Source organism: Epinephelus lanceolatus, chromosome 8 (assembly GCF_041903045.1).
Source record: "Epinephelus lanceolatus isolate andai-2023 chromosome 8, ASM4190304v1, whole genome shotgun sequence".
Taxonomy (NCBI): domain Eukaryota; kingdom Metazoa; phylum Chordata; class Actinopteri; order Perciformes; family Serranidae; genus Epinephelus; species Epinephelus lanceolatus.
In genome coordinates this window covers 2,472,810-2,761,167 of record NC_135741.1, presented here as the reverse complement: position 1 = coordinate 2,761,167, position 288,358 = coordinate 2,472,810, and the positions used below count along the sequence as shown (strand labels likewise).

The 288,358-nt window shown below is 41.7% G+C and overlaps 11 protein-coding genes, 1 long non-coding RNA gene and 1 other non-coding gene across 19 annotated transcripts in view; 7 read left to right on the top strand and 6 right to left on the bottom strand.

Annotated features, from left to right (window-relative positions):
* LOC144464112 (polymeric immunoglobulin receptor-like) overlaps positions 1-4,977 on the top strand; it is a 12,566-nt gene extending 7,589 nt beyond the window's left edge. Inside the window, exons 4-5 of the mRNA XM_078169729.1 lie at positions 157-309; positions 4,775-4,977. Coding sequence (XP_078025855.1) covers positions 157-309; positions 4,775-4,791 — 170 coding nt within the window. The 3' untranslated portion in view covers positions 4,792-4,977. The remainder of the gene's footprint in view (positions 1-156; positions 310-4,774) is intronic.
* Positions 4,978-12,918: 7,941 nt separating this feature from the next.
* Positions 12,919-29,619, bottom strand: LOC144464189 (C-type mannose receptor 2-like). The gene is made up of 4 exons (XM_078170392.1): positions 29,483-29,619; positions 16,205-16,371; positions 13,872-14,091; positions 12,919-13,271 (listed from the first exon to the last, which is right to left on the bottom strand). Exons 1-4 carry the CDS (start codon positions 29,511-29,513, stop codon positions 12,919-12,921), a joined length of 771 nt encoding a protein of 256 aa, XP_078026518.1. The 5' UTR covers positions 29,514-29,619.
* A 3,512-nt stretch (positions 29,620-33,131) lies between these two features.
* LOC144464111 (C-type mannose receptor 2-like) lies at positions 33,132-42,890 on the bottom strand. The gene is made up of 5 exons (XM_078169727.1): positions 42,659-42,890; positions 41,437-41,662; positions 40,616-40,954; positions 39,568-39,689; positions 33,132-37,327 (listed from the first exon to the last, which is right to left on the bottom strand). The coding sequence occupies exons 1-5, from the start codon at positions 42,851-42,853 to the stop codon at positions 37,193-37,195; spliced, it is 1,017 nt and encodes a 338-aa protein (XP_078025853.1). The 5' UTR covers positions 42,854-42,890; the 3' UTR covers positions 33,132-37,192.
* A 10,495-nt stretch (positions 42,891-53,385) lies between these two features.
* On the top strand, positions 53,386-55,790 carry LOC144464188 (C-type mannose receptor 2-like). The gene is made up of 3 exons (XM_078170391.1): positions 53,386-53,630; positions 54,621-54,846; positions 55,438-55,790. Exons 1-3 carry the CDS (start codon positions 53,448-53,450, stop codon positions 55,788-55,790), a joined length of 762 nt encoding a protein of 253 aa, XP_078026517.1. The 5' UTR covers positions 53,386-53,447.
* Positions 55,791-67,281: 11,491 nt separating this feature from the next.
* On the bottom strand, positions 67,282-75,169 carry LOC144464113 (uncharacterized). Its single transcript, XM_078169730.1, has 5 exons — positions 75,080-75,169; positions 74,450-74,800; positions 71,786-71,863; positions 69,545-69,675; positions 67,282-68,905 (listed from the first exon to the last, which is right to left on the bottom strand). Exons 1-5 carry the CDS (start codon positions 75,117-75,119, stop codon positions 68,801-68,803), a joined length of 705 nt encoding a protein of 234 aa, XP_078025856.1. The 5' UTR covers positions 75,120-75,169; the 3' UTR covers positions 67,282-68,800.
* Positions 75,170-80,662: 5,493 nt separating this feature from the next.
* Positions 80,663-81,531, bottom strand: LOC144464114 (uncharacterized). Its single transcript, XR_013491914.1, has 2 exons — positions 81,483-81,531; positions 80,663-80,733 (listed from the first exon to the last, which is right to left on the bottom strand). It is a non-coding gene; the product is annotated as an uncharacterized LOC144464114 (long non-coding RNA).
* Positions 81,532-82,362: 831 nt separating this feature from the next.
* Positions 82,363-105,334, top strand: LOC117257996 (uncharacterized). Its single transcript, XM_078170390.1, has 16 exons — positions 82,363-82,491; positions 86,033-86,368; positions 87,189-87,509; positions 88,276-88,413; positions 89,647-89,742; positions 89,970-89,989; positions 90,073-90,231; positions 91,731-91,815; positions 92,899-92,953; positions 94,000-94,082; positions 96,069-96,413; positions 98,264-98,389; positions 101,363-101,464; positions 102,389-102,426; positions 102,511-102,639; positions 104,736-105,334. Exons 1-16 carry the CDS (start codon positions 82,452-82,454, stop codon positions 104,934-104,936), a joined length of 2,274 nt encoding a protein of 757 aa, XP_078026516.1. The 5' UTR covers positions 82,363-82,451; the 3' UTR covers positions 104,937-105,334.
* A 20,512-nt stretch (positions 105,335-125,846) lies between these two features.
* Positions 125,847-195,243, top strand: LOC117258534 (neural cell adhesion molecule L1.1-like). Of its 3 annotated transcripts, none has more exons than XR_013491913.1 (28): positions 125,847-126,052; positions 149,895-150,293; positions 153,449-153,463; positions 155,855-155,957; positions 158,524-158,693; positions 162,552-162,674; positions 163,168-163,338; positions 165,910-166,024; positions 168,312-168,496; positions 170,789-170,920; positions 172,666-172,809; positions 172,894-173,005; positions 176,669-176,829; positions 179,221-179,380; positions 179,589-179,716; positions 179,812-179,913; positions 180,867-181,073; positions 181,343-181,413; positions 181,497-181,722; positions 183,752-183,858; positions 186,093-186,354; positions 186,457-186,579; positions 186,813-186,989; positions 187,081-187,194; positions 187,672-187,821; positions 188,998-189,129; positions 189,209-190,928; positions 192,075-192,357. XR_013491913.1 is itself a non-coding variant. In XM_033629537.2 (28 exons), exons 2-28 carry the CDS (start codon positions 150,149-150,151, stop codon positions 192,331-192,333), a joined length of 3,867 nt encoding a protein of 1,288 aa, XP_033485428.1. In that variant the 5' UTR covers positions 125,847-126,052; positions 149,895-150,148; the 3' UTR covers positions 192,334-195,243. The 3 variants fall into 3 exon arrangements, 2 of the variants coding, with proteins under 2 accessions (XP_033485428.1, XP_033485430.1); XM_033629537.2 differs by having other exon boundaries at positions 189,209-189,281; positions 192,075-195,243; XM_033629539.2 differs by lacking the exon at positions 153,449-153,463 and having other exon boundaries at positions 189,209-189,281; positions 192,075-195,243.
* Positions 195,244-203,311: 8,068 nt separating this feature from the next.
* On the top strand, positions 203,312-237,316 carry LOC117258538 (6-phosphofructo-2-kinase/fructose-2,6-bisphosphatase). Of its 3 annotated transcripts, none has more exons than XM_078169723.1 (14): positions 203,312-203,683; positions 214,842-214,967; positions 216,959-217,055; positions 217,204-217,270; positions 220,671-220,745; positions 220,839-220,895; positions 224,489-224,610; positions 224,946-225,153; positions 225,243-225,389; positions 225,644-225,748; positions 226,558-226,687; positions 229,238-229,300; positions 229,440-229,504; positions 232,992-237,316. In XM_078169723.1, the coding sequence occupies exons 1-14, from the start codon at positions 203,602-203,604 to the stop codon at positions 233,049-233,051; spliced, it is 1,404 nt and encodes a 467-aa protein (XP_078025849.1). In that variant the 5' UTR covers positions 203,312-203,601; the 3' UTR covers positions 233,052-237,316. The 3 variants fall into 3 exon arrangements, with proteins under 3 accessions (XP_078025849.1, XP_078025851.1, XP_078025848.1); XM_078169725.1 differs by lacking the exon at positions 203,312-203,683 and adding an exon at positions 203,949-204,385; XM_078169722.1 differs by lacking the exon at positions 203,312-203,683 and adding an exon at positions 211,450-211,674.
* On the bottom strand, positions 236,474-246,808 carry ndnl2 (necdin-like 2). 3 transcript variants are annotated; one of them, XM_033629548.2, is made up of 11 exons: positions 246,671-246,808; positions 246,318-246,381; positions 245,376-245,495; positions 245,214-245,277; positions 244,477-244,556; positions 243,487-243,581; positions 243,246-243,325; positions 242,400-242,442; positions 242,123-242,185; positions 238,703-238,817; positions 236,474-237,601 (listed from the first exon to the last, which is right to left on the bottom strand). In XM_033629548.2, the coding sequence occupies exons 2-11, from the start codon at positions 246,366-246,368 to the stop codon at positions 237,506-237,508; spliced, it is 807 nt and encodes a 268-aa protein (XP_033485439.1). In that variant the 5' UTR covers positions 246,369-246,381; positions 246,671-246,808; the 3' UTR covers positions 236,474-237,505. The 3 variants fall into 3 exon arrangements, with proteins under 3 accessions (XP_033485439.1, XP_078025852.1, XP_033485440.1); XM_078169726.1 differs by having other exon boundaries at positions 246,318-246,444; positions 246,671-246,745; XM_033629549.2 differs by lacking the exon at positions 242,123-242,185.
* On the bottom strand, positions 241,123-241,251 carry LOC117259006 (small nucleolar RNA SNORA11). The gene has a single exon (XR_004501808.1). It is a non-coding gene; the product is annotated as a small nucleolar RNA SNORA11 (small nucleolar RNA).
* A 3,754-nt stretch (positions 246,809-250,562) lies between the features above and the next one.
* Positions 250,563-263,361, top strand: LOC117258539 (mitochondrial carnitine/acylcarnitine carrier protein). Its single transcript, XM_033629547.2, has 9 exons — positions 250,563-250,952; positions 251,937-252,029; positions 256,066-256,193; positions 258,753-258,843; positions 260,026-260,143; positions 260,598-260,670; positions 261,026-261,135; positions 262,410-262,531; positions 262,635-263,361. Exons 1-9 carry the CDS (start codon positions 250,851-250,853, stop codon positions 262,695-262,697), a joined length of 900 nt encoding a protein of 299 aa, XP_033485438.1. The 5' UTR covers positions 250,563-250,850; the 3' UTR covers positions 262,698-263,361.
* A 1,117-nt stretch (positions 263,362-264,478) lies between these two features.
* On the top strand, positions 264,479-272,922 carry tafazzin (tafazzin, phospholipid-lysophospholipid transacylase). Its single transcript, XM_033629550.2, has 11 exons — positions 264,479-264,599; positions 266,561-266,709; positions 268,357-268,485; positions 268,571-268,616; positions 269,565-269,650; positions 269,733-269,813; positions 269,935-269,976; positions 270,136-270,198; positions 270,409-270,461; positions 270,568-270,645; positions 271,825-272,922. The coding sequence occupies exons 2-11, from the start codon at positions 266,601-266,603 to the stop codon at positions 271,924-271,926; spliced, it is 789 nt and encodes a 262-aa protein (XP_033485441.1). The 5' UTR covers positions 264,479-264,599; positions 266,561-266,600; the 3' UTR covers positions 271,927-272,922.
* Positions 272,923-288,358: the final 15,436 nt, after the last annotated feature.

Genomic DNA, 288,358 nt, shown 5'->3' with positions numbered 1-288,358 from the left:
ATGTGTGTACACCTACACTGAATCACTAGAAACAGAGAGGTGACAGAGGTGAAATGAGAGTGTCTGTGAGCAGCATCTAATTTCTGTCATCAGGATTTCTCTGCCTCAGTACTGATTCAGTATCTGATGGTTTCATCGTGTTTTTGTTGTTCACAGCTCCAACCACTTCCAGTCCAAACCAGACTCTTCAACCATTTTCAGCACTAGTCCCATCAGACTCCACACCAACAGCAACTCAGAGCTTTACGTCCAGCTCAGGAGGTTTCACACCTTCAGCAGTTTTCCCTGAAGACATTGACCAGCTTAAAGGTACACAACAGTTGATAGCAACAGTGGGACCAAGTCATTGTTTGCAAGTCAGGACTAAGACTCAAGTCTTTCCACTAAAGTCCTGAACAGGTCATGATCCCTTTGACACTGCCTATTCCAGGCAGGAATTTCAAGCCTATACTGTCAAAGGTAGTATCACAGAATGGAGGGACAGAGTTGTCTCGCCTTTAAGCCGGCATTACGTAGTAACAGCATCAGAACAATGTCTATACAGGACAGCCAGAAGGACGGGATCACGGGCAGGTTGGGTGCGACATTTTGGTGATGTATTATGCAACCCACTGCAGGAGATTTAAAAAGCAGCAGTTAGCAGTTAGCAGCTAACTCAAAGAAGAAGGACAGAGGCTGTAAATGTCCATAAATTGGGAAAACAATAAGGTCTGTGAGCTCCTTACCCTCCGAGCAGAGGACGAGTCACACGAGAGGCCGACACTGTTGTGTTACATCACCCCCATCACACCTCTTTTGCTTGATGCCGGCATGATGCCGTACCAGCATGATGCTGTCGTTTTTCGGTTCTGTCTAAAAATGCAAAGGCTGCATGAAGACGGGACTTCGTAGCGGCTCTATCTGCGTTCTCTATGTAGATGGATCAAATGCTTTGTGTGAGAAAGCTGGTCTTGATTGGTCAGAATTTCCATGTGGGAAAAATCTAGGAAGTAAACAAACATTGAAGAAGAGTACACTTGCAAGATAAATGCAAGGCTTTCTAATGTCACAATGGAGGGACAACCACGCAGGTTGATTTTAGCTATTGTAACGAACAGCACCAGAGTTTGTTTGTAACCAGACTGAGACCACCTCTTCAAGAAGGTCTCAGTCCGGGTGTTTTGGTGCACACCTGAGTGTGATTGCTGTGTTCACACCTGCCCAAACGAACCGCACTGAGGGGGCAAATGAACCTTATGTAATCAACTTTCTGACTTGAGTCTGACTCAAGTCCAAGTCACGTGACTTAAGTCCAAACCTCTGGTTTAAAGAGACAGTTTGTCTGGCTGTCAGTCCTCTCTCCTGCCGACTTCAAGAATAAGACATTTTCTGTTTGGCGTCTGTCTCTCCATCTCTTTTCTTTTTTCCAGCCTCCGCCCATGACTCTCACCAAGGTTACTTCCTGCCTCTGGTTGTATGTGTGTCCTTGGTTGCTGTGTTACTGTTGGCTGTTTTTCTGCTTTTCCTCTATATTTGGAAGACACGATGGAGCTTCACCCCACAAAGCAGAGACATGGTGAAAAGGACTGAGCCAAACACTCTGATTAAATTACCAAGTATCCGCTACAGATAATGCTCTTTATACAAATGCAAATACTGTACCAGTAAAATGTGTCAGTATCTGTACGGCTGATGAGAGGAGGTCCTTATTTGGGTACTTGTGTTTAATCTCTCACTCTTTTCATCAAAAATGCCTTGACGCTTAATTCTCAGATTGTTGTATGTAAATTATTTTATAAAGAGTGATACATATAGCATCTACTGATCAATTCATATAAATTTCAAGGTCCAACCCAGTTTCAATTTAAACTCCACCAAGTGCGGTCCTAATGCCGTCCATTTTGAGTACAGATACAGATAATATAGTTGGTTGAACGATTACAGACACAGATAACGGTGTCCTCGCTCATCCCTAGTGGTGACTTTCTTTAACTGTTCACTCTTCTCTGTCATCTTCCACAACACGATAGAACAAATGACTGTAACATTACATTTAAGAGAAAATCTGCAGTTTCTCACTCTTTTCTGAGACAATGGTTCCTTGTCTTTAGACACATGTAGACTTGAGCAAATTTCCCATCTTACTCCAGCGACAGTTGATTTTGCAGTCTAAAATGATGACATTTTTAAAAAAGACAAAGCTCCCTTGCACCTGCTCATAAAAGCTGCTGGCAGCGTTTTGCATTGAGTATCGACAGGTTTATGCTGCCCTCTGCTGCACAATACTGCAAATCACCTCTTCACTTGATCCTCTGTGTTTTAATTAGATTTTTGTTGTATAGTTTAGAGAGAACTGGACCCGAAAGCCTGACTCAGACAGCTGTGCAGTTTAAAGTGGATTTATTTTCAATAAAGCAAGAAGGGGTGTCTTCAGTTGATCCAGGGCACTCGGGGGAAACAGGACAGGCAGTGTTGAGCAGGGCTGGAGACCGGTTGGCAGGCTGGAGTGGCAGGCAAATGGGTGACCGGTGAGTGTCACAGAGAAACAAGGTTTAGGCAAAAAACTGAAGAGGAAAAAAGCAATAAGCAACAAGCAGGCCATAGTTAGTACAGCGAGGTAGACTGGAGGATCTGGTGGAGCGTGGGCTGGAACCGGCATCTTTGTACTGCTGGGGTTGATTAGTGGAAGGCTTTCAGGTGAGCAGGCAGATTGGCAGCAGGACTGATGAGAGCCATGTCCAGACACACAGACACAGAGGGGAGAGGAAACAGCTGACACATGAGGAATGAAGGGAAGGCACAGACTGTGGCATGGAAAATTTCATTCACAATTAAAAACACTTAATTTGTGTTATTCATTTAGTTATGACACTTAATGCATACATAAATAAGTAATACATATAAAAGGTGTATAGCTTTGATTTGTTTAATTTAGGCATTTCAGATCTTTCATAGGAAACTAAAGCTAACTATTTGTTTCTGTATGACTCACATGAAATAATAACCCTGAAACCTGAAGTATTAATTTGATGCCTACATACAGAACAAAATGTTAAGTCACTGCTGTGTAACTAAATGATCACCCTCACCAGGAGATGATGTAGAAGACATAAATAAAGGAACAGCATCTCTTTTTTAATGCAAAGTAAAGCTAATTAGTCCCAATATCATAGTTCAGTATTATCAGATAAATATATGTCAGATTGTCTTTATAACAAACCAGACACACAGCACAAAGGTTAGATTTATGCTTTATAGTTTGTAAACTGATATATTAGCATCCAGGACTGTCTCACACACAGATAGGGCTTCTTCTAACATGTAACATCACTCTGTTACAACCCCTAAACGCTCATTACATAATCACATACTCACAATGAGTCAGGATGCAGCAGACAACAACATTCAGCTTTTTAGAAAATTAACCAAGCAAGGTCTAATTAGAAAAGACTGAAAATGGATATGATTTCATTTGATTCAGCTATATTGCAGAGCTGCAACATCCACAAGATTGGAGAAATTAAGGATTTATAGCAGACGTTTACGTGCTGTACCTATGGCAAGGCCGTCACATAGTCTGGATATCCCCGCCCATTTCTATTACAAAACAAAAGACGAATGTCCCCAGACTCCCATTCCGAAGTAAGTGAGGCTGGTCACACGAGACTAGTAACACCCCACCCTATGTTTCTGAACAGTGTATACTGACAACAAGGTTGTCACGAGGACGTACTGATCAGAATACAGTGTTCAGGAAACAGCTGTTTACAGGCGCGACAGTGCGTCAGTCAGAATATTATCGCTGCCACAGATCTGTTTGACTTCCACACTGAAGGTCTGCACACCCAAACTCAAACTCATTAAACATCTGTTATGTGTTCTGTGGAGAGAAACAAGAGGATTATGGTCCGTCTAAATGATCACAGGAGCGCCAGGTGAGCCAACATACACTTCAAAGTGTTCTAAAGCCGTGACGAACTCCATCGTCTCTTCTACAAAGGTTAAATACAGCTCTCCTCTCTAATCGAAACCACCATAGCCACTAAACCTACCAGAAATAAGCTGAGAAAACTGGACCACCGGTCCCACCAAAAAACACAAAGACAAAGGCAAAAGTACAAATCATATCAGTCCCCAGCATGCTGCTGCTGTCAGGGCTAAACACCCTGTTGCCCGGATCATTACCTGCACCAAATCATCCGACCACATCAACCCCAAACTCATCTAACTACACTGGCTCCCTGTTTAATACCAGATTGATTACAAAAACCTTCTGCTCACCTTCAAAGTCCTCTGCAACCTAACCGCCACTCATCTCTCTGACCTTCGCCAGGAAAAATAACTTTATTAAAAGCCCTTTCCCACTGCACAAACAACCCACTAACACCTGCTAACATCTGTCTTTTTAATGCAGTGGAGGAGTTTTTAATCAGCATTCATTCGCAGGTCAAATGACTTTGCAGTAGTCACTATTATTTATCACCTCTGGCTGCGATCAGCACTGATGGAAACACAATCCTGCTCAACTTATTTTAGCTGCTTTACCCATGAGATGCAATGACGCGCCACCACAAAATACCGTCCATCTCCGACCAAGCAGCGCTCAAACATCAACCCAAATTAGTCTGCACTGAGTTTGAGAGAGACACTGTATAAGTCAGGTCCTGTGACGGCAGCTCACATAACTCAGTCCCGACTATGACACGTTATCTGATCTGTTGCTCTGGCTGCCACTATATTACTGTTGTGATGTCATTTCCTGCCACCTTGGTAAAGTTGTTGATTTTATTTTCAGTTCCCTGTCATCTATAAGGAGTTGGCTCCAGCCTCCACATGTGAAGACTCCACCTACGAGACCAGCAGGGATTAGGACAAACCTGCTACACCCACACAGACTGAGCACAGATGATGTTTGTGGTTCTGTATCTGATGCTGTGTTACATGTGTCCATACAACCCAGGAAATGCTCCTTCTCCACAGAATCAGTGGCTGACCCGACAAGACGTGAGGTTTCATGGAAACAGTGTTTAAATAACTGAGAGAGACAGACACAGTGACTGGAGGGTGCAGCAGTATGAGGAGGGGGCGAAGAAAGGTTTTGACTGAAGCAATGATTTATAAAGCTGTGATAATGGAATCATCTCTGCAGTCAGTATATACTTATAATGTGATGTGCGTTAACATTTAATCTGTACAACTCAAGGCTCATTTATACTCCCTGTTCGTACGAGGATTGATTCGTCCATCTAAACATTGTAGCTGTCACTGCCCACATACTGCACCTCCATGTGTCCTTTTGTTAGCACAGAGGGCAGCATCAGAAGTTTGGGTCTCACACCGAGTGCCCAGTCACTGGATGACCCAAAATGTCCTGCAGCTACACAAAGACAAGACTGAGATCCCTGTGACAGACGCTACTGATCACACTCATGGAGATCCAGCTAGACTACTGTAATGTCCTTCTTTGTAGACTACCTAAGAAACTGTAGGACGACTCCAGCTCATCCAAAATGCTGCGGACAGAGTACTAACTGGGACAAGAAGAAATGAACGTATTACTCCTGCTCTTAGATCACTTCATGGGCTTCTGGTAAAGTACAGAATTGACCTCAGAATATTACTCACTGAGTGCGTTTACATGGACAGTTTAATTCCCTTTTCATTCGGAATAAAAGGTCATTCCTATTAAAAGTGATCTTGTAAACACCTAATTCTGAATGAAAATGGCCAATGTGATTGAAAATTCAATCCGATGTAAGGGGCTGGAATATTTCGTTTCTAATTCCCAATGAAAGAATTTCTCGCACTTGTATACACTCATTCCTCTTTAAGTTCATTCCAGTCTTTCTGCACATGCTCGTTTCCTTGCCCTTCTGGCGCCATGACGTATATAGCACGCATAGCAACGGGCTGAGATAGAGCAGTCGGACTCGTTGCAGTCACCAGTTTCCATTCACCACAGCACGGTCTTCTATCTCCCTTCACCTCCTCCTCCTCCTGTGTAAACCCTCATTGGGAATGAATATTTCCCATGTAAACTACCTGGAAAGACTTTAATTCCGAATGATTTCATTCAGATTCATTTCATTCTGAATGAGAAGCCATCATGTAACCACACCTACTGTTTACAAGTCACTGAATGGTTTAACCCCCAACTACATGTCTGACCTGCTTACTGCTTACAAACCCTCCAGAACTCTCACATCATCAGACACGTGTCTCCTAACTGTACCCAAATCTGGTGAAGGTGCATACAGTTAAGATGGACTCACAGTGCCTGATGATATATGATGAACCACAGCTGTGTTGTCTTTTGTCTTTTAACAGTTTCTGACTAAACTAATAAACTACTGAGTTGCAAATACTTAAAAAATTCTTGGTTTGACAGACTGTACTTTTTTATGCAAATCTGTTCAAGAGATAAATTTGTCTCCATTCATTACACACCGTCCAGGCACTGATTTGTTTCTTCCAACTTAAAAGCCTCTGCACCAAACTGCCTTCAGAAAACCTGTCATTTAAACCTGCTCTTCTTTTTGCAGAACTTCACCTGGGGAAATCTGGGAATCTTGTGAACGGTTTTGGTGCTCTGATGGTTTGAGCGTCTTCATTCTGATGTGGGAGAATATCCGGAAAATCCAAGTGTTAAAAATCATTAAAACATGAAATGATGGAACTCTTTCATTTGTTGTCGTTAGGCCCCGATCACACAGAAAGTGATTTGCCTTGTTCGTTTGTTTAATTGAATGCCACAAATAAAAAATGCTTGCTACGTCACTTGCTGTGTCACTCTGCAGTTACACCTCCAAAACACTAGTCGATTTCTGTGAAGTGCTGTAAAGTTCAGTTGATTCAAAACACACATTAAACACACATTAAAAATGGCTTAATAGAGACAATTTCAAACACAAATCAGCTTCACTATAACTCGCAGCATTCACAGACAAACACTTGTCTTTATCTGGACACATTTTCCCCACAAATACAACATGCTAACATTATTAGCACAAGCCTATGACATTTTACATTGTATAAATTAGCCTAGCAGCTAGTGGACTTTTCCTCGACTCATATGAAGCCAGAATAAATCACACAAGACTTCAAATGCCAATTTGTGGAGGCTTTATTGTCTTCACAATTTATTGTTTCTTATCTGTGAAATGAAAATAAATAAAACCTCCTGAGATGAAAAGTGTGTCATAATCAACAGGATGCATCATACGCTGACTGTATCATTAGAGACGTTCAGATCCACCCTCCATTCCAATGGACGGATATTTAAAATAAGAAATCTCGAGTAAAAGCTGAAAATCTTTTCTATGATTTTTGACACATATATTAATATAACATCTCATGTTTACTATAAACACAGTTAAACACAAATTATGAACTTTAACAATGTGATTAATAGACTGAAGCGTCCCTCACACTTCCTCCTTGCTTCACGGTCGGCTGTGCTTGTTAAAAAGGGGGCGTGGCTCTACTGCAGTCCACTTTAGATGATGAGACACACTTTGATTGGTTTATAGACATCCAATCAAATGAGTCTGTGAGTGACATCCATTGGAATAGACAGGGAATCTGAACAGGTTAATTTACCACAACACAAGCAGATAAATTCTAATGTCTTATTTTAATCAACCAACAGCTTAAGATATTAAGTTTATATATGACAAAGAAAAACATCACATCTTTATATCTGAGAAGCTGAAACCAACAAAGAAGACGTTACAGTAACATTAAAAGTGACTTTGGTAACTTTTGGGGAAAATGCTTAAAGGTTGCATCCATGATAAGGTGACAGCATGAGAATAATACATATCATTATTTTCTCTATAACTTGTTTGTATATGTTTGACACATCACAGGGAGACAACACATTTTCTGGATGCAACATTATTCTCAAATTAAGACATTTTTCCTCATAAAAATACATTTTAAAAGATTTAACAAAAAATTAAAGGCTCTTTGTTAAGGTGTTTTTTTTTTCATTGGAGTTGCCTTCAGTTGAATCCTATTTTATCTCATCTTATAGTATCTTAGTATTTACAAAATCATATCGTATATTACCTTATCTAAAACTATTAAATGTATAAAATGCCAGAAAATAGTGAAATATGTTTGTCAAAGTTTCCAACAGCCCAAACAGATAAATCCTAATGTCTTGTTTTAATCGACCAACAGCAACAACATTACACTTATAATAATATATGACAAAGAAAAACATCAAATATTCAGATTTGAGAAGCTGCAACCAGCAAATATTTGGCATTTGTGCTTGGAAGGTGTAACAGTAACATAAAAAGTCACATAAACAATTTTAGATGACGATTTATTGGCTATTGTAAATTATTCCCTTCAGATGGGTGTTTTTCCAACTGCTGTTAAGACCGTGTTGGTTAAGTCCCTTCTGAAGAGGAATGGTTTGGATGTTATGGACCCCAATAATTACAGACCAGTATCCAATCTGCCATTTTTAAGTAAGATTTTAGAGAAGCTTGTTTTTAATCAGGTGAATGATTTTACCATTTCCAAAAAATATCCATGAGAAATTCCAGTCTGGTTTTAGAGCTAAACACAGTACTGAGACTGCACTTGTTAAGGTTGTAAATGACCTCAGATGTACACTGGACATGAGAAAACTTGCAGTTCTGGTTTTATTAGACGTAAGTGCAGCTTTTGATGCTGTTGATCATGGAATACGTTTAAATCGACTTCACAGCTTGATTGGTTTATCTAGTACTGTTTTTAACTGGGTTCAATTCTATCTTAGCAACAGCAACATTTTTTTGTAAGTTTTAATGAATGTTCATCTATGAGCTATGAACTGAATTGTGGTGTCCCCCAAGGCTCAATTTTAGGTGCACTTCTTTTTAATCTCTACATGCTGCCACTCGGTGACGTCATCAGGAGACATGGTATAAATTTCCACAGTTATGCGGATGATACACAGCTTTACATTGCCGTGTCTCCTGATGACACAGGGCCAATTGATGCCCTTTTTAACTGTATTTTAGACATTAAGTCATGGATGGCAGAAAACTTCTTGCAGCTCAACCAGGACAAAACAGAAGTACTGGTTATAGGCCCTGAAGCACTGAGGGAAAAATTGAATTTTAAACTAAGCACTAGAATTAAAACCATCTGATGAAGTTAAGAATCTAGGTGTGGTCTTCGACTCAAACTTAACCTTTGAACACCACATCAGACGTATCACCAAGAACGGTTTTTATCATCTCAAAGACATTGCCAAAGTGCGTCCATTTCTCTCTGAAGCCAACATAGAGACACTAATTCATGCTTTTATTACCTGTAGGATTGATTATTGTAATGCTCTTCTTTCTGGTCTTCCTATAAAGAATATTGCACCATTACATCTACTCCAGAACTCAGTGGCACGAGTGCCAACGAAGACCAGAAAGAGAGCTCACATTACACCTATTTTAAAGTCTCTGCACTGGTTACCTGTGTGCTTCAGGATTGATTTAAGATTCTTTTATTGGTTTTTAAAGCTCTTAATGGTCTTAGTCCATCTTATTTACCAGATTTGCTTTTAACTTATGAGCCATCCAGAACTCTCAGGTCTTCAGATAGAGGTCTTTTATTAATTCCTAAAGTTAGAACAAAAACTCACGGCAAAGCAGCTTTTTATTATTATGCTCCACGCCTGTGGAACAGCCTTCCTGAAGACATGAGAGCAGCTGCTAGTGTGGACATTTTTAAAAGCAAACTTAAGACTCACTTTTTTAGCCTGGCTTTAAATTAAATTTTATTTATAGTTTTTATTATATCATTTCCTCTTAATTATATATTTTAATTTAGTCTTTTAGTTTACTTAGCCTTTTTATTGTATCATTTTAGTTGTTTATTTTATGTTCTCATATTAATGCTAACTTTTTAACTTTGCTTTGAAGTATTTTTATTAAGTCATCTTTTAATTATTGTTGTTATTATTATTAATTTATCTATTTAATTACTTATTTCTAGCTCCTTTTATTTATTTGGTTTCATCCAGTCTCTGGTGTTTCCTCACTGCAAATTACTGACAGTAAGATAGCGCTTCAGTTGCCTTCCTTCCAGTGCGTATACATGTGTTATGTGTGAGAGAAGGTGTGTGTGTGTGTGTGTGTGTGTGTGTGTGTGTGTGTGTGTGTGTGTGTATGTGTGTGTGTGGCTTGTTTTGGGTTTTGTTTGTTTTGCTTACTTTTATTGTGTAAAGCACTTTGTGCTACATTTTAATGTATGTAAAGTGTTATATAAATAAAGTCTGATTGATTGAAACTCCTTAAAGTTTGTAATAAGGTGACAGCATGAGAAAAAATACATGTAATTAATTTCTATACAACTCATTTGAAGATATTTTTAACACATTACAGGGAGACAACAAATAGTTTTAGAGACCATTTTACCCTTAAATAAAGAAAGAAATTCATTCATTCATTTTCTGTAACCACTTATCCTGTTGGGGGTCGCGGGGGGGCTGGAGACTATGCCAGCTGAGGCGGGATTCACCCTGGACAGGTCACCAGACTATCACAGGGCTGACACATAGAGACAGACAACCATTCACACTCACATTCACACCTACGGACAATTTAGAGTCACCAATTAACCTGCATGTCTTTGGACTGTGGGAGGAAGCTGGAGCACCTGGAGGAAACCCACGCTGACACAGGGAGAACATGCACAGAGGGCTCCCCCACCCCAGGGTTCAAACCAGGAACCCTCTTGCTGTGAGGCGACAATGCTAACCACTGCACCACTGTGCCATCCTAAAGAGAAAAAAAAGGTTTTAAAGATATCGCAAAACATCAGAGCTCATCTTTTTTTAAAGGTGTTTGTTTTTGTTTCCTTGAGTCAAATCTTATTATAAAGTATCTTAACTTATTTTATCTCACAGTATTTGAAGTGAAAAATGTCAGGAAATAGTGAAAAAGGCTGAAATAATTTCCAACAGCCCAAACACATAAAGACTAATGTCTTGTTATAATTGACCAACAGTTTAAGATATTGAATTTATGATAATTTACGACAACTAAAATCATCAAGTCTTATATTTGAGAAGCTGGAACCAGCTTACAAAATGACTAAAAGGATAAAGTGATTGTTGAAATAGTTGCGACTGATGGATTAATCAGCTTATTGTTGCAGATCTATTCTGACCCATTATATGAAGACTTTAAGGAAAGAAATCCACTTTTCTCTGATGAAACCAAACACAACAATTCAGCCTTAAAGCTAATCCTTTTTGGTCTTCTTCTTCTTCTTCTTCTCTTCCTTGTGGAAGACTTTTCCATCTGGCTGCTTCCTCCAGCTCAGTTTGATGTTGTCACCCAGCCCCTGGTCCTTCAGCTTCTGTTTGAGCTGAGACACAAAACTCCTCATCATTATCATCACTCACATACACAGATTACATTCTGCATTCTTATTTATATTGGACTCATCTGGAAGCTCTATTTTAGGAGCACTCTGCTTCATATATACTTGTTTTTCCTAAGGTGGTGCCGACCTGTTGGTCTGTTGTAGATTTTTCTTCTCTTGTAAACTCTCTGTCTTTTCTCAGATTGCTGGATTGTATTTGTACAGTTTCCTGCTGCATTTGGTGGCAGATAGTGAAGTTTCTGCTGACTGTTGATTCTTCATTAGTCACACATCAATAAGGCCTGCAGAGTGGCACTAACACACTCTTTACTTCTGCACATATGGATTGGCACAATGCTCAAGTCATGTCCTGTATGTGACCAAAGTATTGTAATGTATATCATGTATATAGCTTCTGAATGTCATTTATTAAATGATCTTATTTTACTGTATTTATGATTTTAAATAGCTCTTTATCTGTTTCCTCCTCAGTCTGTTTCTTGTACTGCTGCAATGTGGATTTCCTCTCTGGGGATCAATAAAGTTGGGTTTTTTTATTTGCTTTCAGAGTCAATTGATTGGTTTTGAATCAAATTAGAAAACATGATTTACCTTCTTCAAGGTGTCCTCCATCACAGCAGGGTCATTCAGATCCAGAGAGGAGTCCTGTGTGTGAAACTTCAGTCTGAACACTTGTTTTGTTGTACCTGTGGAAACATTTCAGAATTTCATCAGTTGAAACACTAACAGGGAAAATGTGGTAGTTACATCCTCCATCTGTTGCATGTTTTCAGCGTTAAGTCGACACAAACTGATCATCTGCAGCTGATCACCACTGCTGCTCACTTTACAAACAACTCCATAAAAATGAGGGTTAAAATTTATTGTCCGGGACTTGATCACAACAACAATCTGTCCTTTAACGCTGAGAAAACAAAAGAGCTTATCACTGACTTCAGAAAAATGAAAACTGTTCAGCCACCTGTTGACATAAACAACACCCCTGTTGAAATTGTTAACAGCTTCAAGTTCTTAGGCATCCAGATCACCAGCTCCCTCTCCAGGTCTCTGAACACCAGTTGTGTCATCAAAACAGAGACTTGACTTTCTGAGGTGTGTGAGGAAACACAGCATGTCAACAAAAACCCTCATCTACTTCTACCAGTCCAAAATAGGAAGCACCTTGACTGGATGCATACTGGTATGGTTTGGCAGCATAACAGCACAGGATCATAAACACCTGATGAGGATGGTGAAAATAGCGTCAATAATCATAGGATCACCATTACATCAGATACAGGACATGTACACCACCTGCTGGAGGAAGAAAGCACTTTGTATTTTAAAGGACACTAGTCACCCAGCACACAGCCTTTTCTCTTATCTTCACTCAGGGAAGCATCTGCAGAGCATCAGAGCTCCAACCTCCCGCCTCAGAGATAGTTTTTACCCCCAGGCGGTCAGACTACTGAACAGGAGCACTTAAAGACTGTGGATGCTGTGGATTATTTATATATGTTTATTATATGCTGCTGTTATATGTTGCTATAGAAATCCAAATACAATTTGAATAACGGGTCAGAACTCACGTGTTCTGTAGCAAATGAACGCTACCCTGATGGCACAGGGCTCGTCGTACCATTGTCCGGAGGAGCCAAAGTGTGCAAAGACACAAAGCTGACTCCCTCCAGCGTTATAAGGTTGCCCTGGTCTCCAGTGCGTAAATGAGGAGTTACTTCCATCCGACCACTTCCAGGAGTCTCTGAAGAGGCCGATCCAGACACGTTCTCCTGCAGGTATCAGCTCCTGTACCTTCTGGTTCTCTGTCATGTTTCTCACACTGGTCAGGTCTGTGTAGTTTACTCTGCAGTGGCTCTGGGCCTCAGTCCATGTCATGGATTTGTTGATGAGGATAAATGTCACATCCGACCCTGAAAATAGAGCACAGTGAGGCGCTGTGTAGAGGCACCGTAACACACAGCCTCCCATCCATGCCTCTCTGTGGTACTTTTCAAACCATTATATAATATTGATAAACTAATGAATATGTAATAATAACAAAGTAAAACATTATCATCTTAACAAATAAAATAAATTAATAACAGTATTTCTGAACCATCTCTCTACATTCATAAAAACGTCCTTAAAATCATCAAAAATAGACACATACAATATATTGTTTTTTAAATATGGATATTTTTCTCAGCGTTATTACACACACACACACACACACACACACACACACACACACACTGTGTGCACGTGAACATACAAGTGTCCAGTCTGTCCATATCAGCCCTCTGTGATGTCATCAGGAGACACACTGAGCTGTTTTACTGTTTCCATTTGTTCTGTCTTATTCTCAGCCTGTCAGTCACCTTTAAAGCACTTTGAACTGCTCTCACCTGTATGAAAGGTGCTACAAATAAAGTTGGTTTGATGGATTGACTGATACTACAGAGGCCCAAATAATGAAAACAAAGAGGCAAAGAGAAGCAGAGAAGGAAAACTTCACTACTTCATATTCTCACCTCTGACATATGAGCAGACGACCTTAAGGCTGTCACTACAGTGGGTGTCGTTCCATAGTCCATCCTCATCCATCGCTGTGCAGTGTTCTGCACTGTTAATATTGCTTGGTTCTCCAGCCCTCCATCGTCTGAACTCTGTCTCCCCGTGTTTGTAGAAACTTGTGTCTGACAGTGACCACCTCCAGCTGTTAACGTCATCATACAGTCCAATCCAGGCTGCCTAAAAGCAATATTTGACAGTGAGATAAAGAATTAGACCTCGCTCTAGCTTTTGTTCAAGGCAACATTTTTGCTCTTTACATAATCATTTTCCTACATTATTACATTTGGCATAAAACTCTTAATTACTAATTAAGCACTCAGGTTTTCTGACATTATATGCTGAATATTATTATTATTATTATTATTATTATTATTTTGAGCTGCTACAGCTGGGGAACAAACTCTACAGTCCTCGTTCTGTGTAAAATATATTCAAACATTGATGTGAAGTTAATCTGAGGCTTCATCTGTCTGTGGAGATCTTCCAAAGTTAGAGTCTTCCTCCTTTTGTTACCATCCCTCCACTGCAGCTCAACAGGGAAACACTGTCTGCTCAAACACTTATTAACAGGCTATGTACCACAGTCTTTTAAGGTAGCTGTAATTAAACATCTCCTAAAAAAGCCCACCCTGGATCCAGAGGTGTTAGCCAACTATAGACCAATATCTAATCTTCCCTTTCTGTCAAAGATCCTTGAGAAAGTAGTCGCAGACCAGCTGTGTGATTTTCTCCATGATAATAATTTATTTGAGGAATTTCAGTCAGGATTTAGAGTGCATCATAGCACTGAGACAGCACTAGTTAAAATTACAAATGACCTTCTGATTGCTTCAGACAAAGGACTTGTATCTGTACTTGTTTTAATAGATCTTAGTGCGGCGTTTGACACAATTGACCATCAAATTCTGCTACAGAGACTGGAACCCTTAATTGGCCTAAAAGGTTCTGCACTAAGCTGGTTTAAATCTTATTTATCTGATCGTTTTCAGTTTGTTGACGTTCATAATGAATCATCCTTACGTACTAAAGTTTGTTTTGGAGTTCCACAGGGTTCTGTGCTCGGACCAATCCTATTAACTCTGTATATGCTTCCTTTAAGTAACATCATTAGAAATCACTCTATAAATTTCCATTGTTATGCGGATGATACTCAGTTGTATTTATCGATGAAGCCAGAAGAAAGTAATCAATTAACTAAACTTCATTATTGCCTTAAAGACATAAAAACCTGGATGAGCACCAATTTCCTGATGTTAAATTCAGACAAAACTGAAGTTATTGTTCTTGGCCCCAAACAACTCAGAGACTCTTTATCTGATGACATAGTTTCTCTAGATGGCATTGCTCTGGCCTCTAGCACTACCGTAAGAAACCTCGGAGTAATATTTGATCAAGATTTGTCTTTTAATTCTCATTTAAAACAAACCTCACGGACTGCATTTTTTCATCTGCGTAATATTGTTAAAATTAGGCCTATCCTGACCCGAAAAGATGCAGAAAAATTGGTCCACGCTTTTGTTACCTCAAGGCTGGATTACTGTAACTCTCTATTATCAGGTAGCTCTAGTAAGTCCTTAAAAACTCTCCAGCTAATTCAGAATGCAGCAGCTCGTGTACTAACAGGAACTAAGAAACGAGATCATATTTCTCATGTTTTAGCTTCTCTGCACTGGCTCCCTGTAAAATCCAGAATTGAATTTAAAATCCTACTGTTAACTTATAAAGCTTTAGATGGTCAGGCTCCGTCATATCTTAGAGACATTTAGGACTAGACTTAAGACTTTCCTCTCTCTGTCTCTCTCTCTCTCTCTCTCTGTCTCATTGTGTCATGCGGATTACTGTTAATTTATTATGCTGATCTGTTCTGTACGACATCTATTGCACGTCTGTCCGTCCTGGAAGAGGGATCCCTCCTCAGTTGCTCTTCCTGAGGTTTCTACCGTTTTTTTCCCCATTAAAGGGTTTTTTTGGGGAGTTTTTCCTGATCAGCTGTGAGGGTCATAAGGACAGAGGGATGTTGTATGCTGTAAAGCCCTGTGAGGCAAATTGTGATTTGTGATATTGGGCTTTATAAATAAAATTGACTGATTGAAATTGAAACACCATGAGGGAAGTTTATACTTAAAACACTTTATACTTCTACTCTACTACATTTTACAGGAGATATTTACTATAGTTACTATGTAGGATCCGATTTTAATACTTTCAAACCACCTGTCACTGACACACTTATCAAAATGACTTTTAGATGAAAGACAGAGAAAAGTGAACTCAGATAGCTGTAACATACTGTGCTTGTATCTATCATGTTGTTCAGGGTCGTCACGTCCTCCATGTTGTCGACAGTAGCCAGGTCTGTGTATTTCTCTCTGCAGTAACTTTGTGCTTCAGTCCAGTTCTTCGGGTCATAAACAAAATGGTACTGACGTTCAGCATGTGATGAGACAGCACACAGCCCTGTAGTGACACACATGCATAGTGATCAGATTCAGACTATAAATGACTTTTTATATCTCTTCACTTTGTAATGTTTCATTTCAGTGTATTCAGGTGTGTCTTTGGACTAAACTCAAATATATACCAATATATACCATTTTTTAAACACACTTTATAAGCTACTTCTGCTCCATTTGGGAGCGTATCTATGTTTCCACGGTTCTATGTTGCCCGCTCAACCAAGCGGGAAACATGGAACCCTTTTTGTGTAAGCAGGGAACATAGAAGCTTTTTTGCAGGGTTAAGTGGGGAACATAGAACCCTGGAAACATAGGGATGACCCCGCTCCATTTCACACTGCAGTACTGTACTTTTTACTGCACTACATTTAGTTGTCTTTCAAGATTTTACTCTAGAAACATATGAGAAATGTATATAATACATCATTCTGTATTAAACAAGGTGTCAGATGTGTCTGAGTTGTTATCAAAGAGACATTTCTCCTCTAAACATAAAACAGTTGATGAGCAGAAGAACTATAACCATCTTTGTCTGCTGCTCTTTGTTTAATGCCTGACTTTCAGACTTGTGGCTGTTGAAACAGCTCATTGTTTCCCATGAACAGCGTACGGTCCCTCAATATCATTTCACTTCATGCTAATTATTCACAGGCAATTATTCATTGAATATTAGCATATGCAGCAATTTGAATTGAACTATTTATAGATTAATGGACAAATATTGTGAATGTTCCCTTTTGTCAGAAACATGTTTGATATCATTTTGTTGGACCACAGCGACAGATAAATCCTGACAACAATCTGCAGTGAATGATCTGATTTCAAAGCAGTCATAGAAGATAAGATAGAACTTAATAATGAAATAATTAAGATGAATTTCCATCACGTCCACTGTGAACGAGGCAGAGCCTGAAGACCCAGGGGAACTCTCGCCCATATCCCTGGCAGAGGTCGCTGAGGTAGTTAAAAAGCTCCCCAGTGGCAAGGCGCCGGGTGTGGATGAGATTCGCCCTGAGATGCTGAAGGCTCTGGGCACTGTTGGGCTGTCTTGGTTGACACGCATTTTCAGTGTCATGTGGAGGTCGGGTACGGTGCCTGCAGAGCGGCAGACCGGGGTGGTGGTTCCCATCTTCAAAAAAGGGGACCGGAGGGTGTGCTCCAACTATCAGGGTATCACACTGCTCAGCATCCCGGGTAAAGTTTACTCCAGGGTGCTGGACAGGAGGCTCCGACCGATTGTCGAACCTCAGATTCAGGAGGAGCAATGCGGATTCCGTCCTGGCTGTGGAACAGTGGACCAGCTCTTTATCCTTGCGAGGCTGCTGGAGGGGGCGTGGGAGTTTGCCTATCCAGTCTACATGTGCTTTGTGGACCTGGAGACGGCTTACAACCGCGTCCCTCGGGGGGTCTTGTGGGGGTACTACCAGAGTACAGGGTGCCAGGCCTGCTGCTACGAGCCATCCGGTCCCTGTATGACCAAAGTGAGAGCTGTGTCCGCATACTTGGTGTAAAGTCGAACACGTTCTCGGTGGGTGTTGGCCTCCGCCAAGGTTGTCCCTTGTCACCAATCCTGTTTGTGACCTTCATGGACAGGATTTCGAGGTGCAGCCGGGGGGAGGAAGGGGTCCAGTTTGGGGACCTCAGAATTACATCTCTGCTTTTTGCAGATGATGTGGTTCTGTTGGCTCCATCACACCATGACCTCCAACATGCACTGTGGAGCGTTTTGCAGCCGAGTGTGAAGCAGTTGGGATCAGAGTCAACACCACCAAGTCTGAGGCCATGGTTCTGTGTCGGAAACCGGTGGTTTGCCCTCTCCGGGTTGGGGGAGAGTTACTGCCTCAAGCGAGGGAGTTCAAGTATCTCGGGGTCTTGCTCACGAGTGAGGGTAGAATGGAGCGTGAGATGGGTCGGTGCGGCTTCTGCAGTGATGCGGGCGCTGCACCGGTGCATCGTGGTGAAGAGGGAGCTGAGCCAGAAAGCAAAGCTTTCAATTTACTGGTCCATCTACGTCCCAACCCTCACCTATGGTCATGAGCTCTGGGTAGTGACTGAAAGAATGAGATCGCGGAAACAAGCGGTAGAAATGAGTTTCCTCCGTGTGGTGGCTGGGCTCAGCCTTAGAGATAGGGTGAGGAGCCCGGACATCCGGAGGGAGCTCGGAGTAGAGCCGCTGCTCCTTCGCGTCGAAAGGGGTCAGTTGAAGTGGCTCGGGCATCTGACGAGGATGCCTCCTGGGCGCCTCCCACTGGAGGTGTCCTGAGCATGTCCCACTGGTTCTGGCAGATCCAGAACACGCTGGAGGGATTACATATCTCGTCTGGCCTGGGAACGCCTTGGGGTCCCTCAGGAGGAGCTGGAAAGTGTTGCCGGTGAGAGGGATGTCTGGGGTGCTTTGCTCGGCTTGCTGCCCCCGCGACCCAGCCCCGGATAAGTGGATGAAAATGGATGGATGGATGGATGGATGGATGGATGAATTTGTTCTTGGGCTGAATGCTCACATTGACATGCTAACACTCTTTCAATGGCCATGCTAACATGCTAATGCTAAGCAGGTAAAGTGCTCACCTTGTTATAGCATGCTAATATTTAGCACAAAGTACAGCTGAGGCTAATGGGATGTTCTGATGGTGTCTGATCATAAATCAAAATATTGGACAAAAGTCAGGAGATCAGAATGATCACAAGTGTTATATACTTTTAAAAAATGTTAACATCAGGTATTTAAGAGTGTTTTAAACATGGAGCACTTATTATTATTCATGTGTGTTCATCGTTGTTGCTGTGAAAACATTCGGCTGAGCCTGAGAGGAAGAAGGGTGTGTCTGTAGAGTTGTGTGAATATTATTAAAATGAGGATGTGTTAGTTTCAGGGGAGCACTCATGTTGTTTTGGGGTTTTCATTTTAAATCTATATGTTGATCAAAACTGATGTTTGGAACATTGTGCAACATGTTTGGGTTCTTTTCAGGACTGACCCAGTAACTGTTTAACATGTAACCAGGACTGGAATGTGACTAAGTACGTGTACAAGTACTGGAGCTCAGGACCAAGTCCAGGTACATGTACTTTACCTGAGTATTACAATTTTCTGTCACTTGAAACTTTTTTAGTATATTATATTTATTCTCAAAAACACAAAGTACACAATCTGTACACGTCATTTTCCATTTTCTCTGACTCAGTCACTCCTCCGTCCAGTTCTTACCTTCAAATTCCACAAACACAGAACAAATCACACTGCCTCAAATGTTAAATGGCACCTGACAGTACTAAGAATAATGACAGTACTTAAAATAATTAACATGCACATGACAAAAACAACCAGAAATAAAAAAGAAAAAAGATCAGCAAGTAGTGGACTAAAAAGGGATCCAAATGTCTCTTTAATTTATGATTATAAGTTTTGTATAATCAGACTCCAAGTGGATTTAAATTTCTCAGGATGTCTCCACAATGAAAACTTGTTTTTCTTCAGTTTTGGAAAAAACACTAGATCCCTCATGCAAGAATTTGGGGGATGACAAGACTTTGATTCCACTAGGATTTTCCTACGTGGCAAAAGTGCTGAGAAAGAAATGATGTTTTTGTGTCTATATTTTAAAGATTGATCTTCGACACTCTGAACACCAAAGATGCACATCCAGGTGTTGGGTTGAAGATTTAGATTCAATTCAATTCAATTCAATTTTATTTATAAAGCCCAATATCACAAATCACAATTTGCCTCACAGGGCTTTACAGCATACGACATCCCTCTGTCCTTAAGACCCTCACAGCTGATCAGGAAAAACTCCCCAAAGATCTCCCCTCCCCTAGATCGAGTGACTCTGATTAGACTTTGAATATTGTATCCCTGTAATTTGTCAGCCGTGGGCACAATGAAAACGTGTGTGCAAGATCTGCTTGTGAATAGTGACGTGTATTTCAGAGTAGTGCAGGCAACGCAGTACTGTTACTTTATACTTCCTCTCCACTCTAGGCAGTAATTCAAATATATAAAAGGGAGATACATTCCCTCCCATATTCAAATATGCTCAAAATGTCCCCCAGTATATTGACAGAAAATGATTAAGAAAAAATATCTATACTACAACAGGCAACCAGGCACCGCTGTCCGAAATAATCATCAGCAGGTGTAATCAGAATAAACTTAACAAAGTGCCATTATTGTTACTGCTGGTTCTAATATTACAGTGTGCTGCAGTTCTGCCTGTGGTTTGTCCAAGTGGTGTTGCCGTACTCCAGCAGCAGCTGTTGCTCGACTGCTGTGGGTACTATCAATGTCAAACACTGTCTCTCTATTTATTCACTTTCAAATGTATTAACATCTGGAAAACTAAAATTTAGTATGAGTGTTATTTTGGCTATATGACTGTGGATTGTTGTAGTTTTTGTTAAGTGTTGTTATGTCATAAAAAGGTCATAAAAAGTCACAGTATATCATAAAGAAGTCATTACAAATATCATGGTATTACAGATCATAGAAGTCATTCTGTGTGCTCTTTTCCTGTGCTGTCCTCAGTTATATGCTGGCTCCCTGAAATGGCACTCAGTCATCAAAACATTAAGAACAACTGATCAAAGATTTTTGTTTTAAAATGCTCTAAAATGGTCAGTTTAGCTGCTAAGTTTCTGAAAATGTCCTCTCAGACCCCTCTGCAGGGTCGCACAAGATATCTGTTGAAATGATGAGTACAGCCCTGACTCCACTTCATCTCAGAGGTAAATATTGTATTTTTTCACGGCACTACATTTTGTCTGACAGATTTAGTTACTTTACAGAAGTTATTCATCCCCGTCCCGTCCAGTGAAAACCATGTATCTCCTGATGTGTTGATTTTAAATGTTTGTGATAAACTGAAGGATGTAATGTTCCTTATCATATAACTGAAGTGCATCATGATATTGTTCTGATGAGAGCTCTGTAGCCACAACAATATATCAGTGTACTGTAATGAAAGACCATAAAACATATAAAACACTTGCCTGCCATGATGAGCAGAAGAACTGTGTCCATCTCTGTCTGCTGTTGTTTGCTGCTCTTCCTTTGTCTGAATGCGTGACTTCAGTGTTGTAGCTGTTGAAATAGCTCGTTGTTACACCTGAATAGTGCACAGTTCCCAGGGATCATGCAAACTGGCTCCAGGCAACAATTATTTGAATGTTACGCCTTTATTTAGATGAGTTTATTTTCAGGATCATAGGCCTTTACTTGATCAGGTGTTGCAAATAGGATGATTTGAATTCTCCATCTTTCACAGAGGACACGTGACCTCTGGGTCAGAACACAGGTCAGCTAAGACACGCCGATGAACAACAGTGCTGAGTGCCAACTGGTGACGAAGCTGCCAGTTCATCAAGATACGATCTGCTTTTAAGGGCCAGTATCCCATGGTCAGGATAATCTCTGGCTTTCATCAAAGACTCAGAGACAAAGGACAAAGAAGCTGACCTAAAATCTACATTGATTGACATGTTATGCTGAGCTCACACAGTAACAATAGGAAGCTTTGTTGTAACATGGTGGTTTTCATGGAAACAAAACTTCTGTAAAGGAGACTTTAAAGTAAAGAATCAACCAGAGAGTTTTATTGATTGTCAGGATCCTAGTGTATTTCCATTGTTTTCCCTCCCCTTTGGTTTTTGTCTTGTCATCCTGTCTTGTGGGTGTGTGTGTCTGTCTGGAGCTGGGCGGAGCTGGAGTCACCACTCACCTGCACACCTGCCAGCCATCAGTAATCAAGCCATCTCCACTCCACTCTGTATGAAAGCCTGGTCCAGTTCACATCTCGTCTGCTTACCTGTGTGGTAGTGTGCTTTGGCTCATGATTCTTTGTCTTTTGAACTTTAGTTTTTGGTCATCTGTTAGCTCTCCGGATTTTGACTCTGTTCTCTGCCTCTTAGATTGCTCCTGTCTTGCTGCACTCAGCCTCACCCAGCCTCATACCACCACGTCCATACCCACCTGGATCCTTCTGGACATTCTCTGGACCCCTCAGACTCCACAACCCCCACCCCACCCAGCTCCAGCTCCGCCCTTCTCAGTTTACAATAAAAGACTTTGTTCATCTACCAGCAGCTTTTCTGAGTCTTATGTCTGCACTGTGGGTCCAGGTTTGACACTTCCTTTATGACATTGATGGGAGGGGTTAACATTTCACACCAGTGACCTGATCTCAGATTTGGAAGAGAAACTAATAAGCATAAGATCATTTGATCTCCCATCAAGAGAGAATCATCACTGAATTGCTTCCAAATCTTCCCTGCTGCTTTCCAAACTCTCAGCTGCTCAATGGTGCATTAATTCAATGAATTAGTGCAGTGCCCTTTTAAAATGTGTCTGTCCTGAATGGACTGATTGCTCGGCCTCTGGTACATCATCCAAACAACTTTTGTCTCAACACTTCCCTCCCTGAGCAATACACCTGTCATCACCTCCTCCAGCAATGATAGAGTATCTGCCTCATTATGGTGCAAAAGCTCACACAGTGAACATTTTTTGGACTTGATGAAGTAAAGCCTGCGATTTCCAGGAACAAACGTGTTCATTGTTAAAGTTACATCGCTGACGCTTGAAATGTTCCAGTTTGGTACAATGAAACAACTCCGGTCTCTCTTTCTTCATCTGTTGTGAAAACATAGCTTGATATGATTTTTATTACAGGCTTGAGTGTTGTTTTGTCTTACCTTGACAGTTTCGACGACTGCGTCTGTCGTCATCATCAGAAGCATCTACTAATGGTTTTGGTAGGGTGTCGGTGAAGATTCTCAGTCATCCAGGTCATAGTAATCGTAAGTGCTATATCATAGGCAACTGGACTTGCTTGCATTTCTTGAAGACGTTTCGCCTCTCATCCAAGAAGCTTCTTCAGTTCTAAATGACTGGTACAGAGTTGCTGGCTTTAAACCCTGTGTGGGTGGGAACACCTGCAGAGTCGTTTAGGTCACAATGGGCCTCATTCACAAACAGTGCGTATGCACAAATCTGTGCTTAAACTGTGCGTACGATCGTTTGACGCACAAATCCGGGATTCATCAATATTTTCTTACCCGAATTTGTTCTTACTCTGCGAACAAATTTAGAACTGCCTCAGACCATGCGTACGCACAAATGAGGAAGGCCGAACTGACTTAGAAAATGCAAACATACCTTTTAAGTACATGCAGAGTCTATAAAACCACATTCATGAAAAAGAGATTTAATTAACATTTTTTAAAATAATTAATTTACTAATATATTGGCCAAATGGATTAAATTACCATGAAATTGACACACGTTCACCCTCATCATTGTGACAATTAAAATATTAACAATAACATGAACAGAAAAACTATCACTCCATCAGCGTGCAGATGATCTGTAATGCCGACTGCCATATCCTTAAGGCTGTGGCCCGCTGGCCAGGAGGCACCCATGACTCATTTATTTTGCAAAACAGTACAGTGGGAATGCGTTTGGAGGCAGGGGCTGTGAGAAGTGGATGGCTTGTTGGTGAGCATCTTTTGTTCTAGTCTTTTATTTCAATTGTTTTAAGTTAGTATTTTCAGTAAGTCTCTATTTCGTTAATGTTATATTGTTTGGGTGACCGGGCATATGGCCTTAAAACATGGCTGATGACACCATACGCAAACCCTGAAACCTCTCAAGAGGTGCGCTATAATAACATACATGCCCACACACGCGCCGTAGAGCGCACTTTTGGCGTGCTTAAGGGCCGTTGGATGTGTTTGGATCAGATACGGCCGGTGGCAAACTACTTTATACCCCTGAGAAGGTGTGCAAGATCATCCTGGCATGCTGTGTCCTCCACAATCTTACAATGACCCATGGCATTCCTGTAAGACCCGGCGCCATCGCTTCTAACAAACTGTGAAATTTACTACTTCTCTCCTCGCGTAACCGCTTCCTTCATTCATGAATCAACTCTAGGCAAGCGGTTTCCTTATATGGAGAAATGGGGGCGTGGTAGTATGCTGATTGCAGATCGCGGACACGCGCCTGTCAATTTAGAATGGTTCTGATTTACTAACATACGCATGGTGGTGAGAACAAAATTGGCTGGTACGCATTTGTCATGAATTCGACGGTGATTTTGCGCAAGTACTTATTTTTTGTAGAGAGCAAGAACATTTCTGCGCAGATATTAGTGAATGAGGCCCAATGTGAGCTCTTAGTTTCAGAGTCATTAAGGTCACAATGTGAGTCGTTGGCCCACCTGGCCACCATGTGAGTCGTTAGGGTCAGGTGGGACCAGGGGTGAATGGGTGTGAAGTCGTCTGGGGAGGGATCCCAAGACTGCACTGTAGGTGGGTGATAAGTGGTGTCGTAAGCCACCCCCTCTGTTTAACGATGGTCCTTCCAGCTTGACGTAGATGGCTTCTTTTACTCCTCTCTCAAACCATCTTTCCTCCCTGGCCAAGATGTGCACATTGCTGTTCTCAAAGGAGTGTCCCTTCTCCTGTAGATGTAAGTGGACAGCTGAGTCTTGACCCGAGGAGCTGGCTCTCCTGTGCTGTGCCATGCGCTTGTGGAGTGGTTGTTTTGTTTCCCCAATGTATAAATCTGTGCATTCCTGGCTGCACTGAACTGCATACGCTACATTGCTCTGCTTTTGTCTGGGTGTTTTGTCGTCGGGGTGGACAAGTTTCTGTCTCAGTGTGTTACTGGGTTTAAAGTGCAGTGCAGTGTTTATTTAAAAAAAAAAATACGATTTTTGCTGCTGGAGTCCTGAGAAAAAGAGAATTATAAGTTTATGACAAATAACTTATTTGACAATATTAATAAATATCTAAAACTTTTACCATATAAAATGTACAAACTACAATATTAAATGGAAAGCCAATATTCAATGTAGTAAGTAAGTCGGCAGGGCACTTACCACGGGGAGATTGAATCCCAGACGTCAATAATTACCACCACGTGAGCCCACTGTGAGCCCTAACACTGCAATCTACACTGCAAGGAGAGGCAAATCTACAAGACACTCAAGTGACACCACTGTTTGGCCTACCACACTGCATACAAGGGTGAGGATCCCACACGTACTCCTGCAGCTTGTCCTGCTGCCTGAAGAAATAAAACAAAACAGGATGAATTTCAGTTGATTCAGCTCACAACAGTGAAACGGACAGTAGTGCATCCAATTATGACAGTGTAGCAGTTAGTCATTAGAATAACCATACACCAATCATGGACAATTCATGCTAAAACTGAGGTTGAGTTCAATTCAACAAAGTAGACAAATTAGGTCACACAACATAGATGGACTGGTTCAGGCAACGCAGCAGTCTGGCACTTAGTCTGCAATCAGGTCAAAATTATTTCCATCAACTGCCAAAAATACTCTGGAGGGGTTAACCCTTACAGAGTCTTTGAGGTCACATATGTGCTCTTAGTTTCTCAGTTTGCTAACAACTCTGAAACTAAGAGCTCACATGTGACCTCAAAGACTCCGTAAGGGTTCACACCCACACAGAGTTTAAAGCCAGCAACTCTGCACCAGTCATTTAGAACTGAAGAAGCTTCTTGGCTGAGAGGCGAAACGTCTTCAAGTCCAGTTGCCTATTATTTAGCACTTATGATCACACCAGTTGAAGTTACCTTGCTCACTCTGAGGCCCTGATTAAAGGAGACACTGGGAAGATCAGCAGGCTGACTACTCAGGCTCAGACAAGGGGGAGACAAGGACTGAATTTCCTAAAAGATTAAATTATTGTATTAGTGATAGGCCTACAGTCACACAAACAAAGCAGTTATCTGTGGCCTACCTCTTCAACGTGGAGCTGCAGAGCATATATCAGTCAGGATCAATCAGGACACAGCTTCACTACAACTAAAACTGAGAAACTTCATTAGGTTTCAAGTCAAACCATACGAGCAGTGTTTCTCCCCAGATCTGCCTTACCTGCACACACCAAGCAGTCCCATCACACATCTACCAGTAGGGACTGATTGCCCACGCCTGTCCTTATAAAGGCAGGAAACTCTCTCTAACCCTACCTACAGAGGGCAGTGCTCTCACCTGCTCACATAAAGTTTGCTGAAATATGTTCACACTCTTTAACACATTCATTCCTATGGGCTGCTCCACAGTGGTACAGTGTTGTCTGAGGGAAACATTCAGACAAACAAACTTATGAAAAGAGTTCATTTTAATGTTTTTCAGTTTTTAAGAAATGGCATGAATCTTAAACTTAAAGGGTTTTGAAATGTTTTCCATTAGTATTATATTAAATTGCATTACAGTTCTAAACAATTCAAATAAAACACAAGAAGCTTGTGCTCTAGAGAAAGGATCAACACTCAGTGAAAAACCTAAGCCCTATGATAAGCAAATATGGCAAGGCTTAACTATACAAACCAATGAGCAGTGATAACTAGCATGTCTTTGGGGTCATCGGGTGGGAACCTCCTTTCACCAGTGTTTCATCTAGTTGGTCCCACGACACCTCCAGGAGGCTAGACAGTGATCTCTAGCGTCCCAGAGACACTCCCCTAATGCCAGGTCTCACTGCTCCCCTCCCTGCACCAACCCAACAACCTCCTTTACCTTACTTACACATGGCTTTCTCAGCCCAAACAGCACTGCCACCTTCAACAAACCCAGGCTCCATACATGCGAGCTCTAGGTAGAAGCAGGGCTGATACTACCTTTCCTAGCACAATCACCATACTCTATTTCACACGCTACATAGCATAACTACAATATAAGCTTAAGTTAAAGGAGCTAAATGAACTTACAGGATCAGCAAACACACTCACCTTGCCGCATGGCCTCAAACAAAATGGATTCAAATAGGCCACTCCCACACTTAAATACTTCCTCTTCCTGGATTTCCTCCTGAGAGGAAGTGGATCTCTCCACCTGATCTCAAGGAGTTATGTGCCCTGTTTAGTAGTTCCCCCTGCTGGCCCCCAACTGACATTACTTCTTCTCTTATAGATAAACTGGCTACATTTAATTGCTTCATCTGACATTTCCCTCACTGTCTTCCTCAAACTCTGTCCCCGCACTCCGAGTTCCCCCAGGAGCGAGACAGCTGATCTTGCTATGAATCCCCTACACCCCACTTCCACTGGACGAATCCTAGTCTTCCATCCTCGCTGCTCAGCTTCTGCTCCTAAGTCTGCATATCTAAGCTTTTTTCTTTCATAGGCTTCTTCCACTGAGTCTTCCCAAGGAACTGTCAGCTCAATGAAATAAACTATCCGTTGACTCACTGACCACAACACTAAGTCAGGCCTCTGCCTGGTACAGACTATTTCCTGAGGAACAACAAGCTTTCCCCCTAAATCTACTTGCATTTCCCAATCACAAGCACCTTCTATGCGGCCACACCCTTGCCTCCTCACTAACTTATCTCGTCTGCTTTTCTCTCCATCACGGACAAACTGAATTACTAAACTCCTATCCTTAACACCTTCTGAATTCACCTGTCTTCGTTTCCCTTCGATGCCTGCAGCTAAATATTTCAACACCTGGTTATGTCGCCATGTATATCGGCCTTGTGACAAGCTAACTTTACAGCCTGACAAGATATGCTTTAAGGTTGCGGTACGTGAACACAATGGGCATGATGGGTCCTCATTTACCCACAGTTTTAGGTTCTGGGGGGTAGGTAACACATAGTATGTAGCCCCTACCAGGAATCTAATACGATTCTCCTCCATACTCCACAGGTCCCTCCAACTAAGCTTCCTCTTCTCTACACTTTCCCAATTCAACCACTGTCCCTGTTTAGCCTGGGCCACTACCTTTGCACCCCTTAGCATCTCTTCCTGTCTGCGTATCTGTTCTACAACCAGCTTTCTTTTATCTTTGAGACCTGCTTTATTCCATACCGGTTTACCTGAGCCAAGCCCCAGGCCTCCTCGGCCAAACTGAACATTACCTACAATCTCTGCATGCCTAAGAGCTGCCTCTGCCTCCTGAACTGCCGATCTTGGGTTCCACTTCCTCCCCTTGGTTGGATTTGGAACCACACTCCTAACTACCACGTCCTTACTCCCAGATAACAACAGCTCTGTCCTGACCTTGGTACATTTAAATTCCTCTGTTAAACCAGATACTGGCAGCTGAAGTATCCCTTTTCCATACAATGCAACACTACTTAGGCACCTAGGAGCGCCCAACCACTTCCTAATATAGGAGCTAACCGACCTTTCAATTCTCTCCACTACGGATATTGGAATTTCATAAACTGACAGTGGCCACATTAACCTAGGATATAGCCCAAATTGCAAACACCACAACTTCAACTTTCCTGGAAGTTCTGATTTATCTATTCTATCCAGTCCTTCTGCCACATCTTTCCTAAATTTCACCACCTGTTCCTCATCATTCAACTCCACATTGTAGCACCTACCTAAGCTCTTTATTGACTTTTCCCTAATTGTTGGGATTTCCTCATCATCTATGACAAACTTCCTATCACTTAACTTCCCTCTATGTATCGAGATGCTTCTAGATTTACTAGGCTTGATCTTCATGCTGGCCCACTTGGTTCTTATTTACCTTCTCTAATAGCCTCTTTGTACATGGCATTGTTGTGGTCACCAGTGTCATGTCATCCATGTAAGCCCTAACTGGTGGAAAATGCAACCCGTTCTGCCGTCTCTCCCCACCTACCACCCACTTAGAAGCCCTGATGATTACTTCCATTGCCATAGTAAACGCTAATGGAGAAATTGTACATCCTGCCATGATGCCTATTTCTAGCCTCTGCCAACCTGTTGTGAAACCTGCTGTACTTAGACACAACCTAATATCCTGAAAATATGCTTTCACTAAGTTAACAACTACCTGTGGCACTCTGAAGTAGTCAAACGCACTCCAAATGAGGCTGTGCGGTACTGAACCACAATAACAATAACTGTTGTTTAATTTCTTACCATCATGGTACTGTGTTGCTTCAAGGTAACAAACCCAAAAGTGTACCCCTATAAAATATGAATAGAAAATGTCTTTAAATTATGTTTACTTGGTCTATTTCATTTAGAAAAAACAAATCAAACTTTTTTTCCCCAGCTGGCATCATAATGTGTACCACACAGGGATATATCAAAGTGCTGTAACAGAAGAATAAACATTGATAAAACAAACACTGACCTGCTGTGATGAGCAGAAGAACTGTGTCCATCTTGTTCGCTCTCAGTTTGCTGAATGCGTGACTTCAGACTTGCAGCTGTTGAAATAGCTCCTGATGTTCAACACAAACGCCTCACAGTACCTCACTATCATTTTAACTTCATGCAAAGTGTTCTGATAAAACAATTATTTGCAATTTTTAGCAAATTATCAGCAGTTTTCCTCATTTTCAAAGGCATGTCAGTAACACTTTTTATTAAGGTACTGTAATAAGCATTGATTAATGCTTAATAAGCACATATTAACAGTTAATGAGCACTTATAAGACGTATAAGATGCTTATTAACATTAAAAAGACTATAGAAGTGTTTATTACAGCATAACTGACAGTTATTATTGCTTATAGGAGCATTATTAGCAATTATAGAAATTCCCTTCTCTTTGGTCTCCCCCACAAACTCCTCCATAAACTTCAACTGCTCCAGAACGCTGCTGCCCGTATCATCACCAGAACACCATCCATCAGTCACATCACCCCCGTTCTACATCAACTCCTCTGGCTTCCCATCAAACACCGTATTAACTATAAAATCCTCCTCCATACATTTGAGGCCATCCACAACCTCGCTCCCTCATACCTCTCTGCCCTCCTACACATCAATATCCCCACCCTTTCTCTCAGGTCTGCCTCCTCCATCAGCCTGACTGTCCCCCCATCCTGTCTGTCCACCATGGGGTCCAGAGCCTTCAGCCGCTCTGCCCCTCGTCTCTGGAACTCCCTCCCCCCTGACATCAGGAACATTGACTCTATTTTAGTTTTCAAGTCCCACCTCAAAACCTACCTGTATAGGCAGACGTATGTGTGTTAATGTTTCCTCTGTCTTTTAATGTTCTGCTGCAAACTCTGCACTGTTTTTCTGTTGTATTCTAGATGTGTTTTAATTGTATTACCTGTATTTTTTTTTTGATTGTTGTACGGTGACCTTGAGCGCCATGAAAGGCGCCTTATAAATAAAATGTATTATTTATTATTATTACTTTGGTAACAGGATATAAACCTATACTAAATATTATTAAGATGTCTATTTACATTAATTATAATTTATAAGGGTTAATTATAGAATAGTAACCACATGTATTACTGGTTTATAAGACCCTATAAGATGAAATGAATAAGGTGTTTATTAACATTAATAAGACCTAATGAGTGTTAATAATAGTATACAACACATGTATTATTGGCTTATAAGATATTATTGGGTACTAGAACATCCTTTAGAGTTTATAGACAATTTATCAATATTGACAAGATGTTTATTAACATTAATGAGACTATAAGAAGTTAATATAAATGCCATATTACGGCTAATAAATGCTTAATTATGCACTTATTAACTGTAAATAATGATCCTTTGTAGCTACTGGATCTAAAGTGGGAACAGTGTCGTATAAAGGTTAATAAATTATTAATATTCACTTATTAACAGCTCACAATGTGTCTTTGCAGCTACTGGATCTAAAGTGGGAACAGTGTCTTGTTGACATTCATAAACTCTTTATTATGCACTCACTGAAGTTCATAATTCTATTTGTGAGAGCCATTTTTGTGAAATATGTCATGTTTGTTTTTGGTAAAACTCTCGCCACTTGGGGGAGTAGGTGTGCTGACAATTAGGCAGTGAGGTGAAGTTTTTTAATCAAGGTGCAACTTCACACAGGAGTTGCTGTGTGGAAGCAAAAAGTTTTTTGACCGTGCACAAGGCAATGTGGAAGAGGAAAAGTCTGATTTTTGGTTTGTTATTTTATTTATGTTAGTAAAATGGACTACACAGCGAATTGCAAATAATAAATCCAGTTACCATTGAAACTAATGGACATTTGTCTTTTGTTACGCATGCGTCTTAAAATAGTCTAACAGCAACCGTGGTGGCCTTTTCTTGATAGGCAAAGGGTCACTACACTATTAATTATGCACCTATTGCAACATCCAGATATCAAACATTATTTCAACATTAAATAATTCTGATGCGTTCTTTTCACTCTAGTATGTTATTATTTTCTTCAGCAAAGGATCATGGGAATCTCATTTCCTCAAAATGGCATACTAAGACAAACATGAGTTAATTGAACTTAAAAAATTTGAGCAGATTGATTCAGAGTTAGCTGCTTTATTCACTCGTGATGAGACTTCAGCCTACCAATGGTGGTGAAAACACAACATGGATGAGGACATATTTCCTTTTCATATTGATTGTTAATGCAACCACTATTGTCAAAAACAGGAAAAAAGGATTGAAAACCCTAATAGTTGAGTTCTAAAAAATGACAGATCTGAGTTCTTTTTCAAAAGTTTTGTGAGTTTTCACTGCCCCGCCCCCTATCCAATCAGAAACCTTCCCTGCCCCAAACCTTGTGCGGACCCGAATACAGACGATTAAAAGGCGATTAAACTGATCTCCTGTGTAAACCCTCATTGGGAATGAATATTTCCCATGTAAACTACCTGGAAAGACTTTAATTCCGAATGATTTCATTCAGATTCATTTCATTCTGAATGAGAAGCCATCATGTAACCACACCTACTGTTTACAAGTCACTGAATGGTTTAACCCCCAACTACATGTCTGACCTGCTTACTGCTTACAAACCCTCCAGAACTCTCACATCATCAGACACGTGTCTCCTAACTGTACCCAAATCTGGTGAAGGTGCATACAGTTAAGATGGACTCACAGTGCCTGATGATATATGATGAACCACAGCTGTGTTGTCTTTTGTCTTTTAACAGTTTCTGAGTCAAATATTAAAGATTCTAAATGCTTTTCTGTTCAGATGACTGTAAATCAAAGGTTTGAAATAAACTACTGAGTTGCAAATACTTAAAAAATTCTTGGTTTGACAGACTGTACTTCTTTTGCAAATCTGTCCAAGAGATAAATTTGTCTCCATTCATTAAACAATGTTAATGTTAATTAACCTGTCATTTAAACCTGGTCTTCTTTTTGCAGAACTTCACCTGGGGAAATCTGGGAATCTTGTGAACCGTTTTGGTGCTCTGATGGTTTGAGCGTCTTCATTCTGATGTGGGAGAATATCCAGAAAATCCAAGTGTTAAAAATCATTAAAACATGAAATGATGGAACTCTTTCATTTGTTGTCGTTAGGCCCCGATCACACAGAAAGTGATTTGCCTTGTTCGTTTGTTTAATTGAATGCCACGAGTAAAAAATGCTTGCTACGTCACTTGCTGTGTCACTCTGCAGTTACACCTCCAAAACACTAGTCGATTTCTGTGAAGTGCTGTAAAGTTCAGTTGATTCAAAACACACATTAAACACACATTAAAAATGGCTTAATAGAGACAATTTCAAACACAAATCAGCTTCACTATAACTCGCAGCATTCACAGACAAACACTTGTCTTTATCTGGACACATTTTCCCCACAAATACAACATGCTAATATAATTAGCACAAGCCTATGGCATTTTACATTGTATAAATTAGCCTAGCAGCTAGTGGACTTTTCCTTTACTCATATGAAGCCAGAATAAATCACACAAGACTTCAAATGCCATTTTGTGAAGGCTTTATTGTCTTCACAATTTATTTTTTCTTATCTGTGAAATGAAAATAAATAAGACCTCCTGAGATGAAAAGTGTGTCATAATCAACAGGATGCATCATACGCTGACTGTATCATCAGAGACGTTCAGATCTACCCTCCATTCCAATGGACGGATATCTAAAATAAAAAATCCTGAGTAAAAGCTGAAAATCTTTTCTATGATTTTTGACATGTATATTAATATAACATCTCATGTTTACTATAAACACAGTTAAACACGAATTATGAACTTTAACAATATGATTAATAGACTGAAGCGTCCCTCGCGCTTCCTCCTTGTTTCATGGTCGGCCGTGCTTGTTAAAAAGGGGGCGTGGCTCTACTGCAGTCCACTTTAGATGATGAGACACACTTTGATTGGTTTATAGACATCCAATCAAATGAGTCTGTGAACTTGGGTGGAGTCACATGACAGTAATCATAGATCTAGACATCCTAGAAAAGTGACATCCATTGGAATAGACAGGGAATCTGAACAGGTTAATTTACCACAACACAAGCAGATAAATTCTAATGTCTTATTTTAATCAACCAACAGCTTAAGATATTAAGTTTATATATGACAAAGAAAAACATCACATCTTTATATCTGAGAAGCTGAAACCAACAAAGAAGACGTTACAGTAACATTAAAAGTGACTTTGGTAACTTTTGGGGAAAATGCTTAAAGGTTGCATCCATGATAAGGTGACAGCAAGAGAATAATACATATCATTATTTTCTCTATAACTTGTTTGTATATGTTTGACACATCACAGGGAGACAACACATTTTCTGGATGCAACATTATTCTCAAATTAAGACATTTTTCCCCATAAAAATACATTTTAAAAGATTTAACAAAACATGAAAGGCTCTTTGTTAAGGTGTTTTTTTCATTGGAGTTGCCTTCAGTTGAATCCTATTTTATCTCATCTTATAGTAACTTAATATTTACAAAATCATATCGTATATTACCTTATCTAAAACTATTAAATGTATAAAATGGCAGAAAATAGTGAAATATGTCTGTCAAAGTTTCCAACAGCCCAAACAGATAAATCCTAATGTCTTGTTTTAATTGACCAACAGCAACAACATTAAACTTATAATAATATATGACAAAGAAAAGCATCAAATATTCATATTTGAGAAGCTGCAAACAGCAAATATTTGGCATTTGTGCTTGGAAGGTGTAACAGTAACATAAAAAGTCACATAAACAATTTTAGATGACGATTTATTGGCTATTGTAAATTATTCCCTTCAGATGGGTGTTTTTCCAACTGCTGTTAAGACCGTGTTGGTTAAGTCCCTTCTGAAGAGGAATGGTTTGGATGTTATGGACCCCAATAATTACAGACCAGTATCCAATCTGCCATTTTTAAGTAAGATTTTAGAGAAGCTTGTTTTTAATCAGTTCAATGATTTTACCATTTCCAAAAAATATCCATGAGAAATTCCAGTCTGGTTTTAGAGCTAAACACAGTACTGAGACTGCACTCGTTAAGGTTGTAAATGACCTCAGATGTACACTGGACATGAGAAAACTTGCAGTCCTGGTTTTATTAGACGTAAGTGCAGCTTTTGATGCTGTTGATCATGGAATACGTTTAAATCGACTTCACAGCTTGATTGGTTTATCTGGTACTGTTTTTAACTGGGTTCAATTCTATCTTAGCAACAGCAACATTTTTTGTAAGTTTTAATGAATGTTCATCTATGAGCTATGAACTGAATTGTGGTGTCCCCCAAGGCTCAATTTTAGGTCCACTTCTTTTTAATCTCTACATGCTGCCACTCGGTGACGTCATCAGGAGACACGGTATAAATTTCCACAGTTATGCGGATGATACACAGCTTTACATTGCCGTGTCTCCTGATGACACAGGGCCAATTGATGCCCTTTTGAACTGTATTTTAGACATTAAGTCATGGATGGCAGAAAACTTCTTGCAGCTCAACCAGGACAAAACAGAAGTACTGGTTATCGGCCCTGAAGCACTGAGGGAAAAATTGAATTTTAAACTAAGACCTAGAATTAAAACCATCTGATGAAGTTAAGAATCTAGGTGTGGTCTTCGACTCAAACTTAACCTTTGAACACCACATCAGACGTATCACCAAGAACGGTTTTTATCATCTCAAAGACATTGCCAAAGTGTGTCCATTTCTCTCTGAAGCCAACATAGAGACACTAATTCATGCTTTTATTACCTGTAGGATTGATTATTGTAATGCTCTTCTTTCTGGTCTTCCTATAAAGAATATTACACCATTACATCTACTCCAGAACTCAGCGGCACGAGTGCCAACGAAGACCAGAAAGAGAGCTCACATTACACCTATTTTAAAGTCTCTGCACTGGTTACCTGTGTGCTTCAGGATTGATTTAAGATTCTTTTATTGGTTTTTAAAGCTCTTAATGGTCTTAGTCCATCTTATTTACCAGATTTGCTTTTAACTTATGAGCCATCCAGAACTCTCAGGTCTTCAGATAGAGGTCTTTTATTAATTCCTAAAGTTAGAACAAAAACTCACGGCAAAGCAGCTTTTTATTATTATGCTCCACGCCTGTGGAACAGCCTTCCTGAAGACATGAGAGCAGCTGCTAGTGTGGACATTTTTAAAAGCAAACTTAAGACTCACTTTTTTAGCCTGGCTTTAAATTAAATTTTATTTATAGTTTTTATTATATCATTTCCTCTTAATTATATATTTTAATTTAGTCTTTTAGTTTACTTAGCCTTTTTATTGCATCATTTTAGTTGTTTATTTTATGTTCTCATATTAATGCTAACTTTTTAACTTTGCTTTGAAGTATTTTTGTTAAGTCATCTTTTAATTATTGTTGTTATTATTATTAATTTATCTATTTAATTACTTATTTCTAGCTCCTTTTATTTATTTGGTTTCATCCAGTCTCTGGTGTTTCCTCACTGCAAATTACTGACAGTAAGATAGCGCTTCAGTTGCCTTCCTTCCAGTGCGTATACATGTGTTATGTGTGAGAGAAGGTGTGGGTGTGTGTGTGTGTGTATGTGTGTGTGTGTATGTGTGTGTGTGGCTTGTTTTGGGTTTTGTTTGTTTTGCTTACTTTTATTGTGTAAAGCACTTTGTGCTACATTTTAATGTATGTAAAGTGTTATATAAATAAAGTGTGATTGATTGAAACTCCTTAAAGTTTGTAATAAGGTGACAGCATGAGAAAAAATACATGTAATTAATTTCTATACAACTCATTTGAAGATATTTTTAACACATTACAGGGAGACAACAAATAGTTTTAGAGACCATTTTACCCTTAAATAAAGAAAGAAATTCATTCATTCATTTTCTGTAACCACTTATCCTGTTGGGGGTCGCGGGGGGGCTGGAGACTATGCCAGCTGAGGCGGGATTCACCCTGGACAGGTCACCAGACTATCACAGGGCTGACACATAGAGACAGACAACCATTCACACTCACATTCACACCTACGGACAATTTAGAGTCACCAATTAACCTGCATGTCTTTGGACTGTGGGAGGAAGCTGGAGCACCTGGAGGAAACCCACGCTGACACAGGGAGAACATGCACAGAGGGCTCCCCCACCCCAGGGTTCAAACCAGGAACCCTCTTGCTGTGAGGCGACAATGCTAACCACTGCACCACTGTGCCATCCTAAAGAGAAAAAAAAGGTTTTAAAGATATCGCAAAACATCAGAGCTCATCTTTTTTTAAAGGTGTTTGTTTTTGTTTCCTTGAGTCAAATCTTATTATAAAGTATCTTAACTTATTTTATCTCACAGTATTTGAAGTGAAAAATGTCAGGAAATAGTGAAAAAGGCTGAAATAATTTCCAACAGCCCAAACACATAAAGACTAATGTCTTGTTATAATTGACCAACAGTTTAAGATATTGAATTTGTGATAATTTACGACAACTAAAATCATCAAGTCTTATATTTGAGAAGCTGGAACCAGCTTACAAAATGACTAAAAGGATAAAGTGATTGTTGAAATAGTTGCGACTGATGGATTAATCAGCTTATTGTTGCAGATCTATTCTGACCCATTACATGAAGACTTTAAGGAAAGAAATCCACTTTTCTCTGATGAAACCAAACACAACAATTCAGCCTTAAAGCTCATCCTTTTTGGTCTTCTTCTTCTTCTTCTTCTTCTCTTCCTTGTGGAAGACTTTTCCATCTGGCTGCTTCCTCCAGCTCAGTTTGATGTTGTCACCCAGCCCCTGGCCCTTCAGCTTCTGTTTGAGCTGAGACACAAAACTCCTCATCATTATCATCACTCACATACACAGATTACATTCTGCATTCTTATTTATATTGGACTCATCTGGAAGCTCTATTTTAGGAGCACTCTGCTTCATACAGTGGTGGAAAAAAGTTTTCGGACACCCCATGCATTTGTGAAATATTGCATTAAGAATCACTCTTAGGTCTTCAAGTGCAATTTCTTTTAGTACAGTTACAGCCAAAATACTAAATAAATCCTAAAAAAGCCATTAAAAACTTAAAATTGATTGGTTCCATAAAAATACATAAGAAATTTTGAGTATTGGGTCATTTTGGTACCAGTGATGAAGGTCGTTCTTTTTATTAAAAGACACAATTTTTGTTGCCAAGCTTTGTGTCTACATAAAGCCAGCACATTTGAAAGTTCTTCAGACACAAAAATGGCTAAAACAAGGAACCTAACGCAGGAAACACGCCTGAAGATAAAGATTCTCAGCCAGGAAGGGTACAGCTGCCGCCAGATAGCCAGGAAGTGCAGATGCAGTCCTTCAGCAGTTGGATACACTCTGCAGAAATACAGACGAACCAACAGCTTGGAAGACAAACCAAGATCTGGGCGTCCAAGGGTTTCTTCAGCAAGAAATGACCGCATCCTGATCCGCATGTGCAGGCAAAACCGCTGAATGACATCACAGGAGCTTCAGCAGCAGTGGTCAAACCAAACTGGTGTCCAGTGTTCCACCCGCACTGTACGTGGCCGACTTTTAGATCATGGTTTAAGGTCCTACAAGGCTATCAAGAAGCCCCTGATCAATGAGAGACAGAGGTTAGCCCGGCGTCGTTGGACCCAGGCATACAAGAACTGGACAGCCAGGAACTGGAAGAAGATTTTGTGGTCAGATGAGTCCAGTTTCCAGCTTTATCTTCCTCCTACTAATGTGAGGGTACGCAGAAGGCCGGGCGAAGCATTATCTCCAGCATGTACAGTACCTACTGTCAAGCATGGTGGAGGCAGTATCATGGTTTGGGGATGCATGAGTGCTGCTGGTGTTGGTCATCTCACTGTCTGTGATGGCACATTGAACTCTACCAAGTATTGTACCATTCTCGAAACCCACATGCTCCCTTCTGCGCGTGCACTGTTCCGTCGAGGTAAAAACTGGATGTTTCAACAAGATAATGGCCCTTGCCACACATCCAAGGCCAGTAGAACTTGGCTGCAGGAGCACAGTATCCAGGTCTTAGAGTGGCCAGCTCAATCCCCGGACATGAGCCCCATTGAAAATCTGTGGTGGATTATCAAAAGGTCTGTTTCAAAGCATAAACCAAAGAATTTAGAAGAATTAAAAGCAGTAATTCAAGAAGAATGGGACGAGATTACCCCTCAACAGTGTGAAAGGCTCGTGGGGAACATGCCAGCCAGGATTAGAGCTCTACTACGTGCCAATGGCAGGACTACTAAATATTAATTTGATGATGTGATGGTTTATTTATTTTTTGTTCAGTTTTGAACACATTCTCTGTTATTTGTTGACTTTGATACTGACAATGTTGAGAACTGACATATTGAAACTGTCAAGAATTTAGATTTGTTAGTTTTTCTTCTAAACAATAAACAAAAAAATATAATTTGTATTTGTTTGTATCTGTCTAATGCAGCCACACCTTTTGAAACACAAAAAAGATTTTTCCACAAATATTTCATGATAATATTTGAGATTGTGTAAAATTTTAAGGGTGTCCGAAAACTTTTTTCCACCACTGTATATACTTGTTTTTCCTAAGGTGGTGCCGACCTGTTGGTCTGTTGTAGATTTTTCTTCTCTTGTAAACTCTCTGTCTTTTCTCAGATTGCTGGATTGTATTTGTACAGTTTCCTGCTGCATTTGGTGGCAGATAGTGAAGTTTCTGCTGACTGTTGATTCTTCATTAGTCACACATCAATAAGGCCTGCAGAGTGGCACTAACACACTCTTTACTTCTGCACATATGGATTGGCACAATGCTCAAGTCATGTCCTGTATGTCACCAAAGTATTGTAATGTATATCATGTATATAGCTTCTGAATGTCATTTATTAAATGTTCTTATTTTACTGTATTTATGATTTTAAATAGCTCTTTATCTGTTTCCTCCTCAGTCTGTTTCTTGTACTGCTGCAATGTGGATTTCCTCTCTGGGGATCAATAAAGTTGTATTTTTTAATTTGCTTTGAGAGTCAATTGATTGGTTTTGAATCAAATTAGAAAACATGATTTACCTTCTTCAAGGTGTCCTCCATCACAGCAGGCTCATTCAGATCCAGAGAGGAGTCCTGTGTGTGAAACTTCAGTCTGAACACTTGTTTTGTCGTAGTTTGCTGTTTGTTTTTTTCTCCCACAGCTAAAACAACAAACATATAATATGTTGACATAATATTTGCCTTCTTCAGAATTTCATCAGTTGAAACACTAACAGGGAAAATGTGGTAGTTACATCCTCCATCTGTTGCATGTTTTCAGCATTAAGTCGACACAAACTGATCATCTGCAGCTGATCACCACTGCTGCTCACTTTACAAACAACTCCATAAAAATGATCAGCATCATGAGGGTTAAAATTTATTGTCCGGGACTTGATCACAACAACAATCTGTCCTTTAACGCTGAGAAAACAAAAGAGCTTATCACTGACTTCAGAAAAATGAAAACTGTTCAGCCACCTGTTGACATAAACAACACCCCTGTTGAAACTGTTAACAGCTTCAAGTTCTTAGGCATCCAGATCACCAGCTCCCTCTCCAGGTCTCTGAACACCAGTTGTGTCATCAAAACAGAGACTTGACTTTCTGAGGTGTGTGAGGAAACACAGCATGTCAACAAAAACCCTCATCTACTTCTACCAGTCCAAAATAGGAAGCACCTTGACTGGATGCATACTGGTATGGTTTGGCAGCATAACAGCACAGGATCATAAACACCTGATGAGGATGGTGAAAATAGCGTCAATAATCATAGGATCACCATTACATCAGATACAGGACATGTACACCACCTGCTGGAGGAAGAAAGCACTTTGTATTTTAAAGGACACTAGTCACCCAGCACACAGCCTTTTCTCTTATCTTCACTCAGGGAAGCATCTGCAGAGCATCAGAGCTCCAACCTCCCGCCTCAGAGATAGTTTTTACCCCCAGGCGGTCAGACTACTGAACAGGAGCACTTAAAGACTGTGGATGCTGTGGATTATTTATATATGTTTATTATATGCTGCTGTTATATGTTGCTATAGAAATCCAAATACAATTTGAATAACGGGTCAGAACTCACGTGTGCTGTAGCAAATGAACTGTAACTTGGTAGCACAGGGCCAGTCGTACCATTGTCCGGAGACGCGGGAGTAGGTAAAGGCTACAGCCACACATTGATAGTTATAAGGGTACCCTGGTATCCAATGCTTAAATAAGGAGGTACTTCCATCCGACCACTTCCAGGAGTCTCTGAAGAGGCCGATCCAGACACGTTCTCCTGCAGGTATCAGCTCCTGTACCTTCTGGTTCTCTGTCATGTTCCTCACACTGGTCAGGTCTGTGTAGTTTACTCTGCAGTGGCTCTGGGCCTCAGTCCATGTCATGGATTTGGTGATGAGGATAAATGTCACATCCGACCCTGAAAATAGAGCACAGTGAGGCGCTGTGTAGAGGCACCGTAACATACAGCCTCCCATCCATGCCTCTCTGTGGTACTTTTCAAACCATTATAGTATATTGATAAACTAATGAATATGTAATAATAACAAAGTAAAACATTATCATCTTAACAAATAAAATAAATTAGTAACAGTATTTCTGAACCACACACACACACACACACTGTGTGCACGTGAACATACAAGTGTCCAGTCTGTCCATATCAGCCCTCTGTGATGTCATCAGGAGACACACTGAGCTGTTTTACTGTTTCCATTTGTTCTGTCTTATTCTCAGCCTGTCAGTCACCTTTAAAGCACTTTGAACTGCTCTCACCTGTATGAAAGGTGCTACAAATAAAGTTGGTTTGATGGATTGACTGATACTACAGAGGCCCAAATAATGAAAACAAAGAGGCAAAGAGAAGCAGAGAAGGAAAACTTCACTACTTCATATTCTCACCTCTGACATATGAGCAGACGACCTTAAGGCTGTTACTACACAGGAGGTCGTTCCATAGTCCATCCTCATCCATCGCTGTGCAGTGTGCTGCAATGTTAATATTGCTTGGTTCTCCAGCCCTCCATCGTCTGAACTCTGTCTCCCCGTGTTTGTAGAAACTTGTGTCTGACAGTGACCACCTCCAGCTGTACGTGTCTCTGTACAGTCCAATCCAGACTTCTCGATACTAATATTTGACAGTGAGATAAAGAATTAGACCTCGCTCTAGCTTTTGTTCAAGGCAACATTTTTACATAAACTTCCCATTAACAGTCTTGATGCTGCCTGTCAGTCTGATCCTCCACCACTTTATTACAGGATTTTACAGCTGAGAGATTCAATGTGTAAAACTCTTAAAGGACAGGTTCACAAAATTTAAGTCTGTCTTCAAACAACATTCAGGAGCTCATATGAACAGTGAAACAAGTTTTGCCTCCTGTAATCATTCCTGCTGTTCATACTGGACATTAAGAGATCCCCTCATATTGGACTTTCAGTGTAAGTGATGCTGTTGCAGCTCATAATTAAATAATTTCAATGTACGCGATAACAGTTTTGTAATAACACTGGTGTCATTTAAGATTAGAAGAGTTTCTTTGCTCTAAGAAACAAGGAGAGTACTCTTTTTTTTAAATGATCACATCATACACTGAATTAATGACATTATTCAACATGTTGCTACTTAGTTTATACATAATCATTTTCCTACATTATTACATTTGGCATAAAACTCTTAATTACTAATTAAGCACTCAGGTTTTCTGACATTATATGCTGAATATTATTATTATTATTATTATTATTATTATTTTGAGCTGCTACAGCTGGGGAACAAACTCTACAGTCCTCGTTCTGTGTAAAATATATTCAAACATTGATGTGAAGTTAATCTGAGGCTTCATCTGTCTGTGGAGATCTTCCAAAGTTAGAGTCTTCCTCCTTTTGTTACCATCCCTCCACTGCAGCTCAACAGGGAAACACTGTCTGCTCAAACACCATGAGGGAAGTTTATACTAAAAACACTTTATACTTCTACTCTACTACATTTTACAGGAGATATTTACTATAGTTACTATGTAGGATCAGATTTGAATACTTTCAAACCACCTGTCACTGACACACTTATCAAAATGACTTTTAGATGAAAGACAGAGAAAAGTGAACTCAAATAGCTGTAACATACTGTGCCAGTCAGTTTCCTTGTAGCTGCCATGTTGTTCAGGGTCGTCACGTCCTCCATGTTGTCGACAGTAGCCAGGTCTGTGTATTTCTCTCTGCAGTAACTTTGTGCTTCAGTCCAGTTCTTCGGGTCATAAACAAAATGGTACTGACGTTCAGCATGTGATGAGACAGCACACAGCCCTGTAGTGACACACATGCATAGTGATCAGATTCAGACTATAAATGACTTTTTATATCTCTTCACTTTGTAATGTTTCATTTCAGTGTATTCAGGTGTGTCTTTGGACTAAACTCAAATATATACCAATATATACCATTTTTTAAACACACTTTATAAGCTACTTCTGCTCCATTTGGGAGCGTATCTATGTTTCCACGGTTCTATGTTGCCCGCTCAACCAAGCGGGAAACATGGAACCCTTTTTGTGTAAGCAGGGAACATAGAAGCTTTTTTGCAGGGTTAAGTGGGGAACATAGAACCCTGGAAACATAGGGATGACCCCGCTCCATTTCACACTGCAGTACTGTACTTTTTACTGCACTACATTTAGTTGTTTTTCAAGATTTTACTCTAGAAACATATGAGAAATGTATATAATACATCATTCTGTATTAAACAAGGTGTCAGACGTGTCTGAGTTGTTATCAAAGAGACATTTCTCCTCTAAACATAAAACAGTTGATGAGCAGAAGAACTATAACCATCTTTGTTTGCTGCCCTTTGTTTAATGCCTGACTTCAGACTTGTGGCTGTTGAAACAGCTCATTGTTTCCCATGAACAGCGTACGGTCCCTCAGTATCATTTCACTTCATGCTAATTATTCACAGGCAATTATTCATTGAATATTTGCATATGCAGCAATTTGAATTGAACTATTTATAGATTAATGGACAAATATTGTGAATGTTCCCTTTTGTCAGAAGCATGTTTGATATCATTTTGTTGGACCACAGCGACAGATAAATCCTGACAACAATCTGCAGTGAATGATCTGATTTCAAAGCAGTCATAGAAGATAAGATAGAACTTAATAATGAAATAATTAAGATGAATTTCCATCACGTCCACTGTGAACAAGGCAGAGCCTGAAGACCCAGGGGAACTCTCGCCCACATCCCTGGCAGAGGTCGCTGAGGTAGTTAAAAAGCTCCCCAGTGGCAAGGCGCCGGGTGTGGATGAGATTCGCCCTGAGATGCTGAAGGCTCTGGGCACTGTTGGGCTGTCTTGGTTGACACGCATTTTCAGTGTCATGTGGAGGTCGGGTACGGTGCCTGCAGAGTGGCAGACCGGGGTGGTGGTTCCCATCTTCAAAAAAGGGGACCGGAGGGTGTGCTCCAACTATCAGGGTATCACACTGTTCAGCCTCCCGGGCAAAGTTTACTCCAGGGTGCTGGACAGGAGGCTCCGACCGATTGTCGAACCTCAGATTCAGGAGGAGCAATGCGGATGCCGTCCTGGCTGTGGAACAGTGGACCAGCTCTTTACCCTTGCAAGACTGCTGGAGGGGGCGTGGGAGTTTGCCTATCCAGTCTACATGTGCTTTGTGGACCTGGAGATGGCTTATGACCGCGTCCCTCGGGGGGTCTTGTGGGGGTACTACCAGAGTACAGGGTGCCAGGCTCGCTGCTACGAGCCATCCGGTCCCTGTATGACCAAAGTGAGAGCTGTGTCCGCATACTTGGTGTAAAGTCGAACACGTTCTCGGTGGGTGTTGGCCTCCGCCAAGGTTGTCCCTTGTCACCAATCCTGTTTGTGACCTTCATGGACAGGATTTCGAGGTGCAGCCGGGGGGAGGAAGGGGTCCAGTTTGGGGACCTCAGAATTACATCTCTGCTTTTTGCAGATGATGTGGTTCTGTTGGCTCCATCACACCGTGACCTCCAACATGACCTGGGACAGTTTGCAGCTGAGTGTGAAGCAGTTAGGATGAGAGTTAACACCACCAAGTCTGAGGCCATGGTTCTGTGTCGGAAACCGGTGGTTTGCCCTCTCCGGGTTGGGGGAGAGTTACTGCCTCAAGCGAGGGAGTTCAAGTATCTCGGGGTCTTGCTCACGAGTGAGGGTAGAATGGAGCGTGAGATGGATCGGTGGGTCGGTGCGGCTTCTGCAGTGATGCGGGCGCTGTGCCGGTCCGTTGTGGTGAAGAGGGAGCTGAGCCGGAAAGCAAAGCTTTCAATTTACTGGTCCATCTACGTCCCAACCCTCACCTATGGTCATGAGCTCTGGGTAGTGACTGAAAAAATGAGATCGCGGATATAAGTGGTGGAAATGAGTTTCCTCCGTGTGGTGGCTGGGCTCAGCCTTAGAGATAAGGTGAGGAGCCCGGACATCCGGAGGGAGCTCGGAGTAGAGCCGCTGCTCCTTCGCGTCAAAAGAGGTCAGTTGAGGGCATCTGACGAGGATGCCTCCTGGGCGCCTCCCACTGGAGGTGTCCTGAGCATGTCCCACTGGTTCTGGCAGATCCAGAACACGCTGGAGGGATTACATATCTCGTCTGGCCTGGGAACGCCTTGGGGTCCCTCAGGAGGAGCTGGAAAGTGTTGCCGGTGAGAGGGATGTCTGGGGTGCTTTGCTCGGCTTGCTGCCCCCGCGACCCGGCCCCGGATAAGTGGATGAAAATGGATGGATGGATGGATGGATGGATGGATGGATGGATGAATTTGTTCTTGGGCTGAATGCTCACATTGACATGCTAACACTCTTTCAATGGCCATGCTAACATGCTAATGCTAAGCAGGTAAAGTGCTCACCTTGTTATAGCATGCTAATATTTAGCACAAAGTACAGCTGAGGCTGATGGGATGTTCTGATGGTGTCTGATCATAAATCAAAATATTGGACAAAAGTCAGGAGATCAGAATGATCACAAGTGTTATATACTTTTAAAAAATGTTAACATCAGGTATTTAAGAATGTTTTAAACATGGAGCACTTATTATTATTCATGTGTGTTCATCGTTGTTGCTGTGAAAACATTCGGCTGAGCCTGAGAGGAAGAAGGGTGTGTCTGTAGAGTTGTGTGAATATTATTAAAATGAGGATGAGTTAGTTTCAGGGGAGCACTCATGTTGTTTTGGGGTTTTCATTTTAAATCTATATGTTGATCAAAACTGATGTTTGGAACATTGTGCAACATGTTTGGGTTCTTTTCAGGACTGACCCAGTAACTGTTTAACATGTAACCAGGACTGGAATGTGACTAAGTACGTGTACAAGTACTGGAGCTCAGGACCAAGTCCAGGTACATGTACTTTACCTGAGTATTACAATTTTCTGTCACTTGAAACTTTTTTAGTATATTATATTTATTCTCAAAAACACAAAGTACACAATCTGTACACGTCATTTTCCATTTTCTCTGACTCAGTCACTCCTCCGTCCAGTTCTTACCTTCAAATTCCACAAACACAGAACAAATCACACTGCCTCAAATGTTAAATGGCACCTGACAGTACTAAGAATAATGACAGTACTTAAAATAATTAACATGCACGTGACAAAAACAACCAGAAATAAAAAAGAAAAAAGATCAGCAAGTAGTGGACTAAAAAGGGATCCAAATGTCTCTTTAATTTATGATTATAAGTTTTGTATAATCAGACTCCAAGTGGATTTAAATTTCTCAGGATGTCTCCACAATGAAAACTTGTTTTTCTTCAGTTTTGGAAAAAACACTAGATCCCTCATGCAAGAATTTGGGGGATGACAAGACTTTGATTCCACTAGGATTTTCCTACGTGGCAAAAGCGCTGAGAAAGAAATGATGTTTTTGTGTCTATATTTTAAAGATTGATCTTCGACACTCTGAACACCAAAGATGCACATCCAGGTGTTGGGTTGAAGATTTAGATTCAATTCAATTCAATTCAATTTTATTTATAAAGCCCAATATCACAAATCACAATTTGCCTCACAGGGCTTTACAGCATACGACATCCCTCTGTCCTTAAGACCCTCACAGCTGATCAGGAAAAACTCCCCAAAGATCTCCCCTCCCCTAGATCGAGTGACTCTGATTAGACTTTGAATATTGTATCCCTGTAATTTGTCAGCCGTGGGCACAATGAAAACGTGTGTGCAAGATCTGCTTGTGAATAGTGACGTGTATTTCAGAGTAGTGCAGGCAACGCAGTACTGTTACTTTATACTTCCTCTCCACTCTAGGCAGTAATTCAAATATATAAAAGGGAGATACATTCCCTCCCATATTCAAATATGCTCAAAATGTCCCCCAGTATATTGACAGAAAATGATTAAGAAAAAATATCTATACTACAACAGGCAACCAGGCACCGCTGTCCGAAATAATCATCAGCAGGTGTAATCAGAATAAACTTAACAAAGTGCCATTATTGTTACTGCTGGTTCTAATATTACAGTGAGCTGCAGTTCTGCCTGTGGTTTGTCCAAGTGGTGTTGCCGTACTCCAGCAGCAGCTGTTGCTCGACTGCTGTGGGTACTATCAATGTCAAACACTGTCTCTCTATTTATTCACTTTCAAATGTATTAACATCTGGAAAACTAAAATTTAGTATGAGTGTTATTTTGGCTATATGACTGTGGATTGTTGTAGTTTTTGTTAAGTGTTGTTATGTCATAAAAAGGTCATAAAAAGTCACAGTATATCATAAAGAAGTCATTACAAATATCATGGTATTACAGATCATAGAAGTCATTCTGTGTGCTCTTTTCCTGTGCTGTCCTCAGTTATATGCTGGCTCCCTGAAATGGCACTCAGTCATCAAAACATTAAGAACAACTGATCAAAGATTTTTGTTTTAAAATGCTCTAAAATGGTCAGTTTAGCTGCTAAGTTTCTGAAAATGTCCCCTCAGACCCCTCTGCAGGGTCGCACAAGATATCTGTTGAAATGATGAGTACAGCCCTGACTCCACTTCATCTCAGAGGTAAATATTGTATTTTTTCACGGCACTACATTTTGTCTGACAGATTTAGTTACTTTACAGAAGTTATTCATCCCCGTCCCGTCCAGTGAAAACCATGTATCTCCTGATGTGTTGATTTTAAATGTTTGTGATAAACTGAAGGATGTTATGTTCCTTATCATATAACTGAAGTGCATCATGATATTGTTCTGATGAGAGCTCTGTAGCCACAACAATATATCAGTGTACTGTAATGAAAGACCATAAAACATATAAAACACTTGCCTGCCATGATGAGCAGAAGAACTGTGTCCATCTCTGTCTGCTGTTGTTTGCTGCTCTTCCTTTGTCTGAATGCGTGACTTCAGTGTTGTAGCTGTTGAAATAGCTCGTTGTTACACCTGAACAGTGCACAGTTCCCAGGGATCATGCAAACTGGCTCCAGGCAACAATTATTTGAATATTACACCATTTTTTCGGGATCATAGGCCTTTACTTGTTCAGGTGTTGCAAATATGATGATTTGAATTCTCCATCTTTCACAGAGGACACGTGACCTCTGGGTCAGAACACAGGTCAGCTAAGACACGCCGATGAACAACAGAGTGTTGAGTGCCAACTGGTGACGAAGCTGCCAGTTCATCAAGATACGATCTGCTTTTAAGGGCCAGTATCCCATGGTCAGGATGATCTCTGGCTTTCATCAAAGACTCAGAGACAAAGGACAAAGAAGCTGACCTAAAAATCTACATTGATTGACATGTTATGCTGAGCTCACACAGTAACAATAGGAAGCTTTGTTGTAACATGGTGGTTTTCATGGAACCAAAACTTCTGTAAAGGAGACTTTAAAGTAAAGAATCAGCCAGAGAGTTTTATTGATTGTCAGGATCCTAGTGTATTTCCATTGTTTTCCCTCCCCTTTGGTTTTTGTCTTGTCTTCCTGTCTTGTGGGTGTGTGTGTCTGTCTGGAGCTGGGCGGAGCTGGAGTCACCACTCACCTGCACACCTGCCAGCCATCAGTAATCAAGCCATCTCCACTCCATTCTGTATGAAAGCCTGGTCCAATTTAATGTAAATAACTAAAGCAGACCGGCAGATCGACACCAGAAACAATCAAACTAATTCAAATAGACAAGAACTGTAACGGGGTGTTTTAGTACCCAAATGCAGCACTCAGAGGAAGGCAGACAGTTGGTAATGACTTTTATTATGTACAAGCAGTGCTTAATTTTAGCCGGAACGTACTGGAACGTATACCAGGATCTTTTCAGAAAAGGCCCTGGTGCGTTCCAGAACTGATTTGCATGGGTCTAGAACTTTTCACATTTAGAGGCCATTTACACGTTGCCGGCTATTTTCATAAACGGACATTTCACCGTCTCCGTTTTCAAAAAGATCTTCGTTTACACTTACCCGTGTATATATACACAAGAGCATGCCAAACCTGTAGGTGGCAGTGTAACGAGAAGCTCAAGCCTTCCATGTATCCATTGTCACCATAGCAACATAGGTCGCACTTTTTACACAGGCGCAAGTTCCGGCGCATACTGTGACGTGGGCTGCCTATAACTCCGTTTATCTCCGTTTATCTCAGTTTACATGCAAACGCGCAACCGGAGTTTTCCAAAATCTCCACTCTGGCCGGAGTTTTTAGAAAGACTCGTTTTCAGAGGAGAAATCTCCGTTTGCGTGTAAACGAAGGGCACAAACGAAGGAAGATGTCTCCGTTTATCAAAATCACCGTGTACGTGTAAACGGCCTCTTAAAAACTACATGCAGTATTGGCTGATGTCACTAGTGTTGCAGGGTGGAGAACCGTAGTACTACGGTGCCTCACGTACCACTACTGTGGGATAAGTTCAAATTCCAATCGCAAGAGGGTGAGTGTCCATGCACTGTCCAATAATGGCGTGCGCTGGTCAATAACGGCGGTTTGGATGATGTACCAGAGGCCGAGCAATCAGCCCATTCAGGACAGGCACATTTTAAAAGGGCACTGCATTAATTCATTGAATTAATGCACCGCATTGAGCAGCTGAGAGTTTGGAAAGCAGCAGGGAAGATTTGGAAGCAATTCAGTGATGATTCTCTCTTGATGGGAGATCAAATGATCTTATGCTTATTAGTTTCTCTTCCAAATCTGAGATCAGGTCACTGGTGTGAAATGTTAACCCCTCCCATCAATGTCATAAAGGAAGTGTCAAACCTGGACCCACAGTGCAGACATAAGACTCAGAAAAGCTGCTGGTAGATGAACAAAGTCTTTTATTGTAAACAGAGAAGGGCGGAGCTGGAGCTGGGTGGGGTGGGGGTTGCGGAGTCTGAGGGGTCCAGAGAATGTCCAGAAGGATCCAGGTGGGTATGGACGTGGTGGTATGAGGCTGGGTGAGGCTGAGTGCAGCAAGACAGGAGCAATCTAAGAGGCAGAGAACAGAGTCAAAATCCGGAGAGCTAACAGATGACCAAAAACTAAAGTTCAAAAGACAAAGAATCATGAGCCAAAGCACACTACCACACAGGTAAGCAGACGAGATGTGAACTGGACCAGGCTTTCATACAGAATGGAGTGGAGATGGCTTGATTACTGATGGCTGGCAGGTGTGCAGGTGAGTGGTGACTCCAGCTCCGCCCAGCTCCAGACAGACACACACACCCACAAGACAGGAAGACAAGACAAAAACCAAAGGGGAGGGAAAACAATGGAAATACACTAGGATCCTGACAATCAATAAAACTCTCTGGTTGATTCTTTACTTTAAAGTCTCCTTTACAGAAGTTTTGGTTCCATGAAAACCACCATGTTACAACAAAGCTTCCTATTGTTACTGTGTGAGCTCAGCATAACATGTCAATCAATGTAGATTTTAGGTCAGCTTCTTTGTCCTTTGTCTCTGAGTCTTTGATGAAAGCCAGAGATTATCCTGACCATGGGATACTGGCCCTTAAAAGCAGATCGTATCTTGATGAACTGGCAGCTTCGTCACCAGTTGGCACTCAGCACTCTGTTGTTCATCGGCGTGTCTTAGCTGACCTGTGTTCTGACCCAGAGGTCACGTGTCCTCTGTGAAAGATGGAGAATTCAAATCATCATATTTGCAACACCTGAACAAGTAAAGGCCTATGATCCTGAAAAAATGGTGTAATATTCAAATAATTGTTGCCTGGAGCCAGTTTGCATGATCCCTGGGAACTGTGCACTGTTCAGGTGTAACAAAGAGCTGTTTCAACAGCTACAACACTGAAGTCACGCATTCAGACAAAGGAAGAGCAGCAAACAACAGCAGACAGAGATGGACACAGTACTTGTACACGTACTTAGTCACATTCCAGTCCTGGTTACATGTTAAACAGTTACTGGGTCAGTCCTGAAAAGAACCCAAACATGTTGCACAGTGTTCCAAACATCAGTTTTGATCAACATATAGATTTAAAATGAAAACCCCAAAACAACATGAGTGCTCCCCTGAAACTAACACATCCTCATTTTAATAATATTCACACAACTCTACAGACACACCCTTCTTCCTCTCAGGCTCAGCCGAATGTTTTCACAGCAACAATGATGAACACACATGAATAATAATAAGTGCTCCATGTTTAAAACACTCTTAAATACCTGATGTTAACATTTTTCAAAAGTATATAACACTTGTGATCATTCTGATCTCCTGACTTTTGTCCAATATTTTGATTTATGATCAGACACCATCAGAACATCCCATCAGCCTCAGCTGTACTTTGTGCTAAATATTAGCATGCTATAACAAGGTGAGCACTTTACCTGCTTAGCATTAGCATGTTAGCATGGCCATTGAAAGAGTGTTAGCATGTCAATGGGAGCATTCAGCCCAAGAACAAATTCATCCATCCATCCATCCATCCATCCATCCATCCATCCATTTTCATCCACTTATCCGGGGCCGGGTCGCGGGGGCAACAAGCCGAGCAAAGCACCCCAGACATCCCTCTCACCGGCAACACTTTCCAGCTCCTCCTGAGGGACCCCAAGGCGTTCCCAGGCCAGACGAGATATGTAATCCCTCCAGCGTGTTCTGGGTCTGCCCCGGAGCCTCCTACCAGTGGGACGTGCTCAGGACACCTCCAGTGGGAGGCGCCCAGGAGGCATCCTTGTCAGATGCCCTCAACTGACCTCTTTTGACACGAAGGAGCAGCGGCTCTACTCCGAGCTCCCTCCGGATGTCCGGGCTCCTCACCTTATCTCTAAGGCTGAGCCCAGCCACCACACGGAGGAAATTCATTTCCACCACTTGTATCCGCGATCTCATTTTTTCGGTCACTACCCAGAGCTCATGACCATAGGTGAGGGTTGGGACGTAGATGGACCAGTGAACTGAAAGCTTTGCTTTCCGGCTCAGCTCCCTCTTCACCACAACGGACCGGCACAGCGCCCGCATCACTGCAGAAGCCGCACCGATCATCCAGGGACAGGGACCGGATGGCTCGTAGCAGCGAGCCTGGCACCCTGTACTCTGGTAGTACCCCCACAAGACCCCCCGAGGGACGCGGTCATAAGCCATCTCCAGGTCCACAAAGCACATGTAGACTGGATAGGCAAACTCCCACGCCCCCTCCAGCAGTCTTGCAAGGGTAAAGAGCTGGTCCACTGTTCCACAGCCAGGACGGAATCCGCATTGCTCCTCCTGAATCTGAGGTTCGACAATCGGTCGGAGCCTCCTGTCCAGCACCCTGGAGTAAACTTTACCCGGGACGCTGAGCAGTGTGATACCCTGATAGTTGGAGCACACCCTCCGGTCCCCTTTTTTGTAGATGGGAACCACCACCCCGGTCTGCCACTCTGCAGGCACCGTACCCGACCTCCACATGACACTGAAAATGCGTGTCAACCAAGACAGCCCAACAGTGCCCAGAGCCTTCAGCATCTCAGGGCGAATCTCATCCACACCCGGCGCCTTGCCACTGGGGAGCTTTTTAACTACCTCAGCGACCTCTGCCAGGGATGTGGGCGAGAGTTCCCCTGAGTCTTCAGGCTCTGCCTTGTTCACAGTGGACGTGATGGAAATTCATCTTAATTATTTCATTATTAAGTTCTATCTTATCTTCTATGACTGCTTTGAAATCAGATCATTCACTGCAGATTGTTGTCAGGATTTATCTGTCGCTGTGGTCCAACAAAATGATATCAAACATGTTTCTGACAAAAGTGAACATTCACAATATTTGTCCATTAATCTATAAATAGTTAAATTCAAATTGCTGCATATGCTAATATTCAATGAATAATTGCCTGTGAATAATTAGCATGAAGTGAAATGATACTGAGGGACCGTACGCTGTTCATGGGAAACAATGAGCTGTTTCAACAGCCACAAGTCTGAAAGTCAGGCATTAAACAAAGAGCAGCAGACAAAGATGGTTATAGTTCTTCTGCTCATCAACTGTTTTATGTTTAGAGGAGAAATGTCTCTTTGATAACAACTCAGACACGTCTGACACCTTGTTTAATACAGAATGATGTATTATATACATTTCTCATATGTTTCTAGAGTAAAATCTTGAAAAACAACTAAATGTAGTGCAGTAAAAAGTACAGTACTGCAGTGTGAAATGGAGCGGGGTCATCCCTATGTTTCCAGGGTTCTATGTTCCCCACTTAACCCTGCAAAAAAGCTTCTATGTTCCCTGCTTACACAAAAAGGGTTCCATGTTTCCCGCTTGGTTGAGCGGGCAACATAGAACCGTGGAAACATAGATACGCTCCCAAATGGAGCAGAAGTAGCTTATAAAGTGTGTTTAAAAATGGTATATATTGGTATATATTTGAGTTTAGTCCAAAGACACACCTGAATACACTGAAATGAAACATTACAAAGTGAAGAGATATAAAAAGTCATTTATAGTCTGAATCTGATCACTATGCATGTGTGTCACTACAGGGCTGTGTGCTGTCTCATCACATGCTGAACGTCAGTACCATTTTGTTTATGACCCGAAGAACTGGACTGAAGCACAAAGTTACTGCAGAGAGAAATACACAGACCTGGCTACTGTCGACAACATGGAGGACGTGACGACCCTGAACAACATGATAGATACAAGCACAGTATGTTACAGCTATCTGAGTTCACTTTTCTCTGCCTTTCATTTCAAAGTCATTTTGATAAGTGTGTCAGTGACAGGTGGTTTGAAAGTATTCAAATCTGATCCTACATAGTAACTATAGTAAATATCTCCTGTAAAATGTCGTAGAGTAGAAGTATAAAGTGTTTTTAGTATAAACTTCCCTCATGGTGTTTGAGCAGACAGTGTTTCCCTGTTGAGCTGCAGTGGAGGGATGGTAACAAAAGGAGGAAGACTCTAACTTTGGAAGATCTCCACAGACAGATGAAGCCTCAGATTAACTTCACATCAATGTTTGAATATATTTTACACAGAACGAGGACTGTAGAGTTTGTTCCCCAGCTGTAGCAGCTCAAAATAATAATAATAATAATAATAATATTCAGCATATAATGTCAGAAAACCTGAGTGCTTAATTAGTAATTAAGAGTTTTATGCCAAATGTAATAATGTAGGAAAATGATTATGTATAAACTAAGTAGCAACATGTTGAATAATGTCATTAATTCAGTGTATGATGTGATCATTTAAAAAAAAGAGTACTCTCCTTGTTTCTTAGAGCAAAGAAACTCTTCTAATCTTACATGACACCAGTGTTATTACAAAACTGTTATCGCATACATTGAAATTATTTAATTATGAGTTGCAACAGCATCACTTACACTGAAAGTCCAATATGAGGGGATCTCTTAATGTCCAGTATGAACAGCAGGAATGATTACAGGAGGCAAAACTTGTTTCACTGTTCATATGAGCTCCTGAATGTTGTTTGAAGACAGACTTAAATTTTGTGAACCTGTCCTTTAAGAGTTTTACACATTGAATCTCTCAGCTGTAAAATCCTGTAATAAAGTGGTGGAGGATCAGACTGACAGGCAGCATCAAGACTGTTAATGGGAAGTTTATGTAAAAATGTTGCCTTGAACAAAAGCTAGAGCGAGGTCTAATTCTTTATCTCACTGTCAAATATTAGTATCGAGAAGTCTGGATTGGACTGTACAGAGACACGTACAGCTGGAGGTGGTCACTGTCAGACACAAGTTTCTACAAACACGGGGAGACAGAGTTCAGACGATGGAGGGCTGGAGAACCAAGCAATATTAACAATGCAGCACACTGCACAGCGATGGATGAGGATGGACTATGGAACGGCCACTGGTGTAGTGACAGCCTTAAGGTCGTCTGCTCATATGTCAGAGGTGAGAATATGAAGTAGTGAAGTTTTCCTTCTCTGCTTCTCTTTGCCTCTTTGTTTTCATTATTTGGGCCTCTGTAGTATCAGTCAATCCATCAAACCAACTTTATTTGTAGCACCTTTCATACAGGTGAGAGCAGTTCAAAGTGCTTTAAAGGTGACTGACAGGCTGAGAATAAGACAGAACAAATGGAAACAGTAAAACAGCTCAGTGTGTCTCCTGATGACATCACAGAGGGCTGATATGGACAGACTGGACACTTGTATGTTCACATGCACACAGTGTGTGTGTGTGTGTGTGTGTGTGTGTGTGTAATAACGCTGACAAAAATATCCATATTTAAAAACAATATATTGTTTGTGTCTATTTTTGGTGATTTTAAGGACGTTTTTATGAATGTAGAGAGATGGTTCAGAAATACTGTTATTAATTTATTTTATTTGTTAAGATGATAATGTTTTACTTTGTTATTATTACATATTCATTAGTTTATCAATATTATATAATGGTTTGAAAAGTACCACAGAGAGGCATGGATGGGAGGCTGTATGTTACGGTGCCTCTACACAGCGCCTCACTGTGCTCTATTTTCAGGGTCGGATGTGACATTTATCCTCATCAACAAATCCATGACATGGACTGAGGCCCAGAGCCACTGCAGAGTAAACTACACAGACCTGACCAGTGTGAGGAACATGACAGAGAACCAGAAGGTACAGGAGCTGATACCTGCAGGAGAACGTGTCTGGATCGGCCTCTTCAGAGACTCCTGGAAGTGGTCGGATGGAAGTAGCTCCTCATTTAGGCCCTGCGTACTGTGGGAACCTGATAACAAACGAGGGACTGAGCATTGTGTGGTTCACATGTTCGTCTTCTCTGGACAATGGTACGACAAGCCCTGTGCCGTCAGGAGAGCGTTCATTTGCTACGGCACACGTGAGTTCTGACCCGTTATTCAAATTATATTTGGATTTATACAGCAACATATAACAGCAGCATATAATAAACATATATAAATAATCCACAGCATCCACAGTCTTTAAGTGCTCCTGTTCAGTAGTCTGACCGCCTGGGGGTAAAAACTATCTCTGAGGCGGGAGGTTGGAGCTCTGATGCTCTGCAGATGCTTCCCTGAGTGAAGATAAGAGAAAAGGCTGTGTGCTGGGTGACTAGTGTCCTTTAAAATACAAAGTGCTTTCTTCCTCCAGCAGGTGGTGTACATGTCCTGTATCTGATGTAATGGTGATCCTATGATTATTGACGCTATTTTCACCATCCTCATCAGGTGTTTATGATCCTGTGCTGTTATGCTGCCAAACCATACCAGTATGCATCCAGTCAAGGTGCTTCCTATTTTGGACTGGTAGAAGTAAATGAGGGTTTTTGTTGACATGCTGTGTTTCCTCACACACCTCAGAAAGTCAAGTCTCTGTGGCTGAACAGTTTTCATTTTTCTGAAGTCAGTGATAAGCTCTTTCGTTTTCTCAGCATTAAAGGACAGATTGTTGTTGTGATCAAGTCCCGGACAATAAATTTTAACCCTCATTTTTATGGAGTTGTTTGTAAAGTGAGCAGCAGTGGTGATCAGCTGCAGATGATCAGTTTGTGTCGACTTAATGCTGAAAACATGCAACAGATGGAGGATGTAACTACCACATTTTCCCTGTTAGTGTTTCAACTGATGAAATTCTGAAATGTTTCCACAGGTACAACAAAACAAGTGTTCAGACTGAAGTTTCACACACAGGACTCCTCTCTGGATCTGAATGACCCTGCTGTGATGGAGGACACCTTGAAGAAGGTAAATCATGTTTTCTAATTTGATTCAAAACCAATCAATTGACTCTAAAAGCAAATAAAAAAATACAACTTTATTGATCCCCAGAGAGGAAATCCACATTGCAGCAGTACAAGAAACAGACTGAGGAGGAAACAGATAAAGAGCTATTTAAAATCATAAATACAGTAAAATAAGAACATTTAATAAATGACATTCAGAAGCTATATACATGATATACATTACAATACTTTGGTCACATACAGGACATGACTTGAGCATTGTGCCAATCCATATGTGCAGAAGTAAAGAGTGTGTTAGTGCCACTCTGCAGGCCTTATTGATGTGTGACTAATGAAGAATCAACAGTCAGCAGAAACTTCACTATCTGCCACCAAATGCAGCAGGAAACTGTACAAATACAATCCAGCAATCTGAGAAAAGACAGAGAGTTTACAAGAGAAGAAAAATCTACAACAGACCAACAGGTCGGCACCACCTTAGGAAAAACAAGTATATATGAAGCAGAGTGCTCCTAAAATAGAGCTTCCAGATGAGTCCAATATAAATAAGAATGCAGAATGTAATCTGTGTATGTGAGTGATGATAATGATGAGGAGTTTTGTGTCTCAGCTCAAACAGAAGCTGAAGGACCAGGGGCTGGGTGACAACATCAAACTGAGCTGGAGGAAGCAGCCAGATGGAAAAGTCTTCCACAAGGAAGAGAAGAAGAAGAAGAAGAAGAAGACCAAAAAGGATGAGCTTTAAGGCTGAATTGTTGTGTTTGGTTTCATCAGAGAAAAGTGGATTTCTTTCCTTAAAGTCTTCATGTAATGGGTCAGAATAGATCTGCAACAATTAGCTGATTAATCCATCAGTCGCAACTATTTCAACAATCACTTTATCCTTTTAGTCATTTTGTAAGCTGGTTCCAGCTTCTCAAATATAAGATTTGATGATTTTCTTTGTCATAAATTATCACAAATTCAATATCTTAAACTGTTGGTCAATTATAACAAGACATTAGTCTTTATGTGTTTGGGCTGTTGGAAATTATTTCAGCCTTTTTCACTATTTCCTGACATTTTTCACTTCAAATACTGTGAGATAAAATAAGTTAAGATACTTTATAATAAGATTTGACTCAAGGAAACAAAAACAAACACCTTTAAAAAAAGATGAGCTCTGATGTTTTGCGATATCTTTAAAACCTATTTTTTCTCTTTAGGATGGCACAGTGGTGCAGTGGTTAGCATTGTCGCCTCACAGCAAGAGGGTTCCTGGTTTGAACCCTGGGGTGGGGGAGCCCTCTGTGCATGTTCTCCCTGTGTCAGCGTGGGTTTCCTCCAGGTGCTCCAGCTTCCTCCCACAGTCCAAAGACATGCAGGTTAATTGGTGACTCTAAATTGTCCGTAGGTGTGTTCACCAACCCCGCCCCCTGGTACCCCCGGAACTCCGCACCATGAAACAGACTGGCCGTCAACTCGAACAACTATACAAACGAACGCGCCTCACCGTTCACGCCGAAGCCTACAAACAACACATCTCCTCCTACCGTGATGCTCTCCAAGCTGCCAAATCCGCCCACTTCTCTACCCTCATCAACAGCACCAACCGGAACCCCCGCATCCTGTTCTCCACCGTCAACAAACTGCTCCAACCACCTGACATCAATCCACCCTCCTCCTCTGATCTCTGCAACTCTTTCCTCCTTACCTTCAACAATAAAATCTCCCAAATCAACAGCTCCCTGACTGCCACCATCAGCAACTCCCCCCTCCCTGACCACCCGCCCTTCCCTCCTCTCACTGCCTTCTCCCCTGTCGACTCCTCCCACATCCTAGACGTCATCACTGCGTCCAAAACCACCACCTGCTCTCTCGACCACCTCCCAACGACCCTAACTAAGGCCTGCCTCCCTGTTCTCATCCCCCACCTCACCACCCTTTTCAACCAGTCTCTATCCCTTGGTCATGTTCCCTCTGTCTACAAACTTGCCTCCATCACCCCCATCCTCAAAAAGCCCACCCTTGACCCAGCCAACCTCTCCAATTACCGCCCCATCTCCAACTTGCCGTTCTTCTCCAAAACTCTGGAACGCATTGTCACCGCTCAACTCCACACCCACCTCCAGTCAAACAACCTCTACGAACCCCTTCAGTCTGGTTTCCGCCCACTTCACAGTACTGAAACAGCCCTTGTCAAAGTCATCAATGATCTCCTCACCTCTGCAGACTCCGGTGCCCTCAACATCCTGTTACTACTTGACCTCAGCGCAGCCTTTGACAGAGTGAACCATTCCATCCTCCTACAAAGGCTGCGCCAACAGGGTGTTGAGGGCACTGCATTCGACTGGCTCACCTCCTACTTCACCGACAGGCAACAGTTCGTCTCCCTCTCTGGCCACACATCCACCCTCTCCCCAGTTACACAGGGGGTCCCTCAGGGCTCAGTCCTCGGCCCCCTCCTCTTCATCAGCTACCTCTTCCCCCTTGGTCACACCATCCGCAAACTCAACCTGGATTTCCACTGTTACACTGACGACACCCAGATCTACATCACCACCAAACCCACCCAAAACCCTACCCTCACCCACATCGAAACCTGCATCTCTACAATACAAACATGGCTGACTCACAACTTCCTCAAACTCAACAGTGACAAAACAGAGCTCCTCCTTATAGGCACCAAAACCACTCTCAACAAAACTGGACCCATCTCACTCACTATCGACACCTCGACCATCACCCCCTCCCCCCTGGCATGCAATCTCGGCGTTATCCTGGACCCCACCCTCTCCTTCGATCACCATGTCAGCTCCATCGTCAAGACCTCCTACTTCCACCTCCGCCGCATCACCAAAATCAGACACTGCCTCTCTCCCCCTGCTGCTGAATCCCTCATCCACGCCTTCATCTCCTCCTGCCTCGACTATTGCAACTCCCTCCTCACTGGCATCACCTCCCATTCCCTCCATAAACTCCAAATGTTTCAAAACTCTGCTGCCCGCCTCCTTACCCACACCCGGTCCCGTGAACACATCACTCCCGTTCTCCACTCCCTCCACTGGCTCCCCATCAAACAACGCATCAACTTTAAAATCCTCCTCCTCACTTTCAAAGCTCTTCACCACCTGCCCCCCCCCCCACCTGTCTGACCTCCTCATCCCCCAACGCCCCTCCCGAGCCCTCCGATCTTCCTACACTCTCACCCTGACTGCACCAACATCCAGACTGAAAACCTTCGGCGACAGAGCCTTCTCCAGAACAGCACTCCGACTATGGAACTCCCTCCCCCAACCTGTTCGCCACTCTCCCTCACTACCCATATTCAAATCCTGCCTGAAAACCTCCCCTACCCCTAACCACCTCCACCCCACTGACTGTTCCTATACCGCCTGTGTCACATCCCATCATTTCTTTTGTTCACTATGTTGTCTTCTGCTTGTTCCCCCGTCTGTCACTACCCCTTTTGTGTTACTATGTAAGCGTCTTTGGGTCATTGAAAAGCGCTATACAAATTAATTGTATTATTATTATTATTATTGTTAATGTGAGTGTGAATGGTTGTCTGTCTCTATGTGTCAGCCCTGTGATAGTCTGGTGACCTGTCCAGGGTGAACCCCACCTCAGCTGGCATAGTCTCCAGCCCCCCCGCGACCCCCAACAGGATAAGTGGTTACAGAAAATGAATGAATGAATTTCTTTCTTTATTTAAGGGTAAAATTGTGTCTAAAACTATTTGTTGTCTCCCTGTAATGTGTCAAAATATCTTCAAATGAGTTGTATAGAAATTAATTACATGTATTTTTCTCATGCTGTCACCTTATTACAAACTTTAAGGAGTTTCAATCAATCAGACTTTATTTATATAACATACAATAAAATGAAATCAAGCAAAACAAAACAAACAAAACCCAACACCACCCACACACACACACACACACACACACACACACCTTCTCTCACACATAACACATGTATACGCACTGGAAGGAAGGCAACTGAAGTGCTATCTTACTGTCAGCAATTTGCAGTGAGGAAACACCAGAGACTGGATGAAACCAAATAAATAAAAGGAGCTAGAAATAAGTAATTAAATAGATAAATTAATAATAATAATAATAATAATAATAATAATAATAATAATAATAATAATTAAAAGATGACTTAATAAAAATACTTCAAAGCAAAGTTAAAAAGTTAGCATTCATATGAGAACATAAAATAAACAACTAAAATGATGCAATAAAAAGGCTAAGTAAATAAAAAGACTAAATTAAAATATATAATTAAGAGGAAATGATATAATAAAAACTATAAATAAAATTTAATCAAAAGCCAGGCTAAAAAAGTGAGTCTTAAGTTTGCTTTTAAAAATGTCCACACTAGCAGCTGCTCTCATGTCTTCAGGAAGGCTGTTCCACAGGCGTGGAGCATAATAATAAAAAGCTGCTTCGCCGTAAGTTTTTGTTCTAACTTTAGGAATTAATAAAAGAACTCTATCTGAAGACCTGAGAGTTCTGGATGGCTCATAAGTTAAAAGCAAATCTGATAAATAAGATGGACTAAGACCATTAAGAGCTTTAAAAACCAATAAAAGAATCTTAAATCAATCCTGAAGCACACAGGTAACCAGTGCAGAGACTTTAAAATAGGTGTAATGTGAGCTCTCTTTCTGGTCTTCGTTGGCACTCGTGCTGCTGAGTTCTGGAGTAGATGTAATGGTGCAATATTCTTTATAGGAAGACCAGAAAGAAGAGCGTTACAATAATCAATCCTACAGGTAATAAAAGCATGAATTAGTGTCTCTATGTTGGCTTTAGAGAGAAATGGACGCACTTTGGCAATGTCTTTGAGATGATAAAAACCGTTCTTGGTGATACGTCTGATGTGGTGTTCAAAGGTTAAGTTTGAGTCGAAGACCACACCTAGATTCTTAATTTCATCAGATGGTTTTAATTCTAGTGCTTAGTTTAAAATTCAATTTTTCCCTCAGTGCTTCAGGGCCGATAACCAGTACTTCTGTTTTGTCCTGGTTGAGCTGCAAGAAGTTTTCTGCCATCCATGACTTAATGTCTAAAATACAGTTAAAAAGGGCATCAATTGGCCCTGTGACATCAGGAGACACGGCAATGTAAAGCTGTGTATCATCCGCATAACTGTGGAAATTTATACCGTGTCTCCTGATGATGTCACCGAGTGGCAGCATGTAGAGATTAAAAAGAAGTGGACCTAAAATTGAGCCTTGGGGGACACCACAATTCAGTTCATGGCTTATAGATGAACATTCATTAAAACTTACAAAAGATTCTCTGTTGCTAAGATAGAATTGAACCCAGTTAAAAACAGTACCAGATAAACCAATCAAGCTGTGAAGTCGATTTAAATGTATTCCATGATCAACAGCATCAACAGCTGCACTTACGTCTAATAAAACCAGGACTGCAAGTTTTCTCATGTCCAGTGTACATCTGAGGTCATTTACAACCTTAACAAGTGCAGTCTCAGTACTGTGTTTAGCTCTAAAACCAGACTGGAATTTCTCATGGATATTTTTTGGAAATGGTAAAATCATTCACCTGATTAAAAACAAGCTTCTCTAAAATCTTACTTAAAAATGGCAGATTGGATACTGGTCTGTAATTATTGGGGTCCATAACATCCAAACCATTCCTCTTCAGAAGGGACTTAACCAACACGGTCTTAACAGCAGTTGGAAAAACACCCATCTGAAGGGAATAATTTACAATAGTCAATAAATCATCATCTAAAATTGTTTATGTGACTTTTTTATGTTACTGTTACACCTTCCAAGCACAAATGCCAAATATTTGCTGGTTGCAGCTTCTCAGATATGAATATTTGGTGCTTTTCTTTGTCATATATTATTATAGGTTTAATGTTGTTGCTGTTGGTCGATTAAAACAAGACATTAGGATTTATCTGTTTGGGCTGTTGGAAACTTTGACAGACATATTTCACTATTTTCTGCCATTTTATACATATAATAGTTTTAGATAAGGTAATATACGATATGATTTTGTAAATATTAAGATACTATAAGATGAGATAAAATAGATTCCACTGAAGGCAACTCCAATGAAAAAAAAAACACCTTAAAAAAGAGCCTTTAATGTTTTGTTAAATCTTTTAAAATGTATTTTTATGGGGAAAAATGTCTTAATTTGAGAATAATGTTGCATCCAGAAAATGTGTTGTTGTCTCCCTATAATGTGTCAAACATATACAAACAAGTTATAGAGAAAATAATGATATGTATTATTCTCATGCTGTCACCTTATCATGGATGCAACCTTTAAGCATTTTCCCCAAAAGTTACCAAAGTCACTTTTAATGTTACTGTAACGTCTTCTTTGTTGGTTTCAGCTTCTCAGATATAAAGATGTGATGTTTTTCTTTGTCATATATAAACTTAATATCTTAAGCTGTTGGTTGATTAAAATAAGACATTAGAATTTATCTGCTTGTGTTGTGGTAAATTAACCTGTTCAGATTCCCTGTCTATTCCAATGGATGTCACTTTTCTAGGATGTCTAGATCTATGATTACTGTCATGTGACTCCACCCAAGTTCACAGACTCATTTGATTGGATGTCTATAAACCAATCAAAGTGTGTCTCATCATCTAAAGTGGACTGCAGTAGAGCCACGCCCCCTTTTTAACAAGTACAGCCGAAGGAGGAAGTGTGAGGGACGCTTCAGTCTATTAATCATATTGTTAAAGTTCATAATTCGTGTTTAACTGTGTTTTTAGTAAACATGAGATGTTATATTAATATACGTGTCAAAAATCATAGAAAAGATTTTCAGCTTTTACTCAGGATTTCTTATTTTAAATATCCATCCATTGGAATGGAGGGTGGATCTGAACGTCTCTAATGATACAGTCAGCGTATGATGCATCCTGTTGATTATGTACACACTTTTCATCTCAGGAGGTTTTATTTATTTTCATTTCACAGATAAAAAACAATAAATTGTGAAGACAATAAAGCCTCCACAAATTGGCATTTGAAGTCTTGTGTGATTTATTCAATTCAATCAATCAATTTTATTTATAAAGCCCAATATCACAAATCACAATTTGCCTCACAGGGCTGTACAGCATACGACATCCCTCTGTCCTTAAGACCCTCGCAGCGGATAAGGAAAAACTCCCCAAAAAAACCCTTTAACGGGAAAACAAAACCCCGGTAGAAACCTCAGGAAGAGCAACTGAGGAGGGATCCCTCTTCCAGGATGGACAGATGTGCAATAGATGTGGTACAGAACAGATCAGCATAATAGTTCATAGTTCCTGACGTGCTGACGTATTGTGGTAAGCGTGTTGTGTCATTTCCGATGTTGCTGTGACAGCATCTCTGTACTTGCTCTAGTGAATTCTGTCAGCTTGCTTTCTGCTTTTCCTCACTTCGGTTGCTTAACATCTAAATCAAGTCTTAACCCACACTAGTTCTGTTTAAGCACTTATAGCTCTCCTCCTTTTTACGACTTCCCTGCTAATCTCTTAGCTGTTGTTTTCATGTTATTAGCCTTGTTAGCTACATTAGCTTAACAGTTAGTGATGGCTTCTCCCTCTGCTCTTTCTTGCTTGGTGTGCCAGATGTTTAGTTATGCCTCTGCCTCCTTTAGCAACAGTGGTAACTGTAACAAGTGTAGCTTATTTGCTGCGTTGGGGGCGAGGCTTAGTGAATTAGAAGCGCGGCTCCGCACCATGGAAAACCATTCAGTAGCTGCGGTAGTTAGCCAGCCCCCTTTAGCCAGTGCGGAGCCACATAGCACAGCGTCTGCAAGCGGTCCCCCGGTAACCCCCGTGCAGCCAGGAGGCTGGGTAACTGTCCGGGAGAAGCGTAGCTCCAAGCCGAAGCCCACGCCTTACCACCAGCCTGTTCACGTTGCCAACCACTTTTCCCCACTCAGCGACACACCCGCTGAGGATAAAACTCTGGTTACTGGCAGCTCTATTCTGAGGAACGTTAAGTTAGCAACACCAGCGGCCATAGTCAAATGTATCCCTGGGGCCAGAGTGGTCGACATTGAATTAAATTTAAAACTGCTGGCTAAAACTAAACATAAATTTCATAAGATCGTTATTCACGTCGGCGGCAATGACACCCGATTACACCAATCGGAGGTCACTAAAATTAATATTGCCTTGGTGTGTGATTACGCAAAAACTATGTCAGACTCCATAGTTTTCTCTGGACCCCTCCCAAATCTGACCAGTGATGACATGTTTAGCCACATGTCATCATTTAATCGCTGGCTGTCCAGGTGGTGTCCAGCAAACGATGTGGGTTTCGTTAATAATTGGCAAACTTTCTGGGGAAAACCTGGTCTTATTAGGAGAGACGGCATTCATCCCACTTTGGATGGAGCTGCTCTCATTTCCAGGAACCTGGCAAATTTAATTGTAATTTAAATCCCTGATAACCCAGAGTTGAGACCAGGACTCAGAGTCGTAGTCCTATACGCCTCTCTGAGCTTCTAGTGCAGTTACCCACCCATAGTTTTCATAGTTTTATACAAACGGTGTCTGTCCCCCGACCACCTAAATTATTTAAATCTAAAATTAAACAAAGAGGAGTTGTGCATAACAACCTCATAAAAATTAAAACCTCTTCTGTGACAGAAAGACAAAACAGGAGAATTAAATGCGGACTGTTAAATATCAGGTCTCTATCGTCTAAAGCAGTGTTAGTAAACGAATTAATATCAGATAATCATACTGATTTACTCAGTCTCACTGAAACCTGGCTGTGTCAAGATGAATATGTTAGTCTAAATGAGTCCACTCCTCCCAGTCATAATAATACCCACATTCCTCGAGGCAGCGGCCGAGGAGGGGGAGTTGCAGCCATTTTTAACTCTAGTCTGTTAATCAGCCCTAAACCTAAACTAGATTATAATTCATTTGAAAGCCTCGTTCTTAGTCTTTTACATCTGACCTGGAAAACCTCGCAGCCACTTTTATTTGTTATACTGTACCGTGCTCCTACTCTGTAGCACCTCTTAAAAAGAAGTTAACAAAGCAAAGAAAGTTTGCTCCTTGGTATAACTCTCAAAGTAAGTTAAAACAAATATCGCGAAAATTTGAAAGGAATTGGCGATTAACCAAACTGGAAGAATCTCGTTTAATCTGGACAGACAGTCTCAAAACTTATAAGAGGGGCCTCCGCAATGCCAGAGCAAACTATTACTCAGCATTAATAGAAGAAAACAAGAACAACCCCAGGTTTCTTTTCAGCACTGTAGCCAGGCTGACTGAGAGTCACAGCTCTATTGAGCCTTGTATTCCTTTAGCCCTTAGCAGTAATGATTTTATGAGCTTTTTTAAAGACAAAATTCTAACTATTAGAGGCAAAATTCATGACCTCCTGTCCTCAGATAGTATCTATCTAACCTCAAACACAGCTGTAAGACCTAATATATATTTAGATTGCTTCTCCACAATTTCTCTACTACTTAAGGAGGTCTTACCTTTAGTTAACACTCATATATTAGATATGATCAATATATCCTTATTAACAGGCTATGTACCACAGTCTTTTAAGGTAGCTGTAATTAAACCTCTCCTAAAAAAGCCCACCCTGGATCCAGAGGTGTTAGCCAACTATAGACCAATATCTAATCTTCCCTTTCTTTCAAAGATCCTTGAGAAAATAATTGCAGACCAGCTGTGTGATTTTCTCCATGATAATAATTTATTTGAGGAATTTCAGTCAGGATTTAGAGTGCATCATAGCACTGAGACAGCACTAGTTAAAATTACAAATAACCTTCTGATTGCTTCAGACAAAGGACTCTTAATTGGCCTAAAAGGTTCTGCACTAAGCTGGTTTAAATCTTATTTATCTGATCGTTTTCAGTTTGTTGACGTTCATAATAATCATCCTTATGTACTAAAGTTTGTTTTGGAGTTCCACAGGGTTCTGTGCTCGGACCAATCCTATTAACTCTGTATATGCTTCCTTTAGGTAACATAATTTAAAAATAAGAGTAGTACTTATACAGTATCTCACATAAGTGAGTACACCCCTCCCATTTTTGCAAATATTTCATTATATCTTTTCATGGGACAACACTATAGAAATGACACTTTGATATAACTTAAAGTAGTCAGTGTACAGCTTGTATAGTAGTACAGATTCACCTTCCTCTGAAAATTACTCAAAACACAGCCATCAACATCTAAACAGCTGGCAACATAAGTGAGTACACCCCACAGTGAACATGTCCAAATTGTGCCTAAAGTGTCAATATTTTGTGTGCCAACCATTATTATCTAGCACTGCCTTAACCCTTTTGGGCATGGAATTCACCAGAGCTCACAGGTTGCTTCAGGAATCCTCTCCCACTCCTCCATGATGACATTATGGAGCAGATGGATGTGAAGACACCTTGCGCTACCCCACCTTCAGCTTGAGGATGGCCCACAGGTGCACAGGTGAGTTTAGGGCTGGATACATACTTGGCCAGTCCATCACCTTCACCTTCAGCTTCCTCAGCAAGGCATATTTTTAACAAGGGGGATGCAATGTAGCTTTGATTTTTTTGCGCGCACACATCATCAAAGAATCAGAAAAGAGAAAATCTTGTATATTTGATTTAAAGGCATCAATCTGGTGAATTCTGAGAGTTAAGTCAAGTTATGATGGCAGAATATGCCTAGATTTCAACATCTTTGTGCTTTTTATGTGTGAAAAATGTTCTATTTTTACTGATAAAAACACTAGTGGTATGTTATGGTGAAGGGTTACACTTAAAATACGGCTGAGGATTAGTGGTTAAACATTTCAGTAATCAAAAGAAAAATGACTGACGTACTGATGTGCCTCTGGAGGGCTATTTTATTTATTATTTATTTCAAATCATGTGCAGACAAAGTATTCTCTGCCGACCTCGCCCAAGTTTTACCGTCCTTCTCTCGTCCACTAACATGACATCCGGTTTGCCGTCTGTCGTTTGCCTGATTCCACGTGAATGCAGTATTACCTTGATATTCTTACCTAACGATCTTACTCCTAATGCCTTAACCTAACCAATCAAGGTTTCCCGGGCACGTCTAACTGGTAGGAGGCTCCAGGGCAGACCCAGAACACACTGGAGAGATTATATATCTCTCTGTCTTGGGAACAACTCAGGATCCCCCAGGAAGAGCTGGAAAACATTACTGAGGAGAGGGACGTCTGGAATACTTTGCTTAGCCTGCTGGATGAGCAGAAGATAATGGATGGATGGATGTCTGTTTGATTACTGATATTGATTTGATGTCTGAGACATTTCGTGGTTTCAGCTCTGTTAATGTGAAGATTTGCTGCTTTTCTTCGTCTTAAGTGACAGTAACTGAATTATTTTGAGGTTTGAGGTGCTGGTCAAACAAAAGAGACTTTTCTCTCATACAGAGAGAAGAGATGCATTGTTGAACTGATTAACTTAACCGTTGGTTCATTCATGTAGAAATATAACGCTCCGTTTCTTCCACCAACAGGGCTCTCATTTTAGTGTAGAGCATTAGACTGAATTTACCATTGGTCATTTGTGATGATGCTCTGCTCACACTAAATATATTAATAACGTTACACCGGCAGACAGACAAGAGGAAAGAGAGCAGCATGATTACAAACTGTCCCACTTATGTCGGTAATTTTCTGTTTTACATTCGATATGTTGAAGTTGGTTTACCTGTCATGTAATAGGCTGTGTAACATTGTGCATTAGCCCTGCTCTGTACAGTGATGTTGAGCACTAGAGAAATATTAATTGCCAATTTATTTTTAATCTCATCAGAGACGACTTCTAATTAAATTTAAAGTGTATTACATGTCTGAAAAAAGTGCTAAAACAAACTTCAACATATCATCATAAGTTAAACATGAAGAGCAGGTTGTAGTTGAGCTGCTCCATCTCTTCTTCCATCCCAGACAGTCCATCTGAGCCTTCTGCGCAATGCATGATGGGATGTATTGCTTGGTGAGTGATCATTAGTTTTACTCTCACTTTTACAGTGCATTGTGGGATACTTTGATTCCACTATATAGGGGATAATAGTTCCCACTATGCAGTCGGACAACACTACCAAATGATGAAGTCACCATATAGTGGACTATGAGTGGTGAGTGATTTTGGACACAGGCTCATGTGTGTTGTGTTGACTCTACAGTGTGTGGCAGGTTTCTTCCTGATCCCTGCCGGCTGGATCGAGGTTCTGGTAGATGGCGCCAGATGTGGAGGCTGGAGGATGGTTCTCGTAGGTGACACACTGGAAATAAAAACAACTGGATGGGTCACAAAAAACAGACTTTCACTTGGGACTTTTCAACCTCTGAGAGTTTTTCCTTTCAGTTTCAAACATGCAGTTATACAACCGCTACTAAAGAAACCTAACCTCGACCCCACTGACCATAATAACCACAGGCCCATCTCCAAGTTACCATTCATTTCTTGTGCGCGTAGAAACATTCTTAAGGCCTTTGCACACTGAGTCCATGTTTTATTGGATGCGTTATTTTTTTTTTAATCTGTCATCCAAAAAATATTGTTCAAACCTGTGCCAAAAATTTTAACGACAAATGAAAATTTCAGACTCAGTTTGCAAACGTGATTGACACAACGTGAAGTTGTATTTATTTTTAGACATGTGACAATTTTGGACCAAAAAAACGGACTCAGTGTGCAAAGGCCTTTAGTCTGCGCATAAAATAAGCGTGCACACAAACACCATTGGATTCATGACACGTGTGTACCGGCCGATTTTGTTCTTTTTGCACTTGTTTGTGTTGCTTTGATGTTTTCTCTGCCCTCCTGTGGCTAAAGTGAACCTACACAGCTGTTTTGCAGCGCAGAGAAAGGAAACCTGCCGCAGGACTAAACAGAGACAGGAAGAGTTAAAGACAGTCACCTCCATGTTCCTGCCGTCTGAGTTCCTGTTTGTCTTCATCCTGTAGAAGAGCAGCAAAACACCAGCCAACAGCCCCACGACCACAAGCACACATACAACCACAGGAAGGACGTAGACTGGGCGAGGCACGTCTGAGGAGAGTGGGGAGGAAGACGGAGAGAAATGACGTTAAAAAAGAAATTGTCGGGACAAAAATCTTAAATGAATAGAGTACTTAAGCCTGATCAACTAAGATAAATGGGAAAATAAAAAAGAGAAATACTGGTGAAATATGAGTGGAGAGGTTGTTATACTCATACTCAGCTTGTCAAAGATTTGACATGTTTTACATCATGTATACAACTGCAAATAATTTGCATCTTGTACACATCCAGTTTCATCCTTGTAATCTGTAAAATATTTTTGGTTTTTTTTACATAAATTAATTTACGCCGAGTTTAGTTTCTTCTGGATGTGTTCTTGCAGGTTAATTTTCTGTCGCTGCCAGGGTGTTGTTACCTTTTCCCTCTGCAATTTGTTTTTTAAATTCTCAGTAAGGTTTTTTTTTTATAGTTCTGTTATCTCTTTTATTGATAAACTACGGAAGCGTATTGCATTCACTTGACAAATAAAAAAAATCTGTTTTATTGAGTAATTTTTTCTATTTTTTGGAGTATTTTTTTTATTTTTCTGTTTTTCGTGGTAATTTTTTTTCTGTTTTTCTGAGTATTTTTTCTGAGTTAAGAGAGCAATAGAACAACAGTCGACTTTACGCAGGCACTTTAAGACTTTGCGGTTGTTCAGACGAAAAGCCAATTCAGATCTGCTGGACATTGCAGTGTTTCTCCAGAATCAGTTGGACACATATGGCAAGCTCCATGGATACAAGATGATGCATCTGAAATGCATTCAGGCTGGCTATGTGGTGACTCATAAGGTGCCTGCGTAAAGTCGTCAAACTAATGATAACACCATCTATATGACTTAAAGACAAGAGTATTTCCCAGTGTCTCAACCCAAAACAAAGTAAAACTGGATTAAACTAAACAAGCGGGTCATGTTTGCTTCCATTATATCGAGCTCTCAAGAAAGAGATGAAAGCGTCTGTTGTTCTATTGCTCTCTTAACTCTGAAAAAATTACCACGAAAAACAGAAAAAAAGTACCACGAAAAAAGAAAAAAAAAAAACACGGAAAACAGAAAAAAAATACCATGAAAAACAGAAAAAAATTACCCCCAAAAAAAGAAAAAAAATTACCCCGAAAAACAGAAAAAAATTACCATGAAAAAAAGAAAAAAAATACCATGAAAAACAGAAAAAAATTACTATGAAAAAAAAGAAAAAAATACCACGAAAAACAGAAAAAAATTACTATGAAAAAAGAAAAAAAATTACTACGAAAAACAGAAAAAAATTACTATGAAAAAAAGAAAAAAAATTCCCATGAAAAACAGAAAAATAAAAAAATTACTCTGAAAAACAGTTGTTTTTTTATTTGTCAAGTGAATGCAATATCCTTCCGTAATAAACAGCCTATTAACCTTTTATCATTTATTTATAGATTCCTTTTTTCCACTGGCACATTTTTTTTTTTTTTTTTACTATCTACACGTTACTGTTATAGTTTGTGTGAAAGGCAAGCTGTTCAAACAAATTGCCCCTGGTGGGATTAATAAAGTTGTATGAATCTGAATCTGAGTATGTGGGCACAGCTCTCACTGTGATTATTCAGGGACAGGGTACCAGGGTTGTCCCTTGTCACTGACTCTGTGATATTTATGGACAGGATCTCAAGGTGCAGCCGGGGGAAGGAAAGGGTCTGGTTTGCTTTTTGCAGATGATGTGGCTCTGTTGGCTTCATCACACCATGACCTCTAGCATCCACTGGGGCGGTTTGCACCGCAGTGTGAAGTGGTCAGGATGAGAGTCAGCACCTCTGAGGCCATGCTTCTCTGCTGGAAAACTGTGGGTTGCCCCCTCCCGGTTGGGAGAGAGTTTTTGCCCCTGATAGAGGTTTCCAGAGTATGCTCAACTGGCAGGAGGCCCGGGGCTGACCCAGAGTACGCTGGATGGATTATGTATTGCATCTGGCCTGGGAACGCCTTGGGATTCCCCAGGAGAAGCTGGAAAACGTTGCGGGGGAGAGGGACGCCTGAAATACTTTGCTCAGCCACCTGCCCCTGCGACCCGGCCCCAGATAGGCAGATGAAAATGGATGGATGGATGGATGAAATTACTTATGAACTGTAATGTACCTGTACCTGTTGTTGGTGTGGAGGGTGACGTGGCCAGTGTTGAAAAAGGTTGAGTAGTCCAGTTTGGTTTGGAAGTGGTTGGAGCTGTGAACAAAACCCAAAAACATAGTCCGATACTGAATCAATAGTTAAACAGAGAGGTTCTAGAGACAGATAGATAGATTAGGTCTTAGGTCACAGAAACTGTTGATACCCTCTAAATTAATTGTATTTTTTACTCCACTAAATTTATTTGACAGCTTAAGTTACTTTGAAAATTCTGATTACTAATGCAAAATAAAAATCAACTAATGAATGATACATTATAGATTAAACAGTATTTACCTTCACTCACATGAGCTGAACTTGTACTTCCATTCTGATTTGCAGCTTCTTACTGTTGATAAATAGTGCTTGTAGAACGGTTGTATAAAAGCAATAACACATTCGAGGTCGTGCTGTGGTTCTGAATCTCAGCGCGGCTGTGATTCGGTCGTAGGCACAAGGCTATATTACAGCCTGCGGCCTCGTGCCTATGGCCGAATCACAGCCGTGCTGAGATTCAGAACAACAGCATTCCCACACACTTTGTTCTGAACACTTATCTGTTCAATGTGTTTAGCCTCATTTGTATTAGGTATTTATTTTGCTATGCCAGTTTTATGTGTTGAATTGTTAACTTCATATTTGCTATTTATTTTGTTTTGTGTCAGCGTGATGGCACTCGGAAAATGTTTTTCTTTAAATGTGTCTCAATAGACCCATAAGGGGTGGGCTTCGTTGGAATGGCCAGACACAAAAATTAACAATAATAAAGATAATAATTTGATAATAAACAATAATTGCTTAATTGTGTACACTTTGCACAAACACATTATAAAGTCACAGGTTTAGAAATACAAATAATTGCTTAATAATTGCTTACTACAATTATTTGATAGTGTTTAATTAAGAATTTATTTAAATTTAAACTAGATGGGGTTTTTTTTAGACTTTTATAAAATAGATAAATATATACTGGCTGATAACAACTTTACATTTAATTATATAATGTCTGAACTGTTTATCCACATGTACAGATCAGAGACTTTAAACTATTTATATATGTATTTAAAACTATAGACGATCTCAGATTGTAAGTGCTTACAAGTATATTATACTGTTACTTAATTACTATAATTACTTACTATAAATTATTATTACTGCTAACTTCATAACCATCTCAACAATTCAGGCACAGTTCTAACCTGGTCTTATCTGACAGGAAGAGACTATGTGTCGTCCCTGGGTGAGTCGGCGTCTTCTAAAATTGAAGTCAGTTGTGGTGTGCCCCAGGGGTCCATTCTGGGACCCACTCTGTTCAGTCTGTACACCTTGCCTCTGGGAAATATTATTGGTGAATATGAAATTGATTTCCACTCCTATGCTGACGATACTCAGATGTATATCTTTTCAGATGATACCCGCCCAATTGAAAATTGCAATGCTGTATTTACCAAATTATTGCGTGGATGTCCCAAAACCACAAAACTGAGGTTCTAATCATTGGTACAAAAAGAAAAGTAATTTCATTTTAATACTCATTTACAAAAGCTGGCTCTGAACAGAAAGCATGAAGTAAACCTTGGTGTTATCTTTGACTGTGACCTGTGTTCCGAACCCAAAGTGAGAAACATCACGAAAAATGCATTTTTACATCTTAGAAACTTTGCCTGTGTGCAGCCTCTTTTATATTAAGCAGACTCCGAAAAAGTTTTGTCTCAAGCAGACTTCACTGCTGTAACATCTTGTTCTCAGGCCTCTCGAAGAAATCTTTAAACAAACGTCAGATGACCCAAAATGCAGCACCACGTCTACTCACCAAGACTTAACCTTTTAAAGGCTCTTCATTCTCTTCCTGTTCATTGTAAAATTCATTTTAAAATGTTGCTTTTAGTTTTTAAATCTCTGTTTATCTGATATGTTGGTCAGATACATTCCCTCCAGATCCCTAAGATCCTCCACCACTGGTCTATTAAATGTCCCCTAGAGTAGAACGAAAAGGCATGATGATGCTGCGTTCAGAATCGTTGGCCCTCTTCTCTGGAACAACCTTCCAGAGGACGTCAGAGTCTCTGATTCAGTCGACATCTTCAAATGAAATCTTAAAACCTCTTTATCTCTTATCTCTAAATCTCTTTAGACCTGCATTTTTGTAGCTTTTATTTAACAATACATTTTTATTAAATGACAGGATAGTTTTGAGGTGTGGGGGGGGTATGACATGTAGCGAGGGCTGTGACCCCTCGGTAAGGACACTGCCTTTGTACATGGGGTGCCCGCCCTACCTGCTGAGCTACTGGACACCTCCTTATTTGTATATTTTATGTGTGTGAGTATGTGATTGTGTATTTGTATCTTATTTACTCTATCTTATACTGTCTTTTACCTGCATTTATTCATTGTATTATGTAATGCACTTTGAGTTGCACCTGCTGTATGAACTGTGCTGTTCAAACAAAGTTATTTTTCATGTTTATCCACCATTTATATCTTATCTAACCACTCATTACTTGTCAGTTTATGGCTTTTGAATGCTAAACAGCAAATATTAATCTGTATCGTAATTATTCCTACGCTTCATAAAGATGATGCTAAATATGGAGAATATAGTGAATAAATCAGGTTTAATAACTTAATGTAGAAACTCACTGTCTGAAACTCTGAGTCCAAATTCCTGGTATGAATCTGGAGCTGAAGTTTTGCCTAAACCACACCTGTACCGTCCTGCATCAGACTTGGTCAGACGTGTGATGGTCACAGTCAGAATTCCTATTCCAGAAGATCCGTTGCTGTATGCAATGCTGTATCTGCCGTTCTGAGCTGTGACATCATCTGTTCTAATGAGAATATCCTCTCCTTTACATTCGTCCCTACAGAAGAACTTCATGTTTCCAGTCAGAGTCAAGTGGCAACTAATTGAACTAGTTCCTCCTTCAGCTCCTGTGTAAATGATGAGTTTGGCGCTGACGAGCCCAGTGTTCCCACCACACAGTGCTGCTGCTGGAAACATGGACATTAATGGTTAGTACTTTCTTTCAAATACTGTGAAACAGACTGCAGGTTAATGAAGGCTAATCCATCACTTCACAGAGAAGCAGAGATGATACAGAGGCAGTACAGTTTAGCTTTTACTCTACAGCTGCTGTTGTTGTACTTCAGTGGTTGCAGTATTTTGACGCCTCTGGGTAATATCTTTAATGCGTGTTGCTTTTTACAGCCTCCGTACTTTCTAATATCAAAAACAACCCTTAGCATCAAGTAATTATGACACAAACTCACCTGATAAGAAGCAGAAGACGACAACATGATGGATATTCATTCTGAATTTGATCCTGCTGGCGAACTGTCTCTGTCACTTCACTCCTTCCGCTGTCGGTCCGTCGGATCAGTCAAGAAGCCAAAGTTGCCCAATTTGATCTTTCCTTTCTCTCCGCCCTCTCTCATTCTGTGGGTTAAACAGCTCAGCACTTTGTTTGATGATGATGATAATGGTGATGATGATGATGATGATAAGCGGTAAACATCTTGAACTTGTAAGCACAGAGTTGCCATGATGAAGCTGCTGTGAAGCTCCTTTGACTCCATTTACAATAAAGCACTAAACATGAATCAAAAAAGATGTCGACACTTTTCATGCAGAAAAAAGAATGACGTCCTCGGTCATGAGACTTTTCTTTTACGAGACTCTTAATGAGTGAGTTTTACACTTGAATCTGCAGTAAGATGATTTCATCATTGTTGAATTTCACCAGCAAATATCACTCTCCAATTTGTTACAGGCTTCTTCTTCTTCTATTATGCATTTAATGCTTTCCTCTTTTGGGTCAAAGCCCTGGGGGAAACTATGGAGCATGATTGACTGAATACATAGAGGAGTAGTTCGATTCCCAGTCACATTATCTGTGAGTGTTAGTCAATTTGGTACGATTTCAGTCAGACTAACATGTTTATATGTATTTTAAAAGTCCGGTTTTAGTCAGACTAACACAAGAAATCAATTTTCCTCTAAAGGTGTTGAGTGACGCTGGGCCTCAGACTGAAGAGCAGCGTCCCCTGGGGTGGAGGGGCCCGTAGAGAGAGCAGGCTCTTGCAAGTGAATCAGATTACCATCTTGGAAATAAACCTGTCTTCAAAAACGAATGATTCAAAAAAAAAGAAAGAAAGTTTGCTATACATGTCCACAAAAAGTCAAACTTTTTTTCTCTCTTTTTATTTTACAAAATAATAATAAACTTTATTTTTTATAGCACCTTTCACACAAGAAATGCAGCACAAAGTGCTTCTGAAATAGGAGCAGTATAAGCACTGAGTTATAAAACTATAAATCATAAAATCAAGTGCGATTTTAAAAGAGTTGCAGCAGCGTGAAGCATAAACAGAAAGAGAGAACTGTATCGGGAAAGTCAGAGTGAGTTAAAGGCTATAAAGTGAACAGATATGTGTTTAGCTTTCTTTTAAAAACATTTAGCGAGCTAGCTTCCCTGATTAGGCACCCCAGTATGCAGAAATATTCCAAATACAGTCTGTGAAAATACCACATCTATACTGCATGCAAAAAACCCTGCATTCTATTTCATTGCCAAAAATAAAGTGGGCATGTCTGTGAAGAAGAGACTCGTTGGTACCCATAGGACCCCTTTTTCATTCAGATATCCTGACGTGAGATGTCAAGGACCCCTTGTGAAAATGGCCACGCCAGTTTTTGGAGCATTATTTGGACCCCATCCCAACAAGCTAGCATGGCACAGTTGGTAGCACTACTCCCCAGATCTTCTAGTTTCATGTGTTGCCAGTATCTTCACTCTAGCTTTAAAACTCAGGCTGTCTGAAAGACAGTAAAGTCAGGCGAGGACACTGGCATCTTAATCTTTTAAGTGCATCAGATAAACACGTACAGTTTTCATTCATCTGAACTCAGCCTTCGTCACCTTAAACCGGGGCCAGCCACCGCAGTGACGTACGCACCTGAGCAGGTTCAGTTCAGGGGATCAGATCAGACAGCCCAGCTACTGATCAGTCAGTCTGATAGAGTCCTGACAGGAACAAAAACACTGCAGACTTTATGATAAAGTTACAAGTAATAAAGAGCACATCAACATTTTTATGGATCAGTAGAAGTGCTTTTTTTTATATGAAAAATATGTCAGAAATAGAAGAAAGTTTTTTGGACAACTGTTCCCAGATAGCACACATACATCTGGCCGACGTCAAGTTTAGATCATTAAGACGTAGCAGCGAGAGCGTTTGCTCATTGCCAAGACGTCGCTGAGACGTCGGCCTTTAATCGAAAATGACCACCACGCGACGTTCAAACGATCAATAAAAGAAGCTGCACTCAGTGGGCGCTCCTTCATTAATATTCATATGCTTTGTTAACTGAGGAGGGTGTGTCTGCAGATTCAGACCTGCAGATCTGGACCCGCAGTTCTAGAGCCCTTGTATTTCGCAACAGCGCCCTCTATTTCATTGGAAGCCAACATACTATTACAACTATTGAATATGGACGACAACGATCCGAGTGTGAGTATTGAATGTGAATCACATTATTTGTTTAATGCCATCAAACTATTTTGTTGACTTGAATTAGACAGCGAAATTGATGTTTGACAGTGATATGTTTAAAATGATATGACTGTGTTTACCACGATAATCTGAAAGGCACGTCAAATATGGGTTAAAGTAGTAGGTAATAGTTTAGCTTGTTAGCAATAAACTGTTTGACTTGCACATTTTGTTTCATGAAACCGAAGTGCAATGACGAATAATTTCGTCATGTGCTTTAAATTAAACATGAATAAATGATTAAAGCAATGAAGTGGATGATATGAGAAAAACATGTATAGGCTTACGTTTTCATACAAGCATGAAACTGTATACATTTTGGCAATTACTGTACTTTATGCTAAAAGTTAATTTTGTATTCATGTATATCATGTAATACACCTACACACATTTTTCCTTTATTATTCATAATATTATATATCACGTGTGTTTATATCACTACATTGATATTACTCTATAGCATATATTTAGAGATTTTGTGGACAATTATCGTTCAAAAATTACCACTGCACTCTGACCCTCCTGGTGCGTAGTCCAAATAAATATCCAGCAAGAACAAAAACAGTTTGAGGATCGCACACAGATATGTCCGTCAGCAGGTAAAAAGATTTTAATGAGGCCTTTCAAGCATTTTTAAAGGACAAAGTGCTTTCGGACGTCCGGCCTTCATCAGTGTGAGTTACAGGACTAGTAGTGCATGTACTGATTTAACAGCTGCAGTGGAGTCTGCAGATCAGCTGTGTTCAATCAACAATCAACTGCAGACCAGGTGAGTCTGCAGATCAGCTGTGTTCAATCAACAATCACCAACACAGACCCTAGAGTGGCATGTAAGATGGTACATGCTTCACACAATGTCTTGAAAAACAAAAGACAATAAACAGACAATCCCATATCACATACATATGTGCTAAGTTAAAAAACATGTCTATCAACAACTCCAACTGTTACTGAAAACATCAGGTACAACTAGCGTTCATACATCAGGACAGGTAAAAGTTGATTAAATATACAGTTGATCACAATTTGGACATACTAAGGTTCCCAACATAGACTCCATATAACCCGTCTGGGAAACTCTAAATGTCAGTTGTAATTTGTATTCATATTTATAGATGTAAGGTTCCTTAGAAAAACCAATCTTCGAAAAATCGATCAGAATTTCCTAAAAAAGATTTCATTTTTAATTTTTTTAATTTCTTTTAATGACATGGGTGGAGAGAAACATGGAGGCAAGTTTGTGTCAACTGTTACAAAAAAGGGCACATATTGAAATCCTCGTTCATGCCAGATGGAAAAAGAGTTTTCAGTTTGTGGATCCAGGCACATTCACGTTGTAAGAGTCTTTTTTCCTGGTCGCCACCTCTACGGTTCAACACCACCTTCTCAGTGCCGATACATTTGAGATCTTTAACCCTGTGTCCATGTTCACGGAAGTGGCGTGCTACAGGGATGTCATGTCCGCTTGCTTAATGCTGCTTCTATGTTCATTCAGCTTGATTTTTAATTTGCGTTCTGTCTGACCTATATAGTATTTCCTACATGGGCAAAACAGTTGACATGAGATGTGTTGCACGAAGTGCAAGATCTACAAGGGAAACTACCACAAATAAATGGTTTAGGTCTAGCAGGATAAGAATCAGCCTTCACTAAACGGTCTCTCAAACTAGTGGCTCTTTTGTAGGTGAATAGAGGTGGGTATTGAAACGTGTTATTTAGCGCTCTGTCAGATGATAAAATGTGCCAGTGTTTCAAGACAGTAGATTTGATCACAGAGCTGAGAGGGTTGTATGTAAGGATGTAATTTGTAGAATGTACTTTGTTCTGCTTCTTTGTCTTGGTAAATGGCGTTTTCCTTTCAGTTTTGTTTACAGTCTCCAACGCTGAGTGAAGGCATGATTCGGGATAGCCTTTCTGTCTGAATCTATGGAGCATGTTTTCACTCTGACAGTTGAACTCCTCCTGTGTGTTACAGATGCGTTTCAGTCTGTACAACTGACTGACGGGTAGGCTCTTTTTTAGAGGCAATGGATGATAACTTTGAAAGTTTGGTAAATTATTCTTGTCAGTAGGTTTTCTGAATATTGTTGTGGTTATTGAATTGTTATTTTTGATCAGTGTTACATCTAAGAAGGTAATGCACTCTAGACTTTTTTCCACTGAAAAAGTAATTGAATCCATCCAGGAGTTTACATCTTTTTACCTGCTGAGGGACATATCTGTGTGCGATCCTCAAACTGTTTTTGTTCTTGCGAGATTTTGTGGACAGAAATTAAGCTCATCCAGCGCAGAAGATCAGAAATGTGTTTTTGTCTATAAGGTAAGAGGAGAGAAGCAGTAATTTCTGAGTATTATTGATGCTTCTGCTATCCCAGTATTATTATTATTATTATGTTGTCTGTTTACCTTTACAGTGAAGTGGAGGAGTTTTGTCGGGGGATCGAAAGGCAGATGAGGAAGGAAGGGGCACTATTCAAATGGTAGGTAATGTTAATATGTCGATATAATAATGTATTTGCTATGCTCCAGAATCTTCAGTATTTCAGTGTAGACTGTGATAGGTATTAAAATTTTTTTGTAAGTGTTTCTGTTTTCAATTTTGTGATTTGTTTGATTTCTTTTTTTCTCTGCAGATCTCCCTGATGTGTGATGTAACCACTGCACACAATAAAACATTTCAAACCATTTCAGTATTTCACAGCCTTTGTTTCAAATTTCCACAACAAAAGTGAGGACTGGACACCCAAGACCAGACATTTCCTATTATATGCTGTAGCGGGTTTGATCAATGCAGTGCAAGTTTTTGCCGTGCCAGTCAAAGCAGTCTGATGAATATTAAGAAATAAAGAACTAAAATAGTTGGATCAAACCATACAAAACAACCAGCAAACAATAATAATGCAGAACAGCACGCAGGCATAAATCAACAATTAAATCTTGGTATTTTTATTCGGGTGTAATAAAATTTTAAAATTGTAAATTGTAATAAAGCATTAAAAGTGTAACTTCTTTCAAACAATGGTGTTTGGGTGAGACGCTGATTTAGTTGCAGTTATACAGCCGTCCAGTAGGGGACACTGTCGCAAAAAACAAGGGGTCTAGAACTGCGGGTCTGAATCTGCAGTCTCTGTGTCTGCAGAGACATACTATTGGGTTAACTACGACCTTTATTCATTTAGGTCGGACTTTTCAAACTACAAATATTTCACCATTCAGTGTGAGAAATCAATGCTAACATTCAAAACTAGCTTGACTGTTACCCTATTTCGTGTGTAAGTGTGCACAATGAAGAGACAAAAGTCAATTTGACAAACTTTATTTTCAAATTTCCACAAACAATATCTGACGGCCAGTCCGCTTCTCCTGGCAGCCTGCAAGAGACAGAAAAGATGATGAGCACATAACTTCAAGAAACAAATCCCAACTTCACCACTGTATTTTTTTTTTTTAGCATTTCAGCTGTCTTTTAGTGAGACTGAAGGCTTTGGGTCCGTCACTCTGCTTCATTTAGTGTGGAAACTCTTAAATAAATAAATAAATAAAATAAAAATAAATATCTGTTAACTCTGTTAACTGTTAACAGCAGCTCAACAATGAGTCCTCCATCTCGGAAAAACAGTGGTTTCAAAACTGCGCTATTACCTGTAGCCACCGGGTCAGTTTGCTTTGCAGAGGAGGAGACCTCGACTGATAAATTGCCCATAAAATCACATTAACAACATACCGAAGACATCCTTAAACTTCACTATTTCACCTCCGCGCTCCTCTCCGCTCCCCTCCGCTTCTGTCACCCACACTTGAGCATCCGTCCAGGGCCCCAGAGGTCAGGCCGGGGGGCCGCGGGACCACAGGTGGCAGCTCCGGGCACTTCCACTTTAACCCAAAAGGAGTGTTCACGATAACCAGATGAGCAGATAACGTCAACTAGGGAAAATAAAATGGAAACACCACAGCCTGTTAGCTAACATGAGCTAAACCGCTAAACTAGCTATCAGCTAACGAAAGATAACGTTAGCTGGTGGGGACATGTGCTATATACACCCAGTTGTGCCTCGCCACTCACCAGGAACCTCTTTTAACAACAAAGCTATTTTCTGCCAATTTATTCCAGTTAGCTTACCTGAAACCAACTGCGATGAGATGCTGTGTCCTGCGAGCTCAGTTCCAAACAAACACCGCGGAAATGAAATTCCGCCTTAAGTGGCGACTTCCGTATGTGGGCAGACGTTCTACGGCACTGGGCCGACCCAAAGCCGACGTAACAGAGACGTTTGATGAGCTGGGACAAAAGAGTATTAAATTTAAAGATATCCACCCATGTTGCCGACGCTTGTCAGATGTTATAAATTCAGGGCCGACGTGTCGTCCTCAGGCCGACGTCGGCCAGATGTGTGTGTGCTATCTGGGTAATTCAGTCTGGGTTTGAAGCAAGACGCCAAAAGATGATAGTTTACTACACCAACAGTCTGATAAATTATGATCGGCTTTCTGACTTTACTGAGTTTCCATCATGTGATGAAATCCTGTGGGATCTGGGGCTCCTCCCCCTGGAAGCTCCTAGTGACGAAAACTTAATTTCGTGTATTTGGTGAGCTACAGCTGGAGCAGCTACGTGACACGCCCTCTAGCTTCATTACTTGCACTCCTTTACCTACACGTCAGTCCACTGTTAGCCCCCTTCATTCCTTGGCCTGGAAGCAGTTAGGGGGACGCCGGGGGTGCTTTGCTTGGCCTGCTGCCCTCGTGACCCGGCCCTGGATAAGTGGGTAAAAATGGATGGATGGAATATCACTTATGTAAATGATTAAAAAGTCAGTACTTAGCACTGTGTGATGATACGATATTGCCACACAAAAACATTGCAATATTATGCTGTAATTTTTTCCCCCACCCCCTGTAATGAGTAGACGAGACAGTGTGAAAATCATTATAAATGTACAGGTAGGCTCAGACCCTGACTGATGGAAAGAGGAGGCGTGTGTGTGTGTTGTGTTTGGAGGAAGGACTCCATCATTTTAAGGAAGTAAGGAGTTCCTTGTTTACCACTGAAGAAGAAAAAGAAACAGCATTAAATTGTTTGAGTCTCAACATGAAAGTTCATCATGCTTTCATCTGCTTCTTCTTCCTCTGTGAGTACATTTCTGTCTCTCTTTTGGTATTGGTTTCTTTATTGAGCGTTTGTACATGTATGTTTGCTGAGGCACGGTGTGGGGACAGTACCTTTGGTAGAGAGGTGAAGCCTCACATGAACTTAGAATATGTTTTGACACAGAATGAGGGCTGTTGATTTAGATTTATTTTGGAGAAAAAGCTCTAATAAGCGATCTGTATGTGGCCAGTAGACAGAGGAACAAAAAATATTTCAATGTACATTTGAGCATGTGAGTATTGTTTTAGGACCGGCTTAAAAAAATGCTTTAAAATAGTGTATTATTAGTGCGTTTAATATCCACACAAACTTTTTACTAGGAAAACAGCGAGCACAGTTATTACCAGTTTATTGACTAACTGAATATACAGCCAAGAACAACTTAATAAACAAGTTTTCTCTGTGCCAGCAGTCTGCAGCTATCATCATGTTTCTTCTTTATCTTTATTACATGCTCGTTTTTAGGTTTGTAACTAATGATCGATTCATTTGCAGATTATTTTCTTGATTCTCCCATTAGTCATTTTCCGCATTGAAATGTCAGAGAATTGCGAAAAATGGGTGTCAGGATTTACTGGAGCCCAAGATGATCTATTTCATCAGCGTGTTTTATTCCACCATGAGTCCAAAACCCCAAAATGTTCAGCTCAGTATCAGTTTTAAAACCAGACATTTGAGAGGCTGGAATCAGAAAATGTTTGGGGTCTTTGCTTGAATCACTAAAATGATGAATCAGTTGTGAATGTCGTTAAGTTTGTTAAGTGTTGCCGCTCTCGTTTTTCAAAATCACTAAATGCCATTTTCAGGACGACAGTTTATGTGTTCTGTCGCTTCAACCTGACTGTTAATGGAGGTTGTTGTAGCATCATAAATTCAAAATTACCTGCTGTATGTCGTTAAAAAAACAAGATCTGACACCCACAGACAAACAGAAACCTTTGAGTCATAGTCAAAATGAAGCTGCAGCATTTTGAAACAGCGGTGTGGAAATAATGTGTTGCTGAAGTGCAGGTTCCCGAAACACTGTCACAGCAGAAAGGACAAAATAAAACTGCAGAAAATGAAAAGTTTGGCTGAATTAAATGGCTTCATATACAATGAAATTATTTTTCATAAAATGTTGTTTACATGTTTATCCAACAACAAAAGCTGTAGACAGACAGAAGTTCAGTCAGTTCTTTGATCTGATAAGAAAGAGTGGAACAGAAGATGATGTTGAAAATCAGTCTGAGCTTGTGGTTTGTGGCTGAAGTCTGGACTCTTTATGTGCAACATTTAAAATATGTCTCAACTCTATTTTTAGTTTAAGGTCCAACTTTATCATCAGTTGACAGTGAAATTTATTTTGCGCCCTCAGACAGCTCTGCTCAAGTAATTTACCCACAAATCAGACAGTTTGTTTATTTCAGTATTTCATAGTGCTATGCTTATAAAATGCACTTTATTCGATCAAAGCACTTTATTCCATCAACACACTTTAAATAGCACTGTATGGCATTACTACTAACTCTGCACTTTACTTCCATGTATGAATATATTGTTTGTCTGTTTCTGAACTATTTGGACTGTTTGTTTTAATTACTGTTTTTGTTTTTTCAATCGTCTGTGACCTGCCAAGGGACAACGGATGTAAATTAGCAGTTCTGCTAACTCCAGCATATTTACAGATGTATTATACTGATGTTCATCAATATGCATTGTCCCTTCCAAATAAACGCTTAAATAAATGAATAAAATGATCTATTTTTGTGTCTCTGAGAGTAAAGACTGTCCACTCTGATAGACGGTTCATTTGCTCTAAATAACAAGGAATCAGTCACTTATTAGGGGTCCGCTCATAATTCCAACATCCCATTGTTCTGAAATCTCAATGTTTCGACATCCCATTGTTCCAACCATATTAAAATGGTTATGGTTTGGGTTAAAATTATAACTTTCAACATCGTTTCTACTTCCTCAAAACAGGGCGACCGTTGTCCTCATGGCAACAGTAAACAACACAACAACACGGTCTCTTGCTGCTTGCTTTTTCAACTTTTTGCATTCAATCAATCAATCAATCAATCAATCAATCAATTTTATTTATAAAGCCCAATATCACAAATCACAATTTGCCTCACAGGGCTTTACAGCATACGACATCCCTCTGTCCTTATGACCCTCACAGCTGATCAGGAAAAACTCCCCAGAAAAAACCTTTAGAAACCTCAGGAAGAGCAACTGAGGAGGGATCCCTCTTCCAGGACGGACAGACGTGCAATAGATGTCGTACAGAACACATCAATTCTAATTCAGAATGCAGCAGCACGTGTACTAACAGGAACTAAGAAACAAGATCATATTTCTCCTGTTTTAGCTTCTCTGCACTGGCTCCCTGTAAAATCCAGAATTGAATTTAAAATCCTACTGTTAACTTATAAAGCTCTAAATGGTCAAGCTCCGTCATATCTTAGAGAGCTCATAGTGCCATATTATCCCACCAGAACACTGCGCTCTGAGAACGCAGGGTTACTTGTGGTCCCTAAAGTCTGGAGAAGCTGGAGAGTTTTTAAGGACTTACTAGAACTACCTGATAATAGAGAGTTACAGTAATCCAGCCATGAGGTAACAAAAGCGTGGACCAATTTTTCTGCATCTTTTCGGGTCAGGATAGGCCTAATTTTAACAATATTACGCAGATGAAAAAATGCAGCCCGTGAAGTTTGTTTTAAATGAGAATTAAAAGACAAATCTTGATCAAATGTTACTCCGAGGTTTCTTACGGTAGTGCTAGAGGCCAGAGCAATGCCATCTAGAGAAACTATGTCATCAGATAAAGAGTCTCTGAGTTGTTTGGGGCCAAGAACAATAACTTCAGTTTTGTCTGAATTTAACATCACAGCATTGCAACATTGAGATTTCGGAACAATGGGTTTAATATGGTTAGACCAATGGGATGTCGAAACTTTGAGGGCTCACCTCACACTCCACCATCCAGAGATAGTGTTAGCTGCTGACGGCCAACCTAAAACTAAACCCACTCGGCTGAAAAATCAACCAACACCAGACACACAAAACTACCAACTGTGAGAGAGCTCAGAAAATAACACAGTACATCACGTACTTCATGTGCAAAGATCTGCGTCCACACAGCGCTGCTGAAAACAAAGGCTTTTGTTACATGCTAAAGACACGTGAACACAGGTATGTGACTGACGTGAGATTTGATTGTAGCCTCCGCTCACATCCACATGGATAAATGTCGAGTTTTCTGTCAGATGTTAGTTTCATAAATGAGGGTCCCTGCCTTTGGAGCAGCTCCAGACTGCATACTTGATGACATCACAGATTTGAGACTTCTCTGGTTTCTGGCTTTGAGAGAGAGCAGCTCATGTTCACTGATACTGATTGAACCTTTCCAGACCATGGCAATAACATAATGGAATTCTTATTTTAGGTGGGGTTCTCTTTTAATGTGAAGAAGAGAGCACTGTGACCAGGAAGTAAAGGCACTAACTACTGATTGTCCATCTTTCCAACAGCTCTGCAGGATGGAAACACTGGTCTCATCAACGCCCAAACCATTGTCTATTCAGGAACTGAAGGAAACGATCTAGCAGTTGATTGCTCTTTTCCTAATTTGGTCATCAGGAAGTTCTTCTGTAAGGAAGAATGTAAACAAGATGACATTCTCATTGAAACAACTGCTTTCACTGTTCAGAAAGGCAGATACAGCATTAAATGGAGGACAGAAGGAAGAACTGTACAATATTTTGTGACCATCTCACAGCTGAGAAAGTCTGACTCAGGACAGTACAGGTGTGGCTGGACCAGATTTACGTCATCATACAACTATATTGAAATCATTGTTATAGATGGTGAGTTTCTACTAAAAGCCATGAAAGTGTGTGTGTGTGTGTGTGTGTGTGTGTGAGTGTGTGTGTGTTGTTAACACTGACAGTCCCCCCCAAAAATATTCAATTAGTATTAAATATTTCTCAGTTATTTATGTTTCATAATTTACACTTGCAAACTGGTGGTTCTCTTTGAGTGTCAGAATCATTAATCAAACAGAATCAAGTGAGATTGTGTGCAGATGATCAGATCATATATTGAATTGTTTGTGTGAAACTCTTACAGCCACAGACTGGTTGAACTGGACAGCTCCCAGTGTGACTGGGACTAAAATCAAAAACCGTAATTATTGTTATAAGACAATGTCATCTTAGGGTGCTTTCACACCACCAAGTGAACTCAGGTCTGTTTGTGTGGTTAGTACGGTTCGTTTGGGCAGGTGTGAAAGCTGTTAATCTCAAGGTGCTTTCACACCTGCCCTGTTTAGTTTGGTTCAGTCGGACTCAAGTTCATTTGCCCCCTCAGTGCGGTTTGTTTGGGCAGGTGTGAACACAGCTGCTGCACAAACTTCTGTCAGTCACCAGAATTTGATTTCCCCATGTGGGTCCTGATGGTGCAGGATGACAAACGCCAAAACTGTCCAATCAACCAGTCACCTGTCAGACAGTAGAACTTCCTGTTTACTCCTCTTGATTTGTTTGCAAAGGTCAGTGTGAACAGGAACCAAATCAAAACTTGAATGCAACAATCATTTTTCCTTCTGGTTTGACCAAATGAACTGAACTGCAGGTGTGAAAGCGCCCTGAGAGTAGAGATAATAACCACTGCTCATACTGTTAACAGCACTGCTGACTGGAGATTCTTCTGAAGAACAAACCCTCCATACAAGAACTGGAGGAAACATTGTTGTGGAATGTTCCTTCCCTCGCTCTGGGAACAGGAAGTACTTCTGCAAGGAAGAATGTAAAAAAGAAGACGTTCTTGTTGAAACAACTGATTTTGAAGCTGAGAAAGACAGATACAGCATCAGATATGTAAAAGGATTTTCATCAGGAGGATTTCTGTATGTGAACATCAGTCAGCTGACCAAGTCTGACTCAGGACGATATGTGTGCGGTCTGGACAAATCTCAGCGTCAGTGGTTTAGGATCAGTGTCACAGATGGTGAGTTTCCACTTGAGCAGAGATGCACAGTATTTCAATTAAATGTATTTTAAATATGTATTTAATTACTCTGCTTCTCTTTCTCTTCTACTGTTTTGCACTGTATCATACTCTGCCGTCATGGTGCTGTTTGAGATCTCAAAAACGTACTTACCTCACTGCACTTGTATGTTTATCGCTCTTGTAAAAGGCATCTGCTAAAAACAAGTGTCAGCCTCCGGGGCTGGAAAATGAAGACTAGGAGTGCCAGAACTTGCAGTTCATTGAATGACCACTTGAGGATGGCTCCAAAACACAGTCAATCCTTTTAGTCCTTCATGTTAAAATACCCAGCTTTACAGCAGAAACAAACAAGTTGTCTGTCTAGGCTGGAAGTAGTCTATATATATAGCCCTGTTTCCACCAAACCCTTTCAGTCCAGCACCTTTGGAACCAGCAGTAACCCTTCAGACATGGTACCTAGACCCTCGGTATGTTCAGACAGTCCTCTTAAATGTGGGCGGGGTTGTTGTCACTCACTGCTCCGTCCAGCACTCGCTGTATTTCCTCATCAGCGGTGACACAGATGGAAGTCTGCACCTGGTTTATCGTCCACATAACGATTAATGTATATTTTTAAACACTTGAAGATCCACTCGTTACTAAAAGTGTCTGTCATATAAAAACTAAACTGATGGTCAAAGTTAACTTTAGTAACAGACACACAGGAGAATCTCATTTCTCTAATAAGGACTTCTTTGTGTCTGCAACTTTTTGTTGTTCACAGCCCCGACCACTTCTACACCAGACCTGAATTTCCCTGTGTTTTCATCGGCAGTCCCATCAACCTTCACACCAACAACAACACAGAATTTAAGTTCCAGTTCAGAAGGCTCCACAACTCCATACACTGAGACAACTAGAGGTACATCTATAGGCTTGGGCGGGATCACAGTATAACAGTATAGAGCCTCATAATCTGAAAGCCACGCCCCCCAAAGGAGAAACGAGGCCCACTTTCCCCTCCACTTCTTCACTCGTTCACTGTCATTCTGCCTCCGCAGCCGCGCCTTCAAGTCTCCACATCTGAATTGCTAGCTAGCTAGCTAACATTATTAGCTACAGCTAGCTAATAATTAGCTAATAATAAGATGGCAAAGGATTATTTTAGCACACTATGCCTACCAGAGAGGCAACGTATATTGATAAACTTAATACTGCCGGTCTACCTCAGTGTCCCTTCTCCTTACCTTGCTCGTCTTGGAAAAAACATGATGTGGAGATTCTTTTTAAGAAGATGAGCATTTGGGCATGCTCAGCCGTCAGCCTGCTCCTACTACCAGCACATGGTGTTGTTTTGAGACATGCCTCTACATGCTGGTAGATTGATACAAGTGCTAGAGCGGACCGCTGGAATGGACTGCTTGAATCGTGGAGCGCTGGGCTCAATTATAAGAGAAGTTGCATTCATACTGTCAATGCTTTAGCTTCACATACATAAATACAGTTAACTGTTACTCTAACAAATACATTTGGCCGTGCAGCCCACCACACAGCAACTTTTCGGCATTTGGACTTAGGGAAAACTCAACAGGCTGGAAACGGAGGGGAAAGTGTGAGGGGAAAGCGGGCCTTGTTTCCCCTTTGGGGGCGTGGCTTTCAGATTATGACGCGTTGCACTCTGTCTCTATACCAGGGTATTAAGTAATCCCAGCTCCCTGTCTCTATTAGGTCATTTCTATAATGTTGTCAGACACTGATAATAACATTTGGAGCATTTAAGTTAGCGTACAGCTCTGCCTTTGAGTTTATACCATGTTTCAGGGGACGTATCCCTGTCTCTGTATTTTGTTTTGATCACAGTCTGTTTTTTATAAAAGTGCTCATAACACTTGTGGCCAAATGTGTCAAATGTGGCTCTGACTTGCGGCTGAACATGTCACCCATTTCATAGAAAATACAGAAATATATATATGTCTGAATCACTGAGGAAATGAAACGGCATGCCTGGCTCTGTCAGAAACTCAGGGTTTGCTGAAGAAAACCTGCCAACGAGCAGGTTCGGTTCACAGAGTCAGTTACCATAGTTACTGACCCAGAGTTTAAGTATCTGTCAGTGTCAGTGTGAAACAAACTTGTTCTCTTCAAACGACTACAGATGTGCTGCTGTACGTGGGTCTGACTCTGCTCGTCATGGTGATAATATCACTGTCTGTGCTGATAATTTACAGGAAGAGGACCTCTAAGGCCAAAGGTGAGGCAACAGGAAACACACACACACACACAGGCCACACCACTGCAACTTCCCATTTCTCACAGAAAAAAAAAGGTTTTATTTAAAATTAACTTCTGATACAGAACCACCATGTACAGTTTATGCCAGAATCTGTTCATGTGTTCATGTGTAATGTTTCCATCAGACTAGAGCAGATGTTTCATCAGTGTTGTGTCATTTTCTAAACTCACTGTTGTGTTTTTCAGACACTCCTGTGGAAACAGAGGTGAGATTGAGCAAATCTGAGCATCACCAGTGTTTGTGAAACCAGCTGATATTGATTTAAACCAAACCTCTCCCCTCCTGTAGACCAACCGAGTGTATGAGAACTTCAGAGAGGACAGACAGAGCAGATCTCCTCCTGTGGACAGCTCTTCAATTCACACTTACGCCATGTATAGCAAACCGAAGAGAGCTGGAACCAGCGATGACTTCAGCACTGTCGCTGCAGCTCGTTCTCAAAATACAGTAAGGAAAACAGATCATATTATTTGAGCTGTGAGCTCAGAAAACCTTAGGCTGTGTCAGCCTGACCCCTTGCACAGGCTGTTAGTTTGAACAATGTTTGACTCAAATATCTTAAAAGTCTAAATATGAAAAATCACCCAACCAAAGGATGGATGATAATGTTTATTAGTTTGTGATGTCAGAGACAAACAAGCAGCTGTACTTGTGGCAGCTCTGTAACAAACAATGAACTGCAGTTTAAGAAAACACATGCACGCAGACACAAAACGTATAGAACATATAGAGAAAATGCAACAACACAACAGAAACAGTTTCCCGGGGACACTAAAAGGTGATGCACACAGCTGGAACACGCTTGTTGACGTGGTTTGTAGCTTATGAAATTATTTAAGTCGGCTGCCCAGCCCAGTTTACATCTCCATGGCTCACAGCCATGAACTAAGGAGGTATAAATTGGGCAATAGGCCCTATAGTCAACTTTTAGTCAACTTATTACTGCAACAAAAATAATCCCACTTGCACCTGTCATATTTCTGGTCTCATCCTCCTCCTCATCACGACTGGTGTTAGTCTGTCCCTCAGCTTCACGGTCCTTGGGACTGGGAGCACCACCTCACGTTAACTGCATGATGCATCCACAGGAAAAAAGCAAGCACATATTTTCTTTAGTACAGGTTTAAATTATAATGACTTAATGCAATACCTAGTAGGCTAGCTGGCCTCTTGAAACAGACACCTAGAAGAAATATGCAATTTGCCAAAGCCAACCTTCCACATTACACACTCACGAACGTAAGCTAACGTTTACACACCTGCTATAATGGCACTGTCGGCTCCAGCTCCATCTCCATCGACCAACGCCGCGGCCAAACAGGTCGGTTATCTTGGAGCACTTTGCTGCCTCTTCTTGTAAAGATTTACATTTTTTTATTCGAGGTTTTTCCACACCACCCTTTCTTTTTTATCGGCTTTATCCATGTTTCTTTCTCCTTTCTCAGTAGCTACCACTAACGAGCAAACTAGCCTGGTCTGCCATGAGTAATGACTGATGACGGCGGCTGAGCCAATCAGATTTCAAGAAAAATGAGAGCCTCTTTCGTATTGGAGGAGGCTGCTCTTATCTCCTCCTTCAAGCATCAAAACAAAAGATTGACACCTACGTTCCCTCTGAACATCTCACAGCAAACAAACAACATGGGAGGGACGCACATTGCAGTACTGTCAGCTAGCAACTAGCTTGATATTCACTAGTCCCACCGGCCCACTTGGTGACCAACCCATTTGGATTCGTCCCAAACGTCCCGATGGCCAATCCGCCATTGACCACATTGATCATAAGTGACCTGCAGATGTGTTTTTATTGTGATCATAAAACTATAGCAGAGACACACAAGTGACAAAGCTGTAGTGCAGCTGGAACACAGCTGCATCTGACAGGCACTATGTGAGAATCAAACAGTCCTTCGACACTTTGACTTCTTCTTGTTTTCTTTTTCCAGGCTGAAGACGATTCGAGTAGACTCACATATTCGGAGTTGAATTTTTCCAACCAGGCCGTCGGCTCATCCAGCAGCGCCCTCTGTGGTGACAGCGATACCGTTATCTACTCAGTTCCTCGGGTGTAAACGAGCTCTGAAGCCAGCCGTGCTGAAGATCATCTGTCAGTGTATTCCACTGCTCCAACGCTGCTGCATTTCTTCTCCCAACCTGCAACCGACAGATGGTTAAGATTAAGTGACTGTAAATAATCTGAAACATTCACGTCTCTCTGTGTGACGTGACCTGTTCATGTGATGAGAAGTTCTAGTTCTGTCCTCAGTGACATCACCACAGATGTACTGCCTCAACAATCTGCTTCAAGCTAGAGATACTTTTACTACTTCAGTGTTTTATGGAGTTCATTTTATAATAAGTTATTGCAACGTTATTAAAGTATCATAACCACAGTAAGTTATTTAGGGTTAGACAAAAAAATTCATGTTTGAGATAACACTTTATTTAAATAGTCCACCTGGTATTTGTAACATTTTACAAGCTTATTTTTAGTTGACCTAAATTAATCTACGTTCATATATTGTCACATATACTCTGTGGTCGGGCTGCACGATTAATCGGTTCTTGCATCTTTGCCATCTCATCTCTAAGTGACGACGATTCACTCGCTCCTATTTCCCTGTGCATTCATGATATCATTCATAATATGCATTCAAATACTGATGCAAATACTGATGTTTGTCATTCGGAGCGAACCAACAACTCAAAGTGTCGGTATTTGACAACCTGAGAATAAGACTCAACAATCAGCTATCTTTGTCCAGAGCTGCACCTTAAAAACAGCCTCAGAGGATCAGCGCATGATTAAGACCTGACCACAAGCTGTATTAACAGAGCCCTCACTCTGCATTAGAAAGGGACGCACTTAAAACAGCCAGAGAGCTAATAGAACAATTGTGAAGCATCGGGGGAAGAAAACTCAGAATTTGTCCAAAAAAAAAATTCCTATTAAGTATGTTTGATTGATAAAAATCATTAAAAAATGACATAATGCAGACAGAGAATCATGATAAAAGTTTCTAAAAAGGAAAACTCATCTCAAACCTGTTTTACACTGCCTGTTCGTGGTGGGAATATCACGCAATTATTCCGCCTCGCTGTGCTGTGTGTTAGGTGCGATCACAGAACGGGAGGTCATCATTGTCTCCCCTCTGAGCCGGGAGCCGAGGTAGTAACAGCGCTGAAATGATGTCTGTATAAACGGGACGGGATCATGGTAGACACAGGTGTGATGTTTTGTTTTGTGTGAGAACCACTGTGGGAGATTTTAAAAGTAGCTGTTAGCAGTTAGCAGCTAACTCAAAGAAGAGCAGTGGCTGGAAAAACAATGAGGTCCAGGAGCTCCTTATCCTTCGAGCCCCGAGCAGAGGACGGGATCAGCAGCCATATAACAGGGACAGTATATCATTGTTGCTATGTTATGTCATTGTTATTGTTTATAAAATTGTTTATTTTATGTCACGCTAGAGGTCGACACTGCACTCTTTTGATTGCATGATGCTGGAATGCCGTCTATAATCACACCCTGAAGCTGCATGATGCTGCGGTCAGTTAGCTCTGTGCTCATTTCAACTTCCTGCAGTTAGGGGTTAATTGTACAGTTTATCAGTTGGTCCGTTCTGTGATTGTTATGCATTGAATGTAACATGAAATATCTATAAATCACATCCCTTAGTGAGGCGTCATCAGTTTACTAATGATAGAAAAGAGGTCCCTTAAAGCAAAATGTTGGGAACCACTGCTTTAGTATAGTGCCTACCATTAACCTGTCTGAGTTTGGGTGTTGTGTATATTTGGATTTGCACCTCATTGCTAATGTTGTTTTTTAAATAGTATTTTATATTTGCACTCTAAACTGTATATGTGCACTTTTTTTCTACCTTGCATTGCAACTGCTGCACAACAATTTCCCTTCAAGATTAATAAAGTTCTTATCTTGGAGAAAATATTTTGTCATCTTCTTTTTATAGATGTGTTTTAAATGTGCATTCTTGTCTTGAAACATCAGATTATACTGGACTGAATATCAAAAAGATTGTCAAAGAGATCTATGTCTGATAATTAAACCACTTTAACTTAAAGCCAGTTACAGTTTCAGTGTGAAACCACCACACACACACCTGCAGGTGATGGAGAGAGGAGGAGGCAGAGCTGGGTTGTGTTCAGAGGAGGGACTCCATCATTTAGAGAAGTGAGAAGTTCCTGGTTTGTCAGTGAAGAAGAGAGTGAGACAGCGTTAAACCATCAGTGCCTCAAGATGAAACTCTGTCACACTTTGATCTGCTTCTTCTTCCTCTGTGAGTACAGTCATTTACTGTTACCTTATTAAGAACCAGGCAGGAGATCTGCACTCTGCGTTAAAAGCTCCCAGTAGTTTTAATAGATAGCGTTTCGATCTTACATCAGATCTTCATCAGGCATTTTGAAATCACTTTTAATTCAGAAAATATCAAAGGAGGCCAGCACTCTGTTTTTTGCTCTGCTGCCGACATTAAAAGACCTTTAAAAGGACATTTGTGAGCGCTGGTCTCCTTTGTTATTATCTAGTTTTTTGTGGCCGTGCACCTCATTCATTTTTTTCTATTTGAGTGTGCTCACGTGTTTGTTCTTTCAAATCACGTTTAATTCACTCAGTTCTATCAAATCCATCGCCTCTGCTTGACAGTTGAATAGCCTGTAATTCAGCAGGAAATAATCAGCCGTGTGTGTCTGACCAACTCTGTGAGAGGACACCAGTTTAAACCTCCAGACTAACATGTTGCACATGAAGAAACAAGTTATGTTTCTGCTTCTTAACAGTCACATGGATAAGTCAGAGTTTACAATGAACCTGGGGACAAATCCTAGTTGGCTCACATTAGTTATTTGTTGAGAGCATAAATAGAGAGATGTTGAGCTTTTCAGATGATGATCAGTAAGTGTGTGCTCGTAAATCAGCCCTTAAACCTGTCACACACTGCTGGAGACATGACACACACATCATTTTATACAACCTGTCATCTTGACTGAAGGTTCTCCATGATGTCATTAAGTTTTGTTGACTAAAACTATGAAGGATAAAAATGAGTAAAATGGCATTAAAACTAATAAACATTTTAATCTCAAGACTGAATCTAAAATAGTCACTGGAGAGTATTTTTCAGTGCTGATTCGCTGCAGCCTGTGTCTCAGTTAGAATGAACTTTGTTCCACTGAGCGTTAACTTTACTCATCCGTACATCTTTTGCACAGATAAGGTTCACAGCCTTTGTTGCACTTGAGTGGCGTGGTTGTGTCGCTGTCTGTCTCTCCTCCAAGCAGAGCAGTGAAACACCGTGCGCCATAGATGACAACACAACTCCAGAGACTCTCACACTGAGCTAATATAAGAAAAACAAGTTCACATAACTTTGATAAATGACTTAAATAAACAGTTGCATACTGCATGTTCGTTCATGGTGTGTGGCACTTCGTCATAGGCAGGGCTCAGCACACACACAGGAGCTCTGTGGAGAGAGAGAGAGCAGAGAGATGGCGATAACTGCACTCGCTGACAGATCTATGGGATCAGATGGGGACATCCCCAGTTATAACAGCAGGTTTATCAACTAACGTTTTCTGGAGGTTTCAACAGCATCTCAATTTTCTGTTTTTCAGGGAAACCAGAAACTTTCAGCTGTTCCGATATGCAAATATATTCTGGTTTTATGTCTCCATGCCAGCGATAGCCGTGGTTGGAGGCATGATGTTTTTCGGGTTGTACATACGTTTGTCCGTCCCATCCTTGTGAGCACGATATCTCAAGAACACCTCAAGGGAATTTCTTCAACTTTGGCACAAATGTCCACTTGGACTGAAACCAATTAAATTTTTGGTGGTTAAAGGTCAAAGTCACTTGTTGTGAACAGACATTGATGTAAACTCTAAGTGGAATTTGACTGCTTCACGAGGGCATAAAACTGCATTTTTCATGTACATAATCCAAGTTCATGTTTTATAGTAACCTGTTTTTAAGTCGCAGTTACTATTTTTTTGGGCTATGTCGTGTTTTGTATCTCAATTATGTCTTGGTGTGATTTTCCACCTCGGTGGACGATAATTCTATAAAGTATAAATAAATGTCATCTTTTGAACTTGCCCTGGTGTTCACTTTACACATCTTTAATTATTGCGGAATCAGTTCAGTACTTTTTACAGTATACACAGATCCAATCACTGTTGTGCTGTGACTGTACTGTGCAGCTCACAGAGTGATTTATTTGGGTCTGTGCAAATATATCTGTAATTGTTTATTTTTTCAACAGCCCTGCAAGGCGGAAGCCCCGGTCTCGTCAATGCTGAAGGACATCACATCTATAAAACTGAAGGAGCAAATATTACGGTTAAATGCTTCTTCACTTTCTCTGGAAGCAGGAAGTACTTCTGCAAGCAAAAATGTGAAGACCTCATTCTCGTCAATACAACCACTGACAGCGCTGAAAATGGCAGATACAGCATTGAATATAGGAAAAAACATTTGCTGTCTCATCCTGTTCTGCTTGTGAACATCACACAGCTGACAAAGTCTGACTCAGGATGGTACCGGTGCGGTCTGGACAAATCTTGGATTCAAAACTCGTACAAGGACTTTGAGATCATTGTCACAGATGGTGAGCTGCCGATGTTTTAAAATACCAAATATATGTAATCTAACAACTTCCCTTACAATTCCATAACTGCTTTCATTGATAAATGCTCACTTAAAACCACCAGTTCCAACTGAAAAATAAATACCTGATAAACTGAAGCTGCGACACAGACACACTACCGTTTACCTACTGCTTCAAGCATTCTTTTAATGCCTCTTTGCCGGCAATAGCAGTGGCCAGAGGCATTATGTTTTCCATCCGTATGTTCATCCCATTCTCGTGACCATGACATCTGAAGAACGTCTTAAGGCAAATTGGAGTCAACAATGAACTGATTAGATATTGACGGTCAAAGGTCAAGGTCAGTGTGACCTGGGATCTCATTTATAAACATTGTGTACGCTTAAAACAAGGCCTGAAAGAAGTGTACGCCACTTCCCATGCAAGACTTGTGATCTGTTAAAACAGACTTGATTGAAAAACTTTGACTTTATGCTAATGAACATTTTGGAGTTGGGAATTTAGCGACACAAATGATGAGGTGGAAGCCTGATTGTAGAAACTGTCAAATATTTTTTGGCACACTCCATTTTCGGCTTTTGTCCACACCAGAGCATGTGAGTGGAGCAGGTGAAAATTTCCGCTCCTTGCTCGCAGACCTGTCACTTTGCGCCGCTTGTCCACGCCGCTTGGTTCTGCGCATTCTTCGCTCCGCTCCATCATAAATTTTATCCCGCTCCACTCGCTCACCACTCCACTCAAAAAAACTGCGTCGTACTACCCTATCCTGTAATCTTCTATTCACAAATAAAACATGAGCTTGGTAGATTCTCCGGGGAAGCCCTCTCCCCGCAGTTAGGGACCGTTCTCCACGGTACCGCTGGCAGGGTGGAAATAAGTCAAAGTGTAGAGGAGACGGACCAGGTTAAGCGGCTGACCTCCGGGGAAGCCCTCTCACCTCTCCCCGCAGTTGGGGACCGTTCTCCGAGGTACCGCTGCTTCTCTTCTCAGTTTCTTTTCTGAAGTACACAGTAAACTACATAGTTTTGAAAGAAAATAGTGTTCTCTGGGAGAACATTCTGGGAGGGGCATGAGCGACCGGAGCGAAATTGGAGAGAGAGATAAGGCTCCGCTCCACCTTTTAAAAAAATAGCCGCTCCTTGCTCAACACAAAATCCTCCCGCTCCGCTCACATGCTCTGGTCCATACGTTCATTCTTAGTGTGGATCCTACACTCTGTTTCATAGATGAGACCCCTGGTCCGTCTCATTCTTGTGAATGCGATATCTTAAGAAGGCCTTGAATTAATTTCCTCAAATTTGGCTCAAACGTCCACCTGGACTCAACGATGAACTGATTAGATTTTCATGGTCAAAGGTTGAGGTCTGTGTGACCTCACAAAACGTGTTTTTTGGCCACAACTCAAGAATACACACACTGACTGTGCAGGCTGGAGTTTTCCTATGAAAAACAATGCAACCAAATTTGTATAATAATTATAATCTTTATTCATAAAGCGCTTTTCAAACAGAGTAACAAGGTGTTTTACATGTCAGCGATTAAAACTGAAAAGACATGAAAACAACAACTTTTAAAAGAACTGATAAAAACACTTCAGTGTTTCTGAGGGAATAAAAAACAGTTTAAATGAACTTAAAACTCAGTTAAAATCAGGAAAGGCTCTCCAATAAAAGTATTTTTTAAGAAGGGACTAAAAAGAGATCACTGACTCTCCCTTTAGTTTTAAGCCTGGAACAGAAAAAAGACCTCTGCTGCCCAAGGTGTGTGTGTGAAGCATTCATGTTTCCTCGCTTCTCTCATTGTGTGTAAAAGCTGCTCATCGTCTTTCATTGTGTCTTTGTTGTTCACAGCTTCAGACACTTCAGAACCAGACTGGACCCTCAGCTCCACTTTAGGAAGTTTCACACCTTTGTCAACTTCCCCTGAAACCACCACCCAGTCTGGGCTGCAGCAGACTGAGAGTAAAAAACATTTCGGTACGTTTACAGTTTAAGAGTTCCTCTAAATGCTCCAGTCACAGCTGAGTTGAGACCTTGGACGACTTTTTGGAGTGCACACAAATCTTCACACTTCACTATGAGATGCTGACGAGAGATTAAGGTTAAACAGATTCAGTAAAAAGAGCAGATAATTGTGCAGGATTTTGGACCCTCTGCACATGTAAAGAGAGCTGAACAACAATCTGTCATGACTCTTACATACAGGATGTTAAAGGGGAGCTACACCCATTTTCAAAACTCAGACATGTTATCCTTATGGTCTCCCTCCCAAACCCAAAAGCTAGAATGCTGAAACTCAAATTTGTGATGTCACATAAAGTCGGGAGCTGCTCCACAGACAAGTAGTTGGAAAAAAGTGTTTTAGATGACAGTGAGAGCAGCCAGGGCAACGTTCTGACTATGGGCCGGATCTGCTAAAGGTTTGCGTGTATACAAACGTGTGCAAACTCATTGCACGCGCAAAAAAATGTACAAACTGATTTACTAACAGTGCGCACTAAGGGTTGCGTCTCTCAAGGTGCAAAATAGCGCGTCTGCATCCAGTTAGTACGTTTGCTGCAATGAATATGCAATATGGGGCGTTTACACACAATTGTGCATGTGCTGAGAGGAGAAAATGTAAATATATTAATTTGGCACATGCACCGTGATTTATCAAACCTGAAAGCAATTTTGCGTTTTGTGTGAAGCAAGCAACACAGGCTGGAGCAGAATGCCATGCCGGAGGAGAACTCCTCCTCTCTGACATACTAACACACACACACACACACACACACACTGAACTCGCGATTGAATGAAAGAATGAACACTGGAAGCGGTTCAGCTGCAGTCCCGCCGGCTGGCGCAGTCACTGTTGAGATTACATGCGTTTTTTATTATTAACAAAATGGTTTTTTACTGACTGTATGAATGGTTTTGTTTTCAAATAAATATTTGGAAACGAAAATGTATGCTTTGGTGTACTTTTACAGAGTTTTGCAATATGTATATAGCCTACCTGTACGTATCAAAATGTATAATTTTCGGCAGCGGTCGGAGATATAAACGCTCAGAAGTCTAGTGTGTTTCATTTTTGTAACTTAAAGGCTTCAGAAAACATACAAGACACATTTTTAGGAAAAGTCATAGGAAGAGAAGCTTATAGGTTTTATCTGAACAGAGTTATTTGCATTATAAAAACCCAAACAGACCGTCGTGGCGGTTCTAGTGTTAAACATAATGCTGTAGATTAGAATACGAGTGCTAGTGTGACCCAATAAAATTGGGTAAGAGCATTGCAAAGTTAACCAAATCAACATGTACTGAAAAAAGATGATTGAAATCACTTTTTAGATTCCAAACATTATTATCAAAGGAAATACTCAGTCTCATTAATGTCTAATTATGTTAAGCCACGCAACATCATACTAAAGACACATTGTTTCAGTCACAAAATATATCAGGCTATAGGTCTAACATTTATCGTAGCAAAAAACAAAACTTAACAGTTCTTTATCGTATAGCCTATTTTACACAAAATGAATATTCATAGCCAGTATAAGAAAACTTAAACGTGACAGTTGAGTGTATTATTTGTGTTTCCTTTTACGCAGGTGGAACTTGCCCGCCGTGCGCACCTCTCCTCCCTCTCCGGTCCCTGGCTGTTTTTTTTACCAACAGCATTTACTTTTTCACAGATTTCTTCCCATTTAGCGTTCCTTTGTGAGACAGTCAGGTTTCTTTGCTGTAGCTCATTTCAGCATTTATTGGCCTCATCTACCAACACCTCTCATTCCATAGGGTCAAATTTCACTTTGCGCTTTCTCTCCAAACTCGCCATGCTGCAAACCATGAAACCCGCAAAACCCTCATTTAAATAGGGTGTCTCCAACATGTTTGCACCTCTTGTCATTTACGCAATCACTCTTAGTAAATCACCCGCAAACTGCGGTTCAGCCCCACACGCAAAATTCTTGATTGCGCAGGCAAATTAGTACACACAAATTGGGATCTCAGTAGATCCAGCCCTAAATGCGTACATTTACTGTTTCAGAACTGAGAACTCTTCAATAGAATAAAGATCATTTGGGGTTTAATTAAGAAAACATTCTGTGGGTCCACAAAATCAGGCTCCCATTCACTGTCTCTGGAGCAGCTCCACACTTTAAACCCTGTGACATCACAAGTAAGAAACTTACATCGCTTGTTTCTGGCTGTAGGAGAGCAGTGTCATTTACCTGCTCAGACGAAGCCACAGACAGTTATTCATCCTGAAAAAATCTTCAACTTTTTATTGACTTCAGAGGCCCATTACTCTGTCTCTGTATCACCTAGAGTGTTTCACTTTCACAAGAAACTTCAGAGAGTTTTCTTTCTGGCAAGACCTCATGCATGCATGTAGTCAGAGCGGTTCAGAAGCTACAGTCATTTTAATTTGGGTATGTCATTTTAGGCGGTTTCGCTACAAAATGGGGGTGGAGTGCAATTAAATGTAATACTTCATAGCTAATGTAAGCTAATCGCTAACCTGGAAATTTCAGGACTTCTGTTGCCAGGCCAAGGAGCAAAGGGGGCCGATTGTGGACTAGAGCTTAGATCGGGCCCAAAAGATCCAGTCCGACTCCACCCGAGCCCGTGCATGTTCTGTCTGAGCCCATCCCTTTAACTGTAATTACGAGCCCGAGCCTGGTTTAAACCCGACATTTTTTTTAAGGATACAAACATGGACATTGAAGGCTGACTCTCATCTTTCTTTCCATGGCAAGCTAGTCTAAGTTTCTAGAATGCACTGCAGTGTTTCTGCTGGAATCATAATTGTCTGTAGTGCTTGCAGTCAGCTTTGGCAGCAACCCGGCAGAGATCTGCACTCTGCTGAGTGCACTTTCCTGCTTAAATCTGTGAACTGAGTGTGTATAGGTCTGTATTTGCATGCATTGCATTTGCTGTATATGTATGTGTAACCTACCACAGGGAGGCTGCTGTCTGTGGGCGTGGCTCTGGTTGTCAAAATTGTTCTGTTATCTCTGGCTGTGCTGTTTTTCCGCTGCAGGAGGAGGGCCAGTAAACCCAAAGGTAAGGCAACAGGGAACACACACACACACACACACACACACACACACACACAAACAGCTGAGCCATTTTACACTTATAATGAAATAATTTTCACCTGGTAGTTGGCTCTCTGCTAGTTTTCACATAGATTCACATTCTCTAGCCACTTTTTCACTCACGCTCAAAAAACCCACTAACCCCCGCTAACATCTGGCTTTTTAATGTAAAAAGAAAGGTTACAGTCAGCATTCACTCCCAGGTCAAATGACTCTGCAGTAGTCACAGGTATTTATCGGCTCTGGCTCCGCTCAGCTTCGATGGAAATACAACACCCAGGTAAATGGACTAATTTTAGCCCCTTTGCAAAAAAACATGCCGTCTATCTCCACCCACGCAGCGTTCGAACATCGATCCTAATTTAGTTTACACCAAGGTTAAGAGAGACTGAATAAGAGATTTAAAAAAGAAGTAACCACCATTACATTTTCACTGGCCTCCATGCTGCTCTCTGCTGTTTACTTACTTGTTTTCAGGCCAGTCCGTGACGTTGACCGTGATATACAGGTAAAAGAAAGGCATACTCATACACAGCTCTGGTCTACTGGAAATGGGAAAAGAGTCTGTAGCCTCTTTTAAGTGGGTTTTCTCATGTTTGAAAAACCTGTACACGCACACTCATTTTGGTGGAAAAGAGAGATACATTAATACACCAGAGGAACTCTATACTCAGCTGCTCCACACCATCTCAAGACATGTCAGCTCGTGACCACTGTCTTTTCCCCAGTTAGATGATTCTGGCTGAAATTTGTGCAGAAAGTCAACTATCAGACGGCCTCAGTGTTCAGTATGTGATGGTTCTGTTATCTCGTGTGTGTTTCCTGTGTGACACGACACAGATACATGAGATGAGTCTAACTAGCATTCCACTGAACATTTGTCTTTCAGAGCCACCTGTGGAAACACAGAACGCCACTGTCTCAGAGGTGAGTTGTAGTTAATTAGACACATCTGAGCATCGTCAGTGTGAATGAAACCAGCTGGTGTTGATACAAACTCCTCTGCTGCAGACCAACCGAGAGGATGAGGACACCAGTGAGGACAGACAGAGCAGACCCCCCCCTCCTGTGGAAATCTCCTCAATTTACGGTTATGTCAACTATAGCAACTGTCCCACTGCAGCTGGTTCTCAACACAAAGTAAGGACAAACTGCCAGATCCAAAGATGCAGTTAAAAAATTGCTTTTTACTGGTTGTATTCTCTGTTGAGTTTGGACGCAGGCTTTCTTATGTGGCCTGAGACATATATGCTTCACCGTACAACAGAGGAAATGTATTTTTTGTTTTTGTTTTGTTTTTGCAGAGGCTGATTACAGGAAAGAGTGTCGACGTTCTTAGAAATGTATTTTCAAACTACCAAGTTTTACTTTTGATTTTGGTGACGGTTGATGTACGGCAGTTTAGGTTTCAGATTTAAAGAGAGTTCACGTTATTTTACTCCAAAAAGGTACACAGATTTGCCCAAATTTGAATCAGCTGCTTGCTGTAGCATGTTGTCGCTCCTCTAAAGACTTTCTCTCTGTTAAGTTTTATCGCACTGAGATGTTGTCTCTGCTTCCTGCCCAGGGACTAATGAGATGAATTAGCTCATATTGTAGTTAACTGTGGTACAGCCAAGAAACTGTGCACTGTCCCTGTCAAATAAAAAATGTAATAAGGTTACTTGCTCTGTACATGCGTATCGTCAGCCCATTCTCACTCCCAAGTCGTTAAATCCTGCAGTGTCATCAGTGGATCTTGCCGTCAGCAAACCCCTCGCAGCTGTATGATACACTACTGACCACACTGTCAGAAACAGGCTCCATGAGGGTGGCATGAGAGCCCAGCGTCCTCTAGTGGGACCTGTGCTCACAGCCCAGCACCGTGCAGCTCCATCATTCACCAGAGAACACCAGAACTGGCAGGTCCACCATCAGCGCCCTGTTCTCTTCAGATGAGAGCAGGTTCACACTGAGCACATGTGACAGGCGTGAAAGAGTCTGGAGATGCCGTGGTGAGCGTTATGCTGCCTGTGACATCATCCAGCATGACCGGTTTGGTGGTGGGTCAGTGATGGTCTGGGGAGGCAGATCCTTGGAGGGTCACACAGACCTCCATGTCACAGCCAACAGTACCCTGACTGCTGTTAGGTACCAGGATGAAATCCTCAGAGCGACTGTTAGACCTTACGCTGGTGCAGAGGGCCCTGGGTTCCTCCTGGTGCAGAGGGCCCTGGGTTCTTCCTGGTGCAGAGGGCCCTGGGTTCCTCCTGGTGCAGAGGGCCCTGGGTTCTTCCTGGTGCAGAGGGCCCTGGGTTCCTCCTGGTGCAGAGGGCCCTGGGTTCTTCCTGGTGCAGGACCCGGCCTCATGTGTCCAGAGTGTGTAGGCAGTTCCTGGATGATGAAGGCATTGATGTCATTGACTGGCCGTCTCGTGTCCCTGACCTAAATCCAACTGAGCACCTTTGGGACGTTATGTATCAGTATATTTGACGCTGCCAAGTACCACCACAGACTGTCCAGGAGCTCAGTGAAGCCCTGATCCAGGTCTGGGAGGACACATGCCTAGACATTGTCAGGAGGTCATACAGGCAGGCGGGGGCCGTACACACTACTGAGTCACATGATGAGTTGGATCAGTCTGTGATTTCAATTTTTTACTTTGACCGTTGTTATGTCATTTTGTTCTCAAGAAATTATACACTGTACATGAGTCAAGATTTTTAAATTGAGTAATACGTTCACTAAGATCTGATGTGTGATTTAAGTGTGTTTTGTGCATAAGGAGAGAATAAAGTAACCTTTTGTCTTAAAAGAAACAGGAACCTGTCCAGTTTGTGATCATTTGTCAAACCACAAGCTTCCGTTGTTTCAAAGAGGAAGTCTACAGACTGTGTTTAAAGACAGTGACAGGGAGGAAGAAGTCTGGTACCAAGATTAAGAAATTAATTTCAGTATCAAACTGGAGATCTGGAGATAAAACCTTGCAAACAGTTTACAGAAAGCAGCACACACACTGTTGTGAGATCCATCTGACAAACCAGCTGAGCACAGGAGCAGACATGACTTCATGTGGCTGTCCTGGTGATAGACTATAGAGACAGCAGTAGAGACACTTAAACATTTATTATTGATATTAAATGTTTAACTTGTGTGCACAGTCTTTGGGGCTCTGCTGGTTATGACAACAGATTATGGTCCTGATGTGAGACTCAACAGTCCAGTAGAAACAAACCTGACTGTTTTTCTTCTTCCAGGCTGCTGCGGACGACTCGAGTGAACTCAGCTACTCTGTGGTGGAGTTTTCCAGAGTTTCCACCGCCTCACTCAACAGAACAACCCGTGCTAACGCCAATGATGGCATCTACTCTGTGCTTCAGCTGACGGCGAACTCTGATGCCAGCCACAAAGACGCTTCATCACCTCTGTACTCTACTGTTACTTTCCCTCTGCAGTAACTTCAACCCCACGGTTACTCTCCCATGACCAGCAGGTGAACAGGCGTGGGTCTGCATGAGTAACATTCACGCTAAAATCTATTTTTACTTGAGACATCCTGTGAAAAGTTATGGCTCTTTTATTTGTAACTTCCACTTTTAATTAAGCTTTTAATTAAGAGGCTGTTTCCACCAAAACATTTTTTTCCTGAGGCCGTCATATCTTACTATATAATGATGAAACTCTGTGTGTGTGTGTGTCTGTTCCATGTTTTTCTCCTCACTGACTTGGTCAATCCATGTGAAATTTGGCACAGTGGTAGAGGGTCATGGGAGGATGCCAATGAAGCAATATTACATCAATTGGCCAAAGGGGGGCGCTATAGCAACCCATTGAAATGTCAAACTTTGAATGGGCATATCTCATGCCCCGTATGTCGTAGAGACATGAAACTTTGCACAGAGATGCCTCTCCTCATGAGGAACACATTTGCCTCAAGAACCCATAACTTCCGCTTATATAGATTTTCCGCCATTTTGAATTTTTTGAAAAACACTTCAAATGGATCTCTTCCTAGGAAGTTTGAGCGATCTGCATGAAACTGGGTGAACATAATCTAGGGACCAATATCTAAAGTTCCCTCTTGGCAAAAGTTGGAAAACTTACTAAAACTGAGCTTCTATAAGGCAATGAATATTGCGGAGGGCGTGGCTCATCACATAAAGGTGTATAACATCTCAAGGGTTTCACCCATCACCACGCAACTTTGTAGGCATATGACCACACATAATCTGAGGGGACCCCTCCATTATTGACCCCATCAAACAAAATGGGGGCGCTAGAGAGCTCATTTCTTATCTAGGCCTAACCGCCATATGGATTTTTACTAAACTTGGTAGATATGTAGAACAGGACGCCTCAAGGTGACTGGAGAGATTTAACTCTAATTGGCAACTGGGTGGCGCTATAACAACAGAAAAATGCTTCAAAATGGCTAAAATGCGACCGATCGCTGTGGCTCCCCCTGTGGACCAATGTTGGTGTTGTTTTCTAATGTTTGGTATGACTAAGTCATGGTATGGTATGCTGTACATAATCACGGAAACTGTCAGTGTGTCATTCTGTCAGTCAGTCATTCTGTCTGTCCCACGTTTTTCTACTCACTGACGTGGTCAATCTATGTGAAACTGCACATAGGCATTGAGGACTGGCATAGGTAGAAGGTGACAAAGCTACCAATGGCTATGGACTAGTTTATTTAATTCTTTGCAATGGGACCACTGAGTACTGATGTTGACTTACAAAGGGCAGGTCTGGTTGCAGAGAGTTGAAAAATGTGAAAGTTTGGGTAAAACGCTGCACTTGTCACTCTCACTTTTTACCCAGCTGTTCAGTCACAGTGAAGAAGGGACAAATACCACAAAGACCAAATGTCACATCTCACACGTGCAAGTGCTGAACAACAACATCACTGGATCAACATCACGTTCCTGGACCAACATTGCAATAACCAATCACAGCCCTCTGACATCATCACTATGCTTCTTCAGAGCTAAGCTAGTTTTCCAAAGTGAAGTTAGTACAATTAAACAAAATCCTCAGTAACAATTAACAATAAGCACATAATCTGCGGCAGAGTTAGTGAGTTAGCTTGCTAACCAGGTTGGCTACGCTAACGAGGAAGCTCGCCAGTAGGATAGAATATTGTTCGTTAAAAAAGTATATGGATAATATCATTTTCCAGTTGCAAATGCCCGCGATTTATAGCCTATTAAAAACTTTTTTTTTTTTCCTTGCAAGATTGCAGTGCTTGTGTTAATTTAGGATCACACTGTCAAATAGACATAGCTTTAAATAGTTAATGAAAAAGGAGGGAAAATGTGTCCAGGGCCCTATTTCAGGAAGCAGGCTCAACAAACTCTGAGCCTGATCCCGACCTCCGGGTTGACTGAGCCTGAGCTGAGAAACTCTGAGTTGTCAGTTCCAGAACACCTGATCAGAATCAGCTCAATCCACCCTGAGTATGTTCAGCCTGAGAGAGGCGCGTTCACGGTGAGCGCCGAAAGACATCATCAGTGGAGTGCAGATAACGTGATATTCAGTGGCCGAAAGCAGAAAGCCGTTTGTTTCATCCCAGCTGAGTCGCAGATTTTAATGACCGTGAAATGAACAAAAATAAACACTAACACGTCAGCTGTAGCTGAACAGCGTGATGTGTGATGGGAGCAGACTGCAGAGTGTGTTAATAGGTAATGTGAAGTTATGTTATGTAATGTGATGAGTTAATGTGTCTAATATACAGAAAATACAGAAACATTACAGAGTTCATATATTTTAATATCATCTGCTGTATCATCTTATTCAGCTGTAATCTGATGGAGCCCAAACACACTGGGCAGTGACTCAACATCAAACACAAACATGTTGTACACACTGGTAAAAGTTTTGCTTATACTTTCCTCATTCTGTCAATATTAGGCTGAGGTTCACTGAACTGCTGTGAAATGACTTCTGATTCATGTAATCTCCTTTATGCTCAGCTTGGGATGTTGAGTCCCGTAAATGAGCCAGTTACACCGCGGAATCTTTGAATATATGAAAAGTATTCATGAATCACTGCATCATGTAACGTAGATTAATTTCTGATTAACACTGACAAACCTGCAGTTCTTCGGAATTCCTCTTTTTTAAGATTATTTCCGGGGCTTTTGTCGCCTTTAATGGCAGAACAGCATCATGTTGAGGGAGAGAGGGAACGACGAGCAGTGAGAGGCTGCAGGATGGGTCTGAACCCGCTGCCGCTGCATCAGGCGCTGGGCTTCTGATCACGGGGCGTCCGCTCCATCCACTAAGCCACCGATGCTCCGCTGCAAATACTTTGATAATCGATTGTGATTTCTTTTCTTACGGCCCAACAAACCTCTGTCTCTCTGATGTGTTCAGGGTCTCTGATGTTATAAAGAAAACTGCCGAAGAATCAAAGGACAATGCATAAAATTTGCTCTGATGATAATGTAAATCCACGATGTGTAATATTTGATATATCTGGGTGGAACAGATTGTTAAGATAAATAAAAGACTGTGAGGTGAAATTGTCATAGAGACACTCCTCCAGGGAGACATCCAAACGGGCTCTATTCACCTTCTCCTTACACAGCAGCCTCTGTATAAACTGGGCCCCAATGTCCACGACTTCATTCACTGAAGGACACGCCATGTCTCTCCTTCCTGCAACACGCTCAGCCTCAGGTGAGCCAGCAGGGGCCTGTATCACGAAGCAGGATTAATGTCTTAGCGAGGTAACTTCAGGGTTAACCCTGGGTTTTTGGTCTCACGAAGCCGGTTCAGTTCTTATCGGGGTAGATCACCATGGTAACTTACTCTGAACGGCTATCCTGCTCCGGAGCAGGGTAAGTTCAGGGTTGAATCTGATCCTATAAAAAGCACCACCCACTGGCCAATCAGCTGTTCAGAAAAAATGACTCCGCTGACAGAAATGCAGCCCAGTCATGACGGGAAGTTTAATTCATTTGATTGATTCTGATTTGAAAGTTTATTTTGAACATTAAAAAAAGAAAAGAAAGCAACAACACACAATGAAAAGATTGTTCAAAAAGGAGTGGAAAGAAGTGGAACTTTCATCCCACCCCTTCATAAGAAAGAAACTGATCATTTGCAGACACTTAATATCACCATTAATTAGTGCCAACACTTTGTTTTGTTGGAGGAAATGATCCCTGTTAAAGATAATGGGCCTAATTGACAGCTTTGCTGCTGGAAATGTGGAAAGTAGCCTATCATGTCTACACTTCATGGTGTTTGAGGGATTTTCCTTTTTGTTTTTTAAAGAGGGACACTTGCTATATTTTTGTGCAGCTGTTAATTTCTAACACAGCTCAATATCAGGATGATTTTATTCAGTTTGGTGTTGATATGATTTAATTGTGGCGTCAGCTTTAAGCTTTATTGTAGCATATATAACGTTATGACAAAGAAGACCAATTTATCAGACGCAATGATGTTAGACGATAATTGTAATACACGCAATTCATCTGCGCAGCATTGATTTCATGGGATTCAAGGGTGTGATCAGTGTCAGATGTACAGGTACAGGTACTGTAGCTACTTGAACCAGTGATGAGTCATTTAACCTACACATCATTTTATTTGCTACCTTGTTCTGTCTTGATTTTTCCCTCTCTCCTCCTCTATTTCTTCTTTCCTCACCCGTTTTTTTTCTTCTCTATCATGTGATTTCATAGATGTTTTGACAGGGGAATTTCTTTGATAAGCTTTTAGTGGCTTCTAACCTCTCCGGCACTTTTCTTTTTTTAATCTTGTAAATGTTATACTGTCTGTTTTTAACATTATGTGCAAATAAACTAATCTAAACTAAAACTAAACATTATTCATCCCGTTATGTGTTGCCACGCATGTTTCCTCCTCCTGCAGCTGCCACGGTGTTGGCCTTTTCTCTAATGTTGCTTTTCTCCTCCTCATATTTTAGTAGAATTAATCTCTGATCCTCACATGAGAAATACTTTTTTTTCCCTCACATACGGCGCTCTGTGAGGACGCTCAGTGACGCTGCGCTTCTCTCATGATTGTGATTGGTCCGCTGCGTGCGCGTTCACGGCTCTTGATAAAGCAACTCTGGGTTGAGTTACCGAGTTGATATCCAGCGTCGTGATACCGATTATCCTGATTGCCATTGTTAGGGTTAGTCAACCCAGGATAGGTCTGGGTAACCCAGGAAAGGTTGATCTCGCTTCGTGATACAGGCCCCAGGTTTGCTTCACAGAGTAAGTTGCCATAGTAACTGACTCAGGGTTTTGCTGAGCTGGCTTTCTGAAAGGGAAAACTCAGAGTTTCCCTCATCTCAGGCTCAACATAGTCAAGAGTTTTCACTAATCCTGCTTTCTGAAATAGGGCCCTGTTTTTTTCTAACTGCAAAACCACATTACTGCTGTGATCCTGGGTCCTCGATTATATTCTGTTGTCCTATAGACTTTGTTTCTGTTCCTGTTTCATGTTGTTCATTCATGTTTAATCTGCTTCCTGTTTTATTTTGTAGATTCTCTCCTCATGTGTCATGTCTGGTTGTACTTCCTGTCTTTGTGTGTTTTCCCGCCTGTTTCCTGTCACACCTGTCTCGTTAGTCCTTCCCTGTTCCCAGAGTCTTCCCATCACACCTGTTGTGTATTAGTCTTGTCTGCTGTTTTGTTCATTGTCAGTTCATCTGCGTTCATTCCTGTGTTCTTGGTGTTGTTCCCTGTGTTCTGTTTGGATTTTTTACCTGAGTTCATCGTAGTTTCTCGGATGGTTCTCAGTTTTGGTTCTTCTGTCGTTCTGAACTTTCTGTTACCTGCTCTGGATGTGTTTTTTTTTATCAGCTTTATTAAAGCTTGCTGTTTGTTAAAACTTCCACCTGCCTGTTACTCTTCATTTGGGTCCTTCCTGAACTGGTTTATGACAGTTAGGTTATCCATACTCTCAATGTTAGTGAACAATGTTTTAGCCTACTGGCAAGTGTTGGGAATAGAATGATGTTATGTGTTTTACTATAAGTTGTGTTTCACTATATAAGTTTTAGATGTGTGAACAATGAGAATACTGAGATGATTTCAGCTGATCTGAATGTGTTTGCTTTGCAGAAGTGGAGAAGTACAGGAGAGGAAGAGACATGAAGTCTGAGGAGCACATACCGCAATGCTTAGATAATTAGTTTCATATATGGTAAAAAGAATAGAAAGTGATATACAGATAGTAAGGTACAGCACGTGTAGGGAGTTGTGTTGTTCTCTTGTCTTTTAAAACAGGAACCACGCCCCCACCGCCAGCGGGAAGGAGTCAGATTAACACGAGGCAGGGGCGTGGTGTGGTGAAGGAGGAAGTGGAACTGCCAATGAGAAGAGGACAACGCCTTGCGTGCACAATGACACTCTGTTACGCTCAAATATACTGGGTCAGGGGAAGGACAGGAGGTCAGACTTCGTGAACTGACACAAGCTTGCTTGTTAGCATAGCCTACCAAGGTAGCAAGCTAACTCACTAATATTCTAGCCTATTGGCAAGTGTATTTGTGAGTAGCCTATAGCCAACCTACAAGCTAACTCGCTAACCCTGCAGTAGCTAACTTCATTTTGGAAAACCAGCTTAGCTCTAAAGAAGCACAAGAGCAGCAAAGTGATGTCAGAGGGCTGATGTCAGTGTCCAATCCAATCCATCTTTATTTGTAAAGCACTTTAAAACACCCACAGAGTACCAAAGTGCTGTACAGAGGAATAAATAAAAGACAATAAATAAAAGACAAAACAGTTTTCACAAGGCATTAAATACAAGTAAAATAAATTGAGAGACATAAAACATTTGTAAAAACAATGACAGCTATGCAATAAAAACAAACAACAAAATAAAATCAACGTCTTACAGGGTGTCAAAGGCCAGGGAGAAGAGTTAAGAGATTTAGAAATAGACAGAGAAGACGCCTGTCTAATGTGCAGAGGCACATCGTTCCACATTTTAGGAGCTGCCACAGCGAAAGCACAGTCCCCTCTGAGCTTGCACTTAGTTTTTGGCACACTCAGGAGCAGCTGATCAGCTGACCTGAGAGAGCGGATATGCAGCAGCTCAGAGAGGTAAGGCGGGGCAAGACCATTTAGGGATTTGAAAGCAAATAAAATAATTTTAAGATGAATCCTAACGTGTATGGGCAGCCAGTGGAGTGAGGCTTAAATGGGGGAAATGTGGTTAATTCCTGATTGGTCCAGGAATGCGATGTGGGATGTTGATCCAGGAGCATGTCCTCCCTGGGAAAGTCACATGTGTGCATGTTAATACAGTGGTTCCCAACTGGTCCGGCCACTAGGTCCAGATTTCTCCTCAGTCATTAGTTCAAGGTTCACACAGTTTAAAACGCTCAGCATCATACTTGTGTTTACAAAGTGGATGCAAAGTAGGAATGCACGATATTGGATTTTGATATGCCAGTATATAACAGCTTATTTGGCCAATAACCCATACCATATATCCACTTTTTTCCCACCTAATTTTAATGATCACCAAGTCTCTTCTGTAGTGGAATTAACATCATATTATACCTGCATACTCTTCTCATGACGGCCCACCAGCAGATGGAGACATGAAATACAACATTTAAATGTATGTAATATTCATTCATTGTGCATAATGAGAAAAAACATGTTGCCCGATTCCAGTTAAAAGTCGATATTGGCCAATAACCAATGACGTGCCGATATTATCCTGCATCCGTAGTTGTAGGTTAGCTCCACACATCCCTCTCTGCTCAGCAGTATTGTTCAGTTTAAGTTTACATTATATTAACGAGGTTTTAAAATGCTTTAACTTAAACTGAGACGTTTCTATAAACTTTTGTGTTTTCTTCTCCTTCACAAGTATGTTCATTTCAGTTTTACTGTTTGATATTTATGCTCCAGTGCTGTAAAAAAATTCTCCTGTGAAAAACTATATTTGGTTCATCAGATCAGGGGCTTGTAAAACTTAAATTGCTGATCCTTTGCTCCTTAATGGTCCATATTTCAGCCCAAAATAAGATATTAATTTGATGTTTATAACAGGAATATGAAATACTGTGTAAATACAAGTTTGTTTTTATCATTGTTAAGAATTATTCAGACACAAACAGCATCTCTGAAAATAATCTTGCTATTAAAATCAACTCAAATAGAAGGAGTAAATTAATATTTTTAATGAAACAAATCTAAAATGAATAAAACATTAGCAGTTTGAAAAGTGTATTGTTTTTTTATCTCTTTTTCTTTTTCTCACATCGTTTCTCTGGATGTCCTTACTGATTTTTCTTTACTCTCTTTTTCAATATTATCAGACATGAAATATTAAAAAATGTCAAATGTCAATGAAACATCACACGCTGCTGACTGCACCAGAATTAAATCAGTGAGGGCAGAGCTTTCGCCTGGAGCCCTTACACACCACCTCATTATAACACCAGCGTCTTTGTGTTAAATGTAGAATACGGAGGTGAAGTGTGTTCATTTACCAGTGTGTGGTGATATGCATTGTGTCATATGAAACTGTGAAGTGTGTCAGAGTGCTTCAGAAAGCTTCATCAGGAAATATGTGTGTTTGTGTGACTGTTGTCCTCGCTCTCAGTGCTGACAGTTCGTATTTCAGGCAGACAGATTACAGATCAGCTTGTTTTTGTTGAGGACTTTTTGCTTCATGTTGGGATGCTTCTCACTTTATTTTTTACTGCTTCAAATAAGTGTTTAGCATTGTATCTTGGTAATAAAATCATACGAGACCAAGTCAGCCATATATGTCAGAATTAGGGTTGTGAGTAACTTGCAATATGTCTTCAATATTCCAACTGTACTACTGTCCCAGCTGGCACCAGATGTCAATATGACGGTGGACTCTAACAACAGACAAAAGTGTGTATATTAATAATAATAACAATAATAATAATAATAATAATAATAATGTAGCTCGGTCCCAGCCCATGTAGGGCTTTGTATACAAGGAGGAGGAGCTTAGAATCAACTGTACATGTAACAGGAAGTCAGAACAGAGCAGCTCAGACTGGCCTGATGTGCTCTCTCCTCTTGGTTCTGGTTCACAGCTGCAGAGTTATGAATGAGCTGAAGTCTGTCAGTGGAGTTTTTGGGAGGCCAGTAAAAAGTGCGTTACAGTCGTCGAGTCGGCCTAAAATAAAGACATGAATCAATTTCTCTGCATCTTTTCATTTAGAAATGGTCGTACCTTAGCGATGTGTCTGAGGTGGAAACATGATGATGTCATCACCTTGTTAATGTGGGACTTGAAGCTCAGATCTGAATCAAGGATCACACCAAGACTTGTCACCTCAGATGTAATCCAGGGAGTTAAATTCCCCAGATTATTAAGCAGCATTTCTCTTTTTGTTTCAGGGCCGACAAGCAGGATTTCAGTTTTGTCTACATAAGTATGAGAAAGGTGAAAAGTCTTTGGCAATTAGACCCCATCATGTCATATATTCCAGGACGGTGGATAATGGTGGTGATGAGATGAAGAGGGAGCTGAGGATCTGGATGAGAAGAGGAGTGGGCTTTTGATGAGCTCTGGATAAGGTGACTGGAGGTGAATGGATGTAGAGGAGGGGGTGATGATTCTGCCTAAAATGGAAATACTCAGGTAAAGAGCATCAAAATTGAACTTAAGTACAGTCATTAATGTACTTTAGTTAGTTACCACTCTATTTTCTGTAGCATCAGGCACGAGGTCTGTCCATTTTCTTTAAATTAAATTAGATTTCTTGGTCATGCGTTGGTGGTCACACTGGCTGCAGACTCCTACAGAGTCCTGTAGCTGGAGCCATTAACACACAGAGACATTGAGACTGACAGCAGCTTGTGTGTGTGTGTGTGTGTGTGTGTGTGTGTGTGTGTGTGTGCTCAGTCTCTGCCCACTTTGATTTTTAGACTTCTCCAATAACCACGTCAACCCTTCTGTCCAGTAGCTCACATTAGTCGAGTCTTTCGTCGATACTGAAAGAAAGCGACTGTCTCACAGAGTCAGTTTAAATTCCTTAATGTGATTCCTCAGTGTTTGCGACCGGAGAGTGTGCCGATATTTCATCAGTGCATCGAGATTTAAACTTTGTGAAGAGGAAATCTTTTCCTCTCCTCAGTGAGCAGGTATTGATAGTTCCCTGTTTGTATTGATTTACCACAAAATCATGTGTGAATCACATGCAGGGACACAAAACAGCCAAAGATTGACTGAAGTAAAGATTTAGTGTTTTTCATTATTAACAGTAGAGACTAAATCCTCTCACAATACTGTTTTGTAGTAACACACACAGTTTATATGTGTAGATGAGGTACGTCCATGTTCTGTCAGTTTAGCTTGTTGGATTTATGGACGGCAATATCAGACCCTGATCAGATGGAGCATGTTTTAGCAGCCTTGGACCAGTGTTAATGTTGGCAGCTATTTTAGGTTTAGTCTGAGTCTTGAGATGAAAATGTTTATTAGTTTTAGTCAATGAAAATTCAAAATATTTTTGTCAACTTTTAGTCATGATGTTTTCTATATATTTCTTATCTTTAAACTAAGTGAGGCTAATTCATGTATTCATTAGAATCAAGGTGACAGGTTGTATAACATGTGTGTGTCATGTCTCCAGCAGTGTGTGACAGGTTTAAGGGCTGATTTACGAGCACACACTTACTGATCATCATCTGAAAAGCTCAACATCTCTCTATTTATGCTCTCAACAAATAACTAATGTGAGCCAACTAGGATTTGTCCCCAGGTTCATTGTAAACTCTGACTTATCCATGTGACTGTTAAGAAGCAGAAACATAACTTGTTTCTTCATGTGCAACATGTTAGTCTGGAGGTTTAAACTGGTGTCCTCTCACAGAGTTTTATTTATTTATTTATTTATTTATTTTATTTAGAGGACAGTGCACATTAATGAACATTGCTGTAAATGTGCCGGTGTTAGCCAAAGGCTAATTTTCAACTGCAGTCCTCCGGCATGATGTTAAAAAGACCTCAGGCCATTAAAAAACAAAAAAACAGGAACACAGAAGTCATAATATGTAAAACAAATAACAAACAGACAATAATTCACAACGAAAAACCAATACGTACAGTGCAATGTGATACAGTGCAAAATAGTTGATCGAGAGGCTATGGATAGTGAAAAATAGTTGGTGAATCACACTAAACTTTCATCTCTGAAAATGAACGAATGCCCTCTATACACTGTGCGATTTTAGCAATCTTATAGACCATTGCATGACACACTGTGAGATGTGGATCTAATAAACTTTGGTACAACGTCAAGTTTGATGTGTGCAGATTGTACAATGGCCGTTTACGACTGAATCGCAGGTTACGACGTACGTCAATATGCAATGTCATCAGCGTGCACCGCATCAGCGTACGTCATCCATCTGCGCCACCATAGGTAGCTTGCTCACCTGGAAGTTGCAGTTGCAGTTTCCTTCCATGCAGCGTCTTTTTTCTGGCGGTCATGATAGCAGCTGGAGGAAACATCAAATCAACAAGGCTTCTGCTGCCACAGCTCCACCAAACTTTCCTCTTTCTGGGAGTTCCACACACACTTCTTTTTGTTTGTTTTACCTCCATGGCAAGCGATCATTTGTTTGGGTTTAGCGCTGGTGTTGCGGTGACCATTGCGTCATTTCGTGCTGCATTTCTATTGGTTGATTAGTAGACGTATGCCCGGTATGCCCGATGGTAATTTTGGGCCAGGCCTTTTTTATTTTTTTTCTTTCTTTTTTATTTTTTAGTCATGTCATGATACCCATTGGTACACAAAACTGGTAGATCGGCCCATTAGTCATGATTGATTCTGGGCTGGACCAATTACAGCCGAGGGCCGATGCCCCCTCCCACTTGGGCCTCAGCTGCCAGTCAATCAATCATACAGAGAGAGGAGATTGACAAAATTGAGAAGAAACTCAAAGGAGGTGCGGAAAAAATAAGAGAGAAAAAGAGACAAGCTCTTTAGGAAGATGCTGCCAAATGTGTTAAAATAACACAGATGTTTGCTGGCTATGGCGGAGCTTCTTCAGCGGCAGCATCAGTGACCGCACCTGCACTGGCATCCAAAGCAGCCGCAGCAGGTAATGAGGTGAAGGGGAGGCAGGAGGAGGAGACCCGCGGCCGCCACATTATATGACGACGGCACAGTCGGTGCGACTGGAGGGGAATTTGAACTTCAGGTAAGAAGTGATGAACAGCAGTCTACCTGGGTCAGATATGAATCAAGTTTGGTTGATAGTTTATTTTCGTTGTGCTTGCTAACTCTTAACACAGCATAGTTATGAGTAGGCCATTTAACAATTTAGCTGGCTGTTGAGCAGCATGATGGGGTTTCTCTACTGCTGGGCTGTTTCTATGATGTTATACTAGTGATGGTGATCTTAGTGCTTCAGTAACTTTATTTTATTCATTTAGTTAAGTATAGTCTTTATTAGTTAGGTAGTAAAATATTTCAATGTCTATTAATTGATATAAGTGCACTATGCAGTAATTCTTTACTCTGAAACAGCTAAAGCTCAACAGAGCAAAAATGTTCATGTAAAACCAAATGATTAGGCTAGTATTCATCATAAACCCTCTACACTTGCAAATATAATTTAAATTGAATCAAATTAGGATTTGCCAGGAGATGTGATGCTGCTCATTAACATAAAAGTGGCTTGGAGTTGAAAGTAACTACTTAAATGTATTTGTCTTTTATACATAAATATCCTCTTTATTCTAGATAAGTTGTGTTTTTATCTTATTGTTTTTTTTACTGACATGTAACAGCAAACTCTTGTGGACAATAATTATCTGTATTTTGTTTTATTGTGGGCATGTTTCCATCCCTTCACTTTTTAAAGGTGAATGTGAGTACAAAGTCTATGAAAATATTACTAAATCTGTCATTTATTCATTTTAATATTCATCAATGATCATGTCTCACCTCTGTTCCTCACTGTCCAATTTTCAGGATCCCATCATACGTTCATTGTTCAGGAGGTTCACTAGACCAAGCAGCCTTTTGGGTTCCTCTAAGTAAGTATTGTATAGAATAATGGGACTGGGAGGATGGTGTAGGTTTAAATTTATTAGACAAGTACATATACACCAACAAGACAGTGTACAAGCGGTGTCACAAGAAAGTTTGTTTTCATTCATAGGCTTCATTGTCTTTTCATCAATACCTGGTGGGCCGGACTAGACTCAAAATGCCCAGGCCGATTTTTTGTCCCAGTCCAGCCCTGCGTAGGTCGTAGCAGCTGTCACACTGTGAGATAGTCATCCTAAATTTCTGACACCGTCAGAATTTTATCTCAAGTTATCTTTGGTCGCAAGACGTTGACAACGGCCGTCCTTGAACCTGTCTCACAGTGCGACGTAAGACCACCGTTTTAGAGCCACGACCAAAGATATCGCCACGTTTCTCCCACGATGGTCATCTTTCGTCTGGGACAGCCCAGAGTCACACAGTGTATACCGGCCATAAGAGGAGTCCTACGTAGATCAGATGTGAAGGCCGGTGTTCACAAGTTGTTTTATTCGTTGTAGATCTTTACAATTCACAGAAACCACAAAGCAGGCAGCCTTATTGCACAATCAGATTTCCAGCTTGTAAGCTGTTGGCTCTGAAGTTGTTGTTTTGATAACTTTAACATGTGGTTAGCAGAAGGGAGGGAGAATGCTGGCAGGCTCATGGCCACAGTCTACATCCTGTGGGTCAGACTAATTAGGAGTGATTTTAAATTAGTATAAAGGTAATAGTTCTTTATATTAGATCAGGACTAAGCTTTAGATGACACTGAGGGTAAAAAGTATTTTGTTATCTTGCTCTATATTTAGCGTAAGGAGTTAAACTTGAATTAAGTGTTGTTAGTCATGGTTCATGTTCAGGTGAGGCATTAAGAAGATGAATAAAAGTACAGCGATGTTCGTGCAGCAGTGTTAAACAAGGAGAGTAGAGGCAGCAGCGGGCGCAGAATTCATAAACCTAATGGGTCTAATTGCCTTACAGGATTTATTGATGTGTAATTAAATAAAACCGTTAACCCCTCTACATCCTCCCATCTCTGTCTCCATCTGTGCTGCTGTCTCCTCCTCCTCTGTCTTCTTTAACTCTTCATCCTCTCTCTCACTCCTCCCATCCTCACGCTGAAGATGACAGGTTGTCTTTAATCAGTACAAGATGTGTGTGTGTGTTCGTGTGTGTCCGTGTGTGTGTGTGCGTGCTGCAGTTTCTTGGTATTTTGTATGCCAGTCATGAAGGCTGAGTCACACTTACGGTAAACTATCCATATTAGAAGAGGGTGTGTGTGTGTGTGCGTGCGTGCGTGCGTGCGTGCGTGCGTGCGTGCGTGTGTGCGTGCGTGCGTGCATGCGTGCGTGTGTATGACATGTCCCAGACAATGCCAAACATGAGACAAGGACATGAGGGAGGAGAGAGAAAGATCCTCATCTGCTGTATTGATTGCTGCATCTTAACCCTCGGTCCTCGCCCACACACACACACACACACACACACACACACACACACACACACACACACACACACAGGTTAAGTGGATTAAGCCTTTAAGTGAAGGAGGACATGAAGATGGAGGAAAGGGTGGAGGCAGAGGGAAGGTATGGGAGGAACCTGCAGGAGGTGGAGGAGATAATGGAACTGCTTGAGAGGAAACTCAATTTGCTGAACAGAGAGAGATCGCAGGATGAAAATGAAAGAGCGAGCGGAGCAGGCAGACATGGAAATAACCTGGTTTTGTCTAAAGGTCATTGTGGTTGGTACTTTTTCACTCTTTAGTTTTAGCCGTGCTGGTGGTGCGGCTCTGTGGATGACAGTGGCAGTTGGTTGGTCCAGACCAGTGACTGTATGTAAAGATGGACAACAGGTCTCCATGTCGTCCCACTGTACAAAAAATGAAGCCAAAATATCCCGGATACTGGCACTGCCATCTTGCACTGGTGACATGATTTGGAGCCAGAGTTTGTGCAGCGAGGTCTGACTGACCAGATGTACACTGTGGCTATAAACCCTCCATTGGTTGACTATTCTGGCTGGCGTTCTTCCTCTCTGCTGCTATCTGTGTGAACTGTTTCAAATCTCCTTCACTGAAGGAAACAACAACAACAACAACGTACACGCTGAAAATGTCAAGTTTTGACGAATGCCTGCTTTCTTCTGTCGGTAAATTGTTTCAAAGCTCTACAACAAATAAAAGAGATTGTGAACACACCTCAGAAAAGCCCAGGATCCATCTCGCAGACCTCTCACGCCTGATGTTGATTCTGACACGGCCGGTCGGAGTTAATTTGCCACATCTTTTAACTCTGGTAGTATCATGCACCAGTGACAGTGACCTCACAAGTGCCTGATCTGTTCCTGATCTGTGGTTTGACAACACGTGCTCACATATCAACACTTTGTCATTGGACTTTCACATCTACTTATTACGCACTAGGTGTCCTCCGGTGTCTGCTGTTGACGTTCCAGGACAACACAACCAATGGTGGGATGTCAGCTAAAGCACGTGATTTGGCTCTACACTTGTATGAAGTAAAAATGATGAAGTGATACACCACAGCATGGCATCATTTCAAGCTGATGCCATGCTGTGGTGTATCATACCGCTGCAACAGGTGCCGTCCAGCCAATTTGTGGCGCATCATAACACTGCAAAAGGTGGGTTTTGGCTTCGGTCTCTGACACTGAAATCACTTGCATTTGATGACTTCAGGATGAGAAGTGGCTGGGTTTTAACTGGTCCAGTGAGCTCCTCCAGAGCTGAAGTATAGCCAAGCTTCACCTCTAGGGCTTCCACTATCAAATTCTGTTTGTCTATTTTATCGGCAAAAGTTGATTCACACAGTCAACATATGACGTTTTAAGTCTTTTGTGGCAGTTTGTTTTGTAAAGCCATTTTAATGACAGAGTTCGCCTCCCCACATGCAAGTCTTTCACGAAAACAGGTTCACCCCCGACATGATTTTGCAAGAATGCTGTAGCTGCCTCCTGAGCCTAGCTCTGCCCATCACAGCTGTGACAAAACAAGCAGTATCTGACACAGAGAATTTTTTCTCTTATAGCAGAAGGATGATCTGTGATTCCAGACCTGTCTCGAGCTCTGACACAACACTGTGGAGATCGATCTGGCTACATGAGACTAGCTAAATATAAGAATGTTGGCATGTGGGTTTTGTTGTTGGTTCAATTCTCTCCACAAACGGACCTTTAAAGCAATAAAAACAAAATTATTTTTGTTTCTGTGAAGGGTCGGGGTGATTCATTGACGTAATCAATGTCATAGATTATGGAAATACATGGTTTTGAAAAACGTGCATAGGCGTTATCACAATTAAGGAGCACCCGGGCCACACTGCCTGCTTTGAGCAGCGCATGATGGCTACCTCGCTAAACTGATGCAGCTCACATGCTTGCAGTGTTCATACAGTGTTTCTGCTGCAACTCAGCTTCAGAGCTCCCTACTGCTGTAACTATTGTATTTCCACAACCTATCTCCACTCATTTATGGAGCCATGAAAGCCATGGAGTTGAACTTTTTCACTGTTACACCAGCCTGCTTGTTCTGTGTTTTGCAAGTGGACAGTAAAGACTAAGACAAACTGTCCCTTTGTCTGTGGTGTTGCAATCAAGACACTGTTACAGCTGCAGCTAAAAAACCTCTCACAGCAGTACAGCTGGCACGCCAAAGCATCCCACAGCGCTTTAAGATGGCACCGTTAATATTTTGTCCCCATCCAGGTGTGATATCTTAGGATTATCAACTCGCTGAATGTGTTTCTGTTAGTAGTACTGGATCACTTAATTGGCCTAAAAGGTTCTGCACTAAGCTGGTTTAAATCTTATTTATCTGATCGTTTTCAGTTTGTTCACGTTCATAATGAATCATCCTTACGGACTAAAGTTTGTTTTGGAGTTCCACAAGGTTCTGTGCTCGGACCAATCCTATTTACTCTATATATGCTTCCTTTAGGTAACATCATTAGAAATGTTAAAAAAAGTTATTGTTCTTGGCCCCAAACAACTCAGAGACTCTTTATCTGATGACATAGTTTCTCTAGATGGCATTGCTCTGGCCTCTAGCACTACCTTAAGAAACCTCGGAGTAACATTTGATCAAGATTTGTCTTTTAATTCTTATTTAAAACAAGTCACGTACTTGACCAAAAAATACTGATTAAAAGAATACAGCAATCCTTTTAAATTTGAAGTCTAGAATAATTGATTGAATTAGTCGTTAGATTAAACAACAAAAAACAAACAAACGTTAGATTAATCGATTTTAAAAAATAGCCGTTATGTGCAGCCCTATTCTACGACTTTACATTTAAGACACTGTAATTATGTTGCTGTAGTTCATGCACATCTGGTTCAGGTCTGTTTCAGATCTCTACTGTAAATGTGTTGTCAGCAGCCACAGAGCACACTGACCATTGTTTGACTGCCGTTCTGTCTTATTTTAATGAAGGAGAGCCAGCCAAGGAAAACGGCATCACAATAATCACACACACACAAACTAGACACTGCTATAGCGCTCCAGCCGTATGTAGGCTACCTTCCTGCCAAAGAGAAACCCTTAAACACAGACAGTCTCCCCGTCCATCTGTCACACAGCTCTCTGTCTTTTTTTTTTAATTTCACAGGAAGAGTGGGGGTGTTTTGGCTGCTCTGCCTGGCAGATAAAATACCTCATGGGTGTCAACGGCCTTTATAGTCCAGCTACGAGAGAACAGAAATTCAGTTTCAGTGACAGAGAGGAAGAGGAGGAGGAGCCAAACGGGAAAAGCATCCAGAGTGACGGAGGGTGAAGGAGATTGATGGGTTAGAAGATGTGGGCTGCTGGTGTCTGAGTGCAGAGACTGAAACTGATCTGAAGTGTCTTCTCAGTCACAGCTTTTAGTCTGTCGAGTGGAGTTCACCCGAACCTTGTACCGTCCTTTAGGTCATCTGGGTTCAGTATCACTGATTTACAACAAAGAAAATTGTCCTCACGACACCACAGGAGACAGACGGCTGCCTCTGTGGACAGGGATGATAAATGCAGGTCCGAGTCGATGTGAATTAAAAACTACTATCTCCTTTCACACGGGAAACAAACAGTGAGGTTGTGGGTAAGGTTTGTTTGACCTACCCAGCTCCACTCCCACCTGCCCTGTGCAGACTATCTCGCTCTTTATACCACAGTAGTTGTCAGCAATGTTACTGCCGCTGGACGGCAAGGTCTGTTATTACAAAGTACACAACTCTGTTATTTAAGTCAAAGTATAGATACTCCTGATCAAATATTACTCCAAAACAAGTGAAAGTTGCTGAGTCAAATTATTACTTAAAGGCTCTCTAAGTCTTCCTAAGCTTGAAAAGTTTTTGTCACATACAGCAAACATCTCCTCACGATCCGCTAGCTACATGTCCTCTGAATATGCTGTGAAAAAGTCCGGTCTCTGTAGGCAGCCCAGGCTCCGCACATGGCAACAAAGACATTTGAGTCCAGGCTGCACCAACCAGCCAGCGCGAGACCAGCGAAAGCAAGCACACACACGTGAACGTGGTGCCCAGAGAGGCAGTAAGAGCTACAGGCTACAATGAGGCTAAAGGCGAGCTAGCTTCATTGTGTTTGATAACATTGTTGAACGTAAACAGAAGTGAAGTGTTTTTGTTGCCATGTGCGGAGCCTGGGCTGCCTACAGAGACCGGACTTTTTCACAGCATATTCAGAGGACATGTAGCTAGCGGACCGTGAGGAGATGTTTGCTGTATGTGACAAAAACTTTTCAAGCTTAGGAAGAGCCTCTGCTCGTCGTCTCCTCTCGCTCTCCTCTCCAGGCCATCTAACCTCGTTGCTCTGTTCCTCAAATCTGCTGCAGCAGGTATATGTACTTTGTTCCAACTACTGTTCCAATTATTGTACCATTATTGAATGCATGATAAATGTACTATTGAACTGCATTGATTGGTTTGTCATCATTGTTTGCCAGCACACGTTTTTTCAGAACCTTTTTAAATCTTCCTCAGACATGAACTCATATTCCACAAGACACTCTGAGGACTTTCATCTTCCATATTGTCAGACTTCATCAATATACTGTAACACAGAGAACCATATCTTTGGAACAGCCTTCTTTCATCTCTACAACCAGGGACAGGCAGTATTTCTATTACTTATTTAAAATACGTATTTCAATTACATTTGAGTATTTTGTAATTTGTATTTGATAAGGCCGATATAAAGCAAATGGAATTTGTAACAAAATACTTTCTCCACGAAACAAAAATAATAGGCCACACATTCTTAATATATTGGATGTAAAAATAATTTTTACCTGTTTTTTTAAATATATTTTTATCTATATGTTTTTTTTAAACTTGGGCCATTCAATGTGCCCTTCAGTGACCTAGTGGTCTGTTTTACTGGACTGTGCATAACATAGGAAACTATGTTGTTGTGGTTGATGCTTGGGATGAGTATGCTACAAATGAATTGCCTCACGTGGGACCAGTAAAGTTGTCTGAATCTAAATCTGAATCAATAAATAATATTTTAGGGTAGCCTACACCAAACTGTGAGAAAACAAGCGCAAATTTGCAACAGCTGCGACCAAATTTGCTACTATCACGCCATTAATGGATGAATCATGGTTGTTCTTTCTGGCATAGTTACTTGTGGTCTCTAATTGCAGCATGTCCATTTTGAACGTTTCTGGTCAAGGACTTTTTGAGTTATTCACAAAAAGATTTGAATCGGTTAGTATAGCGCCACCTATGGACAAATCGTGGGCATTCTTTCTGGTGTAGTTACGCATGGTCTCTAGTATCAGTATGCAAATTTTGAGTTATTCATGAAAAGCTTTGTGGACCAACCAACCGACCGACAGACAGAGTGACCTATAGAGCTGCGGGTCGCTGCTAAAAAGAAAAAGAAAAAAAGTATTTCCTGTATTTGAAAATACAAAATACATGTATTTTATTTTGAAACATTTATTTGAGGGGTATTTTGTATTTTGTATCAAAATACATTTTGATGTATTTTTGCCCATCTCTGTCTACGATCATCATCTGCATTATCATTATTCACAAAACATCTGTGCCCTAACGAGCCTCCCTCGGGCACCGCCTGTGAAAACTTCAACACATTCCTCCTTCAAACAGCTGGATTTACTGAAGTTTCTCACCAAAAGCTACATTTTACAAGATTACATTGAACACGTCATGAGAGCGTTACAATTTATTTCTGTCCAATACTCATTCTCACTGAATAGACCTTGAATGCTTCACAATGTAAATCAATGCAACCTCAGTGAGCTGTTCATTCTGCCACAGGCTGCTTCGAGGTAAGGATAAACACTCCTGTCAGTAGTGTAGTGTTAGCTGAGTGGGCACCAGAGAGCTTCTTTTGTTGACATGATAACGATACAGCTGTTTTGAGCAGGTAAAGTTTAAGGTAAGGAGCTGTGGAGGGGGCAGAAAAAAGGCCTCTGATATGTACTTATGTTGTTGTGGCCTTATGTCATATTTCAAAATAATAGTAGTAAGAAATAGTTAAAGATAAAATTTTGATTTTTTTCCTTCCCCTATTTGTGGCGCCCCCTATGAATGATGGCTTCCTTAGCATTCACCTATACTGCCCGTGCCACGGGCGGCACTGTCTGAAAAGGACACTGTGATTTGTTTTCTTTTGTTGTAAATTGTACATCTTTAACAATTTTGTTTTACTTTGTCATCTGGAACTATTGTTAAATTATGAATCTTTGCTTTTATCTTTTTATTTTCATGTATGACTGTTGTTATTCAATAGGGGAGGTATCTTTAATTTTTAATTCTAACCTTTTAATTTCTCTTTTCTGAATGTTCTATGTAGGTGCAACTAAACTGAACTAACACTGCTTTTGGCTCTTAACACACACACACACACACACACACACACACACACATAACTTTCACATCTTCATTTCAGAAACTGATATTCTGTAAAGCAACTGACTGAGTGAGAGGGAAATTCTGATTTATGTTTTGGATTTTGCACAAAGCACTAAACACAAGTCCTGCTTTTGTGTTTTTGTGACTTATTCAAAGTGAGCTGTCTCTTTTTTTTACAGGCCTGTTAAATGTGTTTTTGTTCTCTGATGTTCTTACAGTCCGAGCAGCGGCCACCAGTAAGAGAGGAAAACCAGCACAGAGAGGAGGTGGAGATGGAGAGAGGTAAAAATAGAGGAGGAGGGGGGGTAGCACGGAGGTAGAGATGAAGGGAGGGGCAGGAAGCACCAGGGGAATACAGAGAGAGAGGGAGACAGAGAGAGGCTGCACTGAAAGAGGCTGATGTCATCTCTCTGAAGCAGCCAATCAGAGAGCAGCAGCGAGGGAAGGGAGGGAGGAGAGGCAGAGCTCAGAAGGGTGTGTTTTATGTACCACTGCAGCATCAGTGCAAAGACGACAGGAGAAAAGGCACGACTCAGTGGACAGGAGAGACAACATAAAGACACGGAGGAGAAGACGGAGACAGAGACGAGAGCCTGACGAGGAGGGACAGAGACAGAAGGATAAAAGGGAGACGGAGGGAGAGACGAGACACCTGCAGAGGTAAGATGACAACAATAGCATCCCACCGTGCTGCTGGTGTCTGGGTTTCCACGCATGAATGTGCCTCTATATCTAAGTGTGTGTGTGTGTGTGGGCAGGCGTGTGTGTCAGTGTGCACCAGATGTGGGCCGGAGGGTGTGATGATGATGTCTTACATAATAGGATGGCAGGTATGAACGACTGTGCTGGGCGTGCACTGAGATGTGTGTGTGCATAGTTCCCGTGCTGTCTGCTTCCACTGTCTGCATGTTTGACTCCAGAATACAGAAGACAAGAAATGACCATTCATGATTTTCGTGTGCAGACAAACAGGCTGTGTGAGGGGAAGTCAGTCTTCAGGGAGTGTCTGACTGACTTGATTCAGCTTTTCAATATCCGATACGTCATCTGCAGCAGCGTGCTTTTATTAATATTGAATGAAACGCAGCACTATACAACATTATAGTGTTCAATTATTCACCACTGGAGTATAGCTCGCTTCCTCTCATGCTAAAACTTGCAGGGCAGGTATGACTTGTTTCTTTTTCATCCTCATGTTGCAAATTAAATCATGGACATAAACAGCTCCATGTGCATTCTGGCTTCTCATGCTCACGTCACACTGACCTCCACCATCCCATCATCCCCCGCTGTCAGGAGATTTAATTAATGCTCTCATGTTTCGGGAGTTCAGAAAGTGAGAGTGGAGTGCCACAGGGCAGTGACTCGGACTTCCTCACCTGTCAGCCTTTATGATTTTATTTCAGGCTGCGTTATTCTGCCAGAATTAGTCCTTGAGGATTCCCCACATCTCTAACTGACATCTTCAAATGTCGACTGGTTTGTCGACCAGCAGTTTAACACCTGAATATTATCAGTTTATTGTCATGTGTGACAAAGAAAAGCATGAAGTCTTTACATTTTTAGAAGCCTGAAGCAGCTCGTTTTGGCATTTTTGCTTAAATAATGACTGAAGTGATTATTCAGGTGTCAACATAGTGACGTATTAAGTGCTTTGTTTAAAGGACAGAGAGGATTCATGTCACTTTGTCTCTTTCACTCCCTGCTGTGTCCGTCCCTTTCATACTTTCCACCAGGTTTCTGTTTGCCTGTTTACTCTTGAATTCCTCTTTTCACTCTTAGCAACGTCACAAACATTTCTGTTCCCCTGTCTGTCGTTTGCATTGTGGGGATTTTTCACCGTGAGTGGTTTGGCAGTGGACTGCCTTGAATTAGGCCAGAACCTGAGAGGAGGAGGAGGAGGAGGAGGAGGAGGAAGACTGAGGGGAAGTTGATAAGCAGGGGAGGCGATATTAGTGTGTGAAAGACGAGCTGAAGCCGAGGTTTATCAAAGCTGGAGGAGGAAAGATTTAGTCCAGAAGAGAGTGAATCCAAAAAGAGTCAGTGTGGCAGAAAAGAGAGATGAAAAGAAAGTCTGGACTGGGAATAGGATGTGAGAGGAGGAGGAGGAGGAGGAGGAGGAGGAGGGAAAGTTAGGATCGAAAGGCGTAGGAGGATTTTTTTGCCAAATCTCCTCCTCCTCCTCCTCCTCCTCTCCCTCCTCCTCCTCCTCCTCTCATGCTTGGCAGTGGTCAAGTTGACTGAAACCATCTGGTGGGATTTTTAAATTAGTGTTTTTTCATACTTTACAAAGTCCAGACTGACGGACTAGAGGACACATACGCAGCCAACGATGACAAATTGACCACTTGCGTCATTTTTTTTAAACAATGGGTTTTTCATGTTACACAAAGGGAGACAAAAGCTAGCTAATTTAGCTAACGTTAACGCTCCTGTTAAATGGTGTGAAATGTGGATAAATTGCTGAAATCTTGCTCATAGACAAAAAGTCAGCATCTTCACCAGAGGTCTCAGTTGTAACACAATGCAAAGGATCCATACTGAAAATGTTCGTATGAACAAAAGCCAAAAATGGGGTGCGACAAAAAATATTTGACATTTTGTACAATCAGGCTTCCACCTCACCGCGTTTACTGACATTTAAATCAACATAAATACTGCAGCGTTTGAGGTCTTTGATGATTCATTGTAGTGACCCTTTTTAAATTCAGGTGACTTTTTCCATCCAAAACATAAAGTGATATTGTTTTTAGAGACAACACTCTGACATCATGTTATCAGCTGGAGGTGCAGCTGCCTCTCCCCCACAGGGCTGTAGGCTCCATAGGAGTGTTAAAATGTGTTTGTCTTGTTGTGTTATTGGGAGCCAGAATAGAAGGAGTCATGGCTCAAAACCAGCCGCCACTGCCCGTCAACAAAAACAAAGACAACTATGGTTAAATGTGATAAGACCAAAGGACTGGACGGAGGCCATCATCAAAAATGCTCACATGTGCAGCGCACACTTCATATCAGGTTAGGGAAAAAGTATTTCCTGTTGTAGGGATGAATAAGGTTATGTGTATTAAGGGTTATCATGTCCACCTCATCAGAAACTGGGGAGGGATTAAGAGGAATATTGGATTTCTCTGCAACGCTAACTTTTTAGCACATTAGCTAACGTTAGCTTCCATAGCAAAGCAAATAGTGGATTTCTCTGGAACGCTAACTTTTTAGCACATTAGCTAATGTTAGCTTCCATAGAAGCAAATAGTGGATTTCCCTGTAACGTTAGCTCTTTATCACATTAGCTAACGTTAGCTTCCATAGCAAAGCAAATAGTGGATTTCTCTGGAACGCTTACTTTTAGCACATTAGCTAATGTTAGCTTCCACAGCAAAACAATGTTGGTCAGTGTTTACTTATTCCAGTAACACTGGCGGTCCCGGAGAGTGAGTGACCTGACATGGTGCGTTGGTAAATTCAGTCTGACGCTCTACACTAAAATGAGAGCCCTGTTGGTGGAAGAAACGCAGCGTTATATTTCTACATGAATGAACCAAGTTATGGCTTATCCGAGAGGCAGTGCTCTGGATAACCCAACGCTACATTTAGACAGCGCTCCCAATTTACGAACGGTCCAATTTGTGTCAGAGTGCGCTTTGGCATTTGGACTGAATGTTTCCGAACGCACCACTCACATCATCTTCCTCCAGTGTCTAAAATAAGACAACAGAACTTGTTAGCTAGCGCTAGCTAATGTCTGTGAAGAACTGTTTTGCCTCCAGCTAAGCCCCGCCCACCATAAAACATCATACTGTTAACTAATAGTAAAAGGGTCTGTTCTGTTTATGGTTGCATGGAGAAAAATCATGTAACTGTTTTACAGAAAATGTTTAAACCCGCTTTGGAAATGATCTTGAACTTATAATAGAAAAATGTCAGACGTCCTCTCAGCTTCCTGTATCTGTACTGATATTTAACTGGAGCCTAAAGTCAGACTTTCTATCTGACTGTTTAAGTATCGCAGACGGACAGTCTGACCCCCTGGTATTTGTCTAGATTTGTACGATAGTGTTTGCAGTGAAAGGACAATATGAATTTCTCTTGTCCTGCCAGCTCTATAGAGTCAATAAAAGTCCCTAGAGGACGGTTGAGGATGCAGTTTGGAGCCAGACTGAGAGCTCAGAGCTCAGGACAGCGGGTTCAGATGGAGGTCTGGGCCCACAGATCCTGTCTCTCTGCCACTGCTTCTCGTTTCCTCTGTATTTCTCATTATGCTTTCTCTCATCCATCTTCATCCATCTCTCTCACGCCCTCGCTGGTTCCCCTCTGATCCATCTTTCCTTTTTTTGGCCCTTTTTTTCTCTTGTTTTTCCATTTTTCCTCCAAAGAATGAACATAATGAAGCCTTTGTGTCGAGAAATGAGAGGAATGCCCCTTACTCTCTTTTACCCCTCTTCTTCCTCTTCTTCTTCTTCTCAGTTCTCCTTCTTCATGTCTTCAACCCTTCTTCTCTTCTGTGTGTGTGTGTGTGTGTGTGTGTGTGTGTGTGGGTTGGGGGTGCATCCATTAGCTGGGATTAGAGACTGTAGGAGGGTCTTAACAGCCCCTCAGTGTTTGGGGTTTTAATCTCCTCAGAAACAGCTAATCTAACTTCAGTGGCTTTAACATGTACAGTGAACACACACGTTGGGACACACACACACACACACACACACACACACACACATATCCTCCGGCAAATATGCGACTTCTGCTTTTCTGGTCAGTGTGGTTGAACCCTGACAAGAGTCCATTCATGAAGCGACCTCAAACACAGAGGACACTTTATCAGCCAAATATCTGACCCACAGTACCATCAGTCACTCGGATGACACATAACCACATGGTGCACAATATATCTGACCATAATAATGAAGTACAGCAACTGAAATCTGACTCACACCATCAGAGGGATGAAGACTAACAAGTTGCAAATTGGTTTGATTGGGAGCGAATGATAATCCATATCTTTGTGAAACACCCAGATTGTGGTTCATTTGCAGTGAATCTGATCAGTATTTTTCTTCCAATAAAATTAAAACACTTGCACATAAAGCTGAGTCGATCAGTTTATCAGCATACTATTTATCTACAACTGCTTTGAGCATCATATTAGTCTTGTGTTTTGCAGCTGAGAACCAACTTTTTGAGTTCTAAACCAATTTCTTTTTGGTCGAAATGCTCTGAATGGTTCAAAATTTGGTGAAGGAATGAGTTCCACGTCACAGATCGACTTTCCACGTCCACATATGGCGTCCAAGGTACCCTGTTGGTTGTTGACGTTCTGGGATGCTGTGTCAACTTCAGCCTGTTACATGCATTGTCTGTTTCCAAAATACACTTCTGTTTTCACAGGAAATGTACAGTTTGCATACAGTCTCTTTCAAAATAAAAGCACTACATTGGTACAACACTGCAAATTGATGTTTTGTTCCCTTAACAAACACGAGGGGTTGGGTTTAGAATCTTAGTGGAAACAAACACCGGCCTCCTGGGTGAAAGTCAGTGATTGTTGGACCCATCCGCCACCTCTTTCACCCGCCCTTCTCTGACTTTTGGCCCTTTAACTTATGTTGTTGTCCTGCTGCTTTTCGCCTGACACCACTGGGTACTGTTTGACAATAACGGCGACCTGCGCGTTTCATGCCAACACGAAAGGACGACTTTTTTTGTCAGTGTCTGACGCCAGCAGTCACTGACCAAGTGCTGGAATTCAATGTCTTCGGAGTTAGTCGGTTGTCCAAGTTGGTGGAAAACAGTATAAGAGAGGTTCTACAGAGAACCTATTTATGGAGTAATGGTTCCATCCAGAACTGTCTCTGGAAGTCCCATCCAAAACATTTCCACCTGCTAAGGATGCTAACAAAAGCCCAGCTGGGGGTTCTACCAAGAACTGTTTTATATCCCAACATTTCATCTAGAACTCGCGCAGGAAGGCTCTAAAGACTTTAGTACATCTACATTTAAAAGTGAAACTTGAAACATGGATAAACCTTTGAATATTTAGGGTGAGGATCTTTTAACACCCACACTTATTCAGGAATGATTGAAGAACCCTGTCCTTCCTCTTCCTCTTCCTCTTCTTCTTCTTCTTCTTCTTCTGGAAATCTTTTGGAACCTTATTTCTGAGGTTGCTGTCAGAGTTCTTATAGCTTTGTACTTTTTAATTAGTTTTTATTTCAGTTTCATTTAGATTTTTGTTTTCAATGCAGTTTTGGGTTTTTATCGTTTAATAATCAGGATTTTTTTTTCAGTTCAGGTTATGTTTATATTTATTTATTTATATAATATTGGGTGGGGGTTTGCCCAAATTGACAAAGACTTAAACTAAAGTCTATATTTTCTGTTTTAGTTTAGTTTACTTTAGTTTTGTAAGTACACGATATCGTCTCAGTTTTCGTTTTTTTCTAAAGTGTAGTTTTTATATTTATTTCAGGTAACTAATATGCTTTTTAAACACCTAGATTTAGTTTTCAGTTCAGTTTTAGGTAAATGTAATAACTTTGATTCCAGCTCTTCAAATGGAAGAAGCCACTGCTTCGTCTTTGACTCACGTTACAGCACTTTAAAAAAGAAGGAAGTTGAAGACGGTAGCATCTACGTAGCTCATTCATCGTATTATTTTTTAACATTTTTATATTAATGTTTTTTAGTGTTTTAGTGTTTTTTTTTTGTATGTCAAGATGCTCAAGTTAATGTATTTTTTCTCAGTTTCTAACACTTAAAATATATATATATATATATATAAAAATACTGAACTTAGTGGCTGACAAGCTGTCCGGGCAGCTTCATACTAATTAATCCAGACTGGAAAATAATGTCTGTTAAATTAGAAAACTATGAGAGCATCTTTTAAAGGAGCTCTAAATTTTGGATTGTTAATGGCTGTGTTCTTGTTTCCCCTCCGTCTGTTTCTCTTCCTGCTCGTATTTATCTCCTCGTACCTGCAGTGACGCCGTAACTTCTCCCTGAGCCGACCATCTGTCTCTTTGTATCTGTGAGATATTGATGAGTTTGTGTTTGTGTCACTGCGCTTTAAGAAGCTGCACGAAAAAAGAGGAATGTTTCCCCCAAAAACAGACTGCGGAGCAGCCGAGTCAAACGGAGGAGGAGAGGCAGGTGGGAGACAATGGGAAGAGAAACTGTGTGTGTGAGAGGAAGAGGAGGGAGGAAGAGGAGGGAGGGAGAGGTGATTCGAGGAGATGCAGGGAGTGGCACCGGAGAGAAAGCGAGGGAGAGGTGTGGAGGGACGGAGTGGGGGATGGGAGAAAAGAAGGAGGGGCAGCGTGGGGGATGGGGGAGAGGAATATTGCTGCGTGCTGCTGGAGTCAGGGGGTTACCATGGTGATGGGGGAAAGATGGAAAGGGATGGGAGAGGCTGCACACACACACACGTATATACATAGACACACTTACACACAATGCAAATTGACATTTTCACCGACTGATTGAACAATATGATAAGCATCAAATCTCCTTTTAATTTAAACCTTCCTTCCTGTTCTCTGAGGGCGGGGGTGCTGCTGATGGAAGGGGAGCAGGATAAAGAGAGAGGCTCTCTGAGTTGAGTGGAAATAAAGAAATGCGATCTCCCACCTGGGAGCGGTGGAACTTGGAGACAGAGTAGTGGCTTCTTGGACAGAGGGCACAGAGACGTGAGGGCAGACGCTGATCTGAAAGGACTTTTTCCTAAATATCATTCTTAAACATCTTTGTACGGTGGCCCAAAGATGTCAATTCAGTAAAACCAAGAAAACACAGACAGACAAAACAAAAGCACTGAGAACAAACACTGCAAATACAGGAAACAACCAAGTAGCACAGAACACAGAACATGAGTTATAAATCTGTTTAAGTCACTTCTTGAAAATGAGCTGTTGACGCTGTGATTGCATGATTCAGATATGATATACCATGAGTTGAATTGTTAAGCTAGCCATGTACGGGAGTAACTAGTTACATGTTGTGTAATTAAATTGCAAAAAATAAAAACAATAATTGTAATCTGTTGCAGTTACTTAGAAAAAGATATTATTAAATGTTCAATGTGTCAGATTTAGTGGCATCGAGCAGTGAGGACTGCAGATTGCAACCAGCTGAATTGAAACCTGACTGGTTCTCTTCACCGATCAAATCAATGCTCTAGGCAACCTGAGTCTGCCATGCCAAGGTGGACAAACAAGAACATCTTTCAGTGCTGGAAATTGAAAGTTTATAGCTTCTGGAATCAGAGAGGTGCTCCAACATTACTGTACAGTGTGAAGCTTTTCACCAGCAGTGAAAACCTGAGGAAATATCAGTTACATGAAATCAATCAAATGTAATATGTTACGTTACACTGATGAAGTGATTCAAATTACTTGTTACATTTTCAGCAACTAGTGGTGTGTAACCTATTATATTTCAAATGTAGGCAAAAGGCAATGTGACTCATTTCTGTATTTTTGTGTAACCTGTGTTTGGATGCACTTCCTCATTTTGTGGTCTTTTTTTTTAATGCTGCGCGTGTTGTCAAATCAGTGACAGTGTTTTCCTCATTTCCCTGCATTTTGTCTTGTTGCATGTTGGCTTGTGTTGTGATGGGTTCTTAAGTTGTACTTTGAGCTTTATACAATTATAAATTAGACGTGGCTGTGGCTCCGGAGGTAGAGCAACTAATCAGGAGATCGGCAGTTCGATCCCCGGCTCCTTCAGCCCGTTTTTCAATGTATCCTTGGACAAGCTACTAAACCCTGAAGTGGTGGTAGTTGTGTAGTAGCGTCAGCCACCAGTGTGTGAGTGAATGAATGGGTGAATATGATTCTGTCATGTAAAAGCACTTTGAGTCAAAAGTCACTGTACAGGTGAGAGTGCGTTTACTTTCAGGGCCACTGAGAGTTTGCTCTCACGCCAACAGTTCATCTCTGAGGTACCTCCATGGAAGAGTTTGTGCCTAAACCAACCTGCAGACCTTTTTATGGCCGGTCCTCCCGAGCTGCAGAGCAGCCACCGGGCGTGACCTCACACCTCAACGATCGAGAGGATGAGGTTATTATGTGGAGAGCTTGAATCAAAGCGCCGGTAACTTCTTCTACCTGCCAGCAGGGATTAGGTGTGATGCGAGTGGCTGTTGACGCTGCTGGGAGTTGGGGTTCTTAGTGGATTGGCAGCAGCTGTGAAGAGTCTGAAGAGGCGAGCCAGACGAGCTGCGGGGTGGTGGGCGGGTGTGTGTGTGTGTGTGGGTGGATGTGGTGGGCTCGAGAGAGGCTGTGTGTAGGCGAGTGGATGATGATGTGTGTGTGATGGTGATTCAGTGGAGCTGTGCTTTGTAATGTAGGGTAATGTTGTATTGAGGCTGGTTGTTGCCTCGAGCCTCACTAAGTTTGACAGCCGTGTTATCAAGACGAGTAAAAACAATCAGTCATGTTATTTTTATTCACTGTGTGATCCTGGAAGAACTCATTTAAAGCTGCTCTACCTTTATATTAACCCTTTAAAAACAGACGGCCGCGGGGGGGTCGTTGTTTGCACGATTCTGTTCAAACAGATCTTAAATAAGAACCATAACAGACGGAGCATTCACTGTCTTTGCAGCAGAGAGCTAAGACTCTCCTCCCTGTAATCATGTCATGACCTGAAGTTACCTTACCTTACGTGCCCTGCAAACATTGTATTTCACTGTAATTATGCTGATGTTTCTCTGTAATGGCTGCGAGAGGTCACTTATTCCATAATCCCATGTGTATATTTTTAGCTATATATCAATGTAAGATAAAAACTATAATAGAAAGAGCATTTATTTTTTCTGCAGCAGAAAGCTAAAGCTTCTGTCTTCCCTGTCATCACTTAATAATGACCTTATGTTACTTTACAAACAGCGTATCTCAAAAACTAAATTATGTAAATAATAAACCCAGTCTCACTTCGAATACCAGCGCTTGGGCAGTGACTTCCGGTGTCACAGTCGCCATTATTGTGTAACGGTGCCTGGTGGCGTGAGGGGAAATGCAGTCAAACAACCATTTAAGGAAAAGGCCCTGACACACCAAGCCGACAGTCGGGCCGTCGACCAAAGTCGGGCCGTTGGTGAGTGTCTGACGGCCTAGTTTTTGCGGTGTGTCCCACACCGTTGGCAGCTTTTCGGCCGATTGAGCATGTTGAATTGGCGGCGGAGCTTGTTGGTGAGAGAGATCACTCTGATTGGCTGTTCAGGTTTTATTTCCTCGCCCCTGTAGCGAGTGAATCTGCCTGTAGTGAAACCGGGGCTAACCGGTGCTTCCTCCTCAGGCTCCACTTCACTCAGCTGCCCCACAGACCTGCTGCTTCTTCACACTTTAACCTGAATAACAAACCGGAGCTAGCTGGGAGCGGCTAGCGGAGCGTTAGCCGCAGCATGACCGGAGGGAAGCACAGCCAGTTAGCCTCCGCTAGTCTCTGAGCTAGTCCCGGCTCTCCGTTTGGATCCAACCGGAGCACCGAGCCCTGGTTTGTTATTCAGGTTAAAGTGGGAAGAAGCAGCGGGTTTATCAGCAGCTGAGTGAAGTGGAGCCTGTGGAGGAAACACCGGGACCGTCTGGATGTAATAGTCCGTGGAGGTGCTGCGGTGCTCGGCTGCACAGATAGGAAACCCCTCGGCTGACAGGATGTACCACTCTCTCACTCCGCTCTCTCTCACGCAGGCGCAGAACGTACGTGCTACTTGTCCGTCGGATGTAGTCTGTGTAGTGTGTTCAAATGCAACTGACACAGGGCGACGTGAGGCGACGGTTAAAAAAACCTTTGGATCAAAATTGACTCGTGTTACCTTTTCGCTCAGGTTGTACAGAGATTAAGGACGTGAAGCATCAGCAAAGACATCAGAAAAAGCAAAAATATGAATGTATACTAGCAGGCCGTTTCTATTGAAGAGTTCAGAGGGTTAAAGAATAATGAAATGATTATGTGCATGTTAAAGGATTCAGAGAATTATCACCTGACTCTGCACTTCCCTTCAGCTGCACAGGCTTTTATTTTTTTTTTTAGCTGTGGCAGTGTGGTGGCATTTACACTGGTGGGCCGTCTCTGTTTATCAATGGTCTCTGGTTTTGGCAAGAAAAGTGAATGAATAAAGCCATTTGAAGGAGAAGCTGTTGGTGTTTTCACAACAATATAAAATAGATATTAGAGAGGAAATTATGGTTTATTAACCTCTGCTCTTTCAAACGTAGCGTAATGAAGAACTGAACAACTTTAAAACAGTTTAATCATCTTTATAATGTAGGTTTCTTTGTTTCAGCACAAAAGTAGGAATAAATAACAACAAAAGCAAAACAAACAACATCAGTGCAGTTGGTTTTTTTAAACACTGGTATCGGTACAGAGGCTCACAGGCGTCGCATCTCTGATTCTTTCTTATAGAGGTAGAAATGAAACCAGACAAGAGGCAGAGTCAGTCTTGCTCACGGATCTTGTTCTTCAGCAGTGTTTTAATGGCGATGGTTAACTGAGCCTGTCACACACACACACACACACACACACACACGTGATATATGATCATGTCTTGTATTGATTGACGTTACACTAGCTGGGGCAGTTGACTCTGTTAGCAGGGCCGAGGCTGAACAGCAATATTCTGAGTTCTTCACTAATGATGTCGATGGTTTCATGTTTTAATCCGACTGTGTTAATATGATTAGATAAGATTTATCAATTACTGTCTGGTAAGAGGATTACATTATAAACCAAGATTTCTCTCTAATATGACCTGTTTCATGTAGATTTTTTTACTGTTATTGTCACTAATTTTGAGGAATCGCTTCTTTGCTTTCTGTCTGTCTGCCCCACTCTCTCCTCTGTGTGCACTCTGTGTGGAGGCAGTGATAGATATATGGCCCTGGGTCTTGTTTATACCACTCTGAGCGCTCTGTTACTCTGTGGCCTCTCACAGCTGGTGCCTCTCGCCCCTCAGCTAAATCTAATAGACCCCAGCCGGGGCCAGGAAGCCACCCAGCGCGGGAGCTGCTGTTTATCCAGCAACATACCGTCACTAATGACTGATTTATGCGCTCCTATGCAGCGGCTTCGTTTGTCGTGTGGAGAGAAGCAAATCAGAAACAAACACATGATACTGGCGTTGTGTCTGCAGAGGTGTGTCTGTGTGTGTGTGTGTGGTTGGAGGAGGGGGTAATCCAGAGGTGGCTAAACAATGTCACGCCAATAAGAGCTGATTTGAATGTGAAAGGCGTCGGGTTGTGCTGTGGGACCGGCGGGTGAAACGTCTCCCCCATCCCATCTGAAAGGCAGGAATGACACAACTGTATAATTCAGTGCTGTGACAGGCAGATGTAAACATGTCTCTAGTAGGGATGCACGATATTGGAATTTTTGCAGATATCTTATATGCTGATGTGTAACAGCTCATTTGACCAATAACTGATACTGATATCGATGTATCCACTGTTTCCCCACCTAATTTTAATGATCATCAAGTCTCTTCTGTTGTGGATTTAAAGGGAAATTTCGGTTTATTTCAACCTGTCTCCTATCATCCTAAATTTGTTTCAAGTGACTAGTGACATAGAAATAATAGTTAGCATGTTAGCCGTTAGCCTAGATACAGCCGGGGCGCATAGTAGCATCAGACCTGTTAAAACGTAAGTGAACGGGCAACCTTCAAGTGCAAAGTTAGTCCACTAAACAAGCTTTTTTTCCACAAAGACCGCCTCATATCGTTAGGATAAATGTCAGAGAACATATAGAAAACGACATGTAAACCTGTTGTCTTACCTTACCAGTGTGCTGCCATGTTTGTTTATCATCTAGCTCTGCTTTCCAAAGCGTGTTGTATGTTTTAACAGGTCTGACGCTACTATGCGACCCGGCTGTATCTAGGCTAACGGCTAACATGCTAACTATTATTTTTATGTCACTAGTCACTTGAAACAAATTTAGGACGATAGGAGACAGGTTGAAATAAACCGAAATTTCCCTTTAACATCATATTATACGTACTCTTATCGTGACGGCCCACCAGCTGTGTGTGTAATATTAATTCACTGTGCAAATTTAAAAAAACAGTCACAATGAAGTGGAGCTACAGTTGCAGCTGGATGAGGACATTTAATTGGACTACTGTCTTTGTCCCAGTGAAGTATCTTGTCCTCTCCTGTCTTGTGGGATGTGATGTTCTGATGTTCTGTGGAATGTGAACCTATGTTTTTTCTTAGGTCAAAGGTTAAAAGCTAGGTTAAGCTTTATAGGCTAGATGTTGTTTTAATTTATGTAGCCTTAGGTGATGTCTGACTGACCACCTTGACAGGGATGCCTCTCTGTCTAGGAGTAGGTTGGGTTTTGAAGATAAGAAATCATATATAAGGAGAGTAGTTTGGGCCGGAGACAGAGAGACCTCACATTCGGCACCAGAGACTCTCAGATTCGGCGGGTTTTTGACACTGTGCTTTTTTGTAATAAAGTCTTTTTAACTAGCTTCGACGAGCCGACTCCCGCATCAACTGGGGCTTATTAAATAGGGTCTCTTACACATTTAATGCTAATGGACTTCCGGGTCAAAGCCCGGGGTGGAAACTGTGGAGCATGCTCAGAGCGCCTCGGCTAGTTTGGGTCTGATTGACTGTATACATGCAGGAGTCACATGATCTGGGTGTGTTAGTAAGTGGTAAACAGGAGAGTTGGGTGAGGTGAGGTGAGGTGAGGTGAGGTGAGGTGAGCTCAGTGTAGTTTTACTGCTGACTTTAAGTGAAAGTCAAACTAAGACGGCACTGATCTGTCTGGAGTGAATGTCTGTAAAATATTTAACTTAAAACCAGCTTCACTGTGGTGAGAGGGCTGCGGCCGGCTTGACTGCAGTGTTTTGGACCAAACTAGAGTGTGGAGCCAGAGATTGGATCATGTGCAGTCGGCGCTTGCTATGTCTACAATCTGCATAAAAAATGGGCTTCACGTAGACTTGTGCACAGGGGTCTGTGCGGACCCTCGCAGACACACGGACACATAGATAATGAACTGACCCTTAGAGTGGATGCAAAGTCAGACTTAAGATGCAGATGGAGAGTTGACACTTCTGTGTGATATCAGGCAAAGTAGTTCATCCTGTGGGGAGCATGAATGTCTGACCCAATCTATCCCATTGGTCCTGAGACATTTCGCTCAGTACCACTAATATGAACCTCATGGTGGTGCTGGAAGAAAGGTCAGAGGATTAACAAAGTCAGAAGACTTCATCCTCTGGGAGCACGAGTGTCGTACGTATAAGATTTCATAGCTGTTGAGATAATTCAGTCTGGACCAACCAACATGTCCAGCCCTCCAGCCATGCCGCCAGCTAGCTAAAAATCTCAGCCAGTGATCATAACCATCACCAGAACATTATTTGGACAAATCTGCAGTGTCTTAATTAAGGAGGTCGGGATGCTCGTCTCAGTGTCACAGCCTTTCTTTTATGGTGGAAGCTGATAAGACAGTTTTTATGTTTAAGCCTCGCCTGGAGCGGTGTCACTGCAGACACATCACTGGTGCGTGGAGCCAGAGACAGAAGCTGCACACACAAACAGAATGACAGAGAAGTGAGTAACGATGGAGGAACAGACACAAACAGAAAGAAACAAAGAAGGCGAGGAGGAAGGCGACGGCAGCGGGGGGTCGGAGGACCGTCGGTTGATGTTCCAGGGTGAGAAACCTCCTCATGATTATTGGGTTATTCATCTGCTGTCGTCCACAGGGAGTCCCAGTCTAGTTAGACACAAAGACAGCTTAACATGGACATGTGGCTGTGTGTGTGTGTGTGTGTGTGTGTGTGTGTGTGTGGAGGTCATGGTGACATAATGATGACATCACAGGGGTGACTTGTGTCATAAAACAGGGAAAAACTGAGTGTCACCTCACCGGAAAGATACTCGGCTGTCTGAAGACTGAATGCTGGGAAGTGAATATGTTAAGATCACATCTCGTATTCGGCCGATGAGACATCCAGCTGCAGTGGGCATCCAAAAAAAAGAAAAGAAAAGAAAGAAAGGTCAGGAAACTGACTGCAGACGTGGAAAAATGTCAGATTTTAGTGTCTGCTCAAACAAAATGTTCATTCATACGATCTTATGAGGAGCCTTTCTCTGAAAGGCCATAAATCAGTTTTTGTTTTTCAGTTTCTATAATTTTGTTGCCAAAAATTTAAAGAGGCTTTCTAAGTCTAAAGTCTAAGAAAATAACTCTGCCGATGTCATCAGGGTCATCATGGCTTGCTCTAAAATAATGATACTGCTTTATTATATCCTCAGGGGAGTTCATTTTTTTCACTTTTATATATTTAAACCAATGCGTTCTCAAACCAACTCTGTCAGTGGACCTTCATGTCAAAATATTACACGCCAGGTATCACATGCATTGTGTCTAAATACAAGATCATTTTTAAAGGAAAAGTACAGTTTCTGTTTGTTAGATACAGACAGTCTTTTTCAAAACAAACTTAAACGTTGGCAAAACACCTTGTATTTATGTTTCTTTGTGCGACAAAAGCACGTGGTTAGGTTTAGAAAAAATCATTATGGTTTGGCTCAACATTTCCACAGGAGGTGACCAGAGAGCCCTGGGTGAAAGTCAGGGGATTGTTGGACCCATCCACCTCCCCTCCCGTCTGTCTTATAGGAACTTTCCAGCTCCTTATGTTCCACTGTTAAGGTGCAGACACACCAAACCGATATCAAAGAACTAGCTGCGACGAAAGCCAACTGTTGCGTTTTCTACGTCGCCTCACGTCGCCCTGTGTCAGTTGCATTTGAACACACTACATGGACTACATCCGACGGTCAAGTAGCACGTACGTTCTGCGCCTGCGTGAGAGAGAGCGGAGTGAGAGAGTGGTACATCCTGTCAGCCGAGGGGTTTCCTATCTGTGCAGCCGAGCACCACAGCACCTCCACGGACTATTACATCCAGACGGTCCCGGTGTTTCCTCCGCAGGCTCCACTTCACTCAGCTGCCCGATAAACCCGCTGCTTCTTCCCACTTTAACCTGAATAACAAACCAGGGCTCGGTGCTCCGGTTGGATCCAAACGGAGAGCCGGGGCTAGCTCAGAGACTAGCGGAGGCTAACTGGCTGTGCTTCCCTCCGGTTATGCTGCGGCTAACGCTCCGCTAGCTGCTCCCAGCTAGCTCCGGTTTGTTATTCAGGTTAAAGTGTGAAGAAGCAGCGGGTCTGTGGGGCAGCTGAGTGAAGTGGAGCCTGAGGAGGAAGCACCGGTTAGCCCCGGTTTCACTACAGGCAGATTCACTCGCTACAGGGGTGAGGAAATAAAACCTGAACAGCCAATCAGAGTGATCTCTCTCACCAACAAGCTCTGCCGCCGATTCAACATGCTCAATCGGAGCGGCGAAGTGCCGACGGTGCGGGACACACCGCAAAAACTAGGCTGACAGACGCTCACCAACAGCTTGGTGTGTCAGGGTCTTTAGTGGTGGCATTTCAAACTGATGCTGTCCAGCGGTGAATCATACCGCCATGAAAGGTGCCTTCTTGCGACGCTGTTGCAGTGACACTGAAACAAAGAGACGGTATTTGATGACTTGGGAATGAGAACTGGCTGTTTTTATACACATGTGCATCAAATGCAAGATGCAAGAATGATAGGTCGCTGCAGCTCAGAGCAGTTAGAGCTTTGGTGTCTTGCTCACAGGCAGCTCAGCACTGAGGTGAGCTGCCACCTCTCCGGCTACCGCTCCACACTTGGCTCCACTTGGTTAGACTCGAACCAGCAACCTTTACTTTTTGAAACCCCAGGACTGATGGGAAAGATTGTGATTTTGGTGCGATGGGTCTCGTGTTTTAGGTCAGTGTCAACTTAAACATTATTCAACCAAGATCTTTTCCTAACCATAACCACGTGCTTCAACATAAACATAAAAACATGAATCGTGTTTCAGTAGCTGCGAGCAGAAATGACTGCAGGGATGAAAAATAAAATGTGTTATCAGTGAGGCGTCTGCAGAAACAGTCTGTATTCTCATTATGTTGACATTAACATAATCCAGATGAGGTTAGTCCGTTATGTGTTGAGTATTACACACACACACACACACACACACACACACACACACACACACACACAGGAGACATGTTTAACTCAGTGGTGCTTTATTAAAATGACATTTGTGTTACATATTCATGAGGTCTGATGTGAAGGACATCAGCAGCGTGATCTACAGATTCACACACACACACACACAGATGACATCATCTATAGATTGGTCACCCCACCTCCCAGCATGGTCAGCATTTATGTGTGTGTGTGTGTGTGTGTGTGTGGAGTAGTAAATGTGAAGTATGTAATGAATAATGAATTTAGGTGAATTTAGGTCACGCAGCCAACTGGGAGGGACAAACTGGGAATAGCTCTTTTTTTCCTCGTCTTCACGTGCCTCATTGTGTGTGTGTGTGTGTGTGCGTGTGTGCGCACTGAGGGGGAAGTATATCTCCTCCATCCTCCTTGCCTTTGCTTAATCTCTCCATCCACACTTCCCAGTTCTTTCCTGCAGATCGGAATCTATCAATGAATTAATTTCTCGCTCTGTCGCGCACCATAAGTCCACCTGCACCCCTCCTCCGTCTCCTCCACTCTGTGATCCCCGCCCCCCTGATCCCCTCCCCGCCTCAGGCCTCCCAATAGACCGTCCCACCTGCACCCGCCCCTCCTCCCCTCAGGCCTCCCTGTGGACCGGCTGGTCCACCTGCCTGCCCTCTAAAGCCCCTCAGGTTCTGTGGGACGGCTCAGGGCTCAGGACTAATGTTAACTTAATGTTAAGTGGTACAGAACGAACACATGGCTGCCCACAGGGTCTGAACTCTGTCACAAGACACACAAAACTCACTTAAAATTGTTTTATCTGCTTGATATTTTTTGACATATGGCATTTTTCATTAGGCGGCTCCAAAAGTGACACTGACATGATACTTCTGTTCTGTGGCTGCTGTAAGATGATTAAATACAACAGATGTTGAACTGTCCTTCTTTTAACGCAGCACTACCCTTCCCAAATCTCTAAGAGGTCTGGTTTTCTTTTATTAGAATTTAATAACCATTTGTCCTTAAAGCTGCAGTGTGGATCTATTGTTTCCCCCCTCAGGCAGTGGGAGTAATTACTGAGACACTGTTGACTGTGCTAAAAATTTCCATCTGCAGGTGAGCTGGCTACATCTCCCCTCGCCCCCACGAGCTCTCCAAGTCTTTCTTTGACTTTAATCCTTCCTCTGAGAGCTGAGTTCATCCATTCCAGAAACAGTTCTTGAAAGCAAAACAAACAGGAAAAGACACCAAAAATGACGAAACGAACATAAAATAAATGAATTAATCTCTTCGCCTTTCACTTTGTCTGGTTGATGTTAAATGCATCATTTCTGGTGCACCTGTGTGGGAAAGTTGCCACGGACACCTGACGCAAAACTCTGGTATACTGAGAAACATAGAGAGCGTTCCTGGCAGCAATGGGCCAATTCATAATTTCCAAGAGGGTCTGGAGGGTGACGAAAATGTCATCATCTGCCTGCAGCCTGTTTTTTTGTTACTGCGCACTGTTGTCTAAAGGCCCTGACACACCAAGCTGACGGTCGGCTGTCGACCAAAGTCGGGCCATCGCTGAGCGTCTGTCAGCCTAGTTTTGGCGGTGTGTCCCGCACCATCGGCACTTCGGCGTCGGCGGCTTTTCGGCCGATTGAGCATGTTGAATCGGCGGCAGAGCTTGTTGGTGAGAGAGATCACTCTGATTGGCTGTTCAGGTTTTATTTCCTTGCCCCTGTAGCAAGTGAATCTGCCTGTAGTGAAACCGGGGCTAACCGGTGCTTCCTCCTCAGGCTCCACTTCACTCAGCTGCCCCACAGACCTGCTGCTTCTTCACACTTTAACCTGAATAACAAACCGGAGCTAGCTGGGAGCAGCTAGCGGAGCGTTAGCCGCAGCATGACCGGAGGGAAGGTTTGGTGTGTTCGCACCTTTAGCCAGCGCACCGACTGCACATGCTCAAATCTCTTGCTCCACCTCCAGTCCAGTCCAGAGCACTGCTGTCAGGCCAGCTGCAGCCGTCTCATTGCGGTGAAGCTAGTTTTAAGTTAGACACTCGACAGACATTCACTCCAGACTCAGCAGCGTCTTCTAGTTTCACTTTCATCCGATGTTGGCAGTAGGAGGCTGGTAAGCTCACCGCCCAGCCCTCCTGTTTACTTCTGGAGGCTGACACAAACTGTTAATTGCGCATTTGTGAAAGCAGCAAACGCATGTGGTTATGTTTAGCCAACACATACATGTGGTTGGGTTTAGGACAAAAAAAGCGAACACTGGCCTCCAGGGTGAAAGTCACCACATCCCTGCCCACCCTAGTCGGACTTCCATTAACTTTTACTGTTGTCCTGCTGCGTTTCCTCCTGACTCCACGGGGTGCCATTAAACAATAACGGCGACTGGCAACTTTTCATTGGTGTGTGACGCCACAAATCACTGCCCAAGCGCCGGTATTCGATGACTTTGCAGGTAGCGCTGTTGTAATGGAAATATTTGTCCATGCTTAGATGACAGGGGACACTTTATTTCAACCTTAAAAAGGTTTTCAAATATTTTCTTTCCCTGAAAGATTAAAAAACCTACAAATATTTAATTTTCTTAATGAAAAAATGACAAAGAAAACCAGCAAATATTTACATTTGAGAAGCTCGAACCAGATTGAAAAGATGAATCCATTATCAAATATTAACTTCCTGTTGATCAACTAATCAACTCTACAGTTATAATAATGATTTTAGTATAAACAGCATACAGTCTGCACGTGGGACTCCAAACAATGAGGAAGCAAAACCGATGTCAACAGAACCAAAGAGGTAGAGCATGCAGTATTGTTATAGAACAGACTCCACCCTGGATGTGGAGGCTGCCCCACCTTACAGCACTAACAGGATGTGAACACTCTTCCTGCACTTCTCTCAGCTCTAAATCCTAAATGGACTCTCCTCTCCTCTAATGGCTCCCTGTTTGATTTAATTCAAGAGGCCATAATGCGTTAGGGACGATGAGGAGTGAACAATACTGGGCGCTAAATGTCACTGTGCACAGTGAAATCTAACGGACAGGATTCTCTGTCAGCAGAGGTCAAGTGTCTCTGAGCTGCAGCCTCAGTAATAACACACACATACACTCCACGTCTGAGGACGAGACAATCCGCCATCACACGTCTTTAGATTAAGACTTAATTCATTAATGAGCACCGGCACCCCCCCCCCCCCCCCCCCCCTTAACTCAGCGCCACAGTAGGAGGTCCATGAATATTTAAATTAAAGGAAGTCTACATGAATTAAAACCCGAGTGTGTACCGACGCCGTTATTATTAGAGCTGGAGCATGCTGGGACATTTTCATCAGCCATCAATCATTTTCTGTGTGACTGTTACAGTGTCTGTCTTGCGTCCTTGTTACATCTGGAGAACCCCTACTGCAGGTCGTTATCTTTCTCTCAGTAACACACACACACACTTTACGTCCCACTGTTCTGTTCGGGTCATTTATTTTGTAAAAAAACCTGGCAGGTAACAGCAGCCCCAAGGGCCGGGGGCAGGTGTGTGTGTGTGTGTGTGTGTGTGTGTGTACTTGTACATGCTACATAGTGGGGACCAAAATACAAAATTTAGGAACAGAGTGAGGACGTTTTGGCTGCTCCTTCTTCAAAGATTTGTTTGAGGGTTAAGACTTGATTTTAGGGCTCAGGTTACAAATAGGTTTAGGCCAGGGTGACGGGTTGGGGTTAGGGAATGCATTATGTCAATGTGTGTCCTCACAAAGACAAAAACAAGAATGTGTGCGTGTTTAATCCTCTTTTCCACCAAAATTAGCGTGTTTCAAATTCCGCGAAAGCCCGCTAAAAATAGGAGATAGACTGCTTTCCCTTTCCCAGTAGACTAGATCCATGCACACACCTCTTCTTCTGTTGTTTTTTTGTTTGTTTTTTTAAGTTTGGTGCGGACTAAATTAGAATGATGTTCGAGTGCTGCTTGGGCAGAGACAGACCGTATTTTGTGGTGGTGTGTCGCTGCATCTTACTCGTAAAGGAGCTCATATCAATGTGTTTATCCAGGTGTTGTGTTTCCGTCACATCCGATTGGAGCTTGAATCAGTAAATGCCCGTGACTACTGCAAAAGCATTTGCCCTGGGACTGAATGCCAATTGTCACCTCTTCCCATTAAAGACAAAAGCCAGATGTGTGCGGGTGTTTGCAGGTTTGTGTGCAGTGAAAAAGGGGTTTTAGTGACCATGACTCAGGGCAGATGTGTGTGTGTGTTTGAGTCAAGACTCGTAATAGACATCAACAGCACACGAGAGAGGCGAGGATCTGACAACAATAGGAGCTGAAATGGGGGTCATGTACGTTTCCTGTCTTTCTGAGTGTGTGTGAGTGTGTGTGTGAGAAAGAAAGAGAGAGTGTGTGCTGGGGACAGGTTGCGTAATTATTAGATGTAGGAGGGGGTCTACATTAGCCAGCTGTCACTCCTTGCCCCTCACCCCGTGTTAGTGTGTGTGTGTGTGTGTGTGTGTGTGTGTGTGTTTGCATCTGTTAGTGTGTGTGTGTGTTAGTGTGTGTGTTTTAAGAGCAACCCTGGCGGAGGACTCCAGGCGGTTACATCCAGAGATTGATAAGTTATGACACCTACTGTAACCTCCTCTGCCCTTGTTGTCGGTTCTTATTTCAAGGACTCCAGCTGCTGTCAGTACAGTCGGTCTGAACCTGCAGGTGGACGTTTACATCTCTTATTTTCATAAGCTCCCATAGTTGTTTTAAACTTGCTAACTGGATCTTAGGGCCCTCAAAAACCAGTCAACTGTTGGTTGATGTTGAGCTGTTATGGTGAGCATCTGTCACTTTAGTTTTGCGGCGCATCCTGCACCATTGGCCCTCCCTTGTCAGCTTTTTTTTTTTTTTTTTTTTTTTAATTTTTGGATGATGATGACGGTGGAGCCTGTCAGTGAATGAAATCACTCTGATTGGCAGTTCAGCTCAGCACATGAGGAGAGAAACAGAAGTGAGGAAAGTAAACAAAGAGCTAAAGTCAAGAGGGAGTCAGACCAAAACAAACTTGTTATATAATAAGTTAAAAAGATTGTGTTTTTCTCCATTGAGCTTTTCAGCAGAAACAGGTCAGAATTGTTTTTGTTGATGTTCACTGGTGCATGGTAAATATTATTTGTTCTTTCAACACTGGATTGTGTTGTTAATGTGCTAACTGGCTAACTAGCATCGACACAGTTTTCCGATTTCCCTTTTTGAATAATGAGTACAGATGACTGTCGTCTGCTGGTGTGAGTTGTTTCCTCTCACGCAGGTGCAGACCGTTGGTTGGCCGTCAGCTGTAGTCTGCGGTGTGTTCAAGTGGAACTTTTAATAATCTCACTTTGAAGGAACAGTGTAGTCCAGCTGGGAGGACTGCAGATTGCAACCAGCTGAAACTTCTCCCAGTTAGAATTCCTTCAGTGTTCATTGTTCAGGAAGTTTTTACCAGGAGCTGAATTATCCACAGAGGTCTCTTCCTCTCCAAATCAAACAGACCAGGTGATTTAAACCGGTCAAAAAAAAAAAAACACTGAATAAAGCAGTTTCACGTTGTTAATATTACATATTTTTTCTCTGGTAACTTAATTAAGATCCAGACGTTCAGGAAGTTTTTACCAGGAGCCGATTTATCTGCAGATGTCTCTTTCAGCCAGCTTTTAACTGTGGTGACCAATGCATAAATGCGAATACAGAAATGTCTCTATCTAGAGCCAGTGTTTGGTTTGTCCGTTCTGGGCTACTGTAGAAACATGGTGGTGCAACATGGCGATGTCTGTAGACAAGGACCTGCTGCCTATGTAGATATAAACTGCTCATTCAAAGGTAACAAAAACACAAACATTCCTTTTTTTCAGGTGATTATACACTGCAGAAAACAAAGTTGTTTGGGGCAGCTGTGGCTCAGAGGCAGAGCGGGTTTTCCATTAATGGGAAGATTGGCGGCTCAATTTCCGGCTCCTCCGGTCCGCATGTTGAAGCATCCTCAAGCAAGATACTGAACCCCAAACTGATCCCGATGGTTGTTCTATCGGTGTGTGGGTGCATGTGAATGGTTACTGAGAAGGTGGCACCCTGTGTGGTAGCCTCGGCCACCAGTGTGAGTGGGTGAATGTGACGTAGTGTAAAAGCGCGTTGAACGGTTGAAAGACAAGAAGAGCGCTGTACAAGTGATGTGAATTTACCATGATATTTCATTTCTGCCTGTATATCCCCCTAAATCCTCCGCACTGGACCTCTAACCAAAGGAAACAAGTCTTCTCTTCAAGTCACAGCTGACCTCTTAAATATTCAACTGAGCTGTCTTTTTCTGACCTAATGAAAGGGAAAGCCTTTCACTGTTGCCCTAACCCTGACCACACACAGGTCCTACACTTTGTGCATCCACCGTCATCTACATTTACCACCTACGACCAGCACCAGTTGACCAGTAGCACTTCCTTCACCAGAAAAAAACATTGCAGGGAGGGACAGGGTTGGTTTAGAGAACTCCAGCAGAGGAAAAGGAACATTGTTTTGGCTTTGCTTGTTTGTTCTTTCAGGGATCACCTTGAATTAATCTAATACCTGTCTTATTTAATGAAAGTCTTCCCATAAATGGCGCCGCAGCCTGATATCAAAGGCTTAGGAAAGCCAGTTGGTTATTTTTAGAGCAACTGTGAGTTTTTAAAAGTGCAGAGCGGATTTTAAAAAGGATTTCACAAGCTTTAAGATCAGCCCACGGAGGAGCATGTAATCCCTCACTTCAAGTAAAAGCAAGAAAATGACCAAACTTGGAGCTGTGAGGTTTTGGCCTGCGTGTTGGAGGCAGCAGCGATATAAAGGAACAAAGGGGGTAGGCCTCTTCCATCTGTGTCTGCTCCTACCCCCGCCCTGACACTCCTGCTGTCACGGGTCAGTGTTCAGTCAGCAGCCAGGGACAAAAGGGAAGATGTTTAGATGAATGGAAATGCAGTCGATGTGGCAGAAACACACACACGCTCAAAATCTCTCTTTGTAATGTCATTAGTGGAGAAGATGTTTCCTGCTGCTTTGATCTGATCTTCTGTCTTTATCAGGATGACCTAATGCCTTACACACACACACACACACACACACACACACAGGCGGCTCTAAAATTAGAAACATGTTGAGATTCAAACTGTGTTTAAATGTTAAAATTAATTTAAACATCCCACACACTCTCATGCCCCGGAGTTAATTGTGAATTTTTAATTTGTAGGTCAACATTAAGTCAAATTTTCCTCCTGGAGTAAATTAATATTTGTCTTATTCTGGGATGATTTATGTTTGATGAAATTAATGATGTCTTTCTTCTCTTCTCTGTCTCTGTCCTGTGTGCCCTCCCTTCCTCCCCCTTCATCCCTCCTTTGTTCTCGGGGTCAATCCTCCCTCTCCTCTCCCTCCTTCTTCTTCGTCTCCCCTCCACAGTCGGCAGCAGGAGCACGGAGCGTGGGCCTGGCAGAGAGGGAGCCTCAATCAGAGCCTCACTTCAGACTGTGAAAGCCACACACACACCCCGACTTAAAACACAGTTGTTTACCCGTCTCCACTCTCCAGAGGGTCTGGGAGCTCCCTGAAGTGTGTGTGTCTGGTTGGGTGCATAGGGTGGGAGGGTGTGTGTTTTTTTTATTTGTTAATGAGTGTGTGGGTGTCTCGCGTCACTTTTCATGGGACATTGAGAGATGTGTGTGTCACAGCATCGGTGGACGGGCTATAGGGGGCCGTGCTCCCCCGCCCTCCCCCTGATCCTCCTCCTCCTCCTCCCTCTGTCCTTCCTCTCCTCCATGCCTCCGTTCGCTCAGGGAGCCATCCACATCCCCAAAGACTGTGAGTACTCCTCCTCCGACAACATCTCTCACTGTCAAAGAGTGTGTCTGTCCTGGAAGTGTTTTTCCCCACTCTGTATTTCCCTTTCAAATGTTTCTGTCAACAATATCCTCTGTGGTAATTAATATAAAAACACAGGACTCTCCACCCCTCCACTCACATAAAGAAAATGTCAGCATTATATTTTTCTGCAAACCACAGATATGTTACATGAAACCTAAGCAAGATGGCTCCTAAGCAGACCAATGTTCAAAACCAACAAAGGCGGGTAATTTTTAATGAGAGGTCGGGACATTTCCAGTGATGTTACCAGCAACAAAAGCAGGTATGCTTTAGCAAATGTTTGGGACATTTCCAGCCGTGTGAGTAGCGACAAAAGCGGGTATTTTTTAACGAGAGGTTGGGACATTTCCAGTGATGTTACCGGCAACAAAAGCAGGTATGCTTTAGCAAATGTTTGGGACATTTCCAGCCGTGTGAGTAGCGACAAAAGCGGGTATTTTTTAACGAGAGGTTGGGACATTTCCAGTGATGTTACCGGCAACAAAAGCAGGGATGCTTTAACAAATGTTTGGGACATTTCAGCTGTGTTTGTTGCTATAGAAGCCGGTATTTTGTAGCAAAAGTTTGGGACATTTCCAACAGTGTTAATAGCGACAAAAGCAGGTATTTTTTAAACAAGAATTTGGGACATTTCCATGTTAGTAGCAACAAGAGAGGGTTTTTTTTATTTTTTATGAGAGTTTGAGACATTTCCAGCCATGTTTGCAGTGACAAAAGCAGCTATTTTTTAACGAGAGGTCGGGGCATTTCCAGTGATGTTACCAGCAACAAAAGCAGGTATGCTTTAGCAAATGTTTGGGACATTTCCAGCCGTGTGAGTAGCGACAAAAGTGGGTATTTTTTTTATCAAGACTTAAGACTTTGGGACATTTCAGCTGTGTTTGTTGCTATAGAAGCCGGTATTTTGTTGCAAAAGTTTGAGACATTTCCAACAGTGTTAATAGCGACAAAACCGGGTATTTTTTAAACAAGAATTTGGGACATTTCCATGTTAGCAGCAACAAGAGAGTTTTTTTTTATTTTTTTATTTTTTGTTTTTTTATGAGAGTTTGAGACATTTCCAGCCATGTTTGCAGCGACAAAAGCAGGTATTTTTTAATGAGAGGTCGGGGCATTTCCAGTGATGTTACCAGCAACAAAAGCAGGTATGCTTTAGCAAATGTTTGGGACATTGCCGGCCGTGTGAGTAGCGACAAAAGTGGGTATTTTTTTATCAAGAGTTTAGGACATTTCAGCTGTGTTTGTTGCTACAAAAGCTGGTATTTTGTAGTGGAAGTTTGGGACATTTCCAACAGTGTTAATAGCGACAAAACTAGGTATTTTTTAAACAAGAATTTGGGAGTTTTCCATGTTAGTAGCAACAAGAGAGGTTTTTTTTCTTTATGAGAGTTTGAGACATTTCCAGCCATGTTTGCAGCGACAAAAGCAGCTATTTTTTAACGAGAGGTCGGGGCATTTCCAGCTGTGTTAGTAGCAAAAACTAGTATTTTCTAACAAGTGTTTAGAGGTATTTTTAATGTTAGTTGTGGACATTTCCAGCCATGTCCGTAGCAACAAAAGCAGGTATGCTTTAGCAAATGTTTGGGACATTTCCAACAGTGTTAATAGCAGCAAAACTGGGTATTTTTTAAACAAGAATTTGGGACATTTCCATGTTAGTAGCACCAAGAGAGATTTTTTTTTTTTCTGAGAGTTTGAGACATTTCCAGCCATGTTTGCAGCGACAAAAGCAGGTATGCTTTAGCAAATGTTTGGGGGCATTTCCAGCGATGTTAGTGGTGACAAGATGGGGTATTTTTTTTACCTAGAGTTTGGGACATTTTCAGCTGTGTATGTTGCGGCCAAATGAGTTATTTTAAGCTAAAGCATGATGTTTTCATGACATTAACCACGTTTTTTGTGCTTAAAACTAACCACAGCATTGCCACAACATAAAATTAAAATGCATAGTAACAAAGTTTCAACATAGTATCTAGATATGAAAGGTACAAATGTAACATGTCTATGGTTCGCAGAAAAATACAATACCAACTTTTATTCTTGTGATTGAGTTGCTCTCCCAGATAATGTAACAAACATAGAGGTTTATGTCCTGGTCACAAGTTAAGATTTATTTTAACTTCATCTCTCAGAAATACATTTAGATTTTGTCGGCCACTGTTTTTTATTAATTTCAGCATCATGAAATTAACTAGGACTTGGACAGCATTGAAACATAAAAATATGTTTCAAGCAAGTGTAAGCAAGTTAATTTTCATACTGCACTGAAATGAATAGAATCAGGAAATACTCTTTGGTAACACATGATTTTCTTCCTGCATGTCATTTTTCTGGTCTTGGTTGTTTGTCAGTTTGATCTGGTCTTTGTTTGAAACAGTTGTTGATAAATCTTGAAAATGTTCAAAGAAAAGAATGTTGCACGTGGTCTCAGCAAACACAAACTTATCATTTAAACACATTCACATAAGCACAAACACAAACACACTTATCCACACTATCAGGTTTAAAGTGACCTCTGGCCCTGGAGGTTAAGTTCAAAGGTCAGCTGGATCAGCAGTGATGGTCCCAGAGGAGGAGAGGAGGAGTCGGGTTCAGCTCGACCTTCAGCCAGTGACCTCCTCCTCTGGGCGTGGCAGAAAGAGGAAGAGACAGAGTAGAAAAGAATAAGAGAGGGATGGAGAAGAAGATGTAAATGAGAGCACAGAAGAAAGAGATGGATGAAGAAGGACAGAGAAGGTGAAGAGATGAACAGAATACAGAGAAGAAACATGGAGGGAGGGAAGGAAGGGTAGAGAAAGGGTAGAGGAGGAGACACAGAGGGGAAAGATGTAAATTGATCCGGGACGCCATCGTGTCTGAGTCAGAAAACTGAGAGGAAGGCAACTCCTGTAGACGAGGAGTCATTATAGCGTCAACATTATTTATAATCAAGAAAATGAATAAATCTGCCATCAGCATCTTCCACTAATATATTTGTGTGTGTGTGTGTGTGTGTGTGTGTGTGTGTGAGAGTCTACAGCCTTTTAAACTTCTGCCCTTGATTAAGTGTTTTCTCTCTGCTCTCCTTTTCTTGCTTTCGTGCGGACAAACAGATAAAGTGCATAAAAGTAAGTGACTCTCCTTGTTATGTGTGATGGCCGCTTATGTCAGCGACACTTCACCGCCACAAATCTAGATGATGGAGGCCGTCAGTCCAGTCTGCTTTATTGTCACTGCTTGTTTCAGCCGCTGACTGTTAGTCCTCCATCATCCGTCCCTGCAGCCCTGTAGCCACGCAGAGCAGACGTTGAAGACCTGTTCACCGACACTTGTCTTCGTCTTCTGTGTCAGATGAGCAACTTTTGGAGAAAATAGTTGAGACATTTCAAAGTTTGGACACAGTAGAACATTTCTCTGTCTACACTGCAAGGACAGGTAGACCCTGCAGTTAAAAATAAGTCACTGCTGTCAAAAAGAAATGAAATTTCTCCAAAATGTCTCCAGAATTGAAAAGGGTCTTATTTTAGTGTGGTCCTCGAGCATTTTCTGAGCTTTTCCATGTAGAATTTAATGATTTTTTTTACCCGCATTTTTTTTTACCTGATCCTTGGCATGTAATCCTTAGACATCTGAGTTTTATATTTTGCAGAAAATTAGTAAAGAAGATTGATGCCTCTGTAATGTCAGATATAGCTACCTGTGACAGGTGACAAAATCCACCTTGCAGCATCTCTAAAGAAACATTTTTAACTCCTTTGTTTAATCCATGCAAAAACCGAAGAGCAAAAAAAAGTTCTGTTTCTTACTGCATGAACAGACAGAAAAAAACCTGAGTCACAGTGCTCGTTGTGGTTTTCAACAGTTTTCTGACTTTTTCACCAGGCTTTCATGTGTTCACGTCCCTCAGTCGGGCACTTAGAGCAGGATGTGGTTGCATTAGTCCATTACATGCTGTTTATTTGTTTTGTGGGTTTGACTGTAATCATAAAATATGAGCTAGAAATTAAAGATTTGAAATTAATTATTTAGGTCTGCTGACAGTCTTGTAGAAACCCAGCAAATTTCAAAGATGGAGAAATCTAGCAATGACAAACCAGATGTTTATCTAGCACGACAGTCTCAGCTCAGTGAAATATACAGTGGAGTTGAAGTCATGCTGCTAATCGATTCTTGGCATATTACCTCATGCATTGGTGCGCAAATCCAGATGGAGGGCAGGCAACTGGAGGCAAAGACTACCAACACTGCAAAAATACAAATGGATTTGCATCTATGGCTGTTCCAATCGATCACATTGGGAAAAAACAAAAGTCAATTTAAGTCCATCAAACAGTGGGATGTATAGGGGAGAGGAAAATCCTCCATCTGCAGTCTGGAGAGGCGGAGCCAACGACCATCAAATATTAGTGTTTGAGCGTTGTGTTAAACACATCTCAAGTTGGATGCAATGAGACTACTTCTCCATGTTTTTAGCCATGACCCAGAATTTTAACAGCCTTTCACCAGACCTCTGGGAAAAGTTAACAAGTTGAGTGGAAAATAGTAGCCAAAGTTAGCCAATGTTTGCCAGTAACGTTAGCCTGACAGCGGTGCCTCCACTGTGCAAAATCAAGAGACACTATTACTATTATTATTACGCAGATGACTCACCATCCAAAAACAAGACAGCAGTCATTTCAGACGTGGACCCAACTGCACAAAAAATAGTTACAGTCCACTAGACTCATGTATGCTTTCATCAGCTCGTCATGTAGTAGGTTTGAAGAACGAGTTAATTTGCAATAACAATTGTGTTCACATTGGACGAACTGGTCAAGTTTTAAATAAACTCTATAGATATACTGGATATATTGTGGTTAGTATTAGCTGAAGTAAATGGAGGAAATTAGCGAAAATTATGGATAAACATTTGACCTAATTGCTACAAGCAATGGAAAAGTGATTGAAATAAATGCTAAAGCTAATAGATAAACAGTTTAAATGGTTTGCATAAAAGTAATGGACAAACTGTTGAAACAGCTGCTAAAAGTAACAACACTCAAAGGTTTAAATAGTTAACGTTAGTAACACGTAATGCTAAATAGTCAAAATAGTTGATTGAATGAATGGATAAATGATTTAAATGGTAAGCTAAAAGTAAACAGTTGAAAACGTCAAAAGTAATGGATAAATGATTGAAACTTTAAGCCTCTACACTCCGAGTGTCAGCGGTACGAATGCAGACTATTAATACTGGTAAATAAAATATGGATCCGGTTTCAATTCAGTTAAAGACATTGGGAACATGTGGTGCTGATGAAGGAGCTCATGTGACAGGGCTGTGGGGTGAACTGTAGGCTACCGTTAGTGTACATCACTGACAACCTGTCCCCGTAATAAAGGAGAATATTTGTACACCTGTATTTTCTCGCCTGTGCTCAGTGGTAATTACTGCACCATCAGTTGTGCGTCCCAAAATATTTCATTACTATATATGTGTGTGTGTGTGCGTGTGTGTGTGTGTGTGTGTGTGTGTTCAGTGTTACAGCCTCCGCTCCTGACAAAGATGCCGACATCGTACACAGCCTTTTCTCTTGAGGACATCTATCTGCCATGTGAGGCCTCTGGTAACCCGACACCCACGTACGTGCAACAACTAGACCTGTGTGTCATTTACTCAGCGTGTGTGTATGTGTGTGTCTGTGTGTGTATTTGCAGTATGCAACAGAGTGGACAAATATAATGGACAAACAAGACATATGTATGTGTCTGGGTGTTTGTCCACTTCCTCCCTCTGGCCTTTCTGTTGGCATGGCGATAAATGTTCCTCTAATAAAATCACAGCAATAACAAAATCATCTCTCTCACTTTCCATTTCTCTTTGTCTTTTCCTTCCCACCCACCCACTCCTCCCTGCCTGCTCTGTCTTACCTCACTCCTGTTCTTCTCTTTCTCAAATTCACATTTCGATTTTGTTTTCTTAGAGATATTTTATATGTGTGTTACTGTTGACAAATCCCAGGAAAAGTCCTGTGCCCATTGGTTACTGCACAAATACATAGCTTTATTTTTTAAAGGCTCAGTGAAAGAATGTAATTTACATTTGTAGGTTATCTACTAACAAGTACAAGTAGTAACAACCAAATTCTCCTCTGTGCCACTGAGCTCCATTCCTGCTCTGGTACCCCTCTGGTTCTTAAACTGGTTCCTGAAGCAGGACGCTTTTCCACAGAGCAGAACCATTGTAACCTTGGGCTCTAGTTTCCCGGCGCGGCGCAGCGCGGTGCAGGGTGGCGAACCCCGTGCAGAGCTAGTTTTGAGCAGCGCAACCCGAGGCGTGCTCAGTTTGGTAGTTTGGCAGACCGAGGTGCGCTGAGATGGGTGTGGCGGCGCAGCAGGGGGAGGTGTCGACAGATCCAGCTTGGCACAGTGACAGTTTCGTGCCAAAAGGCTTCGCCAAAGGTGCACTTAAAGCTCGTCAGCTGAAACCAGGTCTACTGTCAGCACAGGGGGAGCGCAGCCGGTGTAAGCCGAAGTTTGGCTGACCGGCGGACAGTGCGCACACGTCACCAAAACCTCACAGGCAGGTTTCCAGAATATCAGGCACATTAACGATGCAATAAATACCCAAAAACCACTATTCAATGCAACTATCTGCAATCAGCACATAAATGTATCTCTATATCGACTGTCCCGTCACATCTGATGTCAGATCAAAGGGGATTGGCACCGTTTGGCACCGTTTGGCACGTTTGGCACGCGTAATGGAAACCCAAACTGATTTGATTAACACAGCTGCAAACTAATGAGTTCACATCCCTCTCAGCCAACCACAAACAGCCACAGCATCAGATAGGGAGTATATATTCAGCATCTGTCATCTTCGAAAAGTCAAAAGAAAAGAAACAGAGTGAGACTGCGAGAGAGAAAGAGAGAGAGCGCGCGCACACGAGAGAAACGCAACATTGATTTACAATTGTGGTGACCTCCTCCCAGGCTACCTTTGCATCATCAGCCCGTGGAGGTCTGCTCGCAGTTCCGTATATTCAGACACTGCGAGCTTGGACCTCCTGGACCAAAACATCAGTTTCCTCCTGGGAGAAGTTTGGCTGTCTGATGCTGCTGCTCTCTTCTGCCATGGCGAACTGAGTAAACTCTCATTACGCCTTCGCGCGGCGCATTTAAGGGCGAGGAGAGGGGCTCATCTGATGTGATGTGTGTAAAACCCACTCCATGCCTTCTCTCCTCCCTCTTTCCAACTTGCGCAGGTAGGAGGGACGGAGGTGGGAAAGAGGAGTAGCTGCGCCAGCGCGCATGGTGTGCCAAACTTGCAAAATCCACCTGGCCACACCCAGTAGGTGAAGCGCAGGTGCGCTGCGCCTCCGCCTCGCCCGGTCTGCGAAACTAGAGCCCCATGTGTCATTAAAGGAGGGCGTTAACTCTGGGTTAAAAGAGATATCACATCTCTCTGTTCGGTCACCTCCAGCGGAAAATTAAAGAGCTATCGGGACATATCAAAGACATTTGGACTAGAAAAGCAGGATTTCTACAGATACCTGAATGTAAAGTCCAGTTCAGACCAAAGATTTGTGAACTGGCCGGTCTGAGCTCGACTCAAGCCGGCTGATGGTGTCACCTGACACTCAGCTGGTCAAATGGCCGGCGGCTGGTTATAAAGCACGTCACCTGTTTCAACAGCCAATCAGCTTGTAGTGAAGTCTGCTGGTCAAGTCGAAATGACCACAGGCGGTGTGTTGGCTTGCTGCAGCAGGTGCTCCGTCCCCACCGAGCCCTCTGTTTCTGTCCTCATGGTGTGCCGGTGCTGCTGCTGGCTGTATGCGCTTACTGTAGGCCTACAGTATGTCTGTGGGAGGTTGTCTTTAAGGAATTAGCAAGCACTATAAAACAAAGCTTCTTTAAATCTTGGGGGTGGGAAAGAAACCACCAAATGATACTGTTTTTAAAAATTAAACTATATATATATTTTATAAAGATTTACGTCATCAATAGAAACAGTGGGCTGAGAGCCAAGAGCCACAGAGAGAGTAGAGTTGGAACACATGGGGTTTGTTGATGCTAAAATAAATTGAGAATAATATCCACCTGATCTTATGTTACCACCACTATGGTGGTGTGTCTGTCTCCTTGTATGTTTAATCACTTTGACTTCCTGTTGACGTGATGAAAAGCTTTCTTCTCTCCTCTGTAGTTTCCGCTGGATGAAGGATGGCAAGTTGTTCGGGTCGGAGCATAATGAGTCCGGGACGTTGTACGCCGAAGAGGAGGAGCCCCTGGAGTTGTACGAAGGCAAATACCGCTGCTTTGCCTCCAACACCCTGGGGACCGCCATGACACAAACCATACAGGTCATCGTAGAAGGTGAGTCATACACACACACACACACACACTCGCACATACTGTGTTTACAGAGAACAAGCCGCACGCAGGGTGCTGTACGTCCAACAGGATCTTCACATGTGCTGATTCACACAGTCGATGTCAAGTGAATGAAATGTTATCAAGGATGTACAGTACGACACAAATCCCTCCTCCCATGCACACACACACACACACACACACACACACACACGCACACACTTCAGTGACTCAGTGAGGTTTACTGGGGCCACCTGTTCTGCTCTCTCATCTCTTGTTACCGTAGCAACCATTTCCCGGAGACAGAGCTGCAGCGTCACTCGGCCGGGAGGGTGCATGAGGGTTGCCAGGCACAAGGCGGTGTTGGGAAGTCAGAGTGTCACCTGACTGAGTTCAGCCTCTGATAAACACACTCTGGTTATGGCAGACGATAACAGGAAGGGACAGCAGCAGTGTGTCAGCAAACAAATATCAATGTTCAAACCTCTGTCAATATGGTGATGCTACACATCGTTAGCTTGGCTGGATTCTTTTCACACAATTCAGTTGTTGGGTTCATGTTACAGAAACCACACACACCAGTATAATTCATTTAGATTTACTGGCAAACTCTTGTGTTTGACTAAATGGCAGCCGGCTGGTAGCAAACGATCTCATTATAACAGTTAAACAGGAAGCTGAAACATGTTTCTGAAAACATTTTAGATGAGAAATAGGCAGTGCAGTAACATAATCTTGATTTATATTTGATCAGTACTGCCCAGTTTTACAGTTTGATTGGATTTTGATCCGAGTTTGAGAGAGACAGAGAGAGGGGTGGGTCTGCCTCTTCATCTGACACCACTCATGTCTGTGGTGGTGGGCATTTTTCTAGCAATAGCCTGGGAGAGCCAGCTGGAAGGGGAGCAGGGAGATCTACGCCCTGGTTAGATGGAGGGCACACTACCCACATTATTATGATACAAAGCTGGTGGATAAGTGCCCCTTTAACCCATTTTGAAGCAAAAACGCTAAAATGACATACCCAAATTAAAATGACTGTAGCTTCTGAACCGCTCTGACTACATGCATGCATGAGGTCTTGCCAGAAAGAAAAAAAAGAAACTCCCTGAAGTTTCTTGTGAAAGTGTCAGAAACACTCTAGGTGATACAGAGTCAGAGTAATGGGCCTCTGAAGTCAGTAAAAAACTGAAGATTTTGCCTAAAATAAAATAAAAAATGTATTTCAGGATGAATAACTGTCTGTGGCTTCATCTGAGCAGGTAAATGACACTGTGGGGCTGTAGGCACACTATCAATGAACACTTGTTTCAAATTTGAAGAAGACTGCTCAAAGTATGACCATTCTACAGTGTTTTTACCATGAAAAGATCCAGGCGGAGCTCCAAATGACAAGTCAGTCACTCTGCTTCAAAACAGCACTATCAGTGATCAAACAACACTCAGCCAGCTTCAAACATTGTACCTTATTGAAATCAGGTGTGATTATGATAGCTGATGTTGTTTATGACACAGAAACACCATAAAATATCACCAGATAAAGCCATATGAAACGTGAAAGTTATGATCCCACTTTCTAGACGGTATATCTCAGCCAAAAATAGTGGTAGGAGTGAGACTCTTACCTTTTATAAACCAGCTAAGTCCCCGCTAACAGCTCCACATAAGATCACGAGTAATCCTTTAACTTTTCCCGTTGAAAAACGGCATGACATGACTTGTCACCACTCATCGCAATTTTGGACTTTGTGTGTTTAGGCTGCTCTGGTGCGAAACACATAATAAATAAAAGAAAAACAATGTTATTTTTGAAAAGTCGAGAGCTTCCTGAATCCGGCAATACCAAACATCACATGGTTTGATGACGTAGTGCGCCTGGGAGATACCATTTAACAGAGGAGGAGGGGAGCGAGGATGTCTGCGTCCTGGCGGAGTTAGAGAGGTTAAGTCCAAATGTGTCCATTTCTTGATCATTTATATTCCTATAAATATCCCCACCCTAACCCCCATGGGGGGAAGCCAAACTTATTCGTCTGCCCACACTGCGATGACACAGAGCTGGTTGGAAATCATCAAAGTGCTCGTTCAGGCTCAGTTACAGGATGTGAAGTGGCACAGGGCGATGAGTCACATGATGGTATCGAATAAGCTGTTTTTACTATGTGCAAAGCATCTCTCATTTCATTTCCCTACAGCTGTGAACAACCCTGCCATTGTTTGTAAGAGTTACACCCTCCTCCCCTCTGCATCATCATGCCTACCATTTCCTGTCATCAAAACTGTTACAGCAACTGCAGAGCAATAAATACAGTATATACAGTACAAAACCAATCTCTGTACAGAGGAAGGGAAAAAAACTGTAGAATAAGCTGGATGGTAACAGCCTCTGCTGGAATAAAAAACTGTGAAGCCAGGAAAAGAGCTGTGACTCACTGCAGGGTGGCTGCAGCATCCTGCTGCATCATCTACTGAACAGAGGTGTTACAGAAGAAACTGCAAATGAGCAGAGAGATAAAGGTTAGTGCTGCTGTGTTTACAGTTCAGAGGGTCATTCTGACCTCAGGGTCTTTTTAATGCGTCTGCGCTGCTGTCTGTCCGTCCATCCCATTTTTGTGAAAATATCTCAAGACCACCTAGAGGGAAATTTTTCAACTTTGAACGTAAAAGTATCGTATCGTATAGTAACATATAAATATATATAAATAAATTGTTCAAGGAGCAGCTTCTGGTGTGCGGACTTCATCTTTTATTTCATACTTAGCTTTTGGTCCAGCACCCAGCATTAAGTTCTTTGGGATGTGCGTGCTACCTTTACCTGTTAAATTTTTCAACTTTGGCACAAACGTCCACTTGGAGTCACCGCTGAACTGAAAAGAATTTGGTGGTCAAAGGTCACTGTGTCTTTACAAAACATGTTTTTGGCCATAAATCAAGAATTCTTACGCTGATTACAACAAAATTTCACACAAATGTCAAACAGGATATGACCATGAAGTGATGACATTTTATATCAGGACAGTCAAAGGTCAGCTTCACTGTGACATCATAATGTTCTGTAAACAACAGAAAAATAGTCCGAACACTGCGGCTCCCTGAAGTGCAATTTACTAGCAGTAAGGTATTTACAAAGGGCCCCAGTGCACGCTATTATGTCGTGGCCCTAGGGCACACTAGTTACTTGTCATGTGCCTAAACTAGCTACCGTATTATCTTATTGTCACATGATCACATAGAGACTTGGTAATGACAAAAATACCAACAGAAATAAGGCATTATTTATTTAACTGTATAATTTGTCATAGTTCATTATAGTTCATGCAGAGTAGGCATATAACATGTTTTGTTATAGATTCCTACTGGCTAGTTTTCTGCTCAGTATATAGTTGGAGGGCCCACTCCCTCTATGGGCCCCCTCACCCCATAGGCCCCAGTGCAACCGCCCTGCCTCCACTGTCTGTACTGTATTTACACCCCTGTCCACAAGTGATGTTTCTAGTGAGATGCTCTTCTTCAGACTCAGCTACCAAAGACGCCATCTTTAAATACATATTTGCGGGTCACATGGGTGTCACATGATGATGCAGGTGAAGTCTGAGGTGTCTCAAGAAAAATAAGTGCAATTTCAACAGATCTGTGTGTTTTACAGACGTGAATGTGAACTGTGAGAGCAACTTGTTGGGTTTGCGGAACTCCAGATTTCTACTGAATCAGCAGGAGTGGGACAGTGTAAAATGTCATCATGTTTCATGTTTCATGTCATGAAAATCAATTCAATGTGACAGATGTCTCGATGAGGCTGATAATTTACGTTGAAGTACAACATGAAGTTCTTAACTAACAATCTGCTGCTTTGTGTTTCAGCTCAACCAGTTATGGCCAAACAACAGAAAATACATTTGAGAGCCTTCGAGGGCGAGAGCATGGTCCTGACCTGCCGCCCTCCGCAGAGCTCAGATCCTCCGCTCATCCACTGGATGGACAAGAGTGAGTCTGTCTTTCATTTTGTGTCTTCTGTCCAGTTAATTAGCTGACAGTCTGTGCGACAAACAGACCAACAGAGACTGTGTCTCTGGTAGTGGTCCAGTCTGTCTGTCTGCCTCTGTAAGTCTCTGAAATCTGAGCAGCTTTGTAGGATTTTGTTTGCATCTCTGGCTCCAGCTGAGGCCCCTGTTGGAGGGATTTGCATGGCTATGCTGCATTGCAGACCGTTTCCACTCAAACTAATGAATGCAGTACTGTCAGCTGATGTTTGTGGGCTCTTTATATTTCTCATTTTTCTTCCTTTTCTTGACCTCCCTTCTCTCTCCGCCTGTGTGATGAAGTAGTGCCTTTTAAGTTGTCCGTCTAGTGTAAGTCAATACTGCAGCACACTAAAGAGCCTTCCTGTTTTCAACTGAAACAGCCTTCACGGTTTCTTTCCCCCTCCTTCCTGCACTTTGTTTTAACCGTCCCGGCTCTGTCGTCTTGTTTTCCTCAGAGATGGTGCACATCAAGCAGAGTGAGAGAGTGATGGTCGGCCAGGATGGGAACTTGTACTTTTCTGATCTTCTAAAGAGCGACACCAGAGACGACTACACCTGCAACGCCCAGTATACAGCAGCCAGGACCGTCCTCCCTGACACTCCCATCAGGCTCACTGTCATGCCCAGTGAGTACACACACACACACACACACACACATTGCAAACCCATAAACAAACAGATAAAGGAAATACTGAAAGTAAGCAAACCCCAACATGAGGCGGATTAATGACCAAACTAATCACGTTGTGAAACCAGTTACATTCATACAGTCTTTTGTCAAAATAATCTTACAATGTTGATAAAAAAAAAAAGTATTTACATTCCAGGGTGAAAGTCCAGGGTTTGTTGGACCTATCCACACTCCCTCTCACCTGCTCAATAGGGACCATCCAGCTTGTAATATTACCATATTGAAAGGTGTCTTTGTGCACCAGTATCTAACACAGACATCCACTGACATAACACCGGTATTTGACTGACAATGTTGGTTGGCGGCTGCTGCGTCAACAACTGCTGCCGCCAGATGCATATTATACAACCACAGAAGGTGCCTTTGTGGGTCGGTATCTAACACTCAGATCATTGACAAAGCAACGGTATTTGATGAGTTCAGAACACGCTGTGAGGCACATGTTAAAAACAGTGTGAGCAGTGTGAACATTACCAATAATTTAACTCAATAGCGCCTTTTATAAGAACCTTCCTGCCTCCTAAAGTCAGCTTTATACTTCTGCGCTGAATCTACGCTGTACCCTGCGCCGTAGCCTGACATGCACCTCTCCAGAAATTTAACTACATGTTGCAGTGACACAGACCTCCTGTTTGTCTCTGTAAGCTGAAACCATTTCCCACAGTGGAAACAAAGCTTGTATTTACTTTAATTTCACAAATAAGAAACAATAAATTGTGAAGACAATAAAGCCTCCACAAAAAATCATTTTAAGTTTTGTGTGTGATTTATCCTGGCTTCATATGAGCTGAGGAAATCTCCGCTAGTCACAAGGCTAATTTATACAATGTAAAATGCCATAGGCTTGCGCTAATAACGTTAGCATGTTGTATTTGTTTGGAAAACGTGTTTAGTGTAAGACAGTTGTTTTGTCAGTGAACCTTGTGATTTGTAATGGAGCCGAATTTTGTAACGTTACCTTTGTTACATGTTGCTGTTGTTCCTGGTTTTATATGAGAAGAGGAAAAGTCTGCTAGCTGCTAGGCTAATTTATACAATGTAAAATGCCATAGACTTGTGCTAATAATGTTAGCATGTTGTATTTGTGGGGAAAATGTGTCCAGATAAAGACAAGTGTTTGTCTGTGAATGCTGCGAGTTATAGTGAAGCTGATTTGTGTTTGACATTGTCTCTATTAAGCCATGTTTAATGTGTGTTTAATGTGTTTTAGGTGTGTCGTAAATCAACTAAACTTTATAGCACTTCACAGAAACCCCGCCGCCATCTAGTGTTTTGGAGGTGTAACTGCAGAGTGACACAAACACACCGTCACATTATAAATGCTCACAACAGCGTAGGCTCTGCAAAGAGCTGACATACAAGTATAAATTCAACTTTAATGTTGAACACCTCCAGTTTATAACAAAGGCTTTTTGTTAACAATCTCTTGAGCCTGAGATAACTCTGATGACATCATCATACAATTCCTCAATTCTGCACACTAATAGAGTACACCTGACTAAAACTAATGTAGTTTTACTGGCCCTCATTTAACAATCTAACGTTAATAAATGTGGCAGCTGAAAACAATCTTCATTAACATGTCCTGCCCCAATAAATCCTGGGTTCAGAGGCCTCGCCTCTGAATTTAGAGAGATGTAATACAGCCAATGAGGAATTTCTCTAAGCTAGAGTGTAAATGCTGACATCGCAGATCCATTTTAACCAACTGGTTCCATCTTGCAGCCTGCAAAGTTTCATCAAAGTAAGTCAGAACAACACAGTATGGAAAGAAATCTATGCATCGAAAATGTATGCATCGATGGGCTGCCCGAGGTCTGCTTCTATTTCGGGCAGCAGAGGAGACACTGACATGTGTCTGAGTCGGACACCAGTAATAATGTATTCACCTGGGCTACTAGTATTAAAATAATGACACTGTAGCAGGGTTCATTGATTTCTTTTTAATGATGTTTTAATGATAAATGATATAAACAAGCTCTGGTTTGGTTGTTTTTAAAACAAATGAAAGTGTCAGATAGAGCCGGCACTGGTGGTGTTCATCCTTCAGTCAGTCCCACAGAGACAGAAAGCTGTGATAGAGAGCACGCGTCCATGTGGCGACTTTACATTTGAAGTGATTAATATGTGGCTGCAAACACTCAGACGCCAGTCAGATTATGATCTGATAATAATTCTCCACCTCAGTCAGATTTACTGCTGCACCATAAGTCCACGCTGACTCAGACTGAGCTGAGACCTGACGTGAGATTTGATCGAAGCCTCCGCTAACGTCCACACTGATAAATGAACGTTCGCCTCCACCTCCTCTGTATGTGTGTGTGTGTGTGTGTGTGTGTGTGTAATGCAATAAAGGAACACTCTATCTAAAATCAGTGATACAGGAATTTATGAAAATATAACATCTTACAAAACTCAAGAGCAAGGATGAAAAATGACTTCCACTTACTCTGACTACATTACAGTGCAGTGTGTATTGATTTAAATGTCTCTTCTCTCTCTTCAGGTAATGATGTCAGTCAGGTCAGAGTTCCCCGCCTCTTCCGTCCCACCGGCACCCACACCACCATCATGGCCCTCAGGGAGAACAGCGTCACCCTCGAATGTATCCCCACAGGCCTGTAAGGAGCTCAGTGTGTGTTTGTCTGGGTGAAAGTGTGTGTGTGTGTCTGTCATTCCATCTTCAGCATAAACTTCTTCATTCATCAGCAGCTTTTCTTCACAGCAGTAACATGTGAGCTGTTAAAGTGATGAAGGAAATATCACTTCAGCAGTCTTCCTCTGCAGAGATGTACTGTACAGACTACAGATCGACTGATTTGTCTGTTTGGCCGACTTATTGGCTACCATAGAATGTTTAACAAACTATCATTATTGGCAGCACTTGCCTCCGATAGTGGCCAATGGCTGCGCAGCCTTCACCAGTCACATGACGACGTACATCACCAGCTGGAGCTGAAGAGGGGAGGGTTGAGAAAACATCTCCTTTCTGCTGTGTGACTGTGTCCAACATGTGTTTAAATGTTTCTGTGCTGCAGCGCTTATAACGCTAAAGCGAAAGTCCACGACTGAATGTTACCACTTCCTGTTGCAAAATTATAAAACTTTGACTTTGAGGAAAAATAAATGCTCAAAAAATAAAAATCACTCCCATCTGGATTTTTACTGTACGTTTGATGTTCAGTTCCAGATTAAAATATTTACTTTAGTTATTTATTGCTTTGACTCAGATGTTCAGTTCAGTTCAATTATGAGACTTTATTTTATCAATCAATCAATCAAACTTTATTTATATAGCACATTTTCATACAGTAAATTTTAACACAAAGTGCTTCACAGAATAAAAACACGAGACGCACCCCGGGGTGAGGTGCAAGGACCTGAGAGAACCGAGGAAACGCCATCAGTGAGGAAACACTGGAGGTAAAATATCAGTAAAAAACCCTAAAAATTAAAGTGTTAAAATAAATAGATAGAATAAGAATAAATAGAAATAGCAATAAAATATATATAAATAGAAATAAAAATAAATAAATAAATATATATAAAATACATAAATAAAAGTATATAGATAAATAGAAATAAATTGCCAAATAGATAACTTTAGAAGCATATAAGATATATGACTAAAAGTTATCAATAAGAAATAAATAAAGGATTTAAAATATATGACAATGATAAAATGTCTAAAAAAGTTCAATGAATAGATGAGAAATAAGTAAATAAATAAGAATAAGTAGATCAGTAAAAATCAACTAAAAGCCAAACTAAAAAGGCAGGTCTTGAGTTTGCCTTTAAAAATATCCACACTCTCTGCTGCCCTCAGGTCTGCTGACAGGCTGTTCCACAGACGTGGGCTGTAATAAGAAAAGGACGCCTCACCGTGGGTTTTGGTTCTAACTTCTGGAATAATTAACAGTCTACTACCAGAGGACCTGAGGGTCCCAGAGGGCTGATAGGTTAAAAGCAAATCTGATAAATAAGAAGGACCAAGACCATTAAGAACTTTAAAAACTAATAAAAGAATCTTAAAATCAGTTCTGAAGCTAACAGGAAGCCAATGCAGAGACTCTAGGATGGGAGTAATGTGTGCTCTCTTTCTGGTCCTTGTCAGAACTCAAGCGGCTGCATTTTGAACTTGTTGTAATGGTTATTTTATTTATTTATTTATTTATTTATTTTTGGAAGGAGGTTGATTTAAAAAAAACAGGTTGATATTTGATTTGCAGGTTCGTATCTTAAATGTTTAAATCTATTGATTAGATGTATAAGATGGCGGCGCGCATAGTCGCAGTGACCCTGCCTTGCTTTTACTGACTATTTATCACATATCTTAAAAACATAGGTATGATTGTGTGTGTGTGTGTGTGTGTGTGATGATGAGAATGATGTGATGAGCGAGTGTGTGTTGGTGCATGTGTTCACATTTATATGCTGCAAACTGGATTGGTCCAACACCAAGTTTGGTTGTAGAACTTACAGTGACAATGAAGGCTCTATCTGTCTGTCTGACACCAGGTGAGCGTCTAATACTGGATCTCCAAGGTCCTTCATGACACACACACACACACACACACACACACACACACACAAAGGTTTCAAACTAATCCTGTTAAATAATTTTCTCTCTCTTCTGTTTCTTTGTGTTCACTCTAATTATCCTCCTTCCCCTGGGAGTTCCGTTTCCACGGCGATAAATGGAGTCATTATAATCTTGCCTTTACGATGAAATAGGATATTACATCATTAAAAAGATCATCTGTGTTCATTCAGCTCTCATTTCCTCCATATCTGTCTGAATCGATCCATCTCCGTCCATCGCCCTTCCCTCTGTGATCAGTCCAGTCTCACAGTCACGTCTCTCTCTTTTCTCTCTTCCTCTTTTCGTGCTCCTGTCTCTGTGTGCAGACCCACTCCGGTGGTCAAATGGAAAAAGAAGGACGGTCACATGCATGAAACGAGCGGGAAACTGGAGGCCCATGACCGCTGGCTTCACTTCGAGAGCATCACCCAGAATGACGACGGGGAGTACGAGTGCACAGCCTCCAACAATGTAGGCTCCGTGTCACACGCCTTCACTCTCACTGTGGAAGGTAGGAACACACCTGCTGCTGTGTGGACAAGTCACGGCCGTGTCAGTTTTCAGGCTGTGCTTGATGGCAGAGAACAGGAAGAGGCTGCTGCGAGCTGTCGGTCCATGAGAAGCCCTCACTTTGAACACAGCACAATGACTTTTGACTGCTTTAAAAGTCTGTTGTCACAGGAAGCTGCAAAAGTGATGGGAAATATTTTCTTTATTTAAGTAACTATCATCGTTAAAGAAATTTAGCGTTGAATTTTTATTAACTGGAGGAAACCCAAGAGACTGTTTTTTTTTTTTTTTTTACAAATGATAAAAAAAATTGAGTCATGAGAAGAGGAGATGTCTTGGCTTTTTTCTTAAGTCAACCTGGTCTCACGCCGAAGTCGTCGAAAACCGCCGCTTGGGCAGTGACTTCCGGTGTTAGACAATGACCAAAAAAAGCTGTCCTTCCACGTCAGCATGATACGTAGCCAGTCGCTATTATCGCTCCATCAACTGATGGATCAGCTGATTGATGGAAGGGAGTCAGCTGACAGATCACATGATTCCTTTTATATGCAACCATTTGGCAGATCTCATTCAGGGCGCCTCTTTACAACCTGCCTCCGCCCCAGCTCCTCCTTTTCACGCTGTGTCTGACTTATCAACTGACCTATGGCTAAGCCACGCCCCCCTTCACTCACTCGGACAAACTATCAACATTCAGTGAGCGGCGCTATGGCAGGTGTCACAGTACACGGCATTTCACAGGAGGCAACTGATGATTTTTGGAGACATAACGATCAGATGTCATTGAGAAGTAACCAAAAGGGCCTAAACTACGCATTGGAGGGATATATTCATCATTTTATTGTTGAGAAGGTCGATGAAAAGCTTAAATTACAAGCCAAAATTTACAGGTCACAGTGTACGCTTGTGAACCGCATCTGGTTGCCGTCACCATCAAAGACAACAAGTTAAAGTGCCACTGAAGTTAAGGTTTTTGGCTCAGAATATGAGAAAAGGATAACGGCCTTTTTACCATCTTTACCAAGAGTGTCTCTCCGTTAGTTTGGTGCTACAGTATTTACACTGAATCATTCAGCATAACGTTTGCCAACCTTTGTTATCTCTGCCATTACAGATAAGTTAATGAAGCTAAGCTCCAGAAGTTAACGTTAGCTTAACTAGAGCCCTTTGGACAACAGCTAACAATGATGTACGATCACCAAAGTACAAAACTAGAACAAAATAGGCTAATGAACTCCCAGCAAACAAGGTGACATGATGAACAACGCAGCTAGGAGCTAACGTTAGGCTAACTTTAGCTAACGTTAGCTAGAGATGTTAAAGATAACTTTATATTTCTTTGCAGCAAAGTGACAATATGTTGCCTCAAACACAATGTTGACTTACCTTAGAACAGATGTAGACATCATTGTTAATCTTATTCACGTTGAGTTGATGTTGTGGTCTAACGTTACCACACAACTTTATCCAAAGGAGACACTTTTCTCGCTTGAGATGTGGTTTAAAGTGTAAAAAATACACCTGGTCGCCCAGCCTCTCAGGATACCTTGTGTCAGAGTTGCATGTACCCCATGCACACCGTTTGACCATTTTTAAACTTCAAATCTCAGAAAAAGCTCATAAAACCGAACAAACTCAGACAGAGAATGTCCGAGTGTATGGGAATGGCTATACGCACTGTGATTGGCTTTTGAGGGCGGGACTTTCTGTTTCTGTTTGTCATCTATGCTGCTGTGTTCTGTTGCCGTGAGGTCTTTGCTGCTGCTCTCCCTGCCGTAGGCGTTCCATGTAGGCGCATGGAAGGGCAGAGAGGCCCCAGAACGAGCCATGCTGCCAAATATAATACTGCAAATGGAAATGAAGTTTCCTTTAACAAAAGTAGTCCTGACTGAAATTGGTTTTTGTAGTTTTTCTTATCTGCTGTGAAGGTTCAAGGTCAGAGGGATGTCATACATTGTAAATCCCTCTGAGGCAAATTGTGATTTGTGATATTGGGCTTTATTTTAAAAAATGAGTTGAACTGTTCTGTCTTTATCTGTCTGTTCTTTTTTTTCTTCCCTTCTCTGTCTTTCTTGTTTAATCTGTGTTTCACAGTCTTCACTCCTCCTTCACCTCCTCCACTGTTGCTGCTCTGCATCAGTAAAAGATGTATTGCTGAGGACCGAATTACTTTCATGTTTGTTTAGACTCTTTATTTCCTGTCATCAGATTGATGAATAAGATTAGGGATTTTGTTTTTAGGTCTGTAGTAGCAGCAGCAGTAGGTTACAGCTGTTTGTGTTGTGTGTTGCAGCTGCTCCGTACTGGGTGAAGGAGCCTCAGAACCTGCTGTACTCTCCCGGGGAAACTGTGCGACTGGAGTGCCAGGCTGAAGGCATCCCGACCCCCGCCATCACCTGGAGCATCAACGGTCAGCCAGTCACAGGTACAGCTCATTCTAATGTTTGCTTGTGTCCAGCCAAAGGTTCGGTTTCCTTGTATTATTTTTAGTGGTTGATGAGCTTAATCATATAATAAAGTATCCTATGGTTTAAAACTCTGGCTTAAAAACTTTAAATAAAGAAAAATCTTAACAACCCATCAAGAACATTAATTAAATTTCTCAGCTTCTTTCTATATCCTTCAGTATCTGTTCCTGCAAATGACTTCAGCTGTTTGTCCAAACGTACTTCTGTCCTGAGCTGCTCTGCTCCGTCTGGCTCTGACGCTCAAATGAGTCGATGTTTTTTTAATCTTAATGTGGACTGATCAGCACTTTTTAACAGCGAACTTTTCTTCTGGTTCACTTAAAGTTCACCTGTCTCGTTGTATTAAACAAAGCTTGATGACCACAGAGAGGCTTCAGGGAAGAGCAGAGATCATTTCCTGGCTCCGGACGGTCCAACTTATTGTCCACTATAACAGAGAGCCTCTTAAGCTCCTGTGAATCAGGGAGGATACTTGTCTTGAGACGGATGCACCAAGATCCTCAACTGACTCCCAGAGACAGAAAGGGAGGAAGGAGAGAAAGGAAGAAAGAAAGAAAGAAAGAAAGAAATGAAAGACAGACAGAAGGAAGGTAGGACTGAAAGATAGAGGTCAAGGTAAACTTTATTTTCCCAAAGAGGGAAATTCAAGGTGTAGAAGTACACAGTCATAAGAATATGACAAATATACAAGATAAATGAGAAAGAAAGAAGGAAGGAAATTGAAGCAGGAAGGAAATAAAGGGAGAGAAAAAACAACAAACGGAAGAATAGAAGGGAGAAAGCAGAACAAATAAAAGAGTAAAGGTAGAAGAAAGAAAGAAAGAAAGAACAAAGATATGGAAGGTTGAAAAGATGCACAAGAGAAAGAGAGGAAGTAAGGGAGAGAAAATCAAAAGAAAGAAAAAAGGAAACAGAAAGAGGAAAGGACCAAGGAGGAAGAAATAAAAAGAACAAACCTGGGATAGGAATGGAGGAAGGAATGTAAGGTAGGAAGTAAGGAGGGAGAGAGAGAGAGAGAGAGAGAGAGAGAGAGAGAGAGAGAGAGAGAGGTAGGAGGAAGAAACAAACAAAGGGAGTGGGGTAGAAAAGAGGAAATTTCAAAAGGGAGGAAAAATTACTAAAAAAAATACTGAAGTTAAAGAAAGAAAGGAACAAATGAAAGGTAGAAAGAAGAGAGACAGAATGAAAGAGAAAGAAAGGAGTGACAGAAAGACAGAAAGGAAATCAAAGAGGGAAGGAAGGAAAGAATGAGGAAGTAAGAAGAGAGAATGGGAAAAAGAGAAAGTAAAGAAGAGACAAACAAATGAGGAAGTTAAAAGAAAGGAAAGAAAGAATGACAGAAGGAAGGAATTTAAACTAGGAAGGTACGAGGGAAGTAGTGGAAGGAAGGGAGAAAGGAAATTGAGGAGGATGGAAAGAAAGTAAAGGAGGGAGGAATGAACGAAGAAAGTGAGGTAGGTAGTAAGGAAAGGAAGGAGCAGACAAAGGAAGGGATGAGTGAGAGAGAAATGAGTTCAGCTTCTGTCACAGCTGCTGCGTCTCCTGTTGGACGGCGGCTCCTTGGTTCAACATGTCTTTGTGTTCAAGCTGGGAAAGTTTCTGTTTGACAAACTCACAGTGTGTCAGATTGTTCTTCATCCTCTTCTCTCTCACCGCTCTCCTCCTCCTCCTCCTCCTCCTCCTCCTCCTCCTGACCGTGCAGAGGTGGACGCTGATCCTCGTCGGAGCATAGCAGAGGGCGTGTTGATACTGAGGGATGTTGAGTTTGCTGACACCGCTGTGTATCAGTGTGAGGCCACCAACAAACACGGCGCCATCCTCCTCAACACCTACCTTTACGTCGTAGGTACGTTCACGCTGCCGCTCTCCTCTCAGCTCGTTGTAACATGTGACTGGTTAGTGATGTATTGCTGTCCTGTGTGTCCCTCAGAGCTCCCGCCTCAGATCCTGTCCTCTGACGGAGTGGTGTACAGAGTCACTGAGGGCGGAGACGTCATGCTGCACTGTGAATCCTTCGGCTCGCCACGACCTCACGTCACATGGTGAGACACACACACAACATTCAGACTCTGGTGTGTGAGTACTGAGCACTGACGCCCTGCTCACACGGCAGGTTGCAAAATGCAAGATGCACCGCACGCCAGGCAACCACGCTATCACCTCCTCACCGTAACCTTCCTGTGTGATCAGTCTACAGTTTGTGTATCCTGCAGTAATCAGTGTGTAGCTGCTGCCATGTTGAGGCAGAGTGCTGTCTGTAGCTCTGGTTGAGGGTGAGAGGCTGTCAGCAGATAAACAGAGATCTGTGTGGGTACATGAGACCCTAAAAAAGAGGCTGGATCATGGGGAGTACCACCAGTTGGTCCAGGAGCTTCTCCTCCATCATGGACGTTTACAGGCATATTTTGACTCGGGGGCAGGGGTGTGCCGTATCATCTCGTTCAACATAATACCATTCTAATTTTTCATTTGATATCAAAAATTCATATCTTGATACTCACTGTATTTTGGCTTGTTGACACTGACATCAAACTGTTACAGCATGGCTGAAAGAGAAATTATTAGCGACTCCTTGGTGTTTCCAAAAAGAGGAGGTGCTTCAGTAGTGTGGAATAAACTGTGGCATCCTGAATGTTTTACTTCTCTTACTGCTCAGAGGGAACTCATTCAGCGGCTCCTCTGGCAGCAGCACAGCGTCTCTCCCTCTCCAACACAGTCTCACTCCCAAGTCGTCGATATCTGGCACTTGGACAGTGACTTGCGGTGTCACATATCGACAAAAAAAGCCGTCCTTCCACATTGGCATGATACGCGGCCATTTACACGGTGAAATTCTGAGTGGGGTCGGTGGACTTTCACTTGGGTGAGCGGTGTTTGCATCATGTAAGATTGCAAAGCCAAACCCTGTTCTTTTTTCCTAAACCCAACCACGTGAATTTGTTATTGAAGGAAAATTTGCAGTGTTGCACCGACTTAGTGCTTTTATTCTGAAAGAGACTTTAAACGTTAAATTTCCTGTGAAAACAGAAGTGTATTTTGAAAACAGACAATGCATGTAACAGGCTGAAGTTGACATGGTGTCAGAACATCATCAACCAATGCGCCCAGGGTACCTTGCATTGCATATTTCAACGTGGACAGTCCATGACCAAACATCAGTATGTGACGAGGTCACAGTGAGAATGTGCTGCCTTCTCCTCTCTCGCTAGTGATGTCCAAATGAAGCTTCATGAACCAGCAGTTGTATTTGCTGAAGCCACTAGATGGCGCTGTTGGTGTAATGAAAAAGGCTCAAGGCATGGCAATACAGTTTGGTTTCAACGCTTTGTTGAACAAGGAGCGCCAGAGCGGACCCGAAAAATAAAGAAAATGGTTCAGGAAGGGTTATTTGGCCATTGCTAATTGAAACCAACCTGCTCTGGTATCCCTTGAGCCTTTTTCATTACACCAAGTGTGCCATCTAGTGGGTTCAGCAAATACAACTGCTGGTTCATGAAGCTTCATTTGGACATCACTATGTCTCGCTGTGCGCACACAGGAGTCGGTGTCGTCTCGTAATGTAAACCTACGTGATGCACACAGCTCGACAAAAAACACAGCTCGACAAAAAAGTCCTCCGAGGAGGAGCAAGAAGGAGTCTCAGATCTCTGGGGCTGTGGAGGAGGAGGAGGAGAAGCTGGTGGAGTTGAGGAGTGAACGGGAGTTGGTGAAACACCAGCCAGCTAATCAACAGACGCTGAGCTGAGGCGACAAAATCCAAAATGTAAAGTTTGTATGTGGATACAGTACGTCGTTTACCTTTGTGGATTATATTGATGCCGCATTGACAAGAACACTGTCGTCACGTGACCTCTCTTATCTTGTGTTTAGTGTTATTTGTTTTTGCAGACACAGAGGGAATTGTTAATATGTCATGTTTCTCAAAGGGAGTTTGGAGTAATATTTTCCACCAGGAGCAATCTCATAATGAATCTAGTTGTAGTCTTATAAAGTGATTTTGCATTTTGATCCCCGGTCTTTGCAAAATCTCATGGTGTGTGACTAAAAGCTCACATTGTCTTTAAACGTGAGAGGGTGTCAGACTTTAGTCTTTTTAAAGTCTTTTTAAAGTCGTCTTGTGTGTATTAAGCATAAACATACCAGTTTCTGGTCTACAGCCCAGAGGCCAGCTGCACAAAACATTTTAAGTTAAGATTTTCTCTCAAGTCCTAGTTAAGGTTTCCCCAGAATAATGTTCACTTAAAGGGTTAGTGCACCCAAAAATGAAAATTCAGCCATTATTTACTCACCCATATGCAGTATTTATGGTTTTGTCCTTGTCTTGGTCTTATACTTAAGGAACCCCTGCCTCTGACTCTTATCTTAACTGCAATATGACTGAGTTTATGGTGACAAATAAAAAAAAAAACCTAACACACCCTCAGTAGAGTGTTCAGCGACCAGGAGAACCCGATGGTTACACTTTTGATTTTACACTTTGTATTCAACTGAATTAGTTTTCATTGTAATTTCTCCTGTTTTCTGGTATTTGGGATCAGATTTACTTTGTACTTTCTATGATTGTATTCCTCCCCTGACCTGTATGGTTTCCTTGTCCTCTTTTCTTCTGCCATTTTTTCCACTGACTTACTATGAGCAACTTTGTGAGACAATAACAGGCACTTAAACTCAAGTCCAAACACACACAATCTTCATTGAAACTTTTACTGCTGTAAAATCTCTTTCAACACAATAAGTGAGTTAACGTTTTTCCTTAACAATAGAAACCCTTGAAGGGATTCTGTGCAACTGAGTAAGTCCCTCAGCTAAGGAGAAATTAAGCCTTAAGGCTTCATACTTAGGGTGATTTGTGCAACTGGTTCCAGGTATTTACTTTTAACACAGCGGCGTCCTCTGGTGGCTGCGTGAAAGAATTGCACTCAGTAGCACGAGACTGCTGGATCCATGTTTGATGTTTTTATGATTTAAGTGTTTCTACACTTCTGTGACTTGACTGATGACTTTCAGCTGGTTTGCTTTTTCATTTTGGAGCCAAATTCCTCAGATATCAGAGGACAAATCCCTTCTGTATGACACTGAAGTCACATCCTGTGTAATATTTTCTGGGAATCGAGAGGGAGTTTAATGACACGGAAAGGAGGTTATGTAAAAGTGATGTGTTTTAAGGCAGATTCTGATATCTCCTAGACTAAATCTAAAAAAAAGACTGTTTATAAGGCAAAAAGAAATGAAATGACAGGAAATTAGATTTCTTTAATATACTTAGATACAGAGAGGGTTAAAATGACCAAAACATAAAAAGATAAAATGTGATTAAAGCATTAAATCAGAAAATAAAAAGTTACATAATGTTTGTGTGAGGGCTTTCTCTGCAGAAACAGGCCACAGGATTTGCATCATGCATCATGCACAGTCTGCTTTCTCTCCAGGTGAGAGGTTGTTTTACAGACCACAGACATTAGAAACAAACAGATGGATACTGCTTCTCTTTCCTGTCTGGCTCGTCGTGTATTGATCGTCTTCATCCATCCACTGATGAGGCAGGAAACACACTAGCATTGATCGAGGGATTCACTGCTGTTGCAGTTGTATTAATATCTGGGTGTTTGATGTTGGAGTAAAAGACTCAGGAGGGACGAAGCTGCAGCGACACCTCTCATTAATGTATGTACGGATCAATATGTGTGTGTGTGTGTTGTCTGTAGGGAGGGTGGGGACAAGCTCCCCCTGCTGTCGGACCCTCGTGTCTCCCTGCTGACCAACGGGACCATCGAGCTGTCGGGGGCCAGTCACGATGACACCGGAGAGTACACCTGCTCCATCAAACACTCCAACATCTCCATCTCTGCTCACCTGGAAGTCTTCAGTGAGTCTGATATCATATGTACTGTACATACAAGTCATTTTTTTACAAGTCCAAGTTAAGTCTCAAGTCTCTAATGGTTGTAATGAGTGTTCCATCACCTGCTGCCGTCCTGTCGGCTTACAACACTGCATGAAGTACCAGCAATGAATCCTTCAAAGTTTAAAACTGTATAAAATAGCAATAAAACGTGTCACTTGTTTTTCAATAATGCTTAGAGCAGTGGTTCCCAAACGGTGCGTTCACAGGTCCGGTCTGAATGGACCGCAAGTGACTCGCAAATGTCTCAAGTTTGTAAAAAACACACTTTACTTCAAAGTACCGTGAATTACCAGCACAAGCTTTTGTTGCTACGTTACAGCAGCAAACTAGCTCGACAACATGACAGAACGCAAGTATGACGCTGAATATTAAACTGTGTGGACCTTGAACTAATGACCGAGGAGAAATTTGGACCCCGTGGCTGGACCAGTAGGGAACCAGTGGGTTAGAGTGCAACTGTATTTTATAACTACACTGGGTCTCCAGCTAATCTTACTGTATAATCTACTGTAAAATAACATATCACTCTCGTCATAAAATCAAGCTGTCTGCAGCAGAAAGATGCAAATACTTTTGAAATTGGTGCTTAAAGGTCAGAGACAACAGAGATAAAGGGCTGTGGCATTCACTTTGTCTCAAGTGGTAGAAAGTGGACCCTACAACACAGAGCTGATAACGTACCTACCAGCACTCAGGCCCAAGGGAAAGAGCATGAACATCTGAGGGAGGCTCTAAAAACTTGTGGTTATCCCAGTTGGACCTTTGTGAAAACAGCAGCCCGTTCCAGAAAGAACAAGGTGGATAATGAAGAAAAGACCGTCACTGACACACCATTGGAGCACTAACGAACCAGTGACATCATTGGCCTTGTGAAGACCTCCTCAGAGGTTAAATACCTGGGTTGTTTCCACACCAGTTTGTCAGACTAGTTCCAGCCTAGTCCGACAAGCATGAACTGATGAAGCCTCTTGGATAAGAGGTGAAACATCTTCTAAGACAAAACTAAGTCCAGTTGCGTTCAGTTCAATCGCCTTGAGATAACTATGACCTGGATAAATGAGAATATCCACAGGCAAGTGGTAGAAAACCTACAACTACCAGAATGCACTGCACCGGACCGGACCAATAGATGCCCCCACTGGTGGGTGACACAATGCAAACTCGTCTGTATGACACAATGGCAGCCGGAGTCTTGTTTTTTATCTGATCAGCTCTGATTTGTTTTACTGTTTGATCTCAGTTTTTTCAGCCTCTGTTTTCACTGTGCAGGAAACAGTATGGCGCCCACTTCCTGTTTACAAGCTCTCATGCTGCGTTGGTTTTGTACTCGGAGGTCAGAAGTGGGAATGACGTCACCTCCGAGTTGACAGTTTTTGCATTCTAGTTGACGACAGTGGACAAGTCGGAAAAAAACATGGACGCCCGCAAGAAAGCCTCTGTTGCCCTTTTATAGACAGCTTCAAACCATCATGCACTCCAACTGATGAACGCCGCAGATGAGGCTGACCTGATGTGAAACAAATAAGATAAAATTGCTATAAACAGTACTTTAGCAAGAGTGTTGACTCATGTGACCAGCAACCATCTTGAATTCCTTAGTCGGGGTCGATGCGGTTGCTCCGAGTTTCCGAGTTGGAAATCTGATCTCAGGGTGTGTTTGAGTTTAAACTTCTGACTGGGAACTGGGAATTTCTGACCTCCGACTACAAAACGAACGCACCATCACTTCTACAGCTACACACGGCACTAAAATGTGTTTCTGAAAACCTTTCAGGCGAGAAATAGGCAGCACAGTGATATGATATTGGTTCATGAATAAAACAAAATAAAATAAATAAAGAATGACTGTTAACAAGTTCCAAACCGTGAGACAAAGTCAGTCTCAAGTCTTTTGAGAGCAACTCTCAAGTCTCAAGTCACTGTGTGTATGATTCGAGTCCAAACCACAGACTCAAGTCCCCATCTCAGGTTTATAATAAAGTACAGATCAGCTCTGACAGGGCAACTAAAGCAACCTGCAGACTGCACAGACGGCTTTTAATAATGACAAGATGAACAGTGGATCACCGATTTCTAAGTTCTTAATGTCATTAGAAGTACTGATATGCTTTTGTTATATAAGTTTACTCAGACGTTCTAAAGAAGTTTCTAAAATTTAGAGTTTTGGCAAGAATCATTTTTCTGAGGGTAGCAAAGCTGCAGAGACATCATTTTTACTCACTGGTCACTGAAATCAATAAAATTATTTTAGGATTTAGAATTAATGAGTCAGTTCACAAAAGTACAGTCTAAACAAACATGGCGCCTCACGTGCACACCGTGACCAGTCCTCTATCTTCCTGTTCCCGTCAGATCGAACACAGATACTGACGGAGCCGCAGCACTTGCGCACGCTCAGAGGAACCAACGCTCTGCTGGACTGTGACTTCTACAAAGACCCTCAGCTGCTGCAGTACCGGATCATCTGGAGCAAAGACGGACTGGAGCTGCAGGAATCGTCACCAGATGACAAGTAAACACACACACTGAGATGTTTCAGGCCACAGCAAAACTAAAGCATGTTAGTATGAGGTCATATCATGTGGAAGAGATGAATCTGTCCGTCTGATCCAGAGGTCAACTGGCGCCAAAATGCCACAATAAAATCATCCTCAGTTTTATATTAAAATGATGGGAATGTGTATGTGTGTGTGTGTGTGTGTGTGTGTGTGTGTGTGTAGGTACACTATCTTTGAGAATGGCACCTTGAAAGTGACAAACGTCCACCCAGAGGACAACGGGGTGTATTCCTGCGAGGTCAAAACTGACCTGGACCGTGTGAAGGCCAGTGGCTCCATCACTGTCGTAGGTACGTCATTGTTTGTGTGTGTGTGTGTGTGTGTCTGTGTGTCTGTGTGTCTGTGTGACAGTTTTCACACTAACAGTTTTGTTTCTGACCCTCAGCGCGGCCGGATCCTCCCAAAGATCTGTTTCTGTCTGATATCGAGGACCACAGCCTCACTCTCAGCTGGATCCCAGGACACTCACACAACAGCCCCATCATAGGTACTGAACACACACACACACACACACACACACACACACACACACACACACACAACTTTAGCTGCAGTTTGACAATTCCATTCTGTGAGCTAACAGTGACGTTTTAAGTGAAAATAGAAAATCGATTCGAATCGATTTCACTGAGCAAAACAGAAAGAGGAGAGTGCTTTTGTTTTCCCCAATGGTTATTGGTATCTATCCTCAGATACCAAAGATCACCTGTTTTCACATCTCCATCACAGACTAAATTGGGTTCATAATAATCTTTACATTAATACAGATAGAGTATTAGTTTTAATGCACTGATTCAGCATCCTACGTATGTAGCCAGGCTATGTAGGCTCAATATGATGTTACAGAAATGTCACTGACCAACAATCTGTTGTTCTTTGAGAGGCAGACGTCCCAGTTAGGGACTGTTCTTTATTTATCAGAGGAGGGGCGTGGCTAGAGTGTGACTTTGTTTTATTTTGACCCTCCCTGAGTGACTGGAGGAAAACCCATGACCCTCCCTCCTCCATAAATGAGTTATTAGATATTTAAAACTTACCCTTTGATGTTTGAAAGTTAAAAGTTGAAGGTGAAATCCTGGAGCTGAAAAAAGTTTATTTAGTTTATTTTTGGCCAAACTGCAAATGAGACGTACATTTTAAAAAAAATCCAAAGATAATTTCTGTTTTTACAGTTTATGGCTGATAAATGGGGATTTTTTGTGATTTTTGGAAAGCATGTTTGCTTGAAAAATTACAACCATTTAAAGTCTTATGTCCCTCCCCTAAGCCAAAATAAAAATCATAAGTCCCCCTCCAATGCTTAAAAAGTTATTTGACATGCTGCCCCTTGACAGACGATTTTGCTTTTGGGTCTCTGAATGGCTGGGTTACCTGCACAAAGGTCCCGGTCCCGACATTTTGCAGGAAGTAGTATTAACATTGTCTGTCTTCTTCTCTCAGAGTTCATCGTGGAGGCCCGGGAGGAGCAGCACTCCGAGGAGGGGCAGTGGAAGTGGGAGGAGTGGAAGAAAGTGTCCGGGGAGTTCAACCACTTGGAGCTGACCCTCCACCCCTACTGCACCTACCGCTTCAGGGTCATCGCCATCAACGAGATCGGCAACAGCGACCCTAGCAAGCCCTCAGAGCACCGCAGCACGCCGCCAGCTGGTAAGTGACGCCAGACGCCGTCTGTAAAGTTTGGATTCTATTTCCATGAAAGCTGCGTGATCAGAGGTCTGATGGCCACATTTATCTCAAACCAGGTAATTGTCAAAGGAATAATTCGGCATTTTAGGAAATCGTAACTATTCTCACATATAAGAGGGGTGTCAGTCTTGTCATCTAACTCTCAGGAAGAGAGCAACATATATTTATCAGATGAACTCTTTAATGGTGTGTTTTCAACGTATCGTCCTCTCTCTGTCTCCTTCCTCCAGTCCCTGACAAAAACCCCACTGGTGTGCGCAGTGAGTCCATAGACCCAAAGACTCTGATCATTACCTGGGATGTGAGTACTTCAGTCTGTCTACATCTGTGAGTGAGAGGCTCCTGATACGTGCATTTACGTTATATTGCTGTTTGTCTTTGCAGGAGATGGACAAGCGTTTGCATAACGGCCAGGGCTTCCAGTACAAGGTGTATTGGCGGCAGGCTGGGGGGGCGGATGTCCGCTGGAACACCGCCGACGTACAGTCTCCGCCATTCATGGTAAACAACACAGGAACGTACACGCCGTTTGAGATCAAAGTCCAGGCTGTCAACTCACTTGGAGCAGGACCGCCACCGCGGCCTGAGATCGGACACTCTGGAGAGGACGGTACGCCACCTTTGAACACTCTGATCATTTATCGCTGTGATGGGAGGATGTTCTACACTACTGAGCCCACGAGCACTCAGTTACAGTGTGACCTGAAATTAAATCATCAACAACGTTTCATTTAAAAAGCACTTACACAAAATCAAACATCGCTCCTTTCACAATCATTCACGTTAAACAAGTTTCACAGGCTGTCTGAGAGCACAGAATATCAGGAAACACACGGTCAGATATGGCTCACTCAAACCTCAAAAATATAATCTAATAACACTAACAAGAGCAACGCGCCTCACTCAGAGCTTCATCAAGCTCATGAAAGTGAGCTTAAATATGCACAAACACTTTTTGTAGTAATGAGAATGAGAGTGGAATATGTGAGGCTCCAAAACAGGCAATCAACATAGGTACAAAGTCATTAAAAATGGTGTGCAACATGGATCCCATCTGAGACGCTGTGTAAAATGTAAATAAAACCAGAATGCAATGATTTGCAAATCATTGTTGACCCATATACAAAATGAATTGACAGTATATACTATTAACAGTTAAATAAAGTAGAACAAATTAAATATTGTTTCACAGTAAAATATGAAAAAATTACGAACAAAAAATTGAAAAAAATTAAGGAAAAAACGTCCCTAGAAACAAAAAACAAAACACTAAAACAGTGGTTGAATACATCGTTAGTGCTAATATCGTAGGCAACTGGACTTGCTTGCGTTGCCTTGCGTCCAGTTGCCTACGATATTAGCACTTATGATTACCATGACCTGGATGACTGAGAATCTTCTCCGACAAGTGGTTTAGTACAGTTTTGAACACAACCTATCTGTAACTGGAGTCCATGAAATCTAACAGAGGACTCTAAACTTGCAAGGGAGTTCAAGTATCTTGGGGTCTTGTTCACGAGCGAGGGTAAAATGAAGCGTAAGATGGATTGGTGGTTTGGCGCAGTGTCTGCAGTGATATGGGTGCTGTGCTGGACCATAGTGGTGAAGTAGGAGGCGGGTCCAAAGGCAAAGCTTTCAATTTCCTGGTCCATCGACGTCCCAACCCTCACCTATGGTCATGAGCTCTGGGTAGTGACTGAAAGAATGAGGTCAAAGATAAAGGCGGTCAAAATGTGTTTCCTTCATAGGATGTCTGGGCTCGGCCTTAGAGATAGGGGGAGGAGTTTAGACATCTGGAGGGAGCTCGGAGTAGAGCCGCTGCTCCTTTGCGCCAAAAGGGTTCAGATGTGGTGGTTGGGGCATCTGATCAGGACCCTCCTGGGCGCCTCCCGCTGGAGGTGTTCCAGGCACGTCCAACTGGTAGGAGGCCCCGGGGCAGACCCAGAACACACTGGAGAGATTATATATCTCATCTGTATCATCTGGAATACTGTAAGTTAACTGAGTGAGTCACCAGTCTCTGGTGTCACGCTGACTCTGTGAATCAAATAAAATTAAAATTGTGTCTAATAGTACAAAAGACAAAAGCTTTGGACTGCGGGTGCATGTTCTTTCCCAGCATCTTCCTCCCATTTTCTACACAAATGAACGTCTTCATGTCTGAGAAGATATGAGACAAAAACTCCCTCTGACTAAATGCAGCGTCTGTGTGAAGGAATTTATTAAAAATGTGTCTGTAGTAAATCATATGTAGAGGCTAACGGTTCACTCACCCTCTTTATTCAGGGCACCACATAGTTCTTGTACCAGAAGTGAGTAATTACATCCCTCATTAAAGAGGTCAACATTCCCATCTTCAGTCCGAGAATCTGGATATTAAAAGACTGAAATTATCCTCCAATAAGACGGCTTCAGGCTTGTTCTGCAAAAATGTCAAATCAAATGACAGGCGTGACAAACAGTGAATGTTGTGTTGTGATCGTGTTTATGGTGGAAAACAGGCGTTCTGCTGTGCAGCCTGTTCATCGCTCTGAGTGATGGACAGACAGATGTTCTATAACTGCAGTTCAGCCTAACATCACCACTGACATGAGGCTTATCAGCTCACCCTCCTCTTCCTCTCTGTCTCTCTGTCTCAGTGCCTGAAGAAGCTCCCACTGGAGTCACAACAACTGTGATCAACAGCACCGTCAGAGTCAAGTGGAACGAAGCCAAGAATGTCCGAGGTCTGCTGCTGGGATACAAGGTACCAGTTATTATACCAACTCAACTCAAGAAGAGACAGCTGTGCTCTGTGTTGGCTCATGTCACACATATACTGCTACTTACAAAGTATATATGAAAATATATGATGTGACAACATGTGACGTATACTGCATTAACAGAATAGAACATATTTTCATGCAGAGTTCAACCGTGAGCCAAGGAAGAACTGATGACGTGCAGATTGCACCTCCATGTGGCCACTTTTAAAACTTTGTGCTTGTATTTGTTGTGTTTTATTGCTCGAACCATTTCAAGATATAACCACCTCAGCAGGTTCAATAAATCTGTCAGCCGAAAAAACAAAACAATTCTTACTCACCTATAATGCCCTATTATAATCCACAGACCAATAATATTCCAACAGAAACAGTCCTCATATGCTCACAAAGGTCCAGGTGATCTAAATCCAGCAGAATATTTAGTCCAAACACATCATCACATCCAGAGATATCATTTCAAACGTTCATATTTCTCCATGTATGATCCATAATTTCTCCTGTTTGCATGTAAATATGCCGACTGCTTGCTGTGTTGCTTCTCGGGTTTACCAATTAACAACCAGTGACCGGCCCAATGGCATATGGGTCTTGTAGTCAGTCACACTCCTCACCTCCACAGGAGTTTTTAACTCTTTCTTGGCACTAAACTGTTATAATGCACATAAATGATCAACAAATGGCTCCTCTGTTGTTTTGATTGCAAAAGTCTTTCTTATAAAGTTAGGTTCTCTTAAAGTGTTTTTATACACATTAAGTTTCTTAATAGACATTTGTGTCTGTGTTGGTTAGTTGTTCACTCATATTCACACATTCAGTTCATGTGTGGTTAAAAAGCACGTCGACACAACCTCAGAAAAACGTGTGTAAAATGTTTATTCTCTGTGATATTGTAATCCACTTTGAATTTGGACAATGTGAGGCTTCATGGTATGGTTCCACTGTGTTTACCAGCTAATACCTCCCAGTTCTAGTCATCTGCAGCTTATTTTTCCAAGAAAATTTTCAGGCGAAGATTTGTGTGATGAAACTTACAGTGATTTTAACAATTTGGGAAAATACTTGAGTGTTACCCTTCAAATGAGGCCATGCATGGACATGTGCTAAAAATGGAACAAGAACAGTTTTCAGTTGACTTTGGGTAAGACTTGAAGAGGTGTTTTAGGTGACTTTAGGTGATTTTCATAGGATGATGAAGACGTTTTAAAGCATATCATTTTGTGCAGTGTGAGGTATTTTGTTTATTCGGATGCAAAACAGAGAAAATGTTCACATTTTCACGTATCTTTCCTCTCTTGCAAGGAGCACTTGTAACATAAATAATTTCCCCTTGGGGATCAGTCAAGTATTTCTGATTCTGATTCTGATTTAAAAAGCTGGAACCAGAGGATATTTGATATTTTTGCTTGATAAAAGACTGAGGGTGCTTTCACACCTGCCCTGTTTGGTTTGGTTCAATTGAACTCAAGTTCGTTTGGGCAGGTGTGAACACAGCAATCACACTCAGGTGTGCACCAAAACAACCAGACCGAGACCTTCTTGAAGAGGTGGTCTCAGTCTGGTTACAAACAAACTGTCTTGCGGTTGAGAAGGTGTTCCGACCTGGATGTGAAGCAACTGCAGTCACATGACACATTGTTTGGGTTAAACATGAGCATGTTACAGTCCTGGAGGATTATTAATGTGCACCTCCTCCTGTACTGCCTTAATATGCACATTCAGCACATCCAATGCATCAAAACATTGTTTTCTAGTTGGAGCCGCGCCTCGTTTTCAAACTGTATGCTTTGACTAAAATGAACAATGACAGCAATATAGTCCACGATGAGCAGCGCTAAAATCAACCTGCGTAGTTGTCCCTCCATTGTGACATTAGAAAGTGTCACATTTATCTTGCAAGTGTACTCTTCTTCAACGTTTGCTTTACTTCCTGGATTTTTCCCACATGGAAATTCTGACCAATCAAGAGCAGCTTTCTCACACAAGGCATTTGATCTGGTCCTCTTGTAAATGCTGCCGTGAGAACACGAACCAACTCTAGGCAATTATACAACTTTGGAACAACATGAGCCCCTGATTCAGACCAGAGGAGACCACTCTAGGGCTGACAGCACCCTAAAATAATTAATTGCTTGTGTAAAATCCCCAGCAGCACTAAGGCATCTGTCATTCTTGGTTGAGCTGCACCTTCACTTATTTTTGTCTGCCTCTGTGTCAGATCTACATCAGGAGGATGGGACCTCATGGGGGTCGGTTGCGGAGGTCTCTCGGCAAAGTGCACCACGAGAAAGAGGACAGATCAGAGCGTGGCAAGGACAGAGACAGGGGGAGTCGGGTGGTGGTGGTCCACGGCATGAAGACATCAGAGGAAGTGACGGGGCTGCAGCTGTATTCTCAGTATGAGCTGTCTGTTGCTGCCTTTAACAGCAAAGGAGGGGGGCCTCATTCCCCGCCGCACCACTTCAGCACCCCGGAGGGAGGTGAGTTTAAATTAAAGAAGTTACAGGAAGAGACTGAAGATGCATTCATCAGATCTGCTAACTGGTGTGTGTGTGTGTGTGTGTGTGTGTGTGTGTGTGCAGCACCTGGTCCTCCTGCATCGTTGACATTTGACAGTCCTTCAGAGAAATCGCTGATCCTCTACTGGACCCCTCCAGTTGAACCCAACGGCGTCCTGCTGGGATACATGGTGCAGTATCAAGAGGGTAAGGCTGGCAGCTGTACACAAGTTACTGGGGTGGGAAAGAAATTATATTTAATTTCAATAAAAAAAGAAGGATGGAATTGTTAATATTTTCATCAGATCCTCCATTTTACTGCCTGCTTTTATCAAGAGACCATCTTTCCAGCTGTGAAATAACTTCTTTAAGCTGAGTACTTGAGTAAAAGCACAGGTTACACTGGAGCTGACAGCTTCCTGTGTGTGTGTGCTGTGTAGAGGTGGAGAGCAGAGACAGCCTGCTGCAGATGGAGATCATCAGCGATCCCAGTGTGACACACATTATACTGGACTCTCTGGACCCCAGCAGCTACTACATCTTCAAAGTGATTGCACGCACCGCCGCCGGAGATGGACCTCCCATCACACGGAGGGGCGCCACCCTGCTGGACGGAGGTGAAATTACAGTGATTTTTTTTTTCACTTCTTTTAAAACACAACTTTATTTATAGTTCTCAGTCATCAGCCTCTGCCTGTCTCCTTCCAGTTCCTCCGTCCAACATCAGCATCATCTCCAGTAACACGTCACTCAACCTGAGCTGGGTGCCCGGAGAGCGGGACAGGAACCACGGCTTCATCATCCGCTACATGAGGAAGAGTCGTAAGAAAAGGGTGGAGGGAGGGAGGGAGAGGAGAGGAGAGGAGAGGAGAGGAGAGGAGGAGAGGAGAGGAGCTTTTACTTCAATGCAGAATGACTCAGAGAGAACAACAGAGGAGGAGAACACAGAGAGTGAAGTAGAGAGACGAGGACGCTATCATTAATTATTTATTAATTATTTATTAGGATCCCCATTAGCTGCAGCCGAAACAACAGCTATTCTTCCTGGAGTCCAAACCAGACACAGTACTACATACATGACATACATAATCACTGACACTAATACATAATATGTGCTCATAGATTTGACCAATTGCATCGTTTCCTGCTCGTCACTGCTGCTGTACGAGGTGAAACATCAACATGTCGACAGAAAAACAAGATGTTTGATAGAAACGAAGAAGAAGAGGAGGAAGAGCAGACGTGGAAAATGTCTCATTTATGACAACTTTCGTGTGCATGTGTGTTTCTTTGCTGCAGTCGGCGCTAAGTGGGAGGAGTCAGAGGTGGTGAACTCCACGCAGGGTTTCTATTCGCTGAAAGGCCTCCAACCAGGATCTCAGTACCACCTGATGATCAAGCACGAAAACGACACCATGTGGGAAGATGTGAAGTGGACCATGGGACCAGGTGTGTGTGTGTGTGTGTGTGTGTGTGTGTGTGTGTGGACACACGCCTTAATGTGTTGCAGAGCTAATCAAGTATAGGCGATAAACTGGATTGATTTTAAACACTTAAAGAGCAAATTGCAGGTTAAAGTTTTTACAAAGTTGTTTTTAACCTTGTGTGAAAATGACCATGTGAAAAGTTAATATAGTTAATGCAGGATTTAATATAATAACTTTTGTTTTCGAACATCGCGTCATATTACGTAATGGGAGGGAGTCAGTCTCCTCAACTCTGTCTCAGCTAAGTGCACAGTAGGTGGTAGTGAGTCTGAGCGGTCGTGATATAGTGAGTTGGTCTGTTTTCAGTAGTTTAATTCTGCATTTATTTATCATCATCATCATCATGGTAAATTATTGTGTTTGTGCTGCCTGCCCAAACTCCAACCTGTCAGGACATCGGGTCCACCGTTTTCCTAACAGGAAAAGGAACGGTGCTATCTTTTGTGCCTGGGTGCATTTTGTGCAGGCGAAGAGACGGGACTTCACTTCAGCTTCTGTTTCTGAAAACGCCGTCGTATGTGGCGCTTATTTTAGACTGGAGGATTATCATCCCAGCAATATGATGGAGTTCAGGATGGGATGCCGATGCCAGGAGCGGGTGAGACCCAATGCTGGCATGGTTCCTTCAGTGTACGTATCTACAAGCTAACGCCGGTCACTGACCAAGACACCTGCCCAGTCCTCCACTGGTTCTCCTCGCACTGCAACTGAATCTCTCTCCTCTGAACGAATCTCTTTGACGCCTAACAGGCTCGTAATTATAAGGCTGTGGTCCATCATATTCGTATAAATACACATTCACAACCTCTTCAGTGTCACAACTAGCATTAATATCCATTAATTTTCCTATTGTTCAAATTGACCGCACTTCCAGTTTAGCTTTTTATGATGCGGAAGTAAAATTCTCTCACAAAAACGACACCAGAGGTCGCTGTAGTTTCAAATTCAGTTCCTACATCATTTTCCTACACATTGATTCACTGGGGTCTCCATCCTGCAATCTGCTCTTTAAAGTGTGCACTGTGCAGCGGGTTTATTTAAGAAAATAGAAGTATCAGATTGGGACTCGGTAATGGCCGATCATCCTTAGGACATCCTTAGTGTTAATCATTCACTAATGAATCTCTGTCTCTCTCAGTGCCGTCAGAGATGCCCGGAGGCTTCGCCACCCAGGGTTGGTTGATAGGACTCATCAGCGCTATCGTGCTGTTGGTGCTGATTCTGCTCATCCTCTGCCTTATCAAACGCAGCAAGGGCGGCAAATACGCAGGTGAGACAAACAACACACTCACGCATGTGCAGACTTTAATCTGCAGTCAAGAGTCTGATGTTGAGGTTTCTTCCTACAGTGAAGGACAAAGAGGACAAGGAGGTGGACTCTGAAGCTCGGCCGATGAAAGATGAGACCTTCGGAGAGTACAGGTGAGTCTGTCCTCTCCTCGAGTCAGAGGCGCCAATTTGATCACCCTGGAAACGTGAACATTAATACAAAGACTACAAACTGTTCAAGGGCATCACAGTATATTATTATGTTAAATCGGTCAGTTTATTGCACAGTGCAAATCTTAAACAATAATAGGGGACTGTCCAATTTTAAAAATATAGCGGAAACCAAGCCCGGTTCTAGGCAGGCACATATGAGGGGGCAGTCATAAATGTGAAGGGGGCATCATGCTCCAGCACATTTTTGCCATAGGTATCTGAAATTAATATGAGCAAATGTGGAGAAATTGTCAGCTGTGAGCTAGACATCATAAACTTGCGACCAAGATCACATTTTTCGCTCCACAAACATAAAAACTATATGTCTGCGTTTTGGGCGAGTGTGTCTCTCTGCTAGTATGATCAGATTGACGATTGGATCAACGGTTTGTGAATTAAAGGGAGGAGTTTGACACATTTTAAAGCCATCTCAATCTGCCTGCTCTCACATCTTTTCTCTCTCTCAGTGACAGACTCAGGATGTTTGAAGGGCAGAGGCGAAAAGGAAAAGAGGGCACCTACTACATGACATGGGGCCCATTGGTGCACAAAAAAACTAAATTTGACCCCCTAAACATGCTCAAAAACTCACCAAAATTGGCACACACGTCAGGACTGGCGAAAGTTTTGATCAAATTAAAAACTTAACCCCAAAAGTGCCAAAAGGAGCTCTCTAGCGCCACCGAAACACACATGGCCACTGCAGCCCGTAGGAATGTCACAGAAAGATTAAATCAAAACTGGCTTGTTCGTCTGATCAAGACCTACAAATCATGCACCCCTGACCTAAATCCAACAGGAAGCGAGCTAGTGCCTCTGAAAGTAACATAAGCAAATGTGGAGAAATTCTCAGCTGTGAGCTAGAGTGGAGAGCGGTCTAAAATCGTATAAAACTTTTGTCTTTAACTGTCTACGTGAGCTGGAGGCCAAAACGGCGTGAATCCGAGGTCCGGCCTAACGCTGCTTGCAGCTTTAATTGTCTTTGTTTTTGTTGACGGGCAGTGGCGGCTGGTTTTGAGCCATGACTCCTTCTATTCTGGCTCCCAATAACACAACAAGACAAACACATTTTAACACTCCTGTGTAGCCTACAGCCCTGTGGGGGAGAGGCAGCTGCACCTCCAGGTCATAAAATTGTCATTTCAACATCAGCCCTTGAAATGGTCTATATTTCTTCATGTTCATGCAAAATGCCAGCTGTCTGTCTCCCACCAGATCCAGGTGGTGCGCAAAGCCGGAAACTGAAGGGCGGCAAAATTGTTCCTGAGCTGCTTTATCTGCTTTTGTAACAAAACATAATTGATTCAGTCGGACAGGAAGCAGAGTGGCTTCATTTCTCAAGTATTAGTTATTATTTATATGTCATCTCCAGGTTATCTGTTTTAAAAGATTTACTACAATGCCTCAGAATACCTTTATTGTGGAACGAAATCTCTCCTAATTTACTTTATTTCCTGTTTTTGCTTTAATGTTTGAGCTGCTTGCTTCATTTGACCGTACAGCTCTAACGCTCCCAGCTCTCTGTCCTTCTTATCTCACCCTCCTTTCTTTCTTTCCTTAATGCTCCGCCTGCAGATCTCTGGAGAGGTGAGGAAGTTAATCACCTCTTTCATGCATGTTTTATTCCTCGTACCAGTTGTTGAATGTGTTGTGATGGTTTGTCATTATGTGTAATTAAACAACGTCTGTAGCAGAGAGAACCGGGCCAGTTACTGTTCCACTGATCCCATCAGTACGACAACTGTCATGTCAGCTGTTCTGCTCTGCCTTTTCCCCTGAACGGTGTCAAACTACCATGACTGTAACTTTGAATTTGGGAGAGTTAATTGCAGTGAGACAAGGGGAGATTTCAACTGGCCCTAAGGTTGTTGCTCAAACTACATATTAAACCTCCTCATTTACAGTGATGGCACTACAGAGCCGCTACGAAGTTCCGTCTTTATGCCTCCTTTGCATTTTTACACAGACCCAAACAACAGTGGCATCCTTCCGCTCCAGACAGCACGCCGACACTGCAGAGGCAAAAGAGGCATGGCCTTTAACACAACAGCGTTGGCACTAGTGTAACATGTGACAGACGTGTCAGCAGAGAATTATAAACAATAACAATGACATCACATGTCAATAACAATCACTTACCGTCTCTGTTATATGGCGGCTGGTCTCGTCCTCTGCTTGGAGGGTAAGGAGCTCCTGGGCCTCGCTGTTTTCACGATTTGTGAACAGCTGTTCTTCTTTGAGTTAGCTGCTAACTGCTATCAGCTGCTTTTTAAATCTCCCGCAGAGGGTCATACACAAAACATGTCGTCAAAACATCGCCTGTGCCACCCATGATCCTGTCCTGCTGGCTGTCCCGTTTATACAGACATCCATTCGACTCTGTTACTACCTCCGTTGCCAGAGACAACCCTGTCCCCCCTTTCTGTGATATGCAAATGGTCATTCTGTGGATGAAGTGTGTCTTTAACATTGATCAGGAGTACGACTATGAAAACATTGTTTCTGTTGAAAAAGAGAAAGTGTGTGGCGAGCATAACACGACTCTGTTGTACTGATGGAGTTAGAGCTGTGGAAATGTATTATCAGACTATAATTACAGTGACAGATATGTCCATCCTGTCAATGCATCTTTTTTTACCCTTTATTTGAGACTCCACCCTGATTTAATGCCCAGCTTGTACATGATGATTTAAGGTGGTTCCTGACGATGTTTCTGTCTGTGTCGTCTTTCAGTGACGCAGATGAGAAGCGCTCAGACAGCCAGCCGTCTCTGTGCGGGGAGAGCAAGCTGGGCAGCGACGACTCTCTGGCTGAATACGGGGACAGCGTGGACATCCAGTTCAACGAGGACGGCTCGTTCATCGGCCAGTACAGTGGCCGGGGGCCCGTCACCCACGGCAACGAGAGCTCTGGTCCCGCCTCTCCCGTCAACGCAGTCCCGCCTCCACCCATCGCTCCATCCATGTCGAGCATCCTGAACCGGCCCAGCTAGACACACACATACACACGACAAAAATACACACACACATACACACTGCCTGCCTGCAACAAAACACAAAGGGACAGACCACTCCTGACTCCACTGCCTGTAATGTAAAATTGCCAGAACACACACACACACAAACACACACACACACGCACGCACACAAACTCACACTGTCTCAGTACATTCCACAGGTTTATGCAGTGAAGATGTTTACAGGATGTCTCACCTTTCTACTCCGAGTTTACACACACACACACACACACGCGCGCGCGCGCGTGCAACACATTCAATCAGAAAGAGCTTCACTCTTCCATCAGACAGACAGACAGAGGGAGGTGGAGGACAGGAGTCAGTTGTACCAGCTGTTTAAACTTAGACAAGTTACAAACAGGGTTTCCGTTTGGTGCTGGTCGGCGTCACAGATTCACGGACACATGGGAGAAACTCTGGTCGAATATGATGATGATGTTTATTGATCTTAAAAGCAGTCGATTGGCAGGCTATATAAGAAAATGACATCATCAAGATATGTAGATTTTAGAGATGTCACGGTGGGGACATTTTCCTAGTGGGTAATAAACACCGGTGTTACAGATTATGATGGATATTTTACAATAGAAGAAATTTGTTGATGGCGCTGTGTTAAGTTACTGCTGATGCAAATGGAAAATTTATTTACTGCTGCAGCTTCTACTTGACTTTTATTATGATGGGGTCACAGGAAATGAAATGCGTTTGTCGGTGACATTAATCCTCCTGCTACCGTTTATCAAAACTACATCTACCAAAACAAGGCCAGGGTAATTTTTGGCATTTCTTCACAGCGGATATTGTAGGGAGTGATGGAACAAGAAGGAGCAGCCACGAAATGTTCCCATATTTTGCTTTTCGCTTTGAAACCAAATCCTCTGCCATTGTCTTGTCGAATAGCCTAGCCTTCATTACTCTGGGGAATTGTAAAGAAATTCCTTTAAGATTTTGGCCTAAATATTTTCAGATAAAACAAAAACGGAATAAAAAATATTTGCAAACAAACCAAAAACTACATGCCGGCCTTTCTGGCTTTTAACATCTTAATCAGCTTTTCCTGTTCTATTTCCGTTTGCTACAGGCCACATTCACAAGAATAAAAAAAAGATCATTTTTAAATAGAAGCCTATCTAGAATTTTAATTTTAGCTCATTTTAACTTTCAAATTCTGTGTAGAGGGAATTATTTTAACCCAATATTACGACCAGAGAGATTTAAATATGCCGGACTTCAACAGGAAAAAAATGACCAGATAACAGAAACTCTGGATACAACATAAGTCTTTACTAAGTTGATTAACGCAGGTTGCACCAGACAAACTAGTTCTTACGTAGAGATCAGTTGTTACGAAGTATTTACATCCAGGAACTTCTTGACGAAATGGTTAAGTAGTAGAGAACAAGCCAAACCCGACATATGAACCGTTTGGAGCGATGACACGAGCTAACTGGAAATGTGTTCAACATCAGTGGGTAAATGTGACGATGATGGAAATATTTATGTTCATAACCGGATCAGATGATGAGGATTGTGGGCCGACAGATTATGTCGGAAATCTGATGCTGCAGTCGGCTTCCTTGTTTACATTTTCAGATGCTTTCTGATTGGATGCTGCCACAGATGTTGCTCGGTAACCAATTCACACGCCTAACGTTTTTACCTGGTTGTAACTCGTCTGACTAGTTGGAGACTGGATAGCAGTGACAAACAAACAGCTGGTGCAGCTCAGTCCAGGAGAGGAAGATGATGGTTGATGTGATGAAGAGTGAGACTAAGAAAAGGGAGATTTCATCTTGTCTGACCAAAACGTCTCCCACTCATCCTGTCCAAACATTTATTCTGTTTAACTCATTTAAGTTGTTGTTTTTATGTAAACATCACCCTTTTCATTCATAGTTTTTATATTCTATGCATCATCATCATCATCATCATCATTAAACGTCACCACTATGTGTCCTTGTTTATGCTGTTTACAAGCTATTTATTTGTGTTTGTGTGCATGCGTCTGGGGATGATCTTGCTATTTATTGATGTGTGCGCGGCCGTGAGAGCGGCTCCCAAAAACCTAAGATGCATGCCCCTCCCTGAGGCATCTGAAAATCACTCAGTTGATATTTAGTGTTTGAGTTTAGAGACTGACTGTTACTTTGTGTGTGTGTGTGTGTGTGTCTGTGTGTGTGTGTGAGTGAGTGATTGTTCGTGCTCTCAGTCGCTGCCCTGTAACCCACGGCGATTGGAGATCTGTTGCCTTAAGAGAGTCCAGTTGAGCCTCCTCTCCTCCGTCTTTCTGTCCATCCATCTGTCAATCATCCGTTTGTCCTCACACACACACACACACACACACGCACACACGCACACATGTTCCTTTTCATTCATCCTCCTGTTTGCTTGGCAGGTGAAATGCAGGATCAGGATGCTACGGTGGCCCAGAGAGCTCACAGCACCACAAACACACACAAAGAGGGAACACGATGGGAATGACTGACGAAACAGTTCAATTAACTTAATCTATATTTCACCCGCAAAAGGACCATTTTTACATCCATTACTCACCACGATGAGTTTGTGAAGAGAACGTGTTGTTTCTCACATGCCTCCATGGTGCAAAAAGAACCCAGAGGTGAACATTCTCCATGAATTTAAGAAGTCAGGATCCACTTTTAACAACTGAGAAAACACATCAAAACATCAGTTTACAAACTCTACACAAGTCATGCAGTATTATCCACGTCTCATTTATGCAATCATATGATCAGTGCTTCACAAATACGACTTTTCACTAAATCATTATCATGTGAAACACTTCCGCCTACAAGTAGGTCGCCCTGAGCATGTCTGAGCATGTGCATACACAAGAGACAGAGCAGATGACAGGCTGTTGAATTAACAGAAGGAAGAGAAGAATTAGAAATTTGTGTTGTTAATCTGGCTTGGGCCCAAAAGCTCAGGTGGGGTTTGAGCTCAGGTGTGCTGTGGACAGAAACTGTGCAGGTTCATGTGGGGTCAGGCCTGATTTTTTTTGGCCTGATCAAAGCTCTAGTTTATACTGACACATTTTATGTTTCAATGTCTTAGTGGAAACGCTTGTGTTTGTTAAGTCCTGATCATACGACTGGATCAATGAGACTTGGATTATACTGCACGTGCTATGTGAGAGTTGTACACGGATGTTTTCATATAGTTTTTATGTTGTTAAACGTTGAGTAATTGATATACAAGTTATCATTTTGCCGGTGAAGTCTTCCTTAAATATTCTGATTGCATGATTGCAATATTATATAATATTTGTACTGGTGAAATAAAAATCAGCAAAAAGAAAAAAATTAGATTAACAGCAAATATCTGCAATAATATGTTGATCTGCAATCCGAAGGTTGAAACAAACATGGTGGAATGTCAATGAAAGAAAGTCAACTTCAGTGATGTCATGCACCAAAAACCGTGGCAACAAGCAGTGTTTCCCAGCTGTGTTCAGGTGTGGCTCCTAGAAATGGTTATTTTATTTTTGTTTTTGTCTATTTACATGCGTTTTCTTAAGCTGCAGTGCATTGAGCCTTTAGGGCCACTGTAGAGTATTATTACAGACAGAAATACACACACACACGCACATCTTACACACACATGTATACTGATGCATGCATAAATTAAAGGACTATGGAAACCACATGGAGGGCCAGTCCTCTGTAGCAAAACCATTTTGGACCCTCTGAAGGAGAGAGGGAGGATGGAGGAAGAGGAGGACAGACAAACATGAGGAGGAGGAGGAGTTGACAGAAATAGAGAATCTGACGTATCGTTCTCTGAATGTAAATAGAACCTTGAGATTGTCATTTTTTTATTTCCATTGCTTCTTTTATAAGATGATCAAAATGTAATTGTTTTTTCATTATCTGTTGCTCTGTATGATTTTGTACTGCGGCGCTCCTCCGCTGACCTGCTGCAGCCTTTGTATCATACAACCCCTCCCCCACCCACCCCGCCATCGTCTCCTCTTAGGTTTTCCTCTTGTGTCACCTTGTAGCTCAGAGACATTTAGAGAAGACTAGAACCATAGAATCACCCCTCCCCTTCATCCAGTTTTTTTATAGCGCTTAGAGATGCAGCAGATAATATTGATTATTAAGAAGTCACGTCATAAATGTTAACATTTATACACCTCGCCATGGCAGTGCTGTTTAAATGGGCGAGATGCAGCCTCGGGAATGGGCCGATACTGGAAATCAGTCGTAAAACTTAGAGGGTTTATTTTTGTGGCTCTGTTGTGCGAGACAAACTCAATCTGACAAATTATGTGAAGCAGGATCACCAACCAGGAATATCCTGTGTGTTTGGACCCAAACGTTTATTTTCAATGTTTGTGGAGCAGAGAGCAGCGGTAGGGACGGGCCTGATGAGTCACTTCACACACACACACACACTGAGCAGAGTTGTAGCTCTCATGTTGCTGTTTGTTTTCTATTTTTATTAATGTTAATAATCCCATGAAAAGACCAAAATCAAAGTGTTCATCTGTCTCCTTAAAACTGTCTGACTCCCTGTCTGTGGCTCACAGCTCCAAGCTCGCTGGTTCCTACTGAGGCAACGTATCCTCAAACAGTGGTTTGTATGATATCCTATGAATTAGTGCCCTACAGATGTTATGTCTTAAACATGACATCATGTAATTAATGTGAAGTTACAGAGGTTAAGTTCAGACGTGTAAAGTTACTTTGGTTAGGATTTAGGAAAAGACACAAGGTGAATACGATCCTTAAAATGACTCAAAGTTCACACCGTTCTGAACATCAGCCTCCTGGGGAAAGTCCTGTGGACCGCTCGGGACCACTCCCTTCTTTACTCCCCTCAGCGCATTATCACACGATCGCAGCCTCACAGAATATGTGGGTTATGAACAAATTACTGGCTCATGCTTACGTGGGATATGTACGAATTTCGGTGTATTACTTTTCAAAGGAAAACATATGAACGCTGCATGAGAACAGCCTTCAGACTTCAGACGTCAGTCTTTGAAAGATCCCAAGACAAAATACTTTTAATTCCAAATAATAATTTGTCTGATGTGGTTTTTCCACAAAATGGTGCTTTAACAATTTGCAAAACAGCTGACCTCATAGAACAGTTCGTATGATATCCTACCAATTAGTGCTCCATGAATAACATTGTGTCCTTAATGCAATGTTACGAAATTAACATAAAGCTACGAAGGTTAGGTTTAGGCGAGTAAAGTTACTGTGGTTAGGTTTAGGGAAAAGAAACATAGTGAGCCTTAAAATAACTTAAAGTTCACCCATTTCCAACCCGGTCTCCTGCGAAAGGTCCAGTGTATTGTCAACTATCCACCACCCCAACTGGCACTGAAATTAAAGGTGACAGAAAGTCCTTCTTAATTTTACTCCCAAACAGCTTTCGACCCTCAATGGGCAGCTCTGTTTTCCAAACTCACACTGAAACATCAAGCTGACGAGAAAGTGAGAAAAATGGTATTACAGTCTGGACACAGCGCTGAAACACAGAGACAAGAGGGAATAAAGAGGGTAATGGTCTTTTAGGGGGGAAGTTAGGTTGGTGGATGTTTCATTAAACACAGGACTTTTCCTCTGGAGTTTCCCCAGAAGCCCGAGGTTCAGAACCAAGTGAACATTGTGTCACTTTCATGTATATCGTCGCCAGGTTTCTTTTTGTAAACCTGACCACAGTAACTTTACATGATGTCCATACTGTCATTCATGGGACTCTAATTTGAAGGATCCAATGTGTGTGCACTTTCATATGATATCATACAGACCTTTGTAAGAGGATACGTTGACGGGGTCGTGATGAATAAAGGACACAATTATGCAAAATGCTTTGCTACAAATATTTTGCATCGAAGCTATTTAAACCTGCAGTGATGCAAATTTGTGACAGTTGCAACACCTGTTGAATTACAGGTTGGAAATAGATTCACTCTGGTGATTCTGAGTTCCCTCTGGTAAACGGTTACGCAGTGTATTTGTCTAAGGCTTTTATTTTGAAAGGTAGGAACGGATGGATCTGATCTGGTATGCGCTTCCGTTGTCAAGGTCAAAAGCGGTAATAAAGTTTGCCATCTTAGATCAAACTGCGGTGCCTCCGTGTGGCTCAGCGATGTGACTCTACACCTTCAGTTTACTGTCTTTGTAATTTTTGTGTCCTTTGTCAAACAATACAGGCTGCTGAGAAACATAAACGATCATCAGGAACGCCACTGTTGTGATTTTGTGACGTGACGACCGTTCCACACAACATGATTGATTGACGCCTTTATTTGTTTTTCAAAACCTTAGAAAGTTTGAAAAAGAGTTGAGTTGTTTTTCGCTGCATAAACTCCTCTCTCTGTGTGGAAGTACTCAACCAAAACAACAGTTCGAAAAATAAATTAACTGACGTATAAACCACAAGTTAAAAAAACGCCCCCGGTGCGTAAAGGCCTAAAGTTTGGGTCTCATCATAACCTCACCATGAAACATCAGAATGTTAACTGTTTTTGTCCTGTTGAAACAGAAGGATGTGAAACTCCTTCATTTGTCTCTCAGTGTAATAATCCACAGTCAAACCTCCACGTGTTGCCTTGTTAAACGTCTCCCAGGTCTCGACCCAGCTCCCGTCTGTCTCTCTGCTCCTGACGCTGACTGTACAGCCCTGCCTATCTGTCTATCTGTCTGTCTGTCTGTCTGTCTGTCTCTGTCGCAGCCTTCTTTTATACATATAAACACATTGGGAAAAAAACACAACCTAAAAAAAACTAGTAAAAAAATAAATAAAAACAAAAATTTTTAGGTATAAATAATAACAATACTGCTAATAATAACAACAACAGTGCTATTATCAGTTACAGTGACGCGGTCAGTATTGTCGTAACGATGATACGACCAGTCAGTAACACCATGAATTAATCAGTATCACAGGACCGAGCAGGGACATGGTTACACTGGAGGTGGGAGGGCGACTGTATGTGTGTGTGTGTGTGTGTGTAATGGGAGTGTCAACACTCAAACACACATACATATACAGAGGGAGGGGGGTGGGATGGGGGGAGGGGGGTGTACCGCAATATTGAGGTGTGCTGATGTTGTACCTGCTTGTTGCATTGTGCGCTGTACTGTATCTGACAAACTAACCCCAGACTGTCAACTAATAAATAAACATGGACTACGCATATCCTGAACAGACCCCAGCTGGCGCCTCGCTTCTGTTTCTGTATGTGTGTGTGAGGCATGGGGACTTAAGTTACCTTTTGGGGACTATGGTTGGATACAACATTGAAGGGACAGCACTGTTCATTCATATGAAAGTTGCTCAGTGGTGCATGAAGCCAAAATGATTCAACTGCAATGTATAGAATTACCCAGGTGATCTGCACTAGCAGCCCATAGAGCAGGCACACAAGAGACTTACGGCAGATGAGTGTCTTACTTCCGCCGCTTTAACAGCTAACTTCCAGTTTAGCACTCTGCTATGTTGAGTAGAGATAAAATCAATAAATCTTGCAGCTCTTCTAGACTCTCCAACTGTTATTGGACTGAATGGATCAAATCCTGATATTAAAATTGATAATTTTGCAGGGGTTGTGACGCCCGGGAAAAAATGTATCACTGATTTACAGATTTCCTTTTGCTAATGTAAGTAAGTGGGAAAAGGTTTTTATGGGCTGCAGGGCATCATGTGTTCTTCACTTCAGATGTGACGTTCAAGACTAGTTAATTGGCAACAGCTTATCTGAAGGCTTCTTTGCACATGATGACATACAGTACATCGGTGGGCTGTCTAGATGGAGGGCAAGCAACTGAAGACAGAGACTACCAACTCTGCACAAATGTCAGTGATCTGTGCTGTTTACAGCTGATCTAATTAATCAAATTGTCAAACGTCAATGCTAACGTAAAGCTTTGTGTTAAACACACCTGGAGTTGGATGCAGTTACAATGTGCTGTAACAACTTCTCCGTGTTTTTATGTGTGGCCCAGATTTTTAACAGCATTTCGCCAGACCTCTGGAACAGCACATAGAAAATAATAGCTAAAAAATTAGCCAATGTTAGCTAGCAACATTAGCCTGACTGTGGTGCGTCCATGTACAGAGTTGAAATATAAAAGACAGTTATACTGAAGCACATTTACACACCCGGCCAAAAACAACAACTTCTTGGTGCATCATTGTGATGCCCTGAAGCCCAAACAGACTTTTTTCTATAGACTCACATTATAAAAGAGACATCTGTAAATCTGTAAATCCCCCAAAATGACTCATTTTAATGTTAGGAATTAACCAATTTGGTTCAATAACATTCAGAAAGTCTGGAAGAGCTGCATGATTGAATTATTTTAACCCATTAAAGTTAGTGCAACAAGTAGCTGGTGGAAGTTTCTAGCTTCTGCCCTGAGCCTCACAGTGCAGAAGCAATGCTCAATCATCCACATATATAAATATATACATAGAAACACATACATGTGTGGCTCTGACATCTTCGTCCTCTTCATTTGTTACTGGACAACCAGTGGCGATTCCAAATTCATTTAAGTAACTACACCCAGTAATTCATCATTGCAAAGGTAACCACACCTCCCCCGTCACAGAGAGAGTTTAGACTTGAAGTTTTAGGTTCAGCTCAGGGTGGGGTTTGGCATTTAGTTATAATGGTTGAGGTTGCAGGACAAGTACCTCATACTTCACTTCCAGTTTAAGATATGTGAGTGTGTGTGGGAGAGGCAGGCAATGTGCGTGATAAAGGAATGCAGTGGAGCAGGAAACTTTTTTATTTTTTTTATCAGGGACCATGTACAGAGAACACTGGACTCAACAGAGTAAAGATGCACTGCACCAGATTATAGCTTTTTAGCTAGTTTCCATCTGCAGTCCCTGAGGCAGACAAAAGAAGAAATAACAAAAGAAAAATTAAAATATTACAAAGAGACAGACTGAAACGGTACAAGAAAATAGAGTGCATTGAAATCCATGGGGTGACGCACACACAACGTCCAAAGTGCGAGTGCTCACAGTTCCAGAGAAAACAGTCATACAAGGTGCACACGCCCATACAGAGCGCGCAGTGCAATGAGGCAGATAGAACACCCACATGTCTCATTTGGTCTTCATGTAATGTGTACATAAAGTACATAGTGCAAAATGAGAACAGGATATTCACAGGTGTTAAATGGTGATTAATCTACTACATAAAGTGCATGGTGCAAGATGAGAACAAGATAATCACAGGTCATATAAGCAATAGATCTACACACTGACATAGGAGACACATACAGGGTACCTATACCAATATGCAATGGAACAGTAACTCGATCGACCGCTTATGAAAAGAAAAAGAAAACAGGACAGCACACCTCGACAGCAGAGTACCTATTCAATGCTGACAGCTTTGGTTACTTAAAATAATTTTTTTTGCTTCTCTAGAGAAGAACTTTTCTCTCTCGCACAGACACACACATAAAACTCTCATTCTGCACCTGTGTGTGTTACACTGTACGACTTATACAACACGACCTCATACATTTTCCTTTCAACTGGCCTACCGGCTGATGGTTCTATTACTTTTTTCAATTTTATTTATTTCTTTATTCAAACTTTATTTAACCTGAAAAAACCCTTGAGATTAAAAGTCTTTGTTTTTCAAGAGTGTCCTATGAAGGCAGGCAGCAGCATAGGTTACAGTTAAATAAAACACACTGCAGCGTTACGCTCAAGTAGTTTCTTTCCCCTAACCTTTTCTGCTCCACCTTTTGTTTTTCAGCTCTGTTGTCCATGTGCGACAGGAAGTGACCGCCATGAGACGGCGTATCATCTCTAGTCAACAACTCTCTGTACTTCTGATCTGTAACGTTGACAGGAAGTGACCTCACGATGAGACGGCGTATCATCTCTAGTCAACGACTCTCTGTGCTTCTGATCTTCGTTCTGATTTGCAGCTTTTCAGACTTATTTTGTGGCTGAATATAATTTGTAGCTTCTTAAAATCTGAATGAGGAGAGTGATAGTGAGATACTGGCTACAGTGATGAAACAAAACCAGCATCAGATGGACTGTATTCATAATCAATACGCACAACAATATAAATAACCAGTGCCAATTCATCAGTCAGTGAGAATGTGTGTGTGGGCGGAGCATAAGCACATACAGCCAGCAACAGCAGCGACCCATCGTCTGACACCGGCACACTGTCTGCGGTCATTTTGACTTGACCAGCAGACTTCACTACAAGCTGATTGGCTGTTGAAACAGGTGACCTGCTTTAAAACCAGCCACCAGCCATTTGACCAGCTGAGTGTCAGGTGACACCATCAGACGGCTTGAGTTGAGCTCAGACTGACCAGTTCATATTGCTGCAACTTTTCTCTGCAACGTTCTAAATCGGTTTTGTCTCATTGTGAATTTTTGGTCTGAGCTGGGCTTAAAAATGCAGTTTATGTGATTACATTGAAGGACTGCTGTAAAGTCTATGTGGGGGGAGACCAGACATAAAATAAGTCTTTTGACCCCAGTCTAACCTAAACTTAATGTAACCTGAACCTTAAAACCAAATCTTAACCTGCAAACAGGCCCAAATGTCCTCATTTTTCAAACATGTCCTCACTGTGTTGTTAAAATAGTTTTTGGTCCCCACTACGTACCAAGTACAAGTGTATGAACACACATGCACACACACACACACACACACACACACACACACCCACACACACACACACACACACACACACACACACACAGTGAGTGAGCGCGCAGCATCAGTGCTCCCGAGGACAGAGGAGGCGTGACGGATAATGGGAACTATTATTTGTACAGAGACTAGTTGGAGCTGTTTGTTGTCACGCAGGAAGGAGGCGAGAGGGTTGGTAACCAGGGGTTAAACCCGTAGGACTAGTTCCCTGACGCAGACGGTGTGTGTGTGTGTGTGTGTGTGTGTGAGAGAGAGAGAGAGAGAGAGAGAGAGAGAGAGAGAGAGAGAGAGAGAGAGAGAGAGAGAGAGAGAGAGCGAGAGAGAGAGAGAGACAGTGTGACCGGAGGAATACTAAACAGGAGGCAGTGCACTGAGGACAAGGACCAACATTTTAAGAACCGACCGACTATCATCACACAGCAGCGGAGCGGAGGCAGGGACACACAGTCTGCCCGGGCTATATGCACACACACACACACACACACACACACACACACACACACAAACCCCCCACACACACAGACATACACACATTCCGCCAGGAATAGATTTGGAGGATGAACGGAGCGGCGATTACGCAAGACGGGATCGAGCCGAAGGGGGGCGCGCGGAGGACGCTCCGGTTCCAGCGGCCGCACGGTGAGTGACACACACACACACACACACACACACACACACACAGAGGTGCATGTCCATTTTAAACTCAGTTATGTAACACAAACACACACTTCCTTCCTCTTTATTTCATTCATTCAGAGACCGTGTGCGCGCGCGACCCCGTGACGCAAACTGTTGATCACTCTCATTGATCATCAAGCGGAGCGCGTGTCACTCATCACCGCCCCACCAGCGGGGCTGACGCTACAGAAAAACAAATGAACCCACTCCACGTTTGAATCAGACACTTGAGCCACACGTGCGCTCCCACGCGCTCTGCACAGCCCGCACAAGCACTGTCGCACCCTTATGTAAGTAATGTGGGTTTTTGCGGTAGCCTATGAGATTTTGGGAGCTGCCCAACATATTGAACAGCGCGTGCAGCTTGTGTCTGCCCGGCAGCAGCAGCAGCAGCAGCGTGCAGAGCGGACGTGGTGCGTCGGGGTGTTGGTTGTCCTCCCCGCGGTCAGTCTGTCCGTCAGCAGAGCGCCGCAGAGAGCTGCGCGCGACAGGACGTATGGCTGCCCCGCGGGGGTGTCACAGGCGTTTATTTTGGGAGAGGGGGGTTGTCGTGTGACGCGGAGCGACCCGCGTGTCTTCTGAGTGTCCGCGTGAAGGAACTAATGGAGACCAAGAAGAGCGTGCCAGCGGTGCAGCGGCTGCGCGTGCGGTGTGACAGCACAGGTGAGTCTGAATCAGCAGCAAATAAACAACCTAAGGTCGACCTCTGTCTCACACACACGCACCCAACCACACACCCACACACACACACACACACACACACACACACACACACACACACACACACACGTGATCATTATGTTAGATACAAGAATGTCCCATGGGTACCATCTATCTATCTATCTATCTATCTATCTATCTATCTATCTATCTATCTATCAATAACTGCATGCAGCGCTGCATGAGGTGACTTAGTAGGCTAATGGGACATTTTTTGGTGGGAAAAATCTCTGCTTCCTGTGAGGTGAAGAATTCATTCAGTAGCAGTAGAAATCCTTCAGTGTAACAGTGCTGTGCTGCAGGTACGAGGTCCTGCCTGCACTCAGCATCGGGCCAAAGTCAATTCTGAGTAAGTTGTCCTTGAACATTCTGTTATGTGGCAGCATGCTGGTACAGTGGGTAAAACTGTCGCCTCATAGAAGGAGAGTTCAGAGGTTTGAATCCTGCGGCTGATCCCTTCTATAGACTCTTTCAGGGCCGACGTCATGATGATGTCATTTTATCAGCTGGAGGCAAAAGCTACCTCTCCGCCACAGGGCTGGAGGCTACATAGGAGTCTTAAAATGGCTCTTGTTGTGTTACAAACCCCTTTAATTGTAAGTAAACAGTACCACAGGTTGTTGTTTTTTTGGTGGGCGGAGCTTAGCTGGAGGCAAAACAATCCTCCACAGACATCAGCTCACATAATCAGATAACATGTTGCCTGGTTTCCTCTCACGGCCCAAAGACACGCAGGTTAGGTTTTTTGACCCAACTGTTCCACTGCTTCTTCCATAGCTGTAAGTTACTCCAGTAGCTGGTGGCAGCCGACTCGGCTAGAGCCATCGCCGGATCCCGGCTAGTGCTAACACCGGGAGCTAACGCTAACATTCCTACTCTTCTCCGTGAGTGAGAGCAAAGTTTTAGCCGGGCTACATTTTACAATGCTAATTGCAAATGTTAGCTGGGCTGCCGGGCTACTCACCTAACACAACTGTAACGCCGGACCCACTGCTGCGACCGAGCTGCTAATAACTCAAGCTCCGGACATTAACCCATGCTACGATTGTAACATTAAATTTAATTGAATCGACATAGCGACATGTGCCTAACATTACTGTAACACTAATTAAAACAGACATCTGACTTTATGTTGTACCTGTCCAGGAGAAGAAGAGCTAGCTCCGAGTCAGATTGGAGCCCCTTTAGCTCTCGCAGTGCTCTCCACCTTGGAAATGCAAGGCCAGTGTTAATCCGGGTTCTGTCCCTTTCTTTATCCGACAACTCCTTTGCAACCGTCTTTAGAGGTAATGTCAGATCCTGGTCGTCTTCAGGTGAACGTTTCGTTCCGCTCTCCGCCTTTTCACTTCGAAAATACGCGCTGCCGTTGCTCACTGGCTGTAGCCTTTTATAGGGAGGGAGGGCCAAGGGCTCCGAGAGGAGAGAGGAGGCGGCGATTCACATGAACGTACATGAACGCGCAGCCGGACCCGCTTGTAAATAATGGGCTGGAGATCAACACAGAGAGAGTGTGTGTGACGTCCTGCTATACTCCAGATGAAATTACACCTCTAGTTCTTCACATAGCAATTTTTTTAATTCCTTCAATCTAGAAATGATGAATTTCCGCTTATTGCCCCTTTAATGGGAGAGGTTACAATCGGCATTCACTTCCAGTTCAAGTGACTCTGCAGTAGTCATGGGTATTGAGTGGCTTTGTTTGCATAAATCAGGAAATTCTTAAAATCTTAATGACTGCAATTGCAAAGTATTCCGTGTGTGACCCCCTACAGAGGTCCAGGTTAAGCACCCTATATTGGCTAAGCCTAAACTTAAAGGCTGCATGACAGGCTGCTTACTAATTGACAGGCTCGGCTGACGTAACCGACTGCTGTTGATCAAGTGAAAACAAAGAGTCCCACTTCTCCCTCTTCTTTGATGCATAATTTATTTCTCACCGCTGTAGTCTTCGATGAAAAACATGCAAGCATTGTTAAATCTGTGTCCATAAACTATTCAGAGGAATAATATTTCACCGTTACATTCAGCACCTGGCTTGACATGATCCAGCGTAGCGATTAAAAAAACTGTACGTGCTTCTCCATCTAGCAGCACATGTCCCTGAGTGAATGGTTACTGCCTATATTGACAGACACCCGTGACAGAACAGTGACCCCTACAGGACAAAATAGCATCCCACACCTTCATTTTACACCAGGGATGGCCCCTATAGAGCTCGTAAGCTGCGTGTTTCCGTTTCCGGTACATGGGACCTTAAAAATCGATTTCTCATAATGTATTTCAATGGCTAAATGAAAATTATTTTCTGGTCCCGTTTGAATTATGCCATGAATTTCACATATGTTGTTTGTGAATTTATAATATATTTTTTCGTGTACAGAAGGCTACAGTTTAGCGGGAAGAAGTTTGATACTGTTAGGTTTTGTGTGAGCGGGCTTTGTGGACTACAGCTCTTCGCTGCTCTCGACGCGTATGATATACGTCACCACTCGCACTCGGAACATGGCTGTGTCTCTGGTACACTTCACCACCTTCTTCCAAGGAGAGGACAAAAGCCTTAAGCGTGGCGAAAACCACTACAAGTCTGGACGTGGAAAGTTTCAGCCACGAAACACAGCGGCATCTTGATCTGATGGCTCCGTAGATCGTGGCAGAAGACGCAGCAGCAGCACCGTGAGTTGAGAAGTGGAGGGAAAGTGTGATGACATGACGTCACATAGGCGACATGTAGTCTTTCTCATTACGTTGTTTCCACAGCCTTTAACTGAAGAATCATACAATAAACTGTCAAACTCTTCACATGAAAAAATATTATTTAGACCCACACAAAACATTTGTGTAATCCAAGGCATTTAATGACTGGAACCAGAAAATAATAATTTTCTCTCCATTGACTCCCATTCATATTTTCCCGAGCCTAGAGGTCCGATGGGGTCTACCGGAAGGGGCGTGACTTACAAGCTCTATACCCCCAAGTCCTAGTAATGCCGCTGTGGGTATTTATTGACTCCAGCTACTATGGACTCAGATTGGCAGAGATGGAAATACAACACCTGAGTAGACGTGCTAATTTTAGCCCCTTAACCGGCAAGATGCAGTGATGGGTCACTACAAAATACAGCCAGTCCCTTCCCCTAGCAGCACTTGGGATTGATAGAATTTTATTGATATCAAGGCCATTATTGATTCCCTTATCGATTCCTCCTGTGAATTTTCTGTGGAGAAAAAGTAGACCTTGCAGGTTTTCGGTGTCAACAACACAAATTTGATTGAGTTTCTATTCTAAACAAGAGATAAGTGCTTGTGTAAGTAAACAAATACGAAACTGGTCACTGGATCCTTGATCTCTGGACCTACCAGAATGCTGGCTCCTCCACTGTGGAGAAAGGGTGCAAACCTTTCACAATAAATTTTGTTAGTGCTTGATGACACTCATCTAACTTGTCTTGAGGCATTTTGCCATTTGCAGCAAGTGTGAATGGGGTGTGCTGCCTAAACGGAGGGGGAGGGGGGCTGGGACGTGGAGCTGGTGGAGCAACACTGCAGGCAGCAGAAATACTCGGTCCACTGCTATCATCTAAAATGGAACAAATGAAAGAATATTTGTGCAGCATTTGTTTTCATCTACGTCAAATAACGTTACAGAATCTGTCACTGAATGCGTTGTGCTATCGTTAACATGGGACAGGACATACGTACCGTCACTGGCACTGCCAGAGATTGTCGAACACATGGCACCTTTTAAGGTCCTCACCAAGAAAAAAGCTATGGAAAAATTATTTCTTTGCATTTTTTATGTTATTGGGGCACTAATAACAAGAATCAGTTATTATTATTTTTACAGACCCCACAGTTTTTTAATTACACACCTCTACCAAATGGTTGAGAGGTCGCTTAATGGTAAAAGTACCTAATACATTATTATAAATGTATAATAACAATAATATGATAATTTTAAACCTACAAATACATACAGAAAGTAGAAAAGGTCAAATAACTGTAAAACAAGTCAATTTTATTAATATAGTGCAGTACATACACTTCTCAACTGTGCTGTGTAAAGTAACAAAACAATTCTAGTACTTTCAATAAACAGTACTTTCTTATTTATTTCCCCCTCTCAAGTTAACAAACAAAGAATGACCCATGGGACCATGTTCAACTTCTCAGCTGTACGACATAAGAGCTTGAATCTCTTCTTCAACATGGTATCAGCTATCACATCAAAATGTGATTCGAGGTCCCAGTAGTCATCGATGGCTGGGAAGTTTAAAACCCCCATGAAGAGTAGTATTGCCAAGAAATCTTCAATCTCTTCAGGGCTAGTTTTGATTGGGTCGCCCAGTTCTTGCGCAGAGTACAGAGTCGTCTGCACAGCAATATGTTGAATCATCTCGTCAGTGAACACTGTTTTTAAATGCTGGAAGGGTGTTTTGATTGCGTCAGGGGGTACAAAACTTGAATCAGGAACCTGGAATTTTTCACTATCAGTATGCTTCCAGATTCTCCTTGTGCCTGTCTTGGATCCTGAGGATGACCTTGGGTCAGGGGAGTCATCCAGCTCTGGCATGTTGACTGTTTTTAGTTTGTTTTTCCCTTTTTTCTTCTTCTTACGGGGCGGTGGTGTAGAAGATGTGCTTGTTGAGGGCATCTCCTCCTCATCCAAGGATTCAAAGTCTTTTTTGGTGAAGTGAAGCCACGCTTTCGACCGCTTCTGTCTCTCCGCCATTATGTCTTATTTGTTGTTGAACATGCTGCTGACTGACGAGCGTGATGTGCGTTATCGACGTAAAGATTCGGTATAATGAAAAGAATTGATAAGGGAATCGTTAAGCATAAAGGCTAATGATGAATACAAATTGAACCAGTTGGAACCGGTTCTTAACAGGAACCGGTTCTCGATTCCCATCCCTACTCGGATGGTAAAGGCTCATTTATACTCCACGTCACTGTCCTCATACTTCCATGCGTCCTTTATGTTGGCAGAGATACAGCAAATAGATGGTACGAGAGGGCGGAGACAAAAGTTTCACATAACAGGGGCGTCGGTGGCGTAGTGGATGGTGCCGACGCCCCATGTACAGAGGCGATGCCTCGCTGCAGCGGTTGCAGGTTTGACTCCGGCTTACAGCCATTTCTGCGCCCTTCTTTCTTGAATTATGCTACACTGTCTCCACCATCTCTAGTGGCACTGCTCCATTTGATCCGTATTTTGAAGCGTTTAGAAAATGTGCACAAATACAGACAAAATAAGCGGACATTTACATCTGCTGTTCTTCTTCTTTGAGTTAGCCGCTAACTGCAATCAGCTGCTTGTTAAATCTCCCACGGTGGGTCGCACACATAACACGGCGTAAAAATATCACACCTGTGCCACCCATGATCCCGCTGGCTGTCCCTTTTTATAAAGCTGGCAAGGAAAGGTTCCCCTCAACCTTGATTAGGACAAGCGTTTATGGATAATGTATTTCTTCTGTTTTATTATTTTACTTTTCCTCCACAACATTGCAGAGACAATATTATTATGATGATGTCTTAAAATCAGTGGATACATTTTTTGGGGTGTCACAACCCTCTGCTAAATGACTCGATTCACTATCAGGATTTAGTCCATTCAGTCTGATAACATTTGGAAAGTCTGGAAGAGCCACTCAATTAAATCATTTTATCCCCATTCAAGTTAGCAGAGCACTTAACCAGAAGTCAGCACTTGCTCTATGGGCCCCATAATACAGAAGCAGGACCAACTAGGGTTTCAGTGATATACTGGTTTTAAGGTATACAATGATATAAAGGTTGATGGCTATCATACTGTGTACATTAGCTTATCTACGATTTTGGGGAAAAATGCAACTGGATGGAGAATCTCCTCTTTATTTATTTTCAAAGGGGAGACTTTTTACACAAACAAAATAGTTTCAGTTATAGTAATGAAACATTTGCTCAACCAACACTAAGCCTTCCATTTTCATTCTTTTATGTCTCATTCTGCCTCATAACAATAATAACTAATAATATTAATTCTGTAATACTGGATACCGTGAAACTGGGATATTTTCTGTTATCGTACTGTGAAAATCTCACACCGTTGCAACCCTAGTGCCAATCATCCGGGTCATTTTATACTGCGGAAATTGAGCTTTTTTGGCTTCATGCACCACAGAGCAACTCTCATAAGAATAAACTGGGTCCCGCCTTCAACACTGTATCCAGGTCTCTAGATACATCCACGGCTGCACTCCTGTCTGCTAGTTCATTTAACGCAGTAGCTTTCAAACTACGTGCATCATGCGTGGGAACAAATTACAGCTTTTGAGAACAGGTTGCAGCGTCTCAATGTGAACTATCACGCGGCGCATGCGTGTAAATTTGATCGGCACAGGATATATCTCTGTCTGGTCGCCAGTTGTCAGCTGATCAAGCTGAAAATCGGCCAATTCCCGTCATCGGCTGATGGATCGGTGCTTTTCTCAAACAAATCTAGTAAAGCAAAATGTAAAAGATTTCTATGTGAACTGAAAAAAAGCATTAAATTGAAATACTCAAGGCACAAGTACTCCTGTAGTGTACTGAAGTACTTGAGTAAATATACTCAGTTAACTTTGGTCACAGGGTGGTTTTAACAGATCACTGGTGGCCACACATGCAAAAACCAACAAGTAAACACCCAGTATGTCTCTCTCTTACACACACACACACACAGGGCAGAGCTGGTTTATGACAACTCTGTCAGACGTCATCTGACATAATCACAAAGGAGCAGCTCAGCATGGTTGTTACTGGTTTGTCACGCTACACCACTTCCTGTATGGCGGGGCAAAGTTTAGAGCTTCACTCTGTGATTGGTGGATGACCTCATTCTAAGCTGTACTGGGACACTGAAGGTGACTGACGGGTCATCCGACCAATCAGAGACACAGGCATCAGGTGTGCAGGCTGACAGATGACTCAAACTCCTCCCCCGCTGACATCGTATGAGAGAGTTCAAAATCTGTCCACTCACCTGGAGAGCTCCTCTTTAACTCAAGCTCCCCTTACACACACACACACACACACACACACACAGTACAGAGGTTTCACGCACACACACACACACACACACACACACACACACACACACACACACTTGGCTGTTGAAGCCATGGCAGACACGCAGAGAAAACTAACCCAGAATCCTCTGGAGAAAACCTGGGGTCCATGGATGAAGAGCAGGCTGAGCCAGCGCAGAGGCTGTGAGTACAGTCACTTACGCACCACCTCACACACACACACACACACACACACACACACACACACAGATACCATATTGTTTGCAAGCGTTTGGTATCTCTTCAGTTTGACATGTTGATACATGTTGCATTAACGCAGGCGTCAGACTGTGTGTTTGTGTTTTGGGGTTGAGAGGCTCAGAGCACAGCAGCGCAGACCGGACGGCCGTTCACCCTAAAGCTTCACCATGTGACCACATGTACGCTCTTGTCGTCATCCTCATGTAATTATTTCCAGCACTTTCACTCTTAAGTGCCAGAGTTGGTCCTCTGCTGTGCCAGATGCTGAAACCTGATATTGTTACTTTGCTTGAGATTAACAGCGGTGGAAGATGTGCTTACATTCTTTACTGGAGTAAAAGTACCAGTACAACAGAGTAAAAGTACTCAATTACAAGTAAAACTCCAGTAAAAGTACTTGTTGCGCAGTAAAATGTCTTCTGTGACGCCTGATTCCATGTGTGCTGAAGCATCAGTGTTAGAGCTGTGTGTTACTGTTGCAGCTGCTCCAGGTGAAGCCAGTTTGAACTGCTTTATGTACAGCTCACCAGTTTATTCCAGTGTGCTCCAACCTAGGGGTCGGGCCCCTCCAAAGGGTCACCAGATAAATCTGAGGGGTCATGAGATGATTAATGAGAGAGGGAAGAAGATGTTCTGACACACAGTTGTTTTCCTGTTTTTATGACTCCGTGCTGACGAAAGCCGCGGCCGGAGCCACTGTGTCTGTGGCTCAGAGGCAGAGTGGGTCGTCCACTAGTTGGAAGATTGGTGGTTTGATCCCCAGCTCTTCTAGTCCACATGTTGAAGTATCCTTGGGCAGGATACTGAGCCCCAAATTACTCCCAATGGCTGTTCCATCGGTGTGTGAGTGTGTGTGAATAGTTACTGAGTAGCAGGTGGCACCATATAATGGTAAATGGTAAACAGACTGCACTTGAATGGCTCCTTTCTAGTCTTCCGATCACTCAAAGCACTTTTTACACTCCTAGTCACATTCACACATTCACACACTGTTGGCTGAGGCTACAGTACAAGGTGCCACCTGCTACTCAGCTTTAACACTCACACAACAGCCATCGGGAGCAATTTGTGGTTCAGTATCTTGCTCAAGAATACCATAAGGCAGTTTCTTCAGTTTTGGCACCAACGTTTATTGGACTCAAAAATGAACTGATTAGATTTTGGTGGTCAAGGGTCACTGTGGCCTTGCATCTGTCTTATTCTCATGAACACAATACCTTAAGGAGGCCTTGAGAGAGTTTCCTCAATTTTGGCACAAATTTTCACTTGGACTTAACAATGAACTGTTTCGATTTCGGTGGCCAAGGGTCAAGGTCAGTGTGACCTTGCAGCTGTTTCGCTCTTGTGAACGGGATATCTCAGGAACATCTTAAAGGATAACTTCGGTATTTTTCAACCTGGGCTCTATTTCCCCATGTGTATGTGTGCGTATGATTCATAGGTACAACTCGTTCTAAAATTGGTTCAGTATTGAGGGAGGCGGGAGCCGCGAGGTAGATATGGGGGCAAATGCGTCCCGTATAAGTTTGCACATTAAAAGTACTTTTTTTCGCCACTGACCGGTTCAGATCGCCAGTGCTATCTCTGTAAAAAGCATACTAAGCGTTTCCCTTACCTCTGGGCTGTGACGTCATCTCACGAGAGCTTTGCTCCACTGTGTCTGTAGCTCTCTCTACTCGTGGGACAGCCGTTTTCTTGAGGAAGAGGTGTTTCGGGATTGGATGTCTTCTCTTCTTCGGCTGGCAGTAGTCATCTTGGGAGAAGTGAGCACTGCAGACCCGATGGTCTGCAAGGCGCAGTGTCTGGACAGGAGTGTTAGCATCCATTTGTAGCACAACTAGCCACAACTTCAGCATCTCGCTGTCCGACAAAGGCAGCCTATGAAAGCTGTACGGGGTGTTGTGCAACATCCTGTTCTTGCAATTCGGATAAGCACAAACACGAACCATTGTTTTCAATCGATGCAGTAAAACTATCAGCTGTGCTCCGGGACAACCAGCGCCACTCTGAGCGGCGCTCAGCATGGCTCCTCTGTTTTCTTCCAGCAACAAGCAAAGCTCTCGCGAGATGACGTCACAGCCGGGAGGAGGTGAAGGGTCAGGGAAACGCTTAGTATGCTATTTACAGAGATAGCACTGGTGATCTGAACCGGTCAGTGGCGAAAAAAAGCACTTTTAATGCGCAAACTTATACAGGACGCATTTGCCCCCATATCTACCTCGTGGCTCCCGCCTCCCTCAATACTGAACCAATTTTAGAACGAGTTGTACCTATGAATCATACGCACACATACACATGGGGAAATAGAGCCCAGGTTGAAAAATACTGAAGTTATCCTTTAAGGAAATGTCTTTAAATTTGACTCAAACATTCACTTGGACTGAAGAATAAACTGATTAGAATTTCGTGGTCAGAGGTCAGTGTGACCTCGCAAAAGGTTTTTGGCCATAACTCAAGAATTCATTGATCAAAAAATTCACACAAATGTCTAACAGGATAAAATGATGAAGTGATGACAGTTTATATTCAAAAGCTCAAAGGTCAACTTCACTGTGACATCATAATGTTCAGCATAAAACACTTGTCTGTCCTTTATTCAGCGTCATATCTCAGGAACAGAAGGAGAGACATTTGGTCAGATACTGAATTGGTGACTTTAATCTTGGGTGTCCACCTTGAAACTGTGCTGACTGTATGCATGTTTTCACAGACATGGATGAAAACTGTCAGAGAAACTTGACTGGTGTGGGGAGGCACACAGCTGTGGGGCAGTGATGAATCAATTATCAGAATAGTTGCTGATAAATTTTACACCATCGTCCAGCAGCCTTTTTAGTGTATGAAACATAATGGCTGAACAAACAAAAAGAAGCCAGATCCAAATGTTATCAGCGGAATTTTTTGTTTTTCCAAATCTGTCCGACTCCTCCTGTCTGACTCAGTCCAGATGGCCTTCAGCACAACATCTAAACCCTGGAACTCACTTTGTCAGCAGCAGGTTTTCCTTCCCAAGCTTAATTTTCTGACCAGGCTCCATCAGTGAAAATCAACACAACTTCACGTGCAGCACAACTAATTTAACACTCAGTCTTTGTGTTTGTGTGTTTCAGCGTCTGTGCCCCAGTTCACCAACTCCCCGACCATGATAGTGATGGTGGGACTCCCAGCAAGAGGGAAAACCTACATCTCAAAAAAGCTCACCAGATACCTGAACTGGATCGGAGTGACAACTAAAGGTATCACATGACCGTGAGGGATTACACTGAAACTCACACTGACTACCTTAAACCATCATGTGATTATACTTATTTACTTACATGTAACATTTGGTGTCAATGCTTTGACTCAGCTGTAAATGTTTAAATATTAAATTTTAACAAGTGTAGATTCTTAACAGCCCCAGAGTCCACATGTGACAAAAATATGCCTGTTTGATTTTGCAAAATAAATAAATGAATAAATACATAAATGTTTTAATTTTAGCTGCAGCTGGATGTTGCTCTTATTATTTGTGTACTTGAGAAGCTTTATTTAGTTACTTGAATAAACACAACTTAGAAATGCTGAAATCAGCCAAGAAACTGTGACTTGTCTCGTAACTTACATCTGAACTCAAATGTGTTTATATCAAATAAAACACATGAAAGTTACACAGAATTCTGAATAAAAAGTACAACACGTGTTCCTACAGATACAGCGCCATGCAAAAGTTAGCGTCCCTGGTCAAAATTTATTTTACGGTGAATAGTTCAGTAAGTAGAAGATGAGCTGATCTTCAAAAGGCATGAAGTTAAAGATGAAACATGCTTTTCAATGTTTGAAGCAAGATCAGTGTTTTAGTTCTGTTTTGTACAATTTTAGAGTGGAAAAAAAAAGTAAAGGAGCACCATGCAAACGTTTGGGCACCCCAAGACATCTGAGCTCTCAGACAACTTTCCCAGGGTCTCAGACCTTAATGAGCTTGTTCACAGTCATCGTTAGGAAAGGCCAGATGATGCAAATTTCAAAGCTTTATAAAAACTCTGACTCCTGAACTCCTTGTCCCAACAACCAGCAGCCATGGGCTCCTCTAAACAGCTGCCTAGCACTCTGAAAACTAAAAGACTAGAAGAAGATAGCAAAGTGTTTTCAGGGAGCTGTTTCCTCAGTTGGTCATGTCAGTAAGAAATGGCAGTTAACAGGAACTGTGGAGGTCAAGCTGAACACTTTGTGAGAGAGCTGCTCGTAGGATTGTTAGACAGACAAATCAAAACCTGACTGCAAAAGACCTGCAGGAAGGTTTGTCAGACTCTGGAGTGGTGGTGCACTGTTCTACTGTGCAGACACACCTGGACAAATATGAGCTTCATGGAAGAGTCATCAGAAGAAAACCTTTCCTGTGTCCTCACCACAACATTCAGCGTCAGAAATTTGCAAAGGAACATCTGAACAAGCCTGATGCTTTCTGGAAACAAGTCCTGTGGACTGATGAAGGTAAAACAGAAATCTTTTGACAAAATGAGCAAAGGTATGTTTGGAGAACAAACTGTTAAACACAGGGGTGGATGGATGATGCTTTGGGCTTGTGTTGCAGCCAGTGGCACAGGGAACATTTCACAGGTAGAGGGAAGAATGGATTCAGTTAAATTCCAGACATCACAGCAACTGTAAAAAAGCTGCAGATGAAGAGAGGATGGCTTCTACAACAGGACAATGATCCTAAACACACCTCCAGATCCACAATGGACGACCTCAAGAGGAGCCAGCTGAAGGTTTGGCCACGCCCCTCACAGTCCCCCGACCTAAACATCATTAAACATCTGTGGATAGAGCTCAAAGAGCAGAGCATGAAGACGGCCCAAGAATCTCACAGAGCTCGAAGCCTTTTGCAGGAAGAATGGGTGAAAATCCTCCAAACAAGAACTGAAAGACTCTGAGCTGGATACAAAAAGTGTTTAGAAGCTGCGAGACTTGCCAAAGGGGGCGCTACTGAGCACTGACCATGCAGGGTGCCCAAACTTTTGCTTCCTTTTTTTGTCATTTTGAAACTGCTTAAATTATTGAAGAAATGCTTCATCTTTAACTTCATGCCTTTTTGAAATCAGTTCATCTTCTACTCACTGAACTATTCACAGTAAATGGAATTTTGACGATGGGTGCCCAAACTTTTGCATGCCATTGTCGATATGAAAAAATACATGATGCCTATGTTTACAGAAAGAGCATCTTCTTGTTCTTTGTTCCACAGCGTTCAATGTCGGGCAGTACAGAAGAGACGCCACACGCGCCTACAACAGCTTCGAGTTCTTTCGACCCGACAACGCCGAGGCCATGAAGATACGCAAGTATGAACCCTCTGCTTCACAGGGTCTCAATGTGACGTCTGTGTCTCGTCTCCTTTAAATATAAACCAATCAAATATGTATGAAAGTTTCCAAATCAGACTGTTTCTGAAATATTGCATTATTAATGTTTGTCTATTTCTGTGCGCAGGGCCTGCGCCATCGCTGCCCTGACAGATGTGTGTAACTACTTCACCATAGAGCAGGGGCAGGTCGTGGTGAGTGACAGATAACATTACAGTGGCTGATACTGCTGTAGGAGAGGGAACAGGAACAGTGAGTCTGATATCAATAATATTATTGTGCTGGATTTCATGCTGCATCGTCAGCAGCTTCTCGTGTTGGAGGTCGGGTTAAATTTGACATGGGATTGACAGATTTTGTCACAATGAAAATATACAGAGAAAGATAATTACTGAATGTAATCTCTGGAGATGGCTTTGATCATTTATTTCTCTGTTGTTATACGAGTAATAATAAAAAGTTAGGGGGCCCAGTGGCTCTGTGGTTAGAGCAGGTGTCCCCTGCCCAAAGGCCAAGTCCTTGCCGCAGCGGCTGTGCGTTTAGCTCCAGCCCACGGCCCTTTGCGTGATGTCATCGTCTCACTCCCCCCTTCACACTTCATCTGTCCTGTCAAATAAAGGCAAAAGGCAAAAAAAAATTCTAAAAAAATATACTTAAACAACATTACACTCGAGGGTGTGCTTTAATGTCATTTGTGGCACGACTGTACAAGCGCCTCAGTCCTGACTGCATCACTGAAGTTAAAGCACAGCCTTGAGTGTAGTATTGTGATTATACTATTACCAACAAAATAAAATATATAATCAAAATGTCTTCATGTTGAGGGGCAATTTACTCTCAAAAAAAGCCTGTGGCTGTTGTCTCTGTTTCCAAGGAATTACATGGGGTTTGACTAATAACTGGAACAAACTCAGTCAGGGCTCCCATGTTCAGGAAATTTCTGGAAAAGTTATGGAATTAGAAAAACTGTGTTTCAGGCCTTGAAATGGTTTGGAACAGAGTGTTTTGGGAAAGTTTTGAACATTGACAAAACATTGTTTTGGCTGCGGTATCGGCGAGTACAGCCTATGACCAATCCCATACCACGTAATACCTCATGTCATTACGCATATGCACGCTACAGGCAAATGAAACGGAAACGGAGCGGAGTTTAAAAAGCATTCTACTGTAGCCTTTAAAATGTCTTTTTTACCAAAGTGGCTGCACTTTAACCTGTGTCTTGATCTGTGTCAACACTGGATAATAATAATATATATATATATTTTTTATGGCATTCATTCTACTATTATGTATTTTATTTCTTAATATTTTACACAGAGTTTTAGGAGTTGAGACATACAACAATTCATAGCCCATCCATTTTTATTTTACGAGCTGGTTTCGGATCAGTACTCAATATCGGCAGATACCTAAGATTCAGGGATCGGAATCAGTATCGGGAAGGAAGAAGTGGTATCGGTACATCTCTAGTTAAAATATATTCATGAAAATCCCAAAACATGTTTAATGATAGACGAAATACTGATTTAAAACGTAGTACTGCGCTGCATGACTGTTGAAACGTCACTAGTATCACATGATACACATTGGGCGAGTCTGTGGCAGGAATGTCAATGAGCAATAAAAATGTGGAAGCGCTAGCAGTTTGCTTTTGCTCAAATACCTGGGCGTGTTTAATAATGGCTTAAACAGCCAGTAGCCAGGCAAGATAACGTTAGTACTTCTACCACCAGGGCAAGCATATGTAGCCTATCCACCTTATTCCACATAACTTCCTGTGAGATAATGGAAGTAGCAGTAAGCTAGTTAGTCCCATAGACTGTCTGTGGTTAGTCCCAGTGGCTACTCTTGGTTGCTGGTTCTTTTCTAAAGTAATTTGCCTTCAGTTTAGCAAATACTGATTTATTTCTTAACAAATATTTAACTAATCTTAACTTAGCATTTTCTAAAATGCCTTTGTCGAGCTCTGGTACCTGTTGCACTGTCCGCGCCTGTAACAACTAACAACCAGTCTGAGCTACATTTTTGTCTTCAGCAACTGTGTTGAACATGTAACCAGAACAAAAGGATGATAATTGATATGAGGAATAAAACCACAAGAGTTTCACCAGACATAGCAAGTATTAAATCAGACACAGACTGACAGGTCCGTCGCTCAGCGAAAGTACATGATATCCCTGTCTGACTTAATTCACGACCTACATTAGAAAATTGCTCATGATGAAATAAACTCGGCAACATACCTTGGAATATGTATTTAGTCATTAGGGCTGAGAATGTGTCACTGATTTACCGCACTTCCTTTATATCATATAAAAAAATGAATGCCAAAAGTTATTTCTTTTACTCCTACTTTATATTACTATGACTGAAGTCTGCTGCTAAATTCAGCTTCATGTTTCGTTCAGAACAGTTTTTAATAAATCAGAGGTTAAAAAAATGTGTAAATGCGTCATTAGCACAGGCGAGCGGAGGATAAGCTGGGAAACGTCACATTTATTCACTTTACATGGAGCTACAGTTAATACTAAATTATGTGTTAGTATCTCTTAGTAAGTCATCAGAAATCATCTTTAGAAGGAGCAGATGTTTACGCTAAGCTAGCTCGGACCATGTTAAAGTTAACAGTATTTTAACGGAGCAAGGCGAGCTAATTGCTAGCGTGCTCAGTTAAAAAGAAAAAAATAACAATGCTTTGAGATGGCTGTCAGAGGTGACAGAGGTATGATCACATAATCCAGTTTGAGCTGTAACAGTAGAGTACTGTAAACAAACTGTTTGCATTGGAAATCGCTAGTTTCAGTTCAGGAAGTTGCACCATAATTCACGCAAGGTATCATGGGGGATAGGAATAAAGTGGATAGCTGCAAGACAACTTCATCCAGGGCTTAACAAATCCATCGCTGCATCCAATAATCTGCTTACTTCTTTCAAACGACTGAAATAAAGTCATGGAAATTGAGTAAAATATTATGAAAAAGTTTTGAAAATTCACTGAAAAAAAATTCATGTAGTTTTGCTGTTGTTAAATGTAGACTGTGTTTACTTCAGTTCATGCAGAGTGTTCACCTTTTTGAATTCTTCGACACAGTCCTGTCACAGTATCTGCTGCCTGGTTGCTTGGATATTATTTAAATATTAATATTAATTGACATATTTGGATTTTTTTTTTATTACAGGGTTATCATATAGAAGATGTCTGCATATGAGTAGCACACCTGAAGTGTTTTCAATTGTAGTGTTTTATTGTAAATGCTTGTGTTTGTGAAGTGCTGATCATACGACTGAATACATGAGATTTGTGTGTGAGTTTGTAAACAGATGTTTTGATGTAGTTTTGCTGTAGTTTGCGGTCTCTGTTAAAGTCAATTTCATTCATATTTTTTCAGTTTTTGGTTATTTCGTCCGCTGTAGAGGCGTGTGACAAAAACGTTTTCTTCCCGAATTTAGTGTAACACACACAAATGGTCATATGGGGAGTCAAGTATTCCTTTTGATAAACAAGCTTTATTTCATCACATTTGGACCCTAAAAGCACCAACATTTATTTATTAGTCCAGTAAGAATCAGTCACTCATCTTATTTGTCTTTCAGGTTTTTGATGCCACCAACACCACAACGGAGCGCAGAGAGGTCATCCTCAACTTTGCCAAGGAAAATGGGTACAAGGTTTGTTTGTTTGTTTGTTTGTTGCTCTGTTAGAAAGGGAAATCTGAAAAATGAAAACTGCAATTTCTCGCTTTTCTTTTCCTGCCTGTTCAGGTTTTCTTTGTGGAGTCGATATGTGATGATCCAGAGATCATCGCTGCGAATATTAAAGTAAGTTTTGTGTGTGTGTGTCTGTGCGTGTGTGTGTGTGAGAACAGGAAGTTGTGGTTCCAAGATCACTGTGAGTCATGTGCTGAGCCAAGAGCTGTTGGAGCCGAGGCCCAATGTGTTTCTGATTTGTTATTGGTGGAGGAGACCGAGCCATTGCAGCAGTCACACTCTGCCAGGTCACGTGCGTGTTGGCAAGATATCGTTGTGGCTTTTGTTCCAAAACGAGATAGTTTGCACATATGGAGAACAGTTCTCCTGCTGTCATTAATATTTTACTTTCTCTTCCTCTTTTTTCCCTGTTTTCATCCCAGTTTTGTTCAAATCATCTCGCTGAGCGCAGTTTAGCTCAGTTACATTGTCTGTGCGTACACGTCGGTCACATGACTCATTTAATACCTAAAAAAAAGTGCTGCTCTGAAAAATAAGTGTTTCCAGCTTGCGTTATTTTCCTCCAGTCTTCATCCTCACTGAGCCGTCTGATTTTGAAAACAGCATTTAATGTCTAAAATCAACACCAGTAGCAGTTAATGACAGCAGCTGTGTGATGGTGTCTATCAGTGTTCAATTCCTGAGACAATTACAGATGAAAGAAAGACATCATCTTAACTTTCACACCTCTGTTCAGTCTCCTCCTGCTCTCAGAGTTAAAAACAACAGGAAGTCTTTCTTAACTTTATTACCACACAGCTCCCGACCCTCACTGGGCAGCTGACATCATCGTTTTATTAAAGCTCTGTTGACTCCGAACACATTTAAACACCCTGCTGACTGGAGTTACTCTGGAGACCGTTGTTGCTCTCTGGGTAAGAAAAATGCTGTTCTATAAACACAATAATGATGTCTGCATCCACGCAACAATAATGTACTTTAAACAACTCCTCCCTGATTTCCTCATTTAGCCTCAAAATGATTTTAATTTTTATTTTATTTTTAAAGATGAAGGATGTCATGCTAGCAGCTCCTATATGAACAGGTTTGTTATTGAAGGTAAACTCTGCACTGTTTGTTAAGACAACAGTCAGACTTGGCCCCTCCTCTCTACACCTCTCGTACGTACACTAGAGATCTGGGGCTGTACTCACAAAACTTTCTAGTGCTGAGAGTTCCAAGAGTGCTCGAGCTCCTACAGACATTTGTGGCATTTACTTAGAATTTCCCCTTAAAGTTAAGACTGGTTGTTAGTAAAGATAAAAGTTATTCACAGAGCATCTTAGACCTTAGAAGAGTTCCAAGGGTGAAGTGTTAGGAGCAGGGAGGGCAACTGAGAGGAGGGCAACTGAGAGGAGGGCAACTGAGAGGATGGCAACTGAGAGCGGGAAAGTGACAGAACAATGGTGCAATATAGTGGAGAACCAGAAGAGAAGGAGAGAGAGCCAGAGGAGAGGCGCTGCCAGGTGACATGTTTGCTTCTGCCAAACCTGTTGTGCATGAGTCACAGAGCCAACAAGAGACTATTGAAATAAGAAAGAGAAGAAGGATGTGCGAGGGAACATGTCAGCCCTTAGCTTGTAATAAATGTTATAATATTCTAAAAATATATTTTTTTCCTTTTACTGTAGAAAGTCTTTAATCGGGCTCAGGCCCAAAGCTGCTGCCATGGGTCTGGCTCGGGTCGGACAAAAACTATGTTGGTTCATGTTGGATCAGGCCCACTTTTCTGTGCCAGATCAGAGCACTAACGTATGCAGCAAGCGACAGTACTACTACAGGAATGTTACATTTCTTGTAATGGAAAAACTGATGCTTTTAGCAAGCTAAATAAGCTAACTGCGGGCACCAACCTGTCCAACAGAAAACAGGATAACTCCATGTTGCTCTTCGTCCCCGTCCTCTCCTTCAGTGGTCTCCAGAAATGACCTTTGACTGCTCGGCCTTTTGCCTCGCTGTATCTGCGTTTGGTCTGTACTGTCTCTGAGATTTTTGTGGCTTCCTCTTAGATGTGTGCTGCTACTACAACCTCGATTCTTGAGCTGCTGTGTAAATAACAAAACAAGATATTTAATGTTAAACTCATAAACTTATCCAACACTATCCACGGCTGGAGGCATTGCTTTTTCAAGGTGTTCATATGTACATCCCATTCTCAAGAGCGCCTTGAGAGAATTTCTTCAAATTTGGCACAAACATCCACTGATTAGAACTGATTCAGTTTTTGGTTGTCAAAGGTCAAAGCTCACTGTGACCTCACAAAACATGTTTTTGGACATGACTCAGGAATTCACACTAATTATGACAAAATTTCACACATGTAACAGCATAAAATAATGAAGAGATATCCTGTTAATTCTACTTATACTCGTTCTGAATTTGATGCCTGCAACATGTAACAAAACTGTCCGCTTGGCATTCTGCTATATTTGCGTTCTTTAGGTAGCCTGGAAATCCAGACCCAAATCTAGAAAGATTTAGGGTCTGGCCATGAGAAATGCAAATGGCCCAACTCGAGGGGCGGCACCAAGCATGCATTTGTAAATATCACTGCACGCAACTGGATAACACTGCGACCAATCAGAACAACACACGGGGTGACGTATCCAGAGCTTAGCTACCAGTGGAGCTAACTGGTAGATTAGACTCTTGCCGTATCCGGTCGGCAAAACAGCAAAAACATCATTCTTGCAAAGGAAAGATTCGAGCGCCGTCTTCTGTTCCTCTTTTAGAGAAAAAGCCAAGTCTAACTCGTTCATTGTAGCGGCCAAAGCCGTTTCAAACAACTGGTGTTCATCCGTAGCCATCTTGCAATGTTTACTGACTGATTCCGGACTTCGTCGTCGCTGCGTTGTCATCATCTGTTTAGCTCGCCTCTGGCCCGCCTATATCAGATACACCAATGTGATTGGTGCAGCTCGGCTCCAACGGCATGGGTAATGAGCATCATTACTGATTGCCAGAGTGACTCGCTGAGCAAATTCAAATTGTGCTCTCGCAAGAACTCTGGATTTCCAGGGTACTCTTTAGGCGCTGTGCTTGTGATTTTTAGAGCGTCTGTTTTACGGTCTGGAAGCTGGTCGCTCCCTTTTAAATTCCTGACCTGACCTGTGTGCTGTTGTTGGCTCGAGGCTACAAACTGCTGCCTGAACACAGCAAAATAAGAACACTAATAAAATCCAGACAGAGTGCAGAGTCTCTGCAGATAAATACACCACCACACACTCAGAGTCATTGTGTTACATTACTGTATCAAATTACTCCATGCTCAGTAATCTTACACTCACTGTTTTCACTCTAAGAGGCTAACCAGAGACGGGCTGCAAGTTCACCACAGCTAGAATCTGAATGCGTTGGATCTACTTTGTATTTTACACATGAAGCAATGTCTTGTGCGTTTGTCCCTGTCAAATAAATAAGTGATGACTGAGAGGGATTACTGCTGTATTTAAGTACAAATGAATTTGAAAACAGCAATGTGCATTAAATGTGAGCAGCTTAGAAGGTTTGTTGAATCCAACATGCAGCATCATATGTCTGAACCTGACATGACCTTGCATGAGTCCCGCTGTGTTTGCTAAAAGCCTGTGATGTTGGTCACAAGATGAGGACGTTCACTGTTTTTTTGTCTCACTCAGACCTTCAAACTCTCTCTCTAAAAATAGGAAGTGAAGCTGAGCAGTCCAGACTATGTAGGCTGTGACAAAGAGGAGGCTGTGGCCGACTTCCTGAAGAGGATCGAATGTTACAAGTTGAACTACGTCCCGCTGGATGACAACAAGGACAGGTGAGAGCATCTACAACGAGACACCAGCCCAGTGTTCCTATTAACATCCTCCCTGGGTGATTCTCACCTCATGGTTTACATTCAGTGTGTCCTCTATGTGAAGTAATGATGTGCAGGTCTGGCATCTGACTGAATTTTGTGTTCCATCAATCAAATGTGTCATTTTTAAACTTAATAATAATAATTTTCTGAGACATTAATCAAACTGTGAAAATCTCATACCGTTGCAGCCCTACTGATCCTACAGATCACTATTTGTGTGCGTATATCCAAAGCACCACATGTGAATTAAACCGCTGCTGAAAATAGTTCCTACTCTTCTCGTCCCTACACAGGAACTTGTCCTACATCAAGATCTTCAACGTGGGCAGCAGGTACCTGGTGAACCGGGTCCAGGACCACATTCAGAGCAGGATAGTCTACTACCTCATGAACATCCACGTCACCCCCAGGTCCATCTACCTGTGTCGCCACGGAGAGAGCGACCTCAACCTCGTGGGCCGCATCGGAGGCGACTCCGGGCTGTCGTCTCGTGGTGCAAAGGTTAGGAGTGTGTGGTCAGTGTGTGTGTGGACTTTATATATCACATCCTGTTTCTGTGCTCATGTCTTCTGTGTGCATGTGTCCGTCAGTTTGCCAGTGCTCTGGGGACGTACATGCGTGGGCAGTGTATCACTGACCTGAAGGTTTGGACGAGCCACATGAAGAGGACCATCCAGACTGCCGAGGCTCTGGGAGTCCCGTATGAACAGTGGAAGGCCCTCAATGAGATCGACGCTGTGAGTGCTGAGAATACGTGTGTGTGTGTGTGTGTGTGTGTGTGTGTGTGTGTTTATAGTGTATTCATGCTGAACGACGGACACGTCAAAAACACGTGACTAAACTAAGATGTTCTACAACATGTTCTCTACATAGTTTGTGTAGTTCTGTGTACTATTTAGAAACTGTTTCCCTGGTTGTGTGTGTGTGTGTGTGTGTGTGTGTGTTTGAGGGTGACAGTTGTGTGATTTATTTTCTGTATTCGCTGCCTCAGGGGGTTTGTGAGGAAATGACATACGAAGAGATTCAGCAGAACTACCCAGAGGAGTTTGCACTGAGAGACCAAGACAAGTATCGCTACCGCTACCCGAAAGGAGAGGTGAGGAAGGAGAGTGTAAAAAAATATAAGCCTTTTTTCCTTATTTCATTTCTCAGTATTTTTATGTTTGTGTGTTTAGACTGTAAAGATGTGGAGAGAGGAGGCAGCGTCTCTATAGTCAAAGTTAGAACTGAACTCAGACTTCATTGAATGTCGTGATGATAAAACAGTCATCACCATGAACATCAGTGCACTGCACAAACCCATGAAGCACTCATCACTTCCTTCGTGATAAGATAAAATGTTGGAGCACAGAATCTGAAGACTACGAATGAGCCACATCATATTGATGATAGTATCTCATGAAGAGATAAATGATTTAACTGATGTCAAATATACATGTTTTGTATCTTTTTGTGGTACTCCACCCAAACGCCTAAAATGACATACCCAAATTAAAATGACTGTAGCGTCTGAACCGCTCTGACTACATGCATGCATGAGGTCTTGCCAGAAAGAAAACTCCCTGAAGTTTCTTGCGAAAGTGTCAGAAACACTCTAGGTGATACAGAGACAGAGTAATGGGCCTCTGAAGTCAGTAAAAAATAGAAGATTTTGCCTAAGATAAAATAAAAAACGTGTTTCAGGATGAATAACTGTCTGTGGCTTCATCTGAGCAGGTAAATGACACTGTGGGGCTGTAGGCACACTATCAATGAACATTTGTTTCAAATTTGAAGAAGACTGCTCAAAGTATGACCATTCTACAGTGTTTTTTCAAATACAGTTTGTGTGTAAATTGGAACCACAGTCGAGTTGTACTTGTGTGGACACTTTATCACGTCTCTGTGTGCACGTCTGTCCACCAGTCGTACGAGGACCTTGTCCAGCGTCTGGAGCCAGTCATCATGGAGCTGGAGAGGCAGGAGAACGTCCTGGTCATCTGTCACCAGGCCGTCATGAGATGTCTGCTGGCTTACTTCCTGGACAAGACCGCTGGTGAGAGAAACTGCAGTTATTTACAGTGACACTGCTCAGGTGTCGCCATCTCACGCGGGTTTCGGCTCGGATGGTAAATGACAACGAGCGTCGTACAGGAAAATCCATCATTTTATCTCGTGTAATGTGTCATAGCAGAAGACAACTAACGCCACCTCATGACGTCCGGACAGAAAGTCTAACATGTTTGATTTTCTTTTTGTCTCTCACGACTTCTCCCGTCACAGCCGTCACTTTGACCAATAGGAACACAGAGCGATCTGTTGCCGTGGAAACTGTACAACAACAACAGCCCAGCCTTTCAGATATTTCCTGTAGGGACGTTAACACACAGAGTAAAAAGGAAACAGCAGAGGCACTTTATCAACCCGCTGAGTACTGCCATTAGCATCAAGCTAGCAAACAATGCTCTTTCTTCATAATGGAGGATATAAAGGAATCAAACCCACAGATAGTGTCTGGTCCGCTCCTGTTTGTCCTGTTAAATTTAATGCATCGCACCGTCATTTCAAACTCAACACTTCCTGTATCAGTTTCAAATTAAAAGCCCCTGATCATTTAATTTGAGAGAATCCCTTCACTTTCTAAACAGGCTTTTATTGTGAAACATTTGCAGGAACTTCCTGTGGAGGATTCAGTGACTGTCATAGTTTTAATGTGGTACTTCAGTTGTAGCTCCGCCCATCTGGTGACACTTTTTATGTTACCACAGTAACAGTTCAGCTGGGACATGAACAGACACAGTGACTGAAATAATGGCTATAATAATAAATATAGGGCAAAAATAACCCGATGACATCACACACAGCGTGAAAGATGACCAGCGATGATTGGTTGTGGATTGACGTGTAGTCTGTCATGTCTGTCAGCCAAGTCACAACAAGATATCATGACTCCACAGTCACCTGCATTTGAAGACCGATTGCATCACATCTGCGCAACCAAGGTTGTCGCGTTTCAAAGGCTCCTTCAGCCTTCTTTCCCAGAATTTGGAGGATGCGATGGATTAATCCTTCATGGCCCACCCTATCCCAAGATGCATTGAGCGCTGGTGACGATTATATTTTATGTTGTTAAAGGGAAATTTCAGTTTATTTCAACCTGTCTCCTATCGTACTAAATTAGTTTCAAGTGACTAGTGACATAAAAATAATAGTAAGCATGTTAGCCGTTAGCCTAGATACAGCCGGGGCGCATAGTAGCGTCAGACCTGTTAAAACGTAAGTGAATGGGCAACCTTCAAGTGCAAAGTTAGTCCACTAAACAAGCTTTTTTTCCACAAAGACCGCCTCATATCGTTAGGATAAATGTCAGAGAACATATAGAAAATGACATATAAACGTGTTGTCTTACCTTACCAGTGTGCTGCCATGTTTGTTTACCATTTAGCTCTGCTTTCCAAAGCGTGGCCGAAATATTGCGAGAACAAGCAGCGATCTCATACCGTGCCTGAAATCTCGCAAGGACAGTAGCCTGAAAAGTTCATTCATTTATTTTATGAAAGATTTATAGAATAATGGCTGACTTTTTGCCAGACTTTGACTTTGTGGAGGAGGAATTTGATTTTGCAGAGTTTGATGGCCGCCCTTATTTATTTGAGCCAGAATACACTGACGAAGAGCTTCGTGAAATTGAAGAACGGAGGAGGAGAGAGAGAGAGGCGCAACAGGTAGAGGACGAGAGAGGAGGAATGGCTGCTGCAAGGCTGCGTAGCTCTGGAGATTGGTGGTGTACCTGTGAATGCTGTGCCCCAGTGCCCACAGAAGAGGAATGCCTCTGTTGCAAGGAATGGGACCGGTTGCAGCCTTATTTTCAAGGTCTGGATGTGACCGAGGACGAGACACCTCCACCTGGAGTAGTATCCAGCTGGGCTTTATCTAGAGCTGGCAAGATATATTTCGGCCACGCTTTGGAAAGCAGAGCTAAATGATAAACAAGCATGGCAGCACACCGGTAAGGTAAGACAACATGTTTACATGTCGTTTTCTATATGTTCTCTGACATTTATCCTAACGATATGAGGCGGTCTTTGTGGAAAAAAAGCTTGTTTAGTGGACTAACTTTGCACTTGAAGGTTGCCCGTTCACTTACGTTTTAACAGGTCTGACGCTACTATGCGCCCCGGCTGTATCTAGGCTAACGGCTAACATGCTAACTATTATTTTTATGTCACTAGTCACTTGAAACAAATTTAGGACGATAGGAGACAGGTTGAAATAAACCGAAATTTCCCTTTAACTAGCTAACGGTTGACATTGTATGTATATCTGGGTCCATGAACACCAACGGGTCGGGGCGAAAACAACTGGTGATGCAACCTGGAAATCCTCTGCTGACCAGTGTGGTCTTCAAAGGACGTGGCCGACGTAGACCGCATAGCATAGTGTGGCTGAGACACAGCCATAGTGACTGTCAGAACAGATGAGCATGTCGTGTAGTTTGACCCCGGTGTTACACATCCCATCTTTTTAATGCTTACGTCCAGAATCTGCCAGCAGAGGGCCGGCAGACGACTCAGTTAGGATTCTGTTGTTTGTCCCTGTGTGCCAGATGAGCTGCCCTACCTGAAGTGTCCTCTCCACACGGTGCTGAAACTCACTCCAGTCGCCTACGGTCAGTCTCTCACACACTCACAGCTCCACCTGTTGGTCTCCTGTTGGCTTCCTGCTGCTCTGTCTATTTGTCATTAGATGCTTTTATCACACTCATTCATGACGACCTCTCTGTGTTACTGTTTGTCTTTGTCTCTCAGGCTGTAAAGTGGAGTCTGTCTTCCTCAACATCGAGGCCGTCAACACGCACAGAGACAAACCAGTGGTGAGTTAAATGTTTTCTTTTGTTGCCACAAACACATGGAGGAGTCGTTTTCTCAGAGAGGAGGAAGGATGTTTTTCTCGCCCTTCTTCCTCAGATAATACAAAGGCCAAATTCCAGATGAACCTTGTCACTGACATGGATATTTTGGCCTGCTGGTTGCCATGGAAACAGTGCTCATGAACTCACTTCATATCTGCTCCAGTTGCCAGCTGAACTGAATGAGAAGTTTCCAGATGGACTCTTACAGTCGACACTGCAGCAGATAGGAGACGTTTGATGCACTGATGCTCGTGTTGGGTGACTGGGCAAATTTGTTGGTTATCAGCACATTGGCAGTTGAAACAGACGCACACTGACGATGGCGTTGGAGCTGAAAATGTGTCCATTTCTGTTTATTTTTGCCCACATTCAAAAAGTACATTTATCTGTCAGTGCTGGTGCTCTGGTTGGTTTTTGATTTGACGGTCTGCCCCCAAAAAACATCAGAAGCTGAGGGTTTTTTTATGTTTTCCATCTTTCTCAGTCATTCTTTTCAGTGCCTACATGTACCAGGATGCATTGCGCTCAAGCTGGTTACACTCAACCCCCAAATACTCCCCAAGCCGCAGTTTCTTTAAGTTTGACGCAAACATCCACCTGGACTGAAGAATAAACTGATTCAAATTTGGTGGTCAAAGGTCAGTGTGACCTCACGAAACATGTTTCTGGTCACAATTCAAGAATTCATACACTAATTATGACAAATGTCTAACAGGATACAATAATGACATGATGACATTTCATATCAAAAGGTCAAAGGTCAGCTTGACTGTGACATCATCATGTTTTAACGTCATATCTCAGGAACAGAAGGGGAGACATTTGGTCAGATACTGAATTGGTGACTCTAATCTTGAAACTGTGCTGATTGTATAGATCTTCTGTGTGTGAAGCATCCATGTTTTCACTGACATGGATGGAGACTGTCAGAGACACTGGACTGGTGCGGTAATTCTAGCTACTTGCACTCCACCCCCATTTTGTAGCAAAAACACCTAAAATGACATACCCAAATTAAAATGACTGTAGCTTCTGAACCGCTCTGACTACATGCATGCATGAGGTCTTTCCAGAAAGAAAACTCCCTGAAGTTTCTTGTGAAAGTGTCAGAAACACTCTAGGTGATACAGAGACAGAGTAATGGGCCTCTGAAGTCAGTAAAAAATTGAAGATTTTGCCTAAGATAAAATAAATGTATTTCAGGATGAATAACTGTCTGTGGCTTCATCTGAGCAGGTAAATGACACTGTGGGGCTGTAGGCACACTATCAATGAACACTTGTTTCAAATTTGAAGAAGACTGCTCAAAGTATGACCATTCTACAGTGTTTTTTCCATGAAAAGATCCAGGCGGAGCTCCAAATGACAAGTCGGTCACTCGGCTTCAAAACAGTACTATCAGTGATCAAACAACACTCAGCCAGCTTCAAACATTGTACCTTATTGAAATCAGGTGTGATTATGATAGCTGATGTTGTTTATGACACAGAAACACCATAAAATATCACCAAATAAAGCCATATGAAACGTGAAAGTTATGATCCCACTTTCTAGACGGTATATCTCAGCCAAAAATAGTGGTAGGAGTGAGACTCTTACCTTTTATAAACCAGCTAAGTCCCCGCTAACAGCTCCACATAAGATCGCGAGTAATCCTTTAACTTTTCCCGTCGAAAAACGGCATGACATGACTTGTCACCACTCATCGCGATTTTGGACTTTGTGTGTTTAGGCTGCTCTGGTGCCAAATACATAATAAATAAAAGAAAAACAATGTTATTTTTGAAAAGTCGAGAGCTTCCTGAATCCGGCAATACCAAACATCACATGGTTTGATGACGTAGTGCGCCTGGGAGATACCATTTAACAGAGGAGGAGGGGAGCGAGGACGTCAGCGTCCTGGCGGAGTTAGAGAGGTTAAGATCTCTGAGTTTCCAATGTTTGATGACTCATCGTGCACTCTGAACAAATGATACTTTGGGTGAATAGCAGCCACAGCGCTTGTATAAAACTGCACTCCACCGTTTGGGGGTTGTAGTAACAAACAGAGAAACAAGGAGAGACACAGGGAGAGATGTGTGTTTGATATCAGCGGGAAAAGCTTTGTTTTAATTTCCAATGAAATGAAGGTCTGATTCATTCATCTCCTCATCCTCCTCCTGATCTGACAGTGAGGGAGGAGCTCAGCAGCCGACTCTGCTGAAGCTTTGTATCACCCTTAAGTCTTAAGTCCGCCCACTTGTTAGTGGTTAATGCAAAGGATTTGATTTAAATCCCTCTTGTAACTGTACACCGCCCTTATGTTCAGTGTCCCTAGTTTGGAGTTTATGGCTGACGCTGCAGCCACAAACTCCATCACTACCTGTCTTGTGGCAGTAACTAAATGGATGAGCGATAATTTCTCAAAGTTAAACGAAGACAAAACTGAAATCCTGCTTGTCGGCCCTGAAACAAAAAGAGAAATGCTGCTTAATAATCTGGGGAATTTAACTCTCTGGATTACATCTGAGGTGACAAGTCTTGGTGTGATCCTTGATTCAGATCTGAGCTTCAAGTCCCACATTAACAAGGTGATGACATCATCATGTTTCCACCTCAGACACATCGCTAAGGTACGACCATTTCTAAATGAAAAAGATGCAGAGAAACTGATTCATGTCTTTATTTTAGGCCGACTCGAGGACTGTAACGCACTTTTTACTGGCCTCCCAAAAACTCCACTGACAGACTTCAGCTCATTCATAACTCTGCAGCTGTGAACCAGAACCAAGAGGAGAGAGCACATCAGGCCAGTCTGAGCTGCTCTGTTCTGACTTCCTGTTACATGTACAGTTGATTCTAAGCTCCTCCTCCTTGTATACAAAGCCCTACATGGGCTGGGACCGAGCTACATCACTAACTCCCTTGTTAACTATTTGCCTCCGAGAACACTGCGATCATCTGCTGCTGGTTTATTGGAAGAAGATCGAGGGCGCAGCCCCAAAGCTATGAACACACCACCTATAGATCTCAGAGAAGCTGCTCGCTAAATGTTTTTTAAAAGAAAGATAAAAAACTATCTGTTCACCTTAGACTTTAACTCACTCTGACTCTCCTCATACAGGTCTGAAACTCTCTGTTTACGCTTCACACTGCTGCAAAATCTTACTTGATTTTATGATTTATAGTTTTACAACACAATGATTTTAAGAGTCAGTTCTGTTTTATGTCCATTCTGTCTATTTTCATGTGAAGCACTACCCTTATTGTAAAGTACTTTGTGCTGCATGTCTTGTATGAAATGTGCCAATCACATTAAGTTTATTATTATCATTATGATTAAGAGGAAATACGTCACAGTGCAGAAGCTAAGCAGAGCAGCCTGTGGTGAATTTTACTGATACATCAATGTATCAGTATTTTTGTGGATCGTGACAGCCTGACAGTGAAGTATTTGTCTCTTTCTCAGAACGTGGACGTGGACAGAGACCCGGCGCAGGCTTTAGAGACGGTCCCAGAACACATCTAGAGGACTCGGCAGGAAGCTGGTTTAATATCCGACCCCACCTCATGGAAAGTGGCCTTTTTTTTAATTTAAGTAGTCGTAGTGTTCATCGGTGTGAAAGAAGAGAGAGAGACATTTCTCCCACGTCAGCCTACTTTCATTGTGAATGCACTTTATAACGCAGGGCTCAGGCCACGTGTCTGTGATATGAAGGAGAGGTTTGCTTTACTGTGAAGAATGAACTGCTGAACACTGCCCGGACGACCAGTCTAACCGTACAGATATTCCTAAACACTATCACCTGCATGTCTCTGTCTCTGTCCGTCTTCTCTTCATCTCCTCATTACTGATGCATTAATATCTTCAAATCATTCAGTCAGTTCTTATCGTGAACTGGCATGTTGTTCTGAGCCATTTTGCATCATGTTATCTTGCTTCCACAGTCACAGAGAAACATCGTGTGAGAGTCCAAATGACGGGTAAGAAGCAGAGGGTCTGTTTTTTAACTCGTAGCAGGACGTGGTCACAGTGTTGACTTTTGAGAAATACACTTCTTGCTGAGAGTTAGATGAGAAGATCAAAACCACTCTGATGTTTGCACAGTTAGTACCGTAAAAAATAACTTAGCGGGTAATCAAGGAATGGACGCATATTCTGACTTTATGACCGCTCCAGAGGTCCCCACTTTTTTGTCATCTATTCAGTTCAATTCAGTTTTATTTGTAAAACCCAATATCACAAACAGCGTTGCCAGGTGTACGATAATTATCGTATTTGTGCGATAATTTGGCCCTCTGTACGATGTACAATCAATAATCCCAAAAAAGGCCAAATGTATGATAATTTGACCATTTCATGAATGTGTGGTTGTAATCAGTATGCCAGAGGTTTTTTTGTGAGCCCTGAAGGCATCTATTCCCATGTGACATGTTTCCAGCCAATCGCACTTTGCTTAGTGTGAGATATGGATGACGTTTGTCTCTGAACAATGAGCACGATTGGCTGAATGGTCAACTGTACCGTCAGCGAGAATGAGATTCAAAACGGAAGAAGAAGAAGAGGAAAAACAGAAGCAAGGAAAATGGAAAAAAAAGTAAACACTAGAGTGATTATATTTGCCTATAGCACATCAGTAGGATTGTTATTTTGGTTATGACGGATGAACGATAATTTCCCTCAAAATACAATAATTTTGAGTCTCTGGTACGATAATCCTACATTTCCCACCTGGCAACGCTGATCACAAATCACAGTCTGCCTCAGAGGCTTTACAGCAGATGTAGTCTCTATAAACAGACTCTACATTCAGTGAATGTAGAATTACTGTACTTCGTCTTGGTGCTACAAATTAAACCAACAGCAGGATGTGAATCGTGAAAACGTTGCTCCGTAGCGCCACTAGTGGTCAAAAACTTCATAGGATACCTTTTGATTAGCGTAGCCTGGGAGAGCAATAAGAAGTACAGTTTCCTCAGGGGCTCATGTCTTTTAAGAAACCTGTGATTTTTGCACAAAACAAATGAGATATAAAGTGTTAATTTGTGAGCTTTCAAGGTGCTGGTTGGTGGAGTTTGATATATCCAGACAGAGCCAGGCTATCTTTATGCTAAGCTAAGCTAACAGCTTGCTGGGCCGAGCCTCATATTTACCACACAGAAATGACAGTGGATCGATCTTCTCATCAGACTCTCAGCAGGAAAGCAAATAAGTGTATTTCCAAACTATTCCTCAAACTTGAACCAGCCTGTAACACCGAGTCATTTCATGTCACAGGAGGTACATCATATAAGTGTCCACATCACACTGGTGACTGGTTTTTGGGTGGATGTTCGTCACATTGGAAACAGAGAGAGCAGGTCAGCGTAGTCATGGTGTTGACTTTGGTATAAATGCTGGGTGCAAACATCCCACAATCCTTTGAGGGTAAAACTAATGGAACCATTAGGCACTTTAACTGCCCAGATACCATGACGTGCCTCACACGAGTCAAATAAACAGGATTATTCTATGCACCCTCCGCACACAGACACACACACACTGGAGGCAGACGTACAGTGTGTGTGTCCGCAGTGTGTTTTTAACTGACATCAGTCATTTCAATAAGTTATCTGAGGGATCTGGTGCAGTGTGTTCGTGTTTTTTAACAGGTTTACTTGGAGCTTAAGTTTTTGGGGCCTGTAGCACAAAGCAATCTGGACTCAGTCTGGCCTCTTTGATTCTGGGTAAACAATATCATGAAGCTGGTTATAAAACAACTCTATCAGCATTAGAGGCAAAGTTATTTATTCATTTATTCTTGAGTAGTGAGAAAAAATGTTATTTTTCAGGGTTTTGTTTTTTTTAAGATATATTTTAAAAGATCAAAGTTTCGACTGTTAAACCTTGTTTTGGGTCAACCTCCCAGTGATTTGATTTTTATACCTTCATGCTGGTGACAGTCATGGCTGGAGGCATCATGTTTTTTACATTGTCCGTCCTTGAGGGAATTTTTTTTTTAAACTTGGCACAAACGTCCACTTGGACTCAATGAACTTGGAAGTCAGAGTGTGTCTCAAATCACATAATTCTGTTCGTACACTTTAGTGTAGTACACTATGTACACTTCTTGTGTGGTGCACTTATTTCAACAGGGTAGTGTTGTCTCACATCGTGCACTGCTGTTTGGCACTTACCAGAAGGGACAAAACGGTGACTTGCAAATGGACGGTGCAGCATTATCGCCAACGTTTGACCGCTGTCTCTGCCCACACATAAACCAAACTTACGCCATTGCCACTGTAGCTAGCAGCAAGTTAGCTAGCTGGCAAATGTCAAGCTTATGTTACCACTTGCATTATTGTTCGCAGTACCATCAGTACAGACCCAACAAACATGACTGCTCGTGTTCGGCAACAGTTTTGGTACTTAGTGCAAAAAAACGTGTAATGCACAGGCTTCTTGTTGTCCCCACTTGCTGTGTCAAAAGTTGAGAAGTTTGTGATGTAGCTTCCACTACGTCACAAAGATGGCGACTGTTGAGGTTGAGTAGTGTCCATCATTCCACACTCAACTTTTAGACCTAGAACTTTGTGCACTAAAAATATTAAGTGTTTTGTACAGAAGTCTGAGATTTGAGACACACTGAAAGGCTGTGTCCTTGCCGCAGCAGCCACAGCTTCGATTCCAGCCCACGGCCTTTTGCTGCGTGTCATCCCTTCTCTCCCTCCCCCTTTTCACGCCTGAAATGTCCCATCAAATAAAAGCAAAAGAGCCACACACACACACACAAAGAATTCAAAAGCTTATTATGACAAAATTCTGATTCTGATGTGTGATGACATTTTATATTCAAAAGGTGAGAGGTCGGCTTCAGCATGACATCATCATGTTTTGCAAAAACACTTTTCTCAGTGTCATATCTCAGGAACAGAAGGGGAGACATTTGGTCAGATACTGAATTATTGTCAGGGGGGTGATGTGTGTAAAGCATCTGTGTTTTCACAGACATGGATGTAAAGTATAACTGCGAGTCGACTGGTTCTCGGAGGCGTAAATCACGAGGGTTATTCTAGTTTTAAATGGTGGGCTTCAACAAATAAGGCAGTGTGGCGCGTCTTGTGTTTTGCAGCTTATCTTACAAAAAGCGCTCTGTCTGATCGGGACCATGTGGTGCAGTTACCATGGTGATCTGATGCGTTTAGAAGTGAACCAGCTTCATGATACCTGAGTTAAACCCACAGTCAGCCAGCTAACACACTAATCTAATCAGGCTTGGTGCTACAGGCCCCCAGGTGTGTGCTTCTTTCTTTGTGTCACCTGGGGGAGCAATAAAAAACAAAATCTTCTCAGGGGACCTTAATTTAAAAAAAAAAAAAAAAAAAGGTTGCCAGCACACAGTACAGTGTAAATACTTGCTTGTACTTCTTACCACAGTGTGTGATGAGTATCAGTCAGAAAACTAGGATCTTAACTATCAAGCTGTCCTTTGAAACACTTGTTCAGTTCTTAAAGTCAGTGGTAACAAATCCACAGTGTCGAACCAGTGAACTCGTGCTGTCTCTTTTCTGTATGTACATGTGCAATGGTGCCTGTGTGTCCTGTTATACGTAGCGAGTGGGATGTAAGAGAGACAAGAACACAGTCCTGTCTAACAGTAATGAGTGTATGTGAGAGAAATGAATGAAAAGACAGTGTTAATAAATGCAATCACTGATGTAGAATCTAATGTAAAAAAGATTTTATTTTCTGAACTTGAACAAAGAACTGTTATCTTTAAAGTCCAGGCAATAAAATAAAAAATGAATACCTGACTAATTGTGTGTCATATTAAATGTCATTAGACTAAAAGCTAAAGTATGAAGATATGAACTGATAGTTTAAACAGACTCCTTGGCTTTGTAACAGAAATGTGTACACAAATTTAAAAAAAAAGATGCAGCTTCTCTCTTCCAACATCAACAACCAAAATAAATTAAAAAAAAGTATTCTCAGTAGCAGAGTTATCTTTGGCTGCTGGTGCTGGGCTGTGTGGAGCTGGAGACGGAGTGGGCCTCTCTGTACTGCTGGCTCCAGCTCTGAGGGTCCTGTTCATGAAGCTGACATCAAACACCAAATCTTCATTAGGTACAAATACCAAGTTTACATGAAGCAAAGCAGTCGTTCCCTCCAGGATTCTGTCGGCTGTTTTTGGACTTGTTGCAGCCTGATTTCACAGCTGCTTCTCTAAAGCAGGATTTATACTTTTACGTCCAATGGATGCCGCACCTACTGCGTATCCTACACCGTAACCTACACACTAACATGATGCACACCTCTCCAGACAAGTAACTCCACGTCACAGCAACACAGACCTCCTGTCTGTCTCTGTAAGCTGAAGCCATTTCCCTCAGTGGAAACCAAACTTTTATTTACTTTAATTTCACAGATAAGAAACAATAAATTGTGAAGACAATAAAGCCTCCACTAAAATAGCATTTTAAGTCTTGTGTGTGATTTATCCTGGCTTCATATTAACAGAGGGGATCACTGCTAGGCTAGTTTATACAATGTAAAATGCCATAGACTTGTGCTAATAACATTAGCATGTTGTATTTGTGGGGAAAATGTGTCCAGATAAAGACAAGTGTTTGTCTGTGAATGAGTTATAGTGGAGCTGATTTGTGTACTTGTTTGAAATTGTCTCTATTAAGCCATGTTTAATGTGTGTTTAATATGTGTTTTGAATGAACTAAGCTTTACATCTCTTCACAGAAACCTTAACACTGACTAGTGTGGTGAAACTGCAGTGACACAGACACACCACTGCACAAGTATAAATGGTCACAACGGCCCTACATAAACGCGTAAGCTAAGGCACATGCTTGGGGTCTGCATAGAGCTGACACACAAGTACAAATCTGCCTTTAGCTCTGTCACTGTGTCTCTGTGACTCTGACTCTGAGCTCCGGTCCAGCAGCACTCTCCTGATAAACATAGTGAGGAGAATCATACGCTGTGTACAGTCCTACAATTAAATGAGATTTTACCTGTTTTAAATATAAATTTTGGTTACGTTGCAGTGATTCGAAACATTTTAGGAGGATTGGCTGAATTTGTATCATGTGATGCGACATCCTGGAAGGACTGACCAGCAGTGTGCTCTGTCTGTGGTCAGATGAGAGTTGATGTTTTTACTAACATGACACACAGATACTTACTTCACCCATGAACTCCAGGATTTTGGCTTTCGACACTTCAACTTCAGCACGTTGACCCCATCGGAATTCGTGCTCCACCGGCTCTGTGTGAGGGATTCGCCCATACTCCAGGTACCTGCACACACACACGCTTACCATTTGTGGCCTAGTGTGAAATATGCTTCTCTGCACATTCATGAACAAGTTTAAATGTGTGTGTGTGTGTGTGTTTTATATATAACTTTCAAATAATGTACAGTCAGGTCCATAATTATTTGGACAATGATACAGTTGTCGTCATTTTGGCTCTGTACACCACCACAGTGGGTTTTAAATGAAACAATGAATACCTGCTTAAAGTGCAGACTCTCAGCTTTCATTTAAGGCTTTTTTCAAAAATGTAGTATGAACCGTGTAGGAATTACAACCATTTCTTCACACAGTCCCCCGACTTTAAGGGCTCATAAGTATTTGGACAAACTAACATAATCATCAATTAAACAGTCAGTTTTAATACTTGGTTGCAAATCCTTTACAGTCAATGACTGCCTGAAGTGTTGGACACATAGGCATCATCAGATGCTGGGTTTCTTCCCTGGTGATGCTCTGCCAGCCCTTTACTGCAGCCGTCTGCACTTCCTGCTTGTGTTTTGGGTGTTTTGCCCTCAGTTTTGGCTTCAGCAAGAGAAACGCATGCTCAGTTGGATTCAGGTCAGATGATATGACTTGGCCATTGCAGAACATTCCACTTCTTTGCCTTAAAAATGTCTTTGCTTGCTTTTGCAGTATGCTTCAGGTCATTGTCCATCTGCACTGTGAAGCATCGTCCAATGAGTTTTGAAGCATTTGGTTGAATCTGAGCAGATAATGGTGCCCCAAACACTTCAGCTTTCATCCTGCTGCTCTTGTCAGCAGTCACATCATCAATAAATACAAGAGAACCAGTTCCACTGGCAGCCATACATGGCCATGACATAACAGTACCTCCACCATGCTTCACTGATGAGGTGGTGTGCTTTGGATCATGAGCAGTTCCTTCCCTTCTTCCTTCTCTTGTCTTCCCATCATTCTGGTAGTTGATCTTTGTTTTATCTGTCCATAGTATGCTGTTCCACAACTGTACAGGCTTTTTAGATGGTTTTTGACAAACTCTAATCTGGCCTTCCATTTTTAAGGCTAACCAATGGTTTGCATCTTGTGATAAACCCTCTGTATTTATTCTAGTGAAGTCTTGTCTTGCTTACAAGAGCAGCAGGATGAAAGCTGAAGTGTTTGGGGCACCATTATCTGCTCAGATTCAACTAAATGCTTCAAAACTCATTGGACGATGCTTCACAGTGCAGTTGGACAATGACCTGAAGCATATTGCAAAAGCAAGCAAAGACATTTTTAAGGCAAAGAAGTGGAATGTTCTGCAATGGCCAAGTCATATCATCTGACCTGAATCCAACTGAGCATGCGTTTCTCTTGCTGAAGCCAAAACTGAGGGCAAAACACCCAAAACACAAGCAGGAAGTGCAGACGGCTGCAGTAAAGGGCTGGCAGAGCATCACCAGGGAAGAAACCCAGCATCTGATGATGCCTATGTGTCCAACACTTCAGGCAGTCATTGACTGTAAAGGATTTGCAACCAAGTATTAAAACTGACTGTTTAATTGATGATTATGTTAGTTTGTCCAAATACTTATGAGCCCTTAAAGTCGGGGGACTGTGTGAAGAAATGGTTGTAATTCCTACACGGTTCATACTACATTTTTGAAAAAAGCCTTAAATGAAAGCTGAGAGTCTGCACTTTAAGCAGGTATTCATTGTTTCATTTAAAACCCATTGTGGTGGTGTACAGAGCCAAAATGACGACAACTGTATCATTGTCCAAATAATTATGGACCTGACTGTATGTAGAAGTAATCCTCCCTGTGAGTGACAACCCTCTGTTACTCTGTTTCCTCAACATGCTAACATCAGGTACACATGTAATCTTAGTTGCTGTTAATTTCTCCCAAATTTTGGCTCATATTCCTGCTGGACTGTGTTTAGAAGCATGTTTTATTTTATTTGATTTTTCACATGCATTTGATTTTCGTCTGCAGTGACAGTGCAGAGACATTGAAATATAGATGAGCTGGGAACGCTGACCAATCAGAGCAGACTGGGCTTTTTCGGGGGTGGGCGTCTCAGACAGGGTGAAGAAAAATAAGGTGTTTATTGAACATTCAAGTGTGTAAACGTGTTCTAGTAGAAACATTAAACTGTGAAGCTGAAAATAAGCAGAACAGGTTCTGTTTGGCTAACTGCTGAATAAAGCTCAGCATCTAAAGAAGCGTACACATGTCTCAGCATGTTTCAGTCTCAGTCAGTGTGTGATGTAGAATTTAAGCAGGGGTTTAAAATGTAAACAGTTAATGTACCACATTATTATTCACTGTGACAGCTGTGTATGAAGATGTTTGGAGTCAGTGCAGGCCCAGCCGCCCTGCTGCTGCAGCTGGTCTCTTCACTCTCCTGTTTCTCTGTGGTGTGGTATAAACCAGAGTCTATGGTCTGACAGACACTGGCTCTGAACACACCAGTGACCCCGGCAGGGGCTTGAACCTGCGACTTTGTGGTCACAGGCCTACTGGATTAGATGACTGAGCTATCGCCTGGATAGACCTGCATGGGCTGGGTATTCACACCTTCAGCAGGAGGGGGAGGGGAGGCACCATCAGTGTGTTTACATGCACAGGTAATTAGGTTACAGTCTGTGGTAAACTGATTACTTATTGATCACAGTAGTGCGGGATTTAAGAAACAATCAGTATGTTTACAAGATCTGAAGTTACCTGTCCAATAGCATTAAATGTGTAAGAGAAGAAGAAGCCGGTAACAACATGGAGAAATCTACATCCAGAGCCGTGACTTTTTGGACGGACCAAATGTACAGAGCTGTAAAGTTGTCCACCATGGTAGCAGTTAGCTGCTAGCTAACCGTAGCTAACTTGTTTGTCCATTGTTTGGTCTGTGACGTAATAGGTCAACAGGAAAAAGGTCCAATACTAACAAGCTGAAAGGGGGCATATCTCCACCTATCGTAGAGGAGTCGCACATACTTGGCTCAATAAATGGATTCCCCTCCCGTGCTTGTATACTGGGACAAGGACAGTAGGCCAGTTAGATGTCCTCGTCCAGCTGGGACTGTAGCTCCACTTCACTGTTACCATGGAAACAGACTGACAGCTTCCCTCATGCAAATCAGGATATAGCGTCTTGTATCAACACACTCAAACAAACAAGTAACGGTTCCAACAGAAGGTAAGCTCCATGTATGGAATGAACTAATTTACACAGGTTGTAAATGTGCCGTCTGACTACCTGCGTAACCAGTTCACTTGTGTGCATGTAAACAAACTGAAAGGAAGTGAAGGCCTTTTTCACACTGAACGAAAAGTGTTGACTCTTTACCTCTGGCGCACAAACTCGTCTGTGACCACCTTCTTTACATCACCAAAGTCTTCATGTTTCTCTCTGGAGAGATTTTGCATCGTCACAATAACAGAGAATAAATGAAAAACAAAAAGACAACATCCAAAGTCATTATAATCAGGTGCAAACGACACAAACACACATGTATTTAGTTTTTCTAACATGGTTCCTTCACATTTTCCATTTTAAAATTTCTGACTTTTCTTCTTTTCCACAGTGTGGAGGAACCCTGTTTTAAACACAGCTCTGGTCTTACCCGGGGTCAACACGGAGTTTCTTAAGAGTGTTCCAGATGAGGTCTGCAGCACAAAACACAACCAGACAATTTTTCACATGGGGTGTTTAACACAAACACACACACACACACACATTATTACAACAAAATGGAAACAGTGAATGGACTAATAAGGGCTCATTTATGCTCAACATTAGATACCAAGATGGACGGTGCCTTCTGTTCGTGCTCTGCGTTCATTTTGTCTGTATTTGTTTTCTGAAAGCTTACAGATTGTGGGGTGTGGGGGCCGGTGAGATACAACTGTACAACGAAGAATTTCAATAATGACGTAAAGGAAAAAATAAATAAATTATATAGTGAAAAGAATTCTCTGTCCTCATATCACGATGTATGTAACAGCCGCTCAGACTGCTGCCATCTACAATGCTGCCACAGTTAAAAGGTACATTATTAGAAGTTCCTCCACCGTCGTTTGTTGTCGTCAGAAACCTTTGACTCCGCTCTCTAGTGCCATCTGTTGGCTGTATTTGCCCCAACATTAAGGACACATGGAGGTATGAGGACAGGGACGTTTACAAAAATCATAAAAAAGAGGTGGCGACACGCACATCCCAAAGAAAATTTCAATTGGGTGCTGGATCAAAAAACTCAAGTGAAGACGATGAAGAAGAAATAGAGCTCCCATTACTTCATTCGTGACGTTTTGAGCACGCAGGCTCTTCCTCAGACGCGTTCGAACAGGGAAGTTTACAACATTTAAAACGGACACATCTGTTTTAGTACATAAAGCGAGTATAAATGAGCCGTCAGACTGTTGAACAGACGCCTGTTTGGAGGGAACGATCGTTGAAAGCTTTCACTCACTTTCTCTGACAACGCCTCCTTTCATGAAAATAACACTCAGGATCACAAACAGCAGACCCATCTTTGGATTGGTGGGGCTTCTACACACACACACACACACACACGGAAAACAAAAGGTTTTTCAACAAGTAAGCTCGACAATGGTGAAAACAGTTAATACCAAATACTGATATAATTGTAATTGATTGATGCAGTAACGTTAATAACAGAGAGATATAAATATATGTCTGCAGACACTCACTTGATCGGTGAGGCCCCCTCGACCGTCTCCAGCTTATTGATGAGTATGTACATGTGATTTTTGGCGTCGATTTCGACCATTTTAAGGCCAAAAACCTGTTTCAAACAGTAAAAAATAAAAAAAAAAGCAGCACTGTGACGGTGTTTAGTTTTAAGGTGAAATTTATAGACATTAATTTTATTTGTAACAAAACTGTGAAGTCATCAGCAAGTTACAAAGTTTTGTAAATGTTTCTTGTTTATTAACTCTACATTATTCTATGAGCTATCCTATTTGATTTATGGTAATGTTTGGGCAAATATGTACTGCAAAAATCTGCAGCAAGTCATTTGCTGCAAAAACAATTTGTAAGATTGGAGACTTTCTCCAATTTTAATGAGGTTTCATTGTTATGGAAACTGACCCTTCTCAGTATATGATATCTATATTCATCAGATATGTGTGTTTACTTTACCATCATCATTTAGCAGTTTCTTAATTTGTAATTCCCAAATTCATTCACATAATATGAGACAGGTTCATCAGCTCCACCTTCTTCTTTACAAAACCAAACATGGTCAGTCCTTCCTCAGATATCATGGTGCACAGATTTGAAACACCAAAGCACATTTTGTCAAGAGCTCTTTATCCTTAAAAAAAAATTAAATGGAAATTATCTTTACATCTAATATGATGTCAAATTATCTCGACTTCTTTTTTCTCTGCACTATATTCTGTGTTTGTTTTTTATTGGACTATTTCTCGCTGCCTGCTCAGCGTGCTTCCTGCTGTCATTTATCTTTTGTTGTATTTTTCTGTATAATGTTAGTTCAGTTCTTTTGTCTACTTTTCTCCCTTTTTTGTCGCTGTCTTTTTTCTCCTTATGTTGAGGGCAGGTCTGTTTGTATAAACCTGTGGCTTCTTGACCTCTCCTGACACATTTCTTATTTATATATTTCTTTATGTTAAGCTGATGAAGCATCGCCACTGATCCTCTCAGTCTGAACAGACCTGGTCAAAAGTACGTGACGCTCTCTTCATGATCTCAGGGTAGATGTTTCTGTACTCTTTCACCACGTGTTTCACGAGGTCTGAAAAGACAAAGAAGAGAAATTATTATTGACGTAGTCTGACTCACTGGATGTAGACTGTGGCTGTTTAGGCCAGCACTGTTCCTCCCCTCCTCTCCTCTATCTGTGTGTTACTGTCCAATCCCCTTCTTTACAGCAAACAAAAACAACAACTATAATAAGCTCTGAATCCGAGACAGCATCACAACTATTTTTGCAATTTTCACTTGCTCCTGCAATTTCATTGGACAAAAAAAAACTGTGCCTGTAAACAGTGCAACATGAATCACAATTTTAAAGAAGAGCTGCCATGAAATCAGACAATCCCAAAACAGCCCAGGACATCCCGGGAGAAGTGACATACAAGTGAGCAAGAGCAGAACATCAAGGCAGAATGATAATGCGTGCTTACAGACGTTTCTCTTGTGTTGACACAGTGCTGTGGAGATAAGTCTGACTATGCTCGACTATTATTCATGAATGAAAACATAAGTTGCACTATTTATTTTATATTTGTGTGTCTTACGGTTCCTTTACCAACAAAAACCCTGGTCTTAGATCACATTATGAGACACGTCCACCAGTTGCCAATTCAAAGGTTTCACCTCGCGTCACACAGTGTGACAGGTGACAAACTTGTGTCTGTTGTTACTGCAGAGTGTGTATCTGCAGATGTACCTGCTCTGCGCACAGGAATCTTCTTTTGGTCCCTCACCAAGAAGAACTGCACCACCTCAGCTGTCTGCAGGACATGAACAAGGTGTGTGAACAATTCAAAAGGAAAAAAATCAGTTTTGTAATTATTTAAAAACCCAAATCACTTGAATGTGTGTCTGTTACCTTCTGGTCCACCTGTGCAGGTGTGAGCTTCTCCAGCCCTCTCTGGACCTGTGTCGTACTCGGCTGAGTGAAGGTTGTGTCATCATCATCATCCAGAGACACTACGGGGCCTGAATGCCTCTGCATGCAAAAAACTTGAGCTGAAATCATTGTCAAACAGTCCAACACAACCTCATGATCATGATCATTAACAGAAGGTATAATACTCAGCATCCTGTCGCTCTGACAGACAACTCAGATGAACTGTGTCCACCCCAAATGGCTTTTGTACTTATAGAGCGGGGGCTGTTTTTCTGTGTTGTATGTGATAGTTAAAGGACCATCTTTGGTTTTTAAACTGTTGCTCAAACAAAACAGGCAATATTAGGATGTCACATAATTTTGGAACATAAAACAGCAAACTTCACTGAAAACTACTAACTACTCAGTCCAGCACAGTGCATGATGGGAAATGTGGGCGTCCCCCATACAGTCAACACTCTAAAGTGAAACGGGTGATCATGAACTGAATGGGGACTCACTGAGATAGGTTGGCCTGTGTCAAATAATCTTTTTTTTAGACAATAAAAGTGGTTATTTTTTTAAACCTTATTTTTAATATTTTGAACTCAATTAAACTTGAAAATTGAATTCATGCTTGGTCACATGACGAGAATAACGTCTGAAACACGGGATGTAAGTGCTACCTGCGCGAGTATGTACTTTACAAAGCGTGTTTTAGGATTCTTTGACATACAGCTACACTAACAGTTAGCCTGCCATGGAGCAGGCTAATTCAGCAGTTACCATGGTTACTGAGCTGGGATTCATATGAGCCACGGTAATGGGATGGATCTCTCACATAAACTAACGAGACCTATTAAAATAAACCAGGCTTTCCTTTATCCGCCGTCACAGTTCACCCCTACAGTCTCCTGCCATCAGCAGTGTAGACTCACTCACCTTACTCTGAGAGGAGCTCTGTGTGTTGGACAGCCTCTTTCTCTGCGTCATGGCGACACGCTGCCTGATAAACACAATCAGATATAACCACGGTCAGCTCAGGCTCAGCTCTGTGGGTTTCATTCAGCTTCAAAACAAACCAAGAACAGCAACTGCAGCTGGGATTAAACGGGACCGGAGGACACGGAAGTAACAATCGTTAATGCTAAAGTAACGTTAGCTTCGGTAACTTTAGAGCTAATTGGCTGCTTTAAATCAAAACGTACTAAATCAACATTCACTCGTCTGTTTCCGCAGACTGCACTAACGCTGTCAGAGTAATAAAGACCGGCTCAGTGTGAATATCCACTTACTTTGCTTTAATACAAACTCCTCTGCTGTTTCTAAACTGTCAAATTCCCGCTGGTGCGGTTTTGAGTCGCCTGTTGATGACGTAAAAAGGGCGCGATGCTGTTTTTCTTCTTTTTCTTTGGTTTTTGAGGCGGTTGATATTCACAACGTTGTATTACCGCCATCTACTGGATTTAAACTAAAGCCTCCAATATGAAAATACATTTTATTCATGTCGCACCTTTTAAACACAGTTACACAATGCTTTACGATAAACCTAAACACATTTAGAACACAGGGAGAGTGAAACAAACTAAAATGTCATTAAATGTCACTGAAGTAAAAGATAAAATAAAAGAAGGCCAAAAATAAATGATAATGTCAGCCAAATATGAATGAATTATTTAAAAAAAAAAAAAAAGTCAATAAAAAAGAGACAGCTCAGAAAAAAATCAGGATATGCTTTCCAACAGGAGTTCGTCTTTGGAGAGACTTAAAAAAGACAGTGACTCAGGGTGTTTTCACGCTTGGTCCTTTTCAGCCCTTTCAACAGACTCAGAACTGTGACTCAGCATTTTTTGCACATATGTTGTCCCTTGTCACCAATGTTTGTGACCTTCATGGACAGGATTTCGAGGTGCAGCCGGGGGGAGGAAGGGGTCCGGTTTGGGGACCTCAGAATTGCATCCCTGCTTTTTGCAGATGATGTGGTTCTGTTGGCTCCATCACACCGTGACCTCCAGCATGCACTGGGGCGTTTTGCAGCCGAGTGTGAAGCAGTTGGGATGAGACTCAACCTCCAAGTCTGAGGCCATGGTCCTCTGTCGGAAACCGGTGGTTTGCCCTCTCCGGGTTGGGGGAGAGTTACTGCCTCAAACAAGGGAGTTCAAGTATCTTGGGGTCTTGTTCACAGTGAGGGTAGAATGGAGCGTGAGATGGATCGGCAGGTTGTTGCGGCTTCTGCAGTGATGCGGGCGCTGTGCCGGTCTGTCGTGGTGAAGAGGGAGCTGAGCCGGAAAGCAAAGCTTTCAATTTACTGGTCCATCTCCGTCCCAACCCTCACCTATGGTCATGAACTCTGGGTAGTGACTGAAAGAATGAGATCACAGATACAAGCGGTGGAAATGAGTTTCCTCCGTGTGGTGGCTGGGCTCAGCCTTACAGATAAGGTGAGGAGCCCGGACATCTGGAGGGAGCTCGGAGTAGAGCCGCTGCTCCTTTGCGTCGAAAGGGGTCAGTTGAGGTGGCTCGGGCATCTGATCAGGATCCTCCTGGGCACCTCCCACTGGAGGTGTTCCAGACACATCCCACTGGTAGGTAGACTCACAAGTCAGTTTTTAGACGCTTTGCTTAACTAAAGACTGATGACTTTCTCCCTGATTTTGTGTTTAGATGGGCGGATACAATTTCAGAGTTTTAAAAAAACTCCCTACGTTGAACTCTTGTGCTCGTAAACATAGTCCAACTGCATTAAAAGTTTTAAACAAAGTCGCTGTAAGTCCTTCATTTCCACAATCTTGTGGACTGAGCACATGTTTGATAAAATGGAGTTAAATCTCTCGGCATCCATTTTCAAGCTCTCTGTGTGTTTGTGTCCTTGTGGAAGAGAAAAGCGGGAGCGCACATTTCTGGGAGGGCGTGTCCTTTTCAAAAATACAAGAGGCGTTGCTTTGTTGCCGGCCGTTTTCTCCGGTGTGTTAAACACACTTTAGAAAGGAGTGTCCCCAGACTATCAGAAGGCGGAGATCTCTGATTGTCTGGTGGCGAGACTAACTGGTAGGAGGCCCCAGGGCAGACCCAGGACACACTGGAGGTGGTCAAGACAGTACATGTACAATAGTGTGCACTGGGGCCCTTCATAATAGTGTGCATCATTTAATTGAACAGTTTTTTAGTACATTTATAGATTGTATATCGTAAGCATATCATGTTGTTTAAGTTAGCTATTCATTATAAGATAACTTTGAAGACAGGTATATTTTGAAGGTGACAATCTGAATCACTTGCAAGGGCCCGCTGTTTCTCTGGTCCCCTCCACCCCAGGGGCCTCAGTGTAATTGTACTGCCTGCACTGTCTTTATTAACACCCCTGTCAAAAGGCTAAAATATGTTTACAGATTTTGTTTTGATTATTTTTGGTCAAAAATGTTTTTTTTGATAGTAAAGGTTTCTGACCCCTGCTCTCGGCTGTTTCAAAGCACTGTTGCAGGAATTTAGCACGCAGTCATCTATGTGCCAGTGTCAGGGTGTATCTCAGCTGGTCTTTGCTATCATGTGTAGCTGCCCCTGTTTTATGTTTCTATGGTTCACTGATAGCATTAACATACTGTACCTTTTTGGCTTTTCTTTGTAGTAATCTCATTAGGTGTTTGATTTTGCTTGTTTTAGAGCTGTATATTTTTATTTTGTATTTTAGTTCTACACTAACCAGACACTTTATTAGGTACACCTTGCCGGTACCAGGTTGGACCCCCTTTTTATGGTGTCATAGATTCAACACGGTGCTGGAAACATTCCTCAGAGATGTTGGTCCATATTGACATGATGACATCACACAGTTGATCCCGTTGCAGCACATCCCAAAGGTGCTCTATTGGACTGAGATCTGGTGACTGTGGAGGCCATTGGAGTACAGTGAACTCATTGTCATGTTTGAGATGATGTGAGCTTTGTGACATGGTGCGTTATCCTGCTGGAAGTAGCCATCAGAAGATGGGTACACTGTGGTCATAAAGGGATGGACACGCTCAGCAACAATACTCAGGTAGGCTGTGGTGTTTAAACCATGCTCAGTTGGTACTAAGAAAATCTCCCCCACACCATTACACCACCAGCAGCAGCCTGAAGCGCTGATACAAGGCAGGATGGATCCATGCTTCCATCTGAATGTGGTTTTTCCAATCTTCTATTGTCCAGTTTTGGTGAATTGTAGCCTCAGTTTCCTGTTGTTAGCTGACAGGAGTGGCACCTGGTGTGGTCTTCTGCTGCTGTAGCCCATCTGCTTCAAGGTTGGACAAGGTGTTGTTGCTTCAGAGATGGTCTTCTGCACACCTTGGTTGGAACCAGTGCTTATTTGACTTCCTGTTGCCTTTCTATCATCTTGAACCAGTCTGGCCATTCTCCTCTGACCTCTGGCATCAACAAGGCATTTTGGCTCACTGGATATTTGCTCTTTTTGGGACCATCCTCTGTAAACCCTAGAGATGGTTGTGCTGAAAATCCCAGTAAATACTCAGACCAGCCCGTCTGGCACCAACAACCATGCCACGTTCAAAGTCACTTCAATCACCTTTCTTCATCATTCTGATGCTCCGTTTGAACTTCAGCAGCTCATCTTCACCATGTCTACATGACTAAAGCTGATCTGATGCTCAGTGGGAGGCCGATCCAAAGCTGAGGAGCCAGAACTGAAAAGGCTTGATCTCCCTTTGTCTTTAACCTGGACTCTGGAACACTTAGAAGACCCAGACCAGCAGACCTGAGGGGCCTGTGAGAAGCTCAGTTATATGCTCCGCTGCCAGATCATTGAGAGCCTTGTATGTGGTAAAAGAACTTTAAAATGAATTGTAATAGAGACTGGAAGTCAGTGCAGGGGGGCCAAAATGGGTGTGATTTGAAGCTGATGTATAGCTCGATTGTTGTTTGTTTGTTGATTGTTGATTGTCGATTGAAGGCAAATAAAGGTTTGATAAAAAAAATAAATTACATTAAAAACTTGATAAATTGTTAGCAGATACTTGCATCATAGTGTCTCAGAGGTCTGTGAGTAATAAAAGGTAATTAATTCATGTTGATGCAAAAATGTCCCAACCACCAGAGGTCGCTGTTTTTGTGTCACTGACGGCACAGTTACAGATTCTACAGAGTACACAACAATACACTCACACTCAGTCTGCAGACACGTGAGTTGTGAAATTGTACTAACACTGTGTGTGTGTGTGTGTGTGTGTGTGTGTGTGTGTGTGTGTGTGTGTGTGTGTTGTACTTGTTCAGGTCTGCAGCAGAAGCAGCTGTCTGTCCCTCTCAGCTGTCTGAAGGCAAAGTCCAGCGTCTCCCTGTACGTGGCAAAGACAGACCGGCTGACTGTGTCTCACCACTCCCACAGAGACAGACAGACAGACAGAGAGACAGGTCAGCGGCGGTGTGTGCGGGACTGAGGTGGACCGTGACCCGGCTGTGTGCCCTGGCCATGCGGGGGAGAGGATGGGGGAAGAGCCAAGAGTTTCTCCGCTCAAGAACTTCGTGGCTGGTGGAGTCGCAGGAGCCTGTCTGCTGCTGGCGGGACACCCGCTGGACACCATCAAGGTGACGGACAGCATGCTGTTCACACACTGCGAGACCCCACGTTTATTTAAAGCTTCTCTAAAATCTTTCTATTATCATTAGTTCCTGTTTTCCTGTAGATTTTATTCTAGGGTGTGTTTGTTTTTTAAAGATACTGACGGTGGAAGAAGTCACAGATCACATGAAGGTGTGGAGAGGATTACTGATAAATCAGCTTAACATGTCAGCGAGGCCGAGAGGCTGCTGCAAGACAGACAGAAAGAGGAATGAGGCTTTAAGGCTGAGTGTGGTGTGGATGGTAGTAACCGGTTATTTGTAAGGGACAAGTACAGAAGATTAATTATTATTTATCATGTCAGTGATGTGTTCAGATGTTTGGTTTAGTCAACCAACTGTCAAAAACCCCAAAATATTCAGTTTAACTTCACAATTCACATTTTTACATCGCATTTTTGGGGTCCAGCCCAAAACAGTGAATCTCTGGCACATTTGAATTTTCAACACACTGAAAAAATATTAAAAATAAAACTCCCTTAATTGAAGAATCACCCATATATATGTATGTATGTATGTGTATATATATATATATATACATACATATATACATATACATATATTTATATATATATGTATACTTTTTTTTTTCCAGCCATGTCACTTTGTTCCTTGAACTCCCACTCCCACTGTGTGTAACCTATGTCAGTCTGATGTAGCTTCATTACACAGTGACCTTTAGTGAAGCTGATGATTGGGTATTTTATGTGAGTATCTAAATGTGAGCGTGTTGTATCTGATTGTTGCTGTAACTGTCACTGACACTCACAACACCCTGTTCTGTTATCAGTGAGCTGAGCAGCAGACACAATGGGTGTTTCCCTTATATCATGTCTCAACAGTCCTTACCTCCAAAACACACGGCCAGATCTGTGTGTGTGTGTGTGTGTGTGTGTGTTTGTGTGTGTGCGCGTGACTGACTGACCTTTCTCATTAAACTCTGTCTTCCAGGTGAGACTACAGACACAGCCCAAAGCCTCCTGCGCTCAGTATGTGCTCTACACAGGAACCTATGACTGCTTCCGCAAGACCGTATCCAAAGAGGTAAAACACACACACACACACACACACACATGCACACACACACACACACACACACAGTTCCACAAAAACTGCTGATAACAGTTCACAGTTAGTCAAGTCCAGGAAACACTTGTTTCCATCCGCTGCTGTCGTGTGAAGGAGATAAACAGCTGGTGGAGCTGATTCTCCAGTTGTGTCCATTAAACCGCTACAGAAGAAGAAGAAGAGGTAACTGAAAGCTCACATGATGAAAAACCAGGTGGAGGAAAACATGATGAAAAGATGACATTTATTTGCTTCATCATATAATAATGTGAGGAAGATTACAGTCTCCTCATCACTACACACACATCTCAGGGGTCGTACACATGCCATGTCTTTAACCGCCTGGAAAACCTGAGGTCAGGCACTGGACACCAGTCTTTTCTGTGCCAGCTTTCAAGAGCACGGCGACAGGTTGCATCTCAGGTTGCTAAGCAACCTTGACAAGCATCGTATAGCCTGTTTACCTGAAATCCTGAGGTCAGAGCTGATCTTCTTCCAGGAGCTGTAGGCCTGTCGTCTGTGGGACAGATGTAAAGCTCTGGGTAGCCCTGCACTAACATGATCAAGGTCTTTGTGTTTATCAGACTGAATATTTACAGAAGAAGAGAAAGATATCTGTCAGCTGTTGGTCGGTCCTTGTCACGTGATATGCGGTGCGCGCTGCTGCGTTCCAAAATTTCAACTCAGTTTATCTCAGGGTGCGGCCATCATGTGCACACTGTGACCACATCGCTCTGGTGTTTGAGTGCACCTGCTGCACGTCTACACTGAAAGCAATTAATCCGAGGGCGCAAAAAACATGGCATGTGTACGGCCCCTCATGTTTTCACTTTAAAGGCTAACTTATGTATTTTTCAACCTAGATCATATTTCCCCTGGAGCTTGTTTTTTTTTGTCCAGTAACTCGGAAGAACATTTTCTAAAATAGCTTCTTTGCATGTGACGTCATACATCGGTGCAATATCCAGATGGAGGGCAGGCAGCTGGAGGCAAAGACTACCAGCACTGCACAAATGCCTATGATTTGAACTGTTTACGGCTGTTCCAATTGATCAACTTGGGGGAAAAAAGGCCACGTTAAGGCTCAATCCCAATTCCACCGCTTAGCCCTCCCCCTTAGTTTTGCGCGTTCACATGAGGGGAAGGGGTATCCCAATTCTCCTGTGGATCGAGTGCAAGTGCCAAGGGCTAGGGCCAAATAGCCCTTAAAACGAAGATTTTCCCGTACCACACTAGCAACCAAGGGGTACGTGGCATTTTCCCACAGTCAAGTGTGAACACCGGCAAAATGGCGCAACAAGCAGCCAAAGCTAGCTATAAATATATACACAGTGGTCGAATTGTTAATTTTTAACAAGGGGGATGCAATGTAGCTTTTTTTTGCGTGCACACATCATCAAATATGACAGCACAGATGTGCAAAATTAATCAAGATAAAGAAAAATGACATGACCTATACCTGCTGCCTTTAAAAACACAAATAATGCAGTAGTATTGCTATTGCAATACAGACAGAAAATCATTTTAGAGTATAAATAAGAGTAATTCTGAAATGGCTGTGAAAATTAATCTTAGAGTCACTCTTATCCTATAGACATTTCCTTAGCCAGTTATAATTTCTCCTAATCTGTGAAGCCTTGGGCTGATAATTGGTGCTGCTGTCAGGTTCCTGTCCTGATACCTGCCTGGTTTCTCCCTGTCCCTCTTCTATCTGTTGCAATAATATAGATAATAAATGTGCAAAGCAAAATTTAGAAATAGAATTAGGAATAGTAGTGGTGACATAGCTGTAGAAATTAATCGCACAGTCACTTTTATGCTGTATATTTTCTCTCAAACAGTTAGAATCTCTCCTCACCTGTGAAGACCCTGCATGGTAATCCTTGCTGGCCTCTGGTCCACTGTCTCCTCCCTGACCCTGCTCTTTCTATTGTAGCAATAAAGATTAAAAAAATATGTGCAAAGCAATAGTGAGCACAAGTTTTTATTAAGGAGGAGTGGAGGAGTTTATTCCTAGCGTGAAACTAGCTAGCAAGTGATTTAACATAGTCCTACAGTCCTACTAATTAACATTAGTGTTCTTGTTAACTAGCTTAACTTAATATATTGGCATCTATTAATTAGTCATCATTTAGCTAACATTATCTATATGCAACAGCATCACTCAACTTACACGGTTTGTTTGGAAGAAACTGTGCAAGGTTTTTGCTTCTTGCTGGCTGCTTTGCTGAACATAGTTAACACACAGCAGCACTGCCCAGTAGAACACCTCTCGTCTGTCAGCAATTGATTCTGATCACAACATCACAGCGTGTGTATGCCGCCTGGCACCGCCTACTCATGGTGCATTTAAAGATGGCTTGGAAAAACACGTTACCACATGTTAAAAATGAATTGAAGGGTTGTAACGGCTGTAAAAAGTGCAGGGGAAGTAGGCCACAGATACAGGAAGTGTGGGGGACATGTCCCCTGTGTCCCCCATCAAATTATGTCCATACCTGCACACACAGATTCTAGATTAACAAGGGGGATGCTTTTTGGTCAATTTTCTAACAAAGGGGATGGCATCCCCCCTCATCCCCCCTCAATTCGACCACTGTGTATACACGAATGTTTACACATGTTTAGGTAAGCTCGTTAGCTAACGTTAGCGTTGATTAGCTCGGTTAATGTTAAATACAACAAAACGTCTATTCACAGCCAATCCATACATACCAAAAACTGGTCCATCAGCACTTGTATGCGTCGAAGATATCTTCTCCTTTGATTTCTGCGACTTGTGGACAGCCGCAGAAATAACACTAAAACCCAAGCAATGGACATTACAACGTTTGCAGACGGCATTTTGAATGTTTGTGATAAAACACTTGTCGCCTCTGCTGACGTAGCAGCCAGCTATTGACAACGTTTGATGACGTAGCGGTAATCGAGTGTTGTCCCATTTCTTAGGGGAATATCTTCACCCCTAGCCCTTGGCACTCCGTTTTGAGGGGCAACGGCTAGACGGAAGGGGAAGGGGTAAAAATGAGAATTGGGACTTAGCCTTCGTCTTGAAAACAGCAGGATATAGAAGGGAGAAGTAAAAAAAATAAAACTTAGTGAGAAACTGCAGCAGATGTGGATCAAAATTCTCCGTCTTTTGTCAAGTCAACTAATGTCCAACATCAATGTTAAAGCATTGTCTGAAACATGCCTCGAGTTGGATGCAATTACAATGTGAAGTAACTTTGTGTTTTCAGCCACGACCCAAACCATTAACAGCGTTTCACCAGACCTCTGAGAACAGTTGACCTAGAAGGTAGAATATAATAGCTAAAGTTGGCTAATGTTAGCTAGTAATGCTAGTCTGACAATGCTTCACCACATCTCTGGGAATGGTTTTAAGGATCTTAATCTTTCACAATGAGATCTATCTCTGTAAGGATCCTTTCCATAATGTTGTCAGACACTTTGAATAGCAGTCTGAGTCTGTCAGCGACAAAAACAAACACTTTTAGTGGACGTACATTGACGCTGCTCAGTTGTCCGTTTCGCAACTGCTGCTGCAGCAGTCTCTCTCAATACTGAACCAGTCTCACAATGGTTGTTCCTGGTCGTCACTTAGACACAAAAAACATGGGAAAATAGGGTCCATGTTAAGAAATACAGAAGTTATGCTTCACATAAGTCACATGCTTCATGTTCATGTCATCATTTGTTCAAGTCTGGCTCCACTGCATTTTGTTTTTATCGACACACCAACTTTTCCTCCTCAGCCAGGTATGAACACTTTTTTTTTTTTTTTTTTTTAAATTCCAGTGTTTCCTCTCAGTTTTTTTTTATCTGCACATTAAAAATGTGCATAGAACAGGTGGGGGAAACACTTATCGAAAGGCCTCACACAAATTAAAATAACTCGGAGAAAAAAGAAAACTTGTTAGGAAAGTCTTGCCGCACATTTCCAGCTTTAGATAATTGATGTTTGTGTGTTATGTTTCCGTGTGTGTGTGTGCGTGTGTGTGTGTGTGTCCAGGGTATCCTCGGCCTCTATAAAGGTATGGGGGCTCCCCTGGCGGGCGTGGCTCCGATGATGGCCATCAGCTTCTTTGGGTTTGGCCTGGGTAAACAGCTCCAACAGACAGACCCTCACAAACCCCTAACGTAAGTAAACACGCACACAGATGTTTGTTTGTAGTACCTAGAATACGAGCTCTATATATAACCATTTCTCTGCTGCCCTCCCCTCTGCTGTCATTTGCTCTTGTAGCAACATACCCCCTCTACACCCCTTTCTTCATGTTACTCTGTCCCCACCCCCAGCTCCTTTCATTTTCACCCTGTCTATATATATATATAATGTGACAATGTCACACGTGCAGACCACCGGCAGCCTCGAGTCCTTGTGTTTCTCAAAAGCACATCCACTGTAAACCTGCAGTGTTTGTGCCTCCTCCCCTCCCCAGCGCTGCATGTGCATATGTTTTCTGTTAAGTTTTACTGGAAAGGAAAGGCATGTTTAAAATGTTTTTTTCCATCAGCTGTTTACTCCCTCTGAGAATATTTGTGCTGCCAAGTATTTTAGCCCATACACAAAGAACAGGATGTAACACTGGTCTTAAACAGAACAGTGTGTAAGGCCACAGGCTGCTTGTGTCTGTGCCACTGCTCATTGCTGTGTGTTGTAAATATCTCATAATCAGCCTGAGATCTCCAAACGTGACTTTGGTTACATGAATTTTCTTCTTTCACCACTAGTTGGTTGATGGACAGTTTTCCTTTTCTGTGTATCTTAACACTGTTTCAATCAGAAGAGACAGAAGACTGAAGTAAAGGTAATGTTTAGTATGAAATATAGGTGAGCAGATTAACAGATGACTAGTGAAGATTAAGATTTAACCAAAGTAGATAGATAAATCCCCCCATCAAGTCTAGACACCAGTGGAGGTGGCTGATGACTTTGAGGCTGATGACCGATGAGGCGAATGATGCAGGATTTATACGTCTTTGTCTAATCAATGCTGTACCTACGCCGTAGATGCAGAGCCTACGGCGTAGGTACGGCACCACCCCAGAAATATAACTACACATATTGGTGACGCAGACCTCCTGTCTGTCTCTGTAAGCTGAAACCATTTTCTCAGTGGAAACAAAGCTTTGATTTACTTTAATTTCACAGATAAGAAACAAATAAATTGTGAAGACGATAAAGCCTCCACTAAAATAGCAGTTTAAGTCCCGTGTGTGATTTATCCTGGCTTCATATGAGCAGAGGGAATCTCTGATAGCCACTACGCTAATTTATACAATGTAAAATGCCATAGACTTGTGCAAATAACATTAGCATGTTGTATTTGTGGGGAAAATGTTTGTCTGTGAATGCTGCGAATTATAGTGAAGCTGATTTGTGTACTTGTGTTTGAAATTGTCTCTATTAAGCCATGTTTAATGTGTGTTTAATGTGTGTTTTGAATCAACTAAACTTTACAGCACTTCACAGAAACCAAATTTACTCAACACAACTGCAGAGGGTTAGCCTGGAAATCCAGACCCAAATCTAGAAAGATTTAAGGTCTGGCCATGAGTAATGCAAATGGCCCAACTCGAGGGGCGGCACCAAGCATGCATTTGTAAATATCACTGCACGCAATTGGATAACACTACGACCAATCAGAACAATACACGGGGTGACATATCCCGAGCTTAGCTACCAGTGGAGCTAACTGGTAGATTAGACTCTTGTCGTATCCGGTCGGCAAAACAGCAAAAACGTCCTTCTTGCAAAGGAAAGACTCGAGCGCCGTCTTCTGTTCCTCATTTAGAGAAAAAGCCAAGTCTAACTCGTTCATTGTAGCGGCCAAAGCCGTTTCAAACAACTGGTGTTCATCCGTAGCCATCTTGCAATGTTTACTGACTGATTCCAGACTTCGTCGTCGCTGCGCTGTCGTCATCTGTTTAGCTCGCCTCTGGCCCGCCTATATCAGATACACCGATGTGATTGGTGCAGCTCGGCTCCAACGGCATGGGTAATGAGCATCATTACTGATTGCCAGAGTGACTCGCTGAGCAAATTCAAATTGTGCTGTTGCGAGAACTCTGGATTTCCAGGGTAGCAGAGGCTACCAGCTTCATTCCAAACACACTATATTAGAAACAGGCCTTTATTTCTCATTCTATTTTTATTTTTAATCCGCTCCTGTTTGTTCTGTTAAATTAAATGCATCACGCCGTCATTTCAAACTTAACACTTCCTGTATCTGTTTAGAATTAAAAGCCCATAATCATTTCGGTTGAGTGAATACCTTCATTTTCTAAAAAGGCTTTTATTGTGAAAAATTTGCAGGAACCATTTTTGGAGGATTCAGTGACATTTTTTATGTTACTGCTGTAACAGTTCAGCTGGGACATGAACAGACACAGTGACTGAAATAACAGTAATAATAATAATAGAAATAAGACAAGACTAATCCAATGACATCACTCACGTCATGAAAGACAACAAGCGATGATTGGTCATGGACCAGTGTGTTGTCTGTCATGTCAGTTGGCCAAGTCATGCTAAGGTTTTATGACTCCACAGCACCTAATCTGACATAGTGACTGTCTGAACAGACACAAATGTTGTGCAGTGTGAACCCGGCATCACACTTTGTGATGAACCTACTGAGAATTATCACCTGATTCGTAGTTCCTCTGATTGTGATTCTACTCTGTTCTGTTCAGGCACACTCAGATATTCCTGTCTGGCTGTCTGGCAGGCGTCTTCACGACAGTGATTGTGGCTCCAGGAGAAAGAATCAAATGTTTACTGCAGGTAAGGTGTTCATTATGGGTTCATATGCTAAAGTTAATGTAATTGTTTCACTTTATGGTTTGTAAAAGTGGTGAAAACAGTGAGAAATGGCAACACAACTAACCACAACCAGAAGTGACACCTTCACAATGTTATATTCCCAATCAACAGTCCACACCTCAACATGATTACTTATACATTTACACTAAGATCATTAAAAGCTGCAGATCCTCATATTTGAGTCAGAACTGTGAAATATTTGGCTTTTTTCCCCACAGTCTGTTAACTGAATTTTTGTAACTAGAACAGGAAGAAAACACAGTAATATTTAATCAATCCAACAGTGACACAACAAAAACACAAGTAGTAAGATAAATGAGAACGTTACAAAACCAAGACAGGGATAAGACAAAACAAATACTTAAAACCAAATCAGTACCTAGAACAAGACAAAGGAAAAAAACAGTAATAAAAGTACAATATAAAAATATGTAGATATGCGTGTATAATGATGAAAGTAACACAGAATACTAAAACATAATATAATGGTTGTTGGTCGGACTTTCCCATCACAGTTTAATGTCTCTGAAATACACAATTAATCAAATGTTTGACATTTTGAATGAAAAATGACTTTTATCATGATTATTATCAAAATGGTTGCCAATTATTTCTGTAACTGCTTATCTTGTATGGGGTCCTGTCAATTAAGTAAAAGTAAAAGTTCTTTTTTTGCAGAATGGACCATTTCAGAGTGTTTATTACATTATTGAATTATAATAATTGATGCATTAATGTGTTCAGAATTGTTTTTTATAATATTAATAATTATGATAAAATTATGATTAATTCCTTTATTATATTTTGTTTTATTAATCAGACTCTGGAAAGTAACAACAGTTGCCTAAATCCCACACACTGGACTTTAAAGTAATATTTTCAGCTGTACTTGTATAAACTGTTGGGTAGGTTACTTTATAAAAAGCATAATATTTTATTATTTATTATTATTATTCTCAGATGTTCTGTGTACAAAAACCTGGATTTGTAAAGTAGCTTATATCTGAAGGTGTCAAGTAGATGTAGTGAAGTAAAACATTTCTTCTGAATGGAGCTGAAGTATAAAGTGACATGAAAAGAAAAGACTTACAGGTACCTAAAATGTGTACAACATAAATTAAAATATGAAAATGTGTTTTCCAGGTGCAGGCCAGCAGTGGACATTCGAAGTATGCAGGTCCTCTGGACTGTGCAGTGCGGCTCTACAAGGCACAGGGGATCCGCAGTGTCTACAAAGGGACTGTTCTTACTCTAATCAGAGGTAAACATCACTGTGACTGTGTGTCTGTTCAGATGTGTTACCTATATAAAAGTACCACAGTGTAAAAAAAAACTCTTTTACAACTAAAAAGTCTGTGTGTTGAATTTCATTCAAAAGTACAAAAGTATTAGCATTAAAATATATTTAGAACACAATAAGTAAAAGTACTCATTATGCAAAATGGCTCCTCTGAGAGTAACGTGTATTATATTTCTGGACTGTAGTAAGTGATGCATTAAAGGTCCGGTTATAATCACTGCGTGTGCACACGAGGTCTGAAAGAGGCGTACGTAACGCACCTCAAAACTGTACTTGAGAAAATGTACTTAGTTGATTTCTGTAGGTGTCGTGTGACATCCAGCAGAGGAGAATAACTGAATGTGTGGGATTGTTGAATCCGAAGGGCAGTCATGATTTACAGCCTCACGTGTCCTTCTGTCTCTCTGTCTCTCAGACGTGCCTTCTAATGGTCTCTACTTCCTGACATATGAATACCTCAAAAACCTCCTCACACCTGAGGGTCAAAGGTGAGTTACTGTGGAGAAGCTTGTTAATTAAGTACGAGATTAATAATAATAATAATAATACATTGGATTTATATAGCGCTTTTCAGGATACTCAAAAACGCTTTACAAAGAGCAACAATAGCAATCAAAAAAAAAAAAACTCCATTGGGGGGTAGGGCAAAGTACACTGACTTCAGAGGCAGTTTTGAACAGATGTGTTTGAGGGTTTTCTTGAAGGTGGAGAGTGAGGATGAGTCTCAGATGTGTTTAGGGAGTGAGTTCCAGAGGGTGGGGGCAGCAGTGGAAAAGGCCCTGTCCCCCCGGGTGCAGTGTTTAGTCCTGGTGGTTATCTTTGATTTGAATATGTGTCTTTTAGTGTTTCTCAGCTCAGCACTCCCAAGATCCTCCTGGCTGGTGGCATCGCTGGGATATTAAACTGGACGATCGCTCTTCCTCCAGATGTCCTCAAATCCAACTTCCAGACAGGTGAGAGATGAAGTAAAGCTCTGCTCTGAGCTCTACAGAGGAACAAAGTCGTATGTTAGGAGAGGAAAAGAGACGGCGATATTCAAACTGTCTGTGCTCTGTAATCAGTGGTGGAAAAATTTAACCCGTTTCCACCGAGCAGTACAGTCCGGTTTAGTTCAGTTCGGTACACTTTTTTTCCGTTCCCACAGTAAAAGTTGTGGATGGTCCCAACAGAAGCGTTCCTTAGCGTCCCCATGTTTGGTCCCCCCTCTGTTGGGGTACCTAGCACACAGATCTGGTACTAAAAGGTGGAGCTAGAAACCCTGCAGTCTGATTGGTCAGTAGAGGACGGTCACTCTGGTTTTATGTAACCTCCGTTCAGGTTTCATCTTCAGTTCTGCACCTTGTTCTATTGTGTTCTGAAAATGTTGGTGTGCAGCCTCGTTCTGTGGACGATAAACCAGGTGCAGACTGAAGATGAAACCGTTTTAGAACGTTGCAGAGAAAAGTGTCAGCGGTGTGAACTGGCCGGTCTGAGCTCGACTCAAGCTGGCTGATGGTGTCACCCGATGCTCAGCTGGTCACATGGCTGGCGGCTGGTTTTAAAGCACATTACCTGTTTCAACAGCCAATCAGCTTGTAGTGAAGTCTGCTGGTCAAGTCCTGTGGTCACTTCCTGTCAACGTTACAGATCAGAAGCACAGAGAGTCGTTGACTAGAGATGATACGCCGTCTCATGGCGGTCACTTCCTGTCAACGTTACAGATCAGAAGCACAGAGAGTTGTTGACTAGAGACGATACGCCGTCTCATGGTGGTCACTTCCTGTCAATGTTACAGATCAGAAGTACAGAGAGTCGTTGACTAGAGATGATACGCCGTCTCATGGTGGTCACTTCCTGTCAACGTTACAGACCAGAAGCACAGAGAGTTGTTGACTAGAGATGACACGCCGTCTCATGGTGGTCACTTCCTGTCAACGTTACAGATCAGAAGTACAGAGAGTTGTTGACTAGAGATGTTACACCGTCTCATGGTGGTCACTTCCTGTGAACCTGCAGGTTTTTACAACGTTGCAGAACAGCACATTGCAAAGTTGAGCAGAATTTACAGGGATTGGTCAAGTTTGCCCTAACTGTTGTGATCATGACGTCCTTGAACGAGTGATAAAGTAGGAAAAGCTAGCTCCACCTCAAGCAGCTACAACATTAACATGCTGCTCTCACTCTATTTAACTTTGTGTGTGTGTGTGTGTGTGTGTGTGTGTGTGTGTGTGTGTGTGTGTGTGTGTAGCTGCAGACGGGAAGTACAGAGGTTTGGTTGATGTCCTGAGAACACTGCTCAGAGAAGAAGGACCTAAAGCCCTCTATAAGGGATTCAATGCTGTCTTTCTGAGAGCCTTCCCTGCCAACGCGGTAAATCTTCACTCTTATTTTGCTCTCATATTTCTTCTTGTTTACTTCCTGAAAGCCTTTTATTTACTGACTGAACTACCTGATTCCTTTCTTCCTCCGTCAGGCCTGTTTTTTGGGGTTCGAGGTGGCATTAAAGGGACTGAACGCGCTCGCACCCAGCTGGTGAAATACAGTAAATCAGTCTGTCATGAATGAGAGACTGTAACTGGTCACCAGTCTGAACCAGCCGCTCCAGTTTCTCTGCACCACAGAGAGTCACACTGCACTGTGTTGAAATGTCATAAATTATTTTAGTGTTAAATACAATTTTACATTTAATTGTACAAATCATTTTTGGGGGGATTTTTGTCCTTTGTAATCAAGATTTTACACTCACTTTTTATGAGCAAAGGTACAACAGAAACGCACACTTATGAATGTATGATTTTGAGATATATATCATTTTATGTACAGTATTTGGCGAGTGATCTGAGCCTTTTCTCACATTTTAAGAGTTTACAAACTGTTTGTGATGGTTGTAAAATGTCAGATAATAAATTTGGTACCATTCGCTTCAGAATGGGTTTACATATGTTTTTAAACTCCGAGCTCTGTCAGTGTTCGTTTCTGCTACAGGTGTGTTTGACCTGACTTTAGGCCCCGGGGAGTTTTACAAGCTTTGTGATTGATGTGTTTGGAGAAAGAATTTTGAATTTGCCATGTAAATAGTGTGAGTATCCGATGTTTACCCCGGGGCTGATTACCAGAGGTAATCTGCTGGTGCTGTCTGTGTGATATTTACTTTATCAATTCCTAAGTAATTTGCACCATTAAAGCTCAATGAAAACAAATGGTCAGTGTTGCATTATGTCACATTTTGAAACCCTGTCTTGAAGAATCTCTACATAGTTTCAGTGCCTTAATATTTCTGGTGGTTTTATACTTCCATGCTGCATGTTCATAAACCGATCATCAGAAACATTCAGCAGCCCTGTTGAGGCAGATTCTAGGACACAAACTGTCTTGTGGGAGCAGATGGAGGGGCTCAATGGGACTCCACCACTCATGTTTGCCCTCTAGTGGGCCAAACTACCCATGCCTTGGCGTCCTGGTTCAGGCCAGGTGCCAGGGTGAAGGCTGCGATGTCAATCCCATACTTTTTTCTTTTTACCTTTGTAGGTACTGCAGCTGTCCTTAAAAAGTATGTACTGTTGCATGTAGTATGCACACTACTGGGACGTACTACTGTCTCATAACATTGACCCTCTTGTTTTAAATCCATTACTCTGGAGATAAAACAAACGCCACTTACAGAGTTCTCCATTCGAAAACTGCAGAGATGGACATCAACCCAGAGAGCTCTGCTGTTGTTACTTTGCAATGTATGTAGTTTAACTTTAAAGTTATAACTGCACAGATTGTAGGTTCTAACATATTATATTTGTGACAGTGAAAAAATATAATATGATCACATATTTTTTCTCAGTACCTGTAACTGATGAAGATTTTTTTTGTAATTATATGTAAGTTGTCACTCTCTACCAAGGATACAGCCAATGTAAGTAAAACACACACACACACACACACACACACACACACATTGTACATATTGTATTTAACACCACAATATTTCTGCCGTCTTTATTCTAACATATCATATTGTGGTGCCATTTTTTAAATAGTTCTCGACGTGTGAGAATTTATGAAATAATTAAACTAATTTAAAATAACTAGTTCATCATATTTCATTCCAGTAATCCTCCGTAACTAGAAGCCTAAAAACAGAAACAGCAGGTCAGAGCTTTGGTTTAGAGTTCTCTCACCTTTGGCCTACTTAACAGCATCCATTACCCATAGGTCCGCGTTTCTCAACACGGAAGCGGTTTTTTAAATATGAGTTGACTCTACACACATTATCGATGAAGCCGTGGCCTGTGGAAGTAAAGCGAAAAACACACCGGCGCTCACTGCAAAGCAGCGAGTCTTGAACATTATTACTACGCTTAAACAGAAAACGACAATACCCAGAATTCTGTGCGTGACTTTCAGTTCCGGGGTCGGTGACAGTCAGCCTGTCAGCAGCAGAAAGGTGAGGTAGTTGTTTGATCTTGTGATGTTTTCTGCTTTTACTCAAGTTATGAAAGTAGTTGAATATATGAAATAAGGTCTCACAGAGCTACACGCGACGTTATGTGTTTATTTAAGGGGGGAAATAACGTCTTCCGGCTGTTGTAGCGTCACAATAGTGTCAGAGTCATGAATGAAAATGCAGTTATCTGTATGTTCACTGTTGAGTGAGTGTGTCAGTAACGTTACAGCTGATGGGAAGCTAAAACGGTAGCCTGTTATTTGATTTACCAGCTTATATGTTCATTTTTACAGAGCTACACGTACATGTGCAAATCACAGCTGAGTGTGTCGGTAAACTTGAGTTAGCAGTTAGCTAGCAGGCTAACGTCAGTTAGCTGTTGATATATTTTGACCTTAGCTCTCATTCCTGCACCGTCAAACCACCGGTGATGGAAACTATGTACTACTGTAAGCGCTGTAACTGAAATTGTATAATCACAAGTTTTGAATATTTTCTTCTCCGCTGCTTTTATACTTTTATCCCATTTAATCTCAGAGGAAAATATTGTACTTTTTACTGAACTAATAATAGAAAATATAATCAACAAATATTTTTAATATATTATTATAGATTAAACTTAATTGAAACAAGCTACCCAGCAACTCAGTTCAGCTCAACTTTATTTATATAGTACCTTTCATACAAACATGCAGTTCATTCACATTCACGTGGCATTATTGGAATGACACAAACAACTGAACATCAAGTTTTGCAAAACTATAAAATTACAACAATAGGACAATAAAATATTTAAAAAGCAAACTGAACAGAACAAACTAACAAAAAAAGATAAAAGTCCATAGAATAAAATGAAAGTAAATAAACAATGTAGAATAAAAAATGAACAGGAGGAATGAAATAAACTTAACAATGAAGACTGTAATGTTACTCTGCATTAAAAAGATAGGTCTTTAGTTTACTTTTAATAATACAGAGAAAGATCCCCATTTTAAAAGCAGACAGCACTCTCAGCAGGACTTTTGTGAGTAACATTTAAAAGTAAAGCAGTGGAGGACCTCTGTGATCTGGCTGCAACATTAAATGAAGGAACATCTCTGACATATGGAGGTGCAGGTGCATTTAAAGCTTTATGAAGTAGTATTTAAATAAGTTAAAATAAGCTCCAGCTGCACTATTAAACTGATGAACACATTAATACATAAATAATTATAACTAAATAATATAATGTACTGGCATATTTATCTGAAATGGGTTGCTATGCATAATGACTACTTTACTTGTTATTTTGTCTGTTTTTTTGTACCTTTAAGTTATAAATAAAAATTTCAACACAGGGCTTTTACCTATAACAAAGTATTTTCACAGTGTGGTATTGCTACTTTTTTCCCCAACAACAATATCTTCATTGACTTTAACAACAATAAACAAAAGACATACACACACATCCAGTATGAGTGTATATGTACATCCACAAACATGCCCAAAACTTGATATCTGAACAAAATCCACCTGTTACCTCCTTCCAGGCCTTTGATTTACCTGTCCCTGTCACACCACTACTAACAGAGGGAAATGAAATGTTTTTCTCAACTCCACCAAAAATAACTTCAGTCTCAGTGTCAGAAATATTTCTTTGTCTCTTTCGTTGTGTGCTCCATGTTCGCAGGTCGAGAGGATGCACCTATCCACAATAATTATCACCTCCTGTCAATTTATGATTGCATGGCATTCGTGAATATACACATGTGCCTACAATCGAATCCAAGTTTATCACAGTGTTCATGAAGCCAGTATAGGTTTTTAGAACCAAGGTTTTTTTATGTGTCAATCTACTCACAGATTTACTAACATTTCATGAATGAGACCAATAGACTTCAACAAAGCTCCTTTAGCCACATAAAAAAGTTCCCTCTCTGGTTGTTTCCCATTCATTTATGACTGTGTTTGGGTTGTTCCAGGTTAATGTGTGTGTGGATGTAGCATCTGTGGAATGCTGTGATGCCCCTGGAGGTCAGATGGCCATTCCCACAGTCCCCTGCTTTGGCATGGAGGGTCTCCAGCTCACTGATCATGGGGATGGTGGGCTCCTATTCCTACTTCTGGACCAGTAAGTTGCAGTATAAAATACCATATACCAGTGATGGAATGTAACTCAATACATTTACTCAAGTATTTAAGTACAAAGTCAAGGTACTTGTACTTAGGGCTGGGTGATATGGACAAAAATTCATATCTCGGTATTTTCAGGCTGACTGGTGATCCACCATATCTGTATTTTCTATGAAATGGGCAACATGTTCAGCTGCAAGTCAAAGCCATGTTTGAAATGTCACAAGCACTTTCATAAAAACAGGCTGTGATCAAAATAAAATGCAAAGACAGAGATTTCTTTACCTGTTTGAAAATATAGAGCTGCACAACATGTACATGAAAAATTATATGAAATAAAGAGCAGGGCTGTACGTTAACGTTTTGCACACAGCACTAGAGCCACAGAGGTTTAAAGGTTTGCAGCACAGGACACTAAACTATAACATGACTATAAAGTGTTGAGAAAATTCTCCTACTCTTTAAACGAAATAAACTCAAGCTACACTGCAAACATATGATGATCTTATAGAATATGATGTGTTGCTGTAGATTAAACCACACAACAGGATGTAAAAGAGTTAAAATGAGCACAGCCTGAAACATGTACAACAGTAAAAGGTCTTTCTGGAAGAAAACCCTGAAGGTTAACTTATTCCATGTGCTGTTTTATATGTGTTAGTGGAGTCAGTTTAAAGTCAACTTTACTGCACTTAAGCGGTTACTATTGTTTACATTATGTATGTGTTGTTTTTATCTTTTATGGCCAAAAAAAAAAGAAAGGGGTGGCAGCTTCTTCTGTAACAGACTGTGTTAAATGGGCAGATAATAACGTTTCATTTCGATTGCAGGCCCCTGAATCACATTGAATCAAGATCGTTTCATGGCAGACTTTGTAATATCAGCAAATATCGCGTTGTTCTTCAAAGAATTGATATAATATTGTATTGTGATGAGACTGGTGATATATACCCTTAGTAACAGTGCAAAAATGATACCTGTGTAACAGGGGACAGCTGGCAGAAATGACCCATGGGTGAATCACTTACCGTCTCTGTTATATGGCGGCCGATCTTGTCCTGTGCTTGGAGGGGCAAGGAGCTCCTGGACCTCGTTATTTTCCCAATTCCGGACATTTTCGGCTGCTGTTCCTCTTCTTTGAGTCAGCTGCTAACTGCTGCTAGCTGCTTTTTAAATTTTCCACAGTGGGTCGCACGAAAAAATTGCTGTCAAAAAGTCACACTTGTGCTGCCCATGATCCTGTCCTGCCAGCTGTCCCATTTATACAGACATTGTTTCATCACTGCCAGCGAGATGGCATAACGGTGTGAAATTCCTGCCTTGGAGAGGCAGTGTAAAAGGGGCCATGTTATGACATTGTTATTGTTTATAAAGCACTGCCGACACATATGTAAAATGTCTCACTTGACGAAGATACTGTTGTGTTACACGTCATGCCTGTCACACCTGTTTTGCCTCTGGGATGTCGGCATGCTGTCAAAAATCACACTCTGGTTCTGTTTAAAAAAAGCAAAGGCGGCGTAAAGAAGGTACTAAAGAAGGCCCTGTAACATGATCTCTGTGAAAAATGGGTATTCACTGTGACAGCAGTCCTCTCACCTGCTGATCGAACTAACACACAAGTTTTCTCCCTCTCACTCTTCAGAGTACATGAACTACTTGACGGTCCACAACCAAAAGGTTTTGTTGGACCTGATTGACCAGAGGCCCTCTGACACACCCCTCATCACTCTGTCCAATCACCAGTCATGTATGGATGACCCGCATATCTGGGGTAAGACACAGATTCACAATCTGAGATCACACAGTTTAAAACAGCAATGCCACAAAGCAGTGAAATAATCCTGTGTTTCTGACAGGCGTACTAAAGCTCAGACAGCTGTGGAGCTTCAACAAGATGCGTTGGTGAGTTTTTATCAATTCCACACCTCCTTCACTCATTTTATTTTAGAACATCTATGAACAGTGACAAGACCCAACCGATCCATTCATCTTTGTACTTATGAAAGCTTTAAAATCAGGCAGAAAGACCAGTTCACGTAGTTTCAACTCTTTTATTCCAAGCAAGAGGAGGAGGGTACAGAAAAGCAGAACAGGTAAAAACATAGCAGCAACCAGTCTTTTCCTGGCCTCTAAGGAGAAACAGGACTTGTTTCTGAATATATTAGTACGAGTGACAACCTCTAACTTCTTTCCCTGAGCAGTAATAACATCAGGAGTGTTCATTGGCTTCTACCTTAGTTCTGTCAACATTTAAAACCAGCTTTAGTTGTGAAAGCTGAATCTGGATTACATTCGTTAAATACAGCCTACAATTTGGCCACAGCAGCAGTGATGGATGAGTCGGCACAATATATCACTGTGTCATTGGCATACAAATGAAAATTGGCACAAACCACAATTCGACCAAGACTATTGATATAAATAGAAAAAAAACAGCGTGCCAAACACCGAACCCTGGGGTACACCATTACAAGTGTTGAGCCAGGAGAAGTGAGCCCATCAAACTGAACACTTAGATACCTATCTAAGAGGTTATTCACAAACCAGTCCACTGCCTGGTCAGACATACCCATACTAGTCGACCTCTGTTTTCAAATAAGATGGTCAACAGTATCAAAAGCTTCGGACAGGACAATAAATAGAGCTGCACGGCTCTGCGTCATGTCCAGAATGCCAATGATATCGTTCACTGCCTTCATAGTTTCAGTAATGGTGCTGTGTTGCTTTCTGAAGCCAAACTGTTGTGTAGATAGAATGTCATTATTACATAAAAACGCCTTCAACTGTTCATTTACGAGTCATTTGAGGATCTTTGCTAGAACTTAGAATTATTCTCCTGTAACTGTGCAGGACTCCTGCAGCATCTGACATCTGTTTCACTAAAGAGCTTCACTCAAGATTCTTCAGCCGTGGAAAGTGTGTCCCCGTCTGCAGAGGCAAGTCTCTGTTCTCATTATTAACTCAAAATATATCTTACTATCTGTTGAACAAACTTGCGTCATGATGTGTTTTCAGCAGGCGACGGAGTTTACCAGAAAGGCATGGATTTTATTGTGGAGAAACTAAACAAAGGAGAATGGGTGCACATTTTTCCTGAAGGTATCTTAACCTCATCTTCACATTTCAGTCTTCTTCTTGTCTTGTCCTCTCTCTCTGCAGCTTTTTGATTTAGTTTAAGTATTGTAGAAATAACACACTTCCTCTTTCCTTCATTTAACAGGCAAAGTCAACATGACTGAAGAATTTATACGGTTAAAATGGGGTGAGTACAACAAGTATAATACTGCGCAACATGTTCAGCAAATGTATGTTACAGATTTGTGAAGATCAGCAGAGGAAATGCAGAGTGATTGTGACGTTTTGTATACAGAAAGTTGTACAGAAAGTGATTCTTAAGATCATTTCTGATTTGTGTTTTTAGGTGTGGGTCGGCTAATAGCTGAATGCTCCCTTAATCCGATTATCCTGCCGCTCTGGCATGTGGGTGAGTAACACCACCGCCACAGTACACAGTCCAAAAATATACAATATAATATACAATATCTTCCACCTTATCCTTCAAAAAAGCAAGTGAAAATTGAAGCAATTGCAAAATGATGTCAAGGAGCAACAACAGTGGTCATAAATCAGCAGATGGAATAATCCATCACTGAGGAAACACTGATTACTCCTGTCTGTCCTACTTCTGTCTCAGGTTTGAGTGATGTTCTGCCAAATGCGAAGCCCTATGTTCCTCGGATGGGGAAGGTAGGATCACTTCCATCTAATTCCTGCAGTATTTTTTATATTTGGTTTATCGTGGCTTTTTGTTTCCCGTAAGTGAGTGCAGTTGTAACGGGTGGTTTTCTTCCAGAGAATCACAGTCCTGGTCGGAAAACCATTCAGTGTGAAAGAGCTTGTTGAATCTCTACGAGCTGAAAACAAGAGCCAGGTAAGGACAGACTGTGTTACACATGTACACATTGGGCTGGATAGTAGTGGAGGACTTGTAGTGGTACAATTTATATACTTAAATACTCTAATAATGCGAGCATATTAAATTATTTTATCTTGGAATATAACATATTTTTATGTACAAGTACCTGTTAAAAGTTAAGATTGACAGAGATTGCAGATTTGTAGCTTAGTTAAAAAGATTCAACTGGTAATTAAATTTAGGAAAACCACATATTGGCATCAGCATTTTAGTTCTTTTGCCTCCATGATGGTGATATCTGTAGCCGGTGGTGTTATGTTTTCAAGCTGTCCGTCCCATTCTCGTGAGCCCAATATCTCAAGAACGCCTTCAGGACATTTCCTCAAATTTGGCACAAATGTCCACTTGGACTCAGCAATGAACTCGGAAAGTGGTTTGAGTGATCGTATCGCAATGTGTTTTTGTGGTTGCTGTATTTGGTGCTGTACAGTTGTGATAGGATCACCCAAGACACATGATAATACCAGGTATATTCACATTCATCTTGTTTTGCAAAAACACTTTTCTGGCCATTTTTCAACATCATAACTCAGGAATAAAAGAGAAGACATTTGGTCAGACGTTGAATTGGTGACACTAATAATCCACCTTGAAACTTTGCTATTTGTATAGATCTTCTGTGCTGGCGGTGGGAAGATGTGTATGAAGCATCTATGTTTTAGGATTTGTAGCTTCTTTGCAGCATCATCCATATTTGATTTGATGTAAACTGTAACTGCATCTTGACTGGTTGGCAGAGGCATTCAAACACAAGGCAGTAATTCTAGTTTCTTAATTGATTGTTTTGTCTTGGAAAACAGTTTTATTTTAGTAAAATAGGGGAATAATGGCAATCACAATTTGTCAGAACCCTAGGTGATGTCTTCAAGTTGCGTGTTTATCCAACCAACAGTCCAGATTTCAAAGATATTCCAACACACAACAAAGAAAATCAGCAAATCCTCACATTTGAGAGCAGCAAATATTTTGCTTGAAAAATGACAGAAATGATTAATTAATGATCAAAATAATTTCAGCTCCAGTTGGCATCACTGGTTACAGTTATGAAAGGTTCAACAACCATGTGAGGCTTACCTTAATGTGTTTTGTGTTTAGAAAATAAAAATGTATTCTTTCTTTAAATTTTCCTTCCAGTTAGAAATAAGGAAGACGTTGACTGATTTCATCCAGGGGGAGTTTAGGAGCCTGAAAGCCCAGGCTGAGGCCCTCCACGGGCAGATACAGACCAAATCCTGAGCCCCAGCCGTCCTGCCTGCTGAACTGCTCACAGCCAACAAGAGTGATGATCCTTTACCCTGAGCTGAGGGTAATACCTTTTCTACTGGAACACACACACCTCCACACTGAGATGTCATGGAGCCATAACAAGCTTCTGAACAATCCTTTTTTAAGTGGTGCTGTGGGTTCATGATGGGTGGAAAAACTTAAGGTTGTTTGCATTAATGTTGAGGTGACAGCAACCTCTTTGTAAGTGTCATGTTTTTATTTTATTTAACAAACGCATCATTTAGATGCTGGGACAGACTCTGCCGAGTAGTTTAGAGAAGAGACTGAATTCATACCAGTCAATGCTGTGTGACCTCGAAGCAGCCAGTCGCTGAACTGGTCCAGAAGAGTGAAAGATTGAGAACGTTTGTTGCTTCATTTGGATGCATGAAGTAACGTAAGCGTCACTCATTTAACTGGTCTTTTGACCTGCTCAGTTGTATTTCCCACTGGTACCATCTATCCAGCCCATTGTCCTAATAATAGCGCCTGTATTGGATGATTCCACACCTCATGATTTACATTCACTACCAACATGCAGTGCCAGTGCAGGAAGTAGAGCGTCTGTTATCGGCAAGTAGGTTTTCAAGGAATTTGCTTTGGTATTTTGGTGCCTAAAGATAAATAATAAACAATAACAAAAATCAAAAAATACAATTTAGAAAATATGTCAATCAATCAAACAATCAATCAAAGCCTTCATTGTCATTGCGCAGCTGTACAATAAAATTAGTGTGTCTCCAGTGGTACATTCAGTAAACAGAAACGTCACAGATAAGCAGACACATCAAAGACTATATTAGGTTGGAGCTCTATCTAATTTTTCTAATCTTTCCTGAAATTACACCGGAGTTTAGGGTGTACAATGTTATGAGTGTGCGATGTCACCCCCCAATGTAAATGCCAAGTTTACTGCTTTCCTCAAGCTCTCTTAGCCTTTTCAGGCCAATAAATACCCAAAAGAAACTCTCAAACTGTTACGAAAAGTTATATTCTTACAGCTATTTTCCTTATTCAGCAGAGAAATACAACAGTGCGCCTTTAAATGTCATGTTTGTCTCAGTCACAGAACAAAAACTGGCTTACTTGCCTCGTTAACTCATCATCAAAGGAACTTCACTCAAAATGGACAGAAATCAAATAAAACTCACCCACATCGCTTTGGTTAGTCTGGTTAGTCATCTAGTTAGTTAGTCAACTGTTCCAACAATCACCAACTCCAGTTTGGCTGAAATATAACCTTAATTCACTGAGTTAGATGTAAAAAACATTCTGTTTTTATCCCAGTCTCTCTGCCATTGATGGTCAGTTGCTTACAGTCCTGTAACTTATGCCTCCACCACTCAGTCTCGATGTCTGTCAGCTCAGCTGCCTGTTCCAATAGTAGAGACCAGAGAGTGACCTCTGGTGGCGCGTGCTGTGCACTACATACAAAAAGTTTAATAGAAAGAGAAGCACTTTTTTTCATGATATACTGAAAATCAGACCTTCAGGATTTCTAAATACCCTGATATACAGTAATACCGTGATACTGCCCAAGTCTATACTATATACATGATTATTAAATCAAGAAATAAGTATAAAGTGGGCTATTACAGCAGAATAATATTGCTGTATTGTCATGATAATATTCCACATGCACAGGATATTCCACTAAATTGTCATTGCACTTATCTCACAATGTGGTTATCCACCTCTCTAGTTCTTTAATGGCACTTGGGTCAAAGCTTTTCGGCAATCTGGAAGTGTGAGCTTTTAGGAACCTGTAGCGCCGTGATACTCAACTTAAAGCCCTCGGGCCAGATCTGATAATAATAAAGTAAGGCTGTACCATTTACCAGTTTTGGGGCATTCAAGCTTCATTGAAAAAAATTTGCGATTAATTGAAGCTTCAAAGAAGGGGGTGTCAGTCGTTGCACCTTGTTGGAATATCTGACACTTGACTTTTTGGGAGTTGTCTTTGTAAAATTTGAAACCATTCTCTCTATTTTTCAACATCTTACTAGCATAACTGTAAGCCTGTCGCTGGTGGTCAATCTGTTTGAGTCACAAAACTCGGCTTATCACAAAATTTAAAGTCCTCCTCTGAGAGTTATGTTGGATTACTATTTCTTAATTTTTGGGCTATTTGGATTTTTGGGGTAATGGTATAGAAAAACAAAGCATTTGAATACTGATTTGGACATGGATTACCATGGCAAAGACTGCATTTGAAGCATTTGGGTCAGCCCTAAAAAAATGTGCCAGGAAGAACGTCCTGGACCCCCAACAGAGGTCCGGGCTAAGCTCTGAGTGTCCACATGTACACATGACCCATGCGAGGCTGTGGTGACTGAATTTGTCTTATTTAGTCCTTTTATCTAATAAAAATGATTAAATGATTTTGCAAAAGCGGCCCCTGGGGAAAGCAAGTTGAGTATCTATGCTGTAGCTCCTTCCTTCCTTATCTGTGAAAAGGTGTTGACCTGAATGAGATGAGTCTCTAATGATGTTTGTCATCTGACTGTGACATCGGGTTCTGTAAATGTCCTCTAGTGGTGGTAACTGAGTGCCTTATAGTGCCGACTGTGTGACTCTCTGAAGAGCATTCCTGTCTGCTGTGTAGCTGACAAACCACAACGGCAATGTCGAGGCCTTTGCACACTGAGTCCGTCTTTTTCAGCTGCGTTTTTTTGATGTCATCCAAACTAAAATTGTTAGGCGCAGAAACCTTTCACGCTGATTCTGATGTATTTTATTGTTCTATTCGTTTCTAGTCGTTCTATTCGAAACGACACACATTTCCTCTTTTGCCTCTCTGCACTGGAGTTACCTGTCTGACTGACACCACTCCCTCCCTGTCTTTCATTTGGCACAGCAGCTGCATGAAGGAGCGGAGCTGTCCTCCCTCTCTGTGTGCGGTCCACATCCTCCTCTTCATCATCATGCACCTAAATATTACACTCTGACCTGTTAAAAGTGAACTAACTGAAATATGAAATGATTCCGTGTGTCCTGTTCCTCTGTCTTGTTGCGGCTGTGTCCCGCCGCCACGTTGTCTTCACTGATTCTTCGTCAAACGTCTCTAAAGGCTCTGACATATGCGAAAGAAATCGAACCAGTTCACGAAACTTGATGACAGACAGAAGTTTTGAACTCAGTGTGCAAACATGATTGACACAATGTGAGATTAGATGTACGACAATTTCAGGAAAAAAAGGACTCAGTGTGTAAAGGCCTTAACTCTTAAAAGTGAAAGAGCTAGGCAGGAATGTGCAGATTCATATTTAAGGGGATGTGCAAATACTCACAGTATTAAGAATATAAAGAATAAACAGTGCAAAATAAGGATGCAGAGATCAGGGTGGAGCCCTAATACATTGACTTATGGCTGGGTGATATAGAGAAAATCAAATATCACCTTATATTTTGCCATAAACCTTCACATCAATATCAATCAGTTAATTCAATTTTATTTATAAAGCCCAATATCACAAATCACAATTTGCCTCACAGCTGGTAAGGAAAAACTCACCAAAAAAAACCTTTAACGGGGAAAAAAAACCTATCAATATAGCAAAGACCACCTATTGGTGCTTTTACAAAATATTTACACAATGAGGTTTTTTTTAAATAACCACCAGTAATGTGGATTTAATGACTTATAGGTAAAGGCTAGGGTTGCAACTAAAGATTCTTTTCATTGTCAATCAGTCTATTGTTTTTTTTTCTTTGATTAATCGATAAGTTGTTTGGTCAAAAAAATTGTCTGAAAATAGTTAATGATGTTGATGGGTGTTCTCCAAAGCCCAGTGCACAGTCCACAGCCCAGAGATATTCAGTTTACTGTCCTAGAGGAGTAAGGGCTCATTTATGCTCAACATTAGATACAGAGACGGAGAAAGACAGAGCCTTTTTTTCCATAGTCTGCGTTCATTTTGTCTGTAGTTGCGCATATTTTCTGAAAGTTTATGGATACCGACAAAATGGAGCAGTACCACTGGAGTGCAGCATAGTTCAAGTGTGATTTGATCGTAGGGGACAAAGAAGAAATTTTAAATAATGGCAGAACGAACAAATCGGTAATAAAGTAAAAGAATTGGCTATCCATGTGTCGCGATGTATATAATGGCCCCACAGACCACTGCTGTCTACAACACTGCCTCCATTTAAAGGTAAGGTCATCTATTGGCTGTATCTATGACATCATAAAGGACGCATGGAAGTATGAGGGCAATGACGATTACAATGCATGTAAGGCCTTTCAGCCTTTAAGGAACCAAAAAATATCAGGGTTCCCACACATTTTAATTTTTTCAAATTTGAAAACCATTTTAAGGACCCTTAATAAAAAAAAAAAAACATTTTCTCACCCCACTTGCTCTGCATTTTTAAAACATATCAGATTCAAACTTATTGGAACATAATTTCAGCAAGCTGGCATACATAAAGAGAGAAAGGAAACATAGGTAATGGTTAACTAAACATCACACGTCAACGCCTATTAGAGCTACGTTATGTCAACAACTACAGAAAATGAATTTGCCATTATGTTACATTACATGGAAGGTTATCAAAGGAAGATTAATGTAACAATTACATTCCATGCATCAGAATTCCCTGACTTTTCCAAAACTTTAAATGATTTTTACTAGGGCTGCCCTTGAAAGTCAGCGATTCAAATCATCAGTCAGAGACCCCCTCTAGTGACTGAATTTTTTTTTTTTTTTTGCTGATCAGTGTGCTGTGCCGTGTACTTCTGGGTATGGTTTGGTTCCTAGATTTTGCTGCAGAGTGAGCACTCTTGACTTTCAAGCTACTCTTTGGTAGCGTACATGATGCAGTGGCACAGAGGAGGAGCAACTCTGCACTGTAAGGCTCTGAGATAACATTATCTTCTCTCTTCTGCTCAGAAGGGGTGAATTTACAGCTCATAGACACTTAATATGACACAGTCTGTGGCTTTTATTTGATTTCTAGTGTCGTCAGAAAATGTTGTTGCACATTTGTGATCCATCATTAGCACTGTTAGCTTGTTTACTGTATTACATGAATACTGCTGTCACACTGAACATCCCACTGAGCCCCATTCAAACTTTAAAACTTTATAAGGGAAAAAAACAAATTGTAGAATATTCGTAATAAACAGCCAAATCTGGGTAACATAATTCTGAGTCGGGTACAGCCCTAATTTTTACTAAGTCTGTGATTTTTCCAGACCTGGAAAATATGATCGTAATATTCCATGACTTTTCCAGGTTTTCCATGAGCCTAGAATCCCTGAAATATTCACATTTAAGAAGCTGGAATCAAAGAATTTTCCTTGTTTTTTTTGTTTGTTTAATTACTTTAACTGATTAATCAACTGTCAAATTAGTTGGTGATTAATTTAATAGTGGATGATTAATCGATTAATCACTGAAGCCATAGTAAAGGCAAATAATAGAACAGTTAGAACAATCTCGAATGCAGCCTCGTAAACCAGGAAAAAACACATACAATATTAGGATACCCGAAATCTAAGACTATATAGAGCCTCATATCACTATACTGTTATATTGATACATTACTCAGCCCTACATTGAATGGCTATTGCAAAAGATGTGCTGACCAGAAATAGTAATAAAATTTTGATTTCATCAAAATATTAAAGATTAAAAACTAAACCAGGTGTTTTGGTTGCCTTATCCTAATCATACCTCAGCTGTAGTTAAGTTACTATTTTACCTGCAAGAATTTTAAAAATGTTGACACTGAATTTAAAAAAAGAAAAAAAAAATACTTATTGAATATAATCCCAACATCTACAAAATTTTTACTAACGTTGTTGTTGGTGTTTGGGTTGCTTCAACCTGTTACCCCATTTTTAGGAGTTTAAATACTAAGTATTAGCATTTGTAATCTAGTAAAGAGGTTAATCAGCACTGTACTGCACAGATAACATTCACAGCTGTCAGAAACAGGCAGGCAGAGAAAATGATTGCTGGGATATTATAATGGTGATTGTACCATCATGTATTTTGCTTTTGTTATTCTGGACTGCTCTGCTCAGTGATACTGTCCATAACATCACCATGTGTCCCAGTCTGTCTTTGTACTCCCTCTTCTACATTCAAATTAAGTTTGCAAATCACTTCTCAGTACTGTAGATAATTTCTTTGTCAGATGAAGTTTTGAAATACAAGGTTTTCTGTAGATCCTTTTCAACCTCTGAATGCTACCCTGTTTCAGATGTATATAACTTATTTTATCACAGAGATGAATGGCTTTTATAAGAGAGGAAAGGCCACAGCTGAGTTATCTGTGGTTATTTTATAAATGTTTCGCCTTACTGTGATTGCCACTCTTTCCTATTGTAAGTGAATGCCAATAAATATTCAACTTTTCTAAATTTGAATTGTGTATCGTGATACCTAACCCCCACCTATCAATCCTGCTGGACTGACCAAAATAAGACACAGCAGCCAATGATGGCACCATGTCATGTTAGATATATAAAAATATGGTTCAGTAGTTTAGTTTCATAGTAAAGCACTACATCATATTTCATAAGCCCCTCATTTAATTGGCTTGTAAAATCTTAATATAAAAAGAGTGTTCAGATCAATTGATGCCCTTGTCTGCATGACTGTAAGGGTATTGAAATAAATAGCCTAAATAAATATAAGTAAAAGATATGCTACTGTATGCTACTTTGTCCTTTTATTTAAAAATTATGAGAGGTGTCCCCTTTTTTGTCCCCCAAAATGTCTGTGCACGGAAATGCGTTAACAGTAGTCTGCCTCACTTCTCACCATCAGCTTTTCCTGTCATACCTGGTGCTGGTGCTTCTTCACTTTTTTTTTGCCATTTTTTTGTCTTTTTCATCTTACCCCTTGCACCGCACCATTTCACAATACCTGCACAATACCTTTTCATGGGCTCCCATGTGGCCTTAGGCTGGGGTCATCTGTACCCTTTGATCCCTGACAGTGGGCTTGAATACAACTGCAAAGAAATACTTGATTAATAGAAAAAATCCTGTTTTAAAACATACTTAAAATACTGAAAGTAAAAATACTCATTCTGATTCAGAATGGTTGAATTCAGAACAAAGTTTATTATATTATAATATTATGATTATATTACTCTTTGCTCATTCTCATCCGAGGGTCATGTCATTTTGGCAGCAGGCTGAGCAAGGAAAACCAGACGTCATTTCCCCTGTGACGGCAGACTTATGGCTGCTTGTGGCTGATGGAATAGCTTGTTATGTTCAACATAAAAGGCTTACAGTGTCTCAGTGTTATTTTACGTTCATGGAAAGTGCATATTAGGAAAAACAAAATTAATTTAGAAAAACATGTTTTTTTTTTTATCATTTTGTTGAACGACAGCCACAAACAAATAGTGACCACCAGCTGCAGTGAATGATTATTATTTCAAAGCAGTGACATATCCACTACATTAACAAAGCTTCATTCTGCAGCGCATGTGTTTTTCCATACATTAAAAACTATGAGTGTTGATAAATTCAAACATGGAGGAGTAAAACAAGGAAATATAACAAAGTATATTTATATAGCTTAAACAAACAGTTCATTCACTTCAATATGTATCTGTCTGTGTATGTATTTATGGTAACCCTATCACACACACAAACACACACTAACCTAACACCTGTACAGGTACTATCTCATAGCATCAGGCCTAAAGAAACAGGAGCGAAGCTGATGTGGGAGTTGGAGCCATACCAAGTGGATATAGTTGGGCTCACCTCTACACAAAGCACTGGATTTGGAACCAAACTCCTCTTAGAGTCTCCTTTTCTGGAGTTACCCAGGCTAACAGGCGCCATGCAGGTGTGGGGATACTGATGAGCCCCCAGCTGAGCTTTGCTCTGTTGGAGTTCTGCTCAGGGAGCAAGAGGTCTACCTGTATGGGACTGCGAATTGCTGAGAGGAAGCCTCTGACTGTACTTATGCACCCAGTTATACCCTGTTATATATTTACAACATGGTTTGGGTCAAAATCTAGACCTAAAATATTGCAGATACTGCAGTGTGTTTTTTGATTATCCTCAGGGGAAAACACAGCCCTGTCTACAAACAAAATGTTCTTGTCTATTTGAGGTAATTTGATTGTTTGCTGGTGTCAATCTGCCTGTCTACTTTCATTATTTACAGGATCATCTGTACCCTTTGACCCCTGACAGTGGGCCTGAATACAACTGCACAGAAATACTTGATTAATAGAAAAAGTCCTGTTTAAAAACATACTTAAAGTACTGAAAGTAAAAATACTCATTCTGATTCAGAATGGTTGAATTCAGAACAAAGTTTATTGTATTATAATATTAAGATTATTGATACGCTTTGCTGATTCTCATCCGAGGGTCATGTCATTTTGGCAGCCGGCTGAGCAAGGTAAACCAGACGTCATTTCCCCTGTGATTCCCCTTAATTATTTACAGGATATTAAAATTAATAATAAATCATTCTACAGTTTAAAACATTTTAAAATGTACTTTACCAACACCAACTCATGTCAGTTTCACTAAAACAGACATGATTTAACTTCTGATTTATTTAGTTATGGGATAAACTAAATCACCAAGACGGTTCATAAAAATCACAGATAGAGAAAATAAGTCAAGTTAGCGAGCATTAGCAAAGACTAAATCTCACTAGTTAGCTTTCACCATATAAAGCATCAGCTCTCCAGTTGAAGCTGTCTAGTTGTGTTTCTCTCTGTGACATTTAAATGCTGTTTTAACAAAGGGTTTAAATTTCTATGGCATAATCATTTTGATATGGTAAAACAGAAGCCAAGAAGTGAGATTCTGGTCTTAACTCAGTTTTGACAGAATATGTAGTTTGTAACACACTTTGTCTTTGTACAGCAGAACACTCCTGCCAAATGTTTTAAAGTACGAAAAAGTGGATCCATTGTAGAATGAATCTTTATAATGTAATGGAAATGTCACTGCCTTTAAATGACTAATGATCATTCACTACAGAGTGTGGTCACTGTTTGTTTGTGGCTGTAGTCCAACAACATGGCAGGCCTGTCAGACATGTTTTTGAAAACGAGGATAACTGCTGAGTTTTTTGCCTAATATGTAAATAATTGTTTAGTCAGAACACTTTGCATGAAGTTAAAATTATAGTGAGGTACTGTGAGGCGTTTGTGTTGAACATCAGGAGCTATTTCAACAGCTGCAAGTCTGAAGTCACGCATTCAACAAACTGAGAGCGAACAAGATGGACACAGTTCTTCTGCTCATCACAGCAGGTCAGTGTTTGTTTTATCAATGTTTATTCTTCTGTTACAGCACTTTGATATATCCCTGTGTGGTACACATTATGATGCCAGTTGGGGGAAAAAAAGTTTTGTTTTTTCTAAATAAAATAGACCAAGTAAACACAATTTAAAGAAATTTTCTATTCATATTTTATAGGGGTACACTTTTGGGTTTGTTACCTTGAAGCAACACAGTACCATGATGGTAAGAAATTAAACAACAGTTATTGTTATTGTTTAGAACTGTAATGCAATTTAATATAATGCTAATGGAAAACATTTCAAAAACCTTTAAGTTTAAGATTCATTATGGTTATCCTCACCCTTGTATGCAGTGTGGTAGGCCAAATAGTGGTGTCACTTGAGTGTCTTGTAGATTTGCCTCTCCTTGCAGTGTAGATTGCAGTGTTAGGGCTCACAGTGGGCTCACGTGGTGGTAATTATTGGGGTCTGGGATTCAATCTCCCCGTGGTAAGTGCCCTGCCGACTTACTTACTACATCGAATATTGGCTTTCCATTTTATATTGTAGTTTGTACATTTTATATGTTAAAAGTTTTAGACATTTATTAATATTGTCAAATAAGTTATTTGTCCTAAACTTACAATTCTCTTTTTCTCAGGACTCCAGCAGCAAAAATTGTATTTTTTTTTTTAAATAAACACTCGTGAACCAAATGCACATGTCCTGCTCTCTTTGAACCTGTAAAATTATATTTTGTCACCACGTATGAGGTTAGGGCCGATAACGACCCATAGGTTTATATAGACATTGCATTGGTCTTAAATACTGTTTGGCCACATTTACATCAATAATTTATCAAACCAAACTATCATAAGACGAGAAGAGTTATATTTCAGTGTCTGATCATTTCTTTTACATTTGAATGCTTGTTTTCACAACAGATGAAGAAAGAGAGACCGGAGATGTTTCATTGTACCAAACTCGAACATTTCAAGCGTCAGCGATGTAACTTTAAGAATGAACACGTTTGTTCCTGGAAATCGCAGGCTTTACTTCATCAAGTCCAAAAAATGTTCGCTGTGTGAGCTTTTGCACCATAATGAGGCAGATACTCTATCATTGCTGGAGGAGGTGATGACAGGTGTATTGCTCAGGGAGGGAAGTGTTGAGACAAAAGTTGTTTGGATGATGTACCAGAGGCCGAGCAATCAGTCCATTCAGGACAGACACATTTTAAAAGGGCACTGCACTAATTCATTGAATTAATGCATCGTTGAGCAGCTGAGAGTTTGGAAAGCAGCAGGGAAGATTTGGAAGCAATTCAGGGACGATTTTCTGTTGATGGGAGATCAAATGATCTTATGCTTATTAGTTTCTCTTCCAAATCTGAGATCAGGTCACTGGTGTGAAATGTTAACCCCTCCCATCAGTAAAACTCTCTGGTTGATTCTTTACTTTAAAGTCTCCTTTACAGAAGTTTTGGTTCCATGAAAACCACCATGTTACAACAAAGCTTCCTATTGTTACTGTGTGAGCTCAGCATAACATGTCAATCAATGTAGATTTTAGGTCAGCTTCTTTGTCCTTTGTCTCTGAGTCTTTGATGAAAGCCAGAGATCATCCTGACCATGGGATACTGGCCCTTAAAAGCAGATCGTATCTGATGAACTGGCAGCTTCGTCACCAGTTGGCACTCAGCACTCTGTGGTTCATCAGCGTGTCTTAGCTGACCTGTGTTCTGACCCAGAGGTCACATGTCCTCTGTGAAAGATGGAGAATTCAAATCATCATATTTGCAACACCTGAACAAGTAAAGGCCTATGATCCTCAAAATAAACTCATCTAAATAAAGGTGTAATATTCAAATAATTGTTACTGGAACCAATTTGCATGATACCAAGGAACTGTGCACTGTTCAGGTATAACAGAGCTATTTCAACAGCTACAACACTGAAGTCACGCATGCAAATAAAGAGAGCAGTAAACAACAGTAAACAAAGTGTGCACAGACAATTTGCCTGGAACCAGTTTGCATGATCCCTGGGAACTGTGCACTGTTCAGGTGTAACAAAGAGCTATTTCAACAGCTACAACACTGAAGTCACGCATTCAGACAAAGGAAGAGCAGCAAACAACAGCAGACAGAGATGGACACAGTTCTTCTGCTCATCATGGCAGGCAAGTGTTTTATATGTTTTATGGTCTTTCATTACAGACTTGTGTTCTCGTGGTTTTGGTATGTGTCCATTGTCTTGTCTTTTGTGTACATGTAACTTTTGCCGCCAGTCTTGCCCAGGACTCCTTGGAAGAAGAGTTACTGTATCTCAATGGGACCCTTCCTGGCTAAATAAAGGTTAAATAAAATTACAAGTACACTGATATATTGTTGTGGCTACAGAGCTCTTATCAGAACAATATCATGGTGCACTAAAGTTATATGATAAGGAACATTACATCCTTCAGTTTATCACAAACATTTAAAATCAGCACATCTTATATAGTATAGTTAGGGCCGGCTCAGGCTTGCCTTGGACCAGCCCCTAGTTAGGCTGACTTAGGCCTAGTCTGCTGGGGCACCTACTGTTATTATACACATATGATTATTGTCACACATGTATACTATCAGATATTAATATACTTTCAACATATTGTACCACAGTAACCAGAACTATAATTATAATATTATTACTTTCATTAATGTTGTTGTAAGTTACTGTCATTACCGTCTGTCCTGCATCTCTCTCTCTCTCTCTCTCTCTCTCTGTCTCTGTCTCTCTCTCTGTCTCATTGTGTCATACGGATTACTGTTAATTTATTATGTTGATCTGTTCTGTACGTCATCTATTGCACGTCTGTCCGTCCTGGAAGAGGGATCCCTCCTCAGTTGCTCTTCCTGAGCTTTCTACCGTTTTTTTCCCCGTTAAAAGGTTTTTTGGGGAGTTTTTCCTGATCAGCTGTGAGGGTCATAAGGACAGAGGGATGTCGTATGCTGTAAAGCCCTGTGAGGCAAATTGTGATTTGTGATATTGGGCTTTATAAATAAAATTGATTGATTGATTGATCTATTTGGAGCGTTGGAAATGATTACAGACAGTTTTCAATATTTTCTGACATCTTCTAGATCAGATTAGAATGAATAAAAATACATTTTATAATGTAAGATACTGTTACATAACACACAACAAAGATGAGATAAATCTGAAGGCAATTCCAGTGGGAAAAAACACCTTTTAAAAAAGATGAGCTTTGATGTTTTTAAGAATCTTTAAAATCAGTTTTTTCTTTCTAGAAAATGTGTTGTTGTCTCCCTGTAATGTTTTTAGAATACTTTAAATGAATCATGTGGAAATATGTATCTTTCTCATGCTGTTACCTTATTAGGTTATTAAAGCTAATTAACCTTAAATAATTCAAAGGTCCAGTGTGTAGCATTTAGGGAGATATATCGCCAGGAATTAAATATAATATAATAAGTATGTTTTCTGTAGTGTATAATCAGCTGATAGTCAGAATCCTTGTCTATTATGAGTTGTTTATATCTACATAGGGAGTGGGTCCTCATCTATAGACATCACTATGTTGCACCACCATGTTTCTACAGTAGTCCAGAACGGACAAACCAAACACTGACTCTAGAAAGGGTCATTCCTGTTTTGATGTCAACCACAGTTAGCAGCCTCTCCATGATGAAAAACACTGATTTGTAGTGTAAAACTGTTTGATTCGATGTTTTTAAAGGGTTTAAATCACCCAGTCTGTTTGTTTTGGAGAAGAAGAGACCTCTGTGGATAATTCAGCTCCCTGTAAAAACCTCCTGAACATCTAGATCTTAAGTTATCAGAGAAAACAGGTGAGCTCATTAGCTTGTGGTGGGCAAACCACCCATCTTCGATATGCCAAACCACATCGGAGAAACACTGATTTTTGAATGTGAAACAGCTTTATTCAGTGTTTTTACTGGTTTAAATCAGCTGGTCTGTTTGTTTGGAGAGAGGGAGACCTCGGTGGAGAATTCGGCTCCCAGTAAAAAACCTCCTGAACACTGAAGAAATTCTAACCAGGAGAAGTTTAATCTGGCTGCAATCTGCAGTCCTCACCGCTATCTGCCACGACTAAATCATACACACTTTCCTTTTAAGTTACTTTTTATGTTACTGTAACATCTTCCAGTCAAAAATGCCAAATATTTGCCAATTCCAGATGCCAAATACAAAGATTTGATGCTTTTCTTGTGTCATTGCTGTAAACTAAATATCTTTTGGTTGAATTTTAGAAATAAAAGTGTGATTGGGAAAAATTACCATTTGCAAGAGTGAGTTCATGGATAAACTTTATATTTTAACTCTTTGTATACTCATCTCATCTCCCATCATTGTTGCAGCCTAAGAGCTGGGTTGTAACACCAACCCTTCCCAAACATCCACCTCCTTGACTCTGCTGGTGTTCGAGGACCTACACTCTGAAACATGTCAAGACAACCGATCAGCACCAGCAGATAAATTCTTTATATTCATCAAATTATTTTTTTTAAGATTATTTTTGAGCATTTTTTGCCTTTAATGGATAGGACAGATGTAGTGAGAGAGCAAGAGAGAGAGAGAGAGAAAGAGGGGATGACATGCAGCAAAGGGCTGCAGGCTGGAATCGAACCTGGGCTGCTGCAGCAAGGACTAAGCCTTTTTGTACATGGGCGACCTGCTCTAGCCACTAAGCCACTGACGCCCCTTCATCAAATTATTCTAATCTATTTTTATAATTTAATCACATTTCACACAGGTATGTTGCCGTCTGTTAGCCTGGATATCCAGACTCAAAACTAGAAAGATTTGCAGAGCAGAGCAAATTTGAATTTGCTAGGGGCGGGGCATCTGGATTTCCAGGTTAGCCTTCTGTTGCTGCAGGTAAATGTTCAAACAGACCCTGGGTGGATTCTGTGAATGCAGCTGGGAAAAGTAAACTGGCTGACTTGTACAAATCTCTCAAGTGTGTTGAATTAAGATGATTGGGTTTAACTTTGAACAAGAGGGTTAGCATGAGTCAATAGGCCAAATATGCTGCATTACAGGGTCACAATTTTTGTTTTATACTCAATGATCAAAAGAGCATGGACTTTCATGCACACATACTAATGTGCACTTTTGGTCTGAGGCTCCTGTTCATCAGTCATTTCATGGATCAACATGGGAATTGTACTCAAACCCAGGTTGGGCTAAAGTGGAGTCCATCAACAGAGGTGGAAAAGAAAGTTAACATTAAAGGTAAAAAAACAGATTATCGTTAAATTTAACAGCCTGGGCTATTAGTTGCTTAAATCACTGAAATCAACAGGCCTTTAATACCTTTCACACAAAACTGTTGCAGCAAAGCTGGGAAATACTATCAACTTGTTTATTTAAACCAGTATGAATATTGCTCTATTTCACTGTGCATATGACTGAAAGGATCTTATCTGCACTCTTCTCTTTTAAAGTTCATTTTATAATGATTATTTATGTTTTTATTTTGTATTGTGATTTTAATGCATTTTCTTGTTCTGTAAAGCACTTTGAATTACTTTGTGTACGAATTGTGCTCTACAAATAAACTTGCCTTGCCTTGCCTTGCTTAGGCTTCAGATAATATATCAATTATGAACCACTTGATCTAACTCCAACAATCAGCATATCAGAGAGAGTGACAGCACTTTTTTGGCGGCACCTGGCATACGGACACAACATCATTTTATCCTGTTAAAACAATCCTCACAACTTGGAACATCAGGTCTGATTTTGCTGTATGCAAGCAAGCTTTTCTGTCTGTACTGACCCACAATCCTACGTGCAGCGGACGATACATCACATTGGCTGACATGCAGCGGGGGGCCACAGGCTGGATTTGAACCCAGGCCACTGCGGCAGCAGCCTTGTACATGGGGCGCCTGCTTTACCCACTAAGCCACCGACGTCCCTGCAGTTATAAATTTAAAGTTAAGCTACATACATTGTAAAGTAACAACAGGCTGATCTTCATCTCTGACGAACTCAGTAAGTGGTGTTTCTTTTATCTCCAAGGTAATGGATATAAAAGTAAAAGGGTCAAAGATCAGGGCATAATGTTATTAAAAACCAGTATGTCCTGATTGTGTGTGTACTGCATGCAACAGTAGGCACTTTCTAAGGACAGCTGCAGTACCTATGAAAGTAAAAAGAAAAGGTATGTGATTCAGGACGCAGCCATTGGCTATGGCTGGCTGTGGGCAGGACATGAATGCTCCTGCTGGGTCACGAGGTGTCAATCAAAATGTCAGAGTGCAGTGGCCATCTTGAAAAGTTTAGAAGATTTCAAAGGATGCAGTGGCAGTCTGTAGCTTTTTATGGATGTAATAATGTATTTAGACTGAATATTTTACCGGATTTGGATCATCTTGACCTTTGCCAACATTTCAGGACCGGTTAGTGGAACACAGCGAGGCTTCAAAGGTGAGCTGTAAGCTAACAGTTTGTTTGTTGTTTGTCTGACAGGAGCCTTGGTTGAACCTGCTGTGGTTGTTGTATCTTGAAATGGTCGGCATTATTCACATCACAAGAATCTCTGCTTTGAGTTAACTTGAGTTAACTTCTTAAACACGACAGTTGTTTACGCATGATGAGTGTTTACTAAACAACAGGGCTGTCATATTGTCAAGAGATATTTAAAACAGTTGTGTAGTGACCTGATCAAATGCTGCTGCCTAAAAACAGTTTCACATATACTAGTGAAGTCTGGGACACAGTGTCACAGCTCTGTCACTGTGTTTGTACATCTGATGTATCTGCTTCCCAGATTAGCATCCAGATCGTATTATAGTGTGGGCACTACTGTCCTTATATCTGTTGGTACGAGTGCACATGTTGAGGTGTTACCTACTTGTTTGCTGTATGTAACAATGGTGGTTGGCTGAAAAGGTCTTGCATTAAGTGGATAACTGAGGCATGAAATGCAAAATAACCATTTTACACAACACAGATCATCAGAGGAATACTAAATGCCTGAAAAATACTCAGAAGTTTTGTGATGTGGAGTGATTATCACACCATGCAGGTTAATGAGGAAGAGTTTATAAATAAAGTGGGGCTCGGAATGAAAGAGTGAAGAAGTGATGGGAAACTGATCAGACTTGCTCAGTGTGCACAGATATGGTGTAAAATGGCTGATTCAG

Excerpts from the sequence above, each read along its gene's own strand:
- LOC117258539 (XM_033629547.2), top strand. The coding sequence starts at position 250,851 with ATGGGGGAAGAGCCAAGAGTTTCTCCGCTCAAGAACTTCGTGGCTGGT. Across the intron at positions 258,844-260,025 it reads GAATCAAATGTTTACTGCAG|GTGCAGGCCAGCAGTGGACA; the intron begins GTAAGGTGTTCA and ends TGTGTTTTCCAG. Across the intron at positions 260,671-261,025 it reads CTCACACCTGAGGGTCAAAG|TGTTTCTCAGCTCAGCACTC; the intron begins GTGAGTTACTGT and ends TGTGTCTTTTAG.
- LOC117258534 (XM_033629537.2), top strand. The coding sequence starts at position 150,149 with ATGTGTGTGTCACAGCATCGGTGGACGGGCTATAGGGGGCCGTGCTCC. Across the intron at positions 158,694-162,551 it reads CATACAGGTCATCGTAGAAG|CTCAACCAGTTATGGCCAAA; the intron begins GTGAGTCATACA and ends TTTGTGTTTCAG. Across the intron at positions 179,914-180,866 it reads ACACAACAGCCCCATCATAG|AGTTCATCGTGGAGGCCCGG; the intron begins GTACTGAACACA and ends TTCTTCTCTCAG.
- ndnl2 (XM_033629548.2), bottom strand. The coding sequence starts at position 246,368 with ATGACGCAGAGAAAGAGGCTGTCCAACACACAGAGCTCCTCTCAGAGT. Across the intron at positions 242,443-243,245 it reads AGGAGGCGTTGTCAGAGAAA|ACCTCATCTGGAACACTCTT; the intron begins GTGAGTGAAAGC and ends TTTGTGCTGCAG. Across the intron at positions 242,186-242,399 it reads AAACTCCGTGTTGACCCCGG|AGAGAAACATGAAGACTTTG; the intron begins GTAAGACCAGAG and ends AAATCTCTCCAG.
- LOC117258538 (XM_078169722.1), top strand. The coding sequence starts at position 211,584 with ATGGCAGACACGCAGAGAAAACTAACCCAGAATCCTCTGGAGAAAACC. Across the intron at positions 217,056-217,203 it reads GAGGCCATGAAGATACGCAA|GGCCTGCGCCATCGCTGCCC; the intron begins GTATGAACCCTC and ends TTCTGTGCGCAG. Across the intron at positions 225,154-225,242 it reads TGTCGTCTCGTGGTGCAAAG|TTTGCCAGTGCTCTGGGGAC; the intron begins GTTAGGAGTGTG and ends TGTGTCCGTCAG.
- tafazzin (XM_033629550.2), top strand. The coding sequence starts at position 266,601 with ATGCCCCTGGAGGTCAGATGGCCATTCCCACAGTCCCCTGCTTTGGCA. Across the intron at positions 269,814-269,934 it reads GGTGCACATTTTTCCTGAAG|GCAAAGTCAACATGACTGAA; the intron begins GTATCTTAACCT and ends TTCATTTAACAG. Across the intron at positions 269,977-270,135 it reads ATTTATACGGTTAAAATGGG|GTGTGGGTCGGCTAATAGCT; the intron begins GTGAGTACAACA and ends TTGTGTTTTTAG.
- LOC144464188 (XM_078170391.1), top strand. The coding sequence starts at position 53,448 with ATGTGTGTCACTACAGGGCTGTGTGCTGTCTCATCACATGCTGAACGT. Across the intron at positions 53,631-54,620 it reads ACATGATAGATACAAGCACA|TATCGAGAAGTCTGGATTGG; the intron begins GTATGTTACAGC and ends GTCAAATATTAG. Across the intron at positions 54,847-55,437 it reads CGTCTGCTCATATGTCAGAG|GGTCGGATGTGACATTTATC; the intron begins GTGAGAATATGA and ends CTCTATTTTCAG.
- LOC144464189 (XM_078170392.1), bottom strand. The coding sequence starts at position 29,513 with ATGGACACAGTTCTTCTGCTCATCACAGCAG. Across the intron at positions 16,372-29,482 it reads TCTTCTGCTCATCACAGCAG|GGCTGTGTGCTGTCTCATCA; the intron begins GTCAGTGTTTGT and ends GTGTCACTACAG. Across the intron at positions 14,092-16,204 it reads ACATGATAGATACAAGCACA|GCAGCCTGGATTGGACTGTA; the intron begins GTATGTTACAGC and ends TATTGCTTTTAG.
- LOC144464111 (XM_078169727.1), bottom strand. The coding sequence starts at position 42,853 with ATGTGTGTCACTACAGGGCTGTGTGCTGTCTCATCACATGCTGAACGT. Across the intron at positions 41,663-42,658 it reads CAAGGAAACTGACTGGCACA|TATCGAGAAGTCTGGATTGG; the intron begins GTATGTTACAGC and ends GTCAAATATTAG. Across the intron at positions 37,328-39,567 it reads TGGAGGACACCTTGAAGAAG|CTCAAACAGAAGCTGAAGGG; the intron begins GTAAATCATGTT and ends TTTGTGTCTCAG.
- LOC144464113 (XM_078169730.1), bottom strand. The coding sequence starts at position 75,119 with ATGAATATCCATCATGTTGTCGTCTTCTGCTTCTTATCAG. Across the intron at positions 71,864-74,449 it reads TGGACTCAGAGTTTCAGACA|CTCCAACCACTTCCAAACCA; the intron begins GTGAGTTTCTAC and ends TTTTGTTCACAG. Across the intron at positions 68,906-69,544 it reads CAGACGGCAGGAACATGGAG|TGTGTCACCTACGAGAACCA; the intron begins GTGACTGTCTTT and ends TTTTATTTCCAG.
- LOC117257996 (XM_078170390.1), top strand. The coding sequence starts at position 82,452 with ATGAAAGTTCATCATGCTTTCATCTGCTTCTTCTTCCTCT. Across the intron at positions 89,743-89,969 it reads GAGGACCTCTAAGGCCAAAG|ACACTCCTGTGGAAACAGAG; the intron begins GTGAGGCAACAG and ends TGTGTTTTTCAG. Across the intron at positions 102,640-104,735 it reads CAGCTGGTTCTCAACACAAA|GCTGCTGCGGACGACTCGAG; the intron begins GTAAGGACAAAC and ends TTCTTCTTCCAG.